Below are 207,080 nucleotides of genomic sequence, written 5' to 3'. Positions count from 1 at the left end.
ACTTTAGTGTTTTATTCAATTGATTTGCCAAAACCAACTTTATTGGACTAGTTGTTGTCCCATGAATCACATGTCACCTATCGTCAATTTTAAACTCCATTAAGAGATTTTTGAAGTCTCATACTATTGGCCTAAGGTTTGTAATCCATTATATTTCAAGAACCTTGTCAATAAGTGATTCATGCCCAATTGGTGTCTCAGCTGATTCGTGTCCAGCTGGTGCTCCTTGGATGAGGGAGTAATCAATAAAATGTATAACCTATTACACCATATACTAGGGTAGCAAAGAAAAAGCTACTATAGTATAGCGGCTCTAGGATCGTTCACTGGGAAGGGTTTCCAAATTATCAATGATATCAATTCAAAGTGAATTTGTAGTGTTTCATTTCAAGGTTAGCTTAAGAACTAAAACACAAACTTTGATTTGTAAAAATTTAGATTTAAACTAACTAACAAAACAAGTAATGGGAATAACTTAGAAAGAAAAGCATTCCTTGGAGAGTCAGGTTCACTGGGGTGGTTCCTCATGCAAAAGACATAGCTCCGGTCAGATGGTTCATTTCCTCGCGTTAGAGATTCAACATATAGTCAATTCTCTAACCGGTGTTGTACAGATACATCCTTTAATTAGATTTCAGCTTTAATTCTCTCACTGATGCAACTTGCAATGGTTCAAACCTCTCACTAAGCCTTAACCATTTAAGGTGATCTTTAACCTTGGACTTCCCTTCTCAAGCTCGCAAGAGATAACTAATGGATGTCTCCTTGGAGTCCAAAAGCTTACCAAGTGTTGGCAATTCCAGAAAATCCTACCTTAAAGTCACCTCCCAGAGGCTCGCAAGGGGTAAACTAGTGCATCTCCATGGTTGGAAATCACTTGCCTTACCAAGTGTTGGCCCAAGTGACTCTAAGGTATTTTAAGTTAACTAAAAACATAGAAATCACTAAAGAATTTCACTTCCTCTTCATTGATGGCTGAAACCACAAAGCTTTGCATTCTTGCACTTGGAACCTTCCTCGGCAACCTTAGCTCCAAGGAACTAGAGGTTTAGTTACTCATTCTCTGGGGAAAATTCCTCAGAGAGTGCATAACTTAGTAAGAAATAAATAATACAAAGTGAGAAGGTAAGGCAAAACAAAGGGGCTGAACTTTACTTGCTTTCCAAAACTTTACAAAGGGTCTCCTCTCTGAGAACAGGCTCCCGAGAGGTATATATATGAACATAATATAAAACTAGTTATTACATAGATATTTTCTCTTTTTACTAACTTAAAAGCTAAGGAATCTTGTAATTGATGGCTTACAAGGAGTATTTTGGGATTTAGACAACAAAAATCTGATGTAAAATATCTCCCAATGTCAGTAGTAAATATCGGGATGCTCCAGGGACCATTTCGCAAGAGAAAATGGTGTCTGCGAGATTTCGCAGACACTCAAGAAGGGCTGCGAAATCACTTCGCAGCAAAAGGCTATTCTCGCAGGGCTGCGAAGTTGGCTTCCACCCTGAGGTTCTCAGCGTCCAGCTTGCGACATATATCGGGCAAATTCAGGAGGAAATACACCATACTGTACAAAAAGGCTGCGAAATCACTTCGCAACAAAAGGGTGATTTCGCAACACTTTGCAAAATGCTTCCTTCAGCTTGGAGTGATTAACTTGCAATGGCTGTAACTTCTTCGTTTCAACTCCGAATTGTGCACCGTTTGAAGAATTGGATTGTTGATTTCCTGAGCTTTGAAATGGTATATAGCATGCATCAATTGGACTTCAGAAAGTGCTCCAAAAGTGGCTGCCACGACTGTCATCAAGAATATGCTTCATGGCAGATTCTCTTTACTTTTTCTCCTTGCATTCCGGATTTAATCTTGGAAAATGACTTCCAAGCTTTGCCCAAGATTCCTCATAACTCTCCTCAATCTTGGATTGCTTTGATGATCAAATTACTAACAACAACACCAAAACTTACACAAAGTGATTAAAGTTGCTTTCAAGGGTCCTTAACATGCCAATTGAGTTAAAATGCCAAAACTACTACTCAAAAGTGTTTAAAAGGATTAATTATAAGCTATCAAATAGCACTTTTTGAGTAGTAATCAATAAGGAAGCCACATGTTTGCTTGAAATTTTTTCCCTTTCATATTCCATCAAAGTTAGCGGCACACTATAGAGCTAGAGATCTTTGTGTCATTCGCCACTACTAAAAAGAGAGGATTAACCTTATGAATAATACATCTTCTTCGTTTAGCGACTACTAGGTCAATGAAGTTATGTGTGCTTTCTGAGTCAATAAGGATGGTGATCACCTTCTTCTTTATATTTCCCTAAACTTGCATAGTTTGATGGGTAGTTGTACTAGTCAAGGCATGAATTGAAATCATTGATTCTTCTAATTGTTCATGATGAGATTCTTTAATTGTCCTTTTTGTAATCTCTTATAATTCTTCTACTTTAAGAAGATGAATTTGTTTCTTCTTGCATTTATGACCAACAACATACTTCTCTTTACAATAGTAGCATAACCTCTTATCTTGTCTTTCTTTTATTTCTACTGCAGTTATATGCTTTATAGGTGGAATGACATCATTTTTTATAGTTATGATAGATTGCACAACTATTTTGGGTGATGCTTATGCGTCCTTAATGATAGATTCCATGGTACTTTCCTGTAAAAGGACTAACCCAATGGCTTATTGACCGAACTTCTTTGTTGTACCAGAATACTTAGCCTTTTTTACGTAGCAACTCTGGTCAAGAAAAAACTAGAGAAAGAATCACTATGGCTTTTGTAGTGCTTCAGGTATCGTCCTCAAGGAGTGGCTTATGGAAATTGTCAATACTAGAATAAATGAATTACTTTTGTTTAAATCCTAAAGTGAAAAACAATATGTGAATAATGTGAAACTAAGTAAAAGAAATTAAATTAATAACAAAACGAATATTGATTTTAAATTTGATTGATTCAAGTTTGGGGTTTTCCACAATCCAACCTAAGGTATAGAAATTAGAGAAAACAAGGGTCTTTTAAGTAATATGATCTTAGGGTTTTGGGATTATTGGCCGTTCACGATCAAGTTGAGTTCTATAACTCAAAATTGCATCTGAAACCTAATTTTTCATTTTTAAAGCAGTTTCCTAAAACCATCAAATGAATGAGATTGATTACTAGTTTAAGATTTGGCTTTTTAACCCTTCCCACTCCTTATAGCTTTGTTTTGGGGCAAATAAATATAGGGAAGATGAAGATAACTAATAATCAAGAATTACCAAGAATCACTAGTATTGGGTAATAACCCACTATATCATTCCCTAAACTAACTCACAATGATAGGATAAAAAAAATGATAAATTGTCACCCAACCAATAATTAATCTCATTGTTATAATAATTTACCCATTGTCCCTATAGGTTTCTAGCCCTTAGGTTTTCATGCTTCAAGCCCCAAGTTGGCTCTTAGTCTCTCATGGGGGTGATGTCACATTCACAATCCATAATAGGGTAAAAATCCATAATCTGAATCAAAAGAACCTAAAACAATATATTTAATAAAAAAAAAAAAAAAAACCAAAGTTCTCGTCTTCTTCCACCTTCAATGTCAAACTTTCGGAAAAATATCCAAGATCCCTAAAACCTAGAATTAAGAGAGTTTATATAATATAATCAATTACCTAACATTTGGCACACTCTCATTGGCCACTTATTACAAAATAATTACCTAAAAACGATTAAAAGAAATAATAAAATGGTGATTTCTAGTCATATAGGGTCCACTTAAGGTAGATAGAGTGATCTAGATGCAATTCCCGAGGTAGAAGAGGCGAAACATAAAAGTGGCAGTGGGTGAATTCGAATTTGGTGTCATTTCGAAGTGGATTTCGAAACGACTTTTCAACTTTGTGCAGATGTTTTCAAATGGTCATAACTTCTTCATTTCAGCTCCAATTTGCACACTGTTTGAAGCGTTAGACTCTTGACTTCCCAAGCTTCGAAACGATATATGGTATGTATAAAATGACTCCATCAATTGCTTCAAATTTGTTCTCAAAATCATAGTATATATTACCATCAGATTTTTGAGTTCTAAATTTTCATGCAGCCGAATCTTGCTTCATGCCTCATTTCCCATGTTTTCTTGCCTTCTTTCTTACTCCATAATGGTCATTTCTCATATTCCAAATTCATGATATCCTTGTCTTGTCTTTCCTCATGGTCCATGAGTCCTGACTCACTCATTTTCTCATTTAACATTTTTTTATCTTTCAAAATCTAAAGTGATTCAACTTGCACCTTTTTCTTCCCTTGAACCTAAGATAAGTCTCCAAAGTAGAAATTAAACTCATGGCTAGGGCCTTATCATTGATTTAGGTCAAGTTGGATGATTTGAATGTTCTTTGGTGCACAAATCATATCGAATATGTGCCATTAGAGCACATATTTTGGCTTCAATCACTTATGTAAGGGTATTAAGTTGAAACATTACAACTTGGTTGCAAATGGCCTCCTTTAGCCCACTAATGAAGGAGTCAACAAAAAATCTCTTTGGTAACCCTTCTAGCCATCAATCTTTCAAATTAATCTTGATATTCCCTCATATAAGAAATTTGTCCAAGCTTAGTTAGTTGGCCCATAGGATTATCGTACTTTCTTGGACCTAATTGTGTTAGCAAATCAACAATGAAAGAATTCCAATTAAGATTGGTAGCATTAACCTCATAGCTTTGAAACCACTTTGATGTTTTTTTCTCTAAATGGATTGAAACAAGAGACATCATTTCCTCCTCTTCAACATGGTTGTACTTGAAAGAACATTCGCATTTGTAAATCTATTCATTATTATTCTCCATCAAAAATGGAAAGTTTACTTTAGCAAATTTTGCTTAAAATGGTTGCATCAAGGACTATTGTCGAGATGAGACAACATTGCAATTTTCGATTTTCTCCTTAACTTTTTAAACATTTGTAACTATTCACATTTGAGGTTCATGGATTACACCAATTGGGCCAATTCCATAAAGGAAACAACTTGCTTGTTAGAATTCTCCTTCATTTATTGAATGGTTTCCTCCATATGTTTGGCCTCTTATGCTCCAGTTTCATCTGTCATTACTTTGGCTTATAAGGTTAGATCGATGCTCTGATACCAAATTATTGTTAGGATAGAGCCCTTAAAAACATGATATGATGTAATAAACTTTTAAATTTTATTATTTATTAATAAATTTTCAACGAACTTTTATTTATCCTAATTCCATGCATCATACCTTATAAGTATTTTGGTTTGCATTATACCTTATTTGGGTGCATTAGGAGTTGTATGGAAGATCCAAGTCACGAATTCTTTGCTAGTAGATGACTTATTTAGAGCCAGTTCATGGGTCTAGGCAACCCATTACAGGTTATAGTGCACTACTTCCTAATTAGAGGAATACTTGATCTTGACTATTATGATGAGTTTCCTATGGTGAGTGCACTAGTGTGTAAGGTTATACATTGAATATATGACCTATAATGAGTCATAAATTAAGGTTATCAAGTAGTTGTGACTTCACCAAACTATTTCATTATATATTCTCTCAACTTTGAAAGAATATTCAGTTTGTACTAAAGTTAATAATGGTTTCGACCTACCAGTGAAATCGTAAGTTAGTCATATATTCCCTATGGACTGGGTCACTATTGATAGATGTCAATAATAATAGGTATTCTTAATAGAGGCACCATGATATCTAATGGGATTGGGACAAAGTGTCCCATTGGATAATCCTAAGGAGTTGTGTTCATGTACAATATGATCATAATAGTTTCTTAATATGAACTTGATATAGGCTTTTTGAGAGCTAAAACATGTTAATTGAATATACAATAGATGATTTGCAACTTAAGGCTTGTAAAGGTGGTCTTAAAAGGATGATAACTTTCACTTTGTTAGACTACGAACACCAGTTCATGGGGAGACTGAACATAATAGATGGCAAGTCATGAACCCAAGTACTTGGTGTCTCGTTGTTATTTACATAGGTATTGGAGCGCAATTGATTCTCTATAATAGGATGTCGAATCAACTTCAAAATTGGATTCCAATGGGGGTAGTGCTATCTTATGAGTTTTAGTGGTTCTCACTTGAGCTCATATATCTTGATGGCATGGTCCATTAGGGTAGGATTGACTTTAGGTTTACTTTTGTGTATAAAGGTATTTTGGTAAATATGCAAGTTTGCACAAGGGTTAGTGAACAAAGTATCTAAATTGAGCTAATTGATTAATTAGTAAACCTATTAGATTAATTAATCAATTAAGACTCATTTTGGGTCAGATTAAGTAACACAAGCCCTTAAAGGGTTCAAGCTACTTAAGCTCAATTAGGGAACTTTATAAATACTCCTTAAGGGTTAGGGTTTCCATTACTTTTTGAGAAGTGAGTTGTCTTCCACCATCCAGAGAAAAAGAACCTTAGCCTCCACATTTTCATCCTCCCCACGGGGTATGTGCTAAGATCAAGGAAGAGCCATTGGGTTAAAGATATCAAGTGTTCGAGACTTTGACTACAACAATCTTCATCTTCACCATGTGGATTAGATTTGGGAAAGTCCAAAACTCAAGTATGGTCCTTTATAGAACTTTTTGAATCCGACTTTTTATTTATTTATTAAAAATGTTTTTTTTTTTTTTCTATTGTGCATAGATTTGGAAAGCCCTAAAAAGAATTGCATGCACCTAACTTGATTGTGGGATAAAGAATGGAGAGATCCATGTATCCCTACAATTCTAACAATTAGGAAGAAAAAATAAATATTGCAGACAAATTGCTTCAAAAGGTTTGGTAATTTCAATCCTTCACTTCCAACATAGCGTAGACTCATCCTTTAATAAGGATAATAGGATTGAAACTTGTAAGACCACTTACATAACCTTGACCGGTAGAATTTCAATCCTTTGTCACATGTCTTATATTAGAGAAAGCAACATATACCTCCATCGCACCACATCAGCATGATATCCCGTGGTCCCAAAAAATTAGTTACTGATAAAATAAATAAAGCAATAAGTTGTTTGGTTAATTCTGATGTAAGAGGAAAACTTTACAATCTCTATTAAAAGATGAATCACAGTACTCAACAAACCGAAGCCCTATGATCTGTAGAAAAATTTGACCTGCAACTGGAAATTAGCCAAGTTTTCGCCCTTTTCGGGTTCACCAAGCAGCCTGGGATTGTCTAAATATAAATGTCTATACCATTAAATAAAAGAACATTTGTGCTTTACAACCCTCTCAGACGAAAATGGAACTGCAGTTTGGATTAAAAAGCATTATAACCTAAGGGCACAACTCATGTATAGTACCTTAAATGGTTTCGGTTTGTATGCCTGAAAACACCAGACGAAAGACCTCTCAAACATCACTCACCCATAAATGAGAAATCTCCAGAAAACCGAAATGGAGGTGACTCACCGGGTGTAAACAGTCAGTCACTGGAATCTATGCTTCCGCTGTGAGAGCTGCTGGCGTTGCGGCTGTGTAATGAGAGGCTCCTCATGTGGCCAGCCACAGCAGACCCGTCTCCCTTGTTCTCCTGGAAGTATTTTTCCCTCTCAACGTGCTTTGAGGGTGGAGGCGGAATTGCAGAGGCCAGAGGAGAAGGAAGTGGTCGGGATTCATGTGATGGCTCCAAAGACACAGGCCGTATAAGTGGACGGTTCAGCATTTCTCCTGGAATGGTTCCAAGCAGTCCAAACGGGGGTCGATCTACTGGGCGCTCTTCGTCTTCTGGGAGTGCACAAGCTTTTCCTTTTCGTAACCTGTTGAGTTTAAGAAGCAAGAGAAACCAATTTTGAATCAGGGAAGAGGAAAGCCTGAACCAGGAAATAATACACAAATAGAAAAATTGGAAGTCAACATGCCCAGCAAAGATGCAAGCAGGTATCTCAATTCCAGAGTCAAAAAGCAAGGACCCAGTAGCAGGACATACCTACGGAAAAGCTGTTCAGCCTCCTCTTCCTCCTCACCTTCATGGTAAACATGATTTGCAGTCGAGGTTGGTGTACCGGAAAGAAGGGCATCATGTCTAATCAGGATTTGATGGAGCTGTTCATTCAATTCAATTGCTTGAGAAACCACCTTCTCATCCCTGAGGGAGTTAAAAACAAACACGGATCAAACTTGAAAAAGCACAAGAACCAATATGTTTGTACTATAAAAAGGATGCAGTTTCCAGACCCCTTTATTCATGTTTCTTTCCTTCTTCCTTTCTTTTTTCCTATTAGGCATTAATAACACTATATGACAAAATAAATGCTTTCCCAGAGAAGGGGAAATAAACAAATTTGTACATGCTTATTGTTGTTCGATTGCAAAGATGTCAGAGAGATGAAACCCAGGAACTGATAATGATTTCTGGTCTGAGGTAGCTGTTCAACCGGGTTACCAACAGTTTCAAATAGGATATTACTGTCTAAATCCAGATCCTCATCATGACAAATACAAGTATTCCACTTCTTTAGTCTAACATATCCAAGCTAAACCACCCATGCACTCCATTAGTGCTTCCCATGCTGACATTCTACATCTCCATTCTAAAGAGAAATAGTTCATGCTTTGAAGCATCTCGAGTAGGGATCAAAAAACAGTTTTACCTTCCTTTTCTTGTAGAAAGGTTTGGCAGGGACTGAACCTAGGTGCCAAAGATAAGATTTGACAAGAAAGATCTTCTAACTGAAAAGATCTCAGGCAATTGCGATTGTACCATCTCATTATTGAAAACTAGGGACCACGGCAAGTCCACACGTGCCAGTGCATCTCAACATTGACCACCCATGTTACATTTCCTGATGAAAGAACACCGAAAGACATACATATATATATGTGCATATGCTCACAGTGCCCCCATATATACATCTGCATATAACAGCAAGTGTACGAATAACATACCTACATACACAGGCATGTAATGATGCACATTACAAATTCTGCGACTTACAAGATACAAACTGTATAGCTGTTTTCTCTGAGTAATAAATTATTATGTATAGATCCCAGCTTTGGGTGCATCCAGTTCATTTGCTTGAAAACCCAGCTACCATATGTGATTTGGACCATCTATTTACTCGAGCAGCTTAACTTAAAAAGGTTTCTATCACCCAAAGGAAAAGACAAAAACCCTATGGTTTAAATAATGAGAATACATTAACTAGGATAACTACCAATCTAACAAAACCCTCAGAGGGTTATATCGAACCCTCATCATGCAAGTATATATAGATTCCAAAGGGTCCAGCTCTTCAGAACAGGAAAAAGCTAGTACTTATTTAAATATGATATTGTTTTTATTTATACACCTGACATCTTGCTTTCTCAGAGAATTAGATCAAATTATCATTCTTTGTTTCATCCTAGATACCTTTCGATTAATCTCATTAGAGTGTAACCCTTACTTGCAAAAGAATATTGCACACAGCAGTCATTGAAAAGGGACACCTAAATAAACAATAATCAGTTAGTGGCAGAAATGATCTGTAAGGGAGCCTTACCGAGAAGTCATCACAAGATGCATTACTCGTTGCTTTTGAAATGAACACTGCTCTACAAGATCAAGGGTGAACTCATCCTTCGCTCCCTATTAAAAAAATACTATGAAAGTCAAAATAACTAACTCATATGCTTAGATTTCAAAACCACGAAGTCATTAACTAAGTATATGCTAAATTAGTAATTCCACAATCATTTCAGAAACATGTACACAATGTTGATGCACTTAGCTGGGATAACCTCAAAGCCAACAGCTGCTTCATCTAACAAAATAGGCAAATTCAGAACATTACCTTTTTTTTCTTTGATCAGAAACAATAAATGTATTAAATATGGATAAAGAAGTACAAAATAAGGATAAGGAATCCTCCTTAAAAGGCAAACTGATCAAAAAAGTATGTTTGAAGCCTCCAAAATACTAAGCAAACCTATACAATAGTAAAATACTACATCGAAATATACAAAAAAAAAAAAAATCATTACTCTAATAATAGAATAATTTTCCTTCCAAGCAAGACCTACTCAATGCTCCTCTCCTTACAAATCCACACCTTTCAATCAACACACCGAATACCAGTCGAGTTGGAACTCATTGAGAGGAATGTCCTTAAATGTCATGATGCAAGAGGCCCAAAAGGAGTAGGAATGAATGAGATCCCAAAGAGTCTCTGAAGTCCTTGCCTTGTCCTAAAAATTCTTAACATTTCTTTCCCGCCAAACAACCCAAATCAAAGTGAGACAAGTGGTTTACCAAAGAACCTTGCCTTTAATGGAGCTTCACAATCCCCTATATAAGATGGTCATCATGTCACAAATACTCCTAGGAGGAAACCAATCTAAGTTAACTAATCTGAATAGTCCATGACATAACCCCAAAGTCAAAGGACAATGTAAGAAAATATGGTCCATCATTTCTCCACTCTCTATACACAATAAGTAAACATCAAGACTAGGGCGTTCTTAGGATCTTCTTGACTATAGCATGTCATTCGTGTTTACCTTCTTGTGTGCCACTAGCCAAACAAAGGTCTTAACCTTATATGAGACTTTAGATTTTCCTAAAAATTTAACTAGACAAAAAGGAATTGTATTTGATGGATTAGACAAGACTAAAAAGAACGACTTAGCCATAAATAATCATAATGAAGATAATTACAAAGTTCTCGTATATAGGGCGAATGGAGATAAATACAAACAAGTAAGAGAGCACAAGAGCCTTTCAAGGTCTTCTATCTCTAAGTCAAAAAGCTTATGACGAAAATTAAGATTCCAAAACAACAGGGAAGAGAAGTCAAGAATTGATGAGATAAGAAGATTTTTAACAAAGAAAATTATGAGTATAATCCCCCTACCACAAATCTTCCTAAAAATATTTTCTTGCCCCATCACCCACCACAAAACGAGTGTCTAAAAAAATCTGAAAGACCTGTGTAATGGCCTTCCATGAACAGTGATGTGACCACCTAACTATATTGTTGGTGTCCCACCCATTAGAATGTACCCCATAGATGTTCAAAATAAGTTGATGCCAATGAGCATAACTTTCTTTAGGAAACCTCCATAGCCATTTCCCTAAAATAGCATGATACCGTAGAGAAATCTTCCCCAACCTCAAACCTCTTTCCACTTTCGAGTTGCACACTAAGTCCTAACTAATGAGATGGTCTCTCTTGCTCTCCCCAATCCTTGACCAAAGAAAATCTTTTTGCATTTTCTCAATCTTTAATGCTATTGAAGAAGGCATCTTAAAAAGGGAGAGGAAATATCTAAGGATATGAGACAAGCATCACTGGATTAAAGTTATCCTTCCACCTACTAAAAAAAAAAAAAGGCTTTTTTTCCATCCATCCAATCTTTGCAAAATTCTTTCAATCACCAAATCCTACAAAAACGTTTGCCTTTATGCTTCCCCTCAGTGGGAGACCCAGAGAGGGTAGAGGTTAATTAGAGACCTTCCATTCAAAAAACAAGGCCAATTTAGTGATATTGATATTAAGTCTAGATATGTACCAAAAAACTAACAAAATTAACTTGAGATTTTGCAGATCTTCCAAACAGGCTCTAGAAAAAAAGATGGTGTCATCTACATATTATAAATAAGACACTTTAATCCCACTCCTACCTACAAGGAAGCCTTCTAATAACCTACTCTCCTTTGCTCTCAACAATATCCTACTTAAGATATCAACTACAATGGTGAAGAGAAAAGAAGACAACGGATCTCCTTGTCTTAGACCTCTAGTTGCTTTAACCCCTTCCTTTTGAGTACATGGTCCAGAAAACCCCAATCCACATGATCATAAGTTTTTTCAAAATCAATTTTAAAGACTACCTTTTTCGCCTTGGAACATCTTTTCACATCTACCATCTCATTGGTTGTCAGCACTGCATCCAAGATTTGTCTCCCTTGAACAAAAGCTCCTTGTGAAACATGAATAGTTTCATGAAGAACACCTTGTACACAACCTGATAAGACTTTAGCTATAATCTTATACAAACAAGTTGTCAAGCTAATAGATCTAAAATCTGAAATCTTTTGTCTAACTCTTTTTCGGCACTATAGCAATGAAGGTGGCATTGGAACTTTGATTTATTACCCCACTATTGTGGAATTCCAAGAACGCTCTCAATAAATCCTCCTTAATCACATCCTAACACTCTTAAAACACAAAAAATGGTGAAACCATCAAGCCCTAAAGCCTTGTCACTAAAAAATGACACTAAGAATCTCCTCTTCGGTATAGGGGCAATCCAACCAGGTAGCACTCTACCGTGATAAGGGGCAATTTTAAACCTTGTAACCTCTAAGAGACTCCAAGGGGACTCGTATATAGCTTTTCAAAAACAATGCAAATCTCTTCTAATATACTTTCAATGTTATCCAAAAGTGCATTTTTTTCATTCTCCAAGACTTTGATGTACTTCCTATTATGCCCACCATTAACCACCCTATGGAAAAACTTAAAGAGTTACAATCCCTTTCTTTAATCTAATTCACCCTCGATTTTTGCCTCCAATTCACCTCTTCCCTTAACAACAATTCTTCTTGCTCCTCCTTTCTCAAGGCCCTCAACACTAAAATCTCAAGAGATGGATTCCCTTCCTGCTCAATAGCATCAATGCTAGCAATATTAGTAAGAATTCTCTTCTTCCTCTCCTTTAACTCTTCGCCAAATACTAAATCTTTTCTTCAAATCTAGGTGGAGCTACCACATATTCTCAAATCTAAAAGTAGTTGGTTTCCACTTAAATTGATTGGTGTCTAAAACAATTGGGTAATTATCAAAGGTAAATCTAGGAAGAACTTTTTTGAGACTTTTGAATCTTTGCTCCCACTCATTTGAATATAAAAACCTATCCAATCTCTTGCATACAGGGGAACATTGCATATTTGACTAAGTAAAAGAAGCATTTCTTAGAGGGGGATCAATTAACTCACTCTCTTATAAATCCATCAAAATCCCCCATATTAGGTGTTAATCTAGAACCACCCAGATTTTCTAAAATTCCCTTTATGACATTCAAATCCATCCCCTCACACTATTTCGAGAAAGTTAAACAAAAAAAATCCAAGGGCTCTATCCAAAAATCCTTCCTTAAGAATGGTATTGTTAGGACCATAAACTGAGGTAAGCCAGAAAATCCAACTCCATCCAACAATAACTTGACTCAAACTGAACAGGATCCTAATACCACCTCCACACAACTATACTTGTTTGAATCCCATAAAATCAAAACCTCATCCAAAGCCTTACAAGCCAAAAGAGAAGCCCTACAAGCCGAAAGAGAAGCCCATTCCTTATTCTTAGCTCCCAGCTATCCACACACTACCCACAAACCTCCAATCACACATCTCCCTTTTTGTTTCCTGAAGCATCACAATATCTGGGGACTCATAAGATGAAAAATCTTTAACAACCCTTTTTTTTCTAAGATCTCAATTCTAGAATATTCTAGCTAATGACCTTCATAACAAAAGTTCTCTACCCCAAAAATTCGTGGATGGAGGTCTGTACTTTCTCCTGAAATACACCTTATCCATCAATTCTTCCATATTATTCCTCGTATAGGTATGACACTCTAGTGATACTTGACTAGCTCGACATTCATGGTGACCAAAACAGATTGAACTCTAACCATTTTACTACTAAAGAGACACTCCACTTGAAAACATTCTAATGAGGAGTCTAGTTCGGTGGAGCAATGTATAAATAGGTTATGAGTCTCTCTAAGGCCACTAGGCAGTGTCCTAGGGAGAGGGATACACTTAGAAACGTGGCTAAGACAAGCTGAATGAGACTCCACATCATCAAAATTAGCACTACTAACATTATACTCATGCATTGCACAAAAATCATTTTCCATGGGATTCACGATAGGGATGGCAAGAGGTTCAGAACTGGGCAAAGATGATTGCACTGAATTGGAGATTGACATAGCATATGTTAACAAATGATGAGATACTGGGATAGGGAAAGGAAGGATAACTAGGATCAATGGTTGAAGGAAGGAACCATGGTTGCCGACTGATCACAAGCCCGATCTAATATCTGGCCTTTGGCTTTGGGTACTAGACTTGAAAGTATAACCTAGACAAAAGGACCACTATGAGAACAACCTTAAACATCCTCAACCTCTTCACTGTCTGCAATATCCACATCTGGGCTATGTTCAATCTCACTCATACAAATTGTAATCTTAGCAGGATCATCCATGGGTACCACCTAGTCTATTTCCTTCCCAATGGGCCTTTTATCCTCCTCTGTTGAAGATTTCCCTTGATTACTGCTTTTTCTAAACTCCTCAATGTCATTTTCCAAGACAAACCCATCCCCTTGTAAATATTTTTGGACCCTACTTAGAGATTCTTAGACTGGAATCAAACCTTTGGTGGGGGCAAGCTTCTTCATGTCCCTTGAAGACAACAAAAATTAGGAGAAATGGAGCTCGTCCTACGTCCACACACCTTTTATGAATCGGATTTGGGAAAGATCTACTACAATTGTGGGTATGTTTCCTTGAAATTGGGCCCTCCTCTAAGAAAGACAACTGATGGCCCATAGTTTAGTCACTTTCTACTCCAGGACATATCTACGTCCTAATCACAACTTTCTTGATTTTGGCCCACTATAAGATACGAGCTCCCATTATCGAAATGGACTTGATTTCCTAATCTTTTGTCCTCCCATTTCCTCTACACACTTTTGTTGGCAAGGAAGGCCTGGAATCTTGAAAAGAATAGGCCCGACCCTCTAGCAGATTTGTTGAAACCCAGGATTTCTCCTTAGGAAAAGATTGGGTCTTGCCCCCAATTAGGCTTCTGATGAACAAGGAAGGCCCCCCATGCATTCTTGGTAAGCTTTTAGAGTCTTAGGAAAATTACTTTGCCTTTGCTTTAAGGCCTTATTAACCCCTCTATTTAAATTTAAATTTGAGAACAAAGAAAGTGGATTACAGTTGTCCTCCACTAAAATTCTTCTCTTGCCAAATGTCCCATTATAAGACAACTCCACAACCTTGTGAATTTCATTAAAACCTTGATTTTCGCTATGTGTCCCACATTGAGACCCATTTTTACCCATCTGATTTTATCTGACCATGTCGATTCCTACCACATTTCCTTGAGAATGAATCATTCCTCCTCTAAGTCAACTCAACCTTTCCAACCCACCTTTCATCTTCATCTCCAACCACTGCAATAGAGATTGTAAACACCTAAAACCTCATCCTTCACCCCAATCAATACAAGCAAAATAGCGTGTACCTTCATTTCTACTCTCGCCCCCATCGGTGATAGATCATACAACTTTAGAATATGCCAATCAATCTCTACTTGGTAATCTATACCATCATCCCCCTAAACCTCCACAATCCTCTTCAAATATTTCTTCTGACCACAAATGAAAAGGCAATCCACTTCAGTCCACCCCCTTCTGAACTTACTTAATACCACTGTATTTTCCTTAGGAGACCATCTTTTCACTAAAGATGTGCACTCACCTTTAATCATGACATGCCCCAAATCCTATAGAAAGGAAACTTCCTCAATTGTCTTTACCAAAGTTTTTAAAGGCGAAAGCGTAAAATGAAGTGTTTTAGTGCTCATGAGACAAGGCGTAAGCATCAAAGCATTAAGGCGTAAGCCTTTTAGGACTCTAATTTTCATAGTTATTAAATATTAAAAATAATTTTAAAAAATATAAGATAAAATTAAATAAATGATAAATTTTATAATAAATTCATTTTACATAAAAACCATATTAATAATTTCATAGCCTAAATTAAAAATTAATAATAATTGGATTGTATATATTTTTTGCTATTCGAAAATAATAATAATTGTAGTACGTAATTACTTTTATTTGAAAAAAACATAATAATTAAATCATATAATTGACTATAGAAAAAAATATATATACCATAAAATGTGAAAGGAAAAAAATAATAATTAAAAAAGTAAGTGACATGTATTTCTATTTCCATTATAATATCCTTATAAATTTGATAATGAATCAATGGAAAGGAAAAAAATTTCCTTTCAACAAATTTAATTATACAAAAAAGGGAAAAAAAATGGAAATTCAACCTAATTATACAAAAAAGGAAAAAATTTGGAAATAGGAAATAACGATTTAGATGCATTAAAAGGGCACGATGGGGTTGATGCCGGTTTGACTTTTCACACAAATCAAAGGAAAAAAAAAAAAAAAGACAAAAAACAAAGAAAAATGAGACATAAAGAGAGGGCGAAACAAAAACAAAGAAAGAAAATGAGAGAGATAAGCCGAAGAAATCACAAAAATGAGAGAAAAGCAAAGGGAGAAAATCTACAACCCAAGAAATAGAAAAAATGGCAACCCCGATGAGAGCAAATGCAGACTGAAATAATGAGGATCTTCTCGTCTCTTGATCTATTTCTATTCCATTTTTTTTTTTCAGGCACATCAGCAACTCTATTTAGGTTTACGCCTCACCCTAAAAGCGTGATAAGCATGCTTGAGGTGCGCCTCAACCACGCGTTAACCCTAAGGCAAATGCATTTTGGGGTTGACATTTCTTTTCTTATGCCTCAACGCATTTTGCAGCCACCTCGCCCTAAAGTGAGCCTAAAGAACGCCTTTAAAAACTTTGGTCTCCATGAAGAATAATCCCTTTGCAGTCATGAAGGGGATAATAGACACCATGCCTTTCTGACCCAAAGCTCTAGCTAAAGCTCAACCCACCTCAGCCTAATCAATGATAAAGAAGGGCATTTACATCATTGCTCTCCGCTATCTCCCAATTGGAACAAGGCCTCCTTTGCTCGCCCCTTCCTCTTTAACTACTTTCACATAGGGCCAATTCAATGGACCTACTTTGCCAAAGAATAATCTTTTAGAACTAGGACACTGCATTTCCTTATAAACTGTCATCTTGGTTGGAGCCACCAAAATCGAAGAGATCACTTGTTTCAATTTATCCCATCCATTGTCCTTCTCACCCTTAGTACTATAGAAAGGTAGATTTATGGTTAGATATGACCTCAAAAAGCTTGATAAACCTACCATTATTGTTGAATCTCACCCATGAAGCTCTTCATCTCAACTACCTTCCCCAAATGCTCTAGTAACCATCTAACCTATTCCTTTTCATAACCTAAAGAGAAGAAAGCACCTCAGCTTTGCTCTGACCCCAATATCCATGTCCCTCTAATCTTGCCTTCAAAGCTTACCTAGAAGGTTTTGTATTAAGATGTACGTTTTCTATTCTCCCTTCAAATCAAGATGCACAGTAATGTACCTTCATTACTACACATCTTGATTTTGTATTAAGAGAGAATAGAACATGCCGGAGATTCAATTTAAAATGAGGGGAGCCATGAATAGTAATCTAGCACAAAGTAAAACATAAGATGCTCACACCGAGATATTAGCCTATCATGCCAATAATTTTGATGGAGCTGTTAAGAAGTTGCCCTTAAGTTGAATAATCATCACTTGTACCAGAGTAGCCACACCTTCAAATGCTAAATAGCATCCACCATCGAACAATTTTACACATAAGAACACAATTTTAAAAGATTTGACACCATCACCAAGCACTTATTAGAAGTTTTAAGTAATTTGGTATAGTTTATTTTACCCCTCCATAGTAATCCCAAGCACAAAAAAATCATGAACATGAATTTCAAATTAAGAAGAGCATTATTGTACCAGAAATGTAATCCAACAAAAGCATTGCAAAGCTGATAATGCTACTCATTCATTTATAAAGTCAAAATCAGAATATAGAAGATTGATCCACTAACATACCTCAGGATGTTGAGTATCAACAGCATCCAGGACGTCTCTTAAAACCTCCAGGGCAGCACCAGCTTTCTGAATAATACTGTCAGGAACAGATCAAGATAGAGAATGATCATGTATTACAGGGGGAAAAATGACTTTTCACTTTTTACGAACTTTTAACAAGTGTTTATTAAACATGATATAGAATTGTGCATATTTAAGATTTCTGACACATGCAACCTTTTTAGAGTCTCCCATTTCTCAGAAACACTAGCCACTATGATACAATAATAATTAAATTTCATAAAGAAGATACAGGAACACATGCAAAAAATCAATCATAAAAAAATCCATTTGTTACTCTTTTGGCAACAATCAAATGGAAAGTCCAAGCTTTTTGTCTCTAGTTGAGGTATTTTTGCGGTTCAACGGAAACCAATATAAACCATAAAGTTAAAAGGATAATCTATAGCAGTCTTTCTCTTATTTCTCTCTTCCTCTGCCCCCCTTCATTTCTTCCTTCCTTCTACTTCTAGAAATCCTAACACTCCAAAATCCACTGCTTGCATGCACTGTTCACATGTTTTTTTTTTTTATTGCCAAACACACAAAGAGCATACATTAGCAAAAAGCCCCATAAAGCAGGCCCAAAAGCATACAGGGAGTATACAAGAGACGCCCAAGGGCACAAAAAGAAGCAGAAATACAATACCAGCCCTCACCTAGCACCTAGCCAATCAAAAAAACCGAGTAAAGAGAGAGGACCTTCATTTACAACTGGTTTAGACCACACCCAAAGATTACAAACAAAAGAATTTTTCAACCTATTCATCGAGAGCTCCTCATTGTCAAAGGCAATCCTATTTCTTTCCTTCCACACCGCCCAAAAGATACACGAAGGGGCTGCCTTCCACACCTTTCTGCGCTTCTTGCCCATATTAAAGCCACTCCACCCACTAAGGGTATCTCTAACCGAATAAGGCAAGACCCAAGAAACACCAAAAAGAGCAAATAATAATTCCCATAACACTCTAGCCTTGGAGCACTGAATAAGAATATGATCAATAGATTCTTCTTCCTCACAACAAAGAAAGCATCTGTTGGCTAAGCACCGACCCCTCTTTTTGAGTTGATCCAAAGTTAACACCTTACCCCCAAAAGCTTCCCAAGCAAAGAAACACACTTTAGTAGGCACACAAGGATTCCATATAATGTTGATAGGGAATTGAACACCTCTTCTTGAATCTAAAATGCTATAAAGGGATTTAACTAAGAAAATCCCATCCTTTGTCTCTTTCCACAACAAACAATCTTCCGTAAGAGGATTAAGCCTCCTCCCCCGAATTATCACAAGTAATCTCTCCACCTCCCAGTCATTAAAGGGCCTAGAGAATCTGGGACTCCAAACCCCTTCACCTCCAGAATGATCCCACATCTCCTCTATCCAAGCCTCTTTATAAGATGCAAAGGCATACAAAGAGGGGAATGAATTACAGAGAGTGGAGTTCCCACACCAATTATCTTTCCAAAATTTCACCCTTCTACCATTCCCCACAGAGAAGCCCACCCTGTTTTGCAAAAGAGCACCTTCCTTACTTATATCCTTCCAAAAACCAACTCCAAAGCCCTCCCTGACCTCTTTAGAATACCACCCCCCTTCTTCCTCCCCGAACTTCCTACTAATGACACGCCTCCATAGATTATCTCTTTCATTCGCAAAGCGCCAATTCCATTTACAAAGAAGGGCCCTATTGAGAATAGACAAACGTCTAACTCCCAAACCACCCTTACTCTTATCCAAACACACGGTATCCCATTTTACTAGATGAGGCTTTTTCTCCAAAGCTCCTCCTCCTCATAAAAAATCCCTTTGAATTTTTTCCAATCTTAAACTAACCGCTCTAGGAATTCGAAGTAACGACATCAAATATATAGGCATACTTGACAAGGTACTCCGAATAAGGGTCATTCTCCCGCCTTTAGAGATGAATTGCCTTTTCCACTTGGCAAGCCTTTTCCGGAACCTTTCTTCCACTCCATCCCAAACTGCCACGGACTTATGATTCGCCCCCAAAGGGATCCCCAAGTAAGAAGTTGGCAGCCTACCCACTTTACAACCAACCTCAAGAGCCAACAACTCCAAATTCTCTACTCTCCCAATCGGCAAGATTTCGCTCTTATCCAAATTGATTCTCAAACCTAATAAGGCTTCAAACCACATCAACAGTCAGCTTAAATAAGCCATCTGATCTTGGGATGAATCACAGAAAACTAGAGTATCGTCAGCGAACAGCAAATGAGAAACCAACGCCCCGTCACCTCTTCTACCATTTATCCTGCATCCTTTCATCCTGAAAGGAAACCCCCTCTCACAGCCCTATGAATAAGACTACTAAAGGCCTCCATCCCAATCACAAAAAGATAAGGAGAAAGAGGATCTCCCTGACGCAAACCCCTTAAACTGTTGAAGAAGCCCTCTGGAGTACCATTGATTAACACCGAAAAAGTTGCTGTGGAAATACACCAAGATATCCAACCAGTCCACCTCTCCCCAAATCCCATTCTTTGCAAAACCGACAACAAGAAATTCCAGTTTAGGTGGTCGTAAGCCTTTTCTATATCCAGCTTACATAACACCCCGTTCTCCTTACTTTTCAGCATTGAGTCAATTGTCTCATTGGCAATTAGGGCTGCATCTAGAATTTGTCTACCTTCAACGAACGCATTTTGAGCTGAAGACACCACCTTTCCCATGACCTTTTTAAGTCTGTTAGCTAACACTTTCGCCAACAGTTTATACAACCCCCGTACCAAACTTATCGGTCTAAAATCCCTAAGATCCTCCGCGCCCGCCTTTTTAGGGATAAGGACCAGAAAAGTTGAATTAAGGCTCCTTACGAATCTGCCACGCTCATGGAATTCCTTAAAGAAGCCCATAACCTCTACTTTCACAAACTCCCAACTAAATTGCCAAAAGCTGAGAGAGAAGCCATCTGGGCCAGGAGCCTTGTCTCCATTCATATCTGATAAAGCAGAAAAGACCTCTTCCTTTGTAAATGCCTCCTCCAACCTGGCTACCTCCTCACCATCAATCCTATTAAAAGCCAAACCATCCATAGATGGGTGCCATTCACCAGGATCAGTCAAAAGATTCTTAAATGCTCCAACTACCCCTCCCTTAATTTCCTGCTCCTCTGTTAACCAAGTTCCATTCATCTTAATCTTAGACAAGCAATTTTTCCTTCTATGAGAGTTGGCCATCTTATGAAAAAAACCAGTATTTTTGTCTCCCTCCTTCAACCACACCTCTCTTGATTTTTGCCTCCAAGAAATTTCCTCCATGAGAACCCATTTTTCAAAATTCTCTTTTGCCTCCTTTCTAACCTCCAGCTCCACCATGGATAAAACACGTCCCTTCTCCTGATTATCCCAGAAATCCACTTTATCCAAAGCCAACTTCTTATTCACTCCCACCTTTCCAAAAACCTCTTTGTTCCAAGATTTTAAGATGACTTTCAGTGCCTTCAATTTCTCAGCAAGGATGAAACTGAAGGAACCACTGAATCTTAAACCTTGCCACCACCCGCCAAGCAAATCTTTAAATCCCTCCTCCTGAAGCCACATATTTTCAAACCTAAAGGGGACAGGCCCCCTCCTCACCCCTCCCCCGTCCAAGAGGATGGGAAAATGATCTGACACTGGCCTGGACAGTGTACTCTGCACCACCCCTTTAAAGTAGCCCTCCCAGTCCTCCGACACCAAAAAGCGATCAATTCTTGACATAGTTTGGTTGTTCAAACCTCCACTCCAGGTAAACGGCCCCCCCTGAAGGGGGAGGTCCCTCAACTCCAGTTCATCAATCACCTCTGAGAATCTTCTCATTGAAGAAGACACTCTGCCTCCTCTTCTTCTCTCATTCGAAAACCTGGTCATATTAAAGTCACCTTCAATACACCATGGATCAGTCCATAGCCCACGGATGGCCCCTAATTCTTCCCAAAATGCTTCTCTGTATCTTTTCAGCGTAGGGCCATACACTCCTGAGAAAGTCCATCTGAATCCATCTTCCACATTCTTAAAACGACAGGAAATGGAAAAGAGTCCCACTTCCAATCCCATTAGCTCTAGCACCCTGTTATCCCAGAAGACTACCACCCCTCCAGCTGCTCCCCTAGCATCCAAAGCTCCCCACTCCAAAAATCTCCCCACCCCTAGGCTCCGAACCACCCCTAATGACATCTCAGTCATTTTAGTCTCCTGAAGGCAGACTAAATCCACATTTTGGGATCTAATTAAGGCTTTAATTAGTTTCCTCTTATTTTTGTCATTCACCCCACGAACATTCCATGATAGAATTTTTAATTTCATTTAATACACAAAGCTCTGTCCCCTCCTCTTCTGACCGACCCTTTCTTTCTGCTCTCACCATCATAATTGATCGAACATTCTAGCTTTTTTACTTCCCGATCAAACCTAGTCAATCCTAGAGTTCCCTTTTTCTTGCCTTGGTCTCTTCTGGTTTTCAGTTTTAGCAATAACTGTAGGATTTCCCCCTCAACACCTTCAATCGAGAACCCCAATGCCTTACTGAATTTCACCAAACTACATTCATCCCACTTCCCAAGATCCACCCTTTCTTGCATCACCTCAACAACATCTGACATATTATTTCCCTTAGACTTTTCTTTCACCGAGTCCATCATCCACGGGCTGCCATCTTTCATCACTGCACACAACGGGGTTTGATACCTAACACCAACAACAGTCTCGTCTAATCCCGAAGTGCCCCTCACCACCAAAGCCCTCTCACACCCAGAAGAAGAAGAAGAAGAGATGAAATCCCGAACCCCCCCAACCTCCACAAGATTTGACTCGTACTTGGATGCCTCGGCTGCTAGAGCGTCGTCGGTTAACCGCGCCCTAGACACCATTGAAAAATCTTCAGAAGCCCTCTGATCCCCTCTGTGACAGCAGGCGACCCCCTCGTCGTCTCTAACACCAGCCCGCGAATCCTCCTCAGTAGCCCTAGCTCCCATTTCCACTTCGTCAGCGAGAGAGAAAGCCCTAATACCTTTTAAACCCTCTTCCACGGGCCCACAGCCCATCTCGGCCAAACCTTCCCAGCCCACTAAGGAGCCCTTGATATAAAAGGGCTTCTCCTCACAGCCCATCTGCCATCCTTTTAATATAATGGGCTTTGCTTCCTCCGGCCCAAACAACTGGGCTTCCTCACGGTCTGGACTGCTCTTCATTACCCCAAGCCTACTTCTAATCTAGGCCTCCCCAATATCAGGCCCAACCTTAATGGCGGCAGGCCCCAACCCAACACCATCCCTTATGACCACTTTACCTGCTCCCTGACCCCTATTCTCTAGCCTATCCTCTCCATCAGTCTCCTCCACACTAGGCCCCCTTGCAGCTGGCTCCATAGAGAAGACTGTAGCTCCTTTCGAGGAGCTTCCACAGGGCGGCTCACTCTGAATTCCCATCTGCTCCACAAGCTGCGCCTCCTTCTCCAACACGTTTCCTCTGCACACGTCACCTAACCCACTCCCTTCCTCATCTTCAATCTCTGTATCACCTTTCCGGCACCCGCTTCCCGCCGGCATCACATGAGAATACTAGGGCTGGACTTCCCACCACAGCTGGATTGAATAACATCCCGATCCCTCCACCAGCTGAACTGAGGAAGGGAAATCCCTTCCTTCCACCCTCACCAACAATCTAGCCCATTGAAGATTGGCCATAGAAACCGTTTTTTCATCCACTTTAATCAGACCACCACAGCCATCCCCAATCAATTTAAACACCTCTCGACTCCATAGATGAAGGGGAAGGCCCACCACTCTCACCCAAGCCTCTTTAACCATGACTTTATTACCCAAGCAACCCACCTCCGGATGCCATTTTTCCTGAATTAATTCATTGTCTTTCACCCTTCTCTTCCCTCTCGTCAAGACACGCTCAGCCTCACTTGAACATTCAAACTCAAAGAGCAAAAATCCTCCTCCCAAAACATCTATGTTCAAATTACCTTTTAGGAGCCAAGCTTGACCCGCCCAATGCTTCAGAAAATCCAGCTCTAGTGATGGATTCACACCATTTTCCCACCTGCCCACTAAACATCGATCCAATAGCTCAACTCTTTCTGGCTTCACCCTCCTTCCCACCTCCAACCAGACCTTATCTCCTATTTTACCCGCTCTAAATTTTGTTACATCCGCATAGGTCCTTGTTTCTAGTTCCAATTCCTTCTTCTGCACCTCTCTAAACAGAGGAGTCTTTAAGCTTCCAATGGGGACTACTCCCACCACTCTCAGCTTCTCTGCCAAAATATTCCACCCACCTGACAGCCCCTTCCCTTCTGGGAAGATTAAGCAAAAACGTTTTGCCTCTACATCACGGACCGAGCAAAAGATAAATCTTCCCGCCTCATTTAAACGTTTCTCCAGCCTGTAACTCCTACCCTCCTCCTCCCATGCATGGGACCAGCCTTTATCATCTCCGCCTCTGCAACAAAACTCAACTCCGGCCAGCAACCTACTTAGACTAACGTCCCTAAATCTGATCCAAGATGTTATACCTTTGCATCTCTCCCAAATGCACCCTCTTAGTTTATCACCTAACTCATCAATCAAAATCTCAAAAGATTTTGACTCCACAGCAAACTGAACTCTTCCACCCCTAGGAACTGCCTTCATCATCTTTTTTTTTTATTTTTTTTATTTTTACTGTTCACATCAGGCATGTGATGTATGATCCAAAACTCAAACTTTGTTTTCTTTCCAACTATTTATGATCTAAATATTGGGATGTGAATGTAGACAAGTTTTTTTTTCTACAATATTGGGATGTTAATGTGGACAATATATAAAGTCCAAAATTTTAATTTGGTCGTCTATCTACCCACAAAAAGGGTTCACAACAAAGTTCTAGAAATCCATAATAATATAGAGAAGGTACTAAACAGTAAATAGGCTTTAAATCCAACAGTTGTCTATAGAATAATGGAATCTATACACAATATTGACAAAGTATATTTTTTTTTTTTGATAAGTAAATATTGACAAAAGTATATAATTCAATAGAATATCCAAATTGAACTGATATCCAAGATGCAGTGGCCAAACATATGGTATGCACATTTCATGAGTATGAAGCCATTGCAGGATAACAACAATTTACTATGAAAACAACAGCTACTTGCAAACTTTTGGTGCAAAGCACAGGATGCAGCCTTTCCAAGGATTGTCCCAATGTACAGGGACTCCAATTTGTTAACCATGCAGCCATGCATCATTTAACGATCAACTTGCACATTTCAAAGAACTAGTAAGCTACAGAATCTAAAAAGACTTTCTACTTATTTCTTTTGGCTTCTTCCTTTTTTCTTTCATTGGTGTTGCGTCAAAATTTCCAATATAACAATCAATTGGAATACATTAAAATCAAATTGAATTATCCACAAAGCCAAAATTATGGAGTCCAAATTTTTTTTTTTTTTTCTGGTTTGCTTTTATAAAATGCCTACACCAGAAAAAGCCAAAGCAAGCCCAGAAGGGCCACCAACAACTTTGTTTAAAAACGTAGGCAAGCACTGACCAACAAGCTATAACACTATATTTTCCCTCTTGTTCTTTTTGTCTTTGAATAAGAAGTTATCACTGATCACATTTTCATCATCTTTTATTACCTACTGTTTCCTTATGACAAACACATGCAATTTTTTCATCATTTGGATCTCATAAAGTGCTAAGCTTTAAGGGAAAAATGAAGAAAGGAATGTTTGATTCTGTTCCTTGATTTACCATGGAAAATATGAAGGAAATTAAATAAAATGAAAATTGATTAAAAACTCAAACATTTGCAAATTCTTGGCCCGATATGAACAGGGAATAAAATTGGAGGATTGATTGAGTTAAATTTTATATTTTATTTCCTTTGCTTTTTCCTTTCCATCAAATTTTTCATCATCAAACAGAGCACTTTGTTCTTGCAGGAGACTTGAAAAATCTATGTTTTCACCCTCTTGCTCCTGCTCTCCATCGAGAGTTTGGTTACTTAAAAGTATGCCAAGGAAAACTAAGAATTAAAACAGCAGTAAATACCTAGATTCTGGAACAACTTGAGATGCTTGCTGCACAACTTCTTCATGTTTAGAAGAGACAAGTTCCACACCAGGTGAACTATTCCTATTTTCTTGTGAGGTGGGAGGATCTGATGAGATAGCACAAGGCCTTTGAGGAAACTGTACCCCTGCACTCTGAAAAGTTGAATGTAATTAGTTAATATAGCATCCAAATAGAAAAATGCTCACAAAAGAAGTTTGAAATAAATATTGATATTCACTCTATATATATATATACCAATAAAGAATATCATCCATGAAAGAGGCAAATGTTTCAAATATGAAAGTATCTGCAGTGATTTCAAGAGAGGTGCTAAACAATAACTGGCAACAAGAAAAACATTTTTGATAGTCCTTCCTATCATAAAGACAAACATTTTATTATCATGAAATAAATAAATACAAAGAAGGATGAGAAACCCTCTTTGTCTGATAGTATGTTGTATTAAGTTCTGTTAGACTCCAAGTCCCAATGATGATTTTAGTGAAACCTATGATCATCATCCCTACACTCCAATTGATCCCCCACTGCCACCAAACCCACCATGACTAGGTCAGTTTTTTCTTGTATCCCTGCTTACAAGCTATCCTCACTATTTTCTAAAAAATGACTGATAGGCACATGAGGAGTCCTTACAACTTAAAGCATGGTACTACCACCACAGCCACCAGCATAACTCCGTTAATACCACCACCATCACCAACAAAACTCCCAAAACCCCCACAGAGCACCGCTGTCACTGCCAACCACTAACACCCAGGGCCCCAAACAAAAGGCACCAAAACTGCCTCAAAACTTATTCTATGACCCATGCCATGTTTACAGGGCAAATGCATCACATCCCCTCCACTAACCATGCAAATGTCATCTGTCCATATCCCCATTCCTATATATTGAATGAAACAAACTCATTTTCAAGTTACTAGAAAGCAAAAAATACACATACAAACACACACAAAAAGGAGGAAAGCATGAACACATGGAACACATGAACACCCCTCAAAATAAAAAACAATGAAAGGCACATATTTATTCAACTTTCTTACTAAAATGAACTATGTATTTTAACACTATCTGTTTTATATATATGGAAAGTAAAATGAGAGAATAGATCCTTCAGAAGCAAGACTTTTGAAGAAACTAACAGCATCTCATACAAAGAGAGCATACAAAGACAAGATGCCAGTGCATACTTACCACTAGATCATAGTATGCACTGTAGTATTGAGGGAACTTTGCAGAAGCTCCACCAAGTGATGTCTGTGTGGCATCTAAAAGAAGAAATATCTTCTCTCGTACGGGCAAGTCTGTCTGTGAGAGAAAAGATAAGCAAATTTAGCTTCAACTAAAAACAGTTAATGGCCAGAAATCATGTTCTTGGGGAAAAAAACACCTTTTTCTTTACTATCTTCACTAGTATAGGGAGGAGCCCATTATCAATCACCTGTCTGTGAACAGGTTCTCCAATATTATTCATCAACATCTCCAATAACTGCAAAAATCAAATGCTAATCAAATGGTCAGATAGACAGCAAAAGTGATGAAGAACTGCAGGGTGAGTGCTAAGATGTAGAGCCATTTCATGACCATATATCAGATAAAGGATAGTATCCCTTGCAAAGATACAATAGTACTTCAAAACATGATAGATATAAAATTTCAGAAAACCATGCAAAAAAACCCAAAATGTTGTAGTTCAAGCTCACCATTACAGCAAGTAGTTGAGTATTTGAGTTTTTGCTCCCCAAGCGTTTTTTTATAGCTTTAGTAACATCTTTAGCTTGCCTAAACAATTAAGACAAGTGAAACCATGATAAGAAAATAATGATGGAAAATATTCAGATTGTAAATAAATGAAGCTTAAACAGCAACCGTGCATCTCTTTTACAGAGTTTCTTGTGGTTAGTACTTCTAATTATAAACATGCTAACTGAAATGTCCTTTTGTAAAGGGATAATACAAAAGAAATTGCTTTGCATGTTTGAAAGTAATTTGTAGAGATTTTCTTATCTTGAAGAAAAAGGTTTACAGTCAAACAAGAAAGAGGAAAAGAGAACTATACCAAGGTCAGTTAGGCTAATAACTAAGACAATGGAAACCCATCACATCATCAAAACACTCCATCAACTACCAATATTCTTAAAAAAGCTTGTTGATTGAACCTCAATGTGAAACCACCTGGGGAACTGGTTTTTTTGCTAAAAAAGAAACAAAATAAATTCCTATTCTTTGGGAGGAAGAAATACTTGCAAAAAAATGAATGCATGAAAGAATTAGGTGCAAAATAAGATTGATGTTCCCTTCTTTGTGTTAAGAAACGCCAATTTCATAAAAAAAAACTAGGACGAAAAGTGATTATAGAAAAGGATCAACTATCATTTAACCCCAAAATGAAGAAAGCAATTACAAAGGTTTAAGCAACCATGCACAAATCTGAGTGTAAAACATCCTAAATACTAGCAAGGAACCAAAGCCTCAAATAAAACTCAAGGGTAGGAAGTCCCCAAAAAGCATCTCAGAAACGAAGCTCCATTTGTGGCCTGCCAATCCACTACCTAGTTGGCAGAAGTCTCAAATAGGAATATAACTCTTTAGAAAGATCTAAGATCTTCCTTATTCATGGGTCCCATCTCCATGCTCCTGCCTTCCCCCCTGAAAAAGCCATGAGATGATAACAGCACAATCTCCTTCCACTCTGAAGTTACTAATCCCTATGAACTTTGACTGAGTCACCATACAAATATCTTCCTTCCAGTGAAGTTTTTAAGAAAATTGAAGCATTCATTGAACAACTTGCAAGTAATTGGGTTTAGCAATCAAACCTACAATAATACATACTTCATAATCATATTTTAAAACAACTGAAAGAATTCAGTGAGTTAATAATACCTTTGATCACGTCCAACTAATTCACAAATTTCAATGTTTTTTGTCCAATCCATTTCAGTTAGCTTCTCACTTGTTGCCGAATTAACAAGCTCCCCTGCCATCTTTTGCTTATTTCTGGCATCAACAATTATCTGAGGTCAGAATATTTATAACTTTAAGAGGAAAAATGGCAAAAATCTGGAAAATATTTTAAAACTTGAATATAGTAGGAATATCTTAAAAGATTTGCAAAACAAAAGCATCAATTATTAATAAGTTTCCAGTGAATCAGACAAAGCATTGAGTTTGCATTTTAATGCATACTTTCACAAGAAACTTGCATATGCAATAAGAAAATTAATTTGGCAGAATCACTCATGTGACTTAATCAAGCATATTGGATGAGTTAAGAGGAAAATATTGATGATTTGATATCACTAATCACCAAAAAGTATTTTGTAAACTAGTTTCCACAGCAATAGCAATGCATGTGAATAGAAAAAGTAGTCTAATGCATACAATATGATAGTTTATATGATAAAACCATGTTTTCGCATTAAGTTTAGAAGATTCTTGAATTCTTTCTCAACATAGACAGCAAAAATTGATATAAATCAGTAAGAGCAAGATGAACAAAATGACCAATATTGTGATCAAAAGGTTAAATACCCTAATGGAATGGTTTTTTGATAGGAATCACATAATCAGTAGCTTAAGGCAAGTGCAACAGATAACAAGAGAATGTATAAATCAGAAAGAGGTACACTCTTCTCATTTTTTTGGTGGAAAGGAATGAAAGGCCAGAAGTAGGCATGAATAGACCCCAAATCTCAGAGTAAACACTGAGCTCATGCAAGTTCAGAAGTTGTAACAGAGTAACAAATAACATGAACCTCAGCCTCCAAAACTGAATGGGGAGATGGGAAACCAAAAGTTTACCAAAAAAGTATGATTGAGGCTAATGTTTTATATAGAACAGAGGCCAGCTGAGCAACCAGCTCAATCAATCTGCACCTGAAAATACTAGGGCAGAGATCTCAAAATTGAGATAATTGGAGGTGAAAATTGAAAAAGCCTTTGGCAAAACAGAAGGCACATTGACAAAACAAGATGTGCAGTAATTGCATGCATGTATTGAAATGCTTTGCCAAGGCCACATGCAATATGCTCCAACAAGACTTCAATCTTGAGTGGCATCAGAAAATCTTGCCACTCCTGGGGAACAGAAGGATTGAACTAAAACCAAAGTGTGACTTAATCATTGCAGGAAAACACGGATAAGATTTGATAGTAATGTGTTAAATGTAGTTCAACCTTAATATGGTGCTACTAGAGAATACCATCATGAGATGGATTAAGCTATCAGGAATCCGTCATTTTGTTTCTATGGACCATCAATTCTAAATTGCATGAGCAAGAAATTTTGGAGCGTACCACATTGCTATGTGAAGGATCAGATATAAGGTTCAACAGTAAAAATATGAGCTCCACAGACCTCTTGAGGTGGTGAAACTAGTCAACTACATCAAGATAGAGGATGGGAACATCAAGTGGTGTGTGCGCACAACCAACCATAAGCTTGAGCCTCAAATATTGAGGATGATAACCACATGTCAAACCCTAGCATGCACAAAACAAGCAATTCATAAAATAAAAAAAAATGAGTCATAATGGTGGCCAGATGTTTCCTTTGCTTGATGGTCTCAAAGTCACGAGAGGATAGAGCGTCACCAATCTAATAATGGAGAAGGACTCAGCAACAATTTGTCTTGGCTGACTAGTGACTAAGAAGGGCCACCAAGAAACTCATTAGATGCAGCGGGCTCTAGATCTTGGCAAGGGAGTAAGGTTGCTCTTACTTGTGAAACCCTAACTCAACTAATCAGCAAGCCAATAGGTTGTCCACGAAAGAAATCTCTTCTATTGTTGATTTTGTTGGGATCTCATGCCCTCCGGATCTTTTCCCCCAAGGAAAGGAAGCCAAAGGCTTTCTACAATGATGGCTTATTTCCCTCTTTTTATACTCTTGTAAGCTTTTTCTTTTTCCCCAATCCCTCCCACCCCCTCCAGCAAAAAACCCTTACTAAATTGTAAACATTTTTCATTAGATTTGTAAAATGTCAAAAATAGCCTACTTTATCTTCCTAATTGCTCATCACAGAGATCTTTCTATTTTTCTCACTTTATGAGAGAAACAACACACAAAGTACAAGGGCAAAAACATTTTTGGAATAGAAAAGAGTAAATGCACCTAAGGGAGGTTAAAATGGTTGATTGTCAATGCAACTATTGTCACCAATTACAACTTCCACAAGCTCATCCCCATCATTATCTAATCTATGTTCATTGACATAATTGATTAACCACTAAACCATCATTGCCCCTAATTATTTCAAATTTTTCATCATCTTTTCCAACCTCTTAACACATTCACTTCTATATCAATTATATCACCTTTTTCATGGCCTAACACCACCAAAATCCACACAATTAAACTCCCCTCTAAAAACCCATATCCAAAGACAATCAAGAATTCATTATAGAGATTTATTTCGGTGAGGGCACAAACGAACCACAAAAATTGAGTTTAGCCTAGTGGTGACCTTGTGTTGCTCTATACCTTTGGTCAAGGATTCAATCTTTGCCTTAGCCATTATCTGATTCTCATTTTTTAAAGAAAGGGGGCAGAGGCTAAGGCACCGCTTTCACTTGCTACCAACTCTATCGCTAACCCATCATCATCTCCTCACCACATCCCTTGATATGCCCTTTTTGTTTTCCAATTGTACCTCTCTATAATATCCACCTAGAAAAAGAAGTTAGAGAAAGGAAGCTTCAAGGTAATGACAAATTGACAATGGTACTTTCTTATATGTGAATTTATCATGCTTGCTCATTCTTTAATTCTTGTAATTGGATGCTAACCAACATAAGAACAACAACAAAGCAAAATAAAATAGGTGCATTTTACAAGCCAACAATCAAAATTTTTCTCTCTCAAACTTTGCTTCTCTCTTTTAGCAAAGAAGCTTTAAGCTAGATGTTATGTTACATGGGTCTAGTTATAGGTGTCATGTGCGAGCATGTGTCTAGATGCACTCTTCTTCACATCTCAAATTCTAGGATATAAAAGACTCAATTGAAAAGGGTTCCTAAGTGATACTTGGATATAACATCTTAAAAGAAAAAAAAAATCAATTAGAAGCAAAAATAACACATGCTTAATAAATAAAATAAAGAATAAATAAATTTTAAAAAAAAAACTATTTTTTTCTCTTTTATCTCTATTTAAAAAAAAAACGAAATCAAAATAGTTAATATTTGAAGCAAAATAAGAGTGTCAAACAAGAATCTTACACCCACACCCTTGTCATGTCATGTCGACTCGGGTACATTGGATAAAGTTGAAGAGTCCGATCATCACAAAACTAAGATATTTGGTTAGATTAAGATAAAACTCCTTTTGAGTGAAATGCATTGCTTCACTCAAAAATTATGATAGTAACTTCCTCTTAATGGCATCTATCATAAGGGGTAAGGATATCAATGAGACGGGTTTCTTTAGGTAACTCACCATAACGCACCCTTAATAAGGTGGATTTGGGTGGCACAACTACAAGGTAAGGCCAAATATAGGAAAAATTTTAAAACATGGGATTGGTTCTAGTCAAGATAGGGTTTTGTTATGCTTCGTCCTGAATAGATGCAACTCACAACTCTGCCCTCAAGTTTTTACTCATTTACAAGTTTGCCATCATATTTGTACTCCCCATTACTACTATTACCCTAACTCCTCAATCACTCATTTATATCTTCTAATCCACCATCCCCCTTGATCCACCCCCCATTATCATTCTGCAATAGCACCCTCCTACACCCACCACTCCAACACAAGCAAGTGTCGCTTCTTCTATCTCTAACACAACTAAAAGGCGCCTTTCTTTTCGATCCAACACAACCACAATGCATCTTCCTTCTTTGTTGTGGCTTGCTCTACCCCACTCACCATTCCACTAGAATCACAACCATGATTCAATGAAAGTGATAAGTTGTCATCAATGAAAATTTTGAATCTTAATGTAAATTATTTATATATATATACTTTATGACGCATGATATGTGGTTGTTACATAATTCAAATTGAGGAATGGTATGTAGGAATATACCCACCTTGTCTTGCTCCAACTAGCTAAATCTCATCCCCACCTTGTAGCAAGTTTAGTCCAAGGATAAGGTATGATAAAGTAAGACTTTAGGATTGAGTTACCTGCTCCAAACCCGCCCATTGACATCTGATAGGCGATGTAAGCAGAGCTTCTAAGAAAGAGGGAGTCCAAGTGATGTTAAGGCAAAATATATAAGAAGTAAATGAAGTTTACATTCTTATATTAAATGGGAAACGTATTATTAGATTAAAAAAGAGAAACAAACAATTATACCTTCATGGAGCTCTAAGCCTCTTTTTCCCCTTTAGGAGAGGAGGAATCAATTTTTGTAAGTATCTTAGGGAATTCTTTATGTATTATGCCTTTGTTCTACTATCCTTTTTCAGTAAAAAGCACCAATAATATTTCTTTTTGATTTATGTTTTTATTTTTTGGCATTGTGCATTCATTATAGTATCCTTTTTTAGCAAGAAGGACCAATGGCTTATTTTTTATACAATGCCTTAGTCCCACCATCCTTTCTTACCAAGAACAATCTCCATGCATCCTAGCGTTGAGCTGCTTTTTTGCCAGAATCCACCCACCTCCCATAACAGGTCATGACAAAAGAGTCGGACCATCTTCTTTCATAATAGTGTAAGTCTCTTACTAAAATAATTTTTTTGGGGAAAAAAAAGGATTTGATTATGCATTTATTAATGGATATAATACCTTTAATACAAATCATTACTTTTTAGGTGAAACATGAGTAACATGTCCCCCCAAAGCTCCATTTTGATGAATTTTCTTTATGTAGCCTTTGTCAAATGGGAATTGGTGACCTTCTTAGAAATGATTAGGCAACGATCATTAAAGCCTCCTAAAATTGGATAAGGGATCGATTATCAAAGTCGTCTCAAAGTAGGTTGACATTAGTCATTTAGGCAAAAACTTCGACATTACTGAGGTTCAAGTGAAGCCTATGAGTCTCTCAAATTTTTCGATGAAAGCAACTCAGCATAGTGATCTCAAGTGCCCACCCAGCAAGAGAGGACCATATAAATATGCTCATTCACTTCAGTGAAATAGTGGACCTTTTTCATTATCGAGATGTTGCTTCTCTTAGAGTCTTAGAGTAGGTCATAGCATGAGTTCAAGGAATTCAAGAGGGTTCCAAGCTTCTCAAGTGCAAATTAACAAATAGCAACCAACCGGACCCGCCTTCTGCAAGAAGCATTCTTAATGATCTTGTTCCACTTTAAAGGTAGAAGAGGTAGGAATTGGAGATTCACTCCTTTTCATGACCGAAAGATGCAAGATACTAGGTTAAGAAACCCAGGCAATCACTCCCCATATGTCAATCGCTAGCATATCCAAGGCCATTCAAAAAATGCAAACTGAAGTGGAGGATAACAAAATGCAACGCAATGAGGATTTGATCTTAAAGACTGGCCAAGACGCATGAACATGTTTTGGATACATTGGAAGAGAAGAAGATAGTTATGTGGAGACAATGAAGAGTGATCGATTATGAGTTTCAAGAAATTTGAACTTTTTAGCAAATTACCTAATGTAGTAAAAATTTTCATTCTCTTGTTACAAACAATTACAATGAGAACATTGAGAAATAAAAATAAAAACATGTTACTTGGAGGTTTATTTAAACTAGTGGCTTTTTTTTTTGTTAATAGCTTCATAAACTATTTATTTCATAATAAATAGAAACTATTAGTTCTTCACCCATCCTTCATAGAAGGACAAGGAAAAACCCCTCAAATGGATCCAATTATGACCAGTTTCTAAACACACTATGGTGTAGAAAGTCACCAATATCACCAAAACACACAATACATCCAATTTCCTTAATTTTTCCACAATGACTTTCCTTCAAAGCAAATCTTTCTCCCCTATAAACATCCAAATCGACTTACCCAATAAGGCTTTGTTTATAACAGTAGACGAGTTTATGATCTCTAGACCAAGTTCTTTTATGCCACTGACAAATGTTTGCTAAAGAGATGGACTCAAAACACACACGCATGCACAGCTGTGCTAGATAGCTATCCTTTAGTAGAAGAATCTTTGAGGGTGAGGTACTGGACATAGCTGCCATGAACACCCACACCACTAATTTGGTGGCTCTTTCATGACACAGTTACACAGGAAATCTTCCTGTCAAAATATTGCACATCTTGATCCTCTCTCCTAATCAAGCCTTTCTTCTGCAATCATAAAAGGTGTGCTTACACCTTCTATAAGCTCATACCAATCTACAGCCTTTGCAAGAGCCATTTGCTGAAATCAAGACCTATTTACTTTTAAAGAAAAAGTACAATAGACCAATTCAATAGCACATATACTCATAGCACATGTCCTCAAGTTTTTGACCTTATAAACTATATCATATGTAATGAAGTACACATTTTTCTTGTTGCATTGCTCCAATTAATAGTTTAATTACATTTTTATTTTTCATATTTCTATGAAATATCTCTCTAATTTGTGCATCATAGCATATTCGCCAATAGCAATTTGTTTTGGCAAACAACATGGAAACCATGCATACACCTTTGATGCAACCAGTAGATTCAATAAATACAAAAAAGCAGGCCTTATCTCTTAAGCAAAAAAATGGTAAAAGGTCATTCTCTCACACTGATGACCTGCAAAAAAATCTTCAAATTACACAAGGTAAGCTCTTCAAAGGAGATTATTAGCACCCAGAATTGGTGAAACAGTACATTTCCCCATCATCACATGATCACTGCTATGACAATCAGAGAGACCAACAACTCATAGAATGTGGTCTTATTATCACTATCATAATAAAAACCATACACAAAGGGTTGATAGGTTCACTTCTGAAAAAGATAAGAGGTACATCTTCAATCTGATGTGCTTGGTTTTAGCTGTGATAGCAACCAAAAGAAATATGGCAGGGGCTTGTCACATATTTGGCAAACAGGAAATTCTCGTTCATATCCCTTTTCAAGAACCAGATGTGTTCAAAAGAGATGAAAATTTCCCTTCTGAAATTTTTATTTCTACCTCGACTATCCTGCCTAGAATGACTGCAAAGCTATTTGTGGTTTAGGAGCACATGTTTAACTTGGGTCAACATACTATACAGTTTTTTGTAGCACCAAACTATCATGTTACAGAGGTTTTTGGATCTGACCAAGAAAAAATATAAAAGAAAAATCAGAGATTGTTGGATGGTGGAAAACAATTCTTTGATAATGCAGCTACTCAGGCATGGTCTGAACCTCCTTTATTGATTGTCTGTAATTGTGTACCAAGCTATAAACACGCACTTAGCATTGAAAGGGAAAGACATGTCCCAATGCTATCCATAGACATAATCAAAAGATAAAGACCCATGACCTGAGAAACACTCACTCAGCCACTTTCCGGAAAATCCTTCTTAAGCAGAGCAGTTAGATGCAACACAAAGTATTATGAGTGGATTTTAGTTGTTGATGTAAGGATAATTTTTTTCTACCAATAGAATGACAGCCATACAGAATCTCTCATCTTTTTTCTAGCCTAATGAGAGGGAAAGTACTCAAATCAGAAACAGACTTATTACTGAATAACCATCTAGCCTGATTAAATGATTATTCAATCCCCTAATTTTGAAGTAAAGACAATTATCATTCAACCCTCCCACTCAGTACAATCACATCTTAGGCTTTGCCAAATTGGGAAAGACGTTATCCCACCATTGCCAAAGCTCCACCTTCTATGGCAACAGTTCTTCACACCTAAAGAATTTTTCTCAAGGATGGGGATCTAATTAAGTAAAAATAAAATAAAATAAAATAAAAATAGAACTAAGGATTAAAATAAAACCCAATTTGTAGGGAAGGCTGTAGCACCAAGGAAAAATGAGGTGAATGAAAAATAATTGGCGACATGCAAGGAATAAAAGCCAGGTAAAAGAAAGGCAGTACGAGGAAATCAAAACATCATTTCGATTTAAAGTAGAGTTTTAACATACATTTATTGATAAAAGTGGCAGATTTAATTCTGATATTGATATTCAAATAAAGCAACATGTTTGAAATGGATATCCATATCATATGATACTCTGCAAGCAGCAAAACTTTAAGGTTAGATAACAACCTAAAAGCATGAAAAAGAAAATAAGAGAGAAATGAAAAATGAAATCCAAGCTAATGATATTGTATGTTTCATGAAAAATATGAAGGAAAATAAGGGTAGAAAGTTAGAAACAAGATTGAAAGATAAATGGATAAGATTGCAGAAAAGGATTACTGGTCAACAAATGAACACATTTATCAAACAAGATGTTTGCTGCTGTGCTTCTGAGCAATAATTGTACAATGAAAATCTAATCTTAGAAAAGACTTCAGGTATTATGCTTTGTTTTCAATTAGAGGATGAAAAACGATATGCCTAGGGTTCAGACTAGATTTTTCGAAGGAACTTCTCAAAGTCTGTTAGTTAAGAGTTTCCCATTGGTGAAAAATTTAAATTGCAAACTGACTTACAATTATCCTTTTCTGCTAATTCTTCATCTAAACTCCCCACTTTGCTTACTAATTCTTTTCATAAAGCCTACTAAGGATTCAAAATGAAAGAAAGTTGCCAGATGTGAAGCAAAATCCTAGCGCCACCACTGCCAAAGATACAACCATTATGCCAAAAATTGATAAAACAATCCAACAAATTTTTTTTTTGTGCCTGTGCGTGCGTGCGTGTGTGTGTGTGTGTGTTGGGGGCAGGATGTGGGCATCAGAAATTAAAAAGTTTTGAAACATACGTTTTAAGCACAGAATCTTGCAATCTGTAGGTTGATCTTATGATAGAAACAACAGTATGCAAAATTAATTTTAAATGGGAAAACTGACTAGTGCAGTAGACAAAAATGAATGGTCACAAATTGTTGGGCAAAGAACATCTAGCATGTTAAAAAAGGATGATACCAGAAAATCAAAGGATCTTCCAATGGTACTGTGAACGATAACTTACACTTACTGACAGAAGAGGCAGAACTACTTCTGATATTAATGATCAAAATAAGTAATGCCTAATATGATAGCTTCAAAATGGATATCCATAACATATGCTACTCTGCAAAGCAAAAATCTCGAAGTTAGTTAGGTAACAACCTTAAAGTTCAATAAAAGAAAGTATTGAGTAACTAGATAATTTATGTCAATGGTAAATACATTACCATGCATAGCATGGAGAGAAACAAAGATCAGAGACAAGACTGAGAGCAAAAATACCACAATAAGTTCCAGAGAAGCAGACCACTAGATAGAACAAAAAAGGACTATAATTGCAGAATGGCATGTCAGTTGAGGTACATTTCTGAACACTAATAATACACAAAAAGATCCCATCTAGTTTACCAGCCACACACTAAGTTCAAATTCAAAACTGTAAAAATCAGAGAACTGCAGAACCTTCTCAAAAAACAAGATCTCAATGCCTATAATATAACAAAAATTATACACAAGCAAGCCACTAGGTAGAACAAAAAAAGACTACAATTGCAGAATGGCGTGTCAGCTGAGATACATTTCTGAACACTAATAATATGCAAAAAGATCTCAGATCTCATCTAGTTTATCAGCCACACACTAAGTTCAAATTCAAAGTTGTAAAAATTAAAGAACTGCAGAACCTTCTCAAAAAAAAAAAAAAAAAGATCTCAATGCCTATAATATAACAAAAATTATACTAGGTTATACACACATATCTAGGTTGCAAAGACATAAAATTTTACTCAATATACATGGTTTTCAAAAGCATTTGAAACCATCTCATGACAGTGAAGATGGATATTCTCAGGATTGGCCTTTGATGGGTTTGCGATAATAAGTTTGCATTACAGATATGCAAAACCTTTGGAGAGAAAGGCATGTCATATCTAGATAGAATATTGGAAACTCAGTCATGCAAAAGAATGGCATTAACACTCTAGCAGTTGCCATGAGAGATCATTAGAAAACTTAGGAAAATCAATTGAGTTTCATTATGGTACATTGCAGAAACATCAGAAAGCACATTCATATTGCTGCTCATCCTTAAGAAACTGAAAATTCAGAGTCAGAAACATCGAACTCAGAGAACGTGTAATGAAAAGATAGATGAAATAAAGCAAATACAGGCACTTGGGCTATGAAAACCTGAAATAATGGAATCATTAAGCAAACACTTTTGTACTGTGTTTATAAAAACTGATATCCAATTATCTCTCTGGAAAATGGATATGATCAACAAGCAACCTTATTGTTCAAAAAATCAAAATGCATTCAGAAGAATGAAATAGCTATATCAGGCTTACTTTGAAAACTGATATGAAGAGCAATACGAACACACAGTTAGTACCAACTTGGGAAAAAGGAAAGTACATAGAGAGATTCAAATCTACCTAAAAGGCAATAAAAATCGCATTTTTGAAACTAATTTACCAATTAATTAAGAATAATCTGAGACCACGCATTTAAAGGTTCCACGCTTTCATTTGTTTCCCTAGGAAAAATACAAAATTTTAAATAGTTTCGCACTGTTTGGAACTTCAAAAATCAAATACTTTCCCTCCATTGTTTCACTTACTTGAGGTGAGTTTTTCATATTCTGGGAAATCAAAAGCCTAAAATTAAATAAATAAACAAAAAAAAATCCAAACACGCCAAATCACAAAATTCCAAATTTTGTTTGGTTTTTCCTTTCTTTGGATATCTCAGCAAAGAAACAGTGGGCAAAAGAACAAAAACATAAGCAACCAATTTAGCTTACTGGAATTGAAACTTTCGGTTTTCTTTAAAGAAAACAACAAAATAAAACTTAAGGGAATATATGATACTCGTAAGCATCTTTTCTTTCCTTTTCATTTCTTTTCCACTGAGACCAAACAGCAAGAAGAACAAACAAAGAAAACAATTCCCAGATCCCATCTCAATTAATTTAGACAGTCAATTTGAATCTTCACACTAATTTTTTGTGAAATAAAAAACAAACAAGATTCTAGAATAGACAGTCTTTTCCTCCCATTTCTTTTGTTGTCCACACTTTTCTTAACAAAGAACTTGCTAATTTACACCAGCAATTTCCTCAATAAAACTGAAAAACAATAGACCAATCAAAATAATCTACTCTTTCCTTTTCCTTTCTCTGCTTTGTCAGCAACCAAACGGAAGGAAAAAGAACAAAGCTGAAAGTCTCACATTCAATTTGTGTTAAGTACAAACAAATAACAAGAGGAAAAACACAACACAATCAGAAGTGTAACTTTGCCTGCTTTTTCTCAGCAACCAAACAGGACTCAACTAGCTCATTTATGCAATCAATTTAACTAGCAGCAACTCAAATCCCACATTTGCTTTCCACAAACAAGAATGACACAAGAAACAAAGGAGTGTGCACTCTTTTCCTCCACTTTGCCGGAACCCAAACAGATCCTAATTATAACAAATTCTCTCACTTGGATAGAATTTTTCACTCTCATTTCTTGGAAAACAAAATAAAAAATAAAAAAATAAAAAAGTGCTTACACTTTTCCTCTCTTTCTTTGTGTTTTTCGCCATTCTATCAGCAACGAAACAGATCTCAATTCAGCTAATTTAAAAATTAAATATTCCTTACTAAATTTTTCCTTTCTTTACTTTCATTTTCCTCCATTTTCTCGGAAACCAAACAACAGGCAACAATTACGTAACTTGCCGATCTCAACTTAGCTAATTTACACAACCAATTCCCCTTACTCAACAATAGACGACCCAAAGGTGTCTACTTTTTTTCCTCTCTTTTACTCCATTTTCTCCGACCAAACCGCGCCTCCAATCACTCAAAAAAGAAGAAAGAAGAAAAAATCACTAGCAATACTCCTCAGTAAATCCCCACTTTATCTTAACAATAAATACAAATTGAACACTCAAAACCTTGAACTCCTTTTCCTCTCCCTTCCATTTTCCTCCATTTTCTCCGCAACCAGACAACCGGAGAAAGATCACATCACTCGCCGATCTCAACTCAGCTAATTCACACCACCAATTCCCTCCCTCAACCGGACACACAACAGATAACCTTTTTCCTCCCGCTTCCCCCGCTTTCTCCGCAACCAAACGGCGCCTCCAATCATCACAACAAGAACTCTAAAAAAAAAAAAAAAATTACCAGCAAAATCAATACTGAGATAGACACACCTACTCTACTTTTTCCCCTCCCTTTTCCTCCTGCCTCTACCGCAACCAAACGGCGCCTCCAAATCATCCAAAAACTCAAAAAAAAAAAAAAAAAAGAGCGTACCTGTGAAGACAGTGAGGAAGACAGAGAAGACGTAGAGGAAATTGAAGAAGAGCTGATAAATCTTAAACAGCTTCAACATTTGCATCTAGGAGACACGGAGAGAGAATGAGAGAGCAAAATGAAAAACCAACCGACTCAACCAGAAACTGAAACCAAGGAGAAGAAGAGAGGAAGAGAGAAGGAAAAAAAGGAAAAGCTAAACTAAAAATAAATACTCTCGCAATTATTTAGTTTGTTTTCTTCCCTTTTTCCGCTTTTCCTTTTCTTTTTTCTTTTTTTTCTTTTTTTTCCTTTTTTAGTACAGTGTGGAAGCTTCTGGTTATAATGAGCGCGCATCGACAGCAGCTTTTGTCATATATTTCTTTGATTTTAAAATTTAAGTAAATAAATAAATATTGGTTTTTTTTTTTTTTGGAAATTACAAATGTCACATTTAAATTATATCTAAATATTTAATAATCCATATACGTGGATAATAATATTACATATGATTTCAAGTTTCAACACGAGTTCTATTTGGTGATGTCATATTTATTTATTTTAAATAAATATTAAATATTAAGATATAAGTAATAAATCAATTTAATAATTTAAAATGACTTAATAACATAATTTAAGTCATTAAATATGTTTGATAAAATAATTTAATAATATGATTTAAAGTTAAAAATAATTTTAAATAAAAATAATTAATTTATTTTTAAGTCCATATCTTTATTTTACCTTTTTATCCATATTTATCTTAATTACCTTCACAATTTTTTTTCCTATTTCATAACTTTTATTATTACTTGATTTTATTTGTTCTAATTATAATTTATGAGAAAAAAAATATGTTAATTTGATGATTTAGAATAAATTTTAAATCAATTTTATCAAACATTCTTAATTAATAAAATAAAAATTTAAGTAATAAGTTTTAAATTAATAATTTAAATATAATTTAACTTAAAGTCAATTTAATTCATTAAGTAATAAATATTAAGTTTTATCCAACATCTCTTAATATTTGTATTATTTTTAAAATAAAAAATATTTTATGTAAAATAATATTTATAAAAATATTTTAAATTATTTTAAAAACTAGTAAAATATCAATTAAAATAAAGTATATTTTAGTGAATTTGCCTTTAAAATAATTTTAATAAATGAAATTAAGACTTTAAAATACAATTTTCATTTGATTTTTTTACTGTTTTTTTAAATTTTGATAAAAATATAAGAATAATTTTTATAAGTTATTTATTTTTATAAGCTATGTAATTTAAATTTAGTTGAATGATAATGATTATAACGATAATGATATTAAATGATTATAAACAATAAACAAAGAATATAAGAAAATGTTGAAATCTCTCCCTTATGATTTCTTTCCACTTTACTTCATTTAGAAATTGAAAATAAGAGTAACCATTTATAATAATTTTAAGAATTATTTTTAATTTTTTTATATTTAAAATTTCTTATTATTTAAATATTAGAAAGATTAGAAACCTTTTTTTTAATCATAACCTATTCTTAATCATATATATTAATATTATTTAAATAAATAAATAAATATTTTTTTTAGAATATTTGGATAAATCCAAATTAAATTGAGGGGACAATGGACCCATAAAACTAATTTAAAATTAGTTTCCTTTGTCTTCTTCTTTTTTTTTTTTTTGTTTATTATTTATTTTATTTTATTGTTTGTCACCACCCATGTGTCGTTTGCTAACTAATAATAGGATCAGCGTCACAGCCATTCCAACTGACAGTCCAAAAAGCAAGGTGGAAAAAGAGCCGCCAGTGCATCACCTGCGGGTGGTACTATTGGCCCCCATAGGCCTCGTCACATGGGTTGTGTGATGTGTCTGCCTGGAAACAGCCAACCCTTTTTTTTTTTTTTCTTTTTTCTTTTTAAAAAAAATTATTTTCCCCTTTTAGAGTTTCCTTCTACTTCACATAATCATTTTCTTTTAATAATTTAAGTTGTGAGCTATTTCTCTACTCGTTCATATTATTATTTTCAAAAAATAGGTGTAATTATCATTTTAAATAAATAATTTAATAAATATCACTAAATAGATATTTAGTAAATCAACTTAATAATTTAATCTAAATTATTAAATAAATTAAGCATATTTGATAAAATAACTTATAACTTAAAGTAAAAAATAATTTTAACTAAAAAATAAAAATAATTAACTTATTTTTAAATTATATTTTTATTTTATCTTTTTACCTTCATTGTTACTCAATCTCGATCACCCTTTTTATAATTTATGAGAAAAAAATGTTAATTTGATAATTTAAAATAAATTTTAAATTAGTTTTATTAAATAACTTTAATGCTTAAAATAAAAATTAAGTAATAAGTTTTAAGTCAATAATTGAAGCATAATTTAACTTAAAGTCAACTTAAGTTATTAAGTAATAAATATTAAGTTTTGTCAAACATCCCCTAACTCCCATCAATAGATTACTTTAAAAATAATAAAAAGAAAATAATTCAAAAATCATAATAATTTGTAGAATAAAATCTTTTACGAAAATAAAATTTCAATTAAAAAAATAATAATATAACATGAAAATGATAAATAAAAAAAAATGAATATATTAAAGCAATGAATGTAGAATAGAATTGAAGAAGAAGTAGTAAAGGAGGGGGGCAAATGAGATACAAGGGGGTAATGGGTAAATTGAAAAGAATAGAGAGAAAGGCAAAGAGAGGAATGAAATCCCACTTTAGGAAAGGACAGAGAATCTAGACAGGGTGTTGTGTAGTTCATTGCTTTGCTGGCCTTAACATATGGATTCCTTTGGGGGATGGAGCCTACAACTCTTCATTTTCACTCTTAATGGTATGCCTTATTTTAATGTCTCAAAAAGGCCTTGACAGCTCTCTCAAACGACTACTCTCCATGTTAGGCATAAAGTACCAAGACCTCCTATGTAATCCAAGGTTTCAAGATTTTAAGGCCAAAAGGTGTAGGCATAGACCACAAATGGGGACTATCATTCATGCTTTGAAATGCATGCCCCACATGCTTTTTCAATGCACAAAAGTTACATGTGATGTTGTGGGTTATTTACAAAAAAAAAAATTTTTAAAAAAAGATTTTCTTAAATATATACATATATATATCTCATGTCTTAAGAATTTCTTTGATCTTGGATAAATTAGGAAAATTGACTCATTAAACATTAAGTCTTATATTTTGGTCAAAATCTCTTCCTATATTTTTTCTTAATTACAAAGGAAGATTCATATAGGTTATGTTTGGTTCTTGGAAAACATTAAGAAAAGAAAAAAAAATGATTTTTTTTCATGTTCGGTTATCCTATGAAAAATATTAAAGAAAATCAAATATAATTAAAATTTGTTAAAAATTTATGTATTTTTAAATTATTTAATCTTTATATTGATGAGTAAAAATAAGTAAAATAAGTTTGAAGTAGCAAATAAAAATAATTTATCGACTTTTAATCTATTTTTTTATTTTTCTTCACTTTTTATTTTCCTTCAATTTTTTTTTTTTTTTGTATTTTTTTTTTCCTTCTATTTTTTTTTTTCAAATTTTATGAGAACCAAACATAGTCATAGGAAACTAAGTGTATAATTGTCAAAGAAACATTTTCCTAAAAGAAAATAAGATCCCATAATAGGATATTTCTTTTATAATAATAAGAAACTTACATACAAGAATGTCTTCCATCAGAAAACTATCAATAACTTTCCAATTGATTCAAAAATAAAATTTGAGATACTTGTATTAAATTGGTTTACCAAACACCCACTTAATAATGTATATCAAACTTATCTTTATTTTAATTCTAACATGTTTATACCTCAATAGCCAGAGATGCTTTGATGGAGTTGAGATCAATTTTAATGACTTGAGAATAAACAAAGTATTAATTTGTTGTTTTGTGCCATTTGTGTGAAAGAGCAATTAAGTTGCATATAATATAAATTATGTAAAATTAATAATAACATTTATATCGAATATAATTGTCACTAAAGAAAGTTACAATAGAGTGAAAAAGTGCACAATATACACACATGTTTAGTACTTTTATTAAGCCATCGATTTTCCAAAAATTTAAGCCATTAGATATCAAGTTAATAGTGTATACTAAACTTATTTTTATTTTAGTGTATGTGTTAACATGATATGATAAATGTATAATTTATATATTATTAAAATTAAAAATAATCATAAATTATATTATTGTGAAAAAACCCGACAAAGAATAATAATAAGGTGAAAAGAATAAGAAAATGGAAACAAAACAAACAATAATTTACATGGTTCAATTTCAAACCTATATCCATAGGCGAAGACGAAGAAGAACTTCAACTCTTATTGAAGGATTACAACGTCTGGAGTTCTTAAATCCCAAAGTCCTAACTTATATCCAAAAAGAGACTCATTATTTTGGTCAAAATATTTTCCTATATTTTTTCTTAATTGTAAATGAAGATTCATATAGGTTATGTTTGATTCTAAGGAAATACTAAGAAAAGAAAAGAAAAATGTAAAGGAAAATGATTTTTTCTTGTTTGGTTGTCTTATGAAAAATATATATAAAAAAATCAAATATAATTAAAACTAGTTAAAAACTTATGTATTTATATATTATTTAACCTTTATATCGATGAGTTAAAATAAGTAAAATGAGTTTGAAGTAGCAAATAAAAATAATTTATTGACTTTTAATCTATTTTTTATTTTTCTTCACTTTTTTTTTCATTTTACTTTTTCTTTTTATTCTATTTCCTTTACATTTTCCTTTAAATTTTTCAAGAACCAAACATAGTCATAAGAAACTAAGTATATAATTGTCAAATATGTATTTTCCTAAAAGAAAAGAAGATCTTGTAATAGGATATTTCTTTTATAATAATAAGAAACTCACAAAAATGTCTTTCATCGGAAAACTATCAATAAGTTTACTCAAAAATAGAATTTAAGACACTTTTATATATATATATGAATGTACTAAATATGAAAACTATCTTTAACGTTACTAAATAATTATAAGGGTAAAATATGAATGTACTAAAATTTATATTTTTATTAAATAGTACTCGCATTGCATTTACGATTAATTTAAAGAAGATATGTCATAATAAATTATTTAGTTTCATTTATTATGTTATGTGATACAAATAAATGTATATAAATGTTTATATTTATTTTAAACTTTTGAAACAACATATTTAGTCACAGTAAATTATAGCATAGAAATGTTAGCTTCAAAATAATACTACATCACTACTTAAAATTGAGCGCGCCTATTATTATAATTTTTAATAAAAATTAATTATTTTTTAAAATAAATATTATAAATTCAATGAAAAAACAAATAAAACATAAAAACACTTGTCTATATTTTTTACCAACAATAATTTTACAATAATTTTTTAACCATTTGCAATTAAATTAGATAAAATTGGCTTTATAGCAAAATATTAATGATATGCTTATTTTAGTGAATTTTACAGGCCAACTGAACCAGAAAAGTTTCAAGTTCAAACATTTACTTTTCTAGTTAGAGACCAGCATCTTGGGGCTAATGTGGAATCCACTCAAGGACATACTAGTTTAGGTAAATATCTAATGCGTTCTTCAACCGAAGAAGTCATTTTTAGAGGAGAAACTCTACGTTTTTGGGATGAGTGCAAATGAGTTACACTATCCTCTATTGGAAACTAAAGAAGTAATCACATATGAAGTATGTTACATATGCTACATTTTCTAGGTAGCCAAACAACAATATACATAAAGTAATGTCTTCAAATGGTCATTTCGGAAGAAGGTTCTCCTTCAATCGATCTGACGATCGAACCATGACATGATCTGATCGCTCTGATTGAGAAAATATAATCAAAATGTGCATTATGACTGTGATGAACACTAAGAAAGCTAATAGAGATGTGATGCCCTCCCAAGAAGATAGGAGCAATGACCATTGGAAGAATTTAACAAGGCCAAGTAGAAGGAGACAGGACCAAGTAATAACCACCTATTAGAAGGGAAAGTGAAAATGAAATTATAAATGGTAAAAGACAAAAGCAAGAAAAAGAAGAATGATACTACTTATTTTCTAAATTGCTCAAGATTATCTTACAAATAAGGATTTTTTTGGTCTACCAATGTTGTGATATTCTTGAATCCCAAATGTGTTCGTGGTAAAAAATTGTTCCAATAAAGCATCCTGAGACATGAACAAAAAGTTACAAGGCAAATCGAGAAAACAAAGTCTAAACTACGAATCAATCCAAAAGGTTGGAAAATGAAAAAAAAATGTTAAAAGAATAACTAGTTTTCTTGTGCTCTAAATGTCGGTAGGAATCTTCAAGAAGAGTGCAAAAATACTAAAAATACATGTTGGCGGTGATTTCACAAGACATAAAAGCACTTCCTAGTATTTAAAAATATTTTTTCCCTTTTTAAAAAATTAGGTCCTCGGTGAGTTTCAAAAATCACTTTTAAAAATATAGACAACTACTTAAAATGATTCTTAGAGAGTTGTTTTTTTTTTTTTTTTCACTATGCATCGATTTAAAAACATTTTGTTGATTTATATCTCAACATTAACCGAGATTATCTAAATGTGTTTTTGTTAGAAATGTTATCGTTAAAGCTCTACAGACAAAGTTTTTATGAAAATCCCTCCCAAACAAGCCCTAATTTAACTTAAAATCTTAAACCATTAGATATTCAAACTTGAGAAGCTTAAGTTATTAAATGATAGACCAAGTGTACTTGGGGGTATGAGTACTCTAGGGTACAAAACTTGAATGCTCGTACCTAGGCACAAAATAATTTTTTGACATCATCATTTATACCTTGGCTACAAATGTATCTTTACACCACTGTGCGATGCCTGCATCTGTTACTGGCAATTCTTGAATTGTGTGTCGCTTGATGTACAAATTTACCTAGAAGAGAATTCAAAAACCTAAGAAACAGAAGAAGCAAGCAGGGAATTCAAAAAAGTACATAGACAAATATTAAATTGTTGTCTTCTTTTTTGAAGGCTTACCACAGAAGATTGGCCACTAAGAATTCTCAACATTGTAGGGGAAGGCTGATCTCTAGGAACGGCCACGGTTATATCATAAACCGCCGGAACAAATGAGCGTATATGAGTCACTGCTGCAACAAAACCCTACACCCAACATGTTTGGCAATGAAATATAGAAACAATTTTCTCTTTTTAAAAATCATTTTGATTTTTAATAATTCGTCAAATGTTAAGTGCTTGCAATCCTCCAAAAATCACTTCCAAATCGAATTCTAGGAAATTCAGAGTGAGAATTTAACCTTGGTACGAGGAATCAAAACATTCGAAGGGATAGGGAGGTCAGATGAAATAGCATACTGTCGAGCTGCTGAGAGTTTGGTGTGCGTAAAGCGGGTTCCCTCTACAAAAAGTGCCAACCAAAACGGCCGAGGAAAATCCTCTAGTCTCTCAAGACCCCACTGCGGCATAAAAATATAGGGTAAAGTACAAGGATAGCCCACAAAGTATTCACAAATCAAATGCAGCTTAGAGTACCTTCAATGTTCTTTCATCTTTCGCCCAACTCCTTTCCACAAATACATAATCCGAAAACCACATCGACCAACCTATGATCTGCATAGAGCCCCATACCTCGTAAATCATAATTTTGTGGTTATAGATGAATAGACATATAAGAGTGTGTTTGACCGTGATTCAGAAAAGTATTTTTAATTTTTTTAATACTTAAAAAATAAAAAATAAAAATTAATATTAAAAATACTAGAAACATTTTCTAAAATTACTGTCAAACGCGTTCTAAATGAACTCAAGACTTTCAGTTAATTAAATCTTTGATACTATATTAAAAGGGTCTTGGGTAAATCAATTTGATAACTTAATGACTTAATTTAAGTCATTAAATAAATTAAAAATATTTGATAAAATAATTTAATTTTATAACTTAATGTCAAAAATACTTTTAAGTGTTAAATAAAAATAATTAACTTATTCTTAATCTCAAATCTTATTTACATCATTTTATCGATGTTTAGTAAACATATATCTTTCTCAACTGTAATTTTACATTCATGAATCACGACCCATTTTTTATAGTAAATATTTTTGTAATTATCTTACATATCTTTAAATATGAATGTCTGACAGATAAATTTATTATTTAAAATCATTAAAAGTATAAATATTAATGAGGGTCAATATGTTAATTTGATTATTTATGATAAATTTTAATTTAATTTTATCTAATATTCTTAATATTTAAAGTAAAAAATAAGTAATAAGTCAATTTAAAAATAATTTAACTTCAAGTAAACTTAAGTGATTAAATAATAAGTATTAAGTTTTACTAAAAACTTATTTTTAAGTTTTTAAATTAAAACTTATTACTCAATTTTTACTTTAAGTATTAAGGATATTTAATAAAATTAATTTAAAATTTATTTTAAATCATCATATTAATATATTTATCCTTATAAATTATAATTATGACAAAGGGGATCGAATAATAGTAAAACTCATGTAGTAACAAATAAGAACGTAAAGATAATTATAACAAATGAAAATAAAAAGGTAAAATAAAAATATGAACTTAATAATAAAGTTATTTATTTTTATTTATTATTTAAAGTTATTTATGACTTAAAGTAATTATTAAATTATCTTAATTTATTAAACACTTATTACCAACTTTTTTAAAAACTTAAATTGTTGGGATTTTGATCCTTAATGTAAATTATGCTCGTGAATAAGAGGATGAAAAAGCTTGACGGTCGGGTAAGAAAACTTACGGGAAGGAATTTTAAGGATTTCTTCATGACTGCGAGTGTGCTACCAAGGCAATTCGAGCGCTATTAGACAAAAATATGCGATGAGATGGAGAAATATTTGTACTAAAAATTATAAATTAGAAAATGAAAAATGGGAAGAAAAGTACCTGAGCCAAGACCCACCCAACAAGCCAGTCAATGTCACTTCTGTGATTGCAAATGACAAGCGAATGTTCTTTACCTGGAAGATTTTTATTTATTTATTTTATTTTTATTTTTGTTTTTTGGGAATATAAATAGCATATTTATATGGTCTTTATAATTGTAAGTCAATGATGGAAATGTTGATGCCTTACCCATTAACTCAAAAGTCTCTGAATCTGCAGCAAACACCTCCACCTGAAAAGATTCAGAGCTTAATACCAAAACAAAACAATGCGACAGAATTTTCAACTCATCACAAAACGAATCATCCTCACCATCTTCCTTCCTTTTTCTTTCTTTCTTTCTTTCTTTCTTTATATATATATATTTTTTTTTTACTTTATATTTTTATTACTTTTTCTTAATATTCCGAAAAAAAAAAACAGTTGTTAAGAAAAATAGTTTTCTTAATATTACAGAAATATGAAGAAAAAAAAACAAATATAATTATAGTTAGAAACACGTTTTTAATTGAAATGAATGGCTTTGAAATAACATATAAAAATAATTTACTAAATTTAAATTTATTTTTTATTTTTTATTTTTTTCTATTTTTCTTCTCTATTTTCCCACTCACATTTCCCCTTACATTTTGTAAGAACTAAATAAACCTTTAATCTTTATATGGAAGAGGGAAAATAAGTTAAATGAATTTTAAAATATATATAAAAACAATTCATTCACCTAATTTTTTTAAAAAAAATTACTTCTATTCTCCCTTAAAATTTTCAAAAGCCAGACATAGGACTATTAAATAAGCAAACCAACTTAATAAGAGCAAGGTAAATTGAGGTCAACTTGATCCCGTTGAAAAATAATGTAGAACTCTATTATAATTTACAATGTGCCTCGAGTGATCGCAAGAGATTGGATGGATAACGGTTAAGGAAGATAGATGTCGAGATCTTGAATGAATGCTTATAGCCAAATAACTTAACTCAGAATTTAGAAGATTATTAAGCTTTAATAAAAAATAAAAAATAAAAAGATCAAGAAATGGGGCAAACTTTTTTAGTTTTATGAAGAGATGAGACTAATCCCTAAAAATACACAATATTTGATAAATAACCCATTAGAACCACGTTAAAACACCAAATGAATTTCATCATTGGGATTTAAAATGCTTATTCATAAATTCCTTTAATTTTATGAACAAAATAGATGATGGGTTACCAAGTATGGTGGATAGATGAAACGTCAATTGAGAGATTCATAAGGTATTGTTTTAGGCTAAAAAGGGGACCTCCATCATCGATTTTTGAGAGATATTATTTTAAATCTTTTTGTGAGATATCTCATGTGGGTGGACTTCTCTTAATTGGGTAGACGCCTTTTAAAATTACAAGGAATCATTGGATCAAAAATGGAAAATATTTTAATGGAAAATAGTCAATTACTACAAATAGTATCAAAGCAAATTTAAGACTTTAGTACGAGATTTCATCTAACCTTAGAAAATGTGTCAACCTATCTTGTCCTATAATCCTATGGGATACGAGGACAATGTTGTAATCGCACGAGAGGAGCAATTGTAATATCCATATTAGTTGGTGGAAGAAATTCTTAACACTACATGCATAATAAACAAAAATTGGATTATACTTGTGTCTTAGAATAAATGTTCAACAAATTAGATTATGCTTTCTACCATGAGTGATAGGACATTTCCTATAAGCTAAACCAAAAATAAAATAAGCAATTAAAAGAAGTTTGCATACCTTGACACCAGCCCACCAATCAATAAGCCATATAAGCTCCAACCACAACAGCTCTACAACTACTTTGTTGATTCTTCTGTACAAATTTTTTGACATTGGGCGAACGAGGATGTAGAAAGCTACCTGAAAGAACAATTATTATTATTTTTTTAAAGAAAGAAATTAAAGAAGATTCAAAAAGATTGACATAAATAATTGAAGAAAAAACATAAAGGACCTATGAGAGACTAACAAGGTTCATGCAAGTCATTACTATCGATTGTGGTTGACTATGTAAATGATTGACGTTGTGACATCCCACATTAGATAGGGGGGAAAAAGTTCATGACGCTATATAAGTATGGACTCCTCATAACCTGGTAAACACATTTTAAAACCATGATAATCTCTTTGGGTCCAAAGTGGACAATATCTACACAGTTGGGAGCGGGTCATTACAAATGGTATCAGAGTTGATCTCCGACCTCAGTGTGGGGGTTTATTTTGCCCCGTAGGGGTCTTCGTCTGTTTGGCCTCGTAATCCCCTGGGACACAATAAGGACGTTGTGTCTGCATTAGGGGGGAGGGGGGGGGGGGAGGGAGGGGGGTGTTTGTGACATTCCACATCGGATAGGGGGGAAAGTTCTTAGTACTATATAAGTATGGACTTTTCTTAACCTTGTAAACGCGTTTTAAAGCCGTGAGCTTTGGATCTAAAATGAACAATATCTACACGGTTGGAAGCAGGTCATTACAGACGTAGTTAGAAACCCGAAGACATTGTTGCAATCAACCATTTCATGAATGGAACATCAATCTTCTTGGTACTGGGTTTTGACCAATTCATCTGAAAACAAATTCATATCCTACGAGGATAGACTAAACATTTTATGACATTCAATATGATACCTCATAGACTAATTTTAAGAATCATCATTTAGGTGATTTATCGACGGATATAAGAGCGATACTATTATAATATCATTGAAGAAAATAAAATTCATACTAAAACATCTAAATGAATATCAAATTTAATTAAAAACTTATATATTTTCAAATTATTAAACTTCGTATAGAAAAAAAGAATAATAATATTGGTATGTTACATTTTAATTCTCATAAGAAAATTTTCAAAAGTCAATCCAAACAAAGCTCAGGGTAAATTATACAACCATTCTATGAAGAAATACTAAAAAATTGTGATCAACCCCCCTATATATATAATTAATTATTGCTTATGCCTATTGGAATAACCAAGTTGAAGAGATTCTTCATACAATGTAGTATTATTTCATTTATCTTTATCATGACATCAACAAGGATGAGAAAAACTATGAACCATAGAAAATAAACCAAACCCATGAATCTAAACAACCCAAAATACACAAAAGGAAAAGGAAAAGGAAAAAGAGGTAATGTATATATAAATGTGAATGAAAGAAATACCTGAATGAGATTGACAACAAGGCCAGAAAGAATGAAGAGAAGGCCGAGAGGGAGAATAGCAAGAGCAGCTGGGATTGCCATGACATAACCCAACATGCAATTGGGGGAAGGGATCGAGAGAAGAAGAAAGAGAAAGAGGAGGAGAAAATTGTGCGTAAGGGTATAAAGAAAGATGGAGGAGAATGGAGTTGGTTTGCCATTTTTGGCGTCTGGATGTGTGGAGAGAGAGAGAGAGAGAGAGGTCTATTTTTTATACTTTTAGAGGGATCAATGATTGAAGTTTTAGGCTCACCTTTTAGGTATAATAATAATATAATAAGAGGTTCTTGTTCTTTTTTTTCTTTTTTAAAAATGGCATTTTCAAAAATATTTTTAAATTTATGAAACTTTACACCCACAATAAGTTTATTTATTTTTAATTGTTTTTTTCTTCTTCTTTTTTTCAATAATACATGATATTCTCTTAAAATAAACCTCTATGAACAAACTAATTGCAACATTCGTATTACTATTTATACTTGATGTGTATAAAATAAGTTTAAAAAGCTAATTTTTTTAAACCAGAAAAAATAATAAAAACGAAAAAAAAAATATTTTACATTCATAAATTCGTGGTTTTTTGAATATACAACTTTAAAATGATATATTAAAATTATATCTTGAAGACAGACTTTAAGACAAGTTGTCATTGGTAAAACTTGTCCACAAGTTCCCTAATTTTAGTAATAATATTAACATTTTTTTCTTAATAGCACAAGTTTCCATTGATATATTGAATTAAATTATTTTCTTAATTTTTCCCTTTGTTTTGAACATTTATAAAATAAAGAAACAAATTTCTTTTCCATAAAAATAATAGTAAATTTCACTCATCTTTCCTCGGGTTTGGGCTACATACAATTATCTATCATGAGTTGAAATTTTAATATGAAGGTTGTGAAAATAACAAATAAGAAGGGTAGAATAGGTATTTGATTAAATTTCAAATGAATGATGATAAGATATATTTAGCTCAAAAATTAATCCTAAAATAAAATATACAAAATTTATAAAAAAATATTTTTATAAATTATTTTTATTTTAATATTTTAAAAAATAGAAGAATAGTTCAAAAAATTAAATGGAATAAGATTCGATATAAAAATTTCTTATACCCATTTGTTAGTGTGAATTAAGGATGAAAGTCATCTTCCCAAACGCATCCATTGACATTTCTAAGTGACAACTAATAAGTAGTCATGTGATAATTTTTTAATTTTTATTTTCTTATGATAGTTCAATTTCTTCTTTGTATTTATGTCTCATTTATTTTTTTTCCATATCTTGATTCTCTTTATTCCTATATAACTTTCATTTATTTATACTTTTATTCATCCTTCAAATTTAATCCTATAAATCAAAATTCAAATTCAAATTAAGTGATACAAAATCAACGCTTTAGAATATTTCATGATTGTATCATTATCAAGGAGTGTAATCAATATGAAAAATCTTGTCCTAATAATAGAAATTCATTGTATAAAATTAATAAAAATAAATAAATTTAGATTTATCTAGATAGCAAATTGTGGTTTGATAAAACAAAATAAGTAAAATGATTTAATATGAATACATTGAATTTATTAAATTAAAACTTATTCTATAATTATTACTTAAATTAAGATTATTAAAACTCAATTAAATATTTTTTGAAACATTAAATTTGAAATATATTACTTCAATATATTAAGTAATAATGTGATAAGAAAAAAATAAGGAAATATTTACATTATTATATTTAATAATAAGTTAATAAATTCTCTCTTTCAAATCATTTATAGTTTATTTTAGTAAGTATTAAAATGATTTAGAAACTTAATTTAAGATATTAAGCATATTTGATAAAATAACTTAATGTGGTGACTTAAAATCAAAAACAATTTTATGCAGTAAGTAAAAACATTAAATTGGGTTTAGATTATGATCGAATTCTTCAAACCCTAACCTTGATCCAATCTAAATTGAATTGGGAAAAAAAAAAACTTAATCCGAGTATTGAAAATATTTGTCCAAACTCATCTAAACATCAGATTGAATTTGGGTCGGGTCCGCCTAACCCTATCAAATTGCACCCCTACTTAATTGATAGTATCTTCTAGTATGGTACTGAAAGCTATTCTTTAACACCATAACGAGACCATGGTAATATTTTATTTATATCAAAATTCTAACAGATTCTCCATAAAAGCATTTCTAACATAAATCAAGAAAGGCCACAGGAACTACAACCAAATCGGCCTTTACAATTACCACCACCAACAACTTCGGCTCTTGACACTAACCAAAAAATAGCTCTACTCATTTAAGTTCTCCAGGTCTGAACAATGTTCCATTACAGTTTGAGCAACTAATACAAATGATCATCCATACTGCAGATAATGAGAAGAGGTTGTCTTGAATCTCAAACAGGAAACCAAAACCCTAATCTGTGATTTCAGTTTGGCCTTTTGTGTTGAATTCAAAATCAGCCTAACAGATGGTACATGATGCAGCATATATCAAAATTTCAGAAACCCCGGAAGTCAAGTAGAAGTTTCCAATGCACCAAAAACTCTGATCTTTCATGACAACGAATAAAACTGAAAACAGGTCACAAGAAAAATCTCCTGCGGCTTGTGTCCATCTCCGGCTAAAATTCAGGGCAATGGAGAAGAAGTTAAAGCAAATAACAACCGATTTAAGTATAAGGAATCAAACCCATAGAGCAGATAGATTGATATTGGGATGAGAAATGAACTTACCTTGTGAACCCACTCGTATTCTCCACCTTTGGTATCAAATGTTCCATGCTGTAAACTAATTAGCTTCAGCGTGAACCGAGGGCCACACTCCTGCATATTGGAATAGAAGGATAACTTACAAACCCAACATTTTAACCAAATAGGCTTACCGGACGAATAATTGGTCTGTAACTTAGGCAGGTCTATAATAATTGGTTTTACGGGCTAGTGCTGAACCTGGATTAGAAAAATAGTAAGGCAAAAATATTAGGGTTGACAGGAGTTGAAGTTGTGGGCAGTCCATCAAAACTTGAACCTGTACATTATCATTAGTTTATTGATTTTGAATTATATTATTTAGTATTTTATTTAAATATAAAGATATAAAAATGAGAAGAAAAAACTTTTGACCCTTTCTCATATTTTCATTATATTATACTAATGAGTTCAAATATTTTTATTTAATTGTTAAAGTAATTTTTAATGTTGAAAGTTGAATTTAATAATAAATGATAAAATTTGTCACTTCAAAAAATATTTGGCTTTTAATAGTTTATATTTTATGGCTTCCAAATAATTGTTTTATTCATTAGGAGATTTCATTCTAGGTTTTTTATTAACTTGTGGATACCCATTGGAAACCAAGTTTCCTGTGGGCTTGGCATGGGTTGGGATATTCCTAACACAACCTTAAATTGAATTTAATGAAGGTTGGATATATTGATAGGCCGGTTTGATGTGAGTTAGTCTTTTAACCTGCCCAAATAATTATCATAATCTCGGCCAGCCAAAGTGAGTTTTTAAATGCTGGCAGATTCTGGATATTATCAAAATCAGATAACAATATCCTAATAAATCAAATAACTTGAATGACATGAACCTGAAGACGGGCAACCACTTTTCCTCGAGAGCTTTTTTCACCCTTGGCATCCTTGTCTTTGTTACCTTTTGAATCACCTTGTTTACTTTCTTTGCTTTCAAAAATATACCTTCAGACAGAGGCAAAAATGTTTATCAGTAACACAAAACCTTAAAACAAGTTTTGTCTCAAAGTACAGCACACTATACAAAAGAGTCACGACAGACCGATGATGGCGGAAGAATATAAAATCACGCTGATTGTGGAAGGTCACAACTCTACGCCCACCGAAGTTTGGAGCTTGGGGAAAAAGTGATTGTATCATCCTAGGTGATACATATAAAAGAATAAAAAAAACCATTAGATAGTTTTGATGATTGTAAATAGAGTACAAACTATGAACTACTTCCTTGATCATATATAAAAGAAGATATTAGAACCAACCTCCCAATACGATGACCCAAACGTGTTGTGAAGTTATTCAGCACTAGCTCAGGTATGTGACTCGTTGGGTTTCCATGATTCTGCAAAGTTTGCAAATATAGTTCAATACATAGTAAAATTCTTTCTGATCACTAGGGTGAGCATGCTATGAAGTATGTATGCTCAAACTTGAGTGACAGAATCATCCAGAAAATTCCACTTGTGCAAAACTATTATGGTTTTTTTTATGTATAAAATTGTCTTCCTTTTAAGTGTGCCTGTGTTGGGTGTGGTTGGTTGGGGGGGAGGGTCCTTTGGATTGAAAAATTATTTTAGGGTTGTTTGAAAATAAATAAGCATGCAACTTTTGACATAAAAAACAACAAACCTTGACATCCTTGCGTAAAACAAGTTTTGAGAGCTTGAAATGGGCAGTAGGTCCATCTGGTAAGCCAATGATTAGAAGAGCATCTATAAAATAACCACCAGAAAAATTCATATTAATGAATTGTCTATTTCTGATAAAATTCAAAAAAAAAACAAGACACACGAACACACACATCAACTGATAATTAGAAATCTTATGCAGACAATATTGAAAAAGAGGATGTGTTTGATTAAAAAAGAATACATTTCAATTAAAAGTTTAGAGGCACATAAAAAATGAAAAAGACAAAGAGGCAAAGAGCGCAAATCAGACAAAAGTATAGTCAACCTGGTTCCCTGCGGTTGGTATGAACTACTATAAGAGAAGTGAAGTCCTTTTTTTTGGCATATTCTACAATCTGCAGAAAAAATAAAATGATATCTTAAATAAAACATTGTTGTCAGGCAATAACTCTTTCACAACCATCTTTACAAAAAGATGCAGGGAAAAAAGCAAAGAGAGAGAGAGAGGGAGGAATAACCAGCACCTTTTTCAGGTCATAGGTTCCTCTCTTATAGTAATGAGCATTTGGGATCACCGATAGCAGTTCGGATATAAAAGCAGGTCCTCTCTGCATGTCATGCAAAATATAAACAATAATGATCTAAAAACACTGGAAATTTACAAAAATTCCCTGAAATGGGGAAAAAGATTGAAAAAGTGACCCTTCATTCATGCAAAAAATCAAAAGTGATTTGACAATACAATAAGAAGGAAAGAAGACATACAGTAGAATTAAAACGGCAGGTGGTGATCAATATCTTTGGATCAGATTTCCGATTCAGAATTGAACTAAATTCATCTGCATCATTTCCAGCAAAGAGCTGCAAATGAACATAGACAATGGGACATCGATCATGGCAGCAGTATCTTTTCTTTTTTTTTTTTATCAGAGCAGTATCTGTTTTTTCACAGCTAAAGATCAAAGAAGCAAATATCATAATGAACCATGAAATTTATGCATTGAGTAAAGAAATATTAAATACAAATACAGAGGGGTACCACAAACTGATTTCCAGATTTTGGATGGGTACTTATCTGTAAAAGGCATCTATGGTTGCCAATGACTTCCCTACGGGTTCCTGTCATACGGGAACTCCATGGAGGAGTTAGTGGAGGACATTTGGACAAGATAAAAGTATTGCTTTAATAGAGGATCAATTCTTTTAGCCTAGTTTGAAAAAAGATGTTCAGAATAGAGGGTTATATACACCACTACCTTTTCCAACCAAATCTTGGGAAGGCTTGAGCATGGATTTGGTACTTGGACTGCCAAAAACAGGGTTTTGCTTCCATGCTTGTTGTGGTTGACCAATTTTCCATAATGATTCATTTTATATCATGGAAGGTGCTTCTAATGTGCCTGACTTGTTCTTCAACGGCATAATTTGATTACATGGACTTCTGCATTGTTAATCTCTTGCTGTGCGTTGTGAGGGATCACTTGTAAAGTTAGGGCAACATCTTACCACAAACTGAATTTGCTTTCAATAGCTCTGTTAATTACACTATTAGATGTTGAAGTTGATAGATATTAAAGCCTTAAACAGCTCATTAATCTTGTACCATAATTCATTTGGCATCAGTGAGGATGATGAATGATACTAAACTTTCTTCTTCTTCTTCTTCTTCCTTTTTTTAAGTGAGAATACATTGTTTCTCTTACAGGTGAGAGTCCTAGAAAGCCTTAGTGAAATTCTAAAATTTTCCTGTCATCTCTTTTTCATATTCTCTTCCTTTTCCCACTTTGTAATTTCTTTTTTCCTTTTGCCACAACTTTAACTACTATTTCCCACAAATCCAAAAGAGTAGACCACTAGTTCACCTTCCTTCAGTGTACACCACCATCCTAGGATCATACAACATCGACACAAGTAACACCATCTAGGGGGTTGAGAAAAATAGTAATTTCCAAAAATCATAAAGAAGAATCCCTGAATCATTTTAAGGGTTACCTTGTATCGTTTTTCATGTGTCTCATGAGTCCAACTCAAAACCTTATGTTAATCACAGTCAAAATATCTCATACATCCCACTGATACCTTCAACCAAGGGATAAAACATCAGCACTCAAAGATGTCAAACACTAAAAAGACATGGAAATATTGATGGTATAACCATCAATAGCACTTGTGAAAAAAGGTTGCAATTAGTATCAAAACATGGAAATTTTTTAGTTAGTAAATAAAGAGATGTACTAAGAAGGAATAAGAATCTATTGTCTAGAAAGGAGAAGACTTCCCACATCCTCAACCACTGTAGTAAAAACATGGAATTCTAAATGTAACTTTAGAAGCCACAAAAGACATTATTGAAAGGGAAGAGATGTCTCTCGAGGGAAGAGTAGTTTATGGAAGTTTGATAGGACAGTTCATAAAACTATAGACTTGGCTAAAGCTTTAAGGCACTTCATCTATTATTCATTGATTAGCAGATAGCTTGGCCAAACGAGACACCTCTTACTTGATATCTTTTTTGGAAATTTTTCACCACCTTGGTTCTCCTATATTTTTCCTTCTTTATCCTTTCCTTTTAGGTAGATACATGCCTTTCTGAAGGATAACATCATTTTATACTGATTTTTCATTTTTCATGAGATGAAGACCATTTTTTGTTGTTTTTTGTCTAAAGCCAATTAAGACTTTAGATGTTTTAGGCTTTTAGCATAGTTTGTTGTTTTTAAGTCTTACTTTCAAATATTTTGTTTGAATATAAAAAGCAAAAAATTAACTTTTATTTGAAACCTGAAATCTAAATGGCACTTTCACATCAATTCTTTACAAATTTTATAGACAAAAAGACAAATGCCACTCTAGTAATCTGTTTCTTATCCAAAAAATAGAGATGTTACTATAAAAAACAAAGGAAGAGGATATTGTTTGGCATGTTATGAGAGGTTTAAATATATGTATGTTAATATTTTGGTTTTTGGTTGCTTTTTTAGAAACAATCAAAGGTAACATACAAGTTTTTTATATAAGCAACAATAAACATAAAAGGGTGATACAAAACGGAAACACTTAGGCTCGCCAAAGTACACCAGGAACATACAAAGAGAACCCAGTGAAAAGGACAAAGAAAGGGGGCAAAGAGAGGAAAATACCACCTGCCCAACAATTACTTAGCTCATAACCAATCAATAAAATCAATCAAAGACATAGACCTTCCTTCTATATAAAGCCTAACATAATCCAAGAAGGAAAGCAAAAAAGAGGATTTTAGCAATTGATCCAAGAATTTCACATCTTCAAAAGCCCTCTGATTTCTTTCACACCAAATGGTCCAGAAAAGACACAATGGGGAAGCTAACCAAGCTTTCTTTGCCTTTTTCCTACTTGAGCCCCATTCCAGCTTAGTAACATCAGCCTAACTGAAGATCGCATCACCCACTGTAACCCAAATAAGGAAAAAACCAACTGTCATAGGACACTAGTTGTAACACAATGAAGAAGCATGTGGTCAATGTATTCCTCCTCCCTTTTACACATAAAGCATCCATTTACTAAAGACACCCTCTTTGTTTTAAAGCTAACATACAAGTACCAAAGCATCATCCATAGTTACAGAATAATACTAATTTACCATGTGATACACTGTGGGATAGATAAGGATCTCAAAATTTTTATGTTCAGAATGATAACTTGTGTGATATATTGATAATTTGTTGATTTTTAAGATCACACCTTCAACTACACTTTAGTTCCAGTTATCAATAAACAACTTATTAATATTGTAATCCTCCAGACACAAAGGTAGAATCATGAAACAAGCTGATATCATCTACCAAGATTTCAATCAATTGAGTAGAGCCATGTACTAGTTTACAGTTGTCTTCCAAGTTTTGAAATCTCTTTGCTTTAGATTTCACTGAAGTAACAAGCATCAAGGAGAGCTATCATCAAATTTATGGGACTCTGCATTTGACAATAACTTAAGATCATGGCAATCATATCCATTGTGGTTAGGTTCATGTTCCAGATATTAGTAGTTTGTAGTCATCAAATTTTCTCTTAACTACACCTTCTGCAATATTACTAGAAATAGCTGGACTCTCATTAACATCAATCCTCTTAGACAGATGATGATTTCCTTTCAGGAGTTTGGGTTTTACCCTCAATATAAGACCTCATGAGACCCAAAGGCTCTTTTTGAATCTGAATTCTACACAAGCCTGTGTTCAACAATCATAAAAACTGCCATTAATCAACAGCTGTAAGATCAAGATTCCTTTGTCACTGTAGTTAGGCAGATGTAAAAGTGAAACTCCTTTCAGTCTGCCAGCATCAGGCAACTATGCACCCCACTTTGGATTTGAAACTAATCAGCATTTGCAAACCCACCCACCCCACACGGAATGCATCTAGACAGCAATAATAAAAGGATACTAGTTAACAATATTCTAATGCATCTCATTTGAGTGATCAACACAGGCTCATAAGGATACTCAAACTACTCTTTTTCATCCTCCTGATGCACAAAACCTGAGTGCTAACTTTTCCCAACTTCCCAAGGTGATCCACAGTCAATTCCATACACCTCCCTCACTAAGCAATTTTGACAGAAAATAAGTTATTCCATGAGTCTATTTCAATTTTTTAACAACTTTATGCTTTCTGGACAAAAATAATTTATTTATCATAGTTTGTCAATCCAGCCTCATAGACTTCCACAAGAATCTCCATCACAATGGATTTCCATGAGTCTGAAGAATCTAATCTGCATGAGAATCCAATATTGTCCTTTCTTGATGAATTATATAGCCCATTGTGGTACATTTTTCCATTTGGCCTCCTTTTTGTGTCTTTTTTTTTAAATCTTTGAATACCTTGTATATACAAGGGTTGAATCCCATATGGCACCTCTATCTTTGTTTGTTCTATTGATGAAAGATTTTTTTTTTCTTTTATAAGTAAAAATTGTATTAAAAAAAGCACAAAAAGAGCACAAGAGTATACAAATCGTATACAAGTAAAACAAGAAAAAAGTAGAAAAGACGGTACAAAAAAATACTCCCTCCCTCACCTAATGCCCAACCACTCTATGAAATCAATCAAATGTGTATATCCCCCACCGATATACACCTTAACCCACATAGAGAAATTGTTTAGGAAGCAGATGAAAAACTGTGAGAGAATTTCTTTCTTTTTGATATATCACATACCACACATCATTTGTTATACTACTAAAGTGCAAACAAATTCATCTAAGTAAAATTGTTAGGTATTAAATAGTCCAGCATTGATGTCCTCAGATTATAGCTTTCATCCCATATAACCCACAAGAAAATAATAAATAAAAACACAATCAGTTTTAATAAGAAATAAATCCAGGGGGAGATTGAATGGCAAACCTCTTCATCATCAGGCTTGCAAACAGTCTCATCAAACTCTCTGGTGTTCTCAATAGTGTGGGGAATCTTCTTAGCAGGAGGCTGCAGAAGGAAGGAAGATACAACAATTCAATCCAAAAACTCAATCTTGAAAATTGACTACCTTCAGGTTCTTTGTGTTAGTACCATTATTATTACTATTCAAGTTTCTTTTTAAGCCCTTAATAGAATTTAATCATTATTATGATAGTCAAGTTTTTAATTCATCAATTATCAAATCAAAAGGTTAGGGTTTTATAGAAAGGACCTCCTCACCAAGCTCAAGAGCTCTCTTCTCAGCAGCTTCACGAGCCTTTGCTTTTTTACGCTTCTCAATCTTCTTTTGATGCTTGAGTTTTGCATGAACAGCACTTCTCTTTTCCTTGTTCTTTATCATAGATGGGAGTATTTGCTTCTTTCCTCCACCTACTTCATCATCTCCCCCAACTTCTTCGGTCTTCTTCCTCTTTGCTCCCATTACACTATCTACTCTTCTCCTGGTCCTACAACAGATAAAAAAGAAAGAAAATTGAAAATGAAATTCAATGCTAACCCTTCAAATTATAAGGTTAAAGCTGACCCTGCCAAGCTGACTTTCAGATCTTGGTTTAACTTTTGAATCTATCAGACAGCAAATCCCCATTCCCTTAGTGGTCAACTGACTAGACCACAACTGATAGGTAGAAAAAGAATTGACTTTGTAATTTAAGAAAAGGAAGCTCTACCAAATTAAACAAACTACAGCCAATCAAATAGTTCCTAGATACAATGCTTAATTATAGCTTGGCCACAGTGTAGGTATGAGAGAAGATAAACCTACTTATAGCCATATAAATGCGCATAAATGAATGAATTCACCTGTAGTTACTTTGAACTTCTCACTAAGCAAGTCTAAACTATGACGAACTGAATAAGTGAAGAAAACAAAAATTTCCAGAAAAGGAAAACAACAACCACAGTGACATGAAATGTCACTCGACCATATCGGCCCCTTTCTTTCCCTGAAGATCAAAACAAACAAAACCCTGATACTATCTTCAGATTCTAAAACATGAAAGAACCAATGAACGATAAAATTGAGTAATGAAAACAAACATAATATTCACTTACGGGAAAAAAACCAAAAATTATTAATATTTATGCTATATATAAAAGTGCAAAGAGTTTGTAGACTTTTTTCATCTCAAAGTACCTCTATTATATAATTTATTTGCCCTTATATTTCACATCTTTATTATTTATCCATAATAATCATTAATAAATTCACCTTAAAGATCATAATAAATTCACTTTTTTATTATTTATCAGTTGTAACTAATAAAATTATGCACTTTTTTTTTTAATAACCAAGGAACCTCACCATGGCAAGGTCCTTTGGGCCCACCCATGGTTACCAAACCCCGGGGTGATTGACTGCACCTGCCACAACTAGCATAAGGTAATCCAAGATTCCCAGTGGCAGGAATCAAACTGAGACGTGCGCCTCTTCCACACATCCTGATACTCACCCCTACAACTGAGTCATGCCCTCATGGGCTTTATTTATTTTGCACTTTAAAGTTCCTTCTTTTTCTTTTTTCAGGATAAGAATTTTAGTCTTTGTTATTTACTTATTTATTTATTTGGTTGCTCTTCCTTTTTCTTCCAAAGGATTACATTTACATTGGAATTTGTTCATAGCATGGAAGGTACCATTAATGTTTCCATGGTAAAACTAGTGAATGTTTTTATTCAAGCCAAATCTTTTAATGTATCCTTGTACAAGCTAATGTTCCTAGATCATTACTTTTAAAAAAAATTATAGCTTGAGTTGTAGTCGAGAATGAAATCCTAAAATTCAAAATTTTCAACAAAAGCATAAACAGGTTAAAAGCTCAAAGCAAAACCCTAGCCCTCTATTTGGTTTCCAAGAATATAGAGCAATAAAATAAAGCAACTTATTTCTTATCTTGTGCTTCCAAATAGCAAAGGCAGTTAATCTAACAAAAATCAGTCTGAGCTGTAATCCAACTTGGCAATAGTTCCACGGCTACTCAGATAGAAACCCTAGAATCAAAAACTTCCAGCAATAGCATAATCCAATCTATAAAGCACTAAGAGTGGAAACCAACCCTATGTTTGATTACCAAGAAAATGAAGAAAAAATTTCCTGATTACACTTATTACTGGAAGTACTTGCCTCTCCTTTTTGGTTGGTTTTTCCCGGTTTACATTGTAAGGTTTTATCAATCACCCATTACCACTGCAATTCCTTACATTTACTCACTTATTTTCATTAATGGTATTGGCATCATGCAGATTCACATTGGTTTTTGTACAGTTTTGGCTACTGCTCCCTCAATAGTCTTTGAGTTCCAGACTCATCCATATCTGAATTTGTAACTTATATGTGAACACATTGATCCTGTTGATGCTTCTTTAAATGTTCTTTTCAACTTTACTCCTAGAATTAGTGTATTTCAGTCAGTTTTCTGATATGCTGAACCAGAGATTATTTTAAGCCTTGCTGTTCATTGATTATAATAGCACAGCCACTAGTTTAGCAGGTAAAATAGAGCTTTACTTGTTTATATAGAGGAGAACTCACCATGCCATAAGACAAAGAAAAAGGTATTTTCACTTTGCTCTAGCAACAACTAACTGCATTATTTTTCAGATTAATATCTATGTCACAAGTTTCAGACACAAATTCAACATATTTTCTCAAAACAGAATTGACTTCTACAGAATTAAAACTGAAGTATAGAAGTCAAGCAAACATCAAAATGCTATTTCTATAACATTCTGCAGAGATCACTTCTTCCAGAAAATTTTAGAGTCAACTTAGTGAAGAGTATTCTGAAGATTATTTTTTTCCTCAAAGTTGCTTCCAAAAAAAACTCTCAGTTTCAGAATATTGAAGACCTTCACAAAATGTCTCTGCAATTCCAAAAACGTATATCTATACTATATATAAAAGCACGAAAGGTTTGCAAACTTTTCTCTTCCCAAAGTACCCTTATTATATTACCTATTTCCCCTCATATTCCAGAGTACACGTAGTTATTATTTAACTATAACAATCATAATAATTTTAGTCTTAAAATTCACAATAATTTCACCTTTATATTATTTACAATTCACCTAAAAAATCATAATAAGAGTTTTTTTTTTTTTTTTCAAGGCTAACATTTACATCAGGTACCATTTATGTTTACATGGTAAAATTATTGAACATCAAATCAATTCAATAAAATATTTTTATATACACAATTGTACCCAATAATGTTCCCAAAATTCTAGCTTGAGCTGTAGTCCAAACATGAAATCCTATAATTCAAAATTTCCAGCAATAACATTGATGAATTAAAAGCATTCAAAGAGAAACCCTATGTTTGGTTTCCAAGAAAATAAAGCAAAAAAAGAAAAAAAAAATCCATTTTCATTCTTATGTCTTCTCTTATCTTTTCCTTCCAAATAAATAAAAGAAACCCATATCAACTAAGCCAAAAAGTCAGTGAGTGTTTTAAGCAAAGTGGCATTTTTCTATATTTCTTAATCCCTGGTGATGAAAACCTTACAATTCAAAAATTAATTATTTTCTTACATTTTCACTGCATCTAAACTGAATCTATTTTTTTAGGCAAAGATCATCAATCTAACAAAAGTTTCGGTCTTAGCTGTAATCCAAACTTGCAATAGTTCCATGTCTGTTCAAAGAGAAACCCTAGATTTCAAAACTTGCAGCAACAACATTTCCAAGTTATAAAGCACTAAAAGTGAATCCTGGTTAACAAGACAATAAAGATCGATAACGGAAAACCACAATTTTATTCCTACGTTATCTCTCTCACTTTCTTTGCTCCCAAGATTTCAATAAATAAAATATAAAATCACATCAACTAGATGGTGAAAAATTTACGATTCGATGTTTTTCCCCCATTTTCTCGGCATCCAAAGGATTGTATCTAACCTATAAGCATTTTATCAGCATCGAAACGATTGTGTCTAACCAGATGGCTTAATTGAATTGGCCATAGAGACAGGGAGCAGTACCTTAATTGAAGTCAGGGACCGATTGAAGCGCAGCGTTGGAGAAAAATATAGAATGCTTCTGTGTAGATGGAGAGAGCTGCTCCTTATGCGCTGCAAGCCTGCAAGCAAAAACCCTGTACAGTTGGTTTAGCATAAGTCTGGCGATAATGGGCTGAGCCTGGGCCGGCCGAATTTTAAGCTATTGGGCTATAAACGGGCTGATTTCCGTGACGTCATAAGCTCTTATTAAAATTAAATAATAGTTTAATTTTATTAACCTTATTTTCAAAGTCTTTGTATTATTGTCATATTAAATTTATATTATTTTATTTAAAAACTAAATCTTCTATTTCACCCACCATATGTTATCTTTTCATTCATATATAAAATATTTATTATAATATTTTGTCTATATTTCAAAATATTTAATTTATTCTATATTGAGTGGTTAAAATTATTAAATTAATAAAAAAATCAATATTAATGAAAAAATTAATATGTAAATAAATATATTTTTAAATTTTAAATTTTAAATTATCATTTTAGGAATTTGTATGAACACATTATGTATAAACAAAGGATATGAAAAAAATTATACTAATAAAAATTTTCACTTTAATTATTAGAGTTAAAATGAATAAAATGTAAAAAAAGAACCAATTAAATATTTTTTAATATAAATACAATATTTTATAAAATGATCAGTAACATTTTATAAAAGCATAATTGCTTTATTTTGTTAAAAATAAATAATAATAATTTAAAATTAATTTGTCAATACAGTTTTTAAAATTTATCAAACTTATTACTTTGCGTTTTTATAATTGTTACTTAAGAACAAAAAGCAAACAATAGTATTTGTTGGTGCACGACCAACAAGGATGGTCCAACTAACCTCTAAAGTTTGGATGACGACTCAACTTGCATGAAGGAATGCTTTGATAGATTTTTCAAGTATATCACTCCGAAACTTAAGTCAAATAGTGAAAACTTTGTGTAAGATATATATATTTTAAAGCAGCAGTATACCTTTTATATGGAAAAGAATGACTAATATTATTGTTCAATTATAACCTTTTTTTCAAGTGTCTTAATGATACATTTGATTGTGTCTAATTATGCATTACTGTCTTTAATGCCAATGATTACTGGCTAAGAATAGTTGTCATGTCTTGATGCACTTTTAAAACTGACATTTTACTCTCATTACAATTGTGTCAATCAAGACACTTACTGCCTATTACAATTAATGTTTATCGGACGACATATTCAATATTTGATTGGTTTTGTATCCGTTTGATACCTTAGGGCCAAATAGACAAGACTACTTGACCTTAGATCCTATAGTATTAATTTTTAAAAATAATTTTATTTTTAAACCACAATATTTTGAAAAAAAAAAAGAAAACTCTCAAAGTTTTTGATATTATTGTTAATTTATTTATTTATTATTTTTATTTTTGTTGGCACTTAACATTGAAATGTCCTTCTAACCCTTTATTTCAATATGCATCCAAACAAATTGAAATCATCAGATCAATTCTAATTTAAGAAGAAATGGAAATGAAAAAAAAAAAAAAAATCATTTTCATTTATCATTCCCGTCTAAGTGAATTTGGAAAGGAGAGAGGAATACGTCACTTTTTCTTCATTCGTACATCCAATGCATGGTTTTTTCACTTTTAAAAAATAAAGCAATAAACATTTCCTTTCTCACTATCAATCTACTAATCAAGCGTATTAATTTATGGCAAAATCTTAAATATTGAATTAGATATTATAATGTCACCGTCGTCAACTTTTAGTCTATTTTCTATGTTATCCTGTTGTATGGATTTATATGAGCCTAATGTCACAAGATGCTTCAAATGACCCTCCCCATGGGCTTATATAGGAGGAGAGAAGCTTCTAGAGACCCTTGGAGACATCCACACTTAGCCACTAGTGGGAAGAGTGTGGAAGGTTCTAGAAATGCCTAGAGAAGTCCACACAACTCTACACTATGGAAGAAGGCATGAGAAGGGTCCAAAGCTTTCTAGAGAAATCTAGAAGTCTCTTGAATATTCTAGAATAGTGTAGGACATTCTAGAAGTCTCTTGAATATTCTAGAATAGTGTAGGACATTCTAGAATATTCATAAATTGTAAGGAACCCTCCAAGGTTCTAGAGAGTTCCATTGGTGCCTATAAATAGGTGAGGGCCTCATTTGGCCAAGGCATCAAGCAAGTGAGCATCCAAGCACTTGTAAAGGCTTCTTGAGTTAATAGAGCTTCCATTCTTTCAAGAGTTGCCTACCAAGCTTCTTAAGCTTTTGAGTCGCAAGTGTCTTAGCCGAGCAAGCTAAGCATTGGGGAGCAAGGCTGACTTAGCAAGATCAAGCGTCTTGGCTTGTCTAAGTGCCGCACGAGCTTAGTGAACGACTAAGTCCGTGACAAGTGGTATCAGAGCGCGGTTACGAGGTGGGCATAACAAAGGAAGCATGTCGGGTTCCAACGTGGAGGAGACTAGTGAGCAAACCCGTGGGAGGGAGACCGAGACTACTGCACGGGGCAGGGGCAGGAAGGATAAATCTCGTGATGCCGTTGCCAACATGGAGGCAAGGTTAGCCAAGGTGGAGCTAGCCATGGCGGACACTCGGGAGGGGTTGGACTTGATCGAGCAAGGCATGGAGAAGGGCTTAGAGGATCTAAGGGAGCAGATCCAAGACCTTCGTGAGAGGGTGCTAGTCTCACAGGTTCAACCAGTGTCGCACGAGGAGTTTGTGTCCTTCCAAAGAAAGGTCTTGAGCATGCTTGCTAGCATGGAGTCAAGGATAGAGGCCTTGGCCACTCGAATGGAGTCCCGAGACCAGGAAGTTAGGCAGGAGTTGGCCATCTACAAGGCTGCTGTGTCGGCACGGGTCATGGCCACACAGGAGGCATCTAGGGTGGAGGTGCCGAAGCCACACAGGTTTAGTGGCAAGCGGGATGCTAAGGAGTTGGATAACTTCTTATGGCATATGGAGCGATACTTCGAAGCTATCGCATTGACGGATGAGGCGACTAAGGTAAGAACTGCGACCCTCTACCTTACCGACACAGCTACTCTATGGTGGCGTCGAAGGTTTGCCGATATGGAGAAAGGCATTTGCACCATAGAGACGTGGGAGGACTTCAAGAGGGAGATTAAGAGGCAGTTCTACCCCGAGGACGTGGCTTACCTGGCTAGGAAAAACATGAGGCGTCTCAAGCACATAGGTTCGATACGTGACTATGTCAAGGAATTCTCTTCGCTCATGCTTGAGATTCCTAACATGACTGAGGAGGAGTTGCTATTCAACTTCATGGATAACCTGCAAGGGTGGGCCGAGCAGGAATTAAGGCGCCGAGGTGTTCAAGACTTAGCCACTGCTATGGCAATAGCAGAATCCTTAGCGGATTATAAGAGGGGAGACTCCTCCAAGATTGAGTCTTTGGAGGATAGCCACGCCATGGGTGGGGGAGATGAGGTTCCAAGGGACCACAATGCTCCTAAAAAGGGATCAGGCAAGACGTCTAACGTCCGAGAAGGAATGGATAAGGCGGAAAGGAAAGAGTTTACGCCTAAAATCAAATGCTTCCTGTGTGACGGTCCACATTGGGCACGGGATTGTCCAAAGAGGAAGGCGCTCAGTGCCATGATCGAGGAGAGGGAGCAGGAGGACGAAGCACATATGGGCTCAATGCAGCTACTAGGTGCCCTCCAATTCAACCCGAAGCCTAGTACGCCTGAGACCTCCTTACTAGCAGGGGTGCAAGTAAAGGAGGAAAAAGGGGAGCGAGCTGAGGTAGCCCGCACACACATGGAAGAGGTCACCAAGGGAAAGGTGAACTCAATGGGTAAGAGGAAGCAGCACTCTAAGCATTGGAAGCGCACGGGTCTGCATCCATCTGAAGCCTCACAGGAGAAAGAGGTGAAGAATATCTTGGCTGAACGGGTCACCAGGAGACAAGGGGTCCTTCCTGTGATAGAATATCTAGTCCAATGGAAAGGACTACCTAAGAGGCAGGCAAGCTGGGAACATGCGGATGCCTTGAGAAAATTCTGGAAACACATCGAGAGGTTTCAGAATGAGGCAACGACGAGGACGTCGACGGCATTGGTGGGGGAGAGTGTCACAAGATGCTTCAAATGACCCTCCCCATAGGCTTATATAGGAGGAGAGAAGCTTCTAGAGACCCTTGGAGACATCCACACTTAGCCACTAGTGGGAAGAGTGTGGAAGGTTCTAGAAATGCCTAGAGAAGTCCACACAACTCTACACTATGGAAGAAGGCATGAGAAGGGTCCAAAGCTTTCTAGAGAAATCTAGAAGTCTCTTGAATATTCTAGAATAGTGTAGGACATTCTAGAAGTCTCTTGAATATTCTAGAATAGTGTAGGACATTCTAGAATATTCATGAATTGTAAGGAACCCTCCAAGGTTCTAGAGAGTTCCATTGGTGCCTATAAATAGGTGAGGGCCTCATTTGGCCAAGGCATCAAGCAAGTGAGCATCCAAGCACTTGTAAAGGCTTCTTGAGTTAATAGAGCTTCCATTCTTTCAAGAGTTGCCTACCAAGCTTCTTAAGCTTTTGAGTCGCAAGTGTCTTAGCCGAGCAAGCTAAGCATTGGGGAGCAAGGCTGACTTAGAAAGATCAAGCGTCTTGGCTTGTCTAAGTGCCGCACGAGCTTAGTGAACGACTAAGTCCGTGACACTAAGCTCTGTTTGGTCAAATGGTAAAAAACATTAAAAAGCTAAAGCATTGTGGTTTTGAATCTGCTGCTGCCAAACACAGCAACAGTGTTGCTGGCCTACCAAATTATTTTAAAAATTGATTACATATTTTCCCTTTCCCTCCTCGGGAAAGGGGATTAGCACACTGCCACTGTTGAACAGTGTCAAAACTCTTTGATTTCGATCCCTCTCCTTTCTTGATCATGGCGCTATTAGTTCGGTCTCTCCTCCGCAGATCATCATCGCCTTCATCGTCGAATCCATTCTCCGGAGGCGTTGGCGGTGCGGTGTGGAGGAGATGGATGAGCCAGGAGGCTGCCGGGTATCACTTGAGCGGAGGGCCGGCGCACATGCGCGGAGCAGTGTTTTGGGAGGTTAACAGGCCTCTCACCATCGAAGATTTCCACATGCCTCGCCCTAAGGCTGGAGAAGTTCTCATCAAAACCAAAGGTCAAATCTCCACTCCACTTCACTACGTTTTATTTTTATTTTTTTCCCCAGAAATCTCAGAAATGATCGGCTTGGAATTTGAATGAGTTTTCTGAATTTATAGCCTTATCAAGTTTTTATTGATTTGCTCCAAGAATCTCAGAAATGGTACCAGCAATTCAGGGTGATTTATTTATTTATTTTACAGCCTAAATAAGCTAATTTTGCCTAGTCAGTCCGTAATTTCTGTTGCTGGAAAACTTCATTGAAGGTACAGGAAATTCAGAATCTGAACAATTCTCTTTCATTTTTAATGGATATGAATAGATTTTCTGAATTCATAGTTTTTTCCAAATCAAATCCTTCTGTTTTTTTTTATGGCCCCAAATTTCATCCAAGTTTGATAATTCTTTAAAGATTTTATCCAAAAACCTCGGTCAAGATGTTGGATTCCTAGCTAAATTCCCGCATTTACATTCTAAAATTTAATTTTTATTTTTCATTTTGCAAAATTTTCATTATCAATCCCCATTTCCGAATTTGAAGCCTCTTTTTGTCCCATTAAATCCAAATTTTGTTTTCTTTTTGTTGTTGTTGTTGTTGTTGTTGTTGTTCTTCTTCTTCTTCTTCTTACAAGCCTCTTCTTCTTTGTACAAGCTAAATCCAAAATTTAGTGTCCGTTTGGATACACTTCCATTTTTTTGTGTGTGGTTATTTTATTTTATTTTTATTTTTAAAACCAGAAATTTCTATATAATACATGTAGGAAGAATAGATTTTTCTCATGTCTTTAAAAATAACTTTCAGCAAAATAAAATTTGAGGCATTTAAACGGTTTTTTAAGACCATTAATTTTTCTACGTGAGCCTCTAAGAGTTCTTGTATCCGAAATAAAAGTTACTACTATTTTCTGATTTTAAAAACAGAAAACATAATAAGCTTAACAAATCGGACACTTATTTATGTATTTATTTATTTTGTTAAAATTTCATCAAACTTTAACAATCCATTTTCTGAATTTACAGCCTGCTTTTGTCTCAATTGCGTCCAAAATTTTATTTATTTATTTACTGATTTATTGCAAATTTGGGTGAAACATAATCCTCCTTTTGAATATTGAAAAGAACAATGGCAAAAGGGAGAAATTTCTGTAAATAGGACTAAAGAGAATAAAGAAAATTCAGAATAAATGAGAGAATGAAGTGGAAAATGATGAAAAAAAATAGAGAATGAAAATGTTTTACTGAATAAAACTGGTAAAAGGAAAGGAGAATAGTGAAGGAATGAATACTGTTGGCAATAAATTCAACTAGGGAAAGGAAAGGAAAATTCTGCAAATAGAAGGGCACAAGGAAAGAAAAAAGAAACCTTGAGAATAGAATAAGGAAAATGAAGAAAAATATGTTGAGGTATTCCAAAACAGTGAAGTCATAAATAAGAGCCCCAATGTTACTTTTATTGCTCTAGTTCTCAAGAGAAATCAAAGATCCACAGTCGTGGACTTTAGACCCATTAGTTTAACTACTAGTCTTTGTAAGGTCATAGCCAAAGTGCTATCTCACCACATTCAAGGCATTTTGAACGAGACCATGCACTGATCTCAAGGTGCTTTTGTTGAGGGTATGCAAATCCTAGATGTAGTCTTAGTGGCGAATGAAGTGGTAGATGATAGAAGACAGTCTAGAAAATCAGAAGTTGTCTTCAAGATAGATTTTGAAAAATCCTATGATCATGTGAATGCTTTAGTAGAGGAAAGGTTTTAGTCTAGAGGGGGGGAGGCTGTGGATTTGTGTGTGTTTATCATCAACTAGTTTTGTTATTCTGGTCAATGGGTTTGCCAAAGTTTTGGTTAAAGCATTTAGAGGTTTAAGACATGGTGACCCTCTCGCCCCATTTTTCTTCTCCATTGCTGTTGATGTATTGAGTAGGATGGTAGCAAGAATTGAAGATCATGGTTTACTGGAAGGCTTTTTTGTAGGGAAAGATAGGGCAAGGATGTCTTCCTTTAGTTTGTAGTCGATAATTTTTTTTCCTCTAAAGCTAACCATGAGGAGTTGCAAAACCTTAAGCTTATCTTATTCGTGTTTAGATGCATATCGGACTTAATGATTAATCTAGAACAAATTTAGTAAGCATTAATGTGAGAGAGGACTCTATTCATGATTTAGCTTTTTTGTTGGAATGTAAAGTCTCTGATTAGCCCCTTACCTCCTTGGGTCTCTTTTAAGGGGAAATCCTAGAGTTGCTTCGTTCTAGGATCTAGTGTTAGATAAGATTTCTTGTTGGTTAAATGATTATAAGAAAGCTTTCTTATCCTTGGGAGGTAGAATAACCCTTGTGCAATCTTGTTTATCACTTATCCCCACATATTTCTTTTCAATTTTTAAGATCCCAATAAAAGCGGCCTTCGAAATTGAGAAATTGTAGAGGGACTTTCTTTGGTTAGGTTTTGGGTAAGAGAAAAGAGACTGCCGTGTTGGTTGGGAACATATCTACTGATCTACAAACCAAGAAGGGAAGAAGGATTAGGTTAAGGAGAATCTCCTTAAGGAATAAAGCCAGTTTAGTTAAGTGGTTGTGGAGGTTTCCTAAGGATGACAACACTTCGTGGCTTGTGGTCATCTTAAGTATTTAGAGGTTGCATCCTATGGTTAGGGTGCCAACATTGTTGTTAGGTGGTTGCACCATTGCCCTTGGAAAGCTATTTCTCAAGTTTTTGATGATTTTTCTAATTTAACTCGGTATAGTATGGGAGATGGCACACAAATCCATTTTTGTGAGAATACTTGGTTTGATGAACTACCTCTTAAGCTTCAATTTCCTGAACGTTTTAGAATCATCAAGACTAGAAATGTGCTCATTTCCTTAATTGTAGATTAGTTCTCTACCTATCCATCTTGGAATTTCAATTTTCATTTAAACCTTTTTTGATCCAGAGATTCAAGAACTAGCAAGCCTCATTTCCTCTTTGCTACATGTGTATGTATCACCTTCCTTTATAGATTAAAGGTTTGGTCATTGACACCCTTAGGTCTCTTCTCGATGAGCTCATTTTATAAAGCTCTCTCAATTTGTCTTCTCTCTCTTGCCTTGTCCCCTTTTGCTCTCACTAAGTTAATTTGGGACTTATATAAGTTCCACCCATGGTTAATTCCAAGATTATGCTTCAATAGAGGGGGCCCTACAGAGCTCTTAGCTAAGATTAACATTTATGTGTTTGAAGAGTAGTGAATCAACTAATCATCTTTTCTTCATTGTCCCATTGTACTAGAACTTTGGCATAGATTGCTCAAAATAGCCAATCACGAATGGGTTCCTCCTAGAGGCATGGACAGAGATGTTGGCAATTTCCTTTAAGGGATTTGGTAGCCTACCAAATGGAAAGACTCTTTGGCCATCTTTCTTGTCTTGACCTCTTTTGCCCTTGCTAGGTTAATTTGGAACTCAGAAGCTCCATCAAAGGTTAATTTTATTTTATTTTTTTGATAGACAAAGGTAGATTGAGTTAAAAAAAAGGCCAAAATAGGGGGTGTGCCCTTCATATACATACAATATACAAAAAGAGCCAAAACAAGACTACAAAAGAAAGAAAGAACCTAGCGAGAGATAAAGCTAGCCACCATATCAATCACCCAAAAAAAAAATTCAGAAAAGAGGAAAAGTCTAAATCCAAAAACCGTTGAGACCATTCTAAAGTGAACAGAAAAAGAGGTTCCTCAAACTTTGGTCCGACAGCTCTTCCAAAGCTCATAGCTCAGATCAATGTGTTATGCGTTCGAAGAGTAGTGAAGAGTAAACCTATTTATTTTTGGTTCTAAGACCTGTAGTCCAAGACTTCTTTCTTCTCTTGTGGAGCCTTGAGAATTTGAGTTCTCATTTACTTTTTCACCTCCTTGTGGGGCCTTAGTCATTGAACCTTTTGCAGATATCCCTTTGTATATTTTAAGGTTAGATTGGAAGAATGTTTGCTACTCAAATAGGTCAAAGAAGAAAGTTGTGAGTTGTGATTGTTTGATTACCCCCTCTAATAAGTTCGACAAAGTTAAACTTTAACAAATGTTCTTTGGGTCATCGTGGATGGTTAGGTATTGGAGATGTGATAAGAGACCATTTAGATACAGCATTGAGAGGCTACTCTAAGCATGTAGGAGCGGTGTTGGCTATTGAGGTAGAGATATTAGCATTATTGGAGCTTTTGCTGCAGGTCAAAGCTTCATGTCTATCCAATCTAATTGTCGAGGGAGATTCTATTACTGTAGTAGCTTGGGTGTCTAATAGGGAGAGAGGCTCATGGATGTTTGACAACTTGATGTGCAAAATCATAAATATTGCTAGTGAGCTGAGTTGCTCCTTCTCTTGGGTTACTTATTCAGCTAATTAAGTTGTAGACCAATTAGCCAAACAAGGAGCAAAGCACTTGGTCTCCTTTGTTGGAGATTTTCTTCCTCCTTGAGTCTATAAAGTTTATATACTATGTTTGCATTGGTTCTTTTTCCTTATGAGGATGGGCTAGTTTTTTTGTGGTACTGGATATTTGGTTACCTTCTAACCTATAATTGCACATCTTCGAAGGATTGCTTGTCCTTCTTGTATTCATCATTTAATGAATGAAGATATTTGTTTCTGATTAAAAGAAAAATAGACAGAAAACATCTTTTATATCAGATTAAAAAGAGCACAATGGGGGAAATAATGGGAAAAAGGGTAATGAAAAGGGTGAAAATGCTGAAAATAGCTTGGAAAAGGAATCAGTCTTTATATGCGGGATTCTCTTTTCCTCTTCTTCTATCTGAAAAAAGCCTAGAACAATGACACTGGCTGAATTTTGGAATTAAATGCAGCCTGTGGAGTATGTCACTCTGATCTGCATGTTATCAAAGGAGAACTTCCATTTGCTAGCCCTTGTGTGGTGGGGCACGAGATAACGGGTGAGGTTGTTGAACATGGCCCACTCACGGACACCAAGATTACTAAAAGGTTTTTTTACTTTTTTGAATTGTTATGTTATGGATCTAAGAAAGCAAAAGAATAAAAAAAAGATGATGGCATGACCATTTAAAGGTTTATGTTTCAGATTTCCTATTGGATCTCGTGTTGTTGGAGCTTTCATCATGCCCTGTGGTAGCTGTTTCTTCTGTAACAGGGTGTGACAACATTTACATTTTTTTCATTAACCTTTGATTGGTGCTATCACTACTGCTTCTATGAATGTTGTGATATTTATTGTCATTTGTCATCGTCAAGGAGGAACAGACAGCACTTTCTGGTACTGTTCATTGATTTTTGAATTTGGAAACAGGGCCAGGATGATTTATGTGAGGATTTCTTTGCTTATAATCGGGCAAAAGGAACCCTTTATGATGGTGAAACAAGGCTATTCCTACGCAACAATGGTACATATGCCTTTTTTACTGCTCACAAATTTATGATATATTTATTCACATCCTGCAAAGCAAGTCTATTCTTCTTAATGTTATTCCTATAATGATGCCTTTTGATTTTTTAGAATATTTCCAGCTTTTGTCTTAATTGGCATCTTCATTTCTCAGGATTTTGGTCTATTAGTACTATAACCTATGTAAAGAATTTTTTTGTGCAGCACATAATCATCTTTAGTATTTAATTCTTTGACCAAAATGCAAGGTCCAATTAATCTAGAAAGGGTGCGCATACTTTAAAGTCTGATACTGTGTCCATTGTCAATATCCATTTAAAAATTCAATTGAATTGGCATTGTTTCAATTTTTAGATGTTGGAGCAGAGTGTTCTTTTATTTTTATAGGCAATAAAAGATGCATATATGGCATAAAAGGCTTCACTAAGCTTCACCAGAAAAGGAATAAAAGGCTTCTAACTCCAATAAATGAAAAGCAAGTGGGAGTTGATCAAACATTAGTATTTGATGTTCAAATGACTTATCTTTCTTCTTTCCCTCTACGAGAAGTGGAGTTGATTTGCAGCACTTTCTTTTTACTACAGTGATATGATGATGTTGGGATCATATGTTGATCTTGAGATGGACGAGAGAAGGAAGGGTGTCTCCAGATCGATATATCTAGAGGAAACATGTGTTCTGTGGGCTGTGAATGGTTTGAAGTATACATATTTCTTTAAGTGCAAAAAACCTGCAGAGACAGTATATGGGTAGATTTTCTTTTCAGTATGGTTGAAGAGAAGCAACAAAGGTTTAGGTTCTTCAAGCTCTGTAAGTTTCTGTCTGGTTAGGGTCTCTTCAGCTTGAGTTTTGAAGGGTTTGGTCCCTACTTTTCCCGCCCATTCTTTGAAAGTTTGGAGTTTGAGGAGTGAAAGGTAATGTCAGAGCCCCTTCACTTCAAAAGTTGGCAGATCTGCCTTTTCTCTCTCTTGGTGGGTGTTTTGAGATTAAGGTGAGCTAGTCCAGGAAGGTTTTGGTTTCAGATGTGGCTAGTATGGAAGAAAGACTTCTCAAGTTTGTGGATGGTGAACCCGTTTTTATGAATTGAGGGGATCTTAAGGTGTTGTATAGAAGGGGTCCTCTTTCATCATTCTTTGCTTTTGATCTGCTTCCCAGTGAAGGAAGCTAATAGGGTGTAAAAGGATGTTTTTAGGAGAATGGGGCTGCATATCTTTGAAAGGATTTTCTGGAGGTTTAGAGTGTTGTGGAGACTTGCAGGTGCAGGAACAGGGGCAGAGGCCAAGGCCGGGTTAGATTCTTGTTGTGGAGATGTCCATGTTGCATGTTATTTGCTGAAGGTATTGTTTTAGTTGACAAAACCAGCAGAGGTTAATTTGATTACCAAGCTAGAACTGGGAGAGATTCTTCAGAATAAGTTTTTAAGTTGAGAAAGACTCATAGAGAATATGAGTGTAGTTTTAGTAAAACTAAAGAAAAAGTTGAGTTTGTAATGAAAAATGATAGCCAGGAGACACTTCAATTATCCTTATTGTTAGGGAGATGGAGTAGGATTTGACCTATAGAATTACAGTGGGATGGATGAAGTTGAGAACTGCATTTGGATTCTGGTGTATTGTGTGATCATAGAATACTGATCAAGTTAAATGGAAAATATTATAAGATGGCCATAAATTTGGTTATGCCTTATGGTATCAAATGTTGTCAATAAACACAATAGAAAATGAATAGAGCTAAATCTTGATGTTTGGATGGATGGATGAATGACTATATTAGAAATATAGAATAAGATCGTCTAGGATCTAGTAGAGCTGATCCAATATAGTTGTGATAATGCTTTACTTGATTCAAGTTATCTTAGTTTGTATTCACCCTTTCCAATGTTTAATATTATTTTGCAAGTTTCTTGAAATTGTTTCATGTATCTAAAGCTTTTGCTCTAAATTCATAACAAGAAAACTAATTGAAGATTGCTTTCCATATAAGATTTCAAGGTTGAAAAAGTTTAAGTTGCTTTCAATAATTAAGCTATCGATTTGGAGTCTAGGGCTTCTTTGACACTGTGCATATGACAAATTAATCCTATAATCCTATGGGGATTTCGAGGCATAATTGTGGTTGAATTGAGATTTTTTTCCACAACGAAAGCTTTTTGGATAATCACTTTTTAATTTCTCGTTTGGATACACTTCCTATTTTTTGTTTTTAAAAATAGAAAATAATAGTAGTTTCATATAAAATATAGTTACCCTCATATAAAGAAGCATGGGCTTACCTTATGCCTTCAAGAATTACTTTTAAAATTTTTCAAATTTAAAGTAGTAAATTTTTTTTAATGCATGAGGTAAAAATTAAAAAAAAAAATTTAAATAGGTTTTAAAAGTCATTATCTTTTTAGGTAAGTCTCAAAGAGTTCTTGCATATTATATAGAAGTTACTATCATTTTCTATCTTTAAAAACATAAAACAAGAAATGTATTCGAACAACACCTAAATTTTAACTTTCGCAAAAAGAGACTTATTTCCCTTCAACAACATTAGCATGGGGTTAGGTTATTTTCTTGCTTCTCACGTAATGCCATGCACGACATGCAATTGAAATAGTGCTCCATTTATCTTTTCTTCTCTCATCTCTCAATATCAAGATTCCTTTATCTTTTATGTTCTAAAGTTTTTTGCACTTTATCCTACTAAAGTTTTATATCCCTCACTCATTGATATGACCGTCTGCCTAATGCTCTTGGAATATGGGTTGCTGAAGTATGTGCTATTTTTTTGTAGGGAAACCAGTATTCATGTACAGTATGGGTGGCCTTGCTGAATACTGTGTTGTGCCTGCCCATGGATTAACCAACTTACCAGACTCATTGCCATATACTGAGTCTGCAATTTTAGGATGTGCAGTCTTTACTGCTTATGGTGCTATGGCGCATGCAGCTGAGGTGCGTCCTGGCAATTCTGTTGCTGTAATTGGTATTGGGGGTGTTGGCTCAAGGTAAACTCTTAATTTTGTTGGTCATATGGTTTGGTTGACCATTCATAGATTTGTTAGTGAACCTGTTGTTTACAAAATCAATTGAAACTTTAATAGTTGTTAAAATGCATAAGAACAAGGAGGTCCTGTGATATAATTGTTTGGTTGCTTCTTTTTGTGCTGAAAAATATCATCAATGGCTTACTATATAGTCAAAAAGAGATGAGATTCACCAGAGGATATGACCCTAGATATGGCTGAATGGCGAAAAAGGATGTGTAGTCAACTCCAACTGGTTGGGCTGGCTTGTTTCAAATTTATCTGAGAACACTAGGTGGTTGAAACTTATTTGATTTGAGTTTATTTTTTATTTTTATTTTGAATAGCCAACCGAATTTCGTTTAAAAGCAGAAAGAAATACAAGGAGGGCATAATATTCTTTGAAAAACAAAGAGACATGGAAAACTAAACAATTACATGCTCAAGTTGACAGGGTTCTTGTAATTTTAAATGCAAGATTGTTTCTGTTAATCCACAATTCCTTTTGACGTGGATCTCTTTTTCATCATTATGATTAAAAATTACATGCTCCAGTTGCTTGCAGATAGCACGGGCATTTGGTGCCTCTGATATTATTGCTGTGGATGTTAATGATGAAAAACTGGAGAATGCGAAGGTTTTTGGTGCCAGTCATACTGTAAATGCACTTAAAGAAGATGTTGCTGATAAGATTAGAGTACTTACTTTATCCTTTTCCTTGGGTTTATGATGAGCTATGGAGGTACTAGCATGGTCAAATAATTTTCAAACAGACAGAATTGGTTTTCATTATGAAAGCAATATGCTGCAAGGGTATTTGGTTGTTTCTGTGATTTCAAAATAATGCTTCTATGAGCTGCATGAAATTTCAAATAAATTGTGGCAATATCCATCTAAGTTGAAAACTTCAATCTTATTTGTTTGTTTGTTTATTCATTTGCTGCTTTTTTTGTTATTCCACATAGTTGTATCTTTTCTTGCTTCCTTGGTTTTCTTGATGTTAGAGATGGTCTCTTCCTCTTATTTGTTATTCCCTCTTGTCTTCATGAGAAAAATAATGGGGCAAATCTTTATTTAGGTTTCCCTCTTCATATTGTTCACAATATGGTTTTAAATGAAGTTTTGAGTTAATAGAAATTCTGCAGCAAAATATTTAAGTTTCAACAACTATGTTATTTTGTTAGAAATTGCAGGAGCAGAGTTGGTGGCTTGGAACATTTTCAATGAAACTTAGGATATGTTAAATCTGACATTAATAGTAGCTTGAACTCAAGTTCTAAACAACCTATAGATGTGATAAATCATTTCTAGGTTGATGAAAGTTCCCTTTATTAGTTTATCTACAGATTTATACCCAAGTTATTAGTGCCATATATATTTTGTATATGCATCAATTCCCTGCTACTCCTGTAGTTTATAATGCAGGTGATATCATCAAACTTAGAAACAAAAACATTGGTCATGCACGTTGTATGTATTGAGTCAATATGTGATTCATTGTCATGCCATGGAACCTAGTGGTCATTAGGAACCTTCTAATAAAATTTACAGGATTAGGAGTTTTTAATTTATTTATTTATTTATTTTTGAATAATGTTGTAGCAAGACAAGTTTACTGGGAGAACTGCAGGTATAATGTATGTGAAGTCGCAAATCTTGGTATTAGCTCTGGGAGTAGTTTGTCTAAAGACAAAAGATTTTAACAACACTGTTTTGCAGGATTGGAAAATTGCAAAAAAAATGACATTGCTCCACAACTAAAATGTCACAGAAACATGTGATGTTGAGCTACATTTCAGAAGTTGATCATTACTGATATTTTGAATTCTATATCTCTGTTCACCAACCATGAAAAATCCAGCTCTTGTAGAACCACCCACTAGGGGTTTGAGAGAGGAGACTCCCTTGGCAGATGCAGTGGGATAGGCAATTCTGACTGAACACGCCCGTTGCCAGCTTGATCTGTTATCCTTTTGTCTATTTCTGTTATTGTTTCTGCAAAACTGTATATAATATTGATTGCCTATTTGTTTTTAATTTTCTTTATTGTAGCAAGCAGAAAGATCTGTTGTAGAGGGATACAAGTGGGGGATACAAGATAAAACCAAAAAGATGACACTTAATTGTAAAGAATCCAACAAAACAGCCCCAGTGTCAGCCCACAGAGCAACCCAGTGTTACCATCAACAATATCTAAGAAGAAACCAAGCCCTTGAGGCTTGGCTGAAGTGGTAAAGGGATGGGAAGGGTTTGTAGGAGGTTCCAGGTTCAAGTCCTAATGGGGACAAAAATTTACCTATAAAAAAAAAAAAAAAAAAAAATCTAAGAAGAAACCATCTTCTAGTTTCCAGCCAATCCAACCCTCAGAAATAGGAAGATCTTAGAATCATGTCCTTTAACTCTGCAGCAGGAATGTCAACCCCTTCATAGATCCTTCAACAATGCTTCCTCCATATACACCAACCCATGCACAATGGGCAGTCTTCCAAAGTGCAATAAAAAATAAAAAAATAAAAAAAGCAAATGGCAATATGCTTTGTTTTATACACTCTTGGCATGCGTGTGCATGTACTTTTACACACTTCATTTAAAAAATAAAGTGCTAAAAATTGATTATTGTGTTCTATATGATGAGATCTTTTGGTGTGTAATCAAATATATAAAGGGACATAAACACATAGTCATGTAAACATCCATTTATCATTTTATATCTACCCATGCATAGACATTCTTACTCTGTAAGGAAGTGACCAATTACTTAACTATTTACTTATTTCAACAGGAAATAACAGGAGGAAGGGGTGTGGATGTTGCTGTGGAGGCCTTGGGAAAACCGCTGACATTTGCACAGTGCACCCAAAGTGTACGAGATGGAGGAAAAGCTGTAATGATTGGACTTACGAAATCTGGTGCTGTAGGGGAGATAGATATAAATCGCCTTGTTCGCAGACAGGTATATATCTTCTTTCTGCCAATAGATTTTTTAATTTTTGTTTCATATGAGTGTTTGATTAGGTAAGTCTAATGGATTACTGTCTTGATAGCATCATCTCAGTTTCTATAGAAGTATGCCCATTTTCTCATCTCAATTCTGTCATTTAAATAAGTTCCAAATTTAAAAACATTTTGTGTTTAGGTTAAAAAATGAATGAGAATATAAAATTGAAAGATAAGCATATCTGGAAGAACAAAGACTACAAAGGATGAGACAACCACCCAATTTATGGCTAATATTCATAGTCCAACAAATAATATCCAGAAGCTCTGCAGGTTGCAAAACTGAGAGCAATGGAACATGTTAGTGTATGATGTACATTGTGGGTCCAAATCCTACACGTTTAAGTTTTTAGGAAAATTGGTTGTTTAACATGGTATCAAAGCCTTATTTGACAGATCACAAAGATGATGAAAACAGTAGCAGATGTCGTGATCATCCAGATTATAGAGGGAGTATTCATCTACAAGTGCAACAGTTACCTGATTTTATGCTTAGTAAATGTTTTGTCAGCATTTCATGAAACTTTGGTTGAAAACTATAGGTTCCTGTCTCTAAGAACCCCAAATATATGATATGTTTGGCTGCCACTTCTCCCATTTTCTCAGAAAATCTAATAGTTCAAATTATAGCATATTCTTGATGCTGGATGACACTTAACCTTGGATAATTCTGTCTACAATCTTTCTACTCTTGGATCTATGTTTATTAGAAGTTATGATTTTAGGGTTTTTTGAGATTATTGTTGAAGGGATAAATACTTGTTTGGAACCAGAAGTCGTTGGAATTTTTGGACATCTATGAATTTAGGGTATCAGGCCTTTGGGTGATGGCCTGAAGGGAGAAATAGTTTTAGGGTACAGAAAATAAAGAAAACAATCGTTGGTTGTGTAACAAGTGTGCAAAGTAATGCAGAATATTAGAGCAGAGGAATAAATAAAATATTGACTGGTAATAATTAACGAGTGTGCATGGTTGGTATGATGAACCCCTCCTTGACTGTAGATTTGTCCTCTTTGTTGCCATAGTCGACTCAAAGGATGCTTAAGTCATGAATGTATGGAAAGAACTAGGCAGGGGAGGGAGTTAGAGACCTTGTTTCTTAAGACAGTTTCAAGATTGGGGACTGGAAGAGGTTAAGGTGTTTCTTATGAGGATTCAAGGAAGATTAGTACAAAGGAACACTGAGGATAGGCTGATGTGGAAGGATTCAAAGGATGGGAAACTTTTAGTCAAATCTTTTTATGCTTTTTGGGAATCAGAGAGAGGAGGGACTTTTCTTGTGGAAGTGGTTTGGAATTCTTGGGTCACCATGAAGCCCTCTCTTTGCTTGGGAAGCAGTTTGGGGGATTATTTTGACATTGGATAAATTAAGAGGAAAGGTTGTAGCTTGGTGAACCACTGCTTTCTCTGCAAGGAAGAATAAGTTCATCACATCCTTCTTCATTATGTTAGATCAAGGGAGGGAGGCTTTCTGTTTTATCTCCTTTTGTTGCCATCTGGTTGGCCTTCTTTGGTTGGTGCTATTTATAAAATTTTCGTTTGCCTATCAAAAAGTATGCATGCATAGGAAAGAAGAAGACCAGCTAAAACTCACAAATTTTCATTAATCATACACACGTCACAAATTACATTTATCTTAGCTGTGATGTCCCATACTGAACAAAATATAAAAGTTGCTTGAAATTCATCAATAAATCGGCTAATGTTTTGCAAATTGGATTCCTAATGTTCTTACATCTCATTGAGATTGTGAACAAAGAGCCATTTCCTTTTCCTGGACCTCCTTCAATACTGCTATTTTTTTGCTTTTTCTTATTTGTAAGTTTGTGAAAGGTACATACTGTTAAGGTAACTTTTAGACAACCCATTCATCAGACTAACACATTTGTATTCTTTTATCAAATGATATCATTATGTACAAAAAAAGGTTTCATGAGGAGAAGAATGAGCAAAATTTCTGAGCAATGGGGAAAAGAAGAAAAAAGAAAAGGTAAAATAGCCAAACAAGAATTTTTTTTTTTTTTTTTTTAAAAAAAAAGAAAAGAAAAAAGAAAAAGAAAAAAGAACCCAATAGAAGCCATATCTAAGGATGGAGGATGTCTCTAATTGGCTATGCACCAACTGTACAAGAAAGGATTTAACAAAACAATGGATGTCATCTCAAGTAGAGGTCATGAATTGAGGAGATATGTATTCATTGTTAATAAGGGGTACAATGAGAGGCCTGAAGAGTGGTTATCACTAGTTTTTAGGAGATGGAAGAACAGGTAGCATGACTAAAGCATGCACTGTTCTAAGGAAGAGAGGACAGTCAGCTGATATCTAAATTGCAATGTTAAAAAGAGCACAAGGAGGTTGATATTTTAGGGGATGATCAATGGTCAAGCAGGATCAAAATTGCAAAATTTAAATTGATGAAGGGGCATCGTCAATGTCCAAGGTGCGTATGGGGGCCAGTGGCCATAGGATGTGGGGCTGTAATTAAGAGGTGGTCCAACATGGATCCTAAAACTAACAAGAAGAACATTGAAGGTCATCCAACTTGTGCCAGGAGAATTTGATTAGCCCATGGATCAAGTGGGCTGGGTCAATTGGACGAGGGAGAAGGCTCAAGCAGTAGGACTGGTTTGATTAATTCAGTAAACAGCCTGTTCTAAAGAGTCAGTTTGTGGGGACTAATCATTGAATGTCCTATGAACAACTTTACGCAGGTCTGGCTTCTATTATCTTTAGGATGACAACTTTGGTTCATCCAGAAGTGGGTGCTTCTTCTCCACTGCAGCTTCTCAATTCTATTAGCCATATAAATAGGCACCTGACAAGGAAAGTATGTAAGAATACTGGGAAAGATAAACTGAGTAAGGATATACTTCCTGAAGGTATTTAACCCCTTGTTCTGCGCTGCCAATTTCCTACCTGCATTATTAAATACAGCATCCTGAAACTCTAGCCTTGGATTTTCTTCTTACGGAAAGGACATGATCCCTAAAAGAGTCAATGTGGTTTGCCTCACAAGCATGTCTTTCAGTGACCAAATTACTGCTACAAAGACCTCATGTTTGGTAGCTAATACAACTACTGCAACCCATGATAATTCAAGTTGGACACAAAAACAACATCAAGGACCCTATCAACTCTCTGCCCCTTTTACAGGGGTCTAATCGGCTCATCTTGTGGCTTGTTATTTTATCATGTTAAGCAAGTATTTTAATCACATCCTGTGTTTTCTTGTTCTTTTTGACTTATCACCATATCTCTTAATCACATTCATTCACCACCTGCTTTTATTCTAATCTTTATCACTTTTTCATATTCTTGTGTGAAATCTTTATTCATTACTCTTAAACAAAAAAAATTGTGAATTCAATAGAATGCATTAGAAATTTAACCTGGTAATTTAACTCTTCTTAAAAAACCATAAATGGATCAGAAATATGGTGAGAAGCAGGACCATAACTTGATTTGAACAGCAAGCTTTAATATTGAAGATAATTTGCACCCGTAACAATTCCCATCTTCCTGTACTGGTTTCCATTTGGCCACTCCATTTTTTTCGTATAACAATCTAATGTAACAGATAAAAGTCATTGGCTCATATGGAGCACGGGCAAGGCAGGATCTTCCCAAGTTGGTTAAGCTGGCAGAAACCGGTATCTTCAATCTCAAGGCAGCTGTTTCCAGAAAGTGTGAATTTGAGGAGGTTGGCAAGGCATATCAAGATCTTGACCAGGGAAAGATTGTTAGCCGAGCTGTGGTTGAGATAATGTAGTCCTCTTCACTCAAAAAATCCATTCAAGGTTAGTGTTGGTATCTGATTTACATCCAGTCCGGGTGTAGAAATGTTTTATCATCTTGATTTCACATTTCCACTGCTTTGCAGATATAATGTTGCCCTGAAACAGTTCATAGGAGATGTTTCCCAGTCATGTTCCCCACGACTGCTTTGATTGGATAAGTTCAAGAACTGGCCATCTCTTTATATTATGCAAATGTCTTTTCTCCTGTAACTTGAATTGAACTGCTCTGGTATGTAATAAAATCTGATCAATGGCAATGTCTTATGTTCCATATTTGCTTTGTTTTTTATGATGAGAGAAGGAAAAATGTTTAATTTCATTCAGCATTAACCTTCATATTTACAGGGCTTAAGCATCGGTAGTATGCCTGAACTCTCTGTAGAAGCTTAGTTTTCTGGTGACTTTGTAGATAGGCTAATGGCATTGGAGGAACCTTGGCCTGTTTCGGTATGTTTTCAAAATAGTTCTCAAAAATATGTTATTGGGAACAATTCTTAAAAATAGTTTAATTTTGTTTTCAAAAACAAAATTTTAGTTGGGAACTCAATTTTGATCTGATGAAGGAGAAAAAGATGAGGATGAAGAGGTTTTAAGGTTAAGGTTTTGTAGAAGAGATTCTCCAAGTTTCTTTGATTCTCAGGACAGCTTAAAAAAGAAGAAGTGAAATTACCTATAATTTGTTTTTAAAAATCATGCTATTATCAAAACAAATTTTCAAAAGAGTGATGCAAGATAACATACACTCCAAAAAAACTTAAGCTAATGAAAGGTAGAGGTAGTCCCACATATGAAGTATGGGACATTAGACTTTTGTCTGTCTTATGTTAGATGCCCCCGCTTAATTGTTGATGCCTACGTTAGCGAATTGTGTCTGTTCTTTGTCCGACACCTCCACCCAATTGTGTTGCCTACGTCAACAAATATAGGGCAAACTAGGTCAAACTTTATACTCCCAAAAGCTTAGGCCATGCTAAAAGTTTAAGCTAATGGGGGCAGATGTAGTCTCACATTTAAGGTTCAGCCAACATTGGTAATCAATATGGTATATTGGACTTCGTGTGGCTCATGTGAAGAAGTATTTTTGAATTAGATCAAGGGTCTCCAAAAAGCCCGCAGCCCATGGCCCGGCCTGAGCCCATTTCTGGATGGGCCGGGCCATGGGCCCCAATTTAGGCCCGGCCAGGCCTAGCAGGCTGGCCCGCCCGTAGGCCCACCACTTAAATATATATATATAAATATTCAAGAAATAGAAAAGACTACATTAATAAAAATATTCATTGCTAACTATTTTATTCATTGAATGTATACATTACATTTGAAAATGTGGGAAAAGTTTACATCACTACAAAATAAATACATCCCAATTAGGTTAGCACCTACTTATTTGTCAATCATTTGTACTTTTCAACCACAAAAATAAAAATAAAAATATGACATACATTTAGTAAAATATTTTAATCATTATCTCTTGGCGGTGATGACGAACTATCGCAAATCCATAAAGATCTTGATGATTTTAGTTTTTCCATATCGACAAGCATATTTTCTTTTTGAATAGAATCAAATATCCTTTTATCTGCTATTGCCCAGTTTTTCACACATATATTTGCTTCAATAGAATCCGACGCTAAGCTACATCGTTTATCACTAACTACTCTTCCACCTGCACTAAAAGCAGCTTCTGATGCAATTGTACTCACAGGAACTGTTAGTACATCACGAGCAATGATAAAAAGCACAGGATATTTGTGTTGTTGTGATTTCCACCATATTAAAATATCAAAATCTTCATCATCTTCAAATGAAATTAAATCAATATTAAGATATCTATCTAAATCAGTTGTGTTGTTTGGAGAACTATTTGTTGCCTTCTTTCGACTTTTTAACATTTCTAGAGCTCCTTTATAAAAAGATGAAGAACTTGTAGATGTAGGTGGTAATTTAATAGAACTAATATCATCACCATATTTTTCTTTATAATAGTTATATAAATTATATAATAATGAATTTACTTCATTTTTAATTTCTTCAATTTTTATTTGGTCATTAAAATAAATAATTGTTAACCATTCATCCAAAGCTTCAAATTTCAATCTAGGGTCCACAATTAAACCAAGATAAAAAATTAAAGGTATTTCTCCCCAATATTTTCTAAATTTTTCTATCATTGCAAATATTGCATCATTAAATATATCCAAATTTAAATATTTTTGAAGTACAATAAAAATATTAGTTATTTGCATGAGAACTTGGTTTGAAGATGGATAATATACACCACAAAATTTTTTTGTTGAAGTATCAAATACTTCAAAAAGATCTCTTAAAAGATCTGCAATATGCCAATCATAATCATTTAATACATCAATATCTGCTTCAGAATCATTGCTAATTAATTGTATTTCATATAGTTCTACTACTTTTTTATATTTTATAATAGTTTGTAAAAGTTTATAAGTGGAATTCCATCTAGTGGGCATATCCAAATTTATATATATATATATATTTTCATATTTAACATTTTGCAACAATAAAAAAATAATTCATGTTTTGCTTGAGAACTATTAAGACCCGCAGCAATGCCTCTAATTTTTGATAATGTATCATCAACGTGTTTTAATCCATCTTTTACAATTAAATTTAAAATATGTGTACAACAACGCACATGAAATATTTTATATTGATCTTCTTTTATTTGCCAATATCGTTTTAATCTAGATACTACTGCATCATTATTAGAAATATTATCTAATGTTATTGTAAATATTTTATCACGAATGCCAAAATTTATAATTTCATCATTTATTAAAGATGCCATATTTTTACCATTATGTGGAGCATTTATTATTTTAAATGAAATAATTCTTTTATTTAATTTCCATTCATTATCAATATAATGAACAGTTATACATAAAAAACCACTGTGAGTTAAAGATGTCCAAATATCAGATGTTAAACAAATTTTTCCTTCAAAATTTGCAAAAGAAACTTTTAATTTTCTTTTTGTGTTTCAAAATTTTTTATAAGAATTCTTTTAATTGTATTTCTAGAGCAACCTTGAAACTGAGGATTAACAGCTCGTTGCATTGTTCCCGTATAATCATGAGTTTCCATGAAATTGAAAGGTTGTTCTGCTCTTATTATATAACCAATCATTTCTTCACAACAATAAGATTCATCATAAGAAAATGTTTTTAAATTTCCACTTTCATCTTTATCTAATTGCATATAATTTCTAATATCTACATTATTTTTAGTTTTACAATTTTCATGATGCCTTTTTAAATGACTTGTACCTGCATTTGAGCCACCACTAAGAAGTTTGTTACAATTTTTACATTTTGATTTTATTTCTTTTTTATTATTTTCTAAATTTATTTCTATTCTATCAAAAAAATTCCATATATTTGAAGTAAATTTTTTGCTATCACATGCATTAGATGAAGAACAAGAACCACTTGCCATAATTATAATTATTGATAAAATATTATGCTAAAAATAATAAATGTAAAATTAAAATGTAACAAATAAATAAAAGAAAATGTGAAGTATGTTACTAAATTGGAGAACCAAAGCAGAAATTCCTTCAAATTTGAACTCTTTGAACCACCAATGCTTGTTTTTCACCACCAATAATATTGAATAATTTGAGACAAAATGCAATAATTAGAAATATTGTGGAATGGGAGAGAGCTTAAGAGTTGAGAGAATAGAAAAAAATTGAGGGTATTTAATATTTATAAGGATTTAAATATTAGGATTTAATTTAATTTTTTTTTTAAATGTCAAGATCGTTCAATGGTCATATATTTGATATTTATGAATTATGAGTGGCATGTTCAACGATCACATGACCGTTGAACAGTCAACTCACTTTTATTTTTTTTCAAAAATTATACAACATTTCTAATATATATATAACTAATGCAAAATAGTTACATAAAAGAGGGCCAACTCAGTTGGTGGCTAGCTCTCCTTGAATGCTTATGGATCCATAAGGGAAGGGGTTCCCTTCAAAACTCAAAAGTATTTTAATTCTTACCCAAAGCCTGCCCAGCCCGCCCGCCTAACTTGAGGGCCCACGAGCTGGGCCACGGGCCTTAGATTTACCAAGGGCCAGGCCCGGCCGGCCTGTTGACCAGTCAAAGGGCTCAGTGGTCCGCCCCGAGCTAGGCCATGGGCCTTACTCCTCCGGGCCGGCCCGGCCCATTGGAGACCCTCATAATTGATGTATATAGTGTAATAAATGTGTTTAATCCATGAAATTTGTTTTTCAATTTGAAAGAATCCAAAACTATTTTTAAATGTAGTTGCTAAAAAAGCTCCTTTTTTTATTGTATTTTTTAATGATATGTTTGATTACTAAAACGTATTTTTTTGAGAAAATAATACATGCCCAAAACATGGTGTCTATGATGGTAAAATTTTGAGAAAATGCATTGGTTATATTATTTTATTATAATATCAATATAATAATAAGTAAAAACAAATACAATAAGAACATTTGCAAACGGTGTCTTTGAGCCATGAACCATGTTGAACTAGTGATTGAAACCATTCTTGGTTTGCATTCAAATAATCAATATCAACTATAGACCTTATTGTATTAATATAGCAAAAAACCATGGTCAAGCAAAGAACTAGCCAAAAAGAAACTATTATAGATTTGAATTAAAGATAAATTATCCTTGTTGAAGACTCAATTACTTATGAAAGGCTTCCCTTGCTTCCTCGGAAATAGATTGTAAAGGATTAAAGTCAAATGTTATTTCTCCCTTCTTTCTTATTTTTCTTCTCTTTGTAGGGTTTGTGAAAGGAGACTACAAAAAATAAGACTTTTTTAACTCACACCTTCACTTAAATATAGTGGGGGACAGTTGCTTTGGAAATACATAGACTGAAAAGTTGTTTGATACACTAGGGGTATCAAATAGTATGGCAATATCAACAATTAGATCAAGAATCACATCATCATCAACACCAACAACATATGTATTAGTTACAATCGGGTCATCTTTATCTTTTAGGCCACCCATAGTATAATGTTTTGGGATTGTTGGTTGACTTAAGACTTCTAGAAGAACACCAAACACCGACTCTAACTTATTCAAATACTTGTAATAATCTTGTTGACATTCCTTTGGAGTAGGTATAAGTAGCAAACACAAGAATAACTATCGAATTCAAGTTAAATAATTTAATCAACAAACATAAACATATACAAGTATGAGTGACAACACTATCAAAATATAAGATAAAAAAATTACTCACATTGGAGTCCAAAATTTTTTGTTGGAGCTCAATGAACCTCGGTGTGGAAGTAGCACTCCAATTTAATATCTGTGAGCAACCCTTAGCAACATAATTATCATATTTCATTTTGATAATCACAATAGCCTCATACACCCAAACTTGGAAGACATGAAAATCCAACTAGATTATATGCCTCTTGTGCTATATTACCTTTTTGTTGCTTATTACTTCGTATCTTAACACCTAGTTCTCCAGGGCCCGTTACAACCCAAAAAGTGTTCTTTTATAACAAATCCTACCCCATGGATACTTATTAAAAAATTCCAAAAAATCAACAAGACCAACCCATTGCATGTCAATTAAATTTTTCCCCTATTTTCCAAGTAGAACATGCTCGAGAAAATACAACAAGACTAACTTTACTATGTCTTCATCTTTAAGATTATCAAACTTTTTCTTTTGCTTGTTATTATGTTTTTTCACTTCACCAAAAGAAAGAAAAACTTTCTCCAAATGATCACTATGCACTTTGTTTTCATCATTAAAGTAATCATCCCTTATTCTCAATGATGTTTGATTATGCTGAGGGATAGGACCAAAACTTAAACCAATAATCAATCCAAACTCATCTTGACCAAAACTCAATCCCTTCGAGCTTACTAAAAACCACATTTCATCATCCTTCTTTATAGGACATTGACACAATAATATGTGGTGCGTAATTTGAGCTGAAAATTTAAGATTTGGTATAAACAAAAATGTCCAAAGTAAGAATTCTTGAACATCTCTAATTGTTCATTATTGAGCTTCTTTTTAATATTTTCTATTATGGTCAGGTGTGATGCAACTTTTGATGGGAAGTGCTCTTTTATAGATATTTTAACTATAAAACATGTCTAGGGAGTAGTAGTCTATAAATTAAATAAAATAAAGTTAGTAAAGATTTAATACAAAATTATAAATATTGTACAATAACTGATTAATCTATTAGCAATTATTATTTTAGACACACTCCAATAGTTTACAAAATTTTAAAAACATTAACTAATAAATCTAACTCTATTCAAACACCATTGCATAACATCCCTAAAAAGTTAAAAAATCCCTAAAATTTCATAAATCCTCTAAAAATTTATCCTTAGTCATATGTTATTGCATAAAATCATTATATATATTTTTATTCACTATACATACATAATTGACAACAACATAGAACTACAAAAAATTTAAAAGTATGCAATTTATTATTTTGAATACATTTCAATAGTTCCCAAAATTTTAAAAGCATCAACAAATATAAACCTACTCAAACACCATTTTATAATACCCCTAAAATATTCAAAAACCCTATAAATTCATAAATTCCTTGAAAACTTATCCCTAATTAAATGTTACTACTTTGAATATATCTAATTCACTCTAAACACATGATTAATAATAATACAAAAAATTAAAAAATATTAATATGCAATCTATTATTTTTTAACACACTTTAATAGTTCCCAAATATTTTCAAACATCAACTAACAAACCTAAATTTATTAACTCCAAATACAAAAATGATAACAATGGAGAACCAAATATATATATATATTGAATACACTTCAATAGTTCCTAAAATTTTAAAAATATTTAAGTAATAAATCTAACCCTACTCAAATACTATTGTATAACATCTCTAAAAATTCCAAAAATTTATAAATGTGAAGACTACATTTACCGATTCAACAGATTCACTTCCCTCTTCTATTGGTAACAAGGATTTTTGCTTAGTAGGTCCACTTTCCTCTTTCGTTCGTAATCAGGACTTTTGCTTTTTCACCACCATTTTAAACCTCTTTCTCTTATCACTTTTCAATGAACTCATTTTTTTTTTTCATACTTGAAGATACAATATGAGATAACTTGATAAAAACATAAACAAGAATTTTCCCCGGGGTTGGGAATGAAATAGAGGATGAGAGGTGAAAAGATTTTAGAGTTTGAGAATTATAGACGAGAAATTTTTTAGGGTTTCTAAAGAAAAGATGAGGAGCCCATTTTGTACACCTAAAGGAAGATAATGAAGTAGAAGAAAAGTTCTTGAAGGGAAATAAAAAAAAGAGGCATTTTTGTCTCAAATGAGTGATTTGTTTTGTTTTTTGATGGGTGGGTTATTCTTTCGATCCATGACTAACTTGATTGTTGGAGAGAAGTAAGCCTGAACGGCCCATCCCCTTTCTTACCCCTTTGTCTCCTTCAGAGAATGAACGTGACATCTGGTTTAACCATACTTGGAGGACAAAACAATTATTTTGAGCAAAATATTCTTGTTTAGACCAACCATGTATTAACGCTCATGGTTTTTAGGCTTTTACTCCCATCCTTTCATCCCTTAAAGACCCTTTGATCCTTTCTTTTTAAAAGTCTGACTTTCATTTTCTTTTATATGAGAAACATTCCTTTGCCAAGAAACAGATAAATAAATATAAAAATAATTTTTTTTTAAAAATTGAATAAAACAACTACATAAATCTAATGAAGAATAACTATATACCTAGAGAGCAAATATAATTACACAATGAAAAGTCTCAATACTAATAGGGTATATAAGAGATTAATATTTGGCCGCTTTATGAAAAGAGAATTCATCCAAAGGAGCACCTCTAACCTCTTTGTTCTTATTCATTTACTACCGTGGGATATTTCCCCACTAAAAGATTGAAAAACACTCCTTCCCTATATACATATTAAGATTTAGAGTTCCGTTTTTAAAAAACACTCCTAGTAAAAAAGGTGTTCTTAAAGAAAAAATCAAACATTTGGATAAATTTAGAAAACCCTTTTAATTTTATTTTATTTATAAAAATCACTTGTTATGCTTTCTAAAAAAAATACTTAAAAAGGATGCTTCCCCTAAAACCAGTTCCAAAAAAATTACTTTCACTAAAAACATTTCTAAAAAAAACTCATTAACAAACACACCCTTATTAAATTTGCCTGTCTAATTTCAATAAAATAATAATAAAAAACTTATAATTAAAAACAACTTAATATAAAACTTACGATTAAAAATAATTTCATATAAAATTTTGAAACATGTGAAAAATATTAGGTCGAAAACTAACATCAAAATGCAAAGACATCCAAGTGAATAGCTAGAACCACTTCGGCAAGCCTGGAGAAGGCAATGAATAGTCTAATATCCTCCAATTCCTTCAAAATTCATCTGTGACAAATGTTACAAGGAATCAACCAACCAAACAAATCCAATAATAATCGAAAGGAAGGTAATGCACAAAAATGTTTCCATTAGGGTTTGGTGCTTGTTTCGTAAGTCCCCCTACATTTGCCTTAGGCTATGTTTGGTTCCCGGAAAATACGAGAGAAATAAAATTTGAAGGAAAAATGGAAGGAAAGAAAAAGCTAAGGAAAGGAATATAAATTTTTTCACTTGTTTGGTTATCCATGGAAAATTGAAGAGAAAAAAAAATTCATTTTCTTTTGTTTGGTTAACCACGAAAAAGAGTCAAAGAAAAATTGAAGGAAAACAAAATTAATAATTTTTTTTAGATGGTTATCAATTTGTTGAATAATAAAATAAATTTTATGCTCTTATTTTCTAAAAATCTATTACTATATTAATGAAATTTATATTTGTTATTGTTAAATTATAGCCGTGGAGAATTAAAGTAATGTTAAAACAACTTCAATAAAGAAACAAAAAAATACAAACCACGTGAAAAATAAAATAAAATAATAGAGAAAATCTCTACTGGCATATAAGAGTTAAGCATAACGACTTAAAAGTGACTTAATAATTTAATTTAATTTTTTTTATTTAATCTAAATTTTTTCAGTTGATTGCTTTAAAAAAATAATTATATAAATATAAAAAATAATTAAAAATAAAATATTAAATATAAATTTTATTTTTAAAATTTATTTTAAAACATCAAATATAGATTAAAACAATTCATACCCATTTTTGTTTTCCAAAAACATTAAAAAGTAGTTCATACCCATTTTTGTTTTCCAAAAACATTAAAAAGTAGTTTTAAAAAACGTTGGCAAACACACCCTTATTGAAAAAAATATACAGTAAAAATATATATATATAAAAGAAAAAAAATAAAAAAAGAGAGAGAAGGGCCAATAGAGTGGGTTTACAAGGGGCATGTGCTCTTCCATTGAAACTCGCTTTCAACTATTTTACAGTTCGACTGTCCGAAAACTGAACAGAAAATGAAAGCGTTTCATTCAAAACGCTCGTTGATCTCCGAGATTTCACCTCTACTTTCTTTTTATAACGCCGCCCATCTGAGATGTTTTGGAAGTTTCGCTCGAAACCCTGCAAAATTTCCTGAGCCCTTATACCGAATAATCAGGTATCTCTTTTCTTTGAAATATCTGTATTGATGCTCTGTTTGTCTCGTGAGAAAAAATTAGGGTAAAGAATGGGAGTGAGGAGATTTGGAGAAGGAGAGGGGAAAGCTCATTTCCAGGTAGCCAAATGATGGTGATGAACTTAAGTGGATTGAGGGTTTGGTAAATTAGGCCGACACTATAGTTTTTTATTGAGAAAAGCATGGGAAAAACAATGGGAGATGAGAAAATTTGGAAAAGAAAATAACCATCTATTTTGAAGAATTCATTTCATCCATGGGAACTTGATTTGAAGAACGCCCGAGTTGTTGAAATCTTCGCCGACCATCGCGAAGCTTGGCACAGGGAGGAGAAGCGTATGGTGGACTAGATCCACGCTGCCGCAGAAGAGATCGCCTGCCTGAGGGCCAAGGTGGCGGAGCTAGAGCAGTTCGAGACAGAGCTGAAGGCCAGGGTGGAGGAGCTAACTAGACAGGGGTGAGAGAGACGGAGGAGATGCTCGGTGACGACATACCACGAGCCCCGATAAAATTTTCCCCAATTTTCCCTTCTCTTTTCCTCATTATTTTTTAAGGAAAATAGTAGGGAAAACAACATGATATTTTCTTTAACATTTTCCTTTATATTTTTTTTCCATCATACTTTCCGTCTCATCCAAACTAAAGAAAATAATTTTCCACAAGATTTTTTTTCCTTTCCTTAGCATTTTCCGGGAACCAAACATAGCCTTAGTGTTCCATCCATACTCAGGCCTTGGAAATATTCTCCTCTCTACACTCTACACAAGTCTGGTCTAGAAACATGAACAAAATTACACCGAGTTGCTTGCAAAAATCGTATCCATTGAAGTAAATATAAATGTATGCTAAAAACCTCCAAAACACTCAACAGAGCCCAATAAAAACCAAATTGTATGATCCAACAGAAAAAAAAAATGATGGAGAAACAGGAAAATAAAATGGTGTTAGATCATGTTTTTCCATAACTATATGCCTGTTTAATATGAGAATGCTGAAGGTCATGTACAAAAATTGAGGCTCAATCCCAATTAGATTGTTCTTCCACCTTTGATAGGACGGGAAACCAAAAAAAAAAGATGGCCATTCCCGCCGCCACCTTGATCATGGTTCCCACAAATTGTCCCAAAAAAAAATTGGAGAAATAAAGATTGATATTCTAAAACATCCCATTCAGGGCAGAGTATACTGAGCTTAATACCTTAGCCTTGAATATCATACGCATAAGCCAAATTAGTCTTCCTTCCACTTGTTGACATACTTGAGGAAAGCAACAGCAGGGTTGTCCCTGGGTGGAGCCCTCACCCGGGTAGACCTCCGCAGCACAGCCTCTTCCATTGCTATCTTTTGCGCTACATCTTTTGATCTCTTTTGCAGTTCAAAGCTAGAACAATGGCATTGGATTAAACAACAGATACATTAGGTCAAATATGAAAGAAAAGTACCTAGTTACTCTTCCCTGAAATAATCTCACCATTTCTTAACTATTTGAAAACATTTGGGAAAACAGTTCTTAATTGTTTTCAAGAACACAATTCTATTTGCAAACTCAAACATGAAGAACTGTTTTTTCAACTTATTCTCCACAAGGCAACCATGTACTTATATGCTTTAAGGGTTTCAAATCATCCATTACTCATGAGAGATGGGGCTACCACTTTTGATAGGCTACCTAAGTTTACAAAGTATTCTCTATAATTTCAATTGTTGCTCAAACAACTTTATAAAAAACGACTAAAAACACCTCAAATTTATTTAAAAAAATAATCAATTTTCAAAACAAATTCTTATAAAATTGTTTTTTGTCAATTGCTAAAGGGGTTTTATGTTAGAAAATTGTTTTATGTTCTAAAAAACATAAAATTGTTTTCAAGCACAGTTTACAAACAGGGCCTACTATACCCACACACAAAGCAAAAAGATTGCTTTCCAAATGGCAAAGAATTCCAAAATTCTATAATCCATGGAGAACTTTTTCCCCTTGAACAGGATCAGCCAAAAGGAAAAAGAATTCAGAATTTTTGCAATAGCATGGTGAGGTAAATCGTCTCTTTAAGAACAAGCATAGACTAACCATATTTTGTTATTAGATTTTTCTAGCTGGCTTTGAAGAGCCCTCTCTCTGACACCTTTGCGGTTCAGTGATCCTTTGAATGCATCGAGCTGTTCAAGAATGTCAGACAAGTTATAAATGCATTCACACATAAATATATATTATCTGTAGTCATCAGTAGTTTTGAGCACATGAAGGATGAATACCTCTTCCTTGGTACTGTAGTAGCCCCATTGCTTGGAGTCCCAACTCTCAACAAATATCCTTCCATCCCGCCGGAAAAACCAATACCGATTATAGTCTTTATCTTTTCCCAAGGGCTCTGTGCGTATAAACCGTTTGTCTATCTCTCGTTGGAGATATTCTCTCTGTGGGACAAGCAGTGTCAAAAGAAGATAACATTAAATACATAAACACACGAGCACCCAGACACGTGGGAGTGCACATAGGTCTAACTACATATCACATGAGAGGGAGTGTAGGGAGATAGGTTGCACCCTCTGTTCTATACTCTTCTTTTCAGTTGTTTCCTTCTTATCAGCCTTTGGTTGTTGCAGAGTCATTTTGTTTGCTTCCTTCTTAGAGGGATCTTTTCCACTTTCTGGCTGGTCTTTCACATCCACCTTCTGCTTCTTGGAACTTTTTTTCCCATCACTATAGGAAAATCACATCAAACCTTGATTTTATCTTCTTTTTTTTTTTTTTTGCAATTTGTAACAAAAAATATATTTATTAAAGAAAAAAGGAAAACAAATTCAAACCTGTTTCCTAATGCATCATCACTGGTATTGTTATTCTCCAGACCATGCCCATTAGCTTCCTGAACAGCAGCAGATTCTGCCTTCAACCGTTCCTTCTCTTCTCTTTTCTTTCTACCTTCTTCAATTGCTTCACCCCTTTTTGTGGCTGCAAGTGTCTGGCGCTCTTCAATATATTCATCCAACTTCTTCCTAACAAGATCAGTTGCAAGGGTTTGGGCAATCAACTCTCTAAATATTCCTAACTTAGCATGAGTTTCCAAAAGGCCATAATGACCTCGCTTAATTGTTGGTATGCAAGAAGACAGTTCAGGCATTTCTACCATTTCTAAGAAATCACACAGATACTCTGTCCAAGTGATTATCGTTATCTGAAATGAAAAGACAGCATCAGCAAAGCAAAGAAAGTTTCAAAAGATTACAGGAAAAACAAGTATTTGTTTTGTTGTGAGGAGCAAAAAAGTTCTGCATGTCAGTAGGATGTTTAACCTTTGGCTTCCGTTTTTTTTCCTGTATAGCAGTGAAATATTGCCCATCATCTTTTACAAGCAAGCGAAGAAGAGCAGAATGAGTTTCCACAATGATAATCAGATTGCTGTCTTTGTGGCATATGGCATTCTCAAAATCTTGGAGAGAGAATGGGAATAAATGCAACAGCCTGCCAAAAGATGAAACAAAATCCCAAACCATTAAAAGATCCCCAACACAATCCATTGGAACAGTGAAATCCCTTGATGGAGAGGGTCGGTCAGTGAAAACTGGATCATCTGGACCAGGCCGCACCAACAGATCATCAATTGGATAGTTGATGGGTTCTTCCTTTGGTTCAAAATCTTCTGCAAATTAAGAAATGGAAAGCATTATGACAATTGCTAATAATAAGAGGCTGCAAAACAGAACACGCAAGTTTGAAAGAAAGAACTCAAGCAAAAAGCATCTAAGCAAGGAAAACATTCTCCACCCACCCACCATGCCCCAAAATATAACAAGAAAATATAAAACATCAACTAAAATCCAGCAACCAAGATGACTGTAGAGAAGTATAAGGCAGTAATCTGGTGTGAGATGTCACCAAGTATACCACATGCTAAGAGCATCAAAAGTGCTCGAAGTGTAGCCTGACATTGAAATTGATCCAATAAGTAAACCCACCTTTTTCAGCACTCCTTTCCATGACCAAACCTTCAGATTTCTCCCTTTCCAGTTTATTCTTAGATTTCCCAACTTGCCCATTTCTTGTTTCCTGAAGTTGATAAAAATGAAGATAAGTAATAAACTCCAGGAAGAATCCAGGAAAAGTAAAACTCAATAATTACCGTTATGTTTTGCTTATCATCCTCAGTTTTCCGTTTTTTCTTATTGATGACTAGATGACCATCCTTGAAGAAATATTTGCTTCTTATCTCTTCCGGAGGATCAGTTGAGATTGCATGCTCCTGTGCCCATTTGTCATGAAGCACCCAAGGAACATTTCGGTAAGTAGATTCTCGTATAAAGGACTTCAGAACTTCTCTAGTAAAAGGCAGCTTTTTCCGTATCAGATCTTCTGCATTTACTACTGCAGTTCCAATTCTTTTCTTATCTTTGTCAAGCCAAGCCACCTCATACCGGGTTTTGTTGTCACCTTCCTCCAGAACTTTTATTATTTGGCATAAAGATACACAATCATCCCTCTTTCCATACAATTCCTCGCCTACCAACAAATGGTACTGTAACTTCACAGTTATTGTGTTAACGAGATCTTTTAATGAGAGCATGCCTGCCAAAAAAAAGATTGTTGAATATTATTTAAAACAAGTACACATGTACTGCAAAACAAGGCCAAGGGCCAAGGCAAACAGAAACTCACAACAGAATAAAGGAGCAAATAAATACTGTAGTTAATTAAATCAAAATATCTTAGCCACACACCTGAAAGCTTTCAGGTCAGATTTCCCACAACCAAAAACTGGTTCTCACAGACTACAGGAAGGGCTAATTTAAGTGGTCGGTCCAACCACGGTACAAGTTCAATCCATCTAGCTATTAAGATCGAGGGGTTACATCTATGGCATTCAGATAAAACAAAATCCTGAATTATTTAGAAGTTTTATTATTTATACTGGACTTTACATCAAACAGAAACAATGTATCTCATAACATTTCAAAATTTAATGAACTATTCATGAAGTTCTGAGTGTAAATAATTCTTCAAAAAATAAAAAAGATGAGGCTTCTATTTAAATCATACTGGATTTTCACATGAACGATAGACAGAATATCTAGAGAAGCAATAAATTTACGAACTTCAACTTGTCACAGTACAACATATCTTGCACAAATTGATCCCAAAAGGAGGATCTGAACTGACAGTTAGTCATCCCAGCTAGAGAGAGAAAATTTAGTATATATCATGTAAATTATCTATGGTTGAAGCCAGTTTAATCAAGCATCCAAATCTTTGACAAAGTGACTCTTACAAGACTTATGGATTAGTTGTTATCTCTGATTGCAAGTCAGACAGACCAAGGATCAGGTGGTCACAAAGGTTTGATACTCATCTTCTAAAATTCCAGAGAATTTGATTCAATTCAATTGTAAAATATAGAATAATAATAAGGGATGCAATACGGTATAACATGTCTATGCAAGCCCTGAGATCACCAAGCCAAATTGTCAACTTAGGTGCTCTTGAGCATGGTGGTGGAGCCAGAAATTTTGGTGAGGGAGGCAAAATAACAAATTTGTGTATTATAATAAATATAGATAAATTTTCATATTTTAGAAATGGTAGCATTGGTATCATTCAATAAAATAAGTAATTATTGGTATTAGCTATAAAAGAAAAGAAGAATTTATAATATGATAAATTAAATAACAAAAATATTAAAAACATTGACAAGAGAGTCTTAGATTTTATTAAAAGTTTATAAAAAAATTCAAATAATGTTAGCAAAATTTTTTTAAAAAATTTTAGAAATATTTTGTTAGAGAACTTTTAGAAAATTTTAATAATTTCACTAACATTTTTTTTTTTGGATTTTTTAAAAATAATTAAATATAAATCATCTGATAATCTATGATGCAATTATAATGTCATTATTAAAACTTAGGTAGCCAACTCTAAATTAATAAATGCTTGATTGAACCTAAAAATCTAAACATTTATAAAAATCTTTAAATTAAACTAAAAATAACCTACCAACAAAAAACAATATTTGATAAAATATCAAATATTTAAACAAAATTAAATTTTATCAACAATTAAATAATATATATTTGAATAATTGTGTATGTATTCATGAATTAACAACTACTTGATTAAACCTAAAAGTTTAAACATTTAAAAAATCTCAAAATTAAACAAAACATAGCCTACAACCAAAATAATAATAATAATAAAATATCAAACAAAATTATAAAAAAATCATTTTGTTAGATTTATTTTATGTATATTAGGATTTAAATAAATTTAATTTCATTCACATTAAATAAAATTAAAAATACAAACAAACAAATATTTTATAAAATCTATTCAATATTCATGTTTATCTAATTTTTTATCCTATCCATATTTTTTTTCACAAACAAAATTAGTTTTTTAGAGGGGGCAAACTTGCATTTTTATTTTTTTAACTTCCTAAATCAACAAAAGAAAAGAAAATTTTTTTTTTGGGTTGTGGGGGGGAGGAGGGGGGGGGGGGGGGGGGGGGGGACGACGCTCCACCCTACTTGAGCACCCAGGCAACCAACTATCAGCATGTGGGGTCTTTAGGTTCTACACTCTCCAAACAATATATTGCACGTTTCCATGATTAATATCATCTGGGTCGATATTTCACTCTGAAGAACATTTTCAAAAGAGAATGAGATGAAGCAAGCTTTTCTTGTTTTGCCTTGGTTTCCTCAATGCAAGATTGGTTAAGATATAGATCAATTGCTCAAGCACTATCTACTTGCCACCTTGTTATACAATAGGATGGCAAAACATGCTGAAATAGCACTTAGAAATTGAAAAAATAAAAAACTGAAGAAGAAAAGAAGCAATTTGCCTAGAAATTTGAGATGAAAACTGATCTCTAACTGCAAAATGACCACAAGGAGACGCATCAAAGTGACCCTCTCAATTCAAAAGGGGACATTTTAATGCAGGTCATGGAGACAGTGAAATTCCAGTTTTCCCCTTAATCCCTGCAAATGTTCTCAATATGTAATTTTTGATAGGTCATTTTTATTTTTTATGTGTTCATCAACATGTTATCTTACTTTACAAACCTTAATAAGCACCTGCATGACCTCACCACATCATCCCCAAAATTTATGGAGACACTATCTATTGAGTTACTCTGAATAAATTAGCAATCCAGCAAGCCTGCATTTCCAACCTCAAAAAGCAATATCCCTCGTCTCTCTTGTCAGATACCCATATCTCTAGGAGTCCACTTACTTATGAAATGACAACTGAAGAACCACCTTTATTAGAAAAAGTGATCAGGACCCCTAGGCTCAGGTTCATGCAATCCTCTAGCATAGCTCTAGTTTCAGCTTCAGTGGAAAAATGAATCCCAGCAGGTGCAAAATATGGAACTCTTTTGATCCCTTCCAATGCCTCCTAACACTCTACAACACTTTTTTTCCATATAGAACCACCATTGAAATTGTATTTGTCTAGAGACTATTCCTGGAACTGCTATCCTATTCAAGCAACCACGATATGATTATATATAATAAAGATTAACACCAGTCCCACTTCTCAGGGATTGGACCTTCTAGCTCCTTATTCTTGCCCTACTGGTTATTACCAATACAAATCCTGGAAAAATGAATCATTTAGCATCACTTGGTTCATCATATTGTTTGCAATCATGGTTTATCCGCATGGTTACCCTAAAGAAGGACCAACCTGAAGCACCCCAGAGCTTAATAGTGACCTAAATAATATGACCTGACACTTGCCTATTACTGAAACTCTTCAAGGTACAATCTTTCAAATTACAAAAAAAATTCCCAACTTGCAATTAGAAGGGCACGCACACCATCATCATACAGCGCAAAGCTATCAGATGGCAATAGTACAAGCATCAAAATCTAGTACAGTACATAGTCTTGATATGTCTGAATTGGCAATCCTACCAATGATAATATGTTTGGTTTAGCAATCATATCAATAGAATAGTTTGTATCTAACAACAATTTGTAACAGATGTGTGTACATGAACAAAGGCTTAAAGATGCAATTGTTTTTTGAAGGCAAAAGCATACAGTGAAGCGTTCTAACCCAAAAGAGAGGTGATGTTTTTAAGATGGAAAGTAACATACAACCAAACTGCAAAAAGAAATTGTTGAACAGAACAGCAACATTCAATTTAAGAACTAAAGATGACCATTATTATAAGCTATAAGATCTACTCCAACTTATAAAGGAAAATGAAAGGCAAAAGAGAACATCAAGGTACGAGTTCATCAAGTTAATGAGTTCTTACTGAATTGAACAGTTTGCAGCACAGATGGAATTAGCTCATATGGGAACTTCTGAATTTTTTCAGTTGCATTGAGCTCTGATACCAACGCTTCCTCATACGTCAAGTTAGTTTTTGCAGTAACTTTACATGTCCAAACTCTCTGACGGTATAGATTAATCTTGGTCAAATATTCACTTATCTACATTAAGGAACTCTCTATGGGGTTTTGAGATGATTTAGAAAACAAAAGAAATTAAAATTTTGAATCTTAGATTTTTCACAATTTGAAAACTAAAACAGAATAAAACTCCCAATCAACACACTCTTGATACAACTATATGGCCTAGTTGAGTAAATTTGTTCAATACTTGAAATGCAAAACAATTAAAAACATAAAGTCATGAGCTTCTCTCTTTTGTTTTCTTTAGTTTCTCAGAAACAAAAACAAAGAGTAATGTAACACCCAATAACAGATGACAATAACTTTGACTTTTAAAATCAGGATACTCATAGTCTCTAAATATCTCTCTTGTGAAACGAATTTGATACACATGCTGGCGAGGCTTCAAATCTGTAGGCGGTTCTGACAGCACATAAGGCTTTCTTTTCAGGAGAGGCATTGTTGTAACTCACTTCCTGCAACACAACAGGCACAAAGAAAGAGAAATTACAACAATATCCCAAGCAAGATTAATTCTTGACCAAAAAATCCACAATTATAAGCAAATTTTTATCAGATATGATTAATAGAGCAATATCCAAGTCCTATATGTCATCTGATTACCAAAGAGGCAATAAAATGAAATAATTAAAGTCTTGTTAAACAGACATTAAAATAGCTCTCATGGATGTTTTCATCTTCAAGAATGAAAATGAAGAACATGATCATCTTGGGACCTTTTTTTTTTTTATGAGAAACAACAATGTTATATATTAAATAAGGATTTAAAAGGTACAAAAGAAGGATGAGAAATCCTCCTAAAACAAAGAACTAAACAAATGGAACCTCCAAAATACTAAGTAAACCCACACACCATAAGGAGAGCATACAAAACAATCTCCCTTTGCTAGCCCACACCTTTGGACCTACAAACCAAAGCCAATCAAGTTGAATCGCATTAAAGGGAATGCCTTGAAAAGTTGTTGTGTAAGAGACCCAAAAGGAAAATAAGAAAATGAATTGTACCCCAAAGAACCTTTGAAGTCCTTGCCTTATCCTAAAAAATTTTGGCATTTCTTTCCTGCCACACAACCTAAATCAAAGCCAAACAAGCAATTTTCCACAATACCAATCCCTTGTATGTAATAATCATCACGTCACAAATACTCCTAGGAAGAACCGAGTTCAACTTAGCCAATTCAAATGCCACAGCCCCAAAGCCAAAGAGGAATGAAAAAACAATGATCTATCGATTCTCCATGCTCCATACACAACATACAAACATAGGGATTTGTAGGATCTCCTCAGTTGTGGCATGTCATTGGTGTTTGTCTTCTTGTGTTCCAATAACCAAGCAAAGGACTTAACTTTAAGAGGGACTTGGGATTTCTAAACAAAATTAGTAGGGAGGAAAGGAATTGGGTTAGAATGATTGGACAAAGCTACAAAGAAAGACTTTACTATTAATAAACCTGAAGAAGATAAGGACCAAGCAAATGCATCTAGAGCTAATGGAGATAAATGCAAATGAGTAAGAGAGGACATTAGTCTTTCTAGACCCTCTATCTCAAAATCAGAGAAGTTACAACGGAAGTTACAATTCCAAGAGAAAGGCTAAAAAGACCCAAAAATTAATGAGATAAAAAGGATTTTAACTGTGACAATTTTGAATAGAACTGAGAATTAAGAACCCAAAAGTTGATCCCCCACCACAAGTCTTCCTAAAAATAGATTTTAGCTCCATCCCAAGTTCATCATCCTTGGATCTTTCTCATTAAGTGTTTGCATTTTAAAACTAGAGAAAAAAATTTTTTTTAATCAAACAGTTCTCAAAATGTGTTATTGATCATGTTTCCCGAGTTAGTTTTATTTTTACTGTTCTCAAAACCCTAATTTTTTCAAATTTCAGATTTCATCATCATTTGTATTTCAAGAAACATGAAAAGCACACCATCAGACCTTGTCTAGACAACCACACTTCTTGGAGACAATGGCTAAAATTTTTGGAAACCAAAATAGCATAAAGATATAAGAAAAAACATTTCATTTTCTTCCATTTTACTCACCTTTCTCAGCAATCAACCAGATATGACCAGACCCAAATGCAGTGTATAGAGAACGAAGACCCTAGAATGCTATTTTGGTGATCCATAAAATAAACAAAGATGAATTCGTGCATTAATCAATACCATATTCTCCAAAAAAAGGCAGGAAATAAAATTCTCAACTCTCTGTCACCATCTGCATTTCAAGAAACTCAAATTTTCGCACCATCTGACCCTATTTAAACCATCCATCTCAATTTAGGCAATTGTCTCAATTTTAGACTAACACAAAGCAACAAAAGACATAAGAATACAAAGCGTGGTTCGTTAGCAGAAACAAAATTAGTTTTTTCTCAAATGGTCTATTAGATGGGGCGAACCGCGAACTTTTTGAAAATGTGGGAAACAATATTTCAACATTCCCTGAAAATGACCCATTTTTAAAGAAGTTTCACTTTTTTCTTAAATCTAATACCAAGCATGTTTTCCACATCCTATTCAATTTGCCATTTCAAAAAACAACTCCAGACATTTCAAATTCTTTCTTTTGCCTGGGCTATGTCATCAACCACCCAGACTGAACAAACCTAGATGCAGCACGGCAAAAACAGAAACCCTAGAATGCTACTTCTGGAGGATTCAGAAACAAAGAAAGATAAGAGGGCAAACATCAGCCAATGCAATATACTTCCCAAAAAGGAAAGGAATATAAAACAACTAATTTTCGCATATTTAAGCCTTTCATCATTTGCATTTCAATAAATCCAAAAGGATCTACCATCTGACCTAGTTTAAGCCAATCCAACTCAGTCGAGACGATCGTTTCCCGTCTTAGGAAACCCACAACAACACAAGACATAACAACACAAACATTCCACTTTCCTTTCAATTTCCTCACCTTCCTATGCAGCCAAACAGAACATGAACATACCCAGATGCATCACACCAAAACCAAAAACCCTAAAATCCCATCTACGCAGATTCAAAGCTGAAAAAAAACAAAAATCCATGCAGCAATCATTGCAACGCATTTCGAAAAATCCAAAATCAAAAGAACCACCACTATTAAACTCAAAAAAAAAAAAACCCTAATCGACACGCATACAAGGAAAAAAAAAAATCAAAAGCTAAAAGTCAAAATTACCGAAGATGTACGGAAACTCCGAGTTCCCGCCACAAGTGGATGCGGCGAGAAACTGAGAGCAGAGTGAGCAAAGTGGTAAAGAGAGAGGTACAGAAAATGGATGAAGTGGAAAGAAAGACAAGGATGGGATTTTCTGGGAAATTTTCTCGAGAAAATGTGTGGAGGCAAAAGGGAGTGAAGAGAGAGAAGGCGGTTTTGCTTCGTTTTTTTGAGTTTTTCTCTCCCTCGTTCTGGGGGGAGAGTATTTATAATGAGCGGTGGAGTTTTGGTTTTGGAATTGGAGCCCCAAATGTTTAGGTAATTACAAAATGACTCGAATTTGGGCAATTTAGAGAATATTAATATTTGCATACGTAATTTTATTTTTTTGCCATGGGACCCAGATGTTTGAGTAATTAGGAAAATACCTGAGGTTTTGAGTTTTGAGGAAAATACTTTAGGCTTGTTGGGGATTATCCCTCGTTTCTCCTAAAGAAATAGGTGTTATGGTGAAATGAATTTGAGGAACATATTTGGGTGTTAAACGTCTTTTCATCTATTTATATTCTAAATAGAGAACAAAATCGTAATCCCAATTATTTTTATCAAATTATAACCCTAATTTTATCTTCAAAACAAGAAAGAGAATGATTTCGATTTACAATTGTGGCGATCTCAATTAGGGATAAATATAACAACGGTTCAACCATACCAATATCATCATAATTCATCACTGAAGAAAATATGAAAATTAATGACAAAATAATATTCATAATAAAAATATTACCATAACCATCTAAACTAATTAGTTGTGTGATTACATCTTTTCTCATCTATGTCACGCAAAACCCTAGCTCTAATAATTTTTTTAAAGTGAAATCCTAATTCCAACATCAATAATAGAGAGTAGGACTCTAGTTAGTTTAACCATATTCATGTTAGTGATTAATATGCACAAACATGGTTAAAGCTACACAAATGTTATCATTGTCCATCATTGAAATTATCATAGTCATGTATCATGACTAAGAATATCGATTAAAAATGACATAATAATAATATTAAAACTCATTTTTTTTTTTGTAAATATATAATAAAAACCAATTCTATACAAATATTTGTGTTTGAATGCACGTTTGGGTAATTAACATAAAACAAACAAATAAGACCTAATCCTAATTTTCCTTTTAAAGCTTGGCTTGGTCCCTCACCTCTAAAATAAAAATAAGATACAATTAAGATATATGATTGACATATTTCATGGGCACAACTACGACCCACACTCAATCGTGTAAATATTATTCACTTCAAACTTAAAAGGATCCTTACAGCTTTAAACGCCTTTACAAAATTAAAATGAGTTCATACATATATAGTTTTGGTAACTTTCTCTCATATTTGATATGTAATATCACACAAACACTTCCTAATACAAACACAATATCATCGTTGTGTCTCATGGGGTTACGGGACCAAATAAACAAACACCTCCTATGAGGCCAAATAAACCTCCACACCAAGGTCAATGATCAGCTTTAACATCATTTGTCATGACCTACACCCAACCGTATAGATATTGTCAGTTTTGGGCCAAAGAAACCCTCATGACTTTAAATGTGTATGAAAAATGTTACTTTGAAATATTTTCTTCTATGAGCCCCAAGATATATATTTTTTTTTTTCACAAAATTTAGTATATAAGCATGTCTATCATTTTAAAAAAATGATATGAAATCAAAAGGCATTCAAAAAGTTTATTACTTTTCTTGTAATTTAAGAGAAATACTATGCAAAAGTAAAAAAATACTAAAGATATGAGGAAATTTTGAGTTCTTACTGCAAGTGGGCTTTGTGTAGAGAGAGCAAAGTAAATAAAGTGGTTAAAAGAAAATAGGAGACGGAAATAAGAAAACGAGCAGATATTTTGAAAAACTTTTGGGAATTTTCTCAAGAAAGTTGGAAGTGAAAATAAACAAGATTGTTTCATTCATATTTTTAAGTTTTTATCTCTCTTGTTTGCTATAGGAGGAGACTATTTATACTAAAAGGTAGAGTTTTGGGTTTTGCATTGAAGTTCCAAATGTTTGGTTAATTGCATAAATGACTTAATTTAAGTGCACAACATGATCATTCAAGTTTTTGCTATAAATAAGAACATCATCAAAATAAACAACAACAAATCTGCCTATGAAAGCTCACAAGACATGGATCATTAATCATATGAAAGTACTCGATGCATTAGTTAATCCAAATGACATAACTAACCACTCATATAAACCATATTTCGTTTTAAAAGCGGTTTTCCATTCATCGCCATCTTATTTGATGATACCCACTCTTTAGATCAATCTTAAAAAATACACAAACACCATGTAATTCATCTAACATATCATCTAAGCGAGGAATAGGATGACGATACTTTACTATTATGTTGTTGACTACTCGGCAATCAACGCACATTCTCCACGTCACATTCTTTTTAGGGACCAAAATCACCGACATGACACACAGACTCATATTTTCCTGTATGTACCCCTTTTCCATTAATTCACTAACTTGCCTTTACAACTCATTTGTCTCATCGGGATTGCTTCAATAGGCTGGTCGATTTAGGATGGAAGCACCGGGCACGAAATCAATTTGATGTTCAATTCCTCAAATAGGAGGTAAACCATGTTGAACTTCCTCGGGAAAGACATCATCAAACTCCTGCAAAAAAAGAAACAACTAAACTAGGCAAAAACACGTCAAGTTTGCTAATGTTTAATTACGCTTCTTTGTACAAAAGTATAATCATTGGTTGATTTAAAAACATCATTCTTTTTGTTTCACTCGCTTTTGCATATAAATTTGTTTTTCTCTATGCTTTTCTCTCAATGGTTGAATTTGTCTTCTTGTTTTCTCTCTCATTTTTCTCAGTTTTTTTTCTTTCTAATTTTCACTTGTTTTCTTTTTCTCACTCTCTTTCTTTAGATCACTCTCTTTTTGTAACCTCACTTGATTTTCATAGACCTACTTTGGTGACAAAGAGACTAGAGTGATTGTCATTTGATTAAGTACAAATGAGTATTTGTTGGTGAGACCATCGTGCTTGACATATCGATCAAATTGTCATGGCTAACCTAGTAACAAGTTTCCAACTTGCATCGAAAGTACATCACACAAAACTTCATCTTCATATTTCCTGATGTAGAAGGATACCAATACCTGTTTAGTAACCCTCACCTTACCACTATCATTGAGCCATTGCAACTTGTAAGGTCAGGGATGTTTAATTGTTGGCAGCCCTAATTTCTCCACTATTGAAGTGTTAGCAACGTTAATACAACTACCTCCATTAATAATCACATTACATACCTTGTTTTGCACGTGACATCTAGTATGAAAGATGTTTTCTCGCTATACTTGGTCATTTTCTTTGACCTGCATACTTAGAGCTCTCCTTGCAACCAACAATTCACATTGGACAACATATTCCTCATCATCCACGCCCTATAATGGTGGCATAGATTCGGTATCATTAGATTCAATATCACCATTATTTGGCAATACCATAACTCTTTTGTTTGGACATTGCCTCACTGTGTGACCCATGTCTTGGCATTTAAAACACTTAATATCATGATTTCGAGTAGTGGAAGAATCAGATTTACCTTAATTTGTATGGTTGGTTGTTTATTGTTTTTGCTCGATTTTAGGTTTGGCAGTGGCTTGCTTCTCCTCTTTCTTCACAAAATTCGCCCTCTATGATGATCCCGAGCTAGGGTTTTGTCGTGTACTATTACCCCTCCTCTTGAGTTGGTTCTCAATTTTGATAGCCATGTGCACCATATATTCCAACTCCACATAATGTTGCAATTCCACCAAATTAGCAATTCTTTGGTTCAAACCAACTAAGAATCTAGCCATAGTAGCCTCTCGGACATCATCTATATTCGCTTGGATTATAGTTATTTCCATTTCCTTGTAATAATCCTTCACACTTCAATTACCTTGTGTAAGACTTTGCAATTTTTGGTACAACTCACAGTAGTAATGGCTTGGAACAAACCGTCTCCTCATCACAATTTTCATCTCATCCCTCATTTCTATTGGACACTCTCTATTTCTCATTTTGTTTAATACTACTTAATCCAACCAAATAATCACATAAATGAAAAAATTCAATGGTTGCAAGTTTTACCTTTTTAAGCTCGGAATAATTGTGACAATAAAATACTAATTCTACATTCTTCTCCCACTCCAGGTAAGCTTCAGGATCGTTTTTGCCTTGAAACGACGGAATCTTCATCTTAATACTACCCAAGTTATTATATTCCCGAATCCTAGCCTCTCTAAACTGTCCACCATATCTCTTATTGCCAACAATTGAATCCCGATCATCTTTTTCATCAAAACTGCCCCCATAATACTTTTCATCTTCAACTCTTACTGCCCTAGGTTGAACTCTCTGTCTCCTAAGCATATTGGAGTGTTTTGTGGTTACTCCACACGTGCATTCTTTACCTGATCTATCCGTTCATGTGTCTGCTCTATTTCCACTCTCAACACTCTTCTCATCTCACCCATTAAAGCTTCCGTGAGAAACTTTAGATCAACCTCTTTTGATGCATTCCTGAAAGTATTTTTGTCCTAATTGTCTAATATGTTTGCTGCAAAAATAAAGTTAGAAAAAAAAAAAAAAAAAAACTTCACACACTCTCTCACGTGTTTCACTAAAAGAATGATCCACTTAACTTTCACTCGTGTTTTCACACAAAATCATGTAGGATTTTGCCCTCTTATGTGCTCACCATTCTTGCCATTTTCCACTCATAGTAATCCTCTATAGGTTCTTATCAAATTAATAAAATAAATATCAAGATTTTCAACAACAATTCACCAAGGACTCATCAAGAGAAATTCGGATTTAAGGGCTTAGCAAAGCAAGGCTATGTTACAAATTTAAGGGGTTTCAAAATTCGTACAAAAGAATCAATTCTTTTGAGCCTATGTATTTAGGGTTTGTTTGGAGCAAGAAATTCGAATTTATAGAATAAAAAAAGAACACAAAAATGTAAAATTTAAACAAGAATTACAAGAATTGAATCGCAACTCTTTTTTTTCAATTTCGTTTTTTTTATTTCAAATAAAAAAATAGACAAACTTGTAACTAGTTTTAAGCTCTAATACCAACTGATACAATCCACACCATGAAATTGAGAAACTTATGGATCAAGAATGACTATAAGATCATCTAGAAACAGATTTGTATATAAGAACAAAAAAAAAAACTGTTTTTGATTGTTAAACGTGTTTTAGAAAACTATTCTCGAAAACAATTATCAAACAACCTAAAACTCTATTACTCAATATAAATAGTTTCTTCTCAAATGAGCGGTAGCAAAAATACAATAATACAAAACATACCTAACTTGCTCAAAATAATGGATATTTTTACATTGAATTTTGTTAAACAAAAATGAAAATCATATTTTAGAGGCAATAGATAAACTTGCCAAACATTATTTGCTACACATTTATTATTCAAAATCCCCTTCAAATGAAAAACTATGTTTACAAAATAATTTTGATTACGAATCTAATATAAATGTTATTTCTACCATTTTTCTTTTTCTTTTTCTTTTTTATCAATAGTGGTTATAACACATGACTTCTAGAGACATCCTTGATGAATGGTGATGACCTTGTTGTAACTTTAGCATTAGTTGCACACATGCACTATAATGACTACCAACCAATATTATGCTTTATTTTTTTATTTTGGAAAGCATAATTTGTTGGAAAATTAAGTAAATACTATGATTGGTTGAATGAATTTAACCTGTGAATAGATTAAATGGGTGAATACATTTAACCCTTTTAACAAATTCCTAAAAGCCTCAAGAAGCCAAAATGTTTTGGCTTCTTGAAGGTTAACAATCTTTTTCTCCCATTTATAAGTCTATCTAAAGAGAGACTCAAACTCTCTTTAGGGGATAAGTTTTTGAATTATGGCATCGAAATCATCAAACCTTCATTTCCTTATTCTGTTGTGATAGACCCAGACACAGTTCAGTTTGTCGGGAGTGGTTGTAAGGTGTTATTGCTGCCACTCGAAAACCGTTTTATCCTAGGAGATAGACACCTCACAATTCTCAAAGTACCAATGGAGAAGACAAATTTGTTTTAAGGAGATTGTGGCTTCACAACATTCGTTTTTGTCTTTTCTTCATTTTCTATTCATTTATTTATTTATTTTTGTTTTCCCTATTTAACGGATTAACCAGATATGGTTTATAGTCTTAAAACAAATTCTTTGCAAACAATAAAGGAAAAAAAAAAAAAAAAACCACATGGATCTTTTCATGGTTGGGAAGAAGGATAAGGAAAAAAATTATTTAGGAATGAGCCCTTCAAGTTTTTTCCAAAAGGAAAAAAAAAATGTTTAGAAAGGAGCCTTGCAAGTTTTTTTGAGAAAAAAAATTATTTTTTGAGAAAAAGAAAAAAAATTGTTCAAATTTCAGGAAAACAAACAAACAAAATGGTTTGTTGTTTTGGGAAAAAGAAAAAGAAAAAAAAATGATTTCATGACTAATCTTTTCCAAAAAGGAAAAAAGAAAAAAAAATAATTTTGTGACTGTTTTTTTTTTAAAAAAAAAAGAAAAAAAAAAAGAATAATTTCGTGACTATATTTTTTTTTCAAGAAGGAAAGGAAAAATTTTGTTGTTTTTTTTTTTGAAAAAAAAAATTGTTATTCAAAGGTTTTTCAGGAAAACAAATAGACAAAGTGTTTTTTTTTTTTTAGAGAATATTAATAATAATAATTTGTTCAAACAAAAATATTCCTTATTGCAAGGACAAGTTTACCTCATCACCGTTCATTGTGTGTATCATTAGGCTATAACACATGATTGTGTTAAATCATATAAGAAGACCTACTAGGAAAATAAGTCTACTTACTTTGTTTTCCCTATGAGGTTTGCACCAATTTTCTTATGGAAATTGGAAATTACGATACTGAGAAGTTATGTCTAAGGAATTTGGATTTTAAGCGGGACCTTTTGTGATCCTTCCTCCATATTTCTTGGGAACTGAATATTCTATCTAAGGAGGCTAATCTTGGTATGGGCTATTAACATCCCACCAATCTTTTCTGGGAATACTTTGTAAAGTGGTTTTTAATTATTCTAAGAAAATTGGCGTTATTAATTTTGGAAAAAAAAAATGAACACATTTTCTTAGGTATTTCAAGAAAATAGCAACTGAATCCAACTACGTTGTTGTGACTGAATTAACCCAAATGGTAACCCCTATTGTGGCACGAGTGCCAGCGCTACCTATCGTTGTACCTATCTCTATATCACTTGAAGAAAAACCAAAGAAGTTCGGTGGACTTAATTTTAAAAAATGGCAACAAAAGATGTTATTCTATCTGATCACTTTGAATCTCGTAAGATTCTTGAATGATGATGCTCCAACGCTTATAAAAAATGAGCTCGATATCCAAGTCATCAGTGCTATGGATGCTTGGAAACATTTTGACTTCCTATATAAAAATTATGTCATGAATGGGTTAGTTGATTCTTTGTACAATGTTTACTCTAACAAGAAACATCTAATGAGCTATGGGAATCTCTAAAACTAAGGATGTCGTGACTAAGAAATTCATTGTGGGCCGCTTCCTTGACTACAAAATGGTAGATTCCAAGACTATGGTAAGTCAAGTCTAGGAACTTCAAGTAATCTTGCATGAGATACATGCTGAGGGAATGTTTTTTAGCGAAACTTTCCAAGTGGTAGCTATAATTGAGAAATGCTCCTGGCTTGGAAAGATTTTAAGAAATACCTCAAACACAAAAGAAAGGAAATGAGCATCGAGGATCTAATTATTAGACTTCACTTTGAAGAATATAATAGAGGATTTGAAAAGAAAATAGCAAACACTCTGAATGAGGCCAAGGCTAATTTTGTGGAACATGGTCAAAGTTCCAAGTAAAGAACACCAACAAATGGAAAGGATCTAAGTTAGGACCTAAATGAGGGATCTCCAAGAAGGTGAAGTTTCAAGGAAAGTGCTTCAATTGTGGAAAGCAAGGTCACAAATATGTTGATTGTAGATTGCCCAAAAAGAACAAACCCAAGGAATCTAATGTGATCCATGACATCACTAAAGACGTTGACATTGACCTCACAACCGTAGTCTCTGAGGTGACCCAAAGGAATGGTGGATTGATACCCGTGCTACTCGTCATGTATGCTCTGATAAGAAAATGTTCTCTATTTTTTAACTAATTAAGAATGGGGAAAAGATGTTCATAGGGAACTCTACCACCTCTTAGATCAAAGGTCAAGGCAAAGTAATCTTGAATATGACTTCCAAGAAGGAGTTGATTCTAACTAATGTTTTATATGTACTTGAAATCCATAAGAACTTGGTGCCCGGTTCATTGCTGAGTAATCATGGATTTCGATTAGTGTTTGAGTCAAACGAATTTATTTTGTCAAATAGTGGAATGTATGTTGGAAATGGGTATATGAGTGATGGAATGTGGACTTATCAGAAAGATTTCTATGGCATTCTCCTTCGACTTATCAATCAATCCTTCCATAATTGATTATGGCGTCTTCATTATACTAAGATTCTTGCTTCCATATAAGCAACAGGTTGTGGTTTTCCTACAAATCTGTTTCTAGACGATCTTGGAGTCATTCTTGATTCACAAGTTTCTCAATTTCATGGTGTAGATCGTATCACTTAGGCAAATATTGTTTCATTTACTACCATTTTAGGAGTGTCTAGGTGTTTGAGTAGCCCTCAAGGGCACTTGAACAACGCTCTTTCAAAAATTCATTTTTTAAATTAATTTTCATGTCTAATTTCTCTTATTTCCTCTTTATGTTTTTTAAACATTATTAGCATTCATGTAATTCAACAATACTTACATGTATTATCTCAAATTTGATTTTGCAAACCTTGAGTTTTCAGAAGCAGTATACATTACATAAAATATGTCAAATCCTAATCCACGTTGAATAGAACATACATGTTAAATAATCTAACAATCACTCTTCTTGATAATATTTCAAGCAGAGTTTATACATCACTCAATTATGCTCATGTCTCAACCAAATATCCTACTTCATGATATTTACTTTATGTTATCCTAAGTTGATTTTGCAACAACTTTGATCTTCATAGACAAAATAAATCACAAAAAAGTATGTCTAGTCTTAATCCAAGATGAATGAAACAAAATCGTGAACTTAACTAACACCTACATTTCAAGTGACTTATGAATAAAGAGTTTATACCATGAAATATATCATTTATCCTTTATTTATTTTGAAATATAAAACCCAACTCCAACCCTAAATCATCCGTATAAAAAATTTACAATAATCTTTTCTTTATCTAAGCTAAAATTAAAAAATAAAACCCTAACCCTAATTTTCCTTTTGAACAATAATTTGAATCCTCTTTTTCAAAGTAAAAAGTAAAGCAAAATCATGATCAATGGCCATTGTAAGGTACATGCACAATATCTCGTGCTAAAGTTACGGCAATGTCTTCACTATTATCAACAAAATCATGTATACTAACAAACAAAATTAATGATTACTTTAAGTGCTTGTTTGGATATTCTTTCAATTTTTTATTTTTAAAAATAAAAATTAATAGTAACTTTTATGTCAAATATAATAATTTTTATATAAAAAGTAAAAAATTAATTTTAAAATTTGAGGTAATCCCTTAATTTTTTAAATAGTTTTAAAAGTCATTATCCTTTTCTTTTTCTTTTTTTTTTAATATATTTGGTTTATTGTGAAAAATATAAAATCAAATCAAATATAATTAAAATGGTTAAAAATTGATGTATTTTCAAATTATTTAATCTTTATATGAAAAAAGAGAAATATGTGAATCGGGTTTGAAGAAGCATATAATAATAATTTACTAATTTTAAATATATTTTTATTTTTCTTGACTTTTTCTTTCTTTTTTTTTTTCCTTCAATTTTCTTGTATAAAAGATAGTAAGTTTAATTACAAGGATCTCCCATATGATTTAAAAAATTATATTAACTTCCCCTTTAAAAATTTATCAAAAATTACACTTTGTTTCCCCAATTTTACTTAATTACATAAACCTCCTATGTGGTTTCTAAAATTACATCAACTCCACTCAACATAATTTGTTACCTACCAAGGGTTTAAAAGACAAAATATGTTTGTTCCAAGCTTGTCCTTTCGAACCACAATGAAGGTTCCTTCCAAGAACCCTACCATAAACTTGTTATGAACACTAAATTCCTAAATTCCCAAAACCCTGATATGACAAATTAACTTCTTTTTCTTCTTCTTTCATGAGTTAATCTATAGTTTCTAAAACAACTATTGGGGTTTTCAAGGTTAAACTAAATGTCCAAAGAGGATAAGTGTAAAAAAAATGAAAATATTGAAATGAAATATCGGTAATTAAATCTCATGGAAGTTTTAAAAATAAAATAAAATAAAATCAATTTCTATAATAATTTTAATTGAAACTTCGATAAATAACAAAACATTGATAATACGTGTATTCGACTTCGAACCGATGATTGAACCTATGAATCAAGCAATTTTTCAAGAACCAAATAATACTCTAATTTTTTTTTTTTCATTATTCATTCAAAACTATGTCATTTTGCAGTAAAACTAACACCATTTAATGTCCAAATCCCATCTCAGTGCTCCACCTCCCACCAGCAGCCTCCAACTCTAGCAACAGCAACCCTTCCAACATCACGCCATCCAAAATCACACCCACGATTGACACCAACACCAACGGCAACACCAACCCCACTAAGTCCCCTCCCCCTTCATTTGGATGATTTTAAATTTCTTATTTTTCAAATTCGTGATTTTAAATCTCTTAATTGATTCATTTGAAGATAAATTTATGATTTTAAAATAAATTCTTAATTAAAAATAATTAATAAATTTTTATTTTAAATTAAATTTCTAATATATGAAAAACCTCAACAAATAAAGAAAATGTTATCAAAATTTCAATAGAATTTATCATTTTTATTTTTAATTTTAATAATATATAAATTATATATGCATAACTTACTAGTTCGATCTCGATTCAACCATCGATCCTACCAATGAATCATGAATCAGTAGATTTTTCGATTCAATGATTAGTTGGATTCTAAAAACATTGATAAATATTCAATGGAAAGAGTATGTGCATCACTTAACCATTAGCCAATAATGGGTTAGAGATATATCTTCATTTTGAGAACCAAAGTCCTTGTGAATGAAAAAAAGGAACTATATTGAATGTGAGCGAACCCCAAATAATATCCATGAATGACTTTGTCTTTCAAGGACAAAATTCCGACTAAGAACACAAATATAAAAAACAGTTTTCTTTACTTGTCATCTATGAAGGTACCATACACTTAACAAATAATCCAAAAGTTTTCAAAATACTTACCATATTTTCAATTGTTTGGCAACATGCTTAATAAAAAAAAGTCTACAAATACCACAAATTTGTTCTAAAAAACCACATGTTTTCAAAATAAATTATCAAAAGACTTTTAAATCAAAGAGTTATCAACTGGGCTTTTAGGCAAAAAATTATTTTCTGTTCTAAAAAACAGAAAATTGTTTTCAAGAACAAATCCTAAAAAATCCAAAATTCCCAAATTCCTAAAACCTTGTATGGCAAAGCAACAACATTCTTTTTTTTTTTCCTCCTTCAAGAATGCACAATGATGTGAAAGGAGCATGGATATAATTTTGAAACCATAATCGAGGTCGCATAACTAAACTAAAATTCAAGGGAGAAGAGTGTAATTTACCCTAATAAAACCCTAAAACACTTCCTGCCCAAATAAATACAAGTTTAGAGTCTAATTCATATTAAATAAGTGTTAAACTGCCAACCTACTCAACCAAAGCCCAACTGATTTCATCCATTAGGAGCTCCACTTTGAGTTCATACACTCCAAATCAAATTCAATATAATTAAGCAATAAAGATCAGGACATGTTGATTTTCCTAACTATCATGCTTGATTACATTCCTAATGGAAATGAAAGCTAATTGTGGTTATGATAAACTATGGTTATGCTACATTGCCATCTTAGTAAAGAAAGGGGGAAGGGAGAAAGGGGAAATGAAAAAACAAAACTGAAGAACAAGTCAATCAATATCTAGAGTAAATAGTTTCTCATTGTTTATCAAGAGTCATGCACTAGTTGTGTTTAGGGGAAGGATTTCTGATCCTTCTTTGTATTCACTATTTCATGGTAATAAAATGTTTGTTTTTCATAAAAATAAAAAATAAACAGGCAATCAAAATTATTCATAACACAACCGAATTGAAGCAACTCTACACATGGGCAGATGTAAACACCATGAAATAGCTGGAGTTTTGGGTTTAAGTGAATCTATGGTTTTGGAATAGGCTGAGAACAATATCTGATCCCCTTCATGAGCAATTCTTGAGTCAAATAGAAACTGTGAAAAAATAGGCTGCTTTTGTCCAAAATTACTTCCTAATAGTCCTTTGCAAGTATAGCAAGTATAGCACCTATAGTTATGTTAGTTATGAACAAAACAAGCAGCTTAGTCCAGTAATCTATTTGTTTGACACTGATGAATGAGATAGAGAGAGTTTTACCATCATAAACCAGAAAAATATATCAATCATCTGACACATTGAAATTGTAGTGTCGTGCTAAACGACGAGCAGCTCCATCAGCTAGGACACTATCTATCATCTCGTACTTCTTGTAATTTGTTTTGAGGACCTCTGCTTGCTGCTTTGCAAGCTTCTCTTCTTCCTCTAGTTGATTCTGCAAAAGAATAGGTACTGTATTAACAGAAAAGGAGTTTATCAAATTGAGGAAAGGTGATAGATATGGAAGGAACACTCCAGTTTACCTTGAGCATGAAAGAAGCTTCTGAAGCATGTTTACGCACCAGATGCTTTAGCTTCTTGGCTACCTCAAAGTCAGGGTCCTCTTTGTCTAGCCATCGGCACTGTATCCTCCTACCAGGCTTTATTGGCCGGTCATCAAACATCTCCACCTCTGCAGGTCGTGCTCGTGCAGGCCTTGGCATCCCAGACATCATGAAAGGATAATTGTTCATGTCTGAAATAATGGCTTCAGCCTCACTTTGTTTTGCCATCTCAACCAATGCACACCGTGGGATCTTTGAAGGTTCCACATAATTGGGGATGAAATGAATGCTGACAACTGTCCCAAACTGATTGAGTGCAGTTTTTAGAACTGCATCAGTTACCTGTGGTGAGATGTTGTCAATGTAAACTGCTCGCTTCACCTTTTGCTCAAATAAGGCATACTCATTTTGTGCTGGAGATTCCATGTGGAGCTGATGCACCTGCCAAAAAAGTGAAAATGAATTCTTGTAGGAGGACACACATCAGAAAATAACCACATGCTGTAGTTAAGCTAGCATTTTAAACTGAAAAGGATCAACTTATACTAAGTATACAGGTAAGAAATGAGAGAACTTGGTTAAAGTAGTTCCTGTTTGATTGACTGTCATGAGTTTTGATGACAAGTGAAGGGATATGTTCCATGGTTAGGGATCAAATAAAAGAATCAAGAATAGAGAATAATCTTTATCAGAAAAAACTTGTCTAGCTTTAGTGCAAATCAGAAACAGATACCCACATGGAAACATCACCACTTACATGAAGCAGGGCAGCCATTAAAGTAGCTGCCTACAATCAAATAGCAGTGGGCTACAGCTTTGCCTTTTATAGTTTATGAAGGGGAACAATTAGAGTTTATGGATGGAAGAAAGATTATTTGATTGTGATTTGAAGTGACTTATGGGCCAAAATGAGAAGAAAGTGGTTGCTCAAATTTCAGGACAGCAATGGATGCAAAGATGCAGTGTTATGAAATTAGAGTTTATGAATGGACCAAAGATTAGATTGGTTGGGCTTTGAAGCGTCTTATGGGCTAAAATGAAGAGGAGAAGCTTGTTGGAATTTCTGGATAGCAACAAAATGTTGAGATTTAGGTTATGTTTGGCTCCTAAAAATTTTTGCAAAAAATACAAAGAAAGAAAATAGAGAGGAAAAGTAAAATTAAAGAAAAAGTGAAGAAAAATAAAAAATAGATTTAAAGTCAATAAATTATTTTTATATAATACTTCAAACTTTTTTAAACTTATTTAAATCTTCCATATAAAGATTAAATAATTTATATATATATTTTATAAGCTTTGCATTCCTATGCGACGCTAGCACTGCATGCGCCTGATCGACACCCCCAGAGGGGCACGGGTGGGACAAGTTAAAAATATATGTTTCTTAATAACTTTAATTATATTTAACTTTCCTTTGGATTTTCCATAATAAAACCAAATACAAGACAATTATTATCCTTAACATTTTTTTTTTCCTTAGTACTTTTCAGAAACCAAACATAACTTTAGTGTCCAGTTGATGGGGATTAAATGGAGTTTAGAGTTTGCAATCAAAGGGAAGGTTTTAGTATGTCTGGCTGTGTGAATGAGACTGTGCATAGCACCAAGGGAAAAAAAAGAAGAATAAGAAGAGGTTTTAGTGTCAAGGTAGTGGAAATAAAAAGTGGGATTACAATTTGGAATAAAGATGTAGGTTTTAATGAAGCTGATCACATACATGAGACTGCACAAAGAGGCAAAAAAGGAAGAAGCAGACGACTATCCAATTTAGAAATTCCAACTCAAACAAGTAAAAACTTTCTAATTATTAAATAAGACCAAACTAAACCTTCTGGATATCGTAACTAACAAAAGAAGATCAAATATTTTTCTGCACAGGGTGACTGGCAATGCCCACCACAACTGGCCCTGGGATATCCAGGGATTCCTATTGGCAGGAATCAAACCAAGACCGTGCACCTCTTCCACACATCCAAGCACTAGCCCTTACCATTGGGCCCAGGCTGAGGCTTATTTATTTTGCAGTTTAAAGTAATTCTTTTTCCTTTTTTAAGAGTTTTTTTTTTTCATTTTTTATTATTATTTATTTATTGATGTTGATTGCTCTTCCTTTTCTTCCAAAGGCTTCCATTTACATTGGGATTCATTCATAGCATGGTAGGTACCGTTAATGTTTCCATGGTATAACTAGTGAATGTTTATTCAAGCCAAATATTTTTATTTTTAATATGCAATTATACAAGATAAAGTTCCCAGCTAATTAATTTTATAAAATTTCTAGCTTCATCTATAGTCCAAAATGAAATCCTAGAATACAAAATTTTCAACAATAGCATTGAAGGGTTAAAGGCATTCAAAGAGAAACCCTAGCCCTCTATTTGGTTTCCAAAAAAACAGAGCAATAAAAGAAACCAACTTCTTCCTCATCTTTTGATGATTAAAAAGACAAGAAAAAGGGCCTCAGCAGTGTGAATTTTAAGTAAAGTGGCATGTTTCTCTGTTCCCAAATCGTTCAATGGTGAAAATTTTATGATTCAAATCATTGTTGGTGAAAATTTTACAATTGAAAATTTTAATCACTTCATTTTTTCTCTGTATCCAATAATAATAATAAGAAAAGAGAGAGAAACATTTCCAAACAGCAAAGATAGTGAATCTAACAAAAATTTCAGGCTATAAAAGAGAGAGAGAGAGGGAGAGAGAGAAACATTTACAAACAGCAAAAGATGGTTAATCTAACAAAAATTTCAGGCTATAAAAGAGAGAGAGAAACATTTCCAAACAGCAAAGATAGTTAATCTAACAAAAATTTCAGGCTATAAAAGAGAGAGCGAAACATTTCCAAACTATAAGAGAAACATTTCCAAACTATGAGAGAAACATTTCCAAACAGAAAAGATAATTAATCTAACAAAAGTTTCAGTCTATAAAAGAGAGAAACATTTCCAAACAGCAAAGAGAGTTAATCTAACAAAAATTTCAGTCTGAGCTGTAATCCAACTGGGCAATAGTTCTACGGCAAACTTCCCGCAATGTCATAATCCAACTTATAAAAGCACTCAGAGTGGAAACCGACCCTGTGTTTGGTTAACAAGAAAATGAAGAAAAAATAAAAGAAACCCACATTTTGATTACTATCTTATCTATCTCACTTTCTTTGCTCCCAAAAATGCAAAAAATAAAAAAATAAAAAATAAAAAATAAAAATTCAAGAACTCAGATCAACTAAGCCCAAAGTCTTATGAGTTTTAGGTAAAGTGTAATCTTCTGTATTCTCGAACCCTAGATGGTGAAGATGGTGAAAATTGTTCGATTCAAATATTTCTTTCATTTCACTATTTCGATTGAATTTAACGTAAAAATCAGATTGAGTGAATAGGGAATAGAGATTGGGACAGTACCTTGAACTCAGAGATCGACCGAGACTCAGACCTTTGGAGATTGAATGTTTTTGTGTAAGCAGTTACCGGGGTACCTTCGACCCAGAGACAGACAGCAAGGTTTTGGGAAGGAGATGATTGGTTGCTTTGGTCGAAGGGTTATTTCGATTAAAAGGTTGATTGAAACTTAATTTTAAAAATCTACATCACCTCATTTCGACTATGTCAAAAACACCCTTAATGTTTTCCGGTAAAAATAACACTTTCTTTTATTAACATATTATAAATACTTGAAATAATTAAAAATATTTATATTAAAAATAAATTATTTTTTAAATAAAAATATATATAAAAAAAAGATAAATTTATAAATATGATGATTGTTTCATCACTTTTAACCAATTGATTCTAAATATAAATTGAGATTAGGGCTATAGAGTTCAATCCACTAAAAATGGTGGGGGAAATTTTTGTTTTTTGTTTTTAAAAAAGAAGTATTATTAAAAAATAATTTTTAATAAATAAATAAATAAATAAAACATTCGTCATTTATTTTATTTTAGGATAATTATGTTAGAGGGTATATAAATATGATAATGACACCAAAGACTATAGGCTTCGTATAATTACTGTAAATTTATGGACAAACATGCTTTTAGTCTTAGTTTGTTTTCTATATCAAATAATTGAAAATATTATTTACATGTGTATTAATGTTAAATATTTTTTTTATATCTTCATACATGTACAAGAAATAAATATATAATATAATAATATTTTTAAAAATCCTTGAGATTGCAAAGAAATATAAATTAATAATTGATGAAATATCTAGCAAATAAAACTTCATAATATAATATTGAATAATTTTTTATAACTTTTATTTTTCTCAATTCACTTCTCAGAATCATTACATTCTTCAAACCTCTTTATCTTTTATGACATTAAATTTTGACTCATCTTTTATTTTTATAAGTCTTTTTATTTTATCTTATTTTTTTTATAAGTAAAAGCACAAAAAAAAAATATTATATATAAATAGAAAAAAGGGCACCTAAAAGCCAACTTAAAGCATACAACGGTATACAAGAGGCGCTAAAAGGCAAGAACAAAAAAAAAAAAAAAAAAAGAGGATACAAAAATATCACCATCTTTAATCTAGAACTTAACCAATCAAAAAAGTTGATTAAAGATAAATGTCTTTTATCTATAACCAACTTAGTCCAAGACCAAAATTTACATACAAAAGAGTTTTTTATCATTTGAATAAAAAACTTCTCATTATCAAAAGCAATTTTGTTTATTTCCTTCCAAACTGACCAAAAAAGATATAACCGAGTTATCATTCATACATTTCTACACTTCTTGCCCACAAAGGAATCATGTCAACCAAGAAAGGTATTTCTAATTGAGATCGAAAGGACCCACGTCACACCAAAAAGAGCAAACAATAACTCCCATAAAACCCTTGCCTTGGTGCAATGAATTGGAATATGATCAACAGACTCATTTTCCACACAACAAAGGAAACATCTATTAGGTAAGGGTCACCCACTCATTTTTAGTTGATCCAAGGTTAACACCTCACCCTAAGAAGCTTCACAAGCAAAGAAAAAACCCACTTTAGTGGGAACACAAGGGCTCGAAATGATGCTCTTTGGAAACGATACTGCACTTCTACAATTAAGAGTTGTATAGAGAGATTTAACAAAAAAATTCCCATCCTTAATCTTTTTCCAAAGCACCTTATCCTCCAAATTAGTATATAGTCTCTTTCCTTGAATTGTCAATAATGACCTCTCTACCTCGTCCAGCTCTTGATCATTAAAGGGCCTAGAGAACTTAGGATTCCAACTCCCTTCCTCACCCATTGAGTCCCACAACTCCACTAACCATGCCTCTTTAGAAGCCACTAAGGCATACATGGAGGGGAAAGAATCATAAAGAACATCGTTCCCATACCATTTATCCTTCCAAAATCTTACTTTTCTACCATCTCCTATGGAGAAAACAATTTTGTTTTGCAATAAAGACCCTTCCATCCTAATTCCTTCCAAAACCCCTACCTCAAATCTCAAGTATGTCACCCCCTTCTTCCTCCCCAAACTTCCTATTAATAACTTGCTTCCAAAGAGTCTCCCTTTCAACCGCAAAGCGCCAGTTCCACTTATAAAAAAGGGTCCTATTGAGAGTAAAAAGACATTTAACCCCCAAACAACCCTTCATTTTATTTGAATGGATAGTAGCCCACTTTACAAGACGAGACTTCCTCTCCAAAGCTTCCCTACCCCACAGAAAATCCCTTTTAATTTGCTCTAATTTCAATCTAACCACTCTTAAAATGCGTAATAGAGACACAAAGTAAACGGGCATACTAGATAAAGTACTCCAAATCAAAGTGATTCTCCCTCATTTAGAGATAAATTGTCTCTTCCACATGGCAAGCCTTTTCCGAAATCTCTCATCCACCCACCACAAATTTGTGTTACACACCCAAGGGAAGCCCTAAGTAAGTAGATGGGAGCATCCTCCCTTATAACCAAACTCAAGAGCCAACGCCTCTAGATTTTCTACTCTTCCCATCTGAAACATTTTACTCTTATCCAAATTGATTCTCAACTCTAAGATGACTTCAAACTACATCAACAATCGACTTAAATAAGTCATCTGATATTGGGAGGCCTCACAAAAAACCAACATATTGTCAGGGAACAACAAATGAGTGACAAGATCCCCATTACTACTCATTTCCTTTACCCTACAACCTGATAAATATCCCCCACCCTCACTACTTTAAAGATAAGTGTACTTAGAACCTCCACTCCGATCTCAAATAAGTAGGGCGAAAGGGGATCTTCTGGTCACAATCCCCTTGTATTGTGAAAGAATCCCAAAGGTGTGACATTAATCAAAACAAAGAGTCTCGCAATTGAAATACACCAATTTATCCAGTCAGTCTACTTCTCCCCAAAACCCATTCTTTGCATCACTAACATCAGAAAATTCCAATTATTGTGATCATACACCTTCTCTAAATCTAATTTGCACAACATACCACTCTCATTCCATTTCAACATAAAGTCTATTGCCTCATTGGCAATTAAAGCAGTGCCAAGAATTTGTCTTCTCTCGATGAAAGCGTTTTGAGTTGAAGACACCACCTTCTTTAGCCTATTAGCTAACACTTTTTCTAGTAGCTTGTACAAACCTCCCACCAAATTGATCAATTTGAAGTCTCTAAAGTTGTCCACCCCTCATTTTTTTGGGACTAAAACCAAGAACATAGAATTCAAACTCCTTACAAATCTTCCCCACTCATGGAAATCTTTGAAAAAATCAATAATCTCAACTTTCACAAAATTCCAACAGAACTACCAGAATGCCATTAAGAAGTCATTCGGGTCAAGTGCCTTGTCCCCATTTAGCTCTGAGAGAGCAAAGAATACATCTTCCACCGTAAAAGGCCTCCTCTAATCTAGTAGCTTCCTCAACACCAATTCTATCAAAATCCAAACTATTCAAACTTGGACGTCGGTTGCTAAGATCTGACAAAAGATTCTGGAAAGCACCGATCACACCCCCTTAATCTTATGCTCTTTTGTTAATCATACACCATTCAATTTCTTATCACCTTCCCTTAGCCACAGTTATTTTGATTTTTGTCTCTAGGAAATCTCCTCCGTAAGAGCTCAGTTCTTAAAATCATTTATTGGATTATATTCATATGGAAATAAAATAGTATTAGTGTGTGGATTAGAAAATATAAATAAAAAATATTATACTTAGCTTTGAACATAACTCAAATGCTTTTTGATTGACAAACCAAATTAGGTGAAGAAAATTGTCTTAATGCCTACTGTGAAGAAGAAAAATGACAGAAGGAAGAAGAGGGGCAGTGTGGAAAATAAGAATGGAAATGACACTTCGGTATATTGATAATATTTAGGTGAATTGTTAGTAAGGTTTATATTTTAAGGCAGATATATAATTATAGTGGATGTATACAAATATTAGGTGGATGCATGTATAATCTTGTCATATTTGAAAAAATAAAAATTGCATTAAAAGTAATAAAACAACTTATGAATTTTTTCTTTTTATACACATAACATATAACCCTTTTTGCAAATATATATATATATATATATATAACCCCTTTTAGAAAAATATATATAATCCCTTTTGAAAAAAAAAAAAACCACTAGCTAATTTTTATTTTTTAGAAGTGTAAGGGTCAAATTGAGGTTGCTTTCACAATAGTTTTTATAAATTAATATTAGGACCATTTTTATCCGATTGTGGCTATATTTACAATTTCAAAAGCATGAAGGATATTTTTACAATGTTATGAATATTTTGCCTTTTGGCATGATATTCAAATTTATTTATTTATTTTATTACTATCTCACATCCAAACACTTCTCAAAAAACATAACGTCTCAATAAAATGGTAAAAATAATATCTATTTTTGAAAAATTACCCTCAGTTCTTCAAAGTAGAATGACTTTTTTTTTAAAAAAACAAAAGTATAATTGTGGACCCCGCATTTCGTGCTCATGCATTTCCCACTCGATGACGAGTTCGATCTTTATTTTATTTGAAAAATGAATTTTATTTATTCAAAAATGACTTGCAGTCGCCACCTATTTTTGTTTTATTTTTAAAAGGGTAAACAAAATAAGAAAGAAAAACCCTAAGTGACTCCTTATTTTGGAAAATGCGGTCTATGAAAAACCGGATCGGATTCGGGGGTCAGGTTACTTATCGGGAAGGTACGGTACGGACCGTAGCACCCCTCTAAGTCCCTAAAGTCGGGTCTCTACTAATAAAATGAAGCTGACGTGGCAATTGATGAGTAAAACAATGAATACCCAAATCGATCATGCATAATATGAGAAGTAAAACATGTATAAAGAATAGGCGAAATATGAATAGATGCGCACCTGGGCGGCAAACAGCAACGCGCTATCATGGAACAGAGTTAGTGAATTATGAACAGATATAATTAAGCGCATATCAATAACAGAGCAAATCAATCATGCCGGGAAAGCCAATCAACTAATCAGTAAATCAATCACAAGATCACATATGTAGGGCCCCCACCAAAGCCCGTTTATTTGCATGAATTAATCTCATAAATCTCATCATTTGAGAATTACGAAGATTGATTTTTTGCTTGTTTAAAACATTTTGAAATTCATAGGAGTTGTGAAAATTATTGGCCAGAAGGAAGAATGGCAGTGAAAATTTTATTGGAAAAATGGATTTTTGGAAACTAAGAAAAAAACTAAGGATGAAAAATGGATGAGTTTGAAATTATTTTAAAAGCCGAAATTTTGAGAAAATATTTGCAAGAATGGATGGGAGAAAATTATTTTCGAAGTCATAGGATAATGGAATGGGAAGTGACACGTGGCATAAAAATGGCTAAATGAACCATGCAGACTGGAAGTCTTGAGCCTAGGGCATATTAAACACTGATTGCTTGTTACTTCGGAAACCCCGATGAAGTTGGAAAGATGACTTCTACAGAATGATGAGTGTACCCAAACTGGAGGTTAGGTGAGAGCCCACTAAAAGTAGTCCAAAATGGTCATGCAAAAAGTGTACAAATGGAAGAGATGACGAGGAAAGAACCATGCAGATGTGATTCCCAGAGTATTACTATATCTGTTATGCCAATGACCCCTCCTCAGTGAAAATAATAACTCATGTAGAATGGACAAAAGGACTATGCGGACTCTTGATGACTTGAAAGCTCTTTTAGTGTCACAACCCTCATCACCTCTATAATATGATCTGTCTGCTTCATTGTTGATGGAATTTCACCATCTATTCTCAGAGCCGTCCAGTCGTTTACTCATCCCATTATTAGCTCCATCCATATAAACCAGCTAACCCTCATGATATTCTTCATTGAGCCAGGGCACTGTGGATCAAACACCCTGTGTGCTAGATATTCCTCATGACTTTATGAACTCTGGTTCTGACCAGGTACACCACCATCTGTATCTTCTTCAGCCAAGAGACTCTATGGTTTATTGCAAATAGTGAGCATCTGATCTCTGATTTGAAACAATCTCGTGACCTGCTACCCTGAATGGAGCTCTTCCTATAGCTGGCCATTAATCAAATCCTGCCCATAAACTGCCCGTGTTCTCTGCTTTCAATTCCGAGACTTTGACCTGATCATAGTGTACATGCACGCATGAAGAATGGTCAACACTACACTACATCATCTCTGCCACCTTGGGTCGCCTACGATGAAGCCACTCTCACCAACAAACTCCAAAAGACGGCATCATCTCCTTCGTACACTTGGCCGAATCTAATCATAGGTCCCTAAAACTCATTTGCAGCCAGTTTTTCAGTATTGTAATGGTTACCGGGGCCTCCATCATCAACCATAGCATTTTTGCTGTCTTCAGCTTACCACATCGTTCCTCTGATTCTTCTGACATGCCGAAAATCTCAGTTGGCAACATAATCCGTAGGGAAAGTGTTGCTGGTGTGAGAGATGAGCATGCAAGTCCTGCTGATGGCGCCGTCACTGACTATGACGCATTTGATGAAACTTGAAGCACCCATCTATGAAAGTAACTGAACCCTCCAGCTGCAGTCTAGGAAGAGGAAAGACAAGCAGTAGAATTTGTAGCGTTGAAAATACAAGAAGTAATGGAGTCAGTTTTCTCTAACTCCAAGTTCTCTAGAGACGGTTTTCTCTCTGCACTCTGGCACTCCAAACTCGTTCCAGATTCCATGAGGAATAAAGCTATATCAGCTTGATTCAAGAGTGCCGCCAGACGGAGCACAGAAAAACCTCGCTCGCTACATAGAAGAAACTGAGCCACCATGATTATCCACCATGAGTAGTTCGGCACCAGTGACGGGGAATGTGCTCTTCATATGAACAACTCGAACGCAAACCCATGCAAAGGAGTCATCCTTTACTCGGTGTTCTTTCTAGGATTGTCATCGGAGAAAAATCCATCACTCTTGGAGGATGCCATCCCTAGTTTTTCAGCAGTACCAGTTGCATCCCACGCCACTGGATTCTCAAACAAGGGTTCAGCAGACCAAAATAGCTGTGAGCTACCGAGTCTGGTTTCTACATGGCGTAGACTGCAAAGAGCACCACGGTTCTTGGGCAGGAGAAGGAACCCCCATAGCCGGTTCAAAATCCTCATATCTAGAAACTCATCAACCTCGCTCTCATCTCCACGAAGCCAAGCTTTCTTCCCCAAATCTTCAGACCTAACAAAGACCGCCAACTCAAACACCGCAGGTTGCTTAGGGAAATCCCTCCAGAGGCCTTCGGTCATGCATCATCAACAAAGAATGGTCGCTTAGTCTAATCACAGTTCTGGCAAAGAATGAGGTTGTCGGTGGAATAGAGAATAGAGGCAGGCCAGGCATCACGGACATCATAGAGGCGTGAGCGAATGTGCTTGGTGAAAAGCTAGTTGGTGGAGTGGACAGTGGGTATCGTGGTGAGCATGAGTTTAAAAGATGAGCATAAAGGTCAGTGGATACCCTAAGCGGAATGAATTGTGAAAGGTAATGAGAGAATGATCGATGGATATGAGAGGGTTAAGAGAGAATGGATTTAATAGGTGAGGGTACAAAATGGGTAAGAAGATGGGTATGAAGGAGTGAGAAATGGATATTATGGAATGGGATTTACGGGTGGATGGGTATAGATGAAATGGAATGTGGACGGATACAAGTGGTGGGCATAAGAGATGTGGTGATGGATTAGTGGGGTGGCAGGTTGGATGGATGGTGCGATTGAATGGGTATGGAGGATTTGCATGGATCCAATGGGTACGGAGAGATGGGCATTATTTGTGAAATGGGTAAGGAAAGAATTTGAAGAGAGAGAAAAGGTGATAATGGGGAATGGGTTTGATGGGTGCATGCATGGGGCATGAAGATGAGGGTTTACTGGGTATTTGAAAATTAGAAATATAGACATGGAAGAGTTTTTACATCTTTCAATCCGCACAAGACCCCTTGCATGGCTAACAATGGAAGAACAAGAGGAACACCAAGTGACCTTTGAGTCGAGTATTCTTGTGCTGGGGTTAGCATATGGGAATCAGAATGGACTCCCATGAGGTTCAATATAGATTTTGCTTCAGAAATGAGAAATATGACTTGGATGAGGCCAATGATACCACCAACAACTGGTGCAGCTGAAACCAATAGGATATGCCCTCTTCGCTCAAACCTTGGCGTGCCATGACCACTACTATGCATTTCTGAATCATATGGTCCCTCACTAGAACCTTTTGATACCCATTTTTTTGTTTGGTTCCACCATTTGCAGTTGAGCCCATTTCCACACTGTTGCTAACTTCATGCTCAAAGTCCAGTATTCTAATGGTATCTTCTCCAGTAACGAAAGAGGTTGTGACGCAGACCAATGAGAGTATTGTGATCTTTGATACCTGATTGAACAAAGCGGTAGAAACCCCTACAGCAGCAAGTTCCACTGAACCTCAAACTGGCCAAAGAATGCTATGTCAACCAGAAAAGCAAACACGAATATTCCACGAATCCAAACATAACATCCCTGAAATTTTCTGGTATTATCTCATCCGGCAAAAACTCATGTTCCATAAACAATCAGAACCTCCCAGTGCTCTTTATTCATCGTGCTCAACCCCCGTAGGTGGACATCAAAAACAGGGGAAAGAAGAAAAAAAACACCACAAGAAAACAAAGCACAGGTGAAGGAAGCATAACAAATCAACCATCTATAGCCTCACGTTTCATGTAATATCCATGGGCTAATACAGGTGGGGAGGTCTCAAACTGGACTTTCAGAATATATGAGAAACAGAGTCTTATTGACTTCAAGCCCAAACCACAAAAATAACAGCAAAATCAACAACAATAGAGTATGACAATAACCCAAAAAACAACAAAATTCAGCATGCATTCCACATTATCCAACCCAAATTGACAAGCAATGCAGAGCAATCTAAAATGTGAGTGAGAAGATAAATATATATGAATCAAAGTGAACATGAAACTCACCTCAAACTCACCCGCAAGTACTCTCGTTCCCTATTATCTCCTTCTCTAAAGTCCTTGTCTCGCTTCTTTCTCTCCGTTTTCTTCAAAAGCTCTCTCTGCTCCCTCTCTCAAACTCAGACTTTTTCTCTCCAAACTGTAACTCGTAGCCTCTCCAGCTAAGCAATGCCCTCAAAAATTTCTCTCTCTGCCCAACGGCAGCCACAAGCCTCCCTCTCAAGCTAAACGGATACTCCTCAGCAAAACTATCCAAGTTTTTCTCCTCAAGAAAACATCCCTCTAAAAATGACCAGAAAAAAAAAATCACCTCCTCTCCCGTTCTCACCCTCACCCAGAAAGACGAAATCCCCTTCTCTGTAACAGCTTTCCTCTCTACCAATCCTCCCCAAAAAACAAACAAAAGCCTCTCCAAAAGTAAAAACCTGCAGCTGCCAGACGACACCACCCCCTGCACCACTACTCTGCCGCCCGCCTCACTCTCTCTCATCCGCTCCTCGAGACAACGGCCTGCAGATTCTCCTTCTAGAATCTTCTTCACCTTTACAGGTGTCTTCCCCTAATTGGTCCATCAACTCCACTATTTTGATCCTATATTGACTAATCCGGAAGTGACACGTGGCCAGAATGAGCTGCATGAAATAGCACCCAAATGGGAGGTCTACAATAATCTATCAAACTTTTTTAAGCTTTTTAATTAAATTTTTTATATATATAAAATAACATAAAGGATACTTTTATCCTTTTGAAATTTTGAGGTTAGATTTACAATTTCATAAAAATTGAGGTTACTTTTACAAAATTAGGAATATTTTGGATGTTAGATTAAAAAGAAATTGTTAAATGATATTTTTATTTAAAACAGATTATATTTAATAACAAACCCAGATTTTTGTATTTTTGTTTTATATTTAATAAAATATGTTTTTGTCTTTTAGGCACTTTTGGTGGATGATTTGAAGTGTATAATAGGAGCTGATGTGATTGGGTGAAGTTCACCTATTTTCGGTGGTGTCGAAAACACCAGATTTCTTCCCAAAACCTCGACCACCTACGCAGAGAGGTTGTTTCTTTCTTTCTAAAGGTGAGAATAATTATGGGCCCCATACTACCAATTTCTGAATGCTGATAGGCTCATACACAAGCCTCCTCTCTCTCAGCACTAAGCACTATATGTTATAAATAGCAGGTTTTTATATGTGGTGAAAGTTATATATATATAAAATATTTATTTTCAGATAAAATTATAAGTAAATGTCACCCAAAATCAAAATTTGAGTGGCATTTAAATGAAAATTACCACATCATAAATTAAGGGTTGGTTTGATAGTTGTTTTTAAAAAATAATTTTTAAAAATAATTTTTTGTATAATAAAAATCTATTTGAAAATCTAAAATATTTTAAACTTATTTTTAATATTTTTAAATATATTTTAAAAATAATTTTTATATATAATATTTTATTTTTAATCGTTTTAAATATTTGTATAATTATTTTTTAAAATAAATCTTAAAAAATAAGTTAAAATAATAGAAAATAATTTAAAAATATTTTTTTAAAATATCACATTTTTTATTATTGAAAAAAATGACTGATTATTAAACGAGTTTTTCAAGTTTTTTATTTTAAAGAATAAATAATTATTTTTAAAAACAGTTGTCAAGTTGTAAATAATTATTCCATGGAAAAGTTAATTTTTTTTTATATAGAAGTTATGAATTATGATGATATTACCGAGAAAAATCATATTTATTTTTACAAAAATCATAAAAATGCAAAAGGAAAAAGACAGATTAATTAATTTAATAAATTTATTAAAGTACACTACCCATTCAAAATAATAAATAAAAGACAATAAGGAGGAAAATCTTCCAAAGTTGGTCCAAGGAGTTTGTATTATTCATCTACACTCCACAAAAGAGGAAAAACATCGGAGAAGACGAAAATGGCCAATTTCGGCGGCCGCAAAAACGGCATCGTTTCGAGGGCGATGTGGGAGGGTTTGAACCCGGAGATACTGGCTTTGATTCTGGTTCGAATCCCCGTGGAGGAGCTGCTCCAGACCATTCCTCTGGTCTGCAAATCCTGGTGGTCCGCCGTCGCCGGACCCTACTGCTGGTCGAATATCGACGTCGAGGATTGGTGCCGCCGTTGGAGCCGCTTCGACCGAGTGGACTCGCTAGTCCGCAAACTCGTGCGCCGCAGCCGTGGAATGTGCAGGAGGCTCTCTGCATACAGACTCGGCGACCCCGGCTTTGCTTTTGCTGCTAACTGGTACTTTTCTGGTACTGTTTTTTGGGGTTTTATGAGCGTTTTGGCGGTGTCTGGGAAGTGGGAAAGTTGAGGGAAATGGTGGTTTGGTTTGGTTTTTATCGGTCGTGACCCTGGCTTCTGTTCACGTTAGTTTTTTCTCGGGAACCAACCAGAGGGACCCCTCCTTTTTTTCTGAACTTTTTTCTGTTGTTTTTGGGGTTTGATAGTGCTTTTGTTGGTGTTCGGTGGTGAGGATGTCGGGGGAAATGACATGTTTCTGTGGGTTTTTGTAGTTGGTTTACGTAAATTTTCTTGGGAACCAAACAGAAAATGGCGTTGTGTTTTGTTATGATTCGAGTGCAAATGCTTTTTGCCTTTTCGAAGTCCATCACATCTTTTGGCTGCCGTAAAATGAAGCAAAAAAATTGATTTGGGTTTTGTGGGTTTTGAGTGGCATTGTTTACGTAAGTTTTCCCGGGAACCAAACAGAGGATGGCGTCTTTATTTATGATTCAAATGCACATGCTCTAATGTTTTTGCCTTTTGGAGTCATCAACTCCTGCGCTCCCGTATGCGTACCGAGAAAAACGGAAGAAAATAATGGATCCGTTTTGGGTTTATGGATTTTGACCTTTGAGTGGGTTCATTTACGTACATTTTCTCGGGAACCGAACAAAGCTGATATCACACAGCACGTCTTATTTTGGTGTTTTTTGTACCCTACTTAGTCTGAGACACTGAGGTTAGCGTTTGGTTGACAAGAAACTGGAGGAAAAATATGGGTTTGTTTTCGTTTTCCGGGCAGGTTTTTTTTACGCCCACTTTCTCGAGAAACAAGCAGAGCTTAATTGCTGGACTTCTGGTGCCTATCTGCCTCGCATCTTATCTTTTCCAATTTCAGTATCTCTAGTCTTCCTGTTTGGTACCCAAGAAATGGGAGGAAAAACGTAGGATTTTGAGTGCTGGTTTTTTACCTACCATTTCCTGGTGGCCAACCAAACAGACGGCGATCCTTTTATTTGATTGTAAAACAGATACCCATATGTTCTGAAGTTCACCAAACTTTGCCCTCCTGATTGGGTGCTAAGAAAATAGGGGAAAATTATGGGTTTTGCGTTCCTTTTCCTTGACTTTGAGTGGGTATGCTTAAATTCCATTTTTCTCTGGAATCAAATGGAGCAGTGAAAATTCATCCTGTTTCGGAACTTTTTTGTGCTCTACCGTGCTTTCTTGGTCCTTGGGTACTGACAAAATTGAGGAAAAGAATGGGTTCGTTTCCATTTTTTCTGGAATTTTTGAATGTGCTTATGTACACATATTTTCTTGGGAACCAAACAGAGAATAGACGACTGTGGACCTTTAAGCTGAGGGGTATGGAAAATTTAATCCTCTTCCCATTTCGTTGCCAAGAAAACTAGGGAAAATAATGGGTTTCTTTTGTTTTCCTGCATATTGAGTTATTTTCCTTCCTGTACATTCAATAGTAACCAAACAGGAGTAGATCATTAGGTTTATGGTGTCCATTAGCACTAATTTGATTATTAGAACATGGGTTAAAGAGTCCAAACTATCTCTACCATGTCTGTTTGGTTGCTGGTAAAACCCAGGGAAAGTGAAGATTTATATTCTTTTAATCTTGCTTTCATTTTTTTGGTCCTAATGCATGCTGTTTTGGGATCAAAAGCAAGGATAGACAGCAAGTCTTGTGATGTCTAATTGGTCCTTTATCTTGATGATTAAACCCTACTACTCATATTTGGTTCCTGAGGAAATTAAGGAAAATGTTGGGCTTATGTTGCTGCACCTTTTAGTGCTTTTACATCTTCTCAGTATCCAAACAAAGTATAGATTACCACCCTGATGTTACCCAATTTGGCCCTTATCATTATGACTAAAACACCTACCCTATGTTTTCAAAGTCCAGCTCTAGCCCTTCCATTTGGTCACTGAGAAAGCTAAGGAAAATGAAATGTTTGAATATTACAATTCATGTTCCTGTTCTGGTGTTTAAGTGCTTATCCTTGCATGCATTTTGTCACTGCCCAAACAGAGCATAAATAAGTATTCATATGATGACAAATTGGGCCTTCACCTTCATGCTCAAAATAATAGGGGACAACTGTCCTTTACTTGTATGTGTTCCTGCATTTTCCATGCATTTTAATTGCTTTCCTAGGAACACTTTCTTGGGAACCAAACATAGTATGAATAACTAGTCTTATGGCAGCTAATTAGCCTGTGCACAAACTTACAAATGGAACCCAAAATTCATGTTCTGTTTAATTACCTGATCTATTGATGAAAACATAGGAGTTGGAGGAGGAAAGGAAGAAAACAACTAAATCATTTTGACAAGACACATGAGAAAATTGCCACTATTTGTCCCATAAAATATGAGACATGCCATTGTCCTATGCGGAATGAATAACATTATTCAGGAACTATCAGTGGTCTTAGGGCTGCTACTAAAAGTTTTGTTCTGGTACACACATTAAGCGGCGGGTGTCCTGATCGTCCCTAATGCATTTTTCAATAATATTGAGTGTTGACGTCTGTGAACGCCAATAAAAGTATTAAATTATCAATGGCCTCATCTTGTACTCCTGAAAGAGGTTTTTGTCGTAATATGAGTTGTTAGGATGTTGTTTGTCTGCAGATTGTTAATAACCCTAATTATTTTGTGTTATGATTCGAATCTTTTGATGACTGAGAAAGTGTTGGTTACATTTTGGATGACGATAATTTTCAGTCTTGTTTTAAGAAAAATAAACAGCAAGAAAATTTGTTTTTTTTGCCCTTTCTTCCTAATAAAGGAAAATATTTTATACCAATGCTGCTCCTACAATCTGCCAAAGATAAATTTATGTTTTCATGATGTTGATATCAATTGAAGACTCAAAATTTTTCATTTCCTAGGTCGATCTATCAGAAAAGTATGTGTGGTTGTGTGGATACTTATTGAGTGTTGTTGGATGAACAACCTTGCAGGGTGAGATGCCTTAAGGTGCTGCAGATTCCAATGAGTGAGGTCTCGGACAAAATGGTGGAGAAGCATGCAGTAGCGACTCTGACAGTCTTGGACATCAGCTACTGTTTGAGGATCACAAGCAAAGGGCTCGAAGCAGTGGGAAAGAGTTGCAAGTTCCTGATTCAGTTGAAGAGGAATATGCCACCTCTGGAGCTGGAAGAGACTGAAAAAAGGGCTAAAAAGATGGACGATGGTGAGGCTATGGCAATCGCCAACACAATGCCTGGGCTTAACCGCCTTGAACTTGCTTATGGCCGCTTTGGTGACCATGGCCTCAACGCCATTCTCACTAACTGTAAGGCCCTCACTCACCTTGACATTGAAGGGTGTTTGTACGTGGAGCTTAATGGTGACCTTGAGCAAAGGTGTGGCCAACTCATGGATTTCAAGCCCCCCTGGACCGATGATGACCACTTTTTAGCTGTGGCAGCTGCAGCTGATGATGACACCGAGGACTTTTCATCCTCAGAATCAGAATAGCATTGGGTGGGTTATCTTGAAACACAAAGGGCAAGTTTTGTTTCTCTCTTTTTATTCTTCGGTTTCTTGTCTTCCTTTTTGGTGGGTACATGCTAAATTTACAGAAACAAATCATACATATAGTGGAAACCAATTACATTATCTAGGATCATTGAATATGCTGTATATGTAAATTTTACACATAAAAGTTGATTCCACATTTTAGCCATACCTATCAATATATATATATATATCCATCCACATTTTGGCCGTAGATTCACATTGGCAGCTGACTGGTGGACTTTGTTTCTGAGAGATATGGTGTTAACACTGAAAAGCTTGATTTTTAGGCCATGGCTGCAACATGATTCAGGTGATCACACAGTCTGTTTCTTTCAATAAGTCTCACTCTTCTTCCCTATACTGCAAGTTTGACAGGAGGAATGGTGTTTGGCTGTGGAGGATTTTCTGGGAGGGAATCATGCAGAAGCATTGATGCAGTGATCTTCTTCATTATCATTCCCTCCCCCTCTGCATTTTCCTTTTAGCATTAGGCTGATGTTATGGTGGCCTCCAATTACTATTTTAGACCATTGTAGTTGGAGGAGATGGTCTATGCTCATTTATATTTTCGAATTTAAATTTCATGTTAAATTGTTAATAATTATTCAATTTATGTACCAAAATTATTGATATAAACTGTTATTAAACCATGAATCAATTAGCTGCCTCGAATTAGAAGTCCGGTACAATTAAGACAGATGAACATGCGTTGAGTAAATTCAAAGAAATAATCTGAAAATTAACAACTGAGGTGGTGTTTTAATATGTTTCCTGATTTTTTGTTTTCAAAAAAAATATAAGGTCATTTTTAGTTCATTTTCAAAGAAAATCAAAATTAGGTCTGCAAACTTGTGTTAAAAAATGAGTTCAAAAATTTGGAAAAGTTTGGATTTGTTTAGGAACTGTTTTTTAGAATCAGTTTTTTGTTTTTCAAAATAAAAAATTCAGGAACTATGTTTGACAATCAAAAGTTGTTATCTGTTTTATGTTCTTCAGAACAATTTTTAGATAATATTTTTTAATTATTTTTTTATTTTTTCACTTGTTTTATGATGATTATTTTAAAAAATAATTATACAAACATATAGAACGATTTAAAAATAAACACTACATATAAAAATTATTTTTAAAGTATATTTAAAAATATTAAAAATATTTTAGACTTCAAACGAACTTTTATTCTATAAAAATCAAACTATTTTTTTCGAAAATAATTACCAAAGAGACCTCAAAACACCAATCTAGGTAGGTGCTTTCAGAATTTTCTTGAAGAAAAAGTGAAATCCCATTTTATAAAAAATTGAAAAAAATTCATAAAAAAAAAAAAAAACTTCATATGACAGGTGATATGAAAGGGAAATAAATATTATAAATATGAATCAAATAAACATATATAAATTTATTTTGAGTTTCTTGAAATTTTATCTCATTTATCACATATATAATTTTTTAAATTTCATAAATTATATTTTATATCATATTTAAATTTATTTATCATTTTTATGTGAAGAATGGAAATTAAAAAATGGATAACTTTTAAAATAATTTTTTATTTTTTGGTTTTCCACGTACATTAAAAAAAAAGAATTTGATTTCTGTTGAAATATTTTTCTTTTAAAATTTTTTTAATTATCAATAAAATAATGTTGATTATAAAGTTAAAATATTCAAAATGATTTCTTTCAAGATATTGTTTGAAAAACAAAAATAAAAGTAATAAATATAAAATGTTGAATCATTTTCAATTTGTAGATTACATGGGTGTGAAATATGAAAAAATAACCTAGTGTTTGTAATTGTTATTGGAAATAGTTTTTTATATTTTAAAATATAAAAGGTTTTCGAGATATCATTTGGATAACTTTCTTATTATTTATTTTAAAAAAAAAATTAGTAATTCATGTATAAAATATAACAACCCTTAGACAATTACAATAATAATAATAATAATGAATTTTAAAATTTGAGATATTAAAAAAAAAATTATTATACTTTCCATACAAGAGTTACTATATTTTATATACATCTTATTATTTTCTAATTTGTTTTAAAAAAAAATGCATTCAAATAAGCATTAACTTTTCTTTTTTTTTTTTTTAAAAAAAAAAAACACTACTAGACACTTTTTTTTATTGAGAGAATTTGTTACAAAAATAGGTTTTTTTTTTTTTTTTTTTTTTTTTTAATGTAAGATGATTTAAACTATTTTTTGGATCATTCTAAAACCAATTAAAAATATATATTTGATGATATTTATGTTATATATAAATGTATAGTACTCTAGAAAAAGTCAAGATAATTATTTTTTATATTTGAGTTTTTTTTAATAGAATTTTATTTAAAAATAATTATTAAGAATAATTTTTAAAAGGGTTATATAGTTAAAAGAGTTAAAATAACACCTATATTTGTAAAACTAATCCCCACGTCTTAAAATATCAAAGATGTCTCATATACTACAAAAATGCCTTTATTCCTTTTATTTCTTTCTAACACATGACAATCTAAGGAGATTATTCATCTCTCTTGAACCAACATTTTGTTCTCCTCTCGAGACTTCAAACTAGCATTTCGTTATTCCATTCACATGATTTCAACTTTTCTACTCTTGAGATTAAACCAACATTTAACTCCTAGAAAACCATAAAAAAACCTCTTTCATTTTTCATTCTCTCTTGATTTAGATCATCAACTTTTTTTTTGTTCTTGTTAGCCCAAGGGTTCTCCTAATCATGTTTTGATGATAACAAATCATGGTTAAGTTACTAATTGGTTTGAATTATAAATAATTTCAGGTATTAGTTTGGAAATTTATCAAAGGATCTAATGGATGCAGGATCAAGATTTTTGAAAGACCTTTTAATCATAGGAAACATATGTAAGATAAATGCATGGGTGCACTTAGAATTTACATATCATTTCATGCATCTTTGAAAAATTCGGTTTATGCTTTAAAGTTACATTTCCATCAAAATCCAATATCTATCAAATGAATCTTAAGCAAAATGTTTCAAAATTGACATATTATTTTACCTAAAGACCTTGCCTAAGTACTAAAAGTAAAAATACCATAAAAATATAGGTTTTTCGAGCCAAAAATGGTGAACCGGTCAAGGCATTGGCCAAACCGGCTCAACTGGCTTGGGTACCAATCAACCGGTTACCCCTTCTTGGTCGAGGTCCGGTCGAGAGATGCAAAAAACACACTCTTTCTTCTAGTAGCCTCTCTTTCCTGATTGAGGGATTTGCCTTCTTGGTCGAGGTTCGATCAAAGTCCGGTCGAGGGTAATGGTCATCTTTCAAACATTAAATGCTCTAATGGCTAATGAACCGGTCGATCCCAACTCGACCGATCGAGACTACTTTTTATTTTTTTGGCTCTTGAGATTAGAAACCTATAAATTAAGAGTTCCACTTTATTTATGAGTAAGAAAACACCTGCATTTATTTGTTATATACTTGTTCTTTCCATAAAAACTCTCATTATTTTCTTGGTGCATCAAATCATCATTTGCATATTATTTAGTGTACCCTTATGATTCATCCTAACCTTTGAACTGTATTTGAGCCATTGTTGAGTTAGGTTCAGAGATTCATATTTGTTGATTAAGTGTTAAAGCCTTCAAGAGAGTAGAGACTTGAAGAGATTATGTAAGAGCCCATTGGAGCCGAAATCCAAGTATAAAAAGTGATTAAAAACTTGGTTGAAGTTTCAAGTATAAGTGGAACCCTCACTCGGTTAGGAGCTTGAGGAGAGTGAATGTAGGCAAGGAAGTGCCGAACCACTATAAATCTGAGTTTGCTTTCTATGTCCTTATCTTTTTGTATTTGTGTTTTTTGTGCTTAATTTTATTGTGTTTAATTTTTTTTTTAAAACTCCAATTCACTCCCCCCTTTCCCCTCCCCTCTCCTCCCCTCCCCCTCTCGGGTGTTTTTATCCTTTTAGATTAACCCTTTATTTTCTCAGTTCTCTATCATAGATAGACAACAAAAACCCTAGAAAATCATAGGAAACCCTCTTCACTTTGCATTCTCTCTTGATTAAAATTTGTATTTCCTCTTTTGAAGTTATCTAACATCTTATATTTTTAAGTAGTGATAAATATATATATATATATATATATATATATATATATATAGTTCCTTCAAGAGTTGTAAACCAAAGAGGTTCAAAATGATATAGAGAAAACAATTATCTTAGTTGCTAGCATAAGATGAAATGAATCTATTGAATCTGTAGGTATGGTATTTATTTTCTAAATTTTTGGAATTTTTAGGGATTTATGTATTATATATGTTCCAAATTAAGGAATTAATAATATTAATCACTTATGATTTGTATGATAATGTTATTAAATGGTATTTGATTTCGAATAGGTTTGTTAGTTGATGTTTTTAAAAATTTGAGAATTTAGGTATTGAAGTGTGTTCAAAGTAGTAAACTGCATATTTGCAATTTTTTTTTTTATAAATTTTCTCCATCATTATTCATCATGAATTTGAAGTGGATTACATAATATTTCAACATATGTATTGTCATTTGATTAGGTTAATTTCCTATCTTAGAGTAGAAAATTTATAAAATTTTAGGCAATTTAGAATTTTTTTTCATTTCTTATGTAGAATGTTTATTAATTAAGAATATATATTTTTGTTTGAAATTAATTTATAGAAGTAGAAAATTTTACAATATAATGTGTAGACATATATTTGTTTTTATTTTATGAATAAATTTTTTTTTATAGATGAATGGCGATATTAGATTTTCTCTTATATATAGTAATTTCAAATAATAATTAATATTAAGAGAGCTTTCATGATTTTTTAAAGATAAATATTAATTCTAGTCTTTTTTTGGAAAATGTCTTTTAAATGCATACTAGTGTGATTAGTTCAAAAATATAAAACCTCATAAAGAAATTAGGGATGAAAATTATTTAAATAAACAAATTAGCAACTTTAAAAAATATTTGGCTTTGTTATTTTCTATGGGACGAAAGCACTTTGGTTTATAATTTTTTTTTTTTGTCAAAAAATAGTCTTAAGTCATTTTGTTTTACAAAACTTAACTCAATAGTTTCTTTGTAGATGAGTCGTAACCATAATTAAGTTCAAGTTTATTTACAATTAAGTCTGTGTAACCATTTTGATTTCTACAACTTAATTTTGCAGGATAATCATAATTAAGTTTTGGTAAATATTTTAAATGAAAACTTTGCCCTAGTTTATTTTGTTTGTAAAGGAAACTTAATGATAATTAAGTTTAGGTGAATATTATGATTAATAACTTAACCTCAATTAAATAAAATTTAATTATAAGTCTAGGTGAATATTTTGATTAAGAACTCGACCTTAATTAAGTTTTTTATAAAAGAAACTCAAATCATAGTTAAGTTTAAATGAATATTTTGATTGAAAATTAACTCACTAACAAGACTAAAACCACCATAATTTTTCATATATGAGACTTCTTATCATCTTTTAATATTGTTATATAGTGAAGTTTTTCAACTATTTTTTAACTAATTATTTACGTCTTTTAATTCATTTTTCATAATTAACAATGGGGAGATTTTTTGTTTTTTGTTTTTTTCTACAATGGTGAAGTCAAGATTTAGATTTATTTATCATTGAGGAAAAATGAGAAAAAAAAAGAAAAAAAAAGAAAGAAAGAGAGAATTGAAAGGAGAATTACATATTGGATGGATTGGATGCGATGAAGACTATGAAGGATCGCCTGCTTCGGTAAGTCTTTGAAATGTCTCCAAATATAAAAAGTCAAATATACCCTTACACTTTTTACTTTAAAGTCAAACATATCCCTACCTTATCTTTTCTATATATATATATATAATTATTATTATTATTATTATTATTATGATGATGATCATCATCATTAATAACCTATTAAATAAGTATAATATTAATTCTAATACATATAAATAATATAATAATTAATCATAAATTATTTGTGATAATTAAAAAAATAAATTTATTGAATTTTTATTATAAAGTTTTCTTAAGAAAATATTACAACAATTTTTTTATATTTTTATTATATAGATTTAAAAGATTTTGAATTGTTTAACTTTATAATATAACTATTTATAAATTATTATAATAAAAAAAATATTTTTATAATTGTTAAAAAACAAAATAAAGACGTGCTTTAATGTATTGTATTTTTAGTATACTTATATTGTTAGTTTAATATATAAATGTTGTAACTACCGTTCATGTCTTTTTTTTTTTTTTTCTAATCATCACCACCATCATCATCAATAACCTATCAAATAAGAATAATATTCATAATAATAAATATAAATAATATAATAATTTTACAAATTATTATTTTATTCCAATAATTAAAAATATAAAGTTATTATATTATTTATTATATAAATTTCATAAATTTTCAAATATTTAATTTTACAATATAACTATTAAGAATATATTAAAATAAGAATATTTGTTGTAATGATGACTGTTAAAGAGAATTATGACTTTCCCAAACCAAAGAGGTGCCTAAAAAATAAAGGAAAATAGAACATAGGAGGGAATAAAACAAAGGGGTCTTTGTTATGTATGAGTCATTTTTTTGTCTTTTAGTGAAAGGATTAGTTTTACAAATAGGTTTTCTTTTTTCCTTTTAGTCAAATATCTATAATATCCCGCTCAACAAAAAATATAATTATTAGGGCTATGTTTGGTTCCCAGAAAATGCGAGGGAAAGAAAATACAAAGGAAAAGTAGAAGGAAAGAAAAAGTGAAGAAAAATAAAAAAATAGATTAAAAGTTGATAAATTATTTTTTTTGTTACTTCAAACTTATTTTATTTATTTTAACTCATCAATATAAAGATTAAATAATTTAAAAATACATAAGTTTTTAATTAGTTTTAATTATATTAGATTTTCTTTGATATTTTTCATAGGACAATCAAACATGAGAAAATCATTTTCCTTAGCATTTTTTTTCCTTCCTTAGTACTTTCCGGGAACCAAACATAGCCTAGAGGTTTTTAAAGTAAAAAAAATAAAAAAGATAAAATGACTTAAAAATTTAAATTAAATTTTTTAACAAATGACTGCCCATAAGCCATGAGCCGCAAGCACGTCCCATTGCCACGGTTGGCAGGCACGGCACGGCACGATTGGTCCGCGGGCCTATGGACTGTGCCGGGCCACCTATTTTGTTTACATGGGCCGATCCGGCCCATCACAATTTTTAAGTGGGCCGGTGTGGCCATGTGACACCCCTTCAGATAGGAGACGTTGAAGAAGCGGTTTTGGGAGTTGGGCAAAAGGGAGGGAAAAGCAGAGCGAAAAAATGGCGGCGAGAGGTTGGATTTGTACGGACGAGAGCGCCAAGGAAATGCTGTCTAGGGTTTCAGCAGAGCGGTCATTGATGCTCCTCCCTCCTCTCCACAGAGTTCCTCTCCGCCTCGGCAACGTCGTCGAGATCGCCGGCCCTTCCCCCTCCGCCAAGACCCAGATTTTGATTCAGGTACATACAAACTCTCATTTTTCAAATCTGGAATTTATTTGATTTTGGTTACTGTTGTTGTGTCTTTGAATGGATTTTTTTAATATTGGGTTGCTCTCGTTTGGTTGGTAAATGTTCGCATTTTGCCCTTGATTTTGCAAAAATTTACGCGGCGTTGCATTTCGTGCAGTGGGATAACTCATTTTTGCATTGTTATTTTCGTTGTGTATGTGTCAATTGAATTGTTAATTAGGTTGCTTTTGTTTGATTTACTAATGTTTTAATCATATGGTTTTTTCCCTCCACCGAAACCTAGAATTTTGATTGAAGTACCCAAGAACCCACAACCCACAAACCCTCATTTTTGAAATCCAACATTTACTTGGGTTTTTTATTATTTTATTTATTGATTTGGTTGTTGTTGTGGCGTAGCGGAAGAGGGAAACATGAGAAGGAAGTTATATTTTTTCTTGGTTCAAAAAAATGAAGGAATATGAAATATTTGATGAAGATAATTTAAGAGTTTGTACATTTTTTATGCTTAAGATTTACTTGATTTTTTCTGTTGAATGTGTGAATTGGTTTTTGGCCTATAAAAAAAAAAATGTAAATTGAACTGTTGATGTTGCATGTTGGATCATTTAATTTTGGTTACCAAAAAATTACAAAACATCATTTCTCAAATCCAAAATTTATCTGATTCTTTTTTATTCTAGTTCTTTTTTTTTTTTTTTTAAATTTTTATTGGAGTATAATTTTTGAATATTGGATTGCTTTTGTTTGGTTTGGAAATGTTTGAATTATACCCTAGTTATGCAAAAAGTTATAATGAACTGATGATAATGAATTTCCAAGATATACATTAAGAAAGAGAATTAGTATTAGTTGGTGTTGAAAGAGAGAGAGAGAAAACCTTAATTCTCATTCATATGATTAACTTCTTACAATAGAGAAATATATATACAAGGCTAGGTTGAACTAACTACCATATATGTGACCTATACTAAGAAAGGAAAGAAAGATTGTACACTATAAATACATTATATTCAACACTCCCTCTCAAGCTGGAGCATATATGTCATATGCACCAAGCTTGTTACAAATGTATTTAATCCTAGGACCTCTGAGAGATTTAGTGAAAATGTCTGCTAGTTGATCATTTGAATTAACGAAACTTGTAGCAACACACCTTGATGCGATCTTCTCTCTAATGAAGTGACAGTCAACTTCAATATGCTTGGTCCTTTCATGAAAGATTGGATTGGATGCAATATGTAATGCGGCCTGATTGTCACATACTAGCTTTATCTGTTCATCTTTTCCAAATCTCAATTCCTGAAGGAGTTGCCTCAACCATATAAGTTCACATGTTGCCAAAGTCATAACTCGATACTCAGTTTCGGCGATTGATCTGGCCACTACATCTTGTTTCTTACTCTTTCAGGATATTAAGTTACCTCCAATAAAAACACAATACCCTGAGGTGGAATGCCTATCTGAGGGTGAACCAGCCCAGTCTACATTTGTGTAACCAACAATTTGGGTATGACCCTTGTCTTCATACAACATACCTTGGCTTGGTGTTCCTTTAATATATCGAAGAATGCGGATCACAACATCCCAATGGTTGTCACATGATGATTGTAGAAATTGACTAACCACACTCACAGGAAAAGAGATGTCTGACCGAGTGATGGTGAGGTAGTTTTTTTTTTTTTTGGAGTATAATTTTTTATTATTGGATTGCTTTTGTTTGGTTTGGAAATGTTTGAATTATACCCTAGTTATGCAAAAAGTTATAATGAATTGATGAGAATGAATTTCCAAGATATACATTAAGAAAGAGAATTAGTATTGGTTGGAATTAAATTGGGATTAGTACTACTTGCAATTAAATTAGGATTAGTATTTATTGGAGTCAAATTAAGAGTAATTAATTAAGTTGTAGGAGAATTAGAATTAGAGTCATAATGGGTTATTAGAATCCTAGTATACTTTAGAATTTTTAGAGAAGCCTATAAATAAAACTAATTGATGTAAAGCCCGCCAAGGTGACCTAGTTGGTTAGGGCGAATACTAGGATGTGTGGTAGAGGTGCATGGTCCTAAGTTTGAATCCTACCACTATTTAAATACCCTGATTTACCCGATGGTGGTTGTTACTAACGCGGTTAACACTCCGAGGTTTGGGTCCCCATGGAGAGTCCTAAAGGCTTGACCATGGAGGTTCCTTGTTTATCAAAAAAAAAAAAAAAAAAAAGGCTAATTGGTGTAAATCAAAGTAATGGATTGATGATTGATAATATTATATTTTCTTGCATACTTTGTAGTTTTCAATGGTGAGATTTCAATGATTTTCTTCTAGGTGAGACTCCTGGAAGGCCTTAGTGCCACTCTAAGGTTTCTCCTTATCTTCTTTCTCTATATTTTTTATTTTATTTTTTTCCACCATAAACTTTATCCCCTATTCCTCTCCTTAAACCCTAAAAAAAAATAAAAACCCTACCCCACCTATTTGATAGTATGAAACCATCTTAGGGTTGTCCTACATTAGCCCATGGTTGAAAGTTATGACTTTTTTATGCAACCATTGGTGAACGTACCAAGGCTAAATGAAGAGGAGGATTGATGATGTACTAGCATCTTCTGAACTCATGTTGCTCGTCAAAGGAAACTATGTGCTATGATTATTAATGGAGGTAGTAGTTCCAACTTATCTTAAGAGGACCTTGTTGAGAAGCTTAATTTAAAGAGAGAAGAGCATCCAAATCTTATCGAATAGCATGGGTAAATAACATATCTATTTTGGTGAGTTCTTTTTGTCTAGTGACATTTAATTTTAGTAATAATTTTGAGTTATCAGTATGGTGTGATATTTTGCTAATGAAAGTTACCCATATTGTGCTCGAAAGACTGTGACTTTTTTATGGAAGGGCCTAACATGATGGATGTGAGAACACATACGCTTGTGCGTAATGGGCGTAAAAAGATCCTCTGTTGAATGAAGGAAATTCCATCACAACAATCAAAAGAAAATTTAGCATCCTTGAACACAAAAAAACCATCAAATGTTCCCATTAAGAGGCAATTCGAAGTTGCTAGTAAGAAGGAAGAAATTATCAATGATGAATTTAGAATGCAAGATGTGATTGAACCAATCATAGAACAACCTATAAGAGAGCTCAAATAAGTTGAAAGCCTTTAGAAGAACCGTTGCTTGACTTTTCAAGGCAAAACATTCATGATTGGTGGCAAACATGAAGAATCCTATCATATAATAAGAATTGATGAAATTACTTTTGAATATAGGGGATTCAAGAATCTAATTATTCTATAAGATAGTTTACAAGAAGAGTTTGGGAAGCAACTGTCATGAAGCTTATCGATGACACATAATTATTTCGAAAACCATCAACTTCTTTTACAACATTGGGAAGTTTTTTGAAGTTTTGTTTTTGCTTGGCACGAAATTGAACCAAGTTCAAGAGATCTTGAGAACCTACCTTATCATGGTAAAGAGTTGATGAAGAAAGAAAGGGTGGTAGGCAATGCTTCAAATTTCAATTGATTGTGGAAAATAACTAAAACTTGAGCTCTTAGGTTTGAGTTCTGGGTTTACCTAATACATGGTTCTTAGGGGAGGGGTCATGAATCCATGGTTTTCCATGCGAAATGAGGCTAGTGGGTTTCCACATCATTAAAAAAAAGAGTATGTGATGACCCTCATCATATTGCTGATGCAAATATGTTCTTCATCCTGTTACATGTAGGCTGCAGTTTATAAAAGAAAATTGTATTTGATGACCTTTAGTATATTGCCAATGCAAATGTGTTCTGTATTCTGTTACATGTAGGCTGCAGTATATTGCATTCTTCCTAAAGAGTGGCGTGGCGTGCATTATGGGGGCTTGGAGCATTTAGTGATGTTCATTGACTTGGATTGTCGCTTTGACATTTTATGCCTTTCACAGTCATTAAAGCATAGGCTCATGGAAACTAGTGGTAAGCTGTATCCCTTATGTACATCAAAATATATCTTTCTCAATTGTATTTTGTATCTCATTTATTTGAATTACAGGCTTATGAATTTCCTGGTTATTTGTATCTAACTCATTTGCTATGTGAAAATAACATTATTTTCAAAAACTTGTTTTTCTCAAACTTTTATGCCCTCTTGGTATTATTTTATTGTGTTCATTCAAAGGATCTACAGTAGCGGATGAGGCATAATACAGGAGAACCTTTGTTTCTTGAATGTTGGTGTTGTTGGCTAGTTGTGGGTCAGCCTGAGAAGGTAAATGCTGATAGCCTTGCTGCTTACCTGCTCATTTATGGTGACAAATGTTTTGGAGCTGTTACGGAGTTCTTGTTGGATTTATGCCTGTTGATGTAGTTGCCACATCTAAGAGCTATGGAAAATACAAGTGATGTCTCTATGGGTTTGGATTTGATTGGTTTAGAGTCCTTATTTGGTGGAGTTAGTGCCAATGGTGGTGTTTGAGGCTGGTTTAATGGGTAAGATTGGTAAACAAAGAGAAACTAGGGTTTGGGGCTTAGGTTCAATGGTAGAGACGCTTGGAGTGCCACACATGGCCTTTAACAGCGAAAAGATGTATTGGAAGAAATAATACTGTAAAGTAACATGTATAGATAAATAAAGAAAAAATTCTGGATTCAAGGCTCTAACAAAATGACGGTTTCTTTAAGATAAATTTGCCACCCTTCCAGTAACTTTATGAGTGCAAATAGGACAATTGGAAAAAAAGGGTATACGAGAAGGCATTTTTTTCTAAAGTTTTCTGGTTTATAGGATTTGCATTGCTTGTAAATAGCCTCAACTTCAAATAAATAAAACTAAAATGCCAGGGATATGAGAAGAAGGCATTTTTCTTTTCTATTTTTTGTATAATATAAGACATATTTTGAAATATTCTAACAAGGTGATGGTTCCTTGAGGGAGTCTTTCTTAAGTGTTAAGAGGACACCCAGTAAGGGGACTAGATGAGCGTAGGAGAAAGAAGTGCTACTTGAATCAGTGGGCTTATTGATTGAGCACTTCAAAATCTTATAAACTGTTACTTTTGTAATCAGGTAGACCAGTGGGAGGACCAGATTCTAGGGCTAGGTGGTTTTTCTGAGATCCCTTGTCCTCCATGTGGGGAGGGGATTAGTCTGGTTCCTTGTGGCCAACTGGACGTATCACTTCAGTATATTTGTTGAGTGTTTATCTGTTTAGGCATCAGATTCTTTTGGTGCCTAGATCTTAGGACATGGGAACACCACTAAATAATCATTTTTTTTCCTCATTCTATAACCTGGGCCAAATTGAAGTATATCTCTAATTTGAAAAGTTTGATGTGGGTATTTGACTTGTATTCATGCAACAAACAAACGGATAACAGGTGTCTAAGGTAACTGAAGGAACTTTGTTTCTTCTTCTTCCTTTTTTTGATCTGTTGGGTAAATGGTCTGACCAATAGGCATGTTAGGCACACATTCTTAGTCCTCACCCAAACCCTTTTCATATCATGTCTAACATGGGGTACATTCACACACTATGGAGTTTGCACGTGACATTTGCAAATTGCAATCAATATTGCATCAAGGATTTTCTTGTTTTTGGCCAAGATATTTTATGCTTCACACAATAACTTATTGATCACCTCTTTTCAATCTCTGGGCTAGGACATAATAGTTTATAAATTCCATCCACAAAGCCTATCTGTATAAAGTCCTTAAGATTCTCAATTCCCCCTCTCCTTGGAACAAGAGTAATGAAAGTTGCATTCAAGCTTTTCTTGGACTCTCTGATATCATGAAATGAGTTTTGCTCTCTCAGTACCTGCTTTTAACCACATTCAATTATGTTGCTAGATTGCCATTTTGAACTGGTCTAGGCTTGGAGCCTTATCTTCATTTTCCTTTTGGAGCCTTCATAGCCTCCTCCCCAAATTCTTCTTCAAGCCACCATTCTCAATCAAGCTAGTAGACTGGAATTCCATACTGTCCAACCTATTTTCCAATGGTATTTGAAAAAGGTTGATGAAGTAGTGAACTAATCTATTTCACATATCTTCCCTCATGTTCATTCTCATTGTCCTCAATCTCCTAGTAAGGTTGTCTATAATGAGCATTCCACACTTGCTAAAGAACTTTGTATTTAGAACCCCCATCCTTTCAAAATTCATCCCTGGTATCTGATGCCAAAACCTTCATTTTGGCCAATCCAAAGACTTCCTTCACATGACACCTCCACTTTTGACAAACCCCTTTCTTTTTCCTTGTCCTGTTCCTTTATCTTTTCCATGTTGCATTTTTTTCCCATCTTTTCTAGTTGGAATAACTCTTGCTTTTTTTTTTTTTTTTTTTTTTTTTGCTGCTATACCCTGAGTCACTTTCATCGTTCTTTTTAAGGCCTTCCTTGAGTGGTTGTCTTCTTAACCATAATTAAACTATCAATTCTTTATCACTTGATAACCCCTTTTCTTTTAACCTTATGACTTCAACTCTGAACATACATTTTCCCCTCCATAAATCACCACTATCAAACAAAATCAGGGTGTGGCACATGTGGAGAAACACGTTTCTTAAGGAATTTTGACTTTGTATTTTATGTAAATAGGTTTAAATTTGGTAGATAATGTAATCTTTGATTTTTTGGGATTTAATCCCTGATTTTTTGGGATTTAATCCCTGATTTATAGGGATTTAGTTTACTGATTTATGGGGATTTGGTTTAGGGTAGTTTTAGTTTTCTATAATACTCCTATGGCTTGTCCTTTTTGATATAACCAGATGAGTATTCTATTTAGAATGTATGAGATTTTCTTCTCAATTTTTCCACATGGTATCAGAGCCTTAGGCTCTCAGAATTCACATTCTTTTGTCCTTTGTCAACCTGGTTTTCTTCTTAAGACCTAGTATTCTTCTATAGTCAAGTTCTGGTTCTCTGCCCCTTATTCAATCAGAGTTTCTAGTTCTTTGCTCTTTCTTCAATTTAGAAGAAAAAGAAAACATCCACCATGTCTAAGACATCCGAAGCCACCAACATTTTTTTTTTGATCAGAAACAAACATATGTATTAATTGAGAATAAAAAGAACATGAGAAGGATGAGAAATCCTCCTCAAGAAATACAAACCTGATAAAAGAACTGAGAAAACCTCCACTTTACAATGGGGCTATACAAAAAGTACAAAAAACCTATACAAGTGTAACAGCTCCTGACCCTGTAGACCCAGCCCTAAGGTGTACAAATCGAAAGCCAACTAAGTTGAATTACACTCAAAGGGTAGGGTTTAAAAACGTTTGTACAATAAACCCAAAAGAAACAAGGAAATCAAGCAAATTCCACATCATGTCTTCCAAGTATCCTAAAAAGTCCTAGTTTTCCTCTCTCTTCACACAATCCATAACAAAGAAAGACATGTGATCCTCCGAAGCCACCAATGTTCCTGCAGTACAACCAACTGAAGGGCTGCCAAGTCAGTTCAATGGGGAGCTTCAAAACATTCACGCCACATACCGGTTGAATGGGAAGAATTATTTGTAGGTCACAAGTTGTGAAGACATTCTTGAAGGGGAAAGGAAAGTCACTTGTTGTGTATGGGACCAGAGCAAAGTGATCCCAAATTCCAGATTTGGGATGAGGAAGATTCCATGATTATGTCATGGCTTTGGAATTCAATACTACCTGAGATTAGTAGCACTTTCATGTTTTTGTCCACAGCTAAAGAAATTTGGGAGGCAGTGAGACAGACTTACTGAAAGTTACGGGGTGCAGCACAAATATTTGAGATAAAGATGAAGATTTCAGCCACCAAAGAAGGTGAGCGTTTGGTGATTGAATATGCCAATCTCCTGAAATATTTGTGTCAAGAGATGAATTATTATCAATTCATTCAAATGAAGGATAGTCAGGATGCTGCCATATTGAAAAGATTTGTTGAGAAAGAAAGAATTTTCGAATTCCTTGTTGGTCTAAATCTAGAGTTTGATCAAGTCTGAGTTCAGGTCTTAGGAAAAGAGGACCTACCATCTATAAATGAAACTATTTCCATAATTCGAGCAGAGAAAGGAAGAAGAGGTGTAATGATGAATGAAACACCTACGGTAAAAGCTCAGCTGTGCTGTCAAACGCTGGAAATATGAAGAATGTTGTAGAAAATCAGTCCAATGTTGCAAACAAACAACCAGATTCGTCCAGGTGGTGTAATAACTGCAAGAAACCTGGGCACACTAAGAGTGCGTTTGGTAGTGGTTCTAAAAAACGTTTCTAACATTTTAAATACTTAAATAATGAAAATTTTCAAGTATTAAAAATGTTAGAAACACTTTCTAAAATCATTACCAAACGGGCTCTAAGGATATGTGCTGGAAGTTGCACGAAAGGCCACCAAACTTCAACAACAATAATAGGGGATGGAGACCTAATGGTGAACAACAACAAAAAGTTCAAGGGCAGACAAATCTCACCAACATCAATCTGCTAAATGATGAGAATGAGACCCAAACACATGGAGAGTTCAAGGAGGATATTGAGAGGCTGAAAAGATTGTTAAGATCATTTGAAAAACCCTTTGGTGCTTGCTCCTTATCACTTTCAGGTAAATACTCTGTTTCTCATGCATTTAATGTCTTAGACTTGCCTCTTTCAGATTCTTGGGTCATTGATTCAGGAGCCATGGACCATATGACTGACTCCGCTTTGAAATTCTGTTCCTACTCACCTTGTCTAAGTAACAAGAAAATTTCCATAGTAGATGGCTCTTTGATAGCTGGTCAAGGAAAAATTCATATAAATTTGTCTCTTACCTTAGATAATGTCCTTCATGTTCCAAAACTTTCAACTAATCTTGTGTCCATACATTGGATCATCAAAGATATGAATTGTTGTGTAGTCTTTTACCCTTCTCATTGTGTTTTTCAAGACCAAAGTTCGGGGAAGACGATTGGACTTGTTAAAGAAAAAAACGAGCTTTACTATCTTGATGTATTGGGTGATCAAAATAGGACTGAGAACAAATTTCCCTTGTCATACTTAACCAAAAGCTCCATCTCAAAGAAGGACAAGATTTGGCTTCATCATCTTTATTTAGGACACCCTTCCTTTAATATACTCAAAGTTTTATTTCCTTAATTGTTCCAAGAATTGGATGTAGAAAGCTTTCATTGTGAAGTTTGTGAACTTGCAAAACATTGTATTTTTAGTTTCCTACATCATTAGTTTCTATTTCCATTTGTTTCTGTTTTTAATTTCCTACATTATTAGTTTCTATTTTAGATTAGTTTCTATTTTCTACATTATTAGTTTTTATTTCGGGTTCATCATTAGTTTTCTATTTCTTTCCTAGTTTCCAATTACCTGAATTTTCTATTTCTAGTTTCCTATTTTAGTTATTTCCATTATTTTTGCATTACAAACATTATCGTGTTTCAAGCATAATTAGCAAGCTAGCAGTGCATGATATAACTCACTAGCTTGAGGGGGAGTGTGGAGAAACACGTTTCTTAAGGGGTTTTAACTTTGTATTTTATGTAAATAGGTTTAAATCTGGGAGATAATGTAATCCCTGTTTTTTGGGGATTTAGTCCCTGATTTATATGGATTTAGTTTATTGATTTATAGGGATTTGGTTTAGGGTCGTTTTAGTTTTCTATAGCACTCCTATGGCTTGTCCTTTTTGTGTATAACTAGATGAGTATTCTATTTAGAATGTATGAGATTTTCTTCTCAATTTTTCCACAGATCCAAAACTGATCTAGGTAGAATGCAATGGAAGATGTTCGAAAATTATTATTATTATTTTTATAAGCAAACAAAGCAAATATTATAATGAAAGCATTAGAAAAAGGCACTGCAAGGTATAAATGATGCATACAAAGATCGCCAAAATAGGTAAACAAAAAGGAAAATGGAAAACAAAAAACAACTTTCCTTTCCTTACTTCAAGCTTAGCTAGTCTACAAAGCCTACCATTGAAGAAGCATCATCATCTATATATAGTCTAATCTAGCTCAATTCATGAAGTTATGCATAAAGGAAGTTTTAAGCTCTTGTTTCGACTGCTTTACGCCTTTAAAAGATCTCATGCTTTCTTTCTCTTCTTTCCCATAAAGAACCATCCAAACTCAGAAGGTTGCCTTTATCGGAATAGTGCATTACCCAGGCCACTCTAAACAAAGAGAAAGCTAACTACCACAAGATTTGTGCTATGGGGTAGTGAGGCAAGTGATCAACTGACTCTCCATCCCCTTTACACATGTAGCATTTGTTCGAAAAGTTCAAACCCTCCAACTAAGCTAGTCAAGAGTTAAGATCCTTCCCTAAACAGTTTCCTAAGAGAAGAAACCCACCTTCATTGGCACCTAAGGATTCCAAATGATCTTGCAGGGAAGGGCTCATTACTTCCCTGGGTTAAGGATGCATAGAAAGATTTAACAAAGAACTTACCCGTCTTTGTTTCCTTCTAACTTAAATTGTTTTCCACATCCCTTCTAATTGAGAAAGGATGCAGTTTTCAAAAAAAAGATTTTCACTCTCGATTCACAATCACAGGGTTATCTATGGAAATGGGGGCTCCATAGCCTCCCTTCTCGAGCTCTCACAAATCTACTATCCAAGATTCTTTGTTAGTGGGTTTGGAAAAAAGCAATAAGAAAACCTCTTCCAAAGAGATATCACCTCACTAGATATCTTTCTAGAATTCTATTCATCTACCATTACCCACAATTAAATGAGTCTACTTTTAAATATTTCCCAGCCATTTTTTATGGCCCTCTATAGCCCACCCTATAGCTATTCCCTCTTTTGACCCATGCCTTCTAGTTATAAGCTGTTTCCATAGGGACTCTCTCTCAAATGTGAATCTCCAACTCCATTTACTTAGAAGAGCATTGTTAAGAGTATGGAGCTTTTTGATGCCAAGCCCCCCATCCCTTTTGTCTAAGCAAATGGTGGCCCAATTAGGAATGGTGAAAAGAGACATGAAGTATATCAACATACTTGATAGTGTACTTTTGATCACAATGAGTCCCCTTCCTTTTGAAAGCTATTATCTCTCCTACAAGGCTAACTTTCTCTGAAACTCTTCTCCATTGAGTCCCATACCCTTGTTGATTTGTGAGGTGCACCCAAAGGCAATTCTAAGTGTGTAGAAGGTAGGCTACCCTTATTGATTTGTGAGGTGCACCCAAAGGCAGGCCTAAGTGTGTAGAAGTTAGGCTTCTGACTTTGCCTCCCAACATGGAGGTAAGGTCCTCCACATATGTTGTTTCCTCTACTGGGATAGGCTTACCTTTCTCCAAATTTACCCTTGGGTTGAAATCACCTCGAACAACATAAGAGCTCATCGTAGATACTTCAATGCTCCTTGTTAGCATTGCAAAATATTAGGGTATTATTAGCAAACAACAAATGGGATAATTTCATCCCCGCCCCACCTCAACCTCCCTCTTTGAAACCCAAGAAGAAGCCCCCTTGTCAGTTTTCAGAATCTGACTGAGAGCCTCCATGGCCTCTAAAGGAAGGGATAAGGGGAAAGAGGGTCTCTCCACCTCAAACCCTTGGAGCTCTAGAAAGAATCAGATAGAACCCCATTGACTAGGATAGAGAATTTTTCCGTAGAAATGCACCATTTGATCCATCTCACCCATTTATGACCGAAGTCCATTTTCTCTAGAATTGTTGGCAAGAAGTCCAAGTTTACATGATCATATGCCTTTTCGATGTCTATCTTGCAAATGACCCAACTGATGTTAACTCTTTAGCCTTTGAATCTAAGGCCTACTTGCAATGAGGGCTACATGTAAAATTTGCCTAATTTGCCTACGCTCCACGAAAGCTTGTTGGAACATTGAAACCACCTTACCCACCACCTCCTTGAGTTGGTTAGCCAACACCTTATCTAGGATTTTATACAACCCCCCAACTAAGCTTATAGGTCTGGAAGACATTTGGAAAATGCTCATCCAAATCCATCGTAACTATGATATAATGCTTTATTTTTGCTTTATATATTTTTCTTGTACATCATAATGCGTGGGAAAATGTAAAATCTGTGACCACAAAAGTTGATCAACTTTTTTGTTGTCCTTAGCAGGTTAAAATCCTCTAGCACTTTAACTTTTCTTGTTTATGTTTATTTATTCTGAATTCATTGCAAACTACTTTCAATCAGGTTACATTCTTCTAAGAATACTGGCATTTAAGAGAATTTGATTTATCTTGATTTTATTTTGCAACAATCTATGCAGTTTTTCTTCAATTTGTCATGCAGTTATGATATGGTGAACTTCTTGACTTAAATCTTGTCTGCATTATAGTGATTTTTAATGTTTTCATTCCACCTGCTTGATGGACAAAGGATCACTAAAAATGCTTTTCATGTTTGCACTATTGTCATTTGGTGTTATCAGATAACAATACTGGAGATATCAATTGTTGTGTTTGTACACACTAGAGAAAATAATTCTGTTAAGTGTGTTAAAGTTTCATTCAATTGTCTAGGATCTGGCAATAAAGTAAATTGGGAACAAAATGATGATCCTTGGGGCTCTGGTACAGAGGAGCCAAATATTGGTTATGATGAGGAACTATTTGCAGCATGCATGAGACGGTTCTTGTACATCCGTTGTTATGATAGTTTTGAATTTCTTGCCACTCTCAAGGTGAGGAACTCCTTTAAATTACACTACGGATAATTATTATTTTAAAAAACAAGAAAATTTTAAATTTGCCCATTTTTGAGTGATATAAATTTCTCATATTAATTTTATCCATGTAGTGTGAGTTTTCCCTCGAGTTTTTAACCATAATAGTTATGAGGAAAAATGAAATAGATACAAGAAAAATGGAAGAAACCAAAATCACATAGTTGAGGGGATGTTTGGGAGGATGATTGAAACAAATAGAGTGAAGCTCTACAATCAAGCTTTTTCTTATTCAAATGATAATCCATCATCAAAACATTCTCCCATATGTAGTCATACATCATTTACGTCTACAATAGATTAGTACATATCAATTTGTCTTATGTAATTACACCTAGTTGCTGTTGTAGTACTCTCTTCAGGGGAGTAAAAGATATTATCGGTGCTGGATTGTTGGAATTCAACATGTAACCGAATCAAGGTATTTCTCAATTCCTTGTTATTTATTAGAGGAATAATACTTGTATATATATACAATTGAGAGTCCTGAATTAGGAAGGTATTATCCCTAAGAAAACAACCAAATTATGGTATGTACAGATATATACAGCTAACACTCCCCCTCAAGCTGGAGCATAGATGTTGATCATGCCCAGCTTGTTACAAAAGTACTCAACTCGAGTTCCATTTAGAGCTTTTGTAAAAATATCCCCAAGTTGCTCTCCAGTCTTCACATAGCCAGTAGAGACTAGATTTTCCTCAATCTTTTCACGAATGAAGTGACAATCGACCTCAATGTGTTTGGTTCTTTCATGATAGACTGGGTTCGCAGCAATATGAAGAGCGGCTTGATTGTCACACCAAAGCTTTGCTGCATTGTGCACTTCATTCCCACTTCACATAAGAGTTGATGTATCCATATGATTTCACAAGTAGCCTGTGCCATGGCCCTATACTCAGATTCTACACTCGAACGGGATACAACACTCTGTTTCTTACTTTTCCAAGCCACTAGATTCCCGCCAAAGAACACACAATAACCTGTAGTGGATCTTCTATCAAACTTAGAACCTGCCCAATCCGCATCAGAAAAACACTCAATGCGAGTGTGTCCCTGACTACTATATAGTATGCCTAGACCAGGAGCCTTCTTTAGATAGCACAAAATCTGCTCTAAAGCCGCCCAATGCTTTATTGTAGGTGCAGATGTGAATTGACTAACAACACTTACTGCATATGCAATATCTGGTCGCGTCACGATGAGATAATTCAGCTTCCCAACCACTCTTTGATACCTTTTAGGGTTGTAGAAGGGATCTCCATCATCTGGCATAAGTTGTACATTAGGAACCATCGGGGTAGTACATGGCTTTGCTTCTATCTTACCGGTCTCTTTAAGCAAATCAAGCACATACTTCCTTTGTGATAAGAACATCCCTTTCTTGCTCCTTGATACTTCTATTCCCAGGAAATACTTCAGTTCACCCAAGTCCTTTGTATGAAACTTGGAATGCATGAATGTCTTAAGATCAGAGATTCCTGCATGATCATTTCCTATAATAACTATATCATCGACATAGACCACAAGAAGTATGATACCAGCAGCTGATTTCTTGTAGAAAATGGAGTGATCTTTCTCGCTCTTGTTCATGCCAAATGCTTGAATTTCCTTACTGAATTTTCCAAACCAAGCACGGGGACTCTACTTCAATCCATAGAGAGCTTTTTTCAGACAACAAACCTTCCCATACTCCCCCTGAGCAACAAACCCAGGAGGTTGCTCCAGATAGACCTCTTCCTCTAGATCACCATGAAGAAAAGCATTCTTGATGTCTAACTGATGTATCATCCACTGTTGGGAAGCAGCAATAGAAATAAATAGTCGAACTGAATTGAGTTTGGCAACTGGAGAGAAAGTATCAGAGTAGTCTACTCCATATGTCTGAGCATATCCTCTAGCTACAAGCCTGGCTTTCAGTTGTGCCACAGAGCCATCGGGATTAACTTTTACCGCAAAGACCCACTTGTAGCCAATAACTTTTTTTCCTTGAGGCAAATCAACAAGTTTCCATGTATGATTATCCTCCAATGCACAGATTTCTTCAAGCATTGCATTCTTCTAACCAGGATGATTCAGGGCCTCTGTAACAGTTTTAGGTACTGAAATAGAATCTATAGAGGCTACAAGGACACTTGAGGAAGATGACAGGTGATCATAAGACACAAAGTTAGCAATGGAATAAATAGATTTGCAGTGTCGTTTACCTTTCCGAAGGCTAATAGGAAGGTCGAGATCACTGGAAGGATCAGATGACGAAGGAGCTGGTGCAGGACATGTATCTGTTGTCACTGGGCGCCGAGAGTACACCTGGACAATTGGTGGTTTGTCTGGAGCAGGAGGAATATTAACAACAGGACCCAAATGAGCAAGAGACGCATCAGAATCAACCACACTTGATTGCCCAACAGTTGGTCTTGAATTAACCACTTGATACACAAGCCATTCTTCATCCTCCTCACTTGCAGAACTTGTGGGTGAAGAGAAAAAGGATGTGTCTTCTGAAAACACAACATCCGTTGATACTAGATACTTATTGAGATCAGGCGAGAAACATCTATAGCCCTTTTGCAGTCTTGAGTACCCCAAGAAAACACACTGTAACGCCTTAGGATCAAGTTTAGTAACAAAAGGCCTTGTATCTCTAACATAGCATGTACATCCAAAAATTCTTGGTTCAAGGGGAAAAAGTGATTTCTGTGGATGTATTACTTTGTACGGAATATCACCTTTAAGCACTACAGTGGGCATACGGTTGATCAGAAAGCAAGCTGTGGAAACTGCATCAGCCCAAAACTGTTTCGGAACCTTCATCTGGAACATGAGGGCATGAGCCGTCTCAAGTAAATGCCTGTTTTTTCTTTCAGCAACCCCATTTTGAGAAGGAGTATCAACACAAGATGTTTGATGAAGAATCCCATTGTGACTCATGTAATTCTAAAATGAGTTAGACACATATTCTTTTCCATTATCGCTTCTTAATATTTTCACAGACACATCATATTAGGTTTTAATCTCAGCAGAGAAGGCACAAAAATGGGAAAATACTTCTGAACGATTCTTCATAAAATAAATCCAAGTCATTCGAGAAAAATCATCCACAAAGGTAACAAAATATCAAAACCCAGTTTGAGAAGTAACAGGACACGGACCCCAAACAGTAGAATGTACTAACTCAAACAAAGACTCAGCCCGTTTATTAATCCTTGGGCCTAAAGAACTACGATGATGCTTCACAAAATGACACGACTCACAATCTAATGAAGGTAAAGTATCAAACCGAGGACATAATTTCTTCAACACCGGTAGAGAAGGATGTCCTAACCGACAATGAGCTTCAACGGGAGAGGCAGTACTGACACACGCAATTGGTCGAGGTACCCACTCGTCAAGAATATAAAGCCCATCAGATACATGTCCTTTACCAAATGTCCGTTTCGTCATAAGATCCTGAAACACACAATGATCAGGGAAAAATGAGACACTACAATTCAGATTTTTGGTAAGTTTACTGACAGAGATTAGGTTAAAGGCCAAATTTGGTAAGTTTAACACAGAAGATAACGTAATAGAAGATGTTGGTTTCACAGTCCCAGACCGTTTAATCTCATAGGTAGAACCATCAGCAACAGTAACAGGAGGAGCAGAATGTGTTCTGAAGGTAGAGAAAGTTTTATGATTACCTGTCATATGATCTGTGGCACCTGAATCAATTATCCATTTGTTTGAGGAGGAGACAAGACATGTTTTACCTGACTCTGCCAGAGCACTAACAGGAGTAGATGCTTTCAGTGTGTCTTGATACTGTGAATATTTAGCAAACTCTTCTGCTGTCATTGTGACGATCTTGTCTGAGGAGTTTGAAAATGTAGCAGTATCAGATGTAGCAACATTGGCAGTTTGAATTCTCCGATTTCGATTTTGCAATTTCCTGCAGTTCTTCTTGGTATGGCCAGCCTCATGGCAGTAAAAACACACAATAGTACTTGAATCATTGCCACGATTTTCAAATGCCCTGTTTCCGCCCCTGTTATTCACCTTTCTTGCATTTTCTGCATTTCCTCCTTTTGCAACAAGAACATTGGTGTGCTGAGAAGATGAGACATTCTCAGTTCGTAGAACTCTACTGAAAACTTCCTGAAGGGAACCAATGTCAGAACCAGAAAGAATCTGAGATTTTACAGTCTCAAACTCAAATGGGAGACCGGATAAGAAACTCATAACAACCATCTGATCCCGTTGAGCCTGTTGTACTCTAACATCCGGACTGAAAGGCATAAGTGCATTCAATTCCTCATATACCTTCTTGAAGCCCATAAAATATGTAGTGAAATATGTAGTGAGGGATTTAGCTCCCTTCTCAGGACAATGGAAGGCATTCCATACATCATACATCCGAGAGACATTTCCTTTTCCAGAGTACAGAAAATCAAGATAATCCATTAGCTCTTTAACAAATTCACAATGACTCAGTAGACCAACGATATCACTATTAATAGAGTTTTTCATCTGCAGAAATAACCGTGCATCATCTTGCATCCAAAGTTTTCTAGTGATATCAGTAGGAGGTTCCTCAGTCAAGTGGTCATCTTTAGCAACACTTCTTAGATAAATTTTGATAGTCTTGCTCCATTCAATATAATTAGACCCATTTAATTTGTGTTCAGTTATTTTTGACACAATAGGCACTATATCAGCAACAAAATTCTTATTCTCTTCCATGACAATAAAATTCAATCTCCAAAGTAATTAGCCCAGACCAGAAATTACAATTCACCACAGCAAGAAGAAAGAGACAAGTACCTCTCTTACAAGAAGGCGTCAAAAGCGTGTGTCAAAAGCGTTTCTTCCGTAGCAACTATAAAACCCTTGACAAAATGGATTGTTGTCGTGGCTGCCAAGGTGGGCGAAGAGGAGTGTGCTATTGGATTGAAGAATCACCACCGTCGGTTTCCAGCGACTGCGATGTACATGCTGGGGAACAACCGGCTGGATTCGGAGCAAAGTGCGAATCTAGGGTTGCGGCGGAGCAGGAGGAATGCCGGTGATCGGCGTCGAAGCGGTGGTGAGTTGAGATTTACTCCGGCGAAGTAATAGCAGTGGCGAACAATAAAAGGCGCTCCTCTGGGCAGTGAAGGCCGGGGCTTTCAATGATTTCGGAAGACGGCAGAGAGAAGGCGTGAGAGGGTGGCGGGATTTGAGAAGAAGGCGTCTCAGGAAGGTGGATCGAGGGGCAAGGTTCGCCGGACTAGCGATGGTGACAAATCTGACAAATCTCCGTCGACGCGTCCCAATGGCAAAATCTCAAAGTCCAAGAACGAGATCACCCTGGCCAGAGAACGGGATTGCGACGCCAATGGAACTGATCGGAGGTCAAAAGAAGCTGCTACGCTCCTCCACGCGCCGACGCGTGAGTTGACGCGTTCAGCTTCAGGTCGCCGGACTTCGGGTACCGGCCGAACTTGACACCTCGCTTCTCCCTCCGAAGGCAGTGACACTACCAGGTCACTTTTATTCTGTGACCCAAGAACAAACCCAGAATTTGAGCCAATAGCTCTAATATCATGTAACCGAATCAAGGTATTTCTCAATTCCTTGTTATTTATTAGAGGAATAATACTTGTATATATATACAATTGAGAGTCCTGAATTAGGAAGGTATTATCCCTAAGGAAACAACCAAATTATGGTATGTACAGATATATATAGTTAACAGAACACTACGATGGGAATTTGGGTTTTTGGGTGTTTGTTAATAAAAAGGTTTTAAGGAAGAAACCTTGGAAACCACAACTAGGGTTTTCTAATCAATCAAACTCTGGGAAGAAGGCAATCACACCCTCAAGCAAGAGTTTCAAAGCTGCAAATTCTCAGTGGCAATTCATCCACTTAAAAGAGAAGCTAAAATATTTTAATAAGATTTATATGCCTGGAATAAAATCAATCATATCCCTTAAATCAAGCCAATCTCAACTTCCAATTTTAATAAATAAAAGGACTCAGAGGACAACCCTTTTTTATTTCACTGCCAAATTAGGGTGATCTGTGTTGCATCTACCAATGCTTGAATTGATGCTAATTTAGGTAATTAAAAATGTTATATATTTTGTTTTATTGTTTTATTTTTCTGGATTGCAGACATTACGCTATCGACTTCAAAGAGCAAGAGAAACACATGGTGTTACTGCTCATTTCCTTATGATTGACAGGTATGCTTTAGAGTTTGGAATATTATATGTAGGCTTGATCATGTTAATAATGCTTACATGATATTTGGCTGTCCTCAGTTTTTCAGTCTTTGCAATGGATTAACTGTACCATTGGTACAATTGGTTAGTTTATCAGTATGTGGATGAGTATAATTTTACATGGAAGCATCCTGTTAGTTTGAATAAACTGCTCACATTAAAACAGATTTTTTTTTTCTTTTCTTTTTATAAAGCAACTACAATTGAAAAATGTCTGGTAGATGAAGTGAAAAGTTGCACTGAATAAAAGGGCTGCCAATTAGTTGATTTATTTAGATATGTAAAGATATTTTCTTATCTTCTAAGTATAAGTAAACCCTTTCTCTTTTTGGAACTGAGATAACGTAAAGAAACAATTGATGATAGGAGGAAAACTTCCCTTTGTATATGATATGCTATGGTCCACAGATCTGGATATATATATCAATGATGATGGATTTCCCTTTTAGTTGACTAAGGATAAATGTAACCGGGTGAGATTGCTAATGAGAATGATAACCTGAGGGATTTCTAAGCTAAGTATTCCTTCCATTTGCCTATAGAAGGGCCAGAATTTATTGAAAACCCTCTTAATTCCTGTTAGGCACTTATTGCATTCTTCCTGTAAAAGATTGTTTACAAGATCAAGGCAAATTAAATGCTCATCTTCTTGTTGCTTGTTTTCTCTGAAGCATCATATGATGGAGAACAGTTTGTGTTTCTTTTTTTTCTTTTGAAAGAACCTTTAATGGTATTTTCATGTCATGATGCTTTTTATGAACAGAACATAAAGAACCTTAACATCTCCCTCAAATCTACAGCCTGTAGATTTTATTGCACAGTTGGTGGGTGAAGGTTTTAGTGCCATTGGAATCAATCAATTGAAGGGATACTGATCTGATTTAATCATTATAATCTGAATTTGCATTTCTGTTCTTTACCAGCATTGGAGCATTTTATTGGGTAGATCGTGCCTCAACATCTCTGCATCTAGAGAGTAATAGCAGGTAATTGATTCAGTAGGGTCATCTTGAGTTCTAGTTTTTCAATAATCCTATAGTTTGCTAACATTCTATGGAAATTTCCCAGCTATTTTGTTTCTCAATTTACAATTCTTATGCTGGAAATTTATTCAGAGTTGAGTATGATACAAGCCTTTAAAGTGTTATTGTTAGGTGATTATTGTTTTGTCCTTTTATCTTGTTTCTGCTTTCTTCTTGTTGTTGTTTAATTAATTTAGTAACCATGTGGATACACTTCCTGTTTCTATTTTTAAAAATAGAAAATAGTGGTAACTTCTGTATAGAGTACAAGAATTTTTAGAGACTTACATTGAAAATGTAGTAGTTTTTAAAAACTAATTAAAAAAATTGAGGCATTAAAAATTTTTTAGTACCTCAAATTTTAAAATTTTTGAAAGTAATTTTTAAGGGCATAAGAGACGTTTATACTTTTTGTATTAGAGTTTCAACATTTGATATAGAAGTTCCTATTTTTAAAAACAAAAAATAGGAAGTGTATCCAAACAAACTCTTAATTATTTAATTTTTTTTATACAATTTGTGGGTTTGATGCCTTATTTTTGCTAAAGACCAACACCATTTTTTTTTTCTTGCCAATAAGAAACGTATGCTTAATTGAAGAGTAACAGGAAAAAGGATACAAAAAGGATGATCTGTTCTTAAACCTCCCCCCACCCTTCCAAAAAAAAAAAAATAAATAAATAAAAAGAAAAGAAAAGAAAAGAAATAGAGATGTTTCAGCACCACCCACACTAGTGTGAGCCAAAATCATCCTGACTAATAGCAAGGTTTCATCACCAGCCACACAAGTCCTTGGCACTATTCATTCTCTTACTCTTGATAGTTGATTTTGTCATGAACTGCATTAGATTGCCCACTCTTGGTAGGGCAGCAGCACAAACTAGTTTGTATTTTATTGACCTAGAATGCATCTATTGCATGGATTAATATATATTCTTGTAAAGGTGGTCATATTGTTATTATCTTTTCCTTTCATCGTCAATATACTTGGTTCAAATAGGTTATCTTGGTACAACTTGTCAGAAGTCTCCAAGTGAGGTTATATTGATTCTTGGGATTGCTTGGTTGTGTGCATTCCATTTGAAGTTTGTGTGGGAAAATTTCTTTTCATCCTTGTGTTTTTATCCTTTTTATTTTCCCTTTTGTCGTCGTTGTTGGTTTTTTAGGTTGGAGGAGGTGGGGTGCAATTTTTGCCATGAATATAATTTGGCTGGCAGTAAATTCAAGGTTGTTAGTGAACAAAACAATAAATCCTTCTTGACCATAGTTGCAATTTATTCATCATAAATTCTGGTTTTGCGAATGCTTAATGCATACACCATTTCACTCATTTATGTGCTAATCCAAATATTAATTACATATGCTTGTCTATTCATGTACATTGATAAACAATAGTTAACTCTAGCCATATTATAAATTTATAAATTTGCTGATAGAAAACTTTCTAAATTTGTTGACAAAAAGTAAATTTATAAAATTTTCAACTTCCTAGGATGAATCTTATATACAGGTTCTTAATTTCTTTGGTGTGTAGGAAAAGACTCTCCCTTCAAAGTATATCAGAAACTGTAGTTGAGGAGATCAGAAAGCTGCTTCTTGTGCATCCCATGCTTGTACTTGCTACAAAAGCTACCATTTTAGGGGACACATACTCAACAAATGAAGTCAAGAGGTGAGTCCTCATTCAGTCAAGAAGTTTGATGATTCATATTTATTACTTTTTTAAGTTAAGGAACTTGAATCCTCCATCTCTTGATGTGCACATGTTAAGTTCTCAGCATAAGTGAATTTATTTCTGGGGTAAGCATTAACATTCCTGACAAAAAATTCTTAAGATTAAAAAATCGGGTAGAGTGGGCTGTGGATAATATTTTTGTGTTAATTTCTTGTTGGGTCTGTTGCTAATGGTGTGTGTCCAATGCAATACCCCATTGTCATTTGAGTAAAATATAATATTGTTTGATTTCTGTCTTTTTTTTTTTTTTAATAAAGTGAATATTTTTCTATAAAATGGTTTGACTTCTAATTTTGTTGGGTCTGCCAAATTTGACACTTGATAATGCCAAGTTTCAATTCCTATTCTTGTACCTATACCCCCCATGTAGTTTTTCTTTCATGGATACTTGATGGATTTTTTGTACTGTCAAATATAACAGAGAACTCAGATTGTGGTACTCCACTCCTCCATATTGTTATTATAATTTGCGTATCTATATCTGTAGATGCTGACATTAGTTATCTTGTCACTGTTGATTGCCAATTCACATTTTCTTGTCACTCCTTGGCGGATGGACATAGGATATGGCAGTATTTGAAGTCATCTCTAAGAAAGGAATGAAAAGCACCTATGGTAGAGTGAATAGACCTAGAGGGGGGTGAATAGGTATTTCTTGATTTTTTTTAATTTTTTTTTGTTTGAGTTTTTTGAATTAATCCCATTTAATTAATTATCATGTTCAAAGAGTAAGCCAAAGCAACAATATGCGATGCAGAAAAATAAATAAGAGACAGACCGGGTTTTACATGAAAACTCCAAACTATCAACTGGCTATTTCTGGTTGAGGCAAATGTGTGGGGCATGAGCCAAACTAGATTGAATATGTGCTATTCTTCCTCCTCAGGAAGGATTAGCTTCCTTACATTCATCTTGTCTTCTAAAGGTACTCCATAAAACATGGTCCCAAAAGCTCTTCTCCTACAAAAAGGAAGGTCTAGTTAGGAGAAGGGTAAATCAGAAGTGTTGCAAGATGATTGTGATTGACATTAATACCAGAAAAGATGCTTTTGTCTGTGTTTCTCTAGGTCAATCTTAGTGTTTCTCATATTTTATTTTTCCTCTTTTATCTATATCTTCCATCTTTCAGGGGCATCTCCTCCCCTCTTTGCTTTTCAGAAATTGTTATTTCTATGGAAGAAAAAAAAACACCTTTTTTTCTTTCTTCTATGATTTTGAAAAGTGATTTCATTGTTGATAAAGAAAAATTACTGTTTTCCATTCTGCACTCTGTTGATCTTTATTTGCATCCTTCGAAAGCCTGCTGCAGATGACTTTAATATAATGATTTGTGCTGTGTCATGAAAGTTGAAGTTTTGAGCTGGTCACATAGATGTAAGGTGGCATTTTTTTTTTCCTGCATTTACGTTATGTTCAGTTGTGGATTTAACAAACCATAACTCTTTGTACAGGACTTCCATGAAATTGTCTTCAAATGATCCCTCAAATTTAAGAACTGTAACAGGTGGTCCTCAGAAACTTTCATATCGTGAATTTATGCCTTTGGTCTGGCAGGTGTGTTGTCATCATTGGTTTGTTTTTATGAATTAGACATTGATTTATATATTTAACTTTGTCATTTTATTATTGATTACTTTACTAGTAGCGAATATCATGTCAATCTCATATATAATTAATTATTACATGAATGATTCTGTTCTTATGTTTGATGTAAGCTTTTATTTGGGCCTTTTTTTTTCCTTTTTTTTTTTTTATGTTTAAAATATAGGAGTACATATTGGTACTTGTGAAGTAAAATATTAACAAGCAAATGCCAGTGATTCGATTACTTTTCTGAATGCTGGTTCTTGAAAAGGTCACTTTACGAGTGAAGGGCTTGTATAATTACTACTTCGCTACTGATTGACAATATTGATGCTTAAGACTGTTTTCCCATATGGGTGCTCTTGTTTATGAAATTTGTCAGGTCTTTTTACCTGGATGGGATATATAGTCTTGAAATATTAGACATGATGTGAGGGATTATTTTGTTGTTTCAATATTGGCAGTCTTGAAGTGTTCAGCTCTGCACAAGTTTCTGTTATGTTTACAAGCTTCATTCCTGAAAGCATGATAGTCATTCACTATTCTAATTTCCTATAGCATGTTTGTACTCTCATAATTTTTTGGGTTGTTGCAGTCTTTTGTTACTCACAGGATACTTGTACGAGCAGCAGGTTAGGACTTTTCTTCTTGTGGGAAACTGTAGCCTAATGTTCCTTTACTTAGTTTAGATAATAATAGCTAATTATTGACTATCTATATTATGTATTTAAAATTATTTTTATTTTGCCGCGTCACAGATGATGATCCTGCTAATAGCAAATATCAAAGTCGGTCAATCTTTTTGTCAGAATGGTTGATGCCATCATTAAATTTTTCGGACAAATTTATAGTGAGAGATGTAATAACATGCATTTGCTGCTATCATTTTGGGAGCACACATTTACTAGTGTATTAAGTTTAAGTCCTCATTGCGTCTCGCTGACTGTTGTCATTTGCCATCTGCAGGCTGGTGTCTTCGTTGTTTCGTGAAGTGCATTTGTGGAGACATGAAATAAGATTTTACTTCTTGTACCCAGCCATCTCATATGATATCAGGTAAAAGTGATTGTTTCAATGTATAATATGCCTTACATTATTTTAATCTCATCATATTCCAATTCTGGTTTTTTCTCTTTTTCCCTTTCCTAAGGATTTGTGCAAATAGATGTTGATGACTAGTTCGGTGAGGTTCAAGGTTCATATAGGAACGGACTCCAAAAGGGTGTTAGAAGGGGGTGTTAGTTAGAATTGGGGGTATGCGAGATATTAGGGTGTGGCTCTGAGGGTGAGCTTCCCAGACTAGCACCATTGGAGAGAATGAAGCAATGTTATTAAAACATATAAGCTGGTCATGGAGTTGGGAGTCTGAGCTGGTGGATACTTTGATATGATTATTTATATAGAAATAGAGATAAACATGGAAGCAGCAGATGATATGGAGTGAAAATTAGAAGTTGGGATATGTTCTAAATGAGGTCTACGGTTGTAGGAGCAGAGAGGAGGCTAAGTTCCCATGTAACAAAAAGGCAGGAGAGAGGATGGGATGGCAGTTCCAATTATCTAATGGAAAGTGCAGATCACTGTAGTTTCCAATTATCAAATTATAATCATATAGATTTGACACCCAATTCATTCCCTTATCTCAATCCTATGTTGTTGTCCTAAGTTCAATGATATTTTTTGTCTTTATGCAAAAAGGTAAATGCGAAAAGATTTTTCTATCATTATTAAATTTATTTATTATTTTTTATTCTAATTTACCATCTCACCTTTAAGAACATCATCTATATAATGTTTTAAGGCAAGAATGAAATCGTATTATAATCATACTGATTTTCCAAAAGCGGGTAGGGTATGGTTGGCAGGTACCGGCGGTTTGACCCGCAGGTTGCGGGGCGGACGGTATTTTGAATCTTTGATACGCGAAATCAAGGAAAAAAGGAGAGAATTTCTAGGAACTTACCGGGAATTGGGGAGGAGAAAAGCCGGAGGTACTTGAAAATTTTGAAATGTGGGTCCAACCCTGACCACTCCAACTACTTGTCTTCTTCTCGATTTTTTTCAAAGCATAAAGTAGTGGAACACGTGGCTTGTGATTCTTGAATTTGTAACTAAACCAAAGACAAATGCCTCTAATCTCTTCCTTGTACTATGTGTGTCTTGGGTTGTTTGCCTAGGTTGCCATGAAAATCACACCAAACACAGAGGGCTTGTGGACTTTCTTTCTTTGGACAATAATTCAAAACCAAGAACCAAGAACCAAGAACCATTTTGTATTCTTTAAATCTTTTTAACTTCAAAAATATTTTTGGATACAATTTTGGCTAAAAATGATTTCTTCAAAGAATTTATTCTAACAATGGGGTGATTTTTTGGAACAAATTTGAGGATTTTTTAAGTACTTCTTATGTAGTATTTTACTTCAAAAATTGCTTTAAGTCATGCAAGTGTTTTCTTTCATTTTTATATTGAGTGAAATAGCATAATAATTGTATTATATTCAATAGACCAAAAAAAAAATGATAAATATGGGATAAAAAAGTTATAACATTTTAAAATTCATTTACCATTTTATTAAACAAATTCTATAGTTTTTTTTTTTAATTTTATTAATCACACTTCAAAAATAAAATCTATCGTATTTTTTACTTATAATTGGTTAACTCTTTTATCAAACATCTCCTTAGTTTATTAATTTTTTTTTTAAATTTTAGTTTTTAATAAAATTAATCACCTTATTGAAATTAAAAAAAATAAATTATGAAATCCTTCTTTACAAAAGTTTAGGGCATGTTTGGCACTCGTTTTTGAAAAAAGGTTTCTGTTCTCCAAAACAAAAAAAAAAATGTTTGATAATAATAATAAAAATAAAATTAAAATTATTTTTGTTTTTTGTTCTTAAGATTTGAAAATAGGGTGTTTTCATATAATATCTTTTAGTTATTTTTTGTTGTTTTCACTTATTTTTTTAAGGATTGTTTTAGAAAATAATTATATAAATATATAAAATGATTAACAATAAAGTGCTAGATATAAAAAATTTTGAAATATATTTTAAAATATTAAAAATAGGTTAAAAACATTTCACGTTCCTAAATAGACGTTTATTTTACAAAATATTAGAGAATAGTTTTCAAAAACTATTTTTTGAATAAGAGATTAAATTTTTGAGAATTGTTTTCTAAAACATTGCCAAATAAGCCTTTACAATTTTATTTTATAGTATTTAGGCCTGAAAGTTCATAACAATATGAATTTCATTTACATTTTCTTAACATTTTTAATCACTTAAAATTCAGTTTTTCCTTCATGTAGAAAGTATTATACAAGTGAAGACCATTCTTTCCCAAAAGCAAAAATCCTTTTGTTTTTGGGTGTCATTTTGCTAACACAAAGTACATATTTGAGGGCGGCTTAGTAATAAAAACAAAGGATGGAGTCCAATAATGGTGGAATCATGTGTTTTCATTCCCTTAAACCTAATTTTTTTGTTTGATTAGAAAAGTTGTGTTTGAATAATTTGCTTTTTCTCATTGGAGACTCAAGGGTATGAGAACTATAATTTAAAATAATAGGAGGCATTAGTTCAATAATAATGGAGTGTTATGTCTTTTCATGTTCTATCTTTTTTTTCTCTTTACAAATTTGAATATGTGTTCGAATCATTTTTCTCTACTTATGTGATTTGTTAATTTGATATTAATACTTGTTATACAATTTAACTTAAAGTGATTTTAAGTTAAATTATTTTTAAATTGTTAACTTAAAACTTTTTACTTATTTTTTATTTTATGTATTAAGGTTGTTTGTTAAATTACTTTAAACTTTATTTTAAGTTATTGAATTGACATATCTATCATAATTAATGTTTATTATTAAAAAAAATTAATTAATATTTATTTTCATTAATTTGAAGTAATAAATTTGTTATTTAACATCTACACTTACAAAATATTGTAGATTTATAAAATAATCTTAAAATATTTATTAGAAAAAATGATATTTGGATTTGGAATCTTGGTTATTAAATATATTCTTATTAGACATAGGCAAATAAAAAAAAAGGATTGAAAATAAGTTAATTATTTTGACTTAATTCTTAAAACCATTTTTAATTTTAAGTTATAATATTAAGTTATTTTACGAAACCTGCTTAATTTACTTAATAACTTAAATTAAGTTATTAAGTTACTTTATATCATTAAATTGATTTACCAAACACCATCTAAGTTACATTGTTTAATTCTACATTATTTTCTAAATTTAATAAACATGTTTCGAGAAAATTTAACAAAAGGGTTAGTAGGTATTTGGTAAACCAACTTTTAAAGTGACTTAATAACTTAATTTAAGTTATTAAATAAATTAAATATGTTTGGTAAAATAACTTAATGGTATGACTTAAAAATAAAATAAAAACTTTAAGTAATAAGTAAAAACAATTAACTTATTCTTAAGTACACATCTTCATTTTACTTTTTTTATCCTCATTTGCCCTAACTACTTTCATGATCTTTATTGCTATTATATGACCTTCATTGTTACTTAATCTCCCTTACTTTCGTTACAATTTATGAGAATAAATATTTTAACTTAATGATTTAAAATAAAATTTAAGTTAATTTTATTAAACAAACTTAATACTTAAAGTAAGAATTAAGTAATAAGTTTTAAATTAACAACTTATAAATAGTTTAACTTAAAGTTAACTTAAGTGATTAAGTAATAAACATTAAATTTTATCAAACAACCTCTTAATAAATTATGTATTTAAAATACCCTCTTAATTTATGTAATTTTATAGTATTGAAGGCGTTGTTAGAAAAATTAGGCTAATCCAACTTATGGTACTCACCCTAGAAAGGGGGGAGGGGACGAGGAATAGAGTGATGATCTCTTTTTGCAAATTTAAACTATGCGAATGTAAGAGACAAATACATACAAGTATATAATAATATAATATAAAGACAATTACATATAAAGTAAAAAAGTAGGGAAAAGAGAATGTAAACACAAGATTTTATAGTGGTTTGGCGCAACCCGGCCTACATCCACTATCCTCTAGCTTCAATCCCAAACTTGAGGTTCCATTAATTCAAGGTTTCCAAACTAAGCCTTTAAGCAATACAATTGAATTTTGATTTCAATCCACCCTTTTGGACTTTTGGCTCCAAGCACCCTTTACAATCCTCAAGAGATACCTCACTCTTGAACAACCTCTCAAGTGATACTCCACACTTGAGAATCTTCCTCTCAAAGATATACAAATAATTGATCTCACAAAATCTTAGTACAAAAACTTTAAGCTCAAATGATACAAGAAAGCTTGGATTGAATGGTGCACTAAAGATATGCAAGTTTTAGAACAATGGTGCATTCAAAAACACTATTCCAAGGCTCAGATATATTCAAAAAAGGTTTGGGAAGGTTGAGCTTTTAAACAATGAAGATTTGAAGTCTTTTTATAGAAGAAAAAAACCAAACTAGCCGTTGGGGGTTCGATCGGTCGAGCTGGGGGTCGACCGGTTGACTAGTCGTTAGTATTTAATGCTTGGCAAGTGAGCGTTGGACCTCGACCGGTTGAGGTGTGGGTCAATTGGTTCCTCATCCGATTGAACAACCATTTTGGAAGAGAAAGAGAACGTTTTTTGCACCCCTCGACCGGTTGAGGTAGGGTTCGATCAGTTACTGTTCACACCCTTGATCGGTTGAATTGGGGGTCGACCCGCTCCTAGACCGGTTGAGCTAGGGGTCAACTAGTTCCTCATCTGGTTTAAATGGTTGAGCCGTTTTTTATTCAACAACCAACTTTTTCAACTTAAAACATTTTAAACAAGTTTGAAAAATATTTGATACAAGGTTTTAGTTGAAAACATAAAATCATTCAATTTTAAAATATTTAAAACAAAATAACTCTTGGATGATTTTTGTGCATAAGTAAAAAATGTAATGCATGAAAAACTTAGTGCACCAACAACCTTATAAAGAGATCTTATGAAGCTTGGGTTTTAAAAAACACTTCTCTTTGAGGTGGTCTTCTTCTTCATGATTTCTCATTGACTTGATTTGTCTTTGTGATTGCCACTTTGAAAATCGTCTTACCTAATCACACTTAAAATATAATCATTAGTTTTAAACCTTATTTTGTTATCATAAAAATTGAGATTAACCAAACCTTGGTTTCATAGACGTAATTACATATTTTTTTCCAATTATATTACATATTTTTTAAGAAATCCATTTTGCTTAAGAAAATTAAAACTATACCAAAAACTTCATTATGAAATATTACATATTTTTCACATTTAAATTTTTAAGAAAAAATTTATATCCAAAAACAATTAAAAATTGTCATAAAAAAAAACCAATTTTTGAGACAACAAATCCTTACATTTTTTTTTTTTAAATTTCTTAACAATTTTAATCACTTAAAAAATTCAGTGATTCCTTGATTTAGAAAGCATTGTGTAAGTGAATGGCATTCCTCTTTGGAAAGCAAAAATCAAAATGATTTACTTTTTGTTTTTTTCTCCATTGAAGTCCCAAGCACAAGTGACTAAATATCTTGAGGGCGGCTTTGTAATAAAAACAACCAATTTTTTTGTTTGATTAGAAAAGTTGTGTTTGAATAACTTTATTTTTTTGTTACCAGAGACTCGTGGGGTGTTTTAAATGTTTTTTTTTTTCATTTAACGAGCAAATTTTTCTTGATTTGACGTGTTCGATGTCTCCAAGAAGGTTGTATTAATTTAAACCTAGGAATTATGAAAAAAAGAAAAGAAAAGAAATAGTAAATAGAATTTTTGCTCTATTTTAAAAAGAAAAGTTTTAAAAAATATTACTTAAAACTTCATTTCATTAATTCGAAAAGCAATGAGATTTTAATCAAATAAGCTTATAACGTGCTTGAAAGTGATTTTAGAAAATGTTTTAAACATTTTTAATACTTAAATGATAAAAAATTTCAAGTATTAGAAAAATTAAAAACGTTTCTTAGAATTATTGTAAAACAAACTCTTAGAGTGTTTTGATAATAATGCTTTTAGTCTAAAAAATATTTTTCAAAAAATTTAAGGATTTGTTTAGTAATTGTTTTCGAGAACAGTTTTGAAAAACAGTTTTGAAAAATAGTTTTTGAAAATTGTTTTATAAAATAAAAATTTGTTTAAAAATTAAAAATGTTTTTAATATTTTTAAATATATTTTAAAATTCATTTTTATATATAGTGTTTTTTCTTTAAATTATTCTACATGTTTGTATAATTATTTTTTTAAATAGTTCTCAGGAAAACAATAGAAAATAACTAAAAGATGTTATATAAAAAACATCACATTTATCATTTTTAAGAACATAAAATATAAAACAGTTCTTTTATTATTGAAAATATTTTCCTAACTTTTATTTTGGAGAACATAAAATTGTTCATAGTTTCCAAACATGACATTATTATTTTTTTTTTAAAAACACTTTTTAGGGTAAAAGTGTTTGCTAAAATTACTATCAAACAGAGCTTTAAAGTCGGTTTGAAAGTGTTTTTCCTAGAAGTGTTTTTAGTAGAACTATTTTTTTAAAAGCATTTTTAAAACCATCACATATCAAGGGATTCTTCAAAAAACATTATAAATGATTTTTTAAAAATTTAAAAATATTTTTTAAATTTTATCAAACACCTATTTTTTTTGAGTAAAAACACTTTATAAAATCATTACCATACTAATTAAATTAAGTTATTCACTCTATAATTAATTAAATCAAATTTAATGCCTAAAATAAAAGAAATTTAGGGTTTAAAAAATTCTCTTTAATAAAATTACGGTTACCATTTTCCTATAGGCCATTTGACCAATTCTTGAGACAACGTCACTGTTCAAACTTACAGAGTGGGGAAAGCAAGACTACTCCAAAATTTCTCAACTAGTCTTTTCCCAAAAAAAAAAAAAAAAAAAAAAGAGAGGAAAAAAGGCAAAAACCAAGAATGATGATTGCTAATTTCTTGAACTTATTTTGACAAGTCAATGTATATGACAAAAATTTGGCCAGTAAAAAAAAAAAAAAGCCAAAAATTCTACATGAAATGATACACGAGTTTGGCCCATTGTTAGACTTGACCTCAAGTCGACTACCTCCTTCCTCCATTATTGTATGAAGACCAAGTCATTGAAGTATCCTTTTCTAAATTCCGATTGTGATCTTTATTATTCATGGTTCACGCGGTTGGTCCTATTCAAGCTTATTATTATTATTTCAATTTTTAATAATTTTATACTAAAATTATACATCCTATATTATGTTCATTGGCACAATAAATTAGTATTAAAACCGATTAAAATATTTGAAAGAGTAAAAGATCAAAAATTGATTTAATAGATAAAGACGTGAGGAAGAACGAGAAAGACTTATAGAACGAAGGGTCCAGCATGATGTGAATATAGGGAGTGTGAAATTTTTTCTTATAGACCTTTTTATATTATTATTATTTTTCATTGTATTTTAATTTGAATGCATTTTACCAAGTTTTCCATGAATCAAAATTATTAATTAATCAATCAAAGGGATGAAAGAAAAAATGAAATGAAGACGGAAATGGGAATAAAGTGAAGATAGCATTATTAATAAGAGAAGATGAAAGAAGTGTGGAAAAATTGGAAAGATTACCGGACTTTTGAACTCAGTTTTGTATTCTATAAATACAAACAGAATGTTCCAAGGAGAGAGAGACTCACCGTTGCATGTTCCAAGGCTCATCTGGGAGATAGAGAGAGAACCCAGAAGGGAGAGAGATCAATTTGATACAAATAGAGAGAGAGACTCATTTGGGAGGGAGAGAAGGAGAGAGAAATAGACCCATTTGAGGGAGAAGGCAGAGGGGGGAGAGCGAGGAACAAGGATCAAGGATCAAGGAACAAGGCAGCGGCTGACCTCCTATTCCCAGGATGAAGAGCAGGAACAACTCCGAAAAATTCTCACCCACATGGATTTTCATTCTCTGTATCTTCAGCTTCGCCCTTGGGATGCTTTTCACGAACAGGTCTCTCTCTGTTTTTTTTTTTTCCTAATTTCTTTTTCTGTTGAAATTCAAATGTTTTTTCTTTTTCTTATTTAGATTAAATTTTTTATTTTTCAATATTTTTGGATGCTCTCTGAATTGGGTTATTTATTTATTTGTTGTTTCAGGATGTGGGTTGCACCCGAGTCCAACCGTCAGATGATCTCCACCCAGAGACATGAACAAGAATTACAAATCATTTCTGAGGACTGTACATCAAAAAAGGTATTCAAGAATTTTTTGTGTGTTTGTTTGTTTTTTACTGTATGATTATCTTCAGGGTTTTCATCCATCTTATATTGTTTTGTATTTTGTGTGTGTATGATTCAGAAGGTTGGGCAGGATAAGGATGTTATGGGAGAGGTTTACAAGACCCATGAAGCTATCCAGTAAGTTTATGTTTTTAAGGTTAAAAATTGATTGATTATTTTAGGTTTTCAAAGCATTTCAAAGTGTAAGATAGAGACATCTCAGTTATTGATTTGAATTGGTTTGAAATTCAAGTTTTGATTTGGGACTCAGCCTCGCTTGAGTCATTATATCCAATGCTATTTACTTGAAATCCAATGTAAAAAGTATGGTGAATTCATTGAATTTCCATGGAACATCTAAAATTCCCGTAGGGAGGTTGTTTTTTTTCCTTGAATTGTTCATCAATATGGTTCCTTTGGTGAATTCTCTGTTTGATTTGCAGATCATTGGACAAGACAATTTCAACACTTCAGATAGAACTGTCTGCTACTCGGACTTCCCACAAGACAGGGAGCCTAGAAAGTTTGCCTGACGCAATGAGATCTTCTCAGGACAGTTCTCCTAGGAAGAAGGCTTTTATGGTTATTGGAATAAATACTGCTTTTAGTAGTAGAAAAAGGCGTGATTCCATCAGAGAGACTTGGATGCCTAAAGGTATTACTATCACTTGATATCAGCTATGAGTTTCTCTGACTTAAAAATTTACAAACTCACTCTTTAATGTTTGATTAGGGCAAAAGCTCCTTCAGCTAGAGCGAGAGAAGGGGATTGTGGTCCGGTTCATGATTGGTCATAGGTATATTACTTATTTGATTCAGCTGAATTGTGTTTATGTGCTTGTTATTATTGTGTCAAGCATCTGCTATTGTGATTTAATACATTCTAATCCCTTTTCTTCTAGAAGTTTGTGATTCTTGTATAAGAAAATCAGATATTCAGGTTTCTCAACAGAAAAATAATTGCTTTTTTTTTTTTACTACTAATGGTGGTACGATTGCAGGAGTTAGTTAAATAAATTGAGAACACAACCTTAAATCGTGTTTTATCAGTGCCAATCTGTGAGGCAATTAAGGGCAAAACTGATATCTTATCATTGCAATTTTAAGATCGAAGCTTGAAAAAAATTAGTTTTGGATGGACTAAGAGGCACTTGTCACACTTATACATCTGGATTAATGCTGAAGAAAATATGCTCCTCTCCTTATATATACTCACATATGAATTCCCTGTTTATGTTGTGCCTGTATTTTTAATTCTTTTTTTGTTTGGCTATTATTGGTGAAACCCTCTAACTTCAGTGTTTCTCGAAGGCTCTTTCCAGGCAACCAAGTAGATATGATATATCTGGAAGCATATTTTCATTTAACAATTTGTGTGGCCATTTCTGTGTGAACATCCCATGCACTGATGTTGACACCATTTTGTTCAACCTCCAACAACATGAGAAATGCTCTTGAAAATTTTCTTTAACTGAGAAAATCACTTTTTGGTTCTCATGATTCTAGAATTACTATTAGATCTTGAAGTCATTATTCATTTTTCCTATTTTTTCTTTTTCTTTTTCTTTTTTTGTTGTTTGGTTGGTTAAAATCATCAGTGACATTCTGAACTCCTTGTTAATTGATTTCTGAAACCAGGTTGCAAAATTGGGTCTTAATAGGGTAAATTAAGGTGATTTCTCTTAATGAGATCAGAGGGGATTTTGTTACCTGTAGGCTGTATATTCCGTCTTCATTGTATCAACTTCAAGTTTGGCTTTTGTCACAGCATACTGATGAAGCAGCATGTACTCTGAGGGCATGTTTAGAATGCTGCAATAGGAGATGAGAATGGGAAATCCATTCTGTTTCCATTCATTCCTATGTTTAGATTAGAACTGACAATAAAAGTAGGAATAAAAAATTCGTTGTCATAGAAATCAAAAAACCCATTCTTGTAAGGATTTTGATTCCTATCTTCCAAAGAGTATTGTGATCTTCATTCCTATTTCTATTCCTATTCCTGCATACCTAAGGTACCTTGAAAGGATGTGTGTGGGGCTATTGGTACTGGAGTTGTATAGGCATTTATGTAGGATATGGGTGATATGGTCCTAAAGTTTAGCTCATGGCTTTTAGGCACCTTTTTGTTATCTGGCTACGAGCCGAAGTCATTCAACCAACAATGGGGCTAGATTCTTATGCCTTTATTGTTGGGAAAGAAACCTTTTTATTTTTGTCTTGCATACCATCTTTTCAAAGCCCAGACTATTCTTTTAGACTTTCATTAGTTCCATTTCAAGTCTTCTGAGCTAATTATGGAACAGGGCATGAGCTCATGACCTCTTTGCAGGTTATTCTTCCATCACTTGAATTTGAGGGAGCTGGAATGGCTTCTTTAGCTGGTTTGGTACCTTAAGTTTATTAGACCATTCTGCACTTAAGAAAAATCAAATCAGAAGTACCCTTTATTATAATATGCCATTTTCGAACTTGGGAATCATCAGAACAAAGGGTGATAGAACAAATTTTCTTTTATAGTTAGTACAACATGAGGATTGTTCTCAAAGGGAATGATTTGATTGATCAACATAGCAAGGTAGGAAAAGAACACATTCTTGGGACAAGTTCAAGTCAAGTGAGCTTTCTTTTTGAGTGTGAATTTTATAATGGAACACAAAAATGGCAAATCCAGTGTCTATTATTTAATGTTATGCAAACTCAAAGTAGAGACACACAGTTTTGGTATCTTTAAGGATAATGTCCAGAAAACGCTACTTTAATGTTTAGCATATGGAAGAAAATTAAAAAAAGAAAAAAAAAGAAAAGGTGAAGGTGAATCAACCCTTTACAAACATCTCACACCTTTTTCCTATTTTCCATGTTGTATGTTGCAAGCTTTGAATTTCTATATTTAATCTTGCCTTTTTTCCTAATAAGATTTGATTAGAAGCGTAATACTGCAACATATCATCCATAATGGAATCTGACTTCAACAAAACTTGCCCTGATGACACAGTGCAACTTCTAGCAGCATTCTAGATCGAGCGATTGACTCAGAAGAATCTCAGCATAAAGATTTCCTTAGACTAGTAAGAAAACATGTTTTGAATTGCTCGGTGTTGATGAGAAAGATATATGATGCTTTGCTGGAATTACAGTTTGAACCATGTTATACTATCTGTGCAGGAGCATATTGAAGGGTACCATGAGTTAACTGCAAAGACGAAAACCTTCTTTTCCATGGCAGTTGCTCAATGGGATGCCGAGTTCTATGTCAAGGTTGATGATGATGTTCATGTGAATTTAGGTCTGTGCTCCCTGTTTATTTTTTCTTCTCTTCCTTTCTTTATTTTCTAGATAGCGATTAGAGATGGTAACTAGCCAAGTTTGGTGGGATGTAGAGTTCAAGTACTTTCCAGCTTTACTATTAGCCTCACAGAGTAGTTACTGAACTGGGACTTTCTATTTGTTTTGAAAATGAAGGTATGTTAGCTTCAACACTTGCCCGCCATCGTTCAAAGCCCAGAGTGTACATAGGATGTATGAAATCTGGACCCGTTCTTTCTCAAAAGTAAGTCCTACTAGCTCTTAATGAAGAGAACAGGGATCCTTGATTTGGTTCCTGGGTTGACTATGGTGAATCTCAATTTTCAATTCTTCTTGCTTTCTTTCTTTCTTGTCTGCAGGACTGTGAAGTATCATGAACCTGAATACTGGAAATTTGGAGAGGAGGGGAATAAGTACTTTCGGCATGCAACCGGGCAGATTTATGCCATCTCAAAGGATCTGGCCACATATATCTCTGTCAACCAGTAAGAACAGATAATGGTTTTCAGTCTACAGAGTCTCATAGATTCCATCTTCCAAAATGTTTTTATATATAATATTTTAAATTTTTTTCTCTAGTCACTGAAATTATGATTTCATTGACATTTCATTTATGATAAATACACCTTGATCATGATATTGTGTTATGCTATAAGGCTACGATACTGAAATATATAATTGTTGCATAACTTGCATTAGTATATGCCATTTCCTTGAAAATGTTTCAGTTTCATATTAGTGACTTTAGACCCATTTCTTTCAAATGGAACAACAGATTTTTATCTCTCAATGGTAAAATGCTTTGAATGATCAGAAAAGGTTTGATGTTTGATTGATCGTTAATATCTTATTCAGACTTGTTAACCTTGGAGATTTGGCTATTTTGATTATCCAGGCCAATTCTGCACAAATATGCCAACGAAGATGTGTCACTTGGTGCCTGGTTTATTGGTCTCGAAGTTGAGCACATAGATGATCGCAACTTATGTTGTGGGACTCCACCTGGTACACGGTTCTTCCATTATATTCTTTACTCATCTTTTTTCATGTAAAAGTATTCCTCCCAAATGGGGTTCTTTTTGAACACTTAATTTTGGTTGTTTCAGATTGCGAGTGGAAGGCACAGGCTGGTAATGTCTGTGTAGCATCATTTGATTGGAGCTGCAGTGGAATTTGCAAATCAGTGGAGAGAATCAAAGATGTTCATGCAAGATGTGGTGAAGGCGATGGAGCCATTTGGAGCACTCCTTTCTAAAAGCATCACGACAAAGACAAGAGGTTGGGAAACATTATCTTCTGGAATTATCCATTATTTACCTGTGCTGACATGAAAGAAGATGACACAACAATTGTCCACAGCCATGACAGAAACAGAAATTACAAATCTAATATGGAAGTATGAGCTCTAGGCGGGGAAGCAGTTCCTGCCAGTGGCAGGCTGCCACTGAAAGTCTGGATGTTTTTAATTTTCAATATTTATTCTTTATGTGATTAGGATCATATTACAATCTCTAAAAAGAACTAGTTTTTTTCATCAGGACTTGGTTGTATCTTGGGGTACTGAATATAGAATTAAGAAGGCATGGAAGTGCGCTTATGAAGGCCCACTCTGCAATCCTGTGCTTGTAAAACCATTACTTGAATACAAGTTACAATAAGCATTTTTGTACGCCGAAGAACACCTCATTTACTGAAAAAAACATGAGAGCCTAATCGAAAAAACCTCTTGTAAGCAGTTAGGATTTTGGTGTCATCCTCGTTGAATTGGTTGACAGCAACTATTTTGTTCTTGGCCTGGACTTGTGTCTGAATAGTGTCATTCTTAACTATAGCTAGCCCGAAACTTAATATTAGATGGAAAAGTCACATGTTGGCATACTAGCAGAATGCTCCTACCCGCTCCCCATCACACGATATCTCATCATAAAGCTGGTTGAAATATACCACTTCCCTGAAATTGAGACTATTGGGGCTCCCCTTCAAACCTATCTCTATAGAGATGAGCCCTCCAATCACTCAAAAACCAGTATGTGTTGCTCTAGTTCAGGTCTAGATGGAAGTCTCCTTTCTACTCTTAAAGAGGGTTCTCATTTCTTGACTAGGAAATTCTTTTCAACCCATCATTGTCCCTTTCCGGTTTGTAGTACCTTCAGCCAGTGCCACAACTGTTTCCTTGTGTTAATCCCTTGTCTTCTCTCACGTAGCGTTCTTTCTTTTTTCTAGTCCATTAAATCACATTGTTTTCTCCCTTCACGTTTTTCACTTTGTCCTGTACATTATCTGATCACCCATGATGAATATGTTGTGAAGAATAGCTGGTGGGACATTATCTGGGAAAGGTTGGCCTGCAAGAAAAAATTGAGTTCATGGTAGTTGAGGTTAGGGCTTTTATAGAGTTAAAAAAAAAAAAAAGAATGAAAAAAAAAGAATGAGAGAGATGATGAGAATATGTATCAAGTTATGAGTGTTCTTGAAAAAATGCTACCTCTCCCAAAAGGTCTCCCTTCCCAAAAATCTTTACTACAAGACTCCTTCACCTCTGTGTTTTTCAAATTAAATTCAATTTATCTTTCTTTTCCAATCATAAAAAACAAATGCAGGTTTGTTTTTGATATATCTTAAATTTCCCTATTGATGTTTATTTGTCCCAAAAGCACTCAAACCTCCTATGTCAGTCTCGTATCACTAAGGTGGGCCTAAATGACTCTAGGCTCTGTTTGGATTAATTTTGAAGTAAAAAAAAACTCATTTTCAAGCATAATCAAGGGTTGCATGTATTGATTTTTCAAAAGCCAAAAATTATTTTTTAAGCTTAATAAAAGCTTCTGTGTGTGTTGTGCTTGCATGGGTGTATGTGCATATGCACTGCTGTGTTTGGATTGACTTTCAAAAGTTTAAAGCTCTTTTTTAAGCTCATGTAAAATTGGATTAACTTTTCAAAAACAGAAAGTACTAATTTTCAAGTTCAGTAAGAGCTTACATTCCTCCATGACTCTTTTTATTTCCTTAAAACAAGTTCAGTAAGAGCTTATGTTGAAACAACTTTTCAAAATTGGCCTGCTTGATATTTTCAGAAATGATTTTGGCATTATGCCAAAGTTGCCTTGTTTGAAACATACCATCATTTTCATTGGATGTGAGATAAGCCATGAATTAATCATTCTAAACGCCTTCCACCACATACTAATTGACTATTGGATGCATATTTCTTTAAGACCTTCGTTGAGCCCTTTTTTAGAATTAACAAGTGTTATTTTTTTTTGTTTGACTAATTTTCTTAAGAGCACGTAAGACTTGAGAAAGAACCTCGACATGCAAGTTAGAAAAATATTACTTTTTATAAAAAGTTTCAGTTTGGTTTATAAAAAGCAGGGATGAATTTCTTAGTTGGGGAGTGGCTGATGATGTCATTTTCAGGAATGTGATTCCAGTCTTTTTCTCCCTAGAGGAAATCAAATCAAGGTGAGAAACTATTCCCTTGTTTAATAATTATTTAAAAAAACGGTTCTGAAAACAAGTTTTTAAAAACTATTTTATAATGCTTTATAAAATAAAAGTCTGTTTAAAAACTTGAAATGTTTTTTAATTTATTTTTAATTATGTTATAAAAATAATTTTTTATTTAGTACTTTGTTTTTAATCATTCTATATGTTTGTAAGATTAATTTTTAAAACAATCCTCATAAAACAAATGAAAACAAGTAAAAAGTGTTTTTTGAAAACATTCTATTTTCCGTTTTTAAGAACTATAAACTAAAGAACAAAAAATTGTCCTTCAACACACAATTGCCAAACAGGTCCTATATTTTCCTGGTGGCCTGTTGATTATTACTTTATTACTTGTCCTTGGATCTACTACTGCTTTTACGGTGTATGCTGCTACATCTTCCTCAAAATTCAACTGAGCTGCATAAAACAACATTGTTTGTTCTCTCTTACTTGATTCTTTCACAAATTCAAACTTGATGTGATTTGCTAATATAACTTGAACACAGTTTACAAACACAAAAGATGCTCCCATGGATTCAAATTGATGGTGCAAGTCTAGCTTGGAAGCATCGGTATTCGGCTTAACAGGGCAAACATAGGCATACGGATGGTCCATGGAAACGCTTGTCTTCACCATGTATTTACCCAGATACCCCGTTCCTCCCAACACAAGAATCTTGCTCTTTTCATAGCCCATGCCTACACCTTCTTCTTCATGCATTTGGATTGATTAAGTATTGTTAGCCCAAAGGTTCTCCTAATCGGGTTTTGATGATAACAAACCATGGTTAAGTGACTAATTGGTTTAAATGTTTAAGAATCTCAGGTATAAACTCGAAAATTCATCAAATGACCAAATGGATACAAGATCGAGACGCTTGGAAGACTTGTGATTATAGGAAATTAATGTAAGATGAATGCATGAGTGCACTTAGGATTTTCACACTTTTCATGCATATTTGAAAACTCGGTTTATTCTTTAAAACGTCGATTTCATTAAAACCCGAGTTTTTAACTAATGTACCTTAGACAAAATGTTTCAAAATTGGCTTAATAATTTACCTAAAGACCTTGCTTAAGTGTTAGAAAAGAAAGGGATTAAAAAAATAGGTTTTCGGGGCAAAAAAGGCTCAATCGGTCGAGGCTATGGCCAATCGGCTCAACCGGTTGAGGAACCAGTTGACCGGTTGTGCTAGTCCGGTCGAGGGACCGGTCGAGGGAGGTAAAAAACCTTCTCTCTCTCCCACTAGCCTTCTCTTCCCGGTTGAGGTGTTTTTCTTACCAGTCGAGGTCCGATTGAGGCAACGGTAATCTGTCATGCATTAAATGCTCAAACAGCTAGTGAACCGGTCAACCCCTAGCTCGACCGGACGAGGTTACCTTTTGCTGTTTTTGACTCCCGAGCTTAGAAACCTATAAATTGAGAGCTCCACTTCATTTATTGAGAAGAGAACACTTGCATTCAATAGCCTACCTACCTGTTATTGATCAAAAAGCTCTCATTTCTTTCATAGTGCATTAAATCACCACTTACATATCCTTTAGTGCACTCTTGTGTGTCATCCTAGCTTCGTCTTGTATTTGAGCTATCCTTAAACTAGGTTGAGGGATTATATCTTGTAAAAATCTGAGTGTTAAAGCCTTCAAGAGGGTTGAATCTTGAAGAGGTTGTGTAAGAGCCCATTGAAGCCGGAATCCAAGTGTAAGAAGATTGGAAGCTTGGTTGAAGCTTCAAGTTAATGGAACCCTCACTCGGTTAGGAGGTTGAGGAGAGTGGACGTAGACAAGGAAGTGCCGAACCACTATAAATCCGAGTTTGAATTCTCTAAACTCTATCTCTTTACTTTGCTTATATTGTGTTTGAATTTGTTGTGATTGAAAAGATTTTAAAAAACCCAATTCACCCCCCCCCCCCCCCCCCCCCCCCTCCCCCCCCTCCCCCCCCTTTTGGGTGTTTTTCTTAACTAAGTATAGCCTTTGTTTTCTCAAGTATGTTAAATGTTAGTATACATTATCGATGCATGTATATAGTTTGCATGAAGGGATATTATAGAACAAAAGAAAATGAAAACAACCTAATGAAACCTAACTGAACCTAAGAGTTGTCTCTTATGGTTTGTCTTTATATTTAATGAAACCTAATTGACTAAACACTTTTCTATATATATATAAAACTACTTTGGGGGAAAACAAATACTTTAAAAAATAATTAATGGCTTGAAAATTCTGGTTTTAATTTTTTTTTTCAAGTTCTTTGATTAGAATATTAAATATAAATTAATCCTAAAAAATTCCAATTACATCGGTTAGACAAGGAGTCTATATGGAAAACTACTCATAAAGCTTTCCAGAGACCTTTGAGTATACAAATAATGGGATTAACAAATTGTAGAGTTAAATCTAAAAAACTAAAAGTCTAGTAGTGAAAACTCAAGAGGGGAGGGGGTGAATGAGTAATTTTAAAATTTAAAATAAAAATTTATATGTATTATCCTCAATTTTTATCCTAAGAGATAACAAGGATACCTGTATAACCAAATGAGCTATACTTGAAATCTTTAAATATAAAAATATGATTTTTATCTTTTAGAGATAACTTGCAAGCTGTTAGGGATAACAATGATAATGAAATAATCAATGTTATAGTAATAAAATTAAAAGATATGCAATGTGTATAAGATTTTTACATCACACTAACTATGGAGATAAAAAATCATGAGTCTAAGACATACTAATTTAAATCTATTATATGAAATCAAGTTATATAGATTTACCTGACTGCTTTACCTTAAAGACTTACTCTCTAATACTTACAACTTGATTCATATTCGTGACATAGTAACCTTTAATTGCTCCATTGAATCACTTCAGCCTCATTGAAGAAATGAAGACCTTCAACCTAAGATTCAACACTTGAATCCTTTGAGTGAGAGATCGAGAATATTATGACACATTAGGTTTTCTCCTTGATGAAATCCTCTCAAATGAAATGAGATCTCCTACCCTCAAAGGGTTATAATGAGGTATTTATAGGTAACTAAGTTGAAGATCGAGTTTTGGTTTTGGAAGATTTCTCAATAGAATCTATGTGAAAAATTCTCTGCAGAAATAACATGACCACTCGAGCCAACTCACTCACTGCTTGAAAGCCTTGGGCGCTTGAGCGGTAAGGATCGCTTGAGCGCTTCAGGCCACTTGAGTGGTTCCGCATTTTTCAAAAATTAACTTTAAATCATTTTAAGTTCAAAACAAAACTGAATCTCTTTATACCTCATAGGAGCTTAATATGGCACAAGCCAAATCTTTTTAGACATATATATGACTTCCCGATTAAACGAACAAAAACTCCTAATCTTAAATGGAGAGCAAGTCTCTATTGAAAAGGACTTCTATGGCCGAACATTAAAATGAACAAAATTGCCAACATATAAACAAGATTTAACTTCTTAACAAAATCCACTAAATACACAATTTTACCTGATAGTTACTAGTTCATTTGAGACTTATATTGTTGATATCTATACCTATTCTTACATTTGCAAAGCAACATCTTGGTACTCCTTAGTGAGCTTTTCAACAATTTAAGGGGAAGCAATTTTGTACCACAAACTCCAATGAGCAAAAGATTTTCTTTTTGAGAGTATTGAAATTGTAAAAGAATAATGAAGTGATGCTTAGGGCAAGTGTATTTGAAAACACACAATATAAGGTATAAGAAATAAATCCTAATGAACTTGGACTCAAATTAAAAACCTTATTTTACCAAAACAAAGTTTAGGAAACTTGGGAATAGAAATCGGAAAACTCCCAAAGCTAGGCTGGTTAGTGATTGAATGTTTGAGCGTCATTCAAGGGTGTTGGAGCAACCCTTGAGGGTGCTTCTTCCTAATTCTTCATTTTTAATTTTATTTCTAGAAAGATTTCCTTTTTCTAGTTAAATTTACACTCTCAATTTCCTATTTGTCTACTTTATTTTTTAAATGTCATTAGCCTTCACATAACTCCATAATACTACTTGTATTATTTTGAGTTGATTTTATAACAAGAGTCTTAATCAAAATAAATAGAATAAAATTCTCAACTTAATTTAAATAACCTAATGCACTATATATGTAGTTTGCTACATAAAATACTATATCTTATTTTTTTTTTTCCGTTTATTTGAAGTGTGAAAAGATTTGAATTAGAATATAAATAGAAGCAAAAGTGTTTTCAAACTTTAGGTCTTATATTAAAATTAAATTTATTTATTTATTATATATCTAGATAAAGTATATTTAAAAACAAATAGTAATAAAATATCTCAAGTCTATTCAAAATTTAAAATAAAAAAGGGCCTGGAGCTACATTTAGATTATGAAAAGTATGAAATAAAAAGAATATATAGAAAAGAATTTAAATTCTTTTATTTAATTTACTTAAAAGTACAAAGAAAATTCAAATTTAATAAATTATTTTATAAACTTATATAGTTTCAATCAATTTTGTATAAAAGTTGTAAGAAGAAAAACAAATCTTGATTATGAGTGTTCAACTAGGTTGGTAATTCCAGACAAAATTCCTAAGTGTTTTCTAACTAGGTCTTTCTAAATAATTCTTCGAACTACTTGTTTAATGAAGATCAAGTTGTTGGATTTGTCAAGAGACTAAAGTATGAAGTTGAGGTTGAAGTTGGATGAAATTGAATCAACCATTTATTTCAAATTGTTGTTTTTCTTGAAATATTTTTTTTTTTGGACTTAAAGAGGTTTGGGAAGCATATTTTTACTAAGTGTTTAAATACCTTATTCCAAGATCAATCCAGATTTAGGTCAGATCAATCCAGGTTACTTTTTCTTGATGTTATCTTAATTGTTGCATTAGGGGTTTCTTTTATTTAAAAACCTAAAATTGTTTGTTGTTTTAGTGAGAGAAAAACTTGTAGTCGCCTCTTGTGCTCTCCTTTCTTACCAAATTTAAGGTGTTTGGTTGTTGAGAAGATTTCATTTTTGGTTTTGAGTGAAAATCCACTTTCTTCTTGATTAAATAATTAAGCTTCAAGAAGAGGTTGAGATCAAGCTTGGTGAGGATGCCAAGTATGTTCCGAAAGATGAAGGTATGCAGTTAAAATGAGAAGGTGTTGGTCAAGTAGTTTGTGAAGGATTAGAGCACTTGAATTAGTTAAATCCTTGTATACATTGCTTGTTCTTTATAATGAAATTTTTTATCGATGATAGACCTATGATTTTTTATCTTTTCGAAGGTTTTCTATGTAAATTATGGTATTATTGTTTATTTTTCTCTTATTATACTCCTTAATTTATTTTTAGTTTTAGTTTTCATTTATTAGTTGCATATATAAGTTGAATGAATAGACAATGAGTTAAAATAGGTGTGATTTTTTTTTTTGAGAAATAGCCATTTAGTAGAAATTACAATTTGTGTTATTAAGAAATTGTTCTTGTGAACTGTGTCGGGGAGTGTTGAAGCATGTGCATATGACTTGCATTTGAAAATTGTTGGGACAATGTTCTTGCATTCATACTTGCATGTGACTTTTACTCTTTGTTGGAAAGTATTTGAAGAGAAAAAAAAGTATGAGAAATTTTGTGGTTAAATAATAAGTGTAGGGAATTTTTTTGAATTGGTTGAAAAAACACCTATTCACCCCCTTCTAAGTATAGTTCATAATTGAGATTCACCTTCATTGACAAACATTTAAGAAAAAAAATATTAAGTTTAACCTATATTTTTATTTTTTATTTTTTTTTGTTTCATTTTTTTTATTTCCTTTTATTTCATCTAATTTATTTATTTTTTCCCTCATGATTCACAAGATCCACTTTTTCCTTTTACGGTTCACAAGATTTAATCAAATAACAATATAATTAGCATATGGTGAACAATTTTATATTATATTAAGTCCATAGAAAAAATGTTCATTTGAATGCATATTTATCCTTTTCTTATACTTCTCAAATTTAAACATAGTCATTTATATTTAGGGTTGAAAAATTTAGGATATTTCATTGAAATATTGAGAGTTGTTGACCTAATATTGGCTATTGAAAGTCGATTGGGCAAAAAATTGGGAATATCGTTGATCGGTGAAATATCAATTAAAAACTGATAAATTGCAGAAAAATCAACAATGGAAAACAGGTCGTGGAGAGTATAAAAAAATCAACGATTTATTGGTGATTTTTTTTTTTTTAAATGAGTAATAAATAAGCGATTTTTTGAAAAAAAATCGCCAATAAATCGATCCCTTTTATACCTGTTTCATCCAACAGTTAGATTGATTTTTTTTTTATGATCCAATAGCCCATATTCCACTCATATTTTTGTAAAGGTATCTAGGGTCAGATTTGTGATCGAATGGTGGAAAATGATTCTGGACTTGGTCTAACAATTAGGAAATGTTCCTAATGGCTAGATCAAGATCTTATGGCTAGATTTCAACCAAATTTCGATCGAATGGCTAGAATTAATTTATAACGGTTATTTAATCATCTAACAACTAGTTTGACAAAAACATTCTATAGATACCCAAAATTCATTTCATTTCATGCATAAGTGAATTGAAAGCTTTTTTTTTTTTATCTTTTATTGCTTCATTTTTTTTTTTTTTTTTTGTGATCTCTCTCAAAATTTTTTAATTTTGGGAATTAGGTGTTGAAGTGTTGGATTAACTCTGAATCAAGGCTAATTCTAAGTGTACACTTCCAAAATTCATATTTTATATCCTTAAAATCCAAGTATCGAATTTACTGATATAATCGTGTTTACAAAATAATTTAAACATGTATATTTTTGCTTATTTTATTATTTTATAAAGTTTTTTCAAACATTTCCATGAATTTTGAATAACTTCCACCCCACCGATATTTTTATCAAAATATCTACCGATATTTTTATCAAAATATCTACCGATATTTTACCAATATTTTCGATATATTCGTAAATTCAAAGTATCGATATATCCCTATTTACTGAAATTTTTATCTTTGCTTATATCCATCCACATTTTAAAGCCAACCATTTATCTAATCCAAGTTCTAAAACTTTTTTGAGAAATTAATCAAGAAACTAATAGAAGGAAAAATGATGATATCTAGTATTGTTGAATCCCATCTAGTTCAAGTTAGATATATGTGGGAAATAACAGGGAAGTTGAAGTAAAATTAAGAATTGTTACTGTAAGTTGACATTACAATTTGCATGGTGGTTAAATTCTTGTGCTTCATGATGTGCTACATACTCTACATGCTCTCAAGATTCAATGGAATTTACTTTCTATTTATGTACTTAATCTAGGCTATAATTTGAAATATATAACCACACAATTTTAACTTATAATGGTTTGTTAAACCAAAGTTTGATTGATCTCGGTTTTAATAATTACAAAATAATGTTTGAAACTAATTATTTATCGTAAGTATGTTTTTGGGTAAAAAGATTTTCAAAGAGACCATCAAAGATATATATGTAAAAAAAAAAAATTCAAGAATAAGAAGAAGATATTAAAGAGAAGATGAATCAATAACTATTCTAAGATTTCTTTATATGGTTGTTGATGCACTTGGATCATGAATTTTATTTTACACTTTATTCATCTAACTTTCTTTAAGTTCTTTTAAGTGTTAAATAGTTTCCAATTCTTTTATAAATTTATGAAAAATTGATTTGAGGAAAAAAATTATTTTTTTAATGTGGTTAAAATAATTTCAAAGGTTAAGAAGTTATTAGTTGAGGTTTTTTTGACCTTGATCTAGTTTCAAATTTTGCAAAAACAATGCAATCGGTACTTGAGGTACATGGAAATAAGTTGAGTCAGTTAAGCTTAATTAGTTGGAGAGCAAAAATGTTGACCCAAAAAACCTTATTTATACTAGCTATTGAGTCTCGATTGGACAATTATTATCCTAATGGCTGGTAGCCGGTTGACTAGTTGAACATAAATTGTGTTAACGTTAGTTTGAACTTCTAATTTCTATTTAAAGGCTTCAAACTTATTCTTGTGAATGTGGTTCCTAGATATTATTTAACCTTGGAGAAGTAGTTTTTGAAAATACATACTTTAACTTGGTAATTGTTTTTTAAAATAGTTCTAAAAAATGTTTTTAAAAAATATTCTCTAATTTTTGTAAAACAAAAATCTATTTGAAAATCTAAAATGTTTTCAATATTTTAAATTATGTTTTAAAAATAATTTTTATGTCTAATGTTTTATTTTTAATATATTTATATGTTTGTATAATTATTTTTTAAAACAATCCTTATAAAATAAATGATAATAACATAAAATAGTTAAACGATATTCTTCAAAAACACCATATTTTATTTTGTTAAGAACAAAAAACACAAAACACAAAACAAATTTTGGTCACTAAACGTATTTCCTTGTTTTTTTTTTTTAATTTTTTATTTATTTTGAAAACCAAAAACTGTTTTCTAAAAGAGTTATCAAATGGGAAAAACAAAATGAAAGAAAATAAATAATGAATTTAAAATCAATAAACTATTTTATACGTTATTTTGAGCTCCTTTGGTACAACAAACCAAATCACACCTCTTCATTAATATGATAGTGCTTTGAGATGATGATTATCTTGGAGAATTGTGGATAAGAACACCATTATTTTTTATTTTATTTATTTATTCATTATCCAACTGTATGAACCTCGGCTAATGAGCACAACCCAATTGTTGTGGGTTTGGCTCTAAAATCCAACCAAAAGGCTCATTTTAATTCGAATTTGAAACTTGCTGCATCTTATGCATATATTTTAGGAATTTTCCAACCTCGAAAGACAATAATATTAACTAGTTTTGGATCATAAAACTTAAGCAAATGCTGCTCGCTTAGGCTTGGCTGGATTCACCAAGCATAAATCCAGGAGCTTATCAACTGAAGTATACTTGTAGTCTGGGTACAATTCCGACGCCTCGAGGTCGTTGGCGGTGAGTTCAAAGCTCACTTGATCACCCTTGATAAATATGTTGTGAAGGATAGCCACAGGTATGTTTTCCGGGAAAGGTAAGCCTACAAGCAAAAAAATTCAATTCCTCAGTCACATTAGTGCCTCTATATGTATATGTACAATGAAAAAAATAGAGAAGATGTATTACAATATAAATATACTTCTAATACCCATATAAAATCTATAATATAAATATATAGATAAATATATCATAAATTAAACATTAATTTTAATTATATTAGTATCTTTTGTATAACAATTAAATAAAAAAAATTATCAATATTTTTTAACAAAAATACTTATGCATATATTACCATTAATTTATTTTATATTCTTCTATATAAACAAATTAAATATGTATTTTTAAATTCTATTTATTGTCACAAAATATTATATGTATTATATTTTTCAAAGAATTTTTATTTTATAAGGTTTCATCAATTTTCATATCCATTCGTACCACCAAGCCGACTAAGTGAAGTTATGGGCAATTTCAGCTTACTCTCAGACAGCTCGATTATGTCTTGCTCAGGAATGTGAGTCCTTTGGAGTTTAGTTCCAGTCTTTTTCTCCCAAGAAGATACCAAATCAAGCTGAGAAACAATATTTCCCGGGGGCCTGTAGATTATCACTCTGTTGCATACTGTTGGATCTACTGAAGCTCTTATGGTGTATGCTGCTACATCTTCCTCAAAATTCAATACAGCTGCCCAAAATTTATAAATTAAAAAAAAAAAAAAAAACAAAACAAACTCCCCAAAGGATATTATAATTATAACTTCATCACATATGTCGCATCTTAAGTTTCTTGGGTTGGATAAAAAAGAATTTGGGTCATCAAACTTTAACAGTTTATTATGAATATATTAGAGAAAAATAATCATTATTGATTTAAAATTATAAAAACTTTAATGCTTATCACAATAAGTAAAAGACGATAAAAAAATAAAATCATATTTTATAAAAATCTTATCTCACACTTGTAAAGTGTTTTTTTTTTTTTTTCTGATATATAAGATAGCAGCCACAAATGTCTTCATCAATGAAGATCACGCTTAAAACGTTTTTTTCTTTTTTCTTTTTCGGACATAAAACATACGAACCACAAATGTCTTTGTCAATGAAACATTGATAGATGGAAGGACACACGTGATCAAAGAGATAAAAAAAATTAAGAAAAGAATTATCCCATTAATCTAAGCTACCCTTCTTATATTATTTTTTTACCCAAGTTGTAGAGATATAATAATGAATAAATAAATAAATATTGTTCTTGTCTCCGCCTTACGCCTTAAAAAAATAAACATAGCACTTGAAATTAATTGAGAAGAAAAAAAGATGGTTGATAATCATACCTTTGGCATCTCCATTTCCGTAAATGGAAACATGTTGGGTTCTTTCATGGGGGTGGAGTAAGTAGTCCACAAAATATGCAGCGAATGAGTTTGCAGAGACATAAGTGAACGGGATTCCGGCAGCCTCCGTCGCTCTTCTTACCTTCTTTTTGTTTTCCAGAAGAGCTTGGAAAGGTGGAAGCCCAGAAACCCTATCAACTTCATTGCCAAACTCCGATGGGACAAACCTCTATTATATATATAAAAGAATTTTTTTATTTGAAATAAAAATACCAACCTTAAATTCCGTACTATATATATATATATATATATATATATAATAGAGAGAGAGAGAGATAAAGCATGTACCTTTATATTGCCAGCTTTTTTGATGGCATCTATGATTTTGAACTGTTCTAAATGTTGAGGAACTGCCAAGGTGGATATCACAACATCCACTTGCTTCAGTGCTGCTACCATCGTCTCATGCTCATCCAATTCTCCCTGCGTGCAGTTGACTCTAAATTAATTTCATGCAAATAATATTACTGCATACATACATAAATTAAGAAATGAATTCATTTCCTTTCCTTTCCCTAGTTGTTTTCTCAAAATCCAAACAGGTGGTTAAATATTGAAATAGTGGGAAAAACAACAAGTACTTGGAAGATGGTGACTCCCAGGGACTCCAACTCCCGGTGCTGCTGTAGCTTGGAAGGCTTGGCATCAGGGTTAGCCGGGCGAACGTAGGCGTAGGTCGGATGGCCCATCGACACACTTGCCTTCACCATGTATTTACCCAGATACCCTGTGGCCCCGAATACCAGTATCTTGCTCTTTTCACAGACCATCACTACTCACCTTCTTCACCTTCTTCCCCTCCTTCCTTCACTGATATCAACAAAAGCAAAAAGGGTAGTGCTTCAAATTAAACCATACTCCTAATCCCTAGCCCCTCTCTATTTATATATATACACCACCAAGCATAAGCATAAGCATCTCTTCATTGATCCATTTATAAATGCAAGTATTGGCTGGCTTCATAATGTAAAAGATTCCTTTTACAGTACGTGACCAGTACCTACTATTAATGCATCTTTTCATATTTCAGTCAAGTGCTTGTGGCCTGTGGCCTGTGGGGTTTCTTTTGATTGGTTTTTTGCACCCAGTATTTTCTATTTTTTGCGTAAAAAAATTCAATTCACAACTTTCAAGGTTCAACCTCAATAAAATTTTGAAAGAATGGTTGGCTTTATTCGTTGTACTGATGCATTTCTTAATTTTTTAAACTTTGAGATAATAGTACAAGGTTTTTATCTCTCTCTCAATTAATTCCTTCTTTATTAAAACTGTGAATTGAATTGAATTGAGATAAGGTTAGGTGAGGTTTTTTTTTTCTACAAAATTTTCCTCGGAAATTCTTCTAAGAGGTTGAGGCAGTTGGTGGAACATATGTGTTATATTAACTACTTGACAAGTTGAGGGGTCAAAATTGATGGCTTTCTTTTAATATTGGATGTTCATTTTTGCCTTTGGACATTGCCAATGTTGCCACCTTTTAATATTGGATGTTCATTTTTGCTTTTGGGCATTGCCAATGTTGCCAAAGGCATGTGATTCATGTTCAGCCACCTTTTAATATTGGATGTTCACTTTTGCTTTTTGGACACTGCCAGTGTTGCCAAATACATGTGATTCATGTTCAACCCCATGTTGCCAAAGTTCAAACCTCTCTCTCTCTCTCTCTAAGACATACATTTAGGTGATGTGCCCTATATTTCTATTGAAAAATCAAATGGATGTGCCATCCTTGGTGGACAAACCTAAGATGGTTTCTCATCTTTCCATGATACATGTGATTCATGTTCGAACCCTTCTTTCTCTCTCTCTCTCTAGAAGGTGATGTGCCCTATATTTCTATTGAAAAATCAAATGGGTGTACCATTCTTGGTGGACAAACCTAAGATAATTTCTCATTTTTTATGGAAAATTCAATGAATTATCACATTCTTAAGCTAGATGGTATCCTCTTTTTCCTCGAGAAAAATAAAAGAAAAAGAAAAGTCAAATATTATTTTTAAATTTCTCATCTTTCATGGAAAATCCAAGTATCACATTGTTAAGCTAAATGGTATTCTCTTTTTCCTCTAAAAGAAAAAGAAATGTCAAATGTCGTCTTATCTTCGGTTTAGTCCTCCACCAATTAACCATAGAAAAAGAGAAAGAAAAATAAAAAGAAAAGAAAATGAAAGGATATGATTCAATCATCGATAAGACATTCTGTATTAATTTTATTCCTTATTTAATATTTTACTTAATCCTATGCTTATGTGAATATTGGTATGATATATTGATTCATTTACCTATTCATTAGGGTAGCAATGAGTCATGGCTCTGGCTTGGGGGTTCATATAATAAGCCATGTCATGGTGTCAGGTTTAGGTAATCGATTTGAATGCTTTAACAAATATGTAAGGTTAGATTATATATGAATTGACACAATACTATATCAATACAATTATAATTTATTAAACTTATTAATATGATGTTGATCCATTGAAATTATTAATTCTATTGAACTTATAAAAGATAATTTTTTTAAAATATTTTAGTTATAATATATTTATAAAATAAAAGATAAATTAAACTTTTCAATTTACTCCTACTTAGAATTTATTTAAATTTTCAATGATAAAATATTTTTAATCTCTATAGTTTGTTTGAACTATATAAAATTTCACTTTAATTATTTATTTAGTTTTTTAATTATATAATATTTATAATTAAAAAATATTTATCAATCTTATAATTTGTAAATATATTAGATTAATAAATTTATATGGATTAAATGAGTTTGGTTATAAACAACACAATTAACTAAATTGATTAAATGGGTTACATGAGTTCAACAATCAAACCCCAAATATCATCCATTTATTGGATAGGTTATATGGGTTGACTCCTGAAATTTATATTATTTTTTAGTCCTATTATAGGGTTTTGTCAAATTTGCTACAGTTAGTGTTGATTTGAATAATTATGGTCTAATCTATAAAAAAAAAACGTATGAATTTTCATATTAATAAAAATTTTATGCAATTAAATAAAAAAATGAAAATAAGTAGAGCTTTCAAAAACTTTCTTATGAAAGTGTGTCAACGGTTTTAAGGAGTGAAATTGACAAGGAAATGAGTCATTTGGGCAAATTATAAAAACAAAAATTAATAAAATTTTAGTTATATTAAAGAGATTAACTATTCACCCCTCTTAGATAATTTCATAACTAAGATCACAAACTTTTAAATCATATATAGAATTCGTCAAAGACTAAGACAAATTGGTGGTGATATACAGTCGAAGCCAAAGTCCAAAACCTTTGGTATGTGTCTTATTTCAATCAAAATAATAGTTAGGTTGGTTGTCAATTTTTGATGTTGAGGTGTTGTTTCAATACATTAAGGAGTTTTCAATTTTATTTATCATTTAATATGATAACTAATGTTATATAGACTAATTTTATACTTAGGTTATGTTTGACTCTTGAAAAATTTGAGAGAAAATGTAAGGGAAAGAAAATAAAAATGAAAAATAGAAAGAAAATAAAAAAATAAATTTAAAGTCAATAAATTACTTTTATTTACTACTTTAAATTTATTTCATTTGTTTTAACTCGTCATTATAAAGATTAAATAATCTAAAATTTTAAAATTTTTAATTAATTTTAGTTATATTTTATTTTCTTACATAATTTTAATAAAATAACCAAACATAAGAAAATTATTTTCCTTTTTTTTCTCACTAATGAAACATATTCTTAGTTGATATAGATTAGCTTTATACATAGGCAGAGTACTTAATCTTGTGTTGACCTTACTCACAAGTCACAACCTCCACCTACAATTCGTTATTTAAGATAATATTTTTCAAATGAGAATGTAAAGTCTTAATTAGATTGTGTTGGGAGCCGGCATGGATGGTGACTTAAAGAGTTTTATCGTTTAATTTTGGCTTTAGCTTTGGCTATGTTCCTCATTGGAATATCATTTTTTTAGTACAACTATGATTTCTTTACCATTACTTGGGCTTTGGCATGGTTGTTTGTAAATAATTTATTTCATTTACAACAGTTTTTAGTGCTTAATTTTGGTCAATGTTGTTATGCCCCCTCTTCATCTCATGACCATGACCTTCATGGTGGACTCTAAAGTCTAAAGCGGAGCACCCACTTGGAAGGCCAACTTGTCACATGACAAACAAATATAAGATCAGGAATCCATCAATCTAATCCTAGTCAAATCAATACCCTAAAAAAACCTTTTTCCAAATAATGTAAAGACTTTATTATAAAACCTCCTAGCCGACCTCATCTTCTAACCTCTTAGTATTCTTCATTGAATACAACAAAATCATTTTTAAGACAATGAGTATTAAATATTCTATTCAACTCATTAATTTTATTATAACTTATTTATCTTCTTTAAGATTTTAAATTTATAAAAAAATAATTTTAAAAATATGTTTTAGTTATTTTAAATTTTACTTTTAGTTATAATATATCTATAGGATAAAAGATAAATTAAACTTTTAAATTTACTCTTATTTAGAATTGATTTAAATTTTCAATTATAAAATATTTTTAATCTTTATAGTTTGTTTGAACTATATAAAATTTCACTTTAATTAATTATTTAATTATTTAATCTTATAATTTGTAGATATGTTAAATTAATAAATTTGTATAGATTAAATGAGTTTGGTCATAAACAACACAATTAAGTAAATTGATTCCCAATGTCATCCAATTATTTAATAGGGTATATGGGTTTACAACAACAAAATAAATGAATAAGTCAAAATCCACTAAATTTTGTATTATTTTCGAATCATATTATAGGGTTATGTCAATTTTGTCATAGTTAGTGTCGATTTGAATAATTAAGACCTAATCTATAGAAAATGTATGAATATTCATATTAATAAAAATTTAATGAGAATGTTTTGTTAGTGTCGATAATATTTTTTAAATGAGAATGTAAAGTCAATAATGGTGTTGGGAGCCGCCATGGACGATGGTCGATGGTTGTTGTTTTGTTGTTATGCCCCCTCTTCATCTCATGATATTCCTAGTATTCAACCATGACCTTCATGGTGGACTCTAAAGCGGAGCACCCACTTGGAAGGCCGACTTGTCACATGACAAACAAACAAACTGCCATGGATATTCTATGCTCTCCACAAATATAAGATTAGGAATCCATCAATCTAATCCTAGTCAAATCAATACCCTAAAAAAACCTTTTCCCAAATAATGTAAAGACTTTATTATAAAACCTCCTAAATTGATTCCCAATGTCATCCAATTATTTAATAGGGTATATGGGTTTACAACAACAAAATAAATGAATAAGTCAAAATCCACTAAAATTTGTATTATTTTCGAATCATATTATAGGGTTATGTCAAATTTGTCATAGTTAGTGTCGATTTGAATAATTAAGGCCTAATCTATAGAAAATTTATGTAAATAAAAAAAATAAAAATAGGTAGAGGTTTCAAAAACATTTTTTGGAAAGCATATATATAGTTTTAAGGAGTGAAATTGAGTTGGTCTTTAATGTGCTCAAAGAAATGGTTTAGTTATATGGGTAAACTATAAAAACAGAATTTAATAAAATTTACGCTATTTTGAATGGACTACCTATTCACCTCTCCTATATAATTTCATGACTAATATCACAAAACTTTTTAATCATATATAGAATTATTCAAAGATTAAGATAAATTAGGCCAAAGTACAATACTTTTGTTATGTGTCTTATTACAATCAAAATAATGTCATAGGTAGGTTGTTAATTTTTATGTTGATCAAATTGATGTTGATTTTCAATATATCAAGGGGTTTTCAGTTTTATTTATGAACTGTGTCGGAGAGTCTTGATACATTTGCACGTGACTTGCATTTAAAATTTGTTAGGGGAGTATTGTTGCATTCATGTGAATGGTACTTTATGTTGGAAAATGTTTGAAAGGAAAATAAAAAATTGTGAAAAATTCTAAGGTTAGGTAATCTATATTGGGATACTTTTTTTAAATAGTTCAATAACACTGATTCACTTCCCTTTAGGTATGTGGTCCATCTTTGAGATTCACTTTCAACTTTAATATTTAATATTTTTTAGATGAGAATGTAAAGTTTTAATAAGTTGTGTCAATAATGGTGTTGGAAGTAGCGATGGATGATACTTACAGAGTTTTATTGTTTAATTTTGGCTTTACCTATCTTCCTTCTTTGAATATCTTTATTTACTACAACTATGATTTCTTTACTATTACATAGCTTTTGTAGGTTTTGACATTAGATTTGATCACAGGGGTTTGTAAATAATTTATTTTATTTAGTTTTATTTTGTTCAATGATTGTCGTTTTGTTATTATGTCCCCTCTTCTTCATGGTGGATCACCCTATGGAAGGCCATATTCTTCAAATATCAAAATGGGATAACAAAAGCCAAAACTTAAAAATAAATAAATAAATAAATAAATAAAAGGGTGAGAGACAACTTGTCTCATGTTTGTCTTAACAAACTACGGTGGATATTCTATGCTCCCCATAAAAATTAAGAAAATTATCATAAAGACTCTTAGCCTCCGTGAAAGGTCATTATCTAACTTCTATGGATTCTCTATTGTATATAATAAAATTATTTTTAAGACAATGAGTAGTAAATAAGAGTGCTTCAAGATATTTTTATACTTTCAACTATCAATTAAAAATAAGAGAAAATAGAATTATAAATACCATTTTAATCTTATGCATACATATTGTGATTTGATATCTACAACAAACCATGTTTGATTAAAAAAAATAGAAAAATATTATTTGTTGTATAAGTCTTTCAAAAGCTCATAACTTCTTTGAAAAGTTATTCTCTAACTCCTATGTATTTTTTATTCTATACAATAAAATTATTTTTAAGACAATGAGTAGTAAATAGGGGTACTCCAAGCCATTTCTACTTACAAATATTAGTTAAAAAGAAAAAAAATGTAAATACCATTTTGATTTTAGGCATGTATATTGCAATTTAACGTTCATAACAAACAATATTTGATAAAAGAATATAGAAAAAACGTTATTTATTGTATAAATTTTTTAGAAACTCCTTACCTCTCTTCGAAAGGTCATTCTCTAACTTTCATGCATTTTTGAGATGACGAGTAATAAATGAGGGCATTTTAAAGCATTTTTAGAATTATAACTATTAGTTAAAAAGAAAAGAAAAAAAATTGTAAATACCCTTTTGGTCATATGCATGTATATTGGAATTTGACATCCACTTTCTTTGAGGTCAAGTTTGATATTATGATAAAACTTTATATGTAGCTAGGACTAATGTGATCCATACAAAGATTAGGTAAACTAATCCAACCCTAATCAAGTCAAGACCATAAGAGAAAAATCCTTCTCCAAATATCCCTAGTATGAAATCAAGGTTTGGTTAATCTTGATTTTGATGATAACAAAATAAAGTTTGGATCTAATGTTTTATCTTAAATGTATTTAGACAAGAAGATTTCTAAAGTGGCAATCACAAATACAAAACAAAGCCAAAATGAAATCAAGAAGAAGAAGAAGAAGAAGACCTCAAAGAGAAGTGCCTTTAAAGATGTAAGTTTCATAGGATCTCTTTGTAAGGTTAATGATGTATTAGGTTCTTCATGCATTACCTTTTTATTTATGCACCAAAATTATCCAAGAGTTAAATTGCTTTAAAATCTTTTTAAATTGGATGATATCATGTTTTAGTGTGTTAGATGTTTTCTAAATTTATTTAAAAAGTTGTAAGTTGAAAAAGATAGTTATTGAGCCAAAAACGATCCAACCGGTCAAGGGTATTAGTGAATTGGTCTATTGATTGCTTTTTCTCAATTAAGGACTAGTCAAAGGGTGCAAAACCTTCTCTCTCTTCCAAAAGGGTTGCTCTCCCAATCAAGGCTAAACTTTTCTCGATTAAGGTCCAAACGTACCACATTATTCACTTGCCAGAGCATTAAATACTAGCAACTAGTGTGAACTTTTGTTCCCCATTTAAAGGTTTCAACCTTCATTGTTTTGAACAGTTTAACATTCCTAAATCTTTCTTGAATATATTTAAGCCTTGGGGGAGTGTTTTTTAGTGCACCTTATTTTAAAACGTGCATATCAATAGTGCATCATTCAATCTTAGTTTATCTTATATCATTTAAGCCTAAATTTTATGACTAAATTTTGTGAGAATATTTCCTATCTTTATTTGTAAATCTTTGAGAGAAAAAATTTAAGTATGAGGTATCACTTAAGGATTCTCAAATGTGGGACATCACTTGAAGGGTTACTTAAGAATGAGGAATCTTTTGAGAATTGTAAAGGGTGCTTGGAGCAAAAAATTCAAGAGGATTGATTGAAACCATAATTTAATTGTATTACTTGAAAACTTGGTTTAGAAGCCTTGAACTAGTGGAATCTCAAAGTTATGATTGAAACTAGAGGAGAGTGAATATAGGTTGGGTTGCATTGAACCACTATAAAATTTTGTGTTTACATTCTTTCTTCTTTACTCTTTTATTTTTTATGCAATTGTCTCTATATTTTTCTTATTATATATTTGTATATATTTGTCTCTTACATTCATATAGTTTAAACTTGTAAAAAGATACCATCATTCTATTCACTCCTCCTCTGTAGTGATTCCCTTAGGTTGAATTAACCTATTTTTCCAACACCTAGGAATATATCGGAAAAAAATCGTAGCCTCCCTTCAACGTCTTTTTCTAATTCCTATGTATTCTTCATCCACGAATAACAAAATTATTTTGAAGAGTATAAGGAATAAATAAGGTCATTTCAAGACATTTTTAAGCTTACAATTATTAATAAAAAATAAAAGAAAAGAAAAAGTTATAAGCGTCCCTTAAAGTCTTACGCTTGTGTAATGTGATAGTGGCATTGAGTCACTAACAACCTATGGTTTTTTATAAAAGGGCATAGAAAGACATTACTGCTCTATGGATGGATATGTCTAGTTGAAAATTCCTTCACGAAAAGACATTTTGATTTTTGGTTATATTGAAATATAGAATTGGTTACATTGAAATATAGAATTGATTGGGAAAAATTAGAATATGTGTTGAACTGGCTAGCTTAACCATATCCTTATAACACCTTATTTTATTTATCAAATGTTTATAACACTATATTCAAATACTATTTTCAATGACTATGATGGTGTTTGTTTTTTGATTGAGATAGAAAAAATTAAAATATTTAAATTTTTTTATTCAATTAAAAGTAACTTGTTGATATTAATTAATATAATTAAAATGAACTTGTTATTAATAAGTTCAATTTACCTATGATAGTTAATATCAACATATTACTTTTAATTGAATAAAAAAACTTAAATATTTTAGTTTTTTCTATTAAGTTAAAAAACAAACACTGCCTATGTTTGATTTCTGAAAAGTACTAAAAAAAAGAAAAAAAATGGTTTTCTAATTTTTGGTTTCACGGTAAAAATATAAAATATATATATATATATAATTAAAATTAGTTAAAAAATTATATATTTTTAAATTATTTAGTTTTTACATAATTAGAAAAAATAAGTGAAATAAAATTGAAATAATATATAAAAATAATTTATTAACTTTAAATTTATTTTTTATTTTCTATCATTTTTTTTTCTTTTCTTCTACTTTCTATTTCTATTTTCTTTTTCTTACCTTTTTCTTCAAATTTTTTGAAAACCAATCCTAACCTTAACCAAACACCCATATAATAGTAATTGGGACAGATAGAATTAGTAGAACTCTAAACATATGCATAATTTTATTTAATTAAAAAAATTAATATAAACAGATGCATTTAATTAAAATTTAAAAATTTTCACACCTAATACACATATCAATTTTTAATGATATGTGACTAGGATAAA

The 207,080-nt window shown here is 33.5% G+C and overlaps 10 protein-coding genes and 1 long non-coding RNA gene across 36 annotated transcripts; 5 read left to right on the top strand and 6 right to left on the bottom strand.

Annotated features, from left to right (window-relative positions):
- Nucleotides 1-7,208: 7,208 nt before the first annotated feature.
- LOC100249130 (TOM1-like protein 5) lies at nt 7,209-41,503 on the bottom strand. Of its 6 annotated transcripts, none has more exons than XM_010654699.3 (12): nt 41,214-41,503; nt 37,926-38,027; nt 36,931-37,020; nt 28,807-28,920; nt 27,624-27,702; nt 27,311-27,409; nt 27,115-27,228; nt 25,897-26,051; nt 17,813-17,888; nt 9,524-9,609; nt 7,966-8,124; nt 7,209-7,795 (listed from the first exon to the last, which is right to left on the bottom strand). In XM_010654699.3, the coding sequence occupies exons 4-12, from the start codon at nt 28,905-28,907 to the stop codon at nt 7,462-7,464; spliced, it is 1,203 nt and encodes a 400-aa protein (XP_010653001.1). In that variant the 5' UTR covers nt 28,908-28,920; nt 36,931-37,020; nt 37,926-38,027; nt 41,214-41,503; the 3' UTR covers nt 7,209-7,461. The 6 variants fall into 6 exon arrangements, with proteins under 6 accessions (XP_010653001.1, XP_059594759.1, XP_059594758.1 ...); XM_059738776.1 differs by lacking the exon at nt 36,931-37,020 and adding an exon at nt 38,131-38,169 and having other exon boundaries at nt 37,932-38,027; nt 41,214-41,416; XM_059738775.1 differs by lacking the exon at nt 36,931-37,020 and adding an exon at nt 38,131-38,169 and having other exon boundaries at nt 41,214-41,415.
- Nucleotides 41,504-46,824: 5,321 nt separating this feature from the next.
- Nucleotides 46,825-53,578, bottom strand: LOC100243862 (1-acyl-sn-glycerol-3-phosphate acyltransferase PLS1). Of its 2 annotated transcripts, XM_002268415.4 has the most exons (11): nt 53,344-53,578; nt 51,919-52,041; nt 50,353-50,395; nt 50,164-50,237; nt 50,018-50,077; nt 48,768-48,845; nt 48,533-48,691; nt 48,252-48,377; nt 48,055-48,147; nt 47,334-47,420; nt 46,825-47,228 (listed from the first exon to the last, which is right to left on the bottom strand). In XM_002268415.4, the coding sequence occupies exons 1-11, from the start codon at nt 53,437-53,439 to the stop codon at nt 47,007-47,009; spliced, it is 1,161 nt and encodes a 386-aa protein (XP_002268451.2). In that variant the 5' UTR covers nt 53,440-53,578; the 3' UTR covers nt 46,825-47,006. The 2 variants fall into 2 exon arrangements, with proteins under 2 accessions (XP_002268451.2, XP_019076490.1); XM_019220945.2 differs by lacking the exon at nt 47,334-47,420.
- Nucleotides 53,579-55,660: 2,082 nt separating this feature from the next.
- LOC100266185 (uncharacterized) lies at nt 55,661-68,772 on the bottom strand. Of its 3 annotated transcripts, none has more exons than XM_002268505.5 (12): nt 67,215-68,772; nt 63,448-63,682; nt 63,162-63,242; nt 58,540-58,635; nt 58,299-58,382; nt 58,100-58,169; nt 57,773-57,855; nt 57,406-57,485; nt 57,189-57,287; nt 56,983-57,091; nt 56,124-56,213; nt 55,661-56,011 (listed from the first exon to the last, which is right to left on the bottom strand). In XM_002268505.5, the coding sequence occupies exons 2-12, from the start codon at nt 63,655-63,657 to the stop codon at nt 55,973-55,975; spliced, it is 1,041 nt and encodes a 346-aa protein (XP_002268541.2). In that variant the 5' UTR covers nt 63,658-63,682; nt 67,215-68,772; the 3' UTR covers nt 55,661-55,972. The 3 variants fall into 3 exon arrangements, with proteins under 3 accessions (XP_002268541.2, XP_010652999.1, XP_059594757.1); XM_010654697.3 differs by having other exon boundaries at nt 63,456-63,682; nt 67,215-67,331; XM_059738774.1 differs by lacking the exons at nt 63,162-63,242; nt 63,448-63,682; nt 67,215-68,772 and adding an exon at nt 59,031-61,200 and having other exon boundaries at nt 58,540-58,893.
- A 3,228-nt stretch (nt 68,773-72,000) lies between these two features.
- Nucleotides 72,001-87,830, top strand: LOC100260980 (uncharacterized). The gene is made up of 9 exons (XM_002268589.4): nt 72,001-72,378; nt 77,199-77,334; nt 77,432-77,501; nt 77,657-77,750; nt 80,531-80,744; nt 81,318-81,459; nt 83,545-83,715; nt 87,338-87,557; nt 87,641-87,830. Exons 1-8 carry the CDS (start codon nt 72,132-72,134, stop codon nt 87,527-87,529), a joined length of 1,266 nt encoding a protein of 421 aa, XP_002268625.1. The 5' UTR covers nt 72,001-72,131; the 3' UTR covers nt 87,530-87,557; nt 87,641-87,830.
- A 9,116-nt stretch (nt 87,831-96,946) lies between these two features.
- Nucleotides 96,947-97,873, top strand: LOC132254110 (uncharacterized). Its single transcript, XR_009466284.1, has 2 exons — nt 96,947-97,174; nt 97,518-97,873. It is a non-coding gene; the product is annotated as an uncharacterized LOC132254110 (long non-coding RNA).
- A 258-nt stretch (nt 97,874-98,131) lies between these two features.
- On the bottom strand, nt 98,132-109,049 carry LOC100266296 (uncharacterized). Of its 5 annotated transcripts, none has more exons than XM_059738773.1 (12): nt 108,791-109,019; nt 108,433-108,634; nt 105,949-106,077; nt 105,463-105,635; nt 101,317-101,759; nt 101,153-101,243; nt 100,490-100,836; nt 100,004-100,371; nt 99,740-99,896; nt 99,449-99,610; nt 99,264-99,352; nt 98,132-98,573 (listed from the first exon to the last, which is right to left on the bottom strand). In XM_059738773.1, exons 3-12 carry the CDS (start codon nt 106,059-106,061, stop codon nt 98,423-98,425), a joined length of 2,094 nt encoding a protein of 697 aa, XP_059594756.1. In that variant the 5' UTR covers nt 106,062-106,077; nt 108,433-108,634; nt 108,791-109,019; the 3' UTR covers nt 98,132-98,422. The 5 variants fall into 5 exon arrangements, with proteins under 5 accessions (XP_059594756.1, XP_019076642.1, XP_010652996.1 ...); XM_019221097.2 differs by lacking the exons at nt 108,433-108,634; nt 108,791-109,019 and adding exons at nt 106,476-106,527; nt 106,628-106,642; XM_010654694.3 differs by lacking the exon at nt 108,433-108,634 and having other exon boundaries at nt 99,740-99,881; nt 108,791-109,049.
- Nucleotides 109,050-121,213: 12,164 nt separating this feature from the next.
- LOC100255901 (uncharacterized) lies at nt 121,214-125,273 on the bottom strand. Its single transcript, XM_002269047.5, has 3 exons — nt 125,113-125,273; nt 121,691-122,152; nt 121,214-121,602 (listed from the first exon to the last, which is right to left on the bottom strand). Exons 2-3 carry the CDS (start codon nt 122,135-122,137, stop codon nt 121,450-121,452), a joined length of 600 nt encoding a protein of 199 aa, XP_002269083.1. The 5' UTR covers nt 122,138-122,152; nt 125,113-125,273; the 3' UTR covers nt 121,214-121,449.
- Nucleotides 125,274-136,021: 10,748 nt separating this feature from the next.
- On the top strand, nt 136,022-140,094 carry LOC104879953 (F-box protein FBW2-like). The gene is made up of 2 exons (XM_010654718.3): nt 136,022-136,403; nt 139,371-140,094. The coding sequence occupies exons 1-2, from the start codon at nt 136,075-136,077 to the stop codon at nt 139,888-139,890; spliced, it is 849 nt and encodes a 282-aa protein (XP_010653020.1). The 5' UTR covers nt 136,022-136,074; the 3' UTR covers nt 139,891-140,094.
- Nucleotides 140,095-147,182: 7,088 nt separating this feature from the next.
- Nucleotides 147,183-173,022, top strand: LOC100262890 (DNA repair protein XRCC2 homolog). Of its 10 annotated transcripts, none has more exons than XR_009466281.1 (11): nt 147,186-147,438; nt 151,271-151,418; nt 159,924-160,084; nt 166,263-166,333; nt 167,296-167,358; nt 168,929-169,066; nt 170,581-170,683; nt 171,309-171,345; nt 171,472-171,572; nt 171,680-171,769; nt 172,565-173,022. XR_009466281.1 is itself a non-coding variant. In XM_010654687.3 (10 exons), exons 1-9 carry the CDS (start codon nt 147,262-147,264, stop codon nt 171,727-171,729), a joined length of 948 nt encoding a protein of 315 aa, XP_010652989.1. In that variant the 5' UTR covers nt 147,185-147,261; the 3' UTR covers nt 171,730-171,769; nt 172,565-173,022. The 10 variants fall into 10 exon arrangements, 5 of the variants coding, with proteins under 5 accessions (XP_059594755.1, XP_010652989.1, XP_010652988.1 ...); XR_009466280.1 differs by having other exon boundaries at nt 172,558-173,022; XR_009466279.1 differs by lacking the exon at nt 172,565-173,022 and adding an exon at nt 171,864-172,437 and having other exon boundaries at nt 147,187-147,438.
- Nucleotides 173,023-179,163: 6,141 nt separating this feature from the next.
- LOC100250736 (beta-1,3-galactosyltransferase 7) lies at nt 179,164-184,989 on the top strand. Of its 4 annotated transcripts, none has more exons than XM_059738769.1 (12): nt 179,164-179,742; nt 179,889-179,985; nt 180,094-180,149; nt 180,455-180,666; nt 180,745-180,808; nt 183,010-183,082; nt 183,180-183,300; nt 183,477-183,564; nt 183,680-183,805; nt 184,216-184,325; nt 184,427-184,598; nt 184,859-184,989. In XM_059738769.1, exons 1-11 carry the CDS (start codon nt 179,648-179,650, stop codon nt 184,573-184,575), a joined length of 1,191 nt encoding a protein of 396 aa, XP_059594752.1. In that variant the 5' UTR covers nt 179,164-179,647; the 3' UTR covers nt 184,576-184,598; nt 184,859-184,989. The 4 variants fall into 4 exon arrangements, with proteins under 4 accessions (XP_059594752.1, XP_010652983.1, XP_010652984.1 ...); XM_010654681.3 differs by having other exon boundaries at nt 180,091-180,149; XM_010654682.3 differs by having other exon boundaries at nt 184,427-184,989.
- A 10,419-nt stretch (nt 184,990-195,408) lies between these two features.
- On the bottom strand, nt 195,409-198,109 carry IFRL3 (isoflavone reductase-like protein 3). Of its 2 annotated transcripts, NM_001281078.1 has the most exon segments (7): nt 195,601-195,834; nt 196,275-196,478; nt 197,128-197,335; nt 197,338-197,355; nt 197,357-197,358; nt 197,475-197,610; nt 197,769-197,988. In NM_001281078.1, coding segments are annotated over 7 exon segments (957 nt in total). In that variant the 5' UTR covers nt 197,958-197,988; the 3' UTR covers nt 195,601-195,634.
- Nucleotides 198,110-207,080: the final 8,971 nt, after the last annotated feature.

Source organism: Vitis vinifera, chromosome 7 (genome assembly GCF_030704535.1).
Source record: "Vitis vinifera cultivar Pinot Noir 40024 chromosome 7, ASM3070453v1".
NCBI lineage: Eukaryota > Viridiplantae > Streptophyta > Magnoliopsida > Vitales > Vitaceae > Vitis > Vitis vinifera.
This window is presented reverse-complemented; position numbering and strand designations above follow the sequence as displayed.

Excerpts from the sequence above, each read along its gene's own strand:
- LOC100266296 (XM_059738773.1), bottom strand. The coding sequence starts at position 106,061 with ATGCCTCTCCTGAAAAGAAAGCCTTATGTGCTGTCAGAACCGCCTACA. Across the intron at positions 101,244-101,316 it reads ATGATAAGCAAAACATAACG|GAAACAAGAAATGGGCAAGT; the intron begins GTAATTATTGAG and ends TATCAACTTCAG. Across the intron at positions 99,353-99,448 it reads ACTACAGTACCAAGGAAGAG|CTCGATGCATTCAAAGGATC; the intron begins GTATTCATCCTT and ends ATTCTTGAACAG.
- LOC100243862 (XM_002268415.4), bottom strand. The coding sequence starts at position 53,439 with ATGTTGGGTTATGTCATGGCAATCCCAGCTGCTCTTGCTATTCTCCCT. Across the intron at positions 48,846-50,017 it reads AATCCTTAAAATTCCTTCCC|ATCATAGGTTGGTCGATGTG; the intron begins GTAAGTTTTCTT and ends GGCTCTATGCAG. Across the intron at positions 48,692-48,767 it reads AAGATGAAAGAACATTGAAG|TGGGGTCTTGAGAGACTAGA; the intron begins GTACTCTAAGCT and ends TTTATGCCGCAG.
- LOC100255901 (XM_002269047.5), bottom strand. The coding sequence starts at position 122,137 with ATGGAATCTCCAGCACAAAATGAGTATGCCTTATTTGAGCAAAAGGTG. Across the intron at positions 121,603-121,690 it reads AAGCTTCTTTCATGCTCAAG|AATCAACTAGAGGAAGAAGA; the intron begins GTAAACTGGAGT and ends ATTCTTTTGCAG.
- LOC100262890 (XM_059738771.1), top strand. The coding sequence starts at position 147,262 with ATGGCGGCGAGAGGTTGGATTTGTACGGACGAGAGCGCCAAGGAAATG. Across the intron at positions 151,419-159,923 it reads TAGGCTCATGGAAACTAGTG|GATCTGGCAATAAAGTAAAT; the intron begins GTAAGCTGTATC and ends TCAATTGTCTAG. Across the intron at positions 171,573-171,679 it reads ACAAATTTATAGTGAGAGAT|GCTGGTGTCTTCGTTGTTTC; the intron begins GTAATAACATGC and ends TGCCATCTGCAG.
- LOC104879953 (XM_010654718.3), top strand. The coding sequence starts at position 136,075 with ATGGCCAATTTCGGCGGCCGCAAAAACGGCATCGTTTCGAGGGCGATG. Across the intron at positions 136,404-139,370 it reads TTTGCTTTTGCTGCTAACTG|GGTGAGATGCCTTAAGGTGC; the intron begins GTACTTTTCTGG and ends ACAACCTTGCAG.
- LOC100266185 (XM_002268505.5), bottom strand. The coding sequence starts at position 63,657 with ATGGGAGCAAAGAGGAAGAAGACCGAAGAAGTTGGGGGAGATGATGAA. Across the intron at positions 58,170-58,298 it reads GAACCTATGACCTGAAAAAG|ATTGTAGAATATGCCAAAAA; the intron begins GTGCTGGTTATT and ends TTTTTTCTGCAG. Across the intron at positions 57,288-57,405 it reads TTGGGTCATCGTATTGGGAG|GATGATACAATCACTTTTTC; the intron begins GTTGGTTCTAAT and ends TGTATCACCTAG.
- LOC100249130 (XM_010654699.3), bottom strand. The coding sequence starts at position 28,907 with ATGGCAGGGGAGCTTGTTAATTCGGCAACAAGTGAGAAGCTAACTGAA. Across the intron at positions 27,410-27,623 it reads CTCAACTACTTGCTGTAATG|TTATTGGAGATGTTGATGAA; the intron begins GTGAGCTTGAAC and ends TGATTTTTGCAG. Across the intron at positions 17,889-25,896 it reads CAAGTTGTTCCAGAATCTAG|TATTATTCAGAAAGCTGGTG; the intron begins GTATTTACTGCT and ends TGTTCCTGACAG.
- LOC100260980 (XM_002268589.4), top strand. The coding sequence starts at position 72,132 with ATGGCGCTATTAGTTCGGTCTCTCCTCCGCAGATCATCATCGCCTTCA. Across the intron at positions 77,751-80,530 it reads GCTATTCCTACGCAACAATG|GGAAACCAGTATTCATGTAC; the intron begins GTACATATGCCT and ends ATTTTTTTGTAG. Across the intron at positions 80,745-81,317 it reads ATTGGGGGTGTTGGCTCAAG|TTGCTTGCAGATAGCACGGG; the intron begins GTAAACTCTTAA and ends TACATGCTCCAG.
- LOC100250736 (XM_010654681.3), top strand. The coding sequence starts at position 179,648 with ATGAAGAGCAGGAACAACTCCGAAAAATTCTCACCCACATGGATTTTC. Across the intron at positions 180,667-180,744 it reads AGAGACTTGGATGCCTAAAG|GGCAAAAGCTCCTTCAGCTA; the intron begins GTATTACTATCA and ends ATGTTTGATTAG. Across the intron at positions 180,809-183,009 it reads CGGTTCATGATTGGTCATAG|TGCAACTTCTAGCAGCATTC; the intron begins GTATATTACTTA and ends CTGATGACACAG.
- IFRL3 (XM_010654476.3), bottom strand. The coding sequence starts at position 197,957 with ATGGTCTGTGAAAAGAGCAAGATACTGGTATTCGGGGCCACAGGGTAT. Across the intron at positions 197,357-197,475 it reads AAAAAGCTGGCAATATAAAG|AGGTTTGTCCCATCGGAGTT; the intron begins GTACATGCTTTA and ends TATATATAATAG. Across the intron at positions 195,835-196,274 it reads CATAATCGAGCTGTCTGAGA|GCTTACCTTTCCCGGAAAAC; the intron begins GTAAGCTGAAAT and ends TTTTGCTTGTAG.